The sequence below is a fragment of the Pan paniscus genome, chromosome 15 (genome assembly GCF_029289425.2).
Source record: "Pan paniscus chromosome 15, NHGRI_mPanPan1-v2.0_pri, whole genome shotgun sequence".
Lineage (NCBI taxonomy): Eukaryota > Metazoa > Chordata > Mammalia > Primates > Hominidae > Pan > Pan paniscus.
Window position 1 is genome coordinate 52953908 of NC_073264.2, and position 288358 is coordinate 53242265.

The following is a 288358-nucleotide window of genomic DNA, read 5'->3' on the forward strand; positions in this document are numbered from 1 at the left end:
ACTTCTAGCCTCAAGCAATCCTCCTGCCTTAGCTTCCCAAAGTGCTGGGGTTACAGGCAGGAGCCACCGTGCCTGGTCTACGCTTATTTTGAATCCTGCTTTTCTGCTAAGAATATCCTAATTTTTTTATATTGTTAAATATTTATTGTATTATTATGAAAAATGTTTTTGTTCCTTCTTAAAAACAGATGGCTATGGATGGGAGATAATTTGATAAATACAGAAAGCATAAAGAGTAAATAACAACTATAATCCCACTCCTCAGAAGTACCGTTATTAATATTTTACAAGTTTATTATACTCTCTAAAATGCATTTTCCATAACTGAACTACATTTTATACTGCTGCAGATTCCTTCAGGCATTATGAAATTAGAAACATTTTCTTGTGCAATTTAAAATATTTCCCAAATAACTTGTAATAATTGCATAAAACTCCATTTTATGGTTATTCCATAGTTTATTCAACTACTCCTCAAACGTTGGACTTTCAGGCTGTTTCCAATTTGTTACAAGTTGTTGTAAATAACATCCTTATGTATACGTGTCTGTTTCATAATGTAAATTTCTGGTAGTGGAATTAATCTGTCAAAGTATGTGAATATTTAAAAGGCATTTGATATATATTGTCAAAATAGATGGATACCTTCCAGAAAGTTTTTATCAGTTTGTCCTCCCACCGAATAGAAGAAGGTATTTCTCACTGAACTCTCCCCCAACACTAGGAAGTTACTATCTGACTTACAAATCTTTAAAAAAAAAAATCCCATCTGGCCATTGCTTTAATTTTTGTTTTTCACTTAAAATGTGATTGAAGACTTCAGCATTTTTAAATTGTCATTTATAAATTGGCTTTATATAATAAATAATTTATGCCCTTTGGGATATTACTTTTTATAGAACTGTTAAGCATTTTCCATAATGATTTATATAAGTTCTCAATATTGGAACATTAACTTTTATTAATATTTTTCACAAATATGTTTTCTTAGCTTAGTGTTTACTCTTTGATTTTCTTAATGATTATTTTTATATATAGGAGACTTTAATGTTTATGTAGTCAACCCAATATTTTCCTTTATGGTTTCTTCTACTGATTTTAACCTTAGAAAGTGCCTCTCTATCCATAAATCTCTTCTATTGATTTTAACCTTAGAAAAGGCCTCTCCATCCATAAATCAAATATTTAGCTACCTTTCCTTCTACTATTTTTATGTTTTGTTGTACTTTTACATTTAAAGCTTTTATCCACTTGAGTTTATTTTGGCATGCCATGTGAAAAAAAGATCTAACTTGATTTTTTTTTCCTGAGAGTTGAGCAGTTGGGTGAGCATCATTTTTATAACATTATAATATCTTGCATTGAATTGCATTTCAAGACAAGATTGCTAAAAGGAAGCCAGAATAATGTTTCTGATGAAGTAAACCTTATAATGTAATTTAGAACGTGAGTGAAGGCTATGGCATCCCAGGAGGTGGGGAGAGGGTGGGCCAAGTATGAGTTAGGCCTTGGTGGCAGGAATGAGTTCTATTTCTGGAAATATCTTTGGCTGGTGCAGGTGCAAATAGAAAAAGCAGGAGTGTGGTTATGGAATCTCTCAGGCCCAGGAGCATTCACACATATGAAAGACTGATTTACCAATGCCTAGATATGATGTTGCCACTTACATTTCTTTGGAGGTCTATAAATACAATGAGATGGGAATGAGAGAGAGCAGATGGGGAAGATGTGATTTTAATTTGCATCATTTCATACCCAGACCTCAATCCTGACCCTGTGTTAAACAATGACTCATTTCTCTGCAAACTGCTAAATGTTTTAAAGAATATAAAAACTTTTTATAAATGGAATGCAAATTTGTCTGCAAAATCCTAGGCTGCCTTATTAATGTGTGCAGTTCATAAGTTTACTCAAAAGTCGGGGTGACTTTTCAATAGGAGAGGAATCACTAATGAGGCCATTTCCTTCACCACGGGTGTAGACCAAGAGTGTCAGGACATGTGACGTTTGTCTGCCTTTGGTTAACAGATCTGGATTTTGTCTGGAAACTCAAGTATAAGACCTAGCACCACTTGCCAAGGACCTCTGCTTTGCTTTGGTAGGCCAAGGTAAGCTACCGTATGCACGGTCCTGGGAAATTTACCTTGTTCCCTTTTTAGTTATAACATAATGACTTTATTTCTCATAATATCAGCATTGCCATGCAGAACCGAGGGCATACAAGAAAAAAAGAAAAGAGAGAGGGAGACGGAATATATTGCAGCTGCACACACGCACACATACACACACACAGACACACACACACACACCTTGGCTCAGCTTTACTGATGAGATCTTGACTTAGAAATGAAACAATCTTGTAATTCATGCAATTTATGAAACAGACCAAAAAGCATCACTAAATAAGTAGTTGTCACAGAAACATAGCAAATCCTTAAGTTACCCAGCCACAGCCTATGTGGCTACACAGCCTATACAAACAACCAAGATTTTTCTCCAAAAAAAGGGTAGAATATTCAAGCTGGTAGCAACTCAAACCATATTGTAGGGCAACTCCTTTGTGTTACATTTTGAGGTTTTCAACTTGATTTTACAACGTTTTCTTATCATTTACTAGTTGTTTCCTAATGACTATTTCTCAGCTTGCTTTTCCAGCCAGATTACAAATTCCTTGAGCGCAGAGCCTGTGTCACCTCCTCACGCCCGCAAGCCTGGCTCATTGCCTTGCACATGAGAGATGCTCGTGCAGAGGATGGTGTTGGTGCTGCACACGCACCTTTCAGTACAATCCCTGACAAGAAAATACTGCAACTGCATTCATTCTGGGTTGTCTGATGACCCTTAAGGATGAATGAGGCAAGCTTGAATTATAATAACATATATGCTGGCAAAATGAACTGGCACCAGGCAAAAAATGAGTTAGCTGCCTTGTTTTTCAAGAATGTTGTTTTGATCTGTGGCTTGTCCAGGTCCCTGGCTTTTCTCACCTTGGGAAGAAGTGAGAACAGAGAAATGCAGACTTCTCAATCTGGGTGTTAAAGCCAGTTTCTTGTAGCAGTCTGGTCAAGCACAGGTTGACCACTGGCATGAACTACTCAAAGCCCCCCAAGAGCCTCTTCTCTCAGAGTGTTGTCTTTACCCATGTTTTTAAAATAGTGATTACAAATGGAAATTTTGTTCACTGGCGATTTAAAGAACTGTGAGCTGTTAACTTTTTAAAATAGTTTTTATTGAGGTATAAATAAAATAATCCAGCTTTAGAGCATTTCTGTCACCTCAAAATGTATCCTCACGCCTGTGTGTAGTAAATCCTGGCTCCCACCCCCAGCCCTGGGCAAACGCTGACCTGTTTCTGTCTCTACAAATTGCCTTTCCTGAACACTTCATGTAAGTGGAATCATACATACGATATGCTGTTTTGTATATCTGGCCTCCTTCACGTAGCACAATGTTTTTGACCTTCACCTCTGTTGTAGTCTGAATCCGTAGTTTTTTCATTTCAATTGTTGAATATTATTCTGCTGTATGGATTTACCATATTTTGTTGGTCAATTCTCCAGCTGATGGATATTTGGAAAGTTTCCAGTTTGGTCTATGATGACTCATCCTCCCATGAACATTCACTTCTGTGTCTTTATGTTGTACAGGTGTTTTTTTTTTCTCTTGTAAAAATTCCTGGGAGTGGAATTGTTGGGTCATACAATAAGTTTGTTTAACTTTTTAAGAAACCACCAGGCCGGGTGCAGTGGGTCACGCCTGTAATCCTAGCACTTTGGGAGGCCGAGGCAGGCAGATCACGAGGTCAGGAGTTCAAGACCAGCCTGGCCAATATGGTGAAACCCCGTCTCTGCTAAAAATACAAAAAGCCAGGTGTGGTGGTGCACACCTGTAGTCCCAGCTGCTTGGGAGACTGAGGCAGAAGAATCACTTGAACCCAGGAGGCGGAGGTTACAGTGTGCCGAGGTCTTGCCATTGCACTCCAGCCTGGGTGACAGAGCAAAACTCTGTCTCAAAAAAAAAAAAGAAAAGAAAAAAAAAAATAAGAAACTACCAAACTGTTTTTCAAAGAAGCTGTATCATTTTACATTCCTACCAGCAATGCACAAAGCATCCAATTCCTCCACATCCTCACCAACATGTGGTATTGTCTGTCTTTTTGATTATGGCCATTCTACTGGGTGTAGAATGGCATCTCATCATGGTTTTTGTTTGCATTATCCTAATGACTGATGATATTGAACATATTTTCATGCTCTTACTTCCATTCCTATATCTTTTTGGATGAAATGTCTGTTCATATCTCTTGCCCACTTAAAAAATGTTTTTTTTAAATTATTGAGTTGTAAGAGTTCTTTATATATTCTGAATACAAGTTCTGTATCAGATTATGATTTGAAAATGTTTTCTCTCAGTCTATGGTCCATCCTTTCATTTACTTAATGGTGTCCTTTGAAGCACAAAAGTCTTTTAACTTTGATAAGGTCCAATTTATTATTTCTTTTATGCATCATGCTTTTGATACTGTTTCTATATTATGTCAAAATAAGAAATTTTATATAAATACAATATTTAATATTATAATATGTATAATATATAATTTTATATGAATTTATTTACTATTAAATATACTATGAGGAAAATTAATACCTAAGCTATCTCAATTATTCCTCCTGACCTACTTTGTATTTTGTTTTTGTTTTTTGAGACAGGGTCTGGCTCTGTTACCCAGGCTGGATTGCAGTGGTGCAATCTCGGCTCCTGTAACCTTCACCTCCTGTAACCTTCACCTCCTGGGCTCAACCCATCCTCTGGCCTCAGCCTCTTGAGGAACTGGGACTTACAGGTGTGCGCCACCACACACAGCAATTTTTTTTTTTTGTATTTTTGGTAGAGATGGAGTTTCATCATGTTGGTCAGGCTGGTCTCTAACTCCTGGGCTCAAGTGATCTGCCCATCTCAGCCTCCCAAAGTGCTGGGATTATAGGCGTGAGCCACCGCACCGAGCCCTACTTTGTATTTTGAATAGAAGCAACAGCAGTGATGGGATTCGTACTCCAAACCTCAGCATCACACAACATTCCCATGCAGCAAATCTGCACATGTATCCTCTGTATCTAAAATAAAAGTTGAAATGTTTTTAAAAAGAAGCAATGGTAGCACTCTGTTTTAAACTAATGTTAATGTTCTCAAAGCCACAGTGGAAGAAATCCACTACATATCACCTAGAACTGGAGATCTAATCTGACAGGTGGGCCACAGTACTAATAATGTGAGCACAATTCCTATACAAAATTTTATTAAACTGTATTAGTTGTGCAGACAAAACTACACAGACACTCTTCTCTCTGCCTTGTTCCTTCTTGTACTCTGTTTCCTGTTTGTGTTTTTGTCATTTTCCTTTATGTGTGTATGTGTGATTTTCTTTCCTGCCTTTGCTGGAGCTGTCACCATGTGGATGGGAGACCCTCAAATCCCCAGACAACTGGTTTCCCAAAGGGTTGCTGGATTTGTTGCTTTTTCATTGTTCTGACAAGAGCTATGTGCCTGCCTTTGTTGAGTGGTAAATACGTGTTTGAAGCAAAAGCATCACTAATATAATGCTTTATGCTGCTGGGGCAACTTTCTCATTAGTGCCTAGCATACTGAGCAAAGAAGCTGGGTTCCAGAAATAAATAGAAGTGAGCTGTTGACAGCATGAGCAGAGTCCCCTTTTTACATGGCAAGAAAGAGAGAGAGAAAGATCTTAATTCTGAATACCAAATTAAAAAGCCTTTAAAAGAGGCATCTGGAAGGATTACTCCTCCTTCTGAATCAGCCATCAGTGGGCAGCAAGAACTGAGAAATGATGCTGTCATGTATATGAGAGGGTGATAGGAAAAGGGGGAGAGTTAGAGTCTAGTGAGGCTGAGGGTTGCAGGAGAGCATGCAGAGCCAGCAAGAGCGGATGGCTGAAGGTACTGTGGCCCTTCCTATCTGTGGGTTCCCAGACAGGGATCAAAAATATATATTAAATAAATAAATGACAACAATTTTGAAAATACAAATTTTGAAAAGAAAATATAACAACTATTTACATAAGATTTACTTTGCATTAGGTATTATAAGTAATCTAGAGATTATTTAAAGTCGTTGGAGGATGTGCATAGATTATATGCAAATTTTAAGTCAGTTTCCATCAGGGACTTGAGCATCTGCAGATTTTGGTATTGGTGGATGGGAGGCAGGGCTGGTCTCCAGAACCAATCCCCCACCTCGTGAATATTGAGAACAACTGTATACATGCCATTAATCATGCTGAGTGCAGTGATGCGGGTGGCAGAATAGAGGCATTGACCTGAAGCAGGAACACCTCATTCTCTGAGATGAAGTGATAAGAGGGAAGAAAGGGTGTGGCTACAGATAAACTAGTTATTTGGATGGAGTAAAATATAGAAAGAAATCACACCTGATGGGACCAACGTTACTTGCTGAAGTAGGAGATGAGGTCAGCTGAAGAGTTCAAAAGGGTGAATTAGAATGGTGAAGTTTTGGAATTATCAGTGAAGGAGAGAAAAGAGAAACCAAGGATAAGTTAAAAGACCCATAAATAAGCACAGCTGGGATTAGGCACCGAATGAGATGGCTATGAGGTTTTCTCCAGCCATGCTTGATGTCTAGCACTTAGGAGCAATGAGAAGATAAGTTGACACAGATCCGAAGTTTCCTGGGGGAAGGAGCGAGGCTGACACAAGGTGAGAGGTGTAGTTCAGGTAATTCACCACACCCTTCAAGGTGGGCAGGTAAGGAAGGGAGGCTAGACGGTGACAGCAGCAGTTCCCAAACTTATCTGTATGTAGAATAATCTGGGGATCTTTTAAAAGTTCCAAAGCCCAAGCCACATCCCAGGTGAATTAAATCACAATCCCTAGGAGAAGGGCACGGGCACAGATGTCAATACTCTTTAAAGCCTTCCAGGTAATTCTAACATGAAGACAAGTTTGAAAAATATTGGGCACATACACTAGAACAGTGCTTCTCGAAGTGTAGTCCTCAAACTGGCAGTATCAATATCACCTGGGAACTTGTTAGAATTGCAAACTCTTGAGCTCTACTCCAGGCTTATCAAACCAGAAATTCTGGGAGCAGGGATTCTGCAATCTGCCTTAACAAGGCTTCCAGGTGATCCTGATACCTGCTAAAGTTGGACAATCACTGAATTAGGAGGAAAAGAAGAAATCCTGGTCCCGGTGATCCCTCTGAGAACAGATGTAGTGAGAAAGCTAGGATTGGTATTTTTTGATGTCATACAGTTCCAGACTATAACTAGCTCAGCTTTGAGCCTTGAGGTCAAATAATTAAAGCTGTGATTAGTGTGTTGGATGTTCATCCACGTATATGTTTACATATCCCAGAATTACACGCAGTGGAAAAGCAGCACCGTGGAGCTGGGTGATTCCTGAGCCCAACCTGTGCCTCGGTCTAGGGGCATGCAGGGGAAATTGCAGCCTCCAATGGAAAGAGAAGCAAGAGATGGTGTACCTTCAGGCAAAGGTAGGCTTCAACAAATGGTGATGGAAGGATACTGCAAAGAGGAAAACGTTGAAGTGTTTATTCTCTGAGGGAATGGTGGAAAGAGTAAAGAGCTTGGAGAGAGAGAGTCTGAGAGTGGGAGGACTCAGGAGGGAGCATAAAGCTGCGGAAGATGAGAGAATAACCCAGGATAGATGTTTGGGTTGTAGAAGGTTGGGGGAAGGCAAGCACCATATGCCTTGGGGGCAGTGGCCATGGATTCTCGGGATAAGAGAGGCCTCGGTAGAACTGACTAGCTTCCTCAACATGAGTTATTTGGTGCCACTGTGGATGATTGTGCAGACAGTCCTGCCATCATCCCCAGGGGAGCTGAGTCACTGTGTGGTGAAAGCCACAGTCTCCCGCAAGGCTGCTTTGTGCTGGGCAGGGAAGCTGCAGGGACTGGGGAAGCCACCTCAAGGTGAACAGGAGGTGGCAGAGCCTGGTCTGCGGTGAGCGCTTTCACACAGTAGGGGAGTTTTCCTACTTGCCTGAGCTCCGGATTGTTTCCTCCAGCAGGGAGCTGTGCCTGCCTGAAAATGGTTCCAGGGCACAATTGTTATCATAAAGGAAAGCAGGACCAGAAGAACCTTGACAACTTTTTGATATTGCTTATCCTAGCTCTGACTGATAAGGGGACAGGAGGAAAAAAGGAGGAAGGAATAAATCGAGGAGATAATCACAAAACAACAAGGAGATAATCACAAAAGCAGAAGAAAACATGTTGTTTTCACTGGGCTGTGGTTGGCTTATGATATCTGTCTGACTCACGGCCACACTGAGGATTCTGGAATGCATTCTACCCAGGTATGAAGTAGGCATCCTAACGGCCACAAGATGTAGCTTAGTTTACAGACCCATCAAGCTGCTTGGGTTGGTCTAAAGCTGGACTGTGAAGCTGGTGAAATTTGTTTCTGACTCTGCTATTTTCAGGCCTCTTCTCCTCCCCAGAAACCCTTCTCCTTGGTTTCTCCTGCCCCTATAGCCCTGCCCTCACCCTTCAGGAACACCCCAGGGGCTCAGGGCTGGGGACGGCAGAGGCTTAGCCCCATTACCTCCCCGCTGCCTGGCAGTTTGATGTGCAGATGTGACAGGCCCTCTGTCTCTTAAGATATTAGCTCTCTTCCACCATCACACTCCCCAAACCCTCTTGTCACCATTCTTGGGAATGCCAAGGTCCACAGTGATGATACTTTGATTCTTTGTTGCTCAGGAATGATATTCACAATATTTAACAAGTGAGCAAAGGCACTGATGGGTAGAACAGACACCAGCTGTGAACATCTCAGTAAGGCAGCAAGGCACATGCTGGCCAAATAGCTGCATCCTCCTATCCACCTAGCCTTTCAGTCCTCCAGTGACCTGGTCCTCCTGTGCCTCAGCTGTCCATTCCCAGGTGTATAGCCTAGACTTGTTACCATCCACAGCGCACCTTCTCAGTCATCATCTGCTGGCTTTCCAGCTTATCTCCCCAACTCCCAAAAGTTCTTTAAATTCAACAGTGCTTGGACACACCTGCAAGCTATTGATCATACCACCTTTTCACTATCCGTTACAAGGCCCCCAAACACTTACTCCCTCCTTACCTAGCTCAGATTCCAGAGCTCATCATCATTATGTCCTCATCTTACTTGTCTTTCTTTTGCTCCAGGGTACTCACGTGTCAACCCCCATCCTGGCTAAACCCAACTCATCTCCTACTACAGACCTGCATTTGCATAACTGCTATTTCCTACCATCCTTATAAATAAAAACCCTATCTTGATCCCATATTGCCCTCCACTGACCCATTCCCTTGCTCTCTTTTAGAGTAAATCCCTTAAAAAGAAGTATCAATCTACACTGTCCCCAATTCCTTCCCTCTCATTCTCCATTAAACTCACTCCTGTCAGGATTTCACCTCCACCACTCCAATTCTGCTCTCATCAAGACCACCAGAGACATCCACTGCTAAACCTAATGTTCAGTTCTCAGTGTTTATCATATTTGACCTATGCTCCTAGTTGATCACTCCCTACTTCTTTTTTTTTTTTTTTGAGACAGAGTCTCGCTCTGTCGCCCAGGTTGGAATGCAGTGGCACGATCTCAGCTCCCTGCAACTTCCGCCTCCTGGGTTCAAAGGATTATTCTACCTCAGCCTCCCTAGTAGCTGGGACAACAGGCGTGCACCACCATGCCTGGCTAATCTTTGTATTTTTAGTAAAGATGGGGTTTCACCATATTGGCCAGGCTGGTCTTGAATTCCTGACCTCGTGATCCGCCCACCCCAGCTTCCCAAAGTGTTGGGATAACAGGCGTGGGCCACCGTGCCCAGCTCACTCCCTACTTCTTGAAGTGCTTGATTCTTTTGACTTCCAGGATTCCTAACTCTCCTGGGTTTCCTTCTCTACGATTAGCCATTCCTTTGTAGTTTTTTCTGGTTCTTTTTCATCTTACTGATTTCAAAATACTGGAGTGCTTCAGAACTCAGTCTTTGGACCTCTTCTCTATGTATACCCCCTTATTGAGCTCATCTCCTCTCATGGCTTTTAGTACCATCTTTGTCCTCATAACTCCCAAGATTATATTTCTAGCAAAGACTCCTCACCTGGACTCCAGTCTCAAATGCCAATTGCCTATTGGACATCTCCACTGGATGGTTCATATTTATCACGTCCAGAGTGGAACTGCTGATCTTACCTTCAATCTGCTTCTCCTGCATGTCTCCTGGCTCAGCAAATAAAAATGCTCTATATCCTTCTAATTAAGCCAAAAAGCAGAGTCAATTCATGTCTTCTTTTCACTTGCAGACTCTACATTGAATCCATAGCAAACTTTGTTGGCTCAACTTTCAATATGTATTCAGCCGCTAACCACTTCTCATCACCACTTCGACTGTGGTCCAAGCTGCCAATGTTTTTGACCTGAATTACTGAGATAGCTTCTTAATAAGCCTCCATGCTTTCATCATTGTCCCCATTCCAGTCAACTCTTGTTACTGCAGCAAAAGTGCACCTTTTCTAACATGAGATTATGTAGTTCCTCCTCTAAAGTCCTCCAAAAGTTGTCCATTTCACTCAAAATTTCAGTTCAATAGCTAAATAGTTAAAATGGCTGACAAGACCTGACAGCACGAGCTGTTTCTCCGCCCTATTTGTCTCCGACCTTGTGTCCTGCCTCTCTCTCCTTTGCTCATGCCGCATGATGGCCTCCTTGCTAACCCACAAATGCACCAGGCATGCTCCAGCCTCAAGTCCTTTGTATACTTGCCATGTTCTCTGCCTGAAATGCTCCTCCTCCAGATCTCTGCTTTGCTAGTTCCCCAACTCCAAAAATTATTTAACTCCAACAGTTTTAATGTCACATTCCCAGAGGCCCCTGCGTTTAATATTCTATAAACCTCTTCCTCCTTTGTGTTAGCACATTCTAGCCTCCTTCCCTTTAAAAACATTTTTTGCCAACACCTAATTATTATCTAACATACTGTATTTGTTTGTTTATTACATGTCTCCCCCAATAGAATATAATCTGCAGGAGGATGGGACAGGAATTATTGCCTGTATAGATCACTGCATAGTCCCCAGTACTTAGAACAATGTCTGGCACATGTACTGTGCTCAATACATATTTTTCACATGAAAGGGTGATATAAATGAAAAGGACAGCAAGGGGGACAGCCTTGATCCATAAAATCTAGACTGTCGGTATCAGAAACCACAAGCAATAGGGAGAACTATGGTAATAAAAAGGGGTCATGAAAGAGCTATATGTTTGAGCAACCAATTCTGAGAGAAGGAAGGGAAAAGCTCATTTCTTCATAGTAGTTAGAAATTATCTGGCACTTTTTCCTTCTCATCTCATGGTCTGTAAGGAAGTGGACTTCAAAACAAAACACACTTGATATCACTAGAGAAGCCCTACTATAACTGAATTACTTCATGACCAATGCCAGCATAGTGTTATTTTGAAAAATAAATCGCAGTCTAACATTTAAAAAGTAATATAAAATTTTTGATGAAGTCTCATAAAGTGATACCAAAGTGAAATACATTATAAAATATGCAGCATAATTCCTAAAGATTCTCTTCTCACTGTCAAAAGTATTATTTTCAAAATTTAAAAAGAGAATTCCTATACAAATACATAGTGAACATGTATCAAAGTTTTATTTTAACTCATTAAAATGATGGGGAGGCTGGGCTGGCAGCTTATACCTGTAATCCAACCACTTTGAGAGGCCAAGGTGGGAGGATCGCTTGAGCCCAGGAGTACGAGACCAGCTTGGACAACATGGCGAGACCCTGTCTGTACAAAAAATACAAAAATTAATCAGGCATGGTGGCACACACATGTGGTTTCAGCTACTCGGGGAGCTGTAGTGGGAGGATCACTTGACCCCAGGAGTTCAAGGCTGCAGTAAGCCATGATTGTGCCACTGACACTCCAGCCTAGCCAACAGTGAGACCCTATTACAGGGAGAAAAAAAAAAGAAAAGAAAAAGATGGCGAAGCTATTTCAAATGATGATAAGAGAATTTAATGTGTGTATATATATAGTCAGTGAAAGCAAAAATAAATGGAGAAATATGATTGCTAATTAGATACAAAACTATTACAGGGCAATAAACTGCTATCTTTGGGGTTATCTTTTCTACTTTAGAAATAATTTGCATCGGCCGGGCGCGGTGGCTCACGCCTGTAATCCCAGCACTTTGGGAGGCCGAGGCGGGCGGATCACGAGGTCAGGAGATCGAGACCATCCTGGCTAACACGGTGAAACCCCGTCTCTACTAAAAATACAAAAAATTAGCCGGGCGTGGTAGCGGGCGCCTGTAGTCCCAGCTACTCGGGAGGCTGAGGCAGGAGAATGGCGTGAACCCAGGAGGCGGAGCTTGCAGTGAGCCGAGATCGCGCCACTGCACTCCAGCCTGGGCGACAGAGCGAGACTCCGTCTCAAAAAAAAGAAATAATTTGCATCACTATAGAGCAAAAATTATTCTCTCTCAGTGTCTTAGCTGGGCTTCCATAACAAAATATCATAGACTGGGTTGTTTAAACAACAGAAATTTATTCTCTCACAGTTCTGAAGGTTGAGAGGTCCAAGATCAAGGTGCTAGCATGATCAGTTTCCATTGAGGGTTCTCTTTCTGGATTTTGGATGGCTGCCTTCTCCCTGTGTCCTCACAAGGCAGGCAGGGAAAGCAAGCTCTCTAGTGTCTCTTCTTATAAGCGCACTAATTCCATTATAAGGGCCTCACCCTCATGACCTCATGTAAATTTAATTACCTCTGAAAGATTCCATCTCCAGTTACCATCACATTGAAGATGAGGGCTTCAATATACAAATTAAGGGGTTTTAGACACAGAGCATAGCAATAGGCAAAAATGGTCTAAAAAATACCTGTTAGTAAGTCAGAGAATTTTACACACTTCTGAATTCAGATGACTCTTAGGCCTACTAGACAAGGTCTTCGCAACAAGGAAGGTACACAATCATCTATTTTGTCTTTCAGAGATTGGAAAAATTTTCTCAACCTTACAACTCATTTCTGTATAGATCCAGTCAAGATTAAAGCTTATGGGGCCTGAAGCTTATACAATTTGACAGGGGCGGGGGATGGGGGAGGCAGGTGCTCTGAAAAGAAGAAAGATATATAATGAATATGTAAACACATTATTCAGGTCTGAGGGACTTGGAGGGAGTCAGTACCAGTGAGAATTTCATGGAAAATCTACCTCCGGTACCTCTTCATAGCAATTTTCACACCACCCCCAAATCTGTCTTCTAAACATTCTATGAAAATCTTCATCTTTAATGGGCTCTTTCCTTTTTCAACTTTTTTCCAGTCCCTCTTTGTTCATGAATTTCTTCTAATGTAAATCACTTTGCCCTCTCTAGGTGTCTGCTAGTTCATCTAGTTCTTGGCAACCCATTATCTTTTCAGGAGAAGGCAAACCGTCCTCCTTAGAACCTGGAGTAGGGTAAGACTGTGAATACAAATATATAATAATAACATTTGCTCCATTACACTTACTCTTTAGGAGAAGTCCAGATGCCTCTTCAAAAGGTGGAGATGCCAGATAAAACTTAATGTGGACCATCCTAAGGAATTTTTAACAGTGCTCAAGAAGTCTTAAAGGGATTATAATTTGTGGAGTAACAGATATAATAGAAGGATGTGATTACTTGAGGGGCATAGAAATGGTAATACTGATTTTTAGAAAAGCTCCTGGGAGTCCACATTCTATAGACTATCACTCACCTGTCACTATAACCAGTTCATCACAGCAGTATTGCTGTGTGCCATCTGCTGCAATGATGAATGAAATTACTTTCACATAAGAACCACCAACTATCTTTGCCACTTGCTTTCTCCTTTACAGTGATATTGGTGGCCATATGAGTGGTAGGGGTCATACAGTGTTTCCATAGCTTACAGTAGGTGTCTTGAGATCCATTCAACAATAGCATCAGACTGCCCTTGAGACAGCCTCATCATGCAATACCAACTGAATTAGTAAACACGGCCCCTGCTCTCTGGACAATTTCTAGAAAAGACCGAAAAAAACAAAGGCAGACAAAATGATTGGTGGGATGTTGCCTTCATTCAGTAACTGCCTTTGAAATATATAACACATTGAAGCTTTTGGAGATGGGGGAAGAAGGGCATTTTAAAGGCTGGCAGGAGAAGAGCTGGAATTGTCTCAGAGGATTCCTGTCTATTAACTAGTGCGATGCAAACGCCTCCTTACCTATACATTGAAGTTCCCCCAGAACGCCCCAAGGCATTCAGCACTTGGCTCCCGAGCTGTGGTGGCTGGATACCAGCACTGTGATGGCTTCCATCCCTGCACTTGCCTGGCTTCTGCCTGCCATGGACTCCCCTGCCGAGGTCAGAGCCACATGGAAATGAGGCCTTCCTTGGTGACAGAAAACAGAGCTTGTCGACCAGCTGGGAGACAAGTGTCAAGTGCTGGGTCCAGGTGGCAGATGAAAGGCTGGCGAGGTGCTAATGTTACTCCCTCCAGAGAATGACAAGTCCGAAGACAGCTGCCTCTGTCTTACGCTCCTGTGTTCCGTGGATACCAATGCCACTGGGTCCTGGGTAAGGACAGGCACTTGCCCTCTCAATATTGAGATTGCTAAAGCCATTTTTACTTTCCAGGAGAATCCTTTCCATGAGTAAGAAGGAAAGCACTGGAGATGTCACCTAAGTGAATTTGGGAACACATCTAGCGCTATAATGCATGCAAAGTTGTTGAGTACCTGACCTGAAGTGCTTGTTAATAGAATGCAGATATTCTGGAAGTAGATTTTCTTTTCCATTCCCTTCAGGGCATTCGATTTATTTGTGCTATATCCTGCTCTGAGTTAGAATACTTTATTATATACCTGGTTTAAAGTTACCCTAAATGTCTACCCCGCTTCTATATAAATGAATAAGGACAAAAATTCAGTGCTAAAAGAGCTGAGGGCTCTAAAGGTCAGCAGAGTCTTAACCAAGGTAGCAGAATGTAACTTAATAGAAGGTGAAGGATGTAGAATTAGGCTCCGGAGAGTGGCTCAGCTCCTTTCATGCCCTCTCTGAGGACTAGCAAAAGAGGAGACAAAAGAAAGCTTCTAGGTTAACCTGATGTTTATGAATGGCCCCCAGCTCAGTTGAGGTGAAGAGTGAAGCTGAGAGTCAACAATTACTGTAAGAAGCAAGAAGCAGCAGTGAACTAATTGAATCACAGAAGAGGCATAAAGGGCCAGAAAGTAGGAGATGAAGAGAAAGACTGGACATCTAGGCTTTTGACTCTTTTAGCATCTAAACCTACATTCTAACTTCATTTGTTTCATCTTGAGTAGGAGAAACATTACTATTTATATTCAGACCTCAGTTCTCCCAGCTGTCTTTAGCTGTAATGTTTCAGAGGTCCAAGGCTATACAGGTAAATAAGATAGCTGTCTGCAAACTGTCCTCCCCAGTTGCCTCTCCCCACCTCTCAACTTCAGCAAAAACCCACACCAACCCCTACCTTTGATTTGAGATATGCTGACCCAGCACATCGAAGTCTAACCCACTCCTGAATCCCATGTTCTGTGTGTCTCTGCAAACACTCAGATGCATCTAGAAAGCCATTTTAAGGTAAACTTACAGGATCATCCACTGCTCCCCTGACCTACAACTTCTCAATAAAGAAAAGACCCAAATTTTTGAGGCTCCCAAAGCCCAAAGTGTCTTCCTTTTAGAATTGAGAACAAATGTAAACATTTAACAAAGTAGAAAACTTTAGCAAAAACTATATTTTTCTTTTTCTCCTCCATTGTAAATATTAGTCTTATTACTAATTTTCAGGTCTTTTGCTGGGAGATGCTTTAAGGAAGCTTTAAATGTCCAGTCTTAGAAGTTTCAGGATAAGGGCTTTACAGGGAAACATATATTATAAATAGATTTGGTAGGTATCTTAGTTCGGGATGCTATACAGAACACTATAGACTGGACGACTTAAACAATAGAAATTTATTTCTCACAGTTTTGAAGGCTGAGGTATCTAGTATCATGGCACTGGCAGATCTAGTGTTTGGTCTGGGTTCTCTTCCTAGTTTGCGGAAGGCTGTCTTCTCATTGTACCTTCATTTGGCAGAGGAGAGATCATGATCATCTCTCTCCTGTCTCTTATAAGGGCGTGAATCCCATTCAGGAAGGGTCCACCCTCATGACCTGGTTATCTTGCAAAGACCTCACCTCCAAATGCCATCACACTGGGGGTTTAGGCTTCAACATATGAATTAGTGGGGGAATGAAAACACCCAATGCATAGCAGTAGCTAGGGTAGTGGTCATGCAGTATCACAGGGCAAGCACTAGATTTGGAAGTGGTCTCTGTTCTATAAGTCACTAATTCATTGAGTCACCTTGAACTCTTTGTGCCAGTATTCTATATGCAACATAAGAATATATTTTATGATGTTGCTTTGAGGGTTAAATAAGATAATGTATATGAAAATGCTTTTAAAAATATAAAAAGTCACATGAAGTTTTATTGTTAATTTTTAATATACTGCCTGCCTCATTGGTGTCCTCTCTCCTCACCACAACTCCAGCAAGCACCGGTATGCCATTTACCACTGGTTTTGCATAACCTAACCAAAATCTATTAAGTCTAATGTACTTCTCCTTCCCCTACTCCATTCTCCTCTACACACCCTTAAATGTGCCTGGAAAAAAAAATCATAAGGCAAATTTATAGGATTCTCTATTCCTGCTCCTTACAATAAAAAAACCTTAATGCTAACCTATCACTAAAAGTTTGTTTTATAAACAATAAAATATTTTCAATATTATGATTTTAAGTGACTTCATTTTTTTTTTTTTTTGAGACAGAGTTTTCCTCTGTTGCCCAGGCCAGAGTGCAGTGGCATGATCTCGGCTCATTGTAACCTCTGCCTCCCGGGTTCAAGCGATTTTCCTGCCTCAGCCTCCAAAGTAGCTGGGATTATAGGCACCTGCCACCACACCTGGCTAATTTTTGTAGTTTTTAGTAGAGACGGGGCTTCACCATGTTGGCCAGGCTGGTCTCAAACTCCTGACCTCAGGTGATCCACCCGCCTTGGCCTCCCAAAGTGCTGGGATTATAGGCATAAGCCACCGCACCCAGCCTGATCTCATCTTAACGTTGATGAAATAAAAATAAACTGGAAAATCAGTTATGAAAGAAACATACCTCATTTAATATTGTTTCCCATACCTAGATATAGGGAGAAAAAAAGTTGGGATGAGAATAAAAGCTAAAGTTTATCAAACACTTATTATGAGCAAAGCACTCTGTTAATTATTGCCAGATACAAAATTAAAATATAACTCGGCCAGGGGTGGTGGCTCATGCCTGTAATCCCAGCACTTTGGGAGGCTGAGGCGGGTGGATCACCTGAGGTCAGGATTTGGAGACCAGTCTTGCCAACATGGTGAAACACTGTCTCTATTAAAAATACAAAAATATTAGCCATGTGTGGTGTCTCATGCCTGTAGTCTCAGCTACTTGGGAGGCTGAGGCAGCAGAATCTCTTGAACCCAGGATGCAGAGGCCGCAGTGAGCTGAGATTGCACCACTGCATACCAGCCTGGGTGACAGGGTGAGACTCCGTTTCAAAAAAAAAAAAAAAGTATGACTCATTCAAGTCAAAGGTTTTTTAACTTGTTAATGAGGGAACCAGCAGGCAGTTGAAATAGGAAAAACTGAAGTATTTATAGAGGCTGAAAAAGAAGAATGTTTGAATAAGATTCATAATTTAGATACAAAATTGGTTCATGTCCAGAGGGCAATAATAGTGTAACCTTGGAGTGATATTTCCAACCAAGATATTTTTATCCCTCTGTATTGCTCTTTGATGAGAATTATTTGCATTGCTCCTATGAGTTAACTTTTATACTGACCGTTGTAAAATATCCTCGTCAGTAGTAAATAGGAAGTCAAACAAAAGTACCCACCTGGAGAATCAGATAATCACCCCCTCAGGTCTACACACAAGCCCCACTGACACTGAAAAGACTTGCTAATTTCCAAGTTTTGGATAATTGTTAACAGTACCTTATGCATATTGTATGGCAGAACTTAATATTCATTATTTTATGAGATCTACACAATTCTGAAAAGTGTTTATTAATGCCTGTAATCCCAGCACTTTGGGAGGCTGAGGTGGGCAGACCACCTGAGGTCAGGAGTTTGAGACCAGCCTTGCCAGCATGGTGAAACCCCATCTCTACTAAAAATCCAAAAATTAGCCAGGCGTGGCAGCGTGCACCTGTAATCACAGCTGCTCGGGAGGCTGAGGCAGAAGAATCGCTTGAACCCAGGAGGCAAAGGTTGCAATGAGCCGAGATTGCACCACTGCTCTCCAGCCTGGGCAACAGAGCGAGACTCTGTCTCAAAAAAAAAAGGGGGGGTTATTAATCCCATTTACACAGATAAACTGAAAATCAAGGAGATCAAGAAATGTGTCCAAATCCGACATAACAAATGATTACCCAGATCTGTTTACTTAGGAAGTCCTTGTTCCACTTGCTACAAATTATATATTGACAAAAAGAAAAAATGTTTTAAATTTTTTATTGAGATACAGCAGCATTCATATGTTAAAGCACAGTACTCCCTAATAAACTCCCGTTTATATATACATCTATCATATGTCCCTCTAGAGAACTCTAGCTAATACAGACTCCATCTCTACAAAAAATATAAAAAATTAGCCAGCTTGGTAGTGCACATCTTTAGTCCCAGGTACTCAGGAGGCTAAGGTGAGAGGATTGGTTGAGCCTGGGATATCAAGGCTGCAGTGAGCTGTGATCGTGCTACCACTGCACTGCAGCCTGGACAATAGAGTGAGACCCTGTCTCAAAAAAAATAAAAATGCAAGACACTCAGCAATAAGTGACCCTGTAGTATGTACACCCCATGGATGAATCTCCATTACAGTGTGCTAAGTCAAATAACTCAAGCCCATAAGACTACCTATTGTAATGATTCCATGTATTTGACATTCTGGGAAAAGCAAAACTATACAGATTGTGAACCCGAAATATCTGAGACAGGTCTCAGTCAATTTAGGAAGTTTATTTTGCCTAAGTTAAGAACACACCTGTGACACAGCCTGAGAAGGCCCTGATGACATATGTCCACGGTGGTCAGGGCATAGCTTGGCTTTATACGTTTTAGGGAGACATGAGACATCAATCAACACATGTAAGATGAACATTGGTTCAGTCTGGAAAGGTGGGGCAACTTGAAGCAGGGAGGAGGCTTCCAGGTCATAAGTAGCTAAGAGACAAATGGTTGCATTCTTTTGAGTTTCTGATTAGCGTTTCCAAAATGAGCAGAGGGATGACTTCGAGTTCTGTCTGTCCTTTGTCCTCAAGGAAATTCCTTGTGAGGGAGGTATCTACCTTTTTTGTCTTAGTAGATATCTTTTTTGGGAATAGAATGTGAGGTAGGTTTGCCCTACACAGTTCCCAGCTTGCCTTTTCTCTTTGGCTTAGTGATTTTGGGTTCCCAAGATTTATTTTCCTTTCACAAGATAAAAACAGATCAATGGTTGTCAGACGCCAGGGGTTGGAGGAGTTAACTGCAAAGGAGTATGAGAGAATTTTAGGGGTGATGCAGCTGTTCTATATCTTGATCGTGGTGGTGGTTACATGATTGTGTGTGTTTGTCAAACTCACATAACTACTTTAAAAAGGGTAAATTTTGCTATATGCAAATTATGCTTTAATTTTTTTAAATGGAAAAAGAGCAAGATGTACCACAACATTTTTAATTTTTTAAACAGCTTTACTTTTAGTCATTCAATATAAATATGGAGTCCTGGAATATATGCAGAACCATGTCTAACTTCATGTTATTACAACTCTAGGGGTAGATCTCCAACAGTCTTACAACTTCAGTGAGTTGTAGGATGCTCCTGGGGAATTGGTCTTTGATTGACTGTCTTGCAATAAGCATTAGAAATGTGTTATAGTTTTGTATCAATTACTTGCATCTGGCAACCAGGGTACTGTGAAGGACTCCAGAAGGTATAAGAGTACTGTAAGAATGGGCGGAGGTGAGTTTCTCATGTCTGGTGAAATCACTGCTTCACCTGGGTAGCTCCATCGGTCGCTAGATGTCATCGTAGGAGCTGGGAATATGGAAGCCTGTACCTCGGTCTGGGAGCATGACACTTTGTCTTCTCCTTTACTCCCAGAACTTTCTTCATCCCTTATTTTATCATTAAGAAGCTTTATGTTCCTGTACAGTGTCTGTTACATCTTTCTATCAATCATGTCCCCTGTGACATCTATAAAATGTTCCACACAAAATCTACCTCCAACAGAGAATCCAAAGTAGCTCCTTGAGCCCATTTGCCTTCTTCCCTCTTTATTGGGCACAGTCTTGGTTCTCCACTCTGGATGCAGTCCCCAAAGTTGCCCAGTTTCCAGTTTACTGACAGACTTCTCTCCTCTGTAAATACCTCATTTCTGTTCTCCCTCTTCCACTGGTGCCCCAATCTCAAACTCTCTGCATCTTAAATTTTGCTTCTCAGCCTTGTGCCTGGATTGTCACTCATTCTGTTCCCTCCAAATATTTCCTGAGGTAGAGTGTAAGGTGGTTTTGGACTCAGTGAATGGATAAAGAGAGGAAGAATTTACTTCTGTCAATCTGCCCATAGGTCAAGCAACCAGGACAGTAGCCAGACCTTTCAGAGCTCTGTAAATGACTGCCTTTTAGCACATCTGCTATTCTTATATGCCAGAAGACAACCCCCTCCTTTCTTTTATATCAGTTAGTTATGTTAGATAAGCAAATCCCTGAAGCTTCTCCTACCTTACAATATTCTGAGCCCTAAAGCTAGGTTCAGTCCCTCATGTATAATGCTACAACAATGTACTACCTTTCACCGCAGCAAATCTAGATTAATTGGAGCCTTCACATATCTGGTAATTTTTTTCCGAGAGCAGAAGTCACAATCATACCAGGAGGAGTGACCACAAATGCATAATATGGAACCCAAGATCAATAAAATACTATGATTGGTCAGTTTAGCAAGTAAGAAGATGGGTAGTTATTTATACATAGGTCCATAACTGGCAGGCAAAGAAAACTCCAAACTTACAAATGGAGGAAAATGCAAGAGAATAGGAGGGAAAAACAAGGATAGCACCACAGGAGACCCCCACATTTTAAGTAATGGTTCCCAAATGTTACTCTGTGAATCAGCTGCAACAGGCCCCTCTCCAGACTGACTGAGTTAGAATCTATGGCAGGGGGCCCAGGAATCTAGACTTTAAAATTTCTCCCCAGGTGATTCTGAATATTTGACCAGGTTTGGGAACCCCATGTTTAGAGGCTGCACCAAACAAACAAACAAACAAACAAACAAACAAAAAGCCTGGCACTGTTTGTTCTGTATGAATTCATATAATCCTCACTGTAATCCTCTAAGGTAGATACTATTTTTCTCTCCATTTTACAGACAAGAATCCCAGAGCATAGAAAAGTCACACAGCTAATTAAGTGTTGGAGCCCGGATTTGAACCCAGGTAATCTGGCTTTGAAGTCCACAATAATATTTCAACAGAACCATTAAAAGGAAAGAAAACAAGCAAGCAAAACATTAAGGCACATGAAAAGAGAAGGGTAGGATGGAGGCAGATGAGAAAAATCACTTTGTAGGAAATAGAAAATTATTGTGAAATACACATGACTTCCAGCATATAGAGGTGTAGGTATAGACACAAGGAAATGCTTTTCTTTGGGGCCATACGATGAGAACTGTGATCTTAATGACAGTTCCAGGCAATGCAGACTCCATCAAGAAAGAAGAATAAATTGTGTCCAATAGACTGCATGAAAATTATATTATTAATATATTTAAGAAAGATGTTTAATATAAGTTAACTGTTTACACACAGCTACCCAGAAAATCCCATCAAGGAATACAGGCTGGTCTCTGAACATTCTGTCTAATGAAGTTTCTAAGTCACTGTATGTTATTTTCCTATTGTCAAGAGGGCCTCCTTTTTAGCTCTCCTAGATGGTTACCATGATGTCATGCTTATTTGCTCTCTCCTGACCTAAATCATAATAAAATTGAGATCCTTCAAAAATCCTCCTATTCAGAGCCAGAACACTAAAAGCTTATTCAGATATGAGACTATTGTCCTGATAATATCTAGTCTAGACATAGGGATTCATGCAAGAAGGTACAATTAGAATCTTTTAGTCTGGCGTTGATGTCTTGAAATACATTTTCTAAAAAATTCAATTTTAATACATGTTATTTTGTAGAGAGAACAAGGAAGCATCTTCCCCAGGTCTTCACCAGAACAGTTCATTTGTTTCTTCTTTCTACATCCTGTAGAGCTGTCCAAGTTGTGCTCAGCAATAATGGAACCTATGACTGGCAGGCAGAATTTCTTTTGCAGCAGCCACAGGGCTCCGCACACACAAACGGAAGTGCTCAGAAGCTGGGACACCCACTGTCCCAGTGCCAGAGTAGCTTTTCCTGAGGTCCCACCCCAATGGTCACAGACCTACTCAGGGCTCAAAATTTATTTAACAAGATGGTTGGTTGGCCTACGTTACCACAAATGGCCTGTGTGTGACCCTTTTTCAGAGTACAGTTATTTGCCAGAATTTTTTTTTTTTTTTTTTTTTTGAGACAGATTCTCACTCTGTTGCCCAGGCTGGAGTGCAGTGGCACAATCTCGGCTCACTGCAACCTCCGCCTGCTGGATTCAAGCAATTCTCATGCCTCAGCCTCACCAGTAGCTGGGATTACAGGCACACACCACCACACCCAGCTAATTTTTGTATTTTTAGTAGAGATAGGGTTTTGCCGTGTTGTCTAGGCTGGTCCCGAACTCCTGACCCCAAGTGATCTGCCCGCCTCGGTTTCCAGAAGTGCTGGGATTACAGGCATGAGCCACCACGTCTGGCCTATTTGCCAGAATCGAAGGAAAATTTTCTTCTCCCTCTGGAGAACTCTGCTGTTAATCTTGTTGCCACTAAGGTAGCAGGCTGAGATGTTGCAGCTAAAGACTGCAGAAGAGACTAACAACCCAATTAAGTTATAATTAGCTGAACTATTTCAGGTGTTTTTAATCAATGCTCTCCTTTCCGTAAATCATAGGAAAGGTCTTCAGGGGAGAGGGAAGAAATGATGCTTCTATATTAGTGCAAATATACACTTGCTGAAGGGCTGGATGAAGGCACAAACATCTACTTGGTTGTCTTACTCTTGGAATTAATGCTGACCTCCTCTTTCTTGCTCTTCTCTCTCTGTTACCTCCTCGCAGACATACCCAGACACCTGACTGCCAACTGCTATAGAAACCCCTCATATAGAACAATGAGAACACATGGACACAGGGATGGGAGCATCACACACTGGGGCCTGTTGGGGGTGAGGGGAGGGAGAGCATTAGGACAAACACTTGATGCATGTAGGGCTTAAAACCTGGATGACAGGTTGGTGGGTGCAGCAAACCACATGGCATATGTATACCTATGTAACCTGCACATGCATCCCAGAACTTAAAAAAAAAAAAAAACTCAAATATTTTGAGTGTGTCCACTCTGCTCCTGCCCTCAACCCTACTTTCTTTCAATGCCTATCCCACACTGTCATGGGGCAGTCTTTCCAACATATGCAAACCCAGTCACATCAGTCCTCTTGACTAACAGTTTTAATGGTTCCTCATGTTTCCATTTTGATTGAATTGCCATGGAAGGTATTTCCTCAATTAACCCCAGCCCACCTCTTCAGTCCACCCCACCCACACAGCCTGGCCTTTTGGTCCCACTATGCCAAGCTATTCATGGCTCACAGAATAAGCCATGCTCTGCCCCAACTCATGCTTCCAAGCAGCCAGTGGCCTCAGCCTGCAAGGCCCCCTTTCTCCTCCCCACCCCTTGGTCACCACCTTGGTTTCCACCGTGGCTCTAAAGACTCTTCTGGTGACTCAGGCAAAGGAAATGTATCTCCTTTCTGTGCATCTCCTGGCTGTGTGTTCTCTTCTCAGTTCGCTCTGCTCCTTCCTACTTTGTTCACGTGGCTGTCCCAGATATTCAACCAGTTTGATTGAAGACATTCAATTTGTTGAGGCAGAAACATGGAGCAGTTTTATCTTGCAAATGGCTGCTACCAGCTGTGTGTTCCTGTCACTGGCTCTCCTTTCCCTCTAGGGACCCAGTCCCCTTAACAATATTTGATTCTATGTCATAACTCATAAGTCGTCACTTGTGTTTATTAAAACAATCTGGTCTGGTTTCCCATCTCATATATGGTTCAAACTCTCTCTCCCCAGGGTAGGCTGGACTAGGCTGGGTAGGGGGCAGATCTTATGTCTGAGACTGTCCCCTTCTTACTCATGATGTCACAGTGAAGAGGAGGAGGAGTTTCTCTAAGTCATTGTTTTCTTCATTGGCTTCAGTGGTGCTGAAGTTGCTGGTGACTCTGCTGTTGTTGACAGCCCTGTGTGTGTGTGTGTGGGTGGAGAGGAGTGTTGTATAAAGAGTTAGTATGGTCAGATGGAAGCGCCAAAACCTCCATGGAAGAGGACTCAGTTCCAAGAAGGTCCCCTGAGCATTGGTGGTTCCTTCCCGGGAGAACCTACCATAGTTTCCGGCTGACTCCCAGCTGGAGGCACCACACCATGGCCCTTGGTATCTGTTCCTCTTTACCTCCTGCCACAATTTCTTTTTTTGAGGCAGAGTCTCACACTGTCACCCAGGCTGTAGTGCAATGGCATGATCTTGGCTCACTGCAACCTCCGCCTCCCAGGTTCAAGTGATTCTCCTGCCTCAGCCTCCTGAGTAGCTGGGATTACAGGTGCACGCCACCAGGCCCGGCTAATTTTTTGTATTTTTAGTAGGGATGGGGTTTCACCATGTTGGGCAGGCTGGTCTCAAACTCTTGACCTCGTGATCCTTCCACCTTGGCCTCCCAAAGTGCTGGGATTACAGGCGTTAGCCACCATGCCCAGCCCTCCTGCCACAATTTTTATTGAAACAACTTGGTGCTCTTGCTTTGATTTAAAATAGATAAAAAAACACCGAATTTATTGTGAATTGTTTTTTTTCTCTTGGCTCTCTTAAAAATCTGTTTCTCTATGGGCTAAGTTAGTGTATCATATGGGCCAAATCACTTTTTAAAAATAGGTAATTTTCAATCATAAATAAAGGCTGGTGCAGTGGCTCATGCCAGCACTTTGGGAGACCAAGGCAGGTGGATTGCTTGAGCCCAGGAGTTTGAGACCAACCCGAGCAACACGGCGAAGCCCTATATCTACAAAAAAAATACCAAAATTAGTCAGGCATGGTGGTGCGCATCTGTGTGGTCCCAGTTACTTAGGAGGCTGAGGTGGGAGGATTGACTGAACCCAGGAGGTCAAGGCTGCAGTGAGCTGAGATCGTACCACTGTACTTCAACCTGGGTGACAGTGAGACCTGTCTCAGTAAATAAATAAATATCCATGGATCTTTAAACTATAATTAGATCTTAGAGGCAATCTTGCCCAGCATTTCTCAAAGTATGCTCTGAAGAACTACGAGAGATTCTGTGAAGGCAGTACTCAGTGGCCAAATACGTTTGGGAAACGCCACATTCTTATTCTGTAGAACTCCCTCTCAGAGAGTCATCCCAGATGTCAGAATATGAAAAGCCCCGAGAAGTCCCATGGTAAATAAACCTGGTCAATGTTCTTGAACCTAAGATTTTGCAAAATGATTTGAGCTCTGAATTCCCCATCCGCACTTTTTACCCTGCGTGTCACCTATTGATCCAGTATGGGACGTGCTGGCCTGAGTGATGAGTCAGTGGTACATGCTGGAAATAATATTAAGAAATGGTAGTTACAGGGCTGGATCCATCCTCTTTGTGCTCTGTAGTCCCCTGGGCACAGAGTTTTGTCTCGACATCACTGCTCCAGCATCTATAAAACATGGGACACTCTAGTTCATTGCAGCTTCCACCTTTGACAAGATAGGTATTACAAAATGACCTTGTGATTCAGCTGCCAAAAATTAACAGTAAAGCACCAGTAACTCTGTGAATCCTACTCGATTCAGTTTTTAAAATGTATAAACCATTTGTCAAAAGGCAGAAAGGTGGATATTGGAAAAGGAAAAACAGATTAATTTTAAACTACTTGACTCAGATATAATCATGAAAAATCAAGGAGGTGAGTTATCAACCATTTTAGTTTTTGTATATATTTGGAGTAATATAGAATATTTTTTACATACAATTTTTTTCACACACAAGTTCTCATCATACATATTACTAAAGATGGATAATACCCAGGTTATGAAAACCATAGAAACCTGGATTAATCAATTTTTCTTACGTGGTTTTATCAGGCTGTTACAAATCAATTTTAAAAAGACAGGAAAGCAGCTAAATTTGTTGTTAATTCTCTGAAGTTGTTGGATAGAAGTAAAAATTCAACCTCAACCCCATATTAAATTCAAGCATTTGGAATCTTAATTCTAAAATTTAGAACTATAAAAAGAAGAACATTCTAAAAAAATGTGTGTGCGACCTGTTTTTTGCTTTGTTTTCTACCTAACTTAATTCTGCCACCCAGCTGAATATTTCAGGTTTCCTTGGTGGAACGCAGGCTGAGTGCTGAAGGGCTCTAGCCACCTGAGAATGGCATCTGCCTGCCCGTCACCATGCCAACACCCCTGGCTACAAAAAAGGGATTTCCCCTTTTTCCAGTCTTCCCTCCCATGTGGGACAGGTGCATGCACCCCTACTCCAGGAAGGGCACCATTCCTAATTACAATTGCTTCCTTCCCTCCACTTTTGTGTGAGAGAAGAAAGCTTGAGATGCAATCCTTTGTCTTTTCAAACATGATTCTTTTGGTTTTGTTTTGTTTTCTCGCTATTCTTACTGACGTCTTTGTGTGGTGCAGCGGCTGGGATCCCACTGCATCTACATGGCAACCAGGAAATCAGTCATTCAGAGTTTCCATGGTAACCAGAGGGGGGAGGGGTGGAAAAATCCATTTTATCACGGTATGCTGTGTCCCTTCCTGGAAGCCTACAGAATTTTTAGACAGAGGTCATTATGAAATCAACAACAACAACAAACGCCCGTTGGCATCAAGACAGGCCTGTGAACTGGCATCCCCAGGCAGGCTGCAGACTGGGAGGGTGGGAGTGAGCATGCAGCCGACCCCACCATGAGGCACAGGGCGTCGCCTTTTCCCCTCAGCACAGAGGAGAGGTGACGAATGCCACTTGGTCTCTGCAGCGTCTGTAGAGGGAAGTCTGTAAGCGGGAGTGTCAACCCCAATTGGCAGATTCTCTGACACTTCAAGTCTGCAAAGGAAAAGCAGGTAACCGACGTTGTGTAAGAAGTGAGCCTCTTGGTTTGGGTGGGGGCAGAGCTCTACTTTTATGGTAAGAGTAGCCCTGACTACGGAAGTGGGCTGAAGGGTGCTGTCCCAAGAAAAGCGGAAGTATCTGTTGAGTCTTGTTTCCTGTCACATCCTGGAGCTGAAGGTAGTCACATTTCAAATTTAAAAAAAGAAAGTCATGTGAAGTTAACCAGTGAGATTATCTTTTACAGGCAGGATAATTAGAATCCTCAGCGGTGTAGAATCTTCCACCTACAGGCGGGTTGAGTTTTATCACAGACGAGAGGGGCCCTGGACCCTCAGAAGGCCTTAGCTCCTGGATTTATTTAGTCTGACCTTGGAGAGTCAAATTACCAAGAGGTGATTGCACTTCTAACTAAAATTGAGAATGTGCTCCTTGATTTTAAAAAGTCTTCTAATGGCGATATTCTAATAGGCCAGGACATAGGGATGTTACTCTATGAATACAGGTCCCTTTTTTTTTTTTTTTTTTTTTTTTGTAAAATGAAAAATTACCTCTCATCTTCCTTTTTAACAGTGGAAGATTACGCTTTTCCTTTTTCCTCTTTGGAAGTTGAGATGAACAAATACTTGATTTCCTTCCCTCTTCACTCCACACTGCCCCCTCCACTCTCTTGAGTCCATCCTAGTAAATAGCTCCACCAGTCACCATTCACTTTGGAGTCTTCCTCACCCTTACTCTCCTTCCCTCACATCCAAGTCAGCAGCAAATTCTTATAGCCCTAGTTTCAAAATAGAGCCTGAATCCAATCTCTCCCCATTGCCTTTACTATTTGTCATCCTAAGCCAAGCCAACATCATCTTTCTAAATTCCAAAAGGCCCTCCTCATTGTTCTAGTTTCTATTTTGGCTAGCGTCATTCTGGTCTCACAATGCAAGTCAGATCATGTCATGCCCTTGTTCAGACCATTTCCCACCCCGTGGCTGTACATCACACTCAGAATACAACCGTGACCAACAAAACTCTATGAAGTATAGCCCCCAACTACTGCCCCATCCTTATACCCTATGTGTGCTTTCTGCTCTATCCATGCTGACCCCTCCTTGATGCTTCTGAACACACTCAACTTCTGCAGTCTCAGGGGAGAGTACTGTGCACTTGTTGAAATACTCTTCCCTAGATGTTAGGAGGCCTCCTCTCACTTCCTTCAGGTCTCTGTCTAAATGTCTTCTCCTGCAGGAGGATGTTTGTATCAGCCTGGGTATATTAGGAAATAGAAGGCACACCATTTTTAGGAGAATGAAGGGAGTATTTACAGAGGTATGTGTGGGGATCAGGAAACCAACAGCAAGATCTGATGCTACACCTAGGCTCGAATGGGCTAGTGTTGGAGGAATGCAGAGATTTGCAGTCCTGGACACCTGTGGGGCTGCCCAGAAGTAGTTGTGGTTCTTGAGGAAGGAAACCAGGACCAGAGAAGAATGCTGAGGAATAGACACACTGACCTTACTTTCTACCCACTGGTCTAACACAGATGGAAATCAGAGATCGAGGGAGTTGGAGTAATGAAGTACTGGGTACTATACAAGTTATCTACTGGTATATAACAAATGATCCCCCAAACAGCAGTTTCATACAATATATACTTTTTTTCTCTTATAGTTTCTGTGGGTCAGGAATTTGGGAGCAGCTTATCTTAACATTTCTGGCCCTCAGTCTAACTTGAGGTTACAGTCAAAACGTCAGTTGTTTGAAGGCTTGTCTGGGGTGGAGGATCCATTTCTAAGGTGGCTCGCTTACATGGCTGGCAAGTTGGTGCTGGTTGTTGAGAGGAGACCTAAGATCCTCCCTACATCGACCTCTCCACAGGGCAAGTTGAGTGACCTCACAACATGGCACCTGGTTTCCCCCAGAGCAAATGCTCAAGGAGGCCAAGGTAGAAGCTACAGGGCCTGTCATGACCTAGCCTTGAAAAATCACACATTGTCACTTCAGCCACATTCTATTAGTCACACAGATCAGTTCTTAGTCAGTGTGGGAAGAGACTATACCAGAGTATGAACAGTAGAAGCCAAGAAATAATTGAGGGCCATCTTGGAGAGCAAAGCAAAGTGGAGAATGAATTGAAAAGGGTGAGGGAGGAGATGGCGATCAGAGAATAACCAGCACCCTTCCTTGATCATTCAATTTAAAATACTGTGTGCATTCCTGCTGCTCTGTTCCCCTTCACTGCTTTATTTTTCTTCTCAAAATTTAATGCTACCTGACATATTTATTTGTTAATGATTTTATTTTTGCATTCCCTCACTATCATATAAAATCCATGAGATCAGAAACACTGTTTTGTTTCCTTCTGGCACCTAGTAAACTTTCAATAAATATTTGTATATTCAAATGTATAAATTATACCTAATTTTAGATACAAAGCAAATGCTTTTTTTTTTTTTTTTTTTTGAGACAGGGTTTCACTCTGTTGCCCATGATGGAGTGCAGTGCCATGATTGTTGCAGCTCATTGCAGCCTCTATCTTTTGGGCTCAGGTGATCCTCCCACTTTAGCCTCCCAAGTAGTTGGGACTATAGGCAGGTACAACCATGCCTGCCTAATAAAAAATAAATGCTTTTAAATGGCCAATTCCAGTAATATCCCCATCCTTTTTAAACCAAAAAGTTGTTCCTCCCAACCCAACTCCATCCCTAAAAAGACTAATACTAATCACGGAATTAAAACTTTGTTTCTGGGAGTTTTGGAAGCAGCATAGTTGCCTCTTGGTCCTTTCTCTTTCTTCAGCTTCTGTTGTTTTCATTTGGCTGTTCCTTGGAGATTTTATTTTTGTTTTTTGCACTCCCCCCCTTAATTTTAGAAGCAAGTTTTCATATTTCTTCCTCTTAAAGTAAGTTGCCTCTTATGTGGCTGTTAAAATTGCCTGTTTATGTGGCTCCCATTTGAGTTCTCTTTGCGGCAATCTTATTTAAAAAACAGCTCTCATGAAAAAAAATAAACCCCTCCCTCCTAATCTTCTTCCGTATTCTTTTTCTTCTGTTTATGCCTGAAATCTACCAAGTGTACCAGTGAAAATTTCCTGTCTTCTGTGGCACATATGAGGCTAAAAAATTGCTGACCTATGGTTACTGACAGTCGGAGGAAAAGAACAGATTACAAGCAGAAAAACATTTCTTCTGGGCACTGGGGAACACGTAGAGTCCATTGTATTAGGCTGTTCTTGCATTGCTATAAAGAAATATCTGAGACTGGATAATTTATAAAGAAAAGAGGTTTAATTGGCTCTCCATTCTGCAGGCTGAACAGGAAGCATGGTGCTAACATCTACTCAGCTTCTAGGGAGGCCTGAGGAAGCTTACAATCATGGTAGAAGGTGAAGAGGGCTCAGGCACATCACATGGCAAAAGCAGGAGCGAGAGAGAGAGTGGGGGGGGTGCCACCCACTTTTAAGTGATCAGATCTCCTGTGAACTCAGAGTGAGAGCTCACTTATCACTAAGGGAATGTCCCAAGCCATTCATGGGGGATCCACCCCCATGATCCAAACACTTCCCACCAGGCCCCACCTCCAACACTGGGAATTACAGTTCAACATGAGATTTGGGTGGGGACAAATATCCAAAGCATATCACCTGCATATGCAATGCCAACCCACCGTGGAGCTTATGTACACAACGTTATCCCAGTTAATTTATTATAAGAAAAAGAAGGCAGCCTCAGGAACATTTGCACCCAAATCTAGAGAGGGTGGAAGGATGATTTTTGTCCTCCATCAGCCCTAGAAACTGATGATAAATTAACACATTTCCAGATACCAAGTGGGAGAAACCAGCCCCAACAGGTTCCCTTGGAGCAGGGAGATAATCTGGTGTCAAAAGACATAACTTGGCTCCCCATATGCATACTCATCATTCTACACAAAATCTACACAGAAATCTTCATTGTAAATGCTTTGATCATAAGATGCACTTCGTATCACCATCAGCTTTTGACCCAATGGTACTGGAGCAGCAGTTTTGACTCTTATCCTAAGAGTACATACTAACCTCATCATTTACTTATATCATAAATGGGAACAGTGAGTTTCTATTGTTCTTGTGGAGTTCATTTACTCATTTGACAAAGATTTAGTGAGTGCTTACTGTATATTAGGCACCATCAAGACCCTGCCTGATCAAGAACACAATTGTTATTTTCCTACAGACTTAAGGGTAGAAAGACGTTTTCATTTTCCCATCTGATGATTGTCATAGATGGTGAGTCTTTGAAGAGTTTCCTTAGACAGTTACTCCATAATGAAATGGGAGTCTGTCTCACTAATAAATAGATTAAGCAAATATGTCCATTCTGAACACTTTAATTTCTTCTTTAAAATCTTATCTTTTCTCTAGTGGTGCCTTCTCCGCTGTGGGGCATGAACAACTTTCTTCTCTCTTGCCTATAGTATTTGTGGTTATTGCTGCCACGTCCTTCAGATATAAAACCATTGATGTGTGTAATCCTTAAATAAGCGTGCAGGTAATGTCAGTTTTCCACTTTTACATCAGCTCTGCACCAAGTGTGTTGCTAGAATTTTGGCAGGATTTACTTAAGTCATATTATGCTGTTAATTTTCAGTTTATGCAAATCTACTTTCTAGATGTAAAAATTTAGCAGTGAGGGATGTACGTAAATATTTTAACAGTAAATTAATGACTTGGCTGTGGTCTGGGTAAATTTCAGTATTCTGAACTAGGAAGGAATCAGTGACCACAACTGATCTTGAGCATGTAACTCACTGTTTTCATTGGAAAATAAAATCATAAACAATAATGTATAATGAACAAACTTGCCATACTAACAGATACTATAGGACTTTGTTAACATTTTAAAAATTAAAAAGAGCCCTACAGAAACTTGACTTATCTTCCTTCTCCTAAAATGAATCTCTGGACCTTACTTGTCATGCTTTTGCCTTTATTCATATATGCAAATAAGATTTATTGCACATCTACTGTGTCCTATGCACTGAGCACTGTGCAAGGCACCAGAGATACAAGACTGAGTAAGACATTACCTATGAATTCTAGGATTTCACATGTGGTTGAAGATGGAGGTAAACATGCAATGATAATACAAAGTGATAAGAGCTATAACCAGGATGAAGAAGTGGTAATTTGTCGGGGCAGGGGAGGGGTCCCTAGCTTAGTCATTTTCTTTTATAAAACTGCACGAAAATAGTAATTCGCTAAGGAATCTTAATTATAGATTATTTTTGCCAAGTCAATAATTTGAGACTTCCAGTTGTACTCTATACTACATAATTCTTCTCTGTTGAAATTTCCCTGTGTAATCATACAAGTAATACTTAAAGAATGTTGAACAGCTTCTTACTAAAGTAACGGAAATCATTTTAGTAACATTTCATGAGAAGTGTTTTGCATCACTGCAAATGTACCTTCAGAGTTCACAGATTTGCCAGAAGAGCAATCAATTGACAACACTTTCCTTCATAAGAGCTTTCTACATATAGTGGGGCTTCATTATCATCTAAGTAAAGAATAGATTTTTTTTGCCTGCTGGTTTAATGTTATTACTTGGTCGGTTACCTCAGGGTCTTTCCTTTTCCAAAATCATTATCACATTTCCCCCCTTGCTACATCCTCTTCTCATTTTTTGATTTCTGGGGACATTTTTGGTAATATTTTAAGCAGCCTTAGTAGTTGTTCACTCATTCTCTTAGATTTTTAGCTGATTTTATAAAATGTTCTGGTATTTTCAAAATGGTCAGTAGTGGTCATAACTTTCTTCCATAGGACCTAATTGTTTATATTCAGTTAAAGTTAACAAACAAATACTGAGTGCACGCAATGTACCAAGTGCTGTGCGAGGTGGGTGCTGAAGATGAACAGATGCGAGACCTAGCCCTTGCCCTCAGGGAGTGGCAGGTCTAGTTATCACACTCTAGTGAACTCTGATGGAAGGGACACATTCACAAGCCATAGTTCCCTCCACTGCTATGGTTCTGTTCGTGAAATTCTGTCATAGAAAATTCAAAATGAGAACCTGAAAACTTAGGTACAGAATAGAGCCAGAGGAGCCAAGGAAGGTCACAAGTAAATTTATGAAAACCCCTTCCAGTAGGGAAATCAACAAAGACATAAAGAAAAATGCCTTCAAACAGCTCCTTTAATTTCCTATCCTCTTTTGCCAACCTATTTACTGACAAAATAGATCACGCTGTCTGGTCTACATTTTTGGCACAGAAAAACTAAGTCTTGCCTTTCTGCCTTGCCTATAAATTATTGGAGTTATTATTGTATAGCTTTTCTTTCAAGATACTTCAAAATGACTTACATGTGTGATATTAATCTTGCAGATTTGTATTCTTTAATTCTGACATTCCTTTTAAACGACTATTTTTCCAAGGCTTTGTGGGTGCACAGTGTTCTCTAACCTCTGTCACACTTCGCTGCTAACTCCCTCATCTTGATCTTGTTGCCCGTTTCCTGTTGTCCCTGAATTTCTTCTATTTTTTCTTTTTGGGACAGAGTCTCACTCTGTTGCCCAGGCTGGAGTGCAGTGGCACTATCTTGGCTCACTGCATCCTCTGCCTCCCAGGTTCAGGTGATTCTCCTGCCCCAGCCTCCCAAGTAGGCATGCACCACCAGGCTAATTTTTGTATTTTTAGTAGAGATGTGGTTTCACCGTGTTGGCCAGGCTGGTCTCAAACTCCTGACCTCAGGTGATCTGCCTGCCTTGGCCTCCCAAAGTGCTGGGATTACAGACGTGAGCCACCATGCCCGGCCTGTCCCTGAATGTCTATATTGATCTTCAGGGACTTTGTGGAAGCAACAAGTTTTACTTTGCAGAATCACTGTTTCTGTTTTTATGGTAGTAACACATTTGGTTTAAATTCTTTCACCTGACCCCAGTCAATAGCCCAGCTCCAACTTCTGCTGGTGGAGGAAGGGTTTGGAACAGTTTCTGCTTATGGGAAGACCAGAACTTCAGAAACATACAAGGCAGCCCTGGTTTGGGGAGTGTGGAGCCCTTGTTCTAGTAGCCTGGTCAAACTCTCTCTGGGCACAACTGTTTGTATCCACAGCAAGGCCTCCATGGCTGTTTTTTAAATTTTTTCTTTGTTTTTATTTTTATTTTTTAGGTAGAGTCTTGCTTTGTTGCCCAGGCTGGAGTGCAGTGGTGCTATCTTGGCTCACTGCAACCTCCTCCTCCAGGGTTGCAAGCAATTTTCCTGCCTCAGCCCCCCGAGTAGCTGGGATTACAGGTACCCGCCACCACGCCTGGCTAATTTTTGTATTTTTAGTAGAGATAGGGTTTTGTCATGTTGGCCAGGCTGCTCTCAAACCCCTGACCTCAAGTGATCCTCCTACCTTGGCCTCCCAAGGTGCTGGGATTACAGGCGTGAGCCACGGCACCCGGCCGGCCGTGGCTCTTTCTTACCTACTTCCAGCTCTGGCTATGCCTCCCTCCCGTCTTTTGCCTTCTCCCTGCCTGTGTCCCTCTGTGCTACTGTCCTCTTCAGTAAGACCTCAGGCTTCATGGTTAGCCCTCCTCCAGCCCCCTTCTTCAATCTCCATCTACTCTTGGCCTCCTTACCCATCCCCTTCCTCTCCTCATCAACATTTATGTTTGTTTTCTCGTGAGGGGTTAGGAAAGCAAGCATCTTTAACTCATTCATCACCGATAGCCTCCCCAGGAGTGTATATATATATGCAACACACACGTATACATATATGTGTCACATTTCAGGCAATATCAGAGAAGGATCTGGGGGGCTTCGCACTACTGGCTGTGCCCAGAGCAAAAGGAGAGAACTCATGGTTCCAACACATTTCTCTCTGATGAAAGAGTTGGCTATCACTCTTCATGTCCCTTGTCCCACTAGCTTTCGTGCTGGGCCGTGAGACAGAGACTGGCATTTTTCATTAGTGAAGGCCAGGCACTCTCTCTCCAGAAAGATTAGTTCTGCCCACCCACCCCCTGACTCTCTTCGAGCCAAATATGATTCAGTCTTCTTGGCTCCTAACAGCTGGGCTTAGGCTCAGATGTCTGGAGGGAGAGAATGATCCTGTGACACACAGATCAGATCATGATTATATCTTTTTGAAGAACTCTTTAAAGAGGCTTCTATTCCCTTTAGCTGATCCAAGAAATGCCTGGAATTCTAGCTTTTCTGTGATAAAATAACAGCTCAGTAATTTATTTATTCTTGATTACTATTCAGCTGAACAATTAAGCAAGCCATTAAATGTACCATCAATGTATAAGAGTGGACAAGATTTATGACTACATGGATTTACCTTTTTGTTCCCATTTTACTCTTCCTTCTTCCCTGCAGCCCACACGTGCACTCAAGGGCTGGCTTTGCTGGCACAGCTGATGGCTCCTTTCTGATAGGAAACAGAGAGAGAGAGAGAGAGACTGACTGACCAACAGACCTACCTACCAAAGCTGAGACAGGGAAGAAAAAGTAGGGAGGGCTCAGCCACAGAAGGCAAGTCAATCAAAAAATAAAGAACTAGGCTGTAATCCCAGGACTTTGGGAGGCTGAGGCAGGTGGATCACCTGAGGTCAGAAGTTCAAGACCAGCCTGGGCAACATAGCAAAACGCCATCTGTACAGAAAATACAAAAATTAGCTGGGCATGGTGGGTTGGCACACGCCTGTAATCCCAGCTACTCGGGAAGCTGAGGCGGGAGAATCACTTGAACCTGGGAGGTGGAGGTTGCAGTGAGCTGAGATTGTGCCACTGCACTACACCCTGGGTAACAGAGCAAGACAGTCTCAAAAAAATAAAAAATGAAAAAATAAAGAACTAGCTGGGCATGGCGGGGGAGGAGAGAGAAGGAGGTGTACAGCATTGCAGAGAGATTAAAGAGTTTGGGGACTTGGCATATGAGATGCTCTGGGACAGTTGGAATGTGGCAAAGATTTGAGAGTGCAGAAGGGGATGTGAGAAGTGTTTCTAGCTTATTCATCAGTCTCTTTAAAGTTCCTACAGAGATACAAATAAAGAATAGCTTTCTTTTTAATATTTCTTTTCTTTTTTGTTGTTGTTGTTCGAGACGGAGTCTTGCTCTGTTGCCCAGGTAGAGTGCAATGGCAAAATCTTGGCTCACTGCAACCTCTGCCTCCTGGGTTCAAGTGATTCTCCTGCCTCAGCCTCCTGAGTAGCTGGGACTACAGGCGTGCACCACTATACCCGGCTTCTTTTTGTATTTTTAGTAGAGATGGAGTTTCACTGTGTTGGCCAGGCTGGTCTTGAACTCCTGACCTAGTGATCTGCCTGCCTTGGCCTCCCAAATTGCTGGGATTACAGGCATAGGCCACTGAGCCCAGCCTTAATATTTATTTTCTAATTACTTTTTTGTTGCCAGACTATGCTTCTTTATAAGAAGTTCAATGCAGAAATGGAACTAGGAGTTGTCCCAGAATTTTTTAGGCTTGCCCATATAACAAATATTCAGAATTTTGTGTGCATGTGCCATGGATTTCTATAGAAAATTTGCAAAATATATATAGAGAGAGGGAGGGATTTTATTTCTTACCCCATGACCAACTTCTCATTTTTGAGACTTCCTTTTCCTCCCCTCACTCAAAGGAATAGAATTTCTGCCAATGATGCCTTTTCATTATACAAACATCTGTTGACTACCTGCTGTGTGACAAGCAAATATGGACCTAACCTTAATGGACCCAAATGCTAATGGGTGAGATGCACATCTAACAAAACCTGAAAATAATGGCCTTAGTGCTGAAATGGAAGTAGAAGCAAGGCACCAGTCATACTCACAGAAAAGGAAGCACCTGCCTAGTTTCCACGGACAGGGAAGCCTTCTGAGAAAAGCTGAGTCCTAAAGGATAAGTAGGGGTTTACTAGCAGGCAAAATAGAGGAAGGGATAGGGCATTTCTGGCAACGGAAATAGCATGTGCCAAGATGCAGGGAGAAAGCAGCACAGCCCCATCAGGAACCTGTTGTGAAGGTTGTAGGATACAAGGCTGCGACAGGCCCTACGGTGAGAATGTGGACAGGTGACATCACAGAAGGCTTTGTATGCCATGCAGAGGAATTAAGGCATATATCCTGTAAGCAACCTGGAGGGGAAGATACTGAAGAATTATAGTAGGAAAGTGACTTGATCAACTCTCCATCTCAGCAATGTACTTCTGATGGGGATGGCTTCGAAGAGAGACTGGAGGTAGGAGGACAAAGTAGAAAGCATTGTAATTGCACAGAAAAAACCAAAGCATTTGTAAAATAAGACAGTGGCAAGAGGAAGAGAGAGGAGGGGTTTGGGCAAGGAGATAGTTTGGTGGTGAGAATGAAAGGAAGAGGAACTTTAAATCAGATTGGGATAACAAAGATAAAAGGTTTTGGGATTATTCTTATATTCCTGATGTGGGCAACTGGTTTGTATTCCTCATTATATGAAATGGAGAATATAGAAAGAGGAACAGGCTTTGGATGAAGGTATAGTACATAATTTGGGGATTATTAAACATAACTCCAAGGAACATCCAGCTAGAAAGCTCAATAACATAGGAGAGACATCAGGCCAAAATTATGTCCTCCTCATTACCCAACCTCCGCTACCAGTAGATGTAAGGAATACAAGGTATTAATGCCTGCAAATAGGCCATGCATGAATGTTAGAGTATTTTACAGACTTTGTTTTACCCAGTGATAAAATGTACTGGGATAGGCTCATGGTTAGCAATTGATGCATAAACTATTAATGGCGAGATGTCATTTTCCTAAGAAATTAACACTTTGCAAACTTGGTATGCAAACTTGTGTTAAGAGCTCCAAACAGGATTAATCTATCCTGGCCAAGCTATACCCCCACACTTTACTTTTCTCTCCTGAAAAAGAGGCTATTAGGACCAGTTGAAAAGCAATGAGGTATTAATGAAAGAGAGGTCTTAAAATCTAGTTTTTAGCTTTGTATAGAGTTTTGTTCGCACCTCCTAACATTGGTGATTAACCTACTGTGAGTTTTATAAGGGCCAGAGATGGAAGAACTGATTAAAAGGCAGCAGGCAAAATTCCTAGAGATTTTATTGTTTGAAAGAGGTTTTCCTATATAGGCTTAAATATAAATACCAACCTATATAGGCTTAAATATAAATACCAACCATTGGAGGATGGTTGAGAGAGAGAGTTAGAAACAAAAAGACACAAAAAATTACTGTACTTGAATCTAGAGTTTATGCCAGAACCTACTTGTCTAAAATTAACCATAGTCTTGTTTCCAACCATTAATAACCTGCTTCTCATTTTTCTTAGACTTGGCATCATGCATATTTAAATTTACATTTAAAAGTTCCTGGTAACCTTTGGCACAAGGGTTCCTGGTTTGGAGATAACTCACATGTTGGTGGATTCATGCCCAATCCATCTCACTACTGCATTTCTATTTGCTGGTGGATCAAAGCTAGTTGCTCATTTTCAATCTTAATCCATTTTGTAATTTTCAGGAGTGAGTGAGTTGACATCAGGGTCCTTTTTGATGAAAGATTTCCTTGAAAAAATAAGCAAACTGTTCAAATCAAAACAAAGGGTGTTTTGGGACTGTCTCAGAACATTTCATAGAAATTAAATTCTGTACCTTCTAGGTTAACGTCCTGTGGTCCTCACGATGTGTTTGGAAGGCTCACCTGGAGAGTTATTCTCCATCAGTCCTAGATTTCTAACATTTCCTGTTAGTTTACTTGCTGGAGGATTAAGACAAAACTGGATTAAAAAGGAGGAGTTGGGGAATTAACTGTTGCCTGGCAAGATTAGCTTTCCAGGCACTGATTCCTGAGAAGAGGTGTTCTTTTTGTTGTTGTTTTTGTTTTTAACTCCATAGTGTTGCCTGGACACTAGAACAGGATTCCCCTTCCCCCATCTCATGTTTAATCTGTAGCTTCCCCAAAGTACCTTGTGTTAGTACTGGGGGGAGAATGACTCACACATTGAATAAATTGTTATTAAAGCATCTGGGCTCAATTGTGAACATACTAATAGTGAGGAATCGGAAAACCAAGTACTGGTGAGGGTTCGGCTGCTGACTGCCGAAATCACTTGCTGAATGTGAGGCCCAACATCCTCTAAAAATAATGAGAGTTAATATGTGCCGAATACGTCCTATATCCCCAGAACTATTATTAGCACCTTGTATACCATCTCATTTAATCCTCATATTTCCAATGTAGAGCATGACTATCATCAACTATGTTTTGCAGATGAGGAAACTGAGGCACACAGATGTTAAATAATTTGCCCAAGTTCATACAGTCATTAATGGCAATTTGGATTGAAATTCTGGCAGACAGAGACAGCTTGCAGGCTCTACCCTGGTGGGTTCTACCATATTACCTCCTAAGATGAAGGGAAGGGACTGGAGGATCATGAGGGTCCTTCAGCCCTACTAGTGTGTGTGGAATGGGGAGAGGAGTATTCAGTTTCTCTGTTGGGAATGTGCAGCATTCAGCACCACCTCATTCCTTCCCATCTATGAGAATCTTTTGGGAATAGTCCTCACTATTAGGCCTATAGGTAGCATTGCCTTGGTTTAGTTCCTGTGCCCCATAAGAACACTTATCAGGGCCATTCTTTTCTGAGCATGTGGGTTAAGTAAGATCTCAGTGGTAGTGGGACCTTGGAGAAATGAAGCCTCTGAAATGTTGTCCACAGAGAAAAATGCTGCAGTGAGAAGCTGCAAGCTGCAAGCTCCCAGCTAGCTGGCTTGATGGGGACCACAGTAAATCAGGAGGAACAGTGGAGGCTGGTGTGGGATCTCGGGGGCCAGAACCTGGCCAGGGGATGTTGACCCAAAGAAAAAAACAGCAGCAGCAGTAGAAACAACAACAGCAAGAACAACAATAGCAACAAGCCAGGTTCAGGCTAAAAAAGCAGGCAGTGTGCCAGGAAGGGGGCCGACTGAGCAGTGTGTGGAAGCTGTCGTGGAGGTGACCGTGGGGGGATGAGAAAAGGGGAAGGAAGGAACAGACAGCACCAGAGGGACTTGAACAAAGGGTGAAGGGGGATTAAAGTCAAATCACTGTCAGCAGCCCAGGAGCAGACAAAACCACCAGAGTAAGCCCTGAAATGGAAATGAGAGGGAAAAGAAGCAAGCCGCTAACAGCTACCAAGAAGAGGAGGAAGTGGGAGATGCGCTGCTTCCTGTAGAAAGAACGTTGATTGAAGACAAAGCTGGGTGGGGACTAGTCCCTGGGCTGCAGCCGCCGCTACACATACTCACAACGCTGCCGCCGCGCTCCGTGGGCAACTCCTACTACTGCTGGGCTGGGCTGGGCTGGGCTGGGCTGCGCCGGAGCTCGCCTGCACAGATCAGCTCCGGAGAAGGGAAAACCACGCTCCTCTGACCAAGCCTCGGGAGCTAAGGTAAATGAAACGTTTTCCATGTTGCTCGTTTTTAATTGAGAAAAACGACCGTCGCCTGTGGTTTTAAGGTCCGATTTCTAAGGGATGATAGAGACATCGCTTCAGGACTAGGGGAAATGATTAGATTCTTTTGGAAGGGTCTTTGAGAATGACCACATTTATGACACATTTGATTTTAAAAAAACCTCATCATCAGTGCTTAGATTTGATGACTAAACAGGCCAACATGCTAAATACAAGAAGCTGTTTGTATAGTTCTCTCGGAGGAAAACCAGGGCTGAGTCGAAATCCATCTGGGGCTGTGAAGCTGTGGTCTGGTCATCGGAGCCCGGCAGTCCCCTTGTTTTAGGGGAGTGAGTGGTGTAAAATATTAATTGCATTCTCTTTCTTACACATTGCACTGGGATATCTTCTGATTTGCAAAAATAATGGCTGTGATTTGGCTTTTGGGGGAGTTAAATTCTTTTGTACTTAGATTTTGCCAACAAAGGCTTGAATTGCGTATGTGAGGGGCAGTATTTACCATTAAAAAACAGTGTCTTCCTCCCTCAGCTTGTGCAGCTGCTTTCAGGATAACCTCAGACACAGCTATCATTTGCCAGTAGGTCTTATCCTAAAGTTGCATCCTTGTTCAAAGGAGCGTGGCGGGTTTAAGGCCAGTAACTTGTCCAGAATCAGATACGAGCATATGCATGGATTTTATGTTTATATGCATTTTATTCACCTCTAGGTCAAGGTGCATGTTAGCCTCGGTGAGGGACGAAATAAAAAAGTGCAGCTGGGTTGTTTCCTTACGCGAATATCTGGTAGATAGACTGAAGTAGTAAAACCAGAACATGATTTTTATTCTTCGATTTTCTTGAGCAAAGGATGTTCTTAATGAGAACCTGGGTCTATGACTTGTTCATATTTATGAATGATATGTAAAAGTACACTAAATAGGTCTAGCAGATGAGAACTGAGATTGTGAGATTCCTCTGACAGGATATATTAGAGAGTTTAATACCCTCATGCAGCACGATTTAAAGAATTAAGCTTTTTTAATCTTCAACAGAAAGTACAGTTAAGCAGTAAGTAGTCATTGATGAAAGGGTTTTTTTTTCTAGAGTTTCTATAATGAAAGGAGATAATTTTTCAAAAGAAAGAGAAAAAACTGCTTATAGTGGAGTAAAAATGAAAAAAAAGTCAATATTTTGACACTCACAAATTCTTGAAACATAGGTTCTTAGATACCAGATATGCTAGTTGAGAGTGTATGTATGTATATGCCTCCTCCTTTATCATCGTTCTAACTTGTTAAGAGCTATAGGGCTATTTTTAAGGCTATCTTTATGAAATCGATATGGCTTCTCAAAATCTGTGGAGTAGAAGCACATTTTGAGAGATGGGAAGCTTTTATAGCTACTAAAGAAAAAAAATGTCTATTTCTCAGAGGTTTTTTGCTCATTAAAGTAAACCTGCACCATGCCTAAGAGACAAAGTACTGCTAGTATTGAAACCATGGAACTCCTTGAAGGATTCACTGAATTTAATCAAACTTGTGGGCAAAACAAGTCGTGACATGGATTTTGCAGTTCCACTTCCTATTTGCATCCTAAAGGGAAGTATGTAAAGATCATCTTCTTAGAGAAGAGACCTAGGATAGATCTTCGATCCAGAATGACCCAGTGGAGTTCTAGAATCAAGCTGTGCATCATGAAATGAAGTAAAAAGTTGGCAACCTGAGCTGCATGGATGAGGACAGGCTTACCCTTTGGTACTTACTCCTCTGCAGGCTGTATTCACTAGATAATGCCAACACCCTACTTTGTTTGGGGAGGCACAGACAATCTGCATTACTCTTCTGTGTGTGTTTCACACATGAATAAGAAAATGAAACCTTGCCCGACTGGCATAGTAGAGTCGAGAGGGCCTTGCTATCTTTCTGAAAACAACTAAGAGGTGCCTATTTTCTCCACAGCACAAAACATTTGTTAATCGTTAAATTCCAGCTTGAAGCAGAACATTAGTGAGTAACAGCAGATCAGTAACTATGATGGTAGAATGTTTAGGAAAAAGATGAATATGCTTCTACATTGTAAAATGAAACTATTTCCACTTATTCTGGCCATATGGAATATTGAAAGACTTAATGATTTTTCCTGGGGTATTCACTGGCTTTTGAGGAGTAGACCAACACAGAAATTTTAATTGTGCTTTTTTTTTTTTTTTCTGCCATATGGCCAATGGCTGAATGGAAACATGACTCCATTATTTCATTGCCAGCCTTGGGCCTCATATGGTGGACATGTAGTGAATGTGTTTGGTTGACTGACTTTGTTTAGCCTGCTTCAGAAGGCAGGCCCAACTTTTAAGTCTAAAAGCTGTATAGTCAAAGTAGAAAGCCTGTTCATAAAAGACTTCTGTGGGTAGGAGAGAACACTGTGGAGTGAAAAGAACACAGGCTTTGGAGCCAGGCAGATCTGCCTCTGAAACCTATCACTGGTTCTTACTACTTACCTTGGTACATTAACTTAGGAACCTCAGTTTCCTCATTGTAAAGAAGGGCTAGTAATACATAATCAAAGTTTTTGTTTTGCTTTGTTTTTGCTTTTGTGTGTGGATAAGTGAGTGATTTCTACATAGAAGGTACTCGAATGTTATTTTTTTCTTCCTTGGTGGCATAAGGAAAAGTTAGCATATTCTTGGCCTTTACCATTGCCTCACAGGTTTAGGGAGACTTTTTTTATAGTGATAAAATATACATAACATAACATTTCCCATTTTAACTATTTTTTTAAGTATGCAGTTCTGTGGTAGCGAGTACATTGATGTGCTGTCATCACCACCGTCCATCCATAGAACTGTCTTTATCTTGCAAAACTGAAATTCTATACCCATTAATCAATACCTCCTCTTTCCCTCCTTCTCTCAGCTCCTGGAAACCCCCATTTTACTTCTGTCTCTATGAATGTGACCAAGTATCCCATATATGTGAAGTCATACAATATTTGTCCTTTTGTGACTGGCTTAAAACACTTAGCATAATGTCTTTAAGATTCATCAATGTTGTAGCATGTGCTAGAATTTCCTTCCGGTTTAAGCTGAATAATATTCCATTGAATGTATAGACTATACTTTGTTTATTCTCTTTTGATGGACACTTGGGCCATGTTTTGGCTATTGTAAATAATACTGCTATGAACACGGGTGTACAAATATCTGTTAGAGTCCCTGCTTTTACTTCTTTTGGGAACCCAGAAGTGAAAATGATGGAACATAGTAATTATATATTTAATTTTTGAAGAATTGCCATACTGTTTTCCATAGCAGCTGCACTATTTTACATTCCCACCAGCAATGAACAAGGATTCCAACTTCTCCACATTCTCATCAATATTTATTTTGTTTTTTATTTATGTTTTTGATAATAGCCATTTTAAGAGGTATGAAGTGGTATCTCTTTATGGTTTTGATGAGCATTTTCCTAATCATTAGTGATGTTGAGCATCTTTTCTTGTGCTCATTGGCCATTTGTATATCTTCTTAGAAAAATGTCTATTCATATTCCTTGCTGATGTTTTTCCCCAGAAATACTGTGTTGAGAATATTTGCAAATTTTTAATCAAATTTTTGAAGAGACATTTGCAAATGGCGGGATCTTTTAACATAATGTGTCATTAGATCATAATCATAATCTTCGTATTTAACCTCCTTTATACAACAGTATTATCCCTGCGTAAATAAAATACTCCTCTCAAAAGTAACATTTGAGATCAAAAGGACAGAGTAAGAAAATGGGCATAGCTTCTGCTAGTTGGTGATGTCCAGAACCTGATAGTGAAATTCAAACCTTTATTGTAGACAGTCACACCAGTGATTCTGCTGGTCAAATCTCAGACCAGGCTACCACTACGGAGGCCCTGGAGAGCTGTTTCTTCAGTGCTTTTCTGGTCCCCTCATTAGAGAAAAATGCTCAGTAGGTATCATGGTCAGAAAGGGAGGGGAGAAACTAAAGTACTAAATTGCTCTCAAATCCTTTATAAGGGGGAGCAGTAACTTGTAGGGAGGGGCTACAGTAGTTAAACAATACAACAAGTTTCTGAGACAACAAGTTTCTACTAATGAAGTGTGATCCTAACCAAAATTTCACTTTTAAAAATAACGAATCCTCTGTTTCCTTTTCCACGACAGATTTTACTCCTAATCCTTAAACTGGTGAGGCAGGGTATGGTGAGGCTGAGGAGAGCTGGGCAGAACAATTAGCAGGGACCCTATTGAATAGCAACAGTATCTTAGCTTTACGATGTGGGGCCAGACGTTGACCTTAAATGGTTTGAAGAGCTCCTGAATAATTAATGTTAACTTTCTGTAATGCACTTTGTCCATGTGCTGGGGGCCAGGGGTGGAGGGAAGTTTGCAAATAATGACCCCTAATTTTATTTAATGTGCACATCTATTCATTCTACAATTACTGGGAGAAGCCAGGTGCCTGTCTTTACTAGATCTGGGTGGGAGAGGAGAGTTGCAGAGCTGTGTTGAGGTTTAGTCTCCACCCTCCCACCCTCACCCCCAAGATGATGACTATGTTAATTAGCCTGATTTGATCATCACAATGTATACATGTATCAAAACATCACATTGTACCCCATAAATATACACAATTTTTATTTTTCAATTAAAAATATAATAAAAAAATTTATAAAGGACTTAGTCCCTGGCCTAGGACATGCTAGAATGGTAGAGCTAAAAATGATCTGGGGGGTGACCTAGCCTATATTGACCTCTTCATAAGGGATAATAAAATAGGCCTGGAATTTAGAGTTAAACAGTTCATTAATTCCTCACCTCCCAGTTACAACTCCATTTCACTTACCTCATATTAGGGCAAAGTCTTTATATGTTGTCACATTTAAAATTGTTTGTAAGACTAAAATATTTTGTTTAAAAAAAAAGAGTAGACGGTTTACATTTAGTACCCTATGTAAATATGGAGTTTCTGTGTACAAACTTGTTCAGGTGTAAAAGATGCCACTGTGGAATAAAGATTTAAATTTTCAGGTAAGAGTATTAGAGATATCTGTAAATATATGGTTCTTGAAAATTCTTATGTTAAAGACAACAAGTTGTATTTAGTGGGAGTCAGTGTTCAGACAATCTCTAGAGGACTTCATTAAACACTGAAAAAAAAAAAGGGAGCTCAATTCTCAAACTTTAGTGATAACATGTTTCTTAGAAGTGGTACCACTGTATACAGAGGCTGGAGATAAGACAGGATCAGCCCCTTTATCTCTTGGCAAATATGTGTAAACAGTCAAGCTGTTAATGAAAAAGCTTTGAAAAACCAGTCTCTTGACCACTTCTTCCCTGTTCCCTGGCCTTCCCTTGCTCCCTGGCCAGCCCGGGTGTGGGGTCAGGCATTCCCCTGATCCTCTTCCCAGGAACCCAGCACTCAGAGGTAGAGGAGAGGGGCTGAAAACTGGGCTGACTGGTTCTACTCTAGATTCACTGCATCTCTGCAGGGCCATTGCTGTTCTTTCAAAATTCTTTCCTTCTTCCTTTTTTATTTCACTTTTCACTCTGTCCTGTGCATTTTCAATGGAAACCATTCAACCAAGTCCCTACTGCCTTTATGCGTTAGAAGTGACCTCACCTTCTGTCTTTCTGAGAAGGCACATATTACAGACTTCCTCAACCTCATTCTTACCACCTTAGAATTTCCCCATGTCTTCCTTTATTTTAGATCATTTGAATTGCTGTCACAAATTACCAAAGATGAGGTAACCCAGAAACAACAGAAATCTTTTTTTTTTTTTACACTTCTATGGGCTGGAAAGTCCAAGATCAAGGTACTGGCAAATTTGATGTCTGGCGAAGGCCGTGGACAGCACTTTCTGTGGGTCCCCACATGACAGAAGGGGCCAGCTGGCTCTCTCCAGTCTCTCTTATAAGGGCACTAATCCCATTCATGGGACTCCATACTCATGACCCAATCACCTTCAAAGGTGGCCTCATGTCCTAATACCATTGCACTGGGGATCAGGTTCCAACATATGGGTATGTAGGGGGACAGAAACATCTGCATCATTCACATCATTCATTCTCCTCTTCCTCCTAAGTCAGATTAACATCATCTTTCCTTCAAGCCAAGAATAAACCCTCTACTTGGACTCTCTATCCCATTCCCTTTTAGTTTCTAAGGGATTATGTTGTGACAATAATTCTGTCTTTCCTACATATTTAGTTTCTTCTCTTTCTTGGTCCTTTCCTCTTTCCCTGTAAACATGCTTAGTTTTTCCATACGCACACAAAGTAATTAAGAAGTAGATGAAACAAATCTCCTACCTCTCTGCGGGCTCCAACTTCACTAACTTCAGTTCCTGCTCCCCAAATGTGAGTGTTCTCAAGATACGAGTCTTTGGCCATTTAATTTCTCCCTCTCCCTAATCAAATTCTGTCCTGTGCTTTTAGTCACTGTTGCTGTGTGGTTCAGTCCCAAATCTGATTAAGCATCCTAATCATTCACCTCCTCTCTCAGCTTGTACAGCAAGCTGCCTGCAAATTCACCAGAACATCCAACCCACAGAAAATGAAACTCACATGTCCAAAACTGTGCTCACCATCACCTTTCCCACTCCTCAAAACCAGCTCCTCACCTGATTTCATAATTGTTAATGACACCCCATTTATAATTACCTCAGTTATGACAATTCAACTTCACTATTTTCCTCACCAAGCACCTCTAGTTGCAGGAAGTTGCATGGCCCCTTGCAATTGTGATTGGGAAAATATCTTGATACTGACTCTTTTCCATGTTTATAGCCGGTGTCTTAGTTGAGGCCCTCCTAACCTCCAGCTGGGCTGACTTGTTTTTTGAGTTCTTTTCTCTCTGCCTGGGATAAGTTAGTTCCTGCTTCCCCTTCCATACTTTGTCCCCACAGTCTTACTTCTCTGAATAACCAAATTCCATCTGTCCTGTAAAGCTCAGTTCAAATGCTGCCTCTTTCATGAAGCCTCCCTTGGTTTCTTCCCTTTTTTCCTCAATAAAAAAACAATGCCTCCTCTGAAATCTTTTGTTCTTTCATCACAGCATCTAGCTCATTCTAGTGTGTATAACAGCAATCTGCATAATTTTTTTTTTTTGACCACACTCCAAGCTCTTTGAGGACAGCGGTCACATCTGGTTTCATCTTTGTCTTCCTTATACCACACAATGCAGTTTGTTTATCATTCATTTATTTAATGAACATTCTTGAGTGACTCATTTTTTGATGCAGAGTGGGCTAGACATAGTACTTGTCCTCTAAGAGCTCACAAACTCATGGGGAAAACAGACAAATACAGAAATATAATTACAATAGAATTAATCGATGTGTTCAAAGTCCTACTGTCTGCAATGTGCCGTGTGCTCGTCAAGATGCCAGGGAGACTAGGATGAACAAAATTGGTCAGTTGTTTTCTTGAAACTTACATTCGAGTATTGAGAGAGACTCAATAAACACATAAACCAGTGGTTTTTAGGTCTAACTACACATTAGAAATCACTGAGAGGGTAGTTTGAAAAAAATATCATGTCCCAACCTCACCTCAGAATAATTAAATCAGAATCAACCAGGATTGGAACCATTGACAGAAATGACTTACAATAAAAGAAAATGTCAAGTAGTAGTGAGTGCTTTGATGGATTGAAGTAGAAACAGGGTGAATGGTGGGACTGTGCCTATGCTGGCAGGGGTAATTGGGAGATTACTTTGTTGAGTAATCCCTGAAGGCCTCTCTGAAGAGGTGACATTTGAGTTGAGACCAAAATGATGCTGAGGAGTCAGCCATGTAAAGATATTGGGGCGAAGGGGGCTTGTGGAGAAGGTTTTGAGCAGAAGGTGCAGGTGCCTTTCTGAAATAAGAATGAGGTGAGATTTCAGAGGAAATGTGTCCTTCTTCACATACATGTTCTGTAATCTACAAAATATGTCTTTTCCCTACAGAAAGCAGCTTTTCAATAAACTTTGTGGACTCCAAATGCAGAACACTTGGCTGCTGTGTTGATTACTTGATCTGGGTTGGATTTTATTTAGTTCAAATTGATTTACACAGTCAGGAAGACTACTCTGTTTGATTACATTTTTTTCTCTACACTGCAATCAGCACTACACTACTTGTCTGAATTAAATACCATTCTTATTGTTTAAAATGACCTTAGGTACTTGATATTATCTTTATTTGAATAAAGAGGAGAACGCAATGACTTCTGCCCTTATTCCTGTTTTGGGGAACCAGGGAAAGCCTCCTAGAGGGGTCATTCAGACCACACAGAGTAAAGAAAGCACTAACTAATTTGAATAAGTGAAGACTAACATATGTCAAGAATTAAGTTGAGAATGAACATTTGTTAGGCATTCAGTTTGTGCTGGATACTTTAGCTAGTTTTTAAAATAACCCTACGAAATGAGGACAATATTTTTCTATCAGGATATTTCTGGCTGCTGATAAAGGAATGTCCCACTAAAATGGCGTAAACAATAGGAAATTGATCGCAAGACCTCTGATAGGAGGGTAGCTTCAGAGTTACTTATGTGGTAGCTGGATAATGTCCTTAGCAACCTGGATTCTTCCCTTCCTCCCACTGTGACACCTTCAGCAGGTTGATTTCCCCTCACTGTGTGGACATGGCGTCTACAATTTTGGAATTATAGGCATATTTCAATATGTAGAGGCATATCAAGGGGTGGCAGATTTCTTATGTGGCTCTTTCTGGTTTGTTGAGACAGGGTCTCGCTCTGTCACCCAGGCTGGGGTGCAGTGGCATGATCATGACTCATTGCAGCCTCAGCCTGCAGGTGGGAGGCTGATCCTTTCACCTCAGCCTCCTGAGTAGCTGGGACCACAGGTGCGTGCCACCATGCCCAGCTAATTTTTGTATTTGAGTAAAGATGGGGTTTCACCGTGTTACCCAGACTGGTCTTGAACTCCTGAGCACCATAGATCCACCCACCTCGGCCTCCCAAAGTGCTGGGATTACAGGCCTGAGCTACCTTGCCCTGCCGCGGCTCTTTTTAAAGTCACAGAAAATCTGTGTCCAGTGGAATTTCCACTCACAACTCACATGCTATATGTATGAGTAAGTAGGCAGACAGAACCACTGTGATTGGCTAATTTAAGAGTTTCCTCCCGAGGCCATGGAGCAGCCCAGCCTCTCTGAAGAACAAAGTCATCAGACCCCAGCAAAAGGGTCTGGTTCTATTAGCAAGGAAGAGGGGGTTAGTGGGTAGGCAGTCAATAGAGTTGGCCACTATTATTATTCCCATTTTATAAGTGAAGATATCCAGACTAAAAAGGTTAAATAACTGAGCAATATCATACAACATTGAATTGAACAAAGTTTCCATGCATTTCCCTTTGAGAAAAACACGAACAAAAGCCTTGTTTTTGGCTATATAACAAACCTGCACGTGTACCCCTGAACCTAAAAGAAAATATTAAGAAAAAAAAAACAGCTTGTTTTTGTTGTTAGCAATGATCTAGGTAGGCCAGAGGAAGAATCCTGGCGAAAAACACAGACTGGAGGAAGCTAGGCAAAGTAAAGAATAACCTTCTAAACAAAATATTCCAGAAGGAAATACATCAGGTCCTATAAAGCAATAAGAATGGCATTTAATTTAGACAACCAGCCCTGCATTTCTGCATTGTAAAATATATATATAATTAAATTGCATTTTCCTGACTGGTCATTTAAATCAATTTGGTCTATATAAAAATCTACCCTGGGCCAAGTAATGAGCTAGAGACGCCAAGCATTCTGTGTATAGTATCTGTCAGACTTAAATGAAAACCTTGTTTTCTCTAGAGAGGTAGGTATTTTGTTGATTACAGTACCTGTAAAGAAGAATGGATCATCTCTGGAATTTCTGATTATGAGTTATTTAGAAAATAGTTTCCACTTTCCAGCTCCGGAGGCAGCATATACAGTTCCATTACTGTCGCATTCTCTTTATGGTTGCTGCTTCCTACTTTGGCATTATATTTCAGAGGCTATGCACATGAGGCAGCAATAGTGAAAAAGGGAAATTTCAGTGGAATTGCTGTTATTACAGTGTTTTGACTACTTGTCTCTAAGGTGTATTTCTGTGCATGTTCTTCATAACAGACTAAGCATTAATGGTAGGAGTACTTTTTAAAATAAATGATGGAGTGCTTCCTACTCTTAGATTTGCATTTTTAAACAGGAAAGTAAGTTAATTCTAGACTTTGCCAACAGAGCTCTGTTTAAGGAGAGTATTTATCTGATCTATGTTAGAACCATATAAGAAAGATTGTGAAAAAATTTAAACCGAAAAAAACCCCTCACTTTCATTTTAAAGGCTTTATTTGGGAGAATTAAATTGGTCCTTTGCCGTTTTTTTAAACCTCATGAATGACGGTTGTGTTTAGGGAACATTGCTGTGTATGGGCATTAAGGCATTTCATTGACATTTTTATTTTTTCTTTGGAAAAAAGTTGATATTAAATAGTTCTATGACTTTTAAAATCAAAATAAGAAAAATTTAAGTAGAGGTGAAAATTCCTAGGCAAAAAAATAAAAGGTCCAACTAGTCTTTTCTTATTCATCTTAAAATAATCATAAAATACTGAAGTGTAGAAAAGTAACATTCAAAGATAACATGTAGGAGAGTGTAGCAGTTAAAGGACATTGGTTTAGAGTCAGAATTACTTGGGCAAATTGCTTAAGCTTTCTATGCCTCAGTTTCTTCATCTATAATGGGAAATAAGATAATATCTACTTCACAAAACTGACAGGAGAAAAATACATAATAAATGTGAAATGTTTATTTAGCAAGGTGCCTGAATTGTAGTGTAATTATTCAAAATAAATATATTATTAGTATAACTTACTGTTATCACAAATCTGCAGTAGAGTATCTTTTATTCTATCCAAGGGATTTGCACCAAATTCTGCAGAAGTGATTGTTATGGCCCAACATTAATCATAGGTGCTCAGACCTTGCAATAAGGCATCCCCTAAGGAAGCCTATTATTGTCGGATGTCGTTTTGACTTCATGAAGTAATAGTCTGGGTTTGTGCTGTTTGTTCAGGAATCCATGTGCTTAGCCATCAATATCTCCAGTTTTCCTTTCCAGCTCAGGATAGGCTTCCACTTCCCAGTCTGCTTTGGTTAGGTGTGGCCACATGCCTTGCCTTGGCCGGTGAAGTGAACAGAAGTGAGGTGCATCACTTCCTGGAAGAAGCCATAAGAACCGGCAGGTGAGTGCAGTGGTTGAAGGATAGAAGTGTTCTCTGCGCTCTTAAGCCTGGGTCATACTGTCAAGACAACACAAAGAGCATCTCTGCTAAACCGCAGTGGACATGGAGAGAAAGTGAGAGATAAGCTTTGCTCAAATAAGCCAGAGAGTTTTTGAGTTGTTGCCACAGTATAACCTAGCCTATATGGATTGAAACTCTCTGGTTTTCCCTTCAAACTCTAGAGAAAAAATATATTCTTGGTTACAGTACAGTAGCTATTTGGATACAATAATTTTAAATGACTATTTTTGTGTGTGTGTGTGTGTGTGTGTGTGTGTGTGTGTGTAATGTATTATATGTTAGCATCGAGGGATTTAAGCGAAATAGATTTATATAAATTCCACTTACATTTCTTTTAAAATAGGGTTTATTTCCACTTCACACAGAAGAAATCAACATATCAAAATTACTAGCATATATATGTTTTATTTTTTGTTGTCGTTTGAGGGAGTCCACTGTGATGCCGATGTTAGGACTCTGAACTGCAGGCCTGGTATAATCATTAGGTAATGTTCCCTCTCACTGACAGCCTTACCCAGAATGGTGCCTTGTGAAGCAAAGGAGCTTCCCAAGAGAAGATAACGCGCTGAGCCATGCCCATGGCCTTTGCCTCCCATGAGAAAATAGTCTTCCCTAAGCCCTATTGTGATGTTCCAGTTATAAACAATGGTGCTTAGTACATAGAAGGTCTAAAATGATATTTATTGAATAGAAGAGTGGAAGCAGTGCACTGTTCTCCAAATGTCTGGACTCTTTCATGTTTGCATTTTAAAAATAGATGCTGTTGTTTTGTAGATTTGTTTAAAAACATCTTGGTATTAAGACTGACATCTATTCTTTTATAACACTTTACATGTGGTCATGTACCCACAGATTTAGGCTGTTTTATTTTATATTTTTCACTACAGTTTATTTCACCTGATTATTTCATTTGGGTCTCTAAAACCACATTATGAAATACCTTAATTATTTAAATTAGGAACAGATTAATTATCTCCAGTGTACAAACTCAAATTAATTTCATTATAAACCTGAAGTTTAAATTGATTAATCTTGGAGTGTTTAAGGAACAAAATGGGTTTTTTTTCATCCTTAAGGAGAAAGGCATATTTGATTTGATGAATCTCTCTTCATCACACCAGTTATGATAATAGGCACAAGATATTTGCAAGAAAACTTCAGATGGATTTTATAAACCAGCCAGAAACCTGTGTGTCTGGGGCTTCTGGGGGAACAATCTGTGAGTCATTTTAAAAAACAAACACACTCATAATCACGGTGCATGTTGTTACCATGGTAATTAGGCCTGTTGAGTTGGCTTGCTTATGTTCCTGCAAAGGCAAGAGGGGGAGAGAAACTGAGAATTCAGAGCTTTGACTATTAGCTTCAATTTGCCTACTGCAGGAGAGAGTGAAGGGGTTTCTCAAGAATGCACTGGCACAGTCATTCTGAGAGGGAAGTGAAGAAACCCTGGCATCCTGCCTTTGTTATTGAATATAGGTTAGCCATATTAGTGTTGGATATTGTGGTTCACAAGGGAGAAAAGGATCATTTGGCATTCTCTTGGGAAAAAGGGGGAAAATAGTTTCTTTCTCTGATATATGACTTCATGTAAGTCTCTAAGGTCAACCTTGTGGAGTGTCTTGTGTGCCTATGCACAAGGTTTTAATGATCCTCTAAAAGGCACCAAATGCTGCTGATGAACATTATTGCAGGTTTAAATGATCTCAGCATATTATTCTAATCTGGTTAGAGGCTGGTTTTAATGAGGCCATTGTTTCAGATCTGATTCCCAAGTAGGCAAGATATCTTTTCTCTGTTTTATGGACTAGGTATGACTCCTTTATCTTGGACAGTCATCTTATAATGCAGGCCTGTGGGACACAAAGGAGACCAGGGAGGTTATGTGAGCTCTGCCAAATCTATTACTACTCCAGGGGAAAATAAAATCAAATTCTTGGGCTAGTGGAATTACTGTAGGAGAAATCCAGTATGATTCCATGTGAAGAACCAATAACACCCTTAAATTAAAGGTATGAGTGTACACACAAATCTGTTTTTAAGACTGTTTCTAAATTCACTTTAAGAAGTCTGGGGCCAGGCACAGTGGCTCACGCCTGTAATCCCAGCACTTTGGAAGGCTGAGGTGGGGCGGATCACGAGGTCAGGAGATCGAGACCATCCTGGCTAACGGTGAAACCCCTTCTCTACTAAAAATACAAAAAATTAGCCGGGCGTGGTGGTGGGCGCTTGTACTCCCAGCTACTTGGGAAGCTGAGGCAGGAGAATGGCATGAACCCGTGAGGAGGAGGTTGCAGTTAGCCAAGATTGTGCCACTGCACTCCAGCCTGGGTGATAGAGCGAGACTCCGTCTCAAAAAAAAAAAAAGTCTGGCTGGGTGTATTTGGCTTACGCCTGTAATCTCAGCACTTTAGGAGGTTGAGGCAGAAGGATTGCTTGACCCCTGAGTTTGAGACCAGCTTGGGCAATGTAGAGACACCCTGTCTCTACAGAAAATAAAAAAAAAATAGCTGGGCGTTGTGGTGCACACCTGTGGTCCCAGCTACTACTTGAGAGGCTGATGCAGGAGGATTGCTTGAGCCCAGGAAATTGAGGCTGCAGTGAGCCACGTTCACACCACCGCATTCTAGCGTGGGTGACAGAGCAAGACTCTGTCTCAAAAAAAAAAAAAAAAGTCGGGTATCTTCTGAAATGAATAATTATAATGCATTGACTAAAGTTTTACTGCTTAGAATATGCCTCAATCAGATTTTAAAGCAGAACTTTTTAAACTATAGATTTCGTTTTTCCTCTCATATGTGGAAAGAAGGTACATGTTGCCCAAACTTTATTCTATATTTAATTTTCTTAACATTAGTAAACAAAACTTAACTTAGTTTTTTTCTGATCATCAAAGTAATTCATACTGATTATTGAAAAATGTGGAAATTATTGAAAATTTGAAAGAAAAAATAAAAATGGCTCCATCTATTAATTAAATTGTTAGTTGAACTACATGTAACAGTGGCCTGATTTCACAGTGGCTAACATAAGTTAGAAGTTACTTCTTTTTAATGTAACAATCCAGACATGGATGGCCCAGGACTGGTAAGGTAGCTGTGCTCCACAAGATCATGCAGGGAGCCAGGCTCCTTCTATCCTGTTGTTCTATCATTCCTATGAGGTTTCTCTTGCTTTCATTGTCTAAGGTGGCTTGTCACAAAGGCTCTGCTATAACCGGCAGGATGGAAGAAGTTGGAAGGGGAGGCCCTGACCCAGAAGTTACACATACCACTTTTGATGCTGTACCATTGAATTTTGTCACATGACTGCATACCTAGCAGCAAGGGAGGTTGGGGAAAGTAGCTATTATTGATATGTAGGTGCTTAGCTTAGAATTCTATTAAAACCATGGAAGAAGATGAGAGCAGATGTTGGGGTATATCTAGCAATTTCTGCCACTTTTGTTATTCTGTTGAACAGAGGAAATATATTGTTTAGATTTTGATGTATTTTCTTCCAGTCTTTATGTATCAGAAAGATACTATGTATAATTATACTAAAAAATGTGTTATATAATACAACTTATATTTTGTATATAATACATGTTAGTGCATATATATTAGAAAAATATATTAAGACATAGAAAATATATATTAGAAAAAATATGTAAATATGTATATTAGAAAATTGTTGAGTTCACACTATATATAATATTTTATATTTTTTACTTTAAAATTTAAATGACAATGCATTTTACATTCTTTTTACTTTATAATAAAATAACCTTATTTTAAGTTACTTTTTAAAGTAACAATATTTATTAATTTTAAAATAAAGTTAAGTAAAAAGAGAATATAAAATGCATTTTTTCATCATTTAAACATTTTTTTCTTTTTTCTTTTTTTTTTTCTGAGACAGACTCTCACTCTGTCACCCAGGCTAGAGTACAGTAGCATGATTATGGTTCACTATAGCCTCACTCTCCTGGGCTCAAGCTATCCTCCCACCTCAGCCTTCCAAGTAGATGGGACCACAGGTGTGCATCACCATGCCTGGCTAACTTTTGACTTTTATTGTAGAGAATATGTCTCGCTCTGTTGCCCAGGCTGGTCTCAAACTCCTGGACACAAGTGTTCCTCCCTCCTTGGCTTCCCAAAGTGCTGGGATTACAGACATGAGCCACTGCACCTGGCCCATTTAAATTTCTTGTATTCATTGTTTTAAAATTTTATCATGTGGAGTTTCTGTTTTACTTAATAGGTTGAATTATTGATATTTAGGCTATTTCTTAACACCTTGATAATTCTTCTTTGTCCACATTGTGGGTTTGTTTTGGTTAAAGTCATGGAGTGGCATCACTAAAACAACGACTGAGAACATATTTGGGTCCCTTGATAAACAGGACCAGACGGCCTTCCAGAGTAGTTGTGCCAGCTTCCACTATCACCAATAACAAATGAGTGCCGGGCCCAGAACCCCCTTGAACAGGCTTATTTTGCATGTCCCACCTAGTCTTTGTTACCCAAGGGTTCATTCTCCGAAAATAAGTTGTTTTTAGCCCTTGGCTTTTTTTTTTCTTTTTGCTGTCATTAATCATGAGATAATGGTTTTCTAATAACTTTAGCCCATTTAAAAACATACGGCCCCTATGGTAGTCTGGGAATATAATTGGTTGGGTTGAGATTGTAGCACACAGGCCAGTCTCAAGTAATGTGAGGCCTCTGGAGACACTGATGTTCGTTTGGCCCTAGAACCCCTTGCGAATTTGAGTTCCACCCTCATTCATACTATTATAGATGTGAGATATCTCTTTGTTCGCAGACACTGCAAAATAGGAATGGGAAAGTGTTCCTTGAGGCTTTAGCAATTCCCTTTGAGCTGAGTGCTCTAAAGCTTTTCATGAATAAAGAAGCTCATCTACACAGGAACTTTCTCCCGTAGGAACCACACTCGGCACTGGACAAACGTAGGCCACTCTGCCTGATAGCCACAGAGGTCATTAGTGGCTAAGGGCATAGGTGTCTTCTACTTCTAAACAGCCTATAGAAGCTGTGGGTGCCAAAGATACTCTTATAACCACCACCGTGTCCTCCACCCTCCTAAAGGGCCAGATACACACAAACTGTATGCACTCAAACTCTGTCCCTAATACCTGGAGCAAGAGTGTGTTGGTCTCTGCTGCTTTGGTCATGCTCGGAGCAAATTAGATTCGGTCAGGAGGAAAGATTGTTCTTATTCATTCCATCGGTATACAGCCTCTCCCACCAAGGACTCTGCTTCCTCTAGGTTCCTAAGTGGCCTTTGTGTTTTCATGTTTTCTTGCATGCTAGGAGATTTCACAAAGAAAGGGACTCCAATTTCACAAATCTATTTCTTAAAAGAAAGAGAGTTAATAAAAGGTTCATTTCTAGGCTCTGAAATGTAAACCTGTGAGACCTCCTGCCCTTGTAACTATATTGCCATTACCACCCACCCCCGTTTCAGAAACTTCATTCATTCTACTTATCCAGCTCTTGTGTATCATGTTATTTTTCCTTTTAAAAAATTCGTTTTTCTCTCTGCTTTCTCAACAGCCAGATCTGCCAGTGAGCCTCAGGCTTTAGGAACTGAAGAGGTAAGAATTCCAAAATATTTTCTTCTAGAATCTTGAATTTAACCAGAACTTAAAGAGGAAAAAAAATGTTAAGTGGTCTATAGATGAAAGCATGTGATGTTTTATTGAAAGAAACAGTTATAGAGTCCTTATCAATATTGACATGACTTCAGAATTTAAAGAAAAAATGGCTGTCTTTAATGATAGTTAAAATTGATTTTCATCCAGAATTTTTTCATTTTCTTCTAAAAACCTGAGTTGGAGAGCCTTTGAGGCTGCTGTCTTAACAGAATGTATCCTTACGGCACAAACATGATTAATAGGTGGCAGACATTGAGGGCATACCCTGTGCAAGATAAAGCCTCAGATGAGGCTGATTAGGTCAGGGAAAGGTAAACTCTGTTCTTAACAGATGGTTGTAAACATTGTAAGGGCTTTTCCAGCAGCAGCAGCAGCAACAACAACAACAAGAGGTCAATCTAATGCTATTGGGGTTTCATCTTGAAGAAGCTTACTTAGCTTTTGGAACTAGCTATAGCATTTGAGTCTTGTTCTAGACTTGAAAGATAACCATAATCCTAGACAGGTGATAACGTGTTTGCCCACTCCAAGATACACAGTTTTCTCTAGTCAATGACTTAGATTCCCCTCCCCCACCATTTTAAAATGTAACTTCATTATGAAAAATGCCAAGTGTGTACCAAAGTAGAGAGAATAATATAATGAACGCCTACATCCCCATCACCCAATTTCAACGGTTGTCAACTCGTGGCTGGGATTGTTTCATTTCTACCTCTACCTACTTCTCTTCTTTCCCCATCGGAGTATGGGTGCTTGCTGAATTGTTGGGCTTTTAATTGTTTATTTACATAACTGTTTAGGGGATACAGCAAGTGCTAAAAAAAAATAAAACCTACTCATAACCTGACTTGCTTTACTGGAGCTAGTCATCCATCCATTTATGCATTCAGCAGGTATTTATTTCATGTTTACTAGGTATCAGTCCTTCCTTAGGATAAGAGGATCGATTTTCCTCAACTCATATTTATAAGGTCTGCAAATTTGGACTTTGGATATCTCCAAATGAGGTGATCTGTCAGAGATGTACTGACCTATACATGTATAGCTTTTGCTGCCCTATAGTCAAGTTCTTTTGAATTTAAGTACCTAATGTCTTTCAGGTGAGGGCTGAGACATCCCATATTCTATCAAATGTTACTAATAATGACTCTTTTATAAGCATCTGATGTTCTTTGAGTTGATTTCTGTCATGCTGATAAGTATGCTTAAATTTTTCAAATCAATCCAAGCAGAGTTTGTCAATGGGGTTTGCTGGCACGTCCAATGGGACAATTCTTCATTATCATCTTTGGTATCCCTGTCCTTGGTTCACAAAAGGCTGTGGCATCTTCCAGTCATTGTGACATCCAGAGCACTCTAGGGAGACGTTGTGAACATTGTGAACTACCGTGTCTTTGCACACAAATTTAAAGAGGTTATTTGGCATATTCCACTCACCTAAAAGCATTTTTTCTTCATACAAAATCAGTGGTTTCAGTTATGCTCAGTAGTTCCTTATGTAAGTAATCTCTGTGCTAACAAACGCAAGAAGCTAAGCAAAGTAGACAAGTAAAAGGAAGTATTGTTCTGTACTGTCAGGGGGATTTTGATTATATTTGGTCTAGGGCTAAATTTAGTTTTCAAAGTATATACATGGAAAAAAATTAAACATGAGGTAATGGTCAAATATTGAAGTTAGAAGCAAAATACCACCAAGGCATTATTGAACAGCAACTGTGATTAAAGGTGTATTAGTTTTCTATGGCTGCTGTAACAAATTATTACAAACCTAGTGGCTTAGAACAACACAAATGTATTATCTTACCATTCTATAGGTTAGGTTCTATAGGGATTTCACTGGGCTAAAAGCAAAATATCAACAAGACTGTGTTCCTTTCTGAAGGCTCTCTGGGTTGGATTTATTTCCTTGCCTTTTACAGCTTCTAGAGCTTCCTCCATCTTCAAAGCCAGTAGCATTGCCTCTCCATGCGTCTTTCTACCATAGTCCCATCTTCTTAATTTTTAGCCAGGAAAGGTTCTCTGATTTTTTAAGTATCTGTGTGATAAGATTGAACATACCTGGATAAGCCAGGCTAATCTCCTCATCACCAGGGCCTCCATTTAATCACATCTTTGAAGTCTCTTTATCTGTAAGGTTATGTATTTACAGGTTCCTGGGATTAGGACTGAACATATTTGGGGCCTATTATTCTGCCTACTACAAAGTCAAAGAGACTAATTCTTCAGAAAGGTAGAAATGCTTCAGGTAGCAGACCATCTAATGTCTAATTATATAGGATTAAAACATTAAGGTTTCCGACTTTGATGAAGCCAATTCTCATCTTGACTCTACAGTTCTCATTTCGTAGGTCCAGGTACTGAAGACTTTTGATTTTCTTGAAGTGTCTGGCATTGGATCAAGGGGACTGGTTGAAGTCCAATGGCTCCTTTCTTGCCCAGACTTTTGGGTACTATAGGTATGGCCCCTAGAGAGTATGCTGCTTTTGTCATTTCTCCAACTCTGGAGGGTTTGCCTACAGTGTGCAGGTTACAAGGTCTTGAACAGAACCAAAGAAATGTGAGGTTTTTATTTTATGCTGTTATGTCTGGCTGTTATTTTATGTATTATTTATTAGGCTTTAAAATGTGGAAATTGGAGGAAAAAATAACATAATAATACAGAACCTCACTAGAGTGGTATTTATTATAGCCAATTTCTAGGTATGGTATAATTTCCTCCATACATTAAGTTATCCCCACAAAGTAAGAAACCATTTCTTGCCGGGTGTATGAAATAGATCACTGGGTTATTTTTTAAAAATCATCTTTTGAGTAGAATATGGCTGGAAATTTATGGTGAAGATTTAAAATTTTTCAGCTTTTTTTTTTTTTTTTTTTTTTTTTTGTAGCAAGTCCTCTTAAAATCCACTTTTAGACACTTCAGCAATACAGACCTGAAGTCCAAACCTAGAGCTAGCAGCAGGGCAACAAACTGCCCTTATTTGCCAAGACAGGGCTTTCCTGGGACATAAGACTATCGGTGCTAAAACTGGGAGAATCCGGGGCAAATCAGGACAGTTGGTCACTCCAGATGTCTAACAAAATGACTCTTAATAGAAAGTAGCTGTCACATTGATGCATTGTTAAAATATAAATTTTGAGTGAACCAAATAATGACCATATCCCATAATATTTGGGTTGAAAATGGGGGTTAATCCAACTCTTGGAAAATCTGTAGCCATATATGCATGTTTGTTCAGACCAGCTTAAAAAGACAAAAAAAAAAAAAAAAAAAAAAAACCCTGAGATTCAGAACTGAGAAGCAGCAGCCACGTTTATAGTCACAAGCCCTAGCTGCCCTTTCAGTTCTCCTGTGTTACCAGCAGGCTCCTGCACTTTGCCTCTGATGATGGAAGCTTTAATAACTTTGTTACTGAGGTGACCACAGGACCTCGCTGAATCTTTTTCAGCAGTCAGCCTGCATGGGAGTTATAAAATCCAAGTTTGCCAATGCAGCACAGAGCTCTCTTAGCTTTAATCTTGCCTTTCATAGAGCAAAATCGAACTTTTCCCCCCTAAGAGACAGCACAGACTGTTCAAGAAGAGGTAAATATTAGGAAGACTATCTTGAATGCCCAGTGGGAGGGGATTGGAGTGGATCATGTCTTGGAGTCTCATTTGGTTCTAAGAACATTGCGCTTCCTGACTCCCAGCGGTGGAGCATGAGCCACTTACCCCCATGTAAAGTTGCTACATCTGGGTAAAGACGCTTGCTGGGCCTTTCCCCACTACCTCTGCAGTACTCTGCCCGCATCATCCATAGCAAAACCACACTGAGAAATCAGGGAAGCTGAAGGTCCTGGGGCCTCATCCCTTACATTTCTGTGGCTTTTATTTTGAGAATTTTATTCTCTAAATCATTAGGACTAAGCAAAGAGAGCTGTAATTGTACTTGAAAGAACAATAAATTAGCTTCCCTAGAATAGGCATTTGACTTTTAGGAGCTGGAAGACTTTCTTTTTTTTTTTTTTAAACGTATTTAATAGTTTCCTGTCTTCCAAAATTTCCTACTTGGTAGATCCAAAGCATTCTATTTCAATTCTTTTTTTTTCTTTCCAAAAAAGATTCAGCACTATCAGTCATTGAAGTAGAATCTGGCTTTCTGACAAGGATGGGGCCTGGACAGAATTGTGAATTATTTTGATTTTTTCCTCAATCTCTTTTTGGGTTTCTTCCTTCCAGGACTTTCGATCCTGGTTTCATTTTGCTAAGACTCGCCTCATTTCAGCTTCAAATCTTTACCAATTTTTGTGAATCAACAAGTTTCAGAAGAAATGAAAACACATCAAGTTCTTATGCTGTAATTTAAACTTAGGTTCTTTTATTCTTTTTCAAAGAGAAATTAGAGAGTAAATGTAAATAAGGATCAAAATAACTACTTATCTGGGTACAGGGTTTCCTTCCGGGGTGATGGAATATCTTGGAACTAGTTAGCAGTGATAGCTGCACAACACCGTGAATGTACTAAATACCATTGAATTGTACACTTTACAATGGCTAATGGTTAATTTTATATGTGAATTTTACCTCAGTTTAAAACAAAATATGCCGATTGAACTTCAAGAGGAAAAAAGAAAAGGACTGTTTCCTCCTACCTTCAAATTCTGGAAAAAGTGTGAATCCGTTTTAATACACTCATGTTAAATTTCTACACCAAAATTGTCATAAAATTGTTCTATTATGTTCCATTACTGGGAACAGATATTTGGATGTCATAGTGTCTGCAAGGTAGAATTAATTAGGAAACCCTTGAAGGGTAAAAGAGGAACATCTCTGAGAGTTAAGATACTAGTTGTTTATTCTTAAGATGTGTAGTTTTTGTTACTACGTTGTAGACTGGCCTATACTTTGCAGAGCTGGTCACAGTAAAATTTTGTTTTTAAGTTTAAAAATTTAAAATACTGGACTTTCTTCCACCTATCGTGGGACAGAATTTGCATCAGCTAGGATGGAAAGTTTTTTAATAGCCTATAGTAGCAGACTGCAATTGGTAGTGATAAAATGGAGAGTCCATTTGGGAGGCTGAGGCAGGCGGATCACGAGGTCAGGAGATCGGGACCATCCTGGCTAACACGGTGAAACCCAGTCTTTACTAAACATACAAAAAAATTAGCTGGACATGGTGGCCCATTCCTGTAGTCCCAGCTACTTGGGAGGCTGAGGCAGGAGAATGGCTTGAACCCAGGAGGCGGAGCTTGCAGTGAGCCGAGATCGTGCCACTGCACTCCAGCCTGGGTGACAGAGTGAGACTCCATCTCAAAAAAAAAAAAAAAGAAAAAAAAGAACAGTCCAGTTGTAATAACTTTAATGAAATGAGAGCAAGGTAACAAATTTCATATATATAAATACTTTTTATTAACAATCTCCTTAAGACATCCCCAAGCACCATTACCTGACGGGGATTTGTTTCAAGGCATGACTGCATAGGGGTTTGCAGGTAATCCTTGGCTTAACTATGAAACTTTAGGACTTTAAATTTCTTCTAGATTTAGAGACAACCATTTTAACCTTTCTGCAGAGATGTAACTAGGCAACCAGTATAGCACTTAACCAGTGCATAGCATTCAAACTTCCTAGCCATTTACATCATTTTTTAAAAATACTATTTAAATATCTCTGTTAGCTTTGGCATATGCTGCCATGTAACCTTTAATTTCTTAGAAAATATCATGCAAACCCGCAGCTGTAAAATGGTATGCTTCCTAGAAGCCCAGCATCCTCCAATGTTAATAAGGAAGTCAGCTTATAAGAAGAGCAGTAACAGCGTTGAGAGGTAGCCACATGTACTGTGTTTAAAATTGAGAATTTAAAAAGGAGGTTTCATGTTTGGTGTGTGAATTTATGAGTTTAAAATCATATCCTTGGCAGATGGTAATGAGCATTTCTTACAATATGATTCATGGAAAAATATACATTCATAGAGATGAAAACTAGATTTTATTTTAGCTGATTAGGTGGTAACTAGGGATATCTAGTTTGATCAATAAGCACAAACTTATTGAAAGCTTTTTATGTACCAGACACTATATCAGTTATATACTATAACTGCTATATACTGTATACTATAACTAGCATACACTATATACTGTGTACTATAACTGGTATATGATCCTTTTTTGTGACAATTATGATTTTAGTTAGGTTTTTTTAATCATGAAAGAAATTCATGCAGAAAAAAACAATATATGTGAAATATTTAAAAATTCAAGTAGTAGGGACAGGCATAAATGAAAAATAAAAGCGTTTCTTTCCCACCAACTTTTAGCCTCAGTCCCTAGAGGTAACCACTGTGGAGAGTTTCTTGTGTCTCTTCCAGAGATTTTTTCATCTCCTGGTTAATCTGTATCAAAAAGGTGAATATAAGTGCCATTGAACCATCTGTTCATAAGCTTTTCTTCTGAGCTAAGTTTTACATTTTGAGACACTATTATGCTTCTTTTTAAAATGTGCCTTTAAAACTGAAAGAAAAAAAATGTCAGAACCAAAGTGATGCTAGCAGAGAGGGCTGGTGGTAGTGAGAACTACAGCTGAAGGATGTTAATGTGTAGTTTTAGCCTCTGTTAACATTTATATGTGGAACTTAAGTAATAAACCTTAATGTAGTTCTTTTATGATTTTCAAAGTCATCTGGGGTATATTATCTCCCTTTATCCTTTAGATGACCCTGCAACGCAGGAACTGTTTATTTTACAAAGGAGGAAGCTGTGGTTCCCAGAGGTTAAGTAATGTGCTTAGGGTCACACAGCTGAAAAGTGACAGAATCGAGTCTTTTCCAACTAGTCTTGAGCCAGACCACATGGTAACTGTGAGGAAGAGAGAGGCACAGTTACACCTCTGTGGCTCCTGCAGTAAAGGCTATGAAGTGAAGGAGACGGGTGCGGACTGAAGATCTGGGCAGTTGTTTTGATTCTGCCCCTTGGACAAGTTATTTAAGGCAGTAGAAATAAGTTAAGGTGGCTGCCTCTGTCCTCCTAGTCTCCTCAGTGGCTATTCTGTTCCGATTTTCTTAGGTTGTTTAGGTAATACTGACCACAGGGGAGGAGACTTGACCCATGCTGAGGAAGCCTCAGTATTTCATCACCAGACCACGATAGTTGGTTCAGAGGGTGGGCCTGCCATCAGCAGGGGCCAGTAGGTTCTTCCTCTGGAATTTTCCAACTCGAGTTGAGAGGAGAGGTCTCATCCTTTCTGGTCCCAAGGCAGTAAGAATCATGGAAAGCTGTGTTTCAGTCTGTGGACAGAATCAGGTCCAATGCACAGAGGGGAGGCGGAGAGAGTCAGAGAGAGAAGGGAAAGAAGGAGAGAGCCCAGTCATAATTGGAGTCCATGAATCCAGTCCATGTGAGCCAATACATTCCCATGTTTTGCCCAAGCTAATTCAAGTTGTGACTAAAAGAGTTTTGACTTATACCTCCAGGCCTTAGTTTCCCCATCTGTAAAATGGAGGTTATAATATTCACCCTGACTATATCTGAACTATGTAAATATCAATTGAGATAATGAATAGGAATATACTGTGTAAATTGTAAAATATGACACAGATGTAAGATGGTATTATTCACTGATATGTCACACTGAGTTAGGAAAAGTTGAAAGAGTGAAATTACCACTTATTTGGAAAATAAGTGAGTGCTTTCTAAGAGCCATCTGATGTTATACAGAATTAAATGAAAGCTGCCAGGGTCCTCCAGATTTTCTTTTGAGACCTTCTTTCAAATACTCTTTTAAGTTCTAATCAATACCCATAATGAATACAAGGATAGAGCTTTTACCTTGCTGGCCTAGATTTATTCAATGGGTTTCTGTTTTCTATCCCCTGCCGTATTCTATAACACACACACACACACACCCCCCAAACAAAAAAACAAAATGTCATTATTAATATTTCAACATTTTAGCCTTTTTACTTAAAAGACCTTTACAGATTCCTGTTAAATATTAATAACATTTTGGCTTCATTAAAGAAAAATCATCAAGGAAAATAAATCTTAAAGCAGCTATTTTAGATACACTTCATGGGAATGATATAGTTGAGGTGATTCTGGAGATAGGAAGTATTTGTTTTGGGCTCAGATAGGATCAAGATCCATCTTTTCCTTAATGGACTTATGTCTTTGCTATAAGCTCTAAGTAATCAAAATCTACTTGGGATTATAACTTATTCATGACAGAAAAAGCATCACTTCACTTTTATAGCATTTTTCACTATATATGATAATACCTCTCAATGAGGAAAAACAGATGGTACCTCTCTGAAAGCTTAGATTTGCCATTTAGGCAGTTTTTATTGTAGCAAGCATCTCTTTCTTTATATTTTATAATTACAACCAAAAAATGGCTTAAAGCTTCAATCGAAGTGGAATACCATATGCAAAAAAGGTTGATGTCACCATGGAAATATAATTTATAAGCATGAAGAAGCATGACATATCAACCTGAAAATGTTTTGCTTTCCTCACATTTTAAAATCTGTGAAATGTATCTACCACATTCACTGTTCTCATAAGTTATGTGACTATGCCTTCACCTTACACAATTGCCAGTGAGCACTGGTGTGAGGCTGAATGGATGCTGTCTGACCACTCTACTCCTCATCTAGCCATTGTTAATCTTTGCCTGGGCTTGTTATTAATCCCATGAATGTCAGTGTTTTCATATAAACTGAGAACTTTGAATAAGTTCATATTCTGAATAGGGCATACTCAGCCCTCAGAAAATGCCAGCTGTATTGGAAACAATTGGCATCCTCAAACTGGTTAATTTCAAGAGTACTTAGTAAAAAGAATATTTCCAAGGATGAGGGCAGAGTATAGGAAAACTGCAAGGGAGAATGCAGTTTTCCAGGGCTCCTATATTATCCTTTGGCCTGAGGTATGAGGACAGTGGGGAGAGGACCTCCTTAGTGGAGCTGTGGCCTCCAGGAAAGGGATATAGCCAGATTATAATGATCCTGCAGGCAGAGACCCCAGGAAACAAATAACCTGAACTGATTCTTCCACTTATTCTGATCGCCTGCTCATGCTCCTCATTGGCCAAACCCAACTGGGAGGCAAAGAGCAAGGAAGTCTGCTACTGAGTTCATGCAGTTTAGTTTCCTGGGGTATAAGCCAGGTGGAATAGGATGGAGAATGGATTTGGAGAGGCAAATGGAAGATATACAGCACAGTTAACCTTCATCACGGAAGTCTTGCATGAAGGAATGGCAGTATTTCCAAAAAGTGTAGATAACTTACAAAAACTTGTTTAAACCAGCTTTCACATTTTTATTAATTTTACTTAGTCAAGGTTATAGCCCATGTTCAAATGGACCCAGATACAATGGTAGTATTTGGACAGAGTTCAGTTGTTTGTGTGGTGAAAGATGATCTTGGTGGTGAAAGATGATCTGGAGGAGCTACACAGAGAGAGAAAACCACCCTATGCTTTCCTTATTCAGAGACAGGATGTCAACCTCAACTTATGGTTCAAGTTTGCTACAAAAACTAGCTGGACACCTCAGAGCAGCTTTAGATAGCCACCTTCTTGGGCCTCCCGACATCAAAGGAAATGACTATTATCCCAAAGAAATGTAATACCTGGCTAGTGGGTTGAGTGGCCAATTTTTGGTGTTTTTGCAGCTTACTTTGAATCTCAAGTGAATTATTTTCATTTCCTTGACCCAGGGACCAGGATTACTTGCCTTGATCTAATCTAGATTAACCACTCTGATCCACTGAAAATGAATAGATCCACTGAAAATGAATAAATCCACTGAATCAGATAAATTGGTTGGGGAGGTATTTGTGGCAGCACAAAATGATGGACAAAACAATTGTGGAATGCTATCCTAAAGCATCAACCTCTTCTGTGGATGGGAAAATTCCCTGACTTGGGAAGTTCTGGGACGGGTTGGGTCTATAATAGGAGCAGTGAGAGGCAGTGTGGTGTAGAGAAAAGAGCTGGGGCTGTGGGGTTAAAATGAACTGAAGTTAGCGTAATACTGACTGTGACCACCTTGGCAAATTATTGAACTTTCTCAACCTTAAGTCTCCTAGTATGAAAAATGAGAATAACTTTACTTGCTATAAAATTAATTGAAATTATATATGCAAAATGAAGGCAGTGTTTTCCACACAGTAGTCATACAAATACCTTTTTAGGATGTATACACGTGTTGAAAACAACCATATGGAAGTATAATTGAGATTTTTAAAAGCTGCACATATTTGATGTATGTAATTTGATGAGTATGCCTATGCTCCTTTAAAAAATTATTTCTTAACAGCTTTATTTAGGTATAGTTGATATACAATAAATAACACAGATTCAAAGTGTATGATTTGATGAATTTTGACTGCATAAACCCATGAAACCATCATCACCAACAAGATAATGAACGTATTCATTCAAAAGTTTCCTCATGCTCCATGATCATCTCTCCCTTCTATCTCCATCTCAATATAATTACATTGAGATACATCCATGCTGTATGCATCAACTATTTATTCTTTTTATTCTTGGGTAGTATTCTATTGTATTGGTATACCACAATATGTTTATCTGCTTACCTATAGTAGCAATTACTCAATTATCATTTTGTTTGTTTGTTTTTGTTGTTGTTGTTGTTTTGAGACAAGGACTTCCTTTGTCACCCAGGCTGGAGTACAGCGGCATGATCATAGCTCACTGCAGCCTTGACCTCCTGGGCTTGAGCGATCCTCCCACCTCAGCCTCCCCAGTAGCTAGGACCACAGGTGCACACCACCACGCCTGGCTAATTTTTAAATGTTTTTGAAGAGATATGGTCTCGTTATGTCACCTGGGCTGGTCTTGAATACCTGGGCTCAAGTAATCTTCCTACCTCAGCCTCAATTTTTTAAAATTCCATTTTCTTTCTTCTTTCCTCATTAATAGTGTAAGAGAAATTTTTAGAATTCCATGTTACCACAGCTGACGTCTCCATTAACATCCTCCAGGAGTAGTGCAGTTTACAAGAATTGGGTATAAATGCAGATATAATAGTAATTGTGTTTGTTAATCCCTGGCTTAGGTTGAGTACGCAGCTGGAATCTGGTTCTTTCTGCTTCCTAGGCTTGCTTTTGTTTCTTATCATAAACAAGCAACCTGGAGGAAACAACACAAATGTGGTATATCTATACAATGGATTATTCAGCCATGAAAAGGAACAAGGTACTGATACATGCTACAACATGGATGAACCCTGAAAACACTATGCTAGGTGAAAGAAACCAGACACAACAGGCTACATATTATATGATCCCAGGCACTGAAATGTCCAGAATAGACAAATCCATAGAGACAGGAGGTAGATTAGTGGTTTCAGGCTGGGGGAGAGGGAAGAGGGGAAGGAGAAGTGACTGTTAATGGGTATGGGTTTGCGCTTGTTTTTTTTTCTTTTTTTTCTTTTTTTGAGACGGAGTCTCGCTCTGTCGCCTAGGCTGGAGTACATTGGAACGATTTCAGCTCACTGCAACCTCTGCCTCCCAAGTTCAAGCAATTCTCCTGCCTCAGCCTCCCAAGTAGCTGGGACTACAGGTGTGTGCCACCACGCCTGGCTAATTTTTGTATTTTTAGTAGAGATGGGGTTTCACCATGTTGGCCAGGATGGTCACAAACTCCTGACCTCAAGTGATCCACCTGCCTCGGCCTCACAAAGTGAGCCACCATGCCCGGTCCTTGGGTTTGCTTTTTTGGGGTGATGAAAATATTCTGATATTTGATAGTGGTGATGGGTACAGAATTCACAGTCTAATCTGTGACTATACTAAAAACACTGAATTGTATACCTTCAAAGTGAATTTTATGGTATTTCATTATATCTCAGTAAAACTGATATTTTATAAAAGCAGTCTGAAAAACTTTGGGAAAAATAAATATTCAAGAGCAGCCATTAATTTAATTTCCCTTTTTTTGTTTGCTAAAGGGAAAACTTAAAGCTTTTTAACTCATTGGTTGTACTGCACCTATATTTCCAGGTGTTGAGCACAATGTAGAACTTTCTAGCATTAGAAAATAAAAATGTGACATCTAGAGATAAATTGTGTTCGCAGATACAAGGTAGTTCAGTGCCGTACTGTTTTGGTTTATTGGAGATAATAAAGGCCCTGTAGCTACTTTGGCTTTTTTGTCCTTTCCTTTACTTTTTAAAAATAACATGCATTCAGATTATCTAATCACTCTTTCCTCTAGCCTTACTTAGTTAACTAGATACAGGATATCCTGTCGGTAAAGCATCTTAGCTAAATCAGATTATTTATCAAACTCCTAACCACAGTAGATACAACTGAGTGAGTAAAATAGAAGTCCAAGTACTCAAAATAATCCTTGGAAAGGAAAAGAAGCCGGGAGATCAAAATGAGTAGTGATTCAGTCATGGGTACAACTTTGGTTTCAGGCAGCTGTGGAGGATGGGAATAAGGACAGACTTCCTCCCTTTCTAATGGTCTTCCTTCACCTGGTGAAACACTGCCTTATTTAGAATGCTTTTAGCCGCTCAACTGCTGTGAATCAGGACCAACATTGTAATATCTGGAAATAGAGCTCCACCTGGTCTATTCCCAACAAATCAGTGTTTCCTGAGTACACGAGATTTGTGGTTGAGAAAAGGCGTTTTTTTCCCCTGCCCTCAAAAATCTTACTAGCCAAGGTTGGAGTTTTGGTGTCATTTAGTTTAAATCTTAAAGTGAAAGAAAGGTATTCTTAACCCAGGGTAAAAGTAAAACCAATGTAACTCTACTCAGAAATATTACCTTTGCTTTTTGCTATAACTTGGCAAATTATTTTCCCAAGGTGACTTGGAAATATTTATGTCACAGTGTGTGTTTAGCTTGGGTTTTCTGTTATATTCTCTCCAGTTCTGGCATACAACAAAAAATTCCATAAGATAACTTTCCATTTTACTCTGGCACTGGAAGAATATGGCTCTCAGCAATATTCCTTTGAGTATTACTCTAGAAATATATTTATTCAGTTATGTATTAAGAATCTACAACCCAAAGTGTACCTGGAAGATGGTTAAGTGGCTTCTTCAATAAGAGGATGGGCTTTGTAGGGGAATAAAAATAAGTTTTTCTTCAATATTTATAGGTTCTTAGTTGGAACGGCCCCCTGTAACAACAGACAGATTAAAAAGCAAAAAACAAACAAGTTTATTAACATGTTTATTTCATATACACATGGTACACATGGGAGACACACAAGGATTGACTAGTTCCTAAAGAGATGGCTTTGAATTCCAGCTTATAGAGCATCTTCAGCAAAGAACAGTACATTCTTTAGAGAAGTGACAAGACAATGGAAAATAACTTTGAGTCTCTAAGTGGGTCAACTTTGGGGAAGGCAAATAAATGGCAGATAAAGGCAAGTTAGTAATCCTTGTTCATGTAGATTCCTCTCATACCATCTCCAGGCCAATAAGGGTCTTAAGTTGTCCTCAATGATTAGCCTTCATTCTCCCCGGTAGAGAAGGAGGGGAGTGCGGGGCGGGATACCTTTTTGTCTTTAATAAATCTATGTCCTACTTTAAGGCAAATAGAAGGAGGGAAAGAATTTTCTTGCATCTGCTTCTTGGTAGCCTTCAGATCAACAATTCCTTCCCATTTGGGGGTTGCATATTCTGGTCTTTCGTAGCTTCATAGGCATAAAGCTGTGAAAGCTAGACATAGACCTAAAGGCATTCTTTCTGTGTCTATATGTGTATGTATGTGTGTATATGTAAAATATCACACATCAAAATAATGAATACATGTGCATACATATATATATTAAAGACTGTTAGTAGAACAAACCCACATACATTCCCCATCTTTTAAGTACCACCTTTAAAAACTCCTGTATGCTTCTCTCCAATTCCATCCTCCTTTTTCTTCTTTCCCAGAAAGCCATAATCTGGACATTTTATTTATCGCTTCCCTGCATATGGTTTAGTTTCACCTGTTTTAGAACTTTAAATAAATGACATCATGCTTCTTCTTTGGCTTGGATTTTTAACCAACATTATGTTTTGAGATTCATCCAGGTGGATGTACATAGCTGTAGTTTACCCATTTTTACTGCTATCTAGCAATAATTAGTGTATCATTCTTCCACTGTGTGAAATATCACACACTTTATTCATTCTACACATGTTGGGCATTTGGGTTGTGTCCACCTTTTTGCTCTGATGTACGATGCTGCTGTGTGCATTCTGTTCATGTCTCCTGGTTCACATCCAGGAGTTTTTCTAGGACGTATACTTTGGAGTTCAGTTGCTAAGGCATAGAACATTGCAAATGTTCACCTTATTAGGTTGACCATTAGTGGTTATACCAATTTATTCTTCATTAGCAGTATAAGAGTTCCTCTTGCTCCACTTGTCAACAGTTAAGTGTTAGACAGAACAGTCATTCAGTTCTCTGAATTTTAATTTTTGCTAGTTTCGTTGCAAATATATTCTGGAATTCTATTTTTTTAAACAACTCATTTTTAACCGTCTTGGTGAAAGAGATAAGGACATAAATTGTTTTTTATTATGTTTGATAAAGTGGGCCATTACCGTAGACATACGTAGATATATGTTTTCAAGCAATGTCGAGCCTGAGAGTCTTTTTTCTTTCTTTTCTTTTCTTTTTTTTTTTTTTTGAGATGGAGTCTCACTTTGTCCCTCAGGGTAGAGTGCTGTGGCACGATCTTGGCGCACTACAACCTTTGCCTCCTGGGTTTCAAGCGATTCTCCTGCCTCTGCTGGGACTACAGGCATGTGCCACCATGACTGGCTAATTTTTGTAATTTTTATAGAGACGGTTTTGCCATGTTGGCCAGGCTGGTCTCGAACTCCTCACTTCAAGTGATCCTCCAACCTCAGCCTACTCCCAAAGTGCTGGGATTACAGGCGTGAGCCCCCAGGCCTGACCTTCTTTATTTTCTTTATTAGGTATTTTTAATTTACAAATGTAACATGCTCTTGTTTTTACAAGTAAAAAGCTATAGGAAGAAGCTCATTTCCCCCTTTCTCCCTTGCCTCCCTCCTCCCCCATGTAACCAATGTTAATGCTTTGGGGTGTATCATTCCACATTTTTCTTCATGCTCATAAATGTGTAATAAACATATGTTGGGTTGCAATTTATGAGATTGTTATTTTATTAGGCCAAAGTAGTTGAAATCAGCAATTGCATACAGTTCAATCACATGCATGCATATTAGGTAGTTGTCTGGAAATTTTTCAAATATAAGAGTTAATGTGCAACTATCTTTTATGTGACAAATGTCACAGAATTCACCTAGCTGGTAGTTGTGGATCTAACAGATTCATGTTAATGATTACATCATCTTCACTCCACTGTCACCTGTGGAACAATGTTAATTTTGTCTTCCTTGGTTGTAGTTGTATTTCTTCTAATTAACCTGTCATACATCCGTGCTTCACTGTGGTGGAATCCCAAACGGGGATTGTTGAGTCAAAGCACTTAGGTCTCTTGAATTTTAAAATATATTGCTAGATTTCTTTCTTAAAAGGTTGTAGCAATTTGGATGCCCATTAGTAAATATAAGCCTGCCTGTTTTCTATCTCCTAGTCATCACTGGAAATTACCACTCTAATGGGTGAGGAATGGTATTCTATTTTAATTTGCATTCCCTTGAATTCTGGTGAAGTTGAGCATATTTTCATATGTTGTCATTGATCTTTTGCATTTTCTCTTCTGCGAATGTCGTTTCGAATCCTTTGCCCATGTTTTTATAAGGTTATTTGACTCTTCCCTCAATTTATACAGAACCCTTAGTTTATTAGTGATAGTAATACTTTGTCCACTTTACATGCTGCAGTTATTTCTTTCCCAGCCCATCATTTGTCTGTTTTGCTTATAGTATCCTTTACCATACTTTTTCTTTTTCTTTCTTTTTTTAAAAAGTATTTATTCACATATGTCTTTGTTTTCCTTTACGGTTTTTTGGCTTCTTGTCTTGCTTAGGCATATTTCCTCTATCCAAGGTAATATAAATATCCTCCTTATTCTTCTAATATTTTAAAAAACATTTCTCCATGTTATGTATTAAATCCATCTAGAATATATTTTGTATATGCTGTGAGCTATAAATATGTTCCTCCAAACAGCCAACTCCATGACATCATTTACTTTAAAAACCCTCTTTTATCTACTGAATTGGAACACTACTTTAGTCATATATTGTTTCCACATATACTTGGATCAATTTGGATCAATTTCTGTGCTTTTTATTGTATTTCCTGGATTTATTTTCTATTCCAATGTCAATGAAACCATCTTCATTATAATAGTTTGATTTCAGGTTTTAACATCTAGAAAAGTAACTGGGTCCCATTTTATTTTTCTTTTTAAACATTTATTGCTATTGTTTGACATTTTTTCCATATAAAATTTAAACTCATTTTGTTATATTGCAAAAAGGGGAAAACAACCATTGAGATTCCAATTACAACTGCATTAAAATCATGTATTATTGGAAAGGACTTTTTTATATTTTGCGGTTTCCATCTGGAAAACATGCTTCTCAATTCAAATATATCGTACTTTTATTTTAAAGTGCATTTCTCGATATATAAAGATTTTTGCTTCTTTTGGAGTTGGAAATTTGGTAAAATGGCTGGGTGTATGATAAATATAAAAATAAATAGCTTTTCTTTTCTTAATGCTAAAACTTGTTCTCAGACTAACATACTGAGGAGTTCCTAATTCAGATCTCCAGGGACAGATGTCATAAGCTTGACTTAAGAAATGTTAAAGCAGAGCTTTGCGCCACTTGACTTAATTCCAACTTTGCTACAATGGATCATATTATTGTGGATTATTATTATGGAGGAAAACAGTACTTTGAGCTCTGTGTGGTTAGGCAGGATGTTTCTTCTTTTAGTTCTAGATCAGTCATGATGTTAAGAGTAAAATCCTAACAGAGGAAACTAATTATTTACATTTCAGTTTTTTTTTAAAGTATAATTTTATCTGTTGGACAGAGGCTCATTTGAAGATAAAACCTCAAGATATAAGCTTATTGGTACATAAAAATACATAGAGGAGTCTCACTTATTGGAAGAATTTTATTGTTAGTTTAACAAAACCTACAGTACTTCTGTACTTATTTCTAAAAACTAGAATTTAAAGTAAAAATACTGTTGCTTCTGGGAAATTAATGGCCTAAGTAGCAGTATAGGTAGCCTTCTTCATAGTAAACCCATTCAAATGCCAATGACATTTTCTCAAACAAAAATCTTCAATAACATAGCCTCAGTATCCAAAAAACAAAGAAGAACTTTTAAAATAATTCAGCTAATTTTTAAAAGTTGTAATTCCACATAACAAAACTATAAAAGAATAGGAAAAATAAACAATGAACTTTAAAATTGCCTGACATAACTAAAGCCAGGAAATAAAAAGCCATTTAGTGAAAATTACAGTATTACATACAATTAAGAATATTTCCAGAACTAGTAAAGAGAAGAGTTTACATGGAGAACTACTAAATAGTTAATTAGGGAAGCATATTTATTAACTACAGAATCAAATAAAAAATTAGATAGCTTAAATAAACATGTATAAATAATGCCAGGCCAAAATGATCCACTTCTAGAATGGAACACAGTGTTTTAACTTAAAAATAATAGGTGAAAGTACTTGAGCTAATAGAATAAATAAATGTTAACGAATCAACAATTTAAGGTAGACAATATTTCCAGAATTCATTAAAGATGTGGCCTACATATTAGGAAGTTAATCTGGAAATTAACATCCAGAGAAAGATGCCAAGATGTTTACTTATAACATTTTCAAACTTCAGTGAGGAAGAAATCTTAAACATCTGGAAAAAAGGCCAGATAATATTCCAAGTACTGATTTCAGAGGTAGCTGAAATTAAGACCATGAACTCCCCAAGGAAATGAAACAACATCTGCAGCTCTTTTTATGGAAAAAATTATCCAGGCAAGATGTCATTCATTTGGAAAAGCTAGAGAAAGATTTTCACATATCCCACTGATATGGTTTGGCTATGTGTCCCCACCCAAATCTCATCTTGTAGCTCCCATAATTCCCACATGTTGTGGGAGGGACCCAGTGGGAGATGATTGAATTATGGGGCGGGTCTTTCCTGTGCTGTTCTTGTGATAGTGAATGGGTCCCACAAGATCTGATGGTCTTAAAAATGGGAGTTGTCCTGCACATGCTCTCTTTGCCTGCTGCCATCCACGTAAGACGTGACTTACTCGTCCTGGTCTTCCACCATGATTGTGAGGCTTCCCCAGCTATGTGGAACTGTAAGTCCAATTAAACCTCTTTCTCTTGTAAATTGCCCAGTCTCGGATATGTCTTGATCAGCGGTGTGAAAACAGACTAATATACCCACTAACCCTAAATAGTCAATGACCTTACACTTTGGATTCAGAACAGGAATTTCTTCACACTGTGGCCACCTTATGAAGTCCTGCTGTCAAGATGGAATACTAAAAACATTAACTAGGAGGATCAATGCATAGACCATAGACCCGTTGCAGAATAAAATTGTGATCTAAAACGTAAAAGGAAGAGAGGAAGGGAACTAATATTTAGAGAACATCTATAATTATCAAGTTTTTTTATAACACATTATTTCATTCAGTCTTCAAAAACCCTGGTGGTATTGTCCTCTTGTTTCAGATGAGAAAATAGTCTCAAAGAGGTTAAGTGACTTGCTTTGTTAAGTTGTAGAGTCAGAATTGAATATGTGTCTTTCTGACTCCCAAGAAAAGTATAAGTTTCCAAATAACAGTCCAAAAACTGAGAATGAGATAAGATGAGGAAGAACTAAAACCAATAGCCTAAATGTTCTTTTTTACCCATAGAAAGAAGCCTAGGAGCTTTGGGTTTTATTATTGCTGTAACTAGAAATCACCAAAAAATGAATTTGATAATTTTAGTGACTTGTGTGTGTATGTGTTTGTGTGCAGATTTGATTTACATAGAAATAATTTTACTTAGAAGGGAGTATATTTAAGGTGCTTAATTAATAACTATGGCATTTATAAAGTGAAAGTAAGGAATAGCAAAAATAAGAAAGATAGATGGCCAAAATATAACAATCATTATAGCTATAAACTTTAAAATGCCACATAAAAGATACGCACTTTAAACAAAAAGTCATACACTAGAATATAAGGCAGGATTATAATACATGAACTAAAATCATAAGGAAATAGAATAATGTGTCATTATTGAACATAACATAAAGCCAAAAAAGATGAATATATGAATTATATAATGATGACAGCCATCACAAATAATAAAGTGAGTAAAGGAGGAATAGTGTTGAAACAAAAGGAACAAGTGAATAATGCTACTATGCAGTAGAATCATATTAGAGTGGATGCCAGTCTCTTTGGGTGGCATCCTTTTTGCCACAATCCAGGAGTGAATGTTGACTTACCATGGAGTATATTCCAAGAGCCCTCAGGGCTGAAGAAGAACTTTGGCCTTTGGAAATTTAGGAATATATGTTGTATACTGCCTGCTTTGTTAGCACTAACTAGAGTTGGACAGTCCAGGTCAATCTAGGCTGAATACGGTAGAGTCAAGTCATTCACTTACAGTTAGGAAATGTATGAGTTTCCTTGGTTTGATCATCTAGGTGAAGAATGAGACTTTGTAATGTCAGGCAGCTGTAGAAGTGATGGCCCCCATAACTAAGGAGGCAGGTTGTCATCTTGGACAATTCCGGGGTGGGGGCATCATGGGAGTAAACCTGTGACGTAAAAAGGATAATGTTAAAATGAAGAAGTGTCACTTGGTAGGCCCCACAGATGGAACCAAATTTCCAGTTGAACTGGTATTCTAGCAGTAACTTCAAAAAAGGAGAGAGAAGTTGAGGAGTTTGATGAAAAAGTTATTAAATGGGTGAATCCATGATCAAATTTGCTTTCCAGGGACATAAGCCCATGTTTAATGTTGCCTTCATTTCCTAGTAGATTACCAAATAGTGTAGGGTCCCTTCTCACCTGGTTCTGGGAGGGCAAGGAACTTATGTGATGGGAGGCTATGTGAACTTACGTGATGGCCAAGTAGACAGACTGTCATTGGCTCTGCCATGTTGGAGCCAGGGTCCCATAGGGGCGTAACAGCTGTGTGCCCCACAATGTTTTGAAGGAATAATGTTTTACAGCAAGTTAGTGGGAAATATCTGCATAGTACTAACATTCTTTTCAAGTTCTGCCTTAAAATGAGATGACGGGGAGGGCTGCTAGTATGAAAGGGGCTCTATCAGCAGAGAAACCCTCTGGCTATGTATTTAACACTCCCTAACTGTTCCCTAGAGGGTTCATGCTCTCTGGGTATTGTTTCCCATTTATTTTACTTTCCATCTATGGCCTGGGCTTCTCAAGTGAATTGCCTGTGTCCTGTGGTTACATATGTTAGAGAACGTGAATACTAGTTTACAGATCTCATTTTCTAAAAATTTTGGAGTGGCATTATTCCAACCATGTCCCCAAGCTGCCTTTGAGGCTAATATTATTGCTTAAAAATGATTATGAAATATTTAAATTATACAGGAAATGACAGAGAATTATTTTTTTCCTTTCTTAGTGGTTCTTTTGAATGACTTGCAAGAACAATTTTAAGGGTAGAAGTAGCCCCTGCCTTTAGATTTTGCTGGATCTGACATATGGTTCTGATGAGCATTGGGATGGATGTAGGAAGGCACACCACAGACCTGACCAGGAGAAATGATGGGATGGTTCTCAGAGCTCTTGCCTTGCTTCCTCATCCCTGTTTAATAAAAAGTGAAAGATACAAGCAAGTAACATGAAACAAAGCTAAAAAAGATCACTTATTAAAGAAAGAAAGAGGAAACTGTTAAATAACAGCTCCAGCAAAAGCCCAATGGAACAAACAAACAGCCACAAAGGACCAGGGAAAGCTCTTTGTCTGAATTAAAAATAACTAAAAATGGTACAATGTGCACTGAACGCAAATGTGCAACTCATTGCAGAGCCCTCGAACTCTGTAACGTTCCACCCTCTGAGATGAGGAATGTCTCTGCCACCCATAGGGAAGAGCTTCCCGGCCAACTGCTCCTGGAACCAAGGCACTGTCCCCTTTCTTTGACAGCTAGCTACAGCACTTGGGTATTGTCAATTCTCCCTTCAGTGCTCCTACTGCAATACCATGAGGATTTGGTGGAAATCAAATGGTGAGGTAATCCAGACCACTCATTAATAAAGACCATAAGATTCTGGTGTATTTCCCTTCAGCAGCAGTGAGGAAAGATGGAAAAAGTGGAAAGAAAGAGCAGCTGTGAGAAGATCTCTGTATCTGATGGTGCCTTGTTGAGCTTTCTGGGACCCCCATCTCTACTCTGGAATTGACCTGATCTTCAAGGACCTATGTCCTGGTGTATGATTCTCTCCCTTTTAACACCACCCTGTCTCTACAGCATATTTCTTGTCCTGACCCCTTTCTGACAAATAGTTTGCTCTAAGGCTTGTTTGGAGAACTTGATCCTTTCCCCTCTCCCTGCCTGTTTCAGCCCCCGCCCCTACCTCCATCAGCTCTTGACTGGCTTTGCCTCCACCAGGTTCCAGCCACTCTCTAACTGATGCCACAGTCTCTGAGCCAGCCCTACTCCCTTGAGGGTTAGGCCATCCCTAGCTGGGAAGGAACTGAAGTAATAATAGTTCTGACATTAAACAGAATTAGGACTTGTGTTCAAAATTGAGGATAGGGAAAGGAAAATAAACTTTTTAAAGTATGGTAAAATACCTGTAGCATAAAACTTACCATCATAACCATTTTTAAGAGTACAGTTCAGTGGCATTAAATGCATTCACATTGTTGTTCAACCATGATCATCATCCATCTACAGAGCTCTTCGTCTGGCAACACTGAAAATCCAACACAGTGAAACCCCCATCTCTATAAAAAAATTTTTAAAAATTTAAAACCTGACACTCTGTTTTAAATAAACAATAGCTCCCTATTCTGCCCTCCCCCCAGTCCCTGGCAGTCAGCATTCTGCTTTCTGTCTCTACGAATTTGACTACATACATATAAGTGGAATCACACAGTATTTGTATTTTTATGACTGGCTTATTTCACTTAGCATAACGTCTTTAAAGTTCATCCACATGGTAGCATGTGTCAGAATTTCCATTCTTTTCACAGTGGAATAATATTCCATTGGAAGTATTTGTCATGTTTTGTTTCCCCATTCATCCATCAGTGGACACTTGGGTTGCTTCCACCTTTTACCTAATGTAAATAATGCTGCTATGAACACGAGTGTACAAATATGTCTTCAAGACCCTGATTTTAATTCTTTCACGTATATACTCAGAAATGAAATTGTTGGATCATATGATAGTTCTATTTTTAATTTTTTAAGGAAGCATCATACTGTTTTCCATGGCGGCTGAACCATTTTACATTCCCCTCAACAGTACCCAAGGGCTCCAATTTCTCCATATCCTCACCAGTACTTGTTATTTTCTGTTTTTTAAATTCTAATTCTGAAAGGTGTGAGGTGATAGCTCATTGCCATTTTTATTTGCATTTCCCTAATGATTAGTGACTTGGAGCATTTTTATATACTTATTGAAAAAGTTAAGAACATGAAATCTCATACAAATATGTAACAAGCACATGTAAAAGATTTGATTAACTCGTTGAAGGAAACACTGAGTGAAAAAACCTGGTTTCAGGAATACACGAGACTGAATTATATATAATCAAAGAAAGAAGAAATGCGGAAATGAGATTGCCAAGTTATATTCAAAACTGGTTAATGTCCCACAGGGCAATAAAACCATAAGCTTTGGGGTTATTTTTTCATTCAAATAAGTGTCCTTCTACAGTGTCAGATGAACCTAGGATCTAGTATGACATTGAAGGGCACACAGTAATCTTTCTGCCTTCTTTCTGAGCTTTGGAACATTTTTCTTAACAGACTCAATACTTTTACTCCCAGAAACCAATTCTGTGTCTTCTTTCCATGTTCTCTGCAAGAGGGTAGAAATGGGCCTGGGGCAGAGCAGAGAGAAACTTTGCTTTCCTAAAGTTCTTTCCAACTGGCCTTAGTGAGATTTTGGATCTATTGGTCGTCTAATTGCCAGAAAGAGTAGCTCAACAGTCATGACTGAATAAAAGTAATGGTGTAAATGTATCCATCCTTTATATGCTTTCATCAGCTGACTTTGGGTTTTGTTTATTTAGGTTAGATATTCAGTCTATGCATGCAAAGCTCAAATGTGGAGAATTTGAGGGTGATACCAGTGTGTTCCCACACCCTGCCATATTGACCATCTAAAATATTTGAGAATGCTTAGGATTTGCTATCTAAGTAAGTGTTAAATCTGCCAGAATTATGTTTCTGAATTATCATTTTATATAAAGCATTTGTTTTGGGATATCCAGAGTTGGCATGCACAATTAGAGCTATATTGGGTGTTAACATACTGAAATGTTTTCATACCAGTTGGTAAAGAGAAAGTATTTCTTTTTTTTTCTTTTCTTGTTTTTGGAGACAAAAAAGTTGCCCAGGCTGGAGTGCAGTGTGATCATGGTTTACCAGAGCCTCAACCTCCCAGGCTCAAGCAATCCTCCCAGCTCGGCCTCCCAAAGTAGCTGGGACCACAGGTGTGCGCCACCATGCCCAGCTAATTTTTTTTTTCTATTTTTGTAGTGAAGCAGTCTCACTTTGTTGCCCAGACTGATCTCAAAACTCCTGGGCTCAAGCAATTGGCCTGCCTAGGCCTCCCAAAGTGCTGAGATTACAGACGTGAGCCACCACGCCCAGCTGAGAAAGTATCTCTTTATTGAGATTATAAGGCATCTTATCATGCCACCCATCAGTGACCATGGTGGGGTAGTGGACATGGGAGGACGGCCAGCATAGATATTGACAGCCCCAGTAGCCACTGAGTGGTCCGGGAGGTGATAGTGGAGGTGTGCACAGTGCCCTCCCTCTGCTCTACGTTGTCAGGGATGACAAAGCAGGCAGTGGAGCAGGTGGCATTGGTGGCAGTGTATTGGAAGTGGGGGTTGGGGAGAATGGGGGTGCAGGGGCAGAGTCAGTTGGAGCATAGGCCCTCTGGGAGGCATTAGCGTCCAGGTATATAATAACCCAGTAGTGCAGAGCCTGCAGTGTGCCCAGGAGCAGACTGTCAGTATAACAGTGAAGTTATTGATGTGGTTATTACATGGTTTGAACAGGAGCATCACTTAGCTAGGTGACAGCTACATCAACTAAGATCACAATAACAATCTGTAAAAAAAAAAAAAAAAAAAAAAAAGACCAATGATTTGGAAATTTCTAGAATATTTTGGAAATTATTTTCTCCATAATGTAGCATGTATATTTTAGGATATAGTTAATTCGGCAAACAAAAGAAATTTTAAATAGATTTTGATTGAATATTTTTGATTTTATCACATATTGATATTTTATCTTTCTAATTATTAAATATTTTCATTTTGAGTATGACTGTTATTTCTGGCTACATAAAAATTATAGTTATTTAACCAAACCATCAAAACTAAGAAAAGAGTAAATTGGGAAGATATTGAAAATATAATAGGTACATATTTGTTTTCTATATTACATAAAGTGCTTATTCAAGCTAAAAAGATGGCACAAGCCTCCTATAAGCAGACAGTTGAATTTTAACAGGCAGTTTGTATAAAAGTAAAGACAGGTGGAGGAGAGGTTCCCCCAAAGGCAGGGACAGTGTCTGACACAGGCCTGGTTTCCTGGTCTGCCTAGTAGGAGCTTGATAAATGTTAATTAATTGAATGAATAACTGAGTCAATGTATGAACAACTCTTCAACCTCACCAGTAATTAAGTAAATGCAAAAGAAAACAAAAATGAGATATAGTCATATCTATTAATTTATTAAAATTAAAGAAATAGGCTAGGCATGGTGGCTTATGCCTATAATCCTAGCACTTTGGCAGGCGAAGGTGGGAGATTGCTTGAATCCAGGAGTTCAAGACCAGCCTGGACAACATAGAGAGACACTGTCTGTACAAAAAATTTTAAAAATTAGCCGGGCAGTGCACACCTGTAGTCTCAGCTACTCTGGAGGCTGAGGTCAGAGGATCATTTGAGTCTGGCAGGTCGAGGCTGCAGTGAGCCATGATTGCACCACTGTACTCCAACCTGGGTAACAGAGGGAGACCTCATCTCAAAAAGAGGGAAAAATAAAATAAAATCCAATGCAGGAGAAAAATTCAATGCAGGAGAACTATTGTGGAAACAGGAAAGCTAGTCATCACTTTCTGAAAGGACCTACTTAGTTTATTATAAGCAATCAGGGATACTTACTTTCTTCAACCTGTTTGGGGTATTTATCCTCAGGAAATGATGGTAAAGAAAATGAAAACTTTCTTTAAAATTGTTTACAGTAGAGCTATTTATAATAGTAAAAACTACAAGCAATTTACATACCCAATAGTTCAGTGAAATATAATGCTTTATATTTGAAATGATATATTTCATATGTAATCATTTCAAGTGATTATATTTACCTCCAGTTTAATGTTAATGAATCAACAATAGATATTAAATAAGATGTCTTTTAAACAGAAGCACACAGAAAACAAGGTTATATGTTGATTGGTTGACCAAAATGTTTAACAGAGGCTCCAAGCAACCTAACCCCATATTTTTGCTAGATGCAATGCTCTGTGTTTTTGGCAATTTATAGAACATAACTACCATGAATAACAAGAATTGATTATATTTAATATGTGGTTTGAGCAAGGGCGTGGACTTATGTGCTCACAGCTGCTCAAATATTATTGGTGATGTTCAAAATCTTGGGCAAGGCAGAAAGAAATCTGTTTTTGGGTTATTGTATTATTTTAAAAAAATACTTCCCCTATGGCAGTGAACACACACAGTTCCAGACCTCTACGATTTCCAGTCTTTTCTGGAGTTTTTCAATTCTCTTTTTTTCCCCTAAGATCAAGAAGAATATCATTATTTGAGTAGCATAGACCTGCACAATAAATCCTTAGAAGATGGCAGGGACTTCCACAGATGTACTCAATATTTTCCCTTGTGTCCCTGCAAGGTCAGAAAATGAAAACCACCACCAATTCTATGGTTTGGGAAGAACTCAGACAGTGACAGGGTAGCTGTGACCCAAATCCTAATCAAATAACCTTTGCTGCAAATAACAAGGACTCCAACCTCAGAGAATTTTGTTCTGTTCCCAAGCTGTATCCACCATGGGCATTCTTAGTTAAAAGCAGTAGTCAGCAGCTTTGGTGAACTTTACCATAGAAGGAATTTCTCAAAAGGCATGCAATGCTTAGAGAATCTCAGGAGAGCTAGAGAATCTTCAGACATGCAGGGTGGGTAGACAGAATAACACTCAAATCACACCACAGAGCCGATCCTAAGAAGGTACCCCACCTGCCTCTATTGGATGCAAACACCACAGCTCACACAGCCAACACCTGACCCTGGGTGCTCAAAAACTGCCACTGGAATTGCTGCCACAGCTGTCTCTGAAAGCCCAGAGTAGCTGCCATCACACCCACATGTACCATCACTGATTCTCCACATTACCAGCTTCCAGTTCAGGGTCTGGCAGGAGCCTGAGTGTGTACCTGTACCGTAGCTGCAAGGGAGCCTGGGAAATGAATTTCAGCCTCTGCCTCAGAACCTAGGAAGAGAGAGAAAGGAGGGGCAAAGAATAGTAAAAGTGCCTTACCATCTTGCATAGGATGTGTTAGAATTCTTTACAGAGAGGGATTCACTTGGGGTTACTCAGAGCACCATATGGAGATGTTGTTGGGATGAACTGCCCTGGCCCACCCACTCCCAGCTAAGGCAGCTGCAGCATGATCTGTGCAGGGGCCTGGGCTTCACAGACTGATGTAGCTGCTCTGTATATATACCCCTTTCACTCTAGTGTTGAGAAAGAGGGAAACTAGATGCAATGATTAAAAATATTTTAATACCAAACTTCAAGCTTTTTGACTCACTCATCCTCCAAAAACAAGCGCAACATGAAGACTAAAGGTGTTTGTGTCCACGCCCATTGTGAGATTCAAGTTGAGTTTTCGGTGTCATATTTGTGTCTTAGCAAGTTGTCAATCAGCTTCATTTCTTTAAAAAAATTATTCTTCGGAAAGCACTTTGTGCCCATTGATATATGAGACATCTTCAAACAGTTGCTACGTCTGCCTGATTGCCCAGTCAGCTGGGGACACACAGAACATTACGGTTTGGATATGTAGGTTCTGACAGATCTTGACAGATAAATGTAAATGGAAATATATCTACACTTAAAAATATTTTTTCTTTTGCCATTGTATTGAAGATTTTTCAGTGTCAGTTTCTTGTTATGTGAGTGTGAGGAATTGTGGGAGATGGAGGAGTTTATATTCTCTGCAACTTCTGACTTGGTTGGCTCGCTGCATCCATGCTCCTGAATCACCCCATCACTCAGGGATTGGAAATAGTTTGTCCCAAATAACTATTTACCTTTCACTGTGGCTCCAATCTTGAGAAAAGTCTATTCTTGCTTCCTAGACACTTAAGATTCAATAATATTGGAAAGAATTATTTGCGGAAGTATATTTGTTTTACGTTTTTATTGTGAGATAGCTGTGGTTTTCAATCTTTAAGGGGGTTTATATTTTCTGTTTACCATATAAATGAAAACTACAGTAGATAAGTATCTTGAAAATAAAAATGATCATCTGTGTTAAAATTGCAATAAAATTTTCATCCTAAATACCTCACTACATGGTTTGGCTGAGCTCTTCTGACCATACCTTTAGATTAACAGTGAAAAAATAAAAATAAATTTAGGCACATTAGATCCACCTTAGTTACCTTTACTCTTTCAGTCTGAATGACAAGACAAGTTCCAAAAGAGCGGAAGCTGAATTTGCCATAGAAGTCAACCATGGCAACAGAGGGGATATTCTTTGGCAGGGTGATATGGTTTGGCTGTGTCCCCACCCAAATCTCATCTTGAGTTGTAGTTCCCATAATCCCCACGTGTTGTGGGAGGGGCCAGGTGGAAATAATTGAATCATCGGGGAAGTTTCCCCCATCCTGTTGTTATGATAGCTAGTGAGTTCTCACAAGATCTGATGGTTTTATAAGGGGCTTTCCCCAATTTTACTCGGCACTTTTCCTTGCTGCTGCCATGTGAAGAAGGATGTGTTTGCTTCCCCTTATGCTGTTATTGTAAGTTTCCTGAGGCCTTCCCAGCCGTGCAGAACTGTGAGTCATTTCCTTTATAAATTACTCAGTCTTGGGTATGTCTTTATAAGCAGCATGAGAACAGACTAATACACAGGGTACCCTTTGGTACAACAGAGAACTGAAACAGATAGCATTTTCCTTCTTCACCCTTCTCAGCTAATAAACTCAGGGGACTATTGCTATGACTTTATTGCACAGAAGTTGCTAGAATCTGGGCTTTCCAAATGAGGCAAGAATTTTTACTCTCTGCCTTTCCTACCACCTGACCCTCAGGAGCCCTGCCCCTTTCCTCCTGCCTCCTTCTTTATTTAACTATTTCATATTAAGCTTTGTTTTTTTTAAAAACCTACTAGGAATGAAGACATTGTGATACATTTCATGTACCATACGTACTGATATATAATGGGCCTATTCTCTTTTTTTGTTTAAAATTAGTATTCTGTAAATGTAAATTTATGCCTGAAGCATGATTTGGTTTAATCAATTTACTGAGTTTTTACTTTTACAGAGTGGTAAAACTGGATTAGAATGCCATTATATCTTAGTGAAGAATAAGAATTTTTTAACCTTGCATTGGCATCTCTAGAACAATAATTCCCAACACTTTGGATTGGAAAAGATTTCTTTTAAAAACATTTTATAAATCTCAATACATTATAGGATAAGAGATGTACTTTTAATATCCATTGGTTGAGAAAGCTATTAATTGTACAGTATTTTTAAATGAATTTGCATTTGATCTGTCACACTGGCATCTCCCTATAATCATGAAAATAGAACATATGTGTGTAGAATATATTTTGCATGCAGCCTGCTGGAGAATCTTTTTTTTTTTTTTTTTTTTTTTTTTTTTTTTTGAGACGGAGTCTTGCTCTTTCGCCCAGGCTGGAGTGCAGTGGCGCAATCTCGGCTTCCTACAAGCTCCACCTCCAGAGTTCACGCCATTCTCCTGCCTCAGCCTCCCGAGTAGCTGGGACTACAGGTGCCCGCCACCACACCCGGCTAATTTTTTGTATTTTTAGTAGAGACAGGGTTTCACCGTGTTAGCCAGGATGGTCTCGATCTCCTGACCTCGTGATCCGCCTGCCTCGGCCTCCCAAAGTGCTGGGATTACAGGCATGAGCCACCGTGCCCGGCCGCTGGAGAATCTTTTACAGGGACTCCGTGACTTTATCACTAAGCCACGCTGGAGGCACAGGCATGACGGCTCCTGGATTTTATTCAGGCTGACAGCCACTGCCAAGTCTCCTTGGACCGAGCTAGCAATGAATTGATGGTGCTATGGGAGAAATTGGTTCCTTCCAGACATGCTGGCCATGCTCCTCTGACCTGTCATTGATTTGTGAAGTGCTGATTCATTCAGACATTTTTTAGTTATACAAAAATACATGTACAAACCATTTTAAACAGAAAATAAATCATCCTACAACTATTTGAACAGATATTTATGGCTGGATTCAAAAGCATTGAAATTAAGGGTCTTAAGTAGAAGTATAACAACGGTAATAGCAGAAGAATTTCTGCAGTGAGAATTCATTTCCCTCTCTGCATTTGGTGTTCAGCAAAACTAAACCTGTATTGAAAGGGAGTCCATTCCTCTTTCATCAGAGATTGCATTTAGCAAGGAAACAATGGACAGCTTTTCCCAGTGTTCTCTCCTTTTCTCATTGTCAGGGTGTTCTTCTGTGACATTTAATTTGAACCACTGCCTGTCTCATAATGTAACAATTTGATTGGGTCAGATAGAAAAGGTAGAAGTCTTTTTTAAACCAAAGGATTTTCATTTGAAGGTTTGATAACCAAATTTGATTTCTGGATCCTATGATCCTGGTGATGTCCCTTGGATTCAGCCCCCCTCTCCTCATCATTAGTGGTATCCTCCTGAGGAGAACAGAATACCCTACACTAACTTTAGTTGCTGGTCTTTACCGATTTAGGTTGGTATAAAGACAGAAGCAATGTGAGACTAGGCTTAGAGTATAAAGTTAATATGTGCAGGTTGGGAAATAGGCACTAAAAATTATAGAGTTGACTGGATCCTGCATTAGTTATCTATAGCTATATAACACATTAACCCAAACTTAATGTCTTAAAACAACAAACATCTATCTTCTAATAGTTTTGTGGGTCTGGAATCCAGGGTGGTTCTGGCTCAGGCGCCCTCACAAAGATGCAGTTAAGGTATTAGCCAGGGCAGCTGTCATCTGAGGCTTCAGTGGGTCTGGAGGATCTGGTTCTAAGCTCATTCATATGGCTGTAGGCAGGAGGCCTCAGTTTCTCTTGGCCGGGGCCTCTCCATAGACTGCTCATGACCTTGCTTTTCCCAGAGCAAGCGATCCAAGAAAGAGGGCCCAAGACGGAAGCCACAGTCTTTTGTAATGTCATTTTAGAAGTACCATATCATCATTTCTACACTATTCTGTTGGTCACACAGGTTGTGAATACCAGGGCAGGGTTTATTGCAGGTCATCTTGGAGGCTGGCTACCACAGGCCCAAATGCCTAGTTTTTCTAGAAACCATGGAGAGCTGCATTCTTTTAAGTCTGGTGCTATGTCTAAGGACAGACTCTTGGTCAAGTTAATAAAAATGATCTGTCATATTTTAAAGATCTATCTATCTATCTATATATATAGAGAGAGAGAGAGAGAAGAGAGTGTCTCGCTCTGTCACCCAGGCTGGAGGGCAGTGGCGTGATCTTGGCTCACTGCAGCCTCCACCTCCTGGGTTCAAGCAATTCTCCTGCCTCAGCTTCCTTAGTGGCTAGGATTACAGGCGTGTGCCACCACACCCAGCTAATTTTTTTTTTTTTTTTTTTTTTTTTTTTTTTTAGTAGAGATGGGGTTTCACCATGTTGGCCAGGCTGGCCTCGAACTCCTGACCCAGTGGTCCATCCATCTCAGCCTCCCAAAGTGCTGGGATTATACGCATGAGCCACCGCACCCAGCCTAAAGACAATTTTTTACCTTTGCTTTTATAATGTAAATTTGATTGTTATATTTAAGTAAAATACACTTATAAAGTATAAATAATACTAGGGTACAATATAGAAATCAAAATTTTCATGTAAACTTCTTATATAACCATAGTTATTAACAGATATTTACCTATCATTATAAAATAAAGAACTGCACTATTCTGAATCTCATTGTTTTCACTTAACAGTATATTATGGATATCTTTCAATGTCAGTATATAGAATTCATTCTGTTTTCTGGCTACGTAATATTCCATTGAGTGACTCTGGCAAATAGAATAACTTTACCAGAATTATCTAGCCAGTCTCTACTGTTGGATAATTGAGCTTTTTCCTTCAGCTTTTAATAAAATATGAATCGTGTTTGTACATAAGTCTTTTTGATCTTTTTGTGCTGTGTGAGAATTCTTCAGGGCAAATCTTCAGAAGGTGAATTTTCAAGTGAAAGGGTATAACATTAAAAATTCAACAGATATTGCTGAATTATCTGCTAAAAATGTTGTACCTAATTACACTCTTTCCAATGGTGACAAAAGTACCAATAACCTCTTCCTTCTAAAATCAGCCTCATTTGACTTGGGTATACCTTACTATGATTTTGAGGAAGGCATGGTGTTGTACTTGGCAGAGGAGTTTAAGACCAAAAAGGAAGTTAAAGGGCCTGCTGTAAGATCATAGCAACCATCAGGGATTGCATAAAGGACCCCATGAGTGACTGATTCGTAGGCAGAGGCACCCCCTTCAGAGCTGCATGTAACTCCAGGGCCCAAATTTGACTTCTCCCCCTTGAGTATGAATACTGAGGAAGTTTGTGTAGCTCATTTGTTAATAAGCTAAACTCTGACATCTTCAGGCATCTGTCTGTGCATTGATGAAGGCACTAAAGCCAGAAATGAAGAGAAATGGATTGTGGAAACCTGGCTTCTTGCAGTTCTTCCCAACAGCCTACAACCATTCCTTTCTGAAAATCCACTGTTGCTTTGGTTGATGCCTCAGACTCAAGATCCTTTAAGCAGCATACAAACTGAGAAAAGAAATGCATTGAGAAACCAGGACTCTGAAAGAATGGAATTGATCCATTCATTCATGGATTCATTCAACAATGAATAAATATTTAGTACCCAGCGTGGGGTGGAAGCTATGATAAGCCCTATGTATGTAATTGTGAACCAAGACAGGCACCAACATGGAGGTTCCTGTCTAGTGGGGAAGATATACAATAATATAATCACAAATATAGATTTGGAAACTGTATTTATGTCTAGAAATTAGCAGTATTCCAGGAAACCAGGAAAACTGAGATCTGCAGGATGAATTTGAGGTCATTAAGAGAGTTGCTGGTAGAGTCATGACAGGCAGAAAACAAATGAACAAATGGCATGTGTGCAAAGGCCCTGAGGCAGGAAAGAGGGGGGCTAGCTAAGGAACTGAAAAAGGCCAATGTGGTCAGAGGGAGTCACAGCAAGAAATGAGGCTGAAGAAGGAGCTGGAAGCCAAATCATAAAGGACCGATACATTTTCCTGGAAGCATTTTGAGAAAAGGAATTCAGGATATGGAAGTGTTCAAAAGCCCAGGATGGAAGGAAGGGGGAAAGTGACAGCCACTGGGCAGGAAGCGAGAGATCTCAGCTGGGGCAGGAGGTCTCAAGACTCTATTAGCCATGTACCTTTTACTCCTCATTGTCTACCTGGGCTTCATGGGCAAACACTGCTGTGCCCCATCTTTGCACATGGCACACACTCCAGAAGCTGAACAGCCTTGTCTGAGCCTACTTTTACCCTCATTGACTTAAAAGTCTGTGCCCCACTTTGCCTTTCATCCACCTGGGAGGATTTCAACAAAAGTCCATGTCTTGTTCTGTTAATTGAATTACAAAGGAAAGGCCCTGGTGCATTCAGCAAACCTTAATCTGTCTCCCCATTACCCTAAAATGTTCAATGTAAAAAGCCCATGGCAGAATGCCTCTAGAACAGCACTTAATTGACATAATATGGGTCACCTGTCTACATGGAATTAGCTGACAGAGCTTCCAGAACAACCTACTTTCCTCCCGTTTGTCTTTAGTTTTTGAACTTCCAAAATGCATCACTGCTACTCACGTCAGTTTTGAGCCATTATTTAACAAAGAGGTGTACAGTTGGGAACTGTGCTCCTAGCTCAGAATTTGTCTAGTGGTGCACTTGGGGGGTGAGAGGGGAATGTGGTCAGGGCCCTGGAAGCTGGGGCAGGGGCTTGTCAGTACCATTGGTCGGCTTTGGCATGTGCAGCAACGCAAAACAAAGTGTAATGTGGCTTGGTGTCATGCTTTAATGGAATAAGCCTTATAAAAACCCTATGTACATGTGTATGTATGTGTGTGCTTGGGGTGGGAAAATATGAATAAATTCTGTTACGGGGTAGGGAAGGGAATGGTTATCAAGGCCTATGAGAATGAAATAGTCCCTAACCAGTAACTTGGAGTTCTTGTGTCCTGACTTGGGAAGCCACAGAGCTGAATGGCCAAAGATGTGACCTTGGAGACCCATTGCCTGAGTTCAAATCGTGGCCCCTCCACTTACTGACTGGGAAATCTTGGAAATTTAGTGAACTTAATCTGAACTTAATTTTCCTCATCTGTGGAATGAGAATAATGATAGCTTTTTTTTTTTTTTAAGAGACAGAGTCTTGCTCTATTACCCAAGCTGGGGTACAGTGGTGCTATCATAGTTCACTGTAACCTCTAACTCCTGGGCTCATGTAATCCTCTCACCTCAGCCTCCTGGGTAGCTAAGACTACAGGTGTATGCCACCAAGCCTGGCTAATTTTTTAAAAAAACATTTATAGAGACAGGGTCTCACTATATTTCCCAGACCGGTCTCCAAACTCCTAGCCTCCAGTGATCTGCCTACTTTGGCCTCCCAAAGCACTGGGATTACAGGCGTGAGCCACCATGCCCGTCCTGATAGCCTTTTCTTATGTTTTTTTTGTTGTTGTTATTGTTAGATTAAAGGAGTTGAATCATGAAAAGGGCTTTATATAAAGTAATTGCTTAGTAAATGAAAAAAAGTATAGCTAATAGTGTCAGGCACTGTTCTAGGTACTTTACATATATTAACTTATTTACTCTTCACAAGCTCCCAGGAAATATGTGGTGATGTTATCATCCCCACTTTCAAGATGAGGAAATGGAGGCACACAGGTTAAGTAACTTGCCCAGCATCACCTATTGAGTAAATGGCAGAACTGAGACTCAAACTTGGGCAGTGTGGCCCAGAGTCCAAGCTCTTGACCACTTTGCTGCACTGCCTCTCAGCCATATATAAATGTTAGCTTTCATTATTCTTGGGAGATGGGGAAGAAAGAATGGGGGAGATATAGTAAGAATGGCCAGAAAAGGAAGACAGCACTAAGATTCCCTTGTACCTTAGGCAGGACTGTGAGCTGCTCCCATCTTCCATCCCCACACCCCAACCCCCAAAATCCCTTAATTCCAGTGGCTCAGCCTGAATACTGAATGTGTCCTGATAATGTTACACCCTCACTGATTCCAGTTAGGTGAGGAAGAGACTGTCACTTCCTGCTGTTGTTACGGCTGCCCTGGTTGGTGAAGGTTGAGCAGAGGTCTTTCCAGAGATGCCTAACACCATCTCCAGGACAAAACTCCTCTGTGGGTGGAGTCCTGTCCACTTTCATTACTGCTGGGCTTCTTCAGACAAACCAGAAGTGCCCAGGGGTAAAATTCCCAAAACAATTGCATAATTGACCAAGTCTGACATTCTCGAGAGAGCTATTCCCTACAAGGTTACCAGCCTGGATGCTTTCTTCTAAGATGTCAGTGATTCTACTATGAGGCCAAAGGCACCACACAGGTGAACAACATTGTGTGGGCAGTCCTTATAAAAACCTTACATCAGATATTATGCTGCAACGTGTATTTCAGCTACTGGCTTGGTTTTGGGGGTGGGGGTGGGGGTGTGTGTGTGTGTGTGTGTGTTTTGTTTCTTTAAGGTGGAAGATAGCCCAAGAAAAATGAAAACAAATGTTTAAGTAAAACTGCTGAAGCTCACTAAATCGGCTAGAAATTAATTAATTGAACCTGTAAGCTTATGTTTCTGCTTTCAAAGGGATGATACTGTGAAGTGTTCAGGAATGAAGTCTCGTGATGTCTGCTACCTAGTTTCAAATGGCAGGAGAGACAGAGGGATGGGGAAGCAAAAGTGACCATTGTTAACTCTAGGTGGTTGGTAAGTGGGTGTTCCTTGTTTTATTATTTCACCTGTAATGTATGTTTATATTTTTTAAAAGTTAATAAGTTGGAGGATGATAGAAGCATTAAAAAGTAGGCCGGGTATGGTGGCTCATGCCTGTAATACCAACACTTTGGGAAACTGAGGCAGTAAGCTCCCTTGAGGCCAGGAGTTTGAGACCAGCACAGGAAACATGGCAACACCTCCTTTCTCAAAAATTTTTAAAAAAGAAAATTAGCCAGTGTGGTGGCTTGTGCCTGTAGTCCCAACTACTTGGGAGGATGAGGCAGGAAGCTTGCTTGAGCCCGGGAGTTAGAGGTTACAGTGAGTTAAGGTCGTATCACTGCACTCCAGTCTGGGTGACAGAGTGAGACCCTGTCTCTAAAAATAAACAAATAAGTTTATGGGGGAGAGCGGAAAGAACAGGTGCCATGGGATCATAGGATGAGAGGCCAGTACAGGATGAATGGTCCTTTCCCCCATTGTCATCACCTTTGGGATCAGGGAAGAAGCAGAGATGTAGAGAGGAGGTCTAGAGGTTGTATGGAGGAGCAACTGATCAAAAAGCTGTGCTCTAGATAAAGGAATAAGCACAGAGCTCTTAGTACTGCTGTAAAACTAGAAGTTACTGTCAGAGTGGAGGTGACTTCCTTTAAGTTACATTTACAAGTTCTATTATTAGGATTAAAGTACTCTATATTCTCCCTTAAAACTGACCACCAACAATGAAAATGTTGCACGTATATAATTTATGCATATGTTGCATATATAATATATGCATAAATGTTACATATATCCAAATACCTTTTTCATACATATGTTTCATTTCATATATATGAAAAACAATGGGAAGAATATCACTAAAATTTTATCTGTAGGTAAGAATTTCCATGTGTGCTTAAAACTGGGAGTCACTGTATCCAATATAAAGTTCAAGGTTTTTTGTTTGCTTGCTTGCCTTTTTATCTACTTTTGCAGAAGATATTGAAATTGCAATCATCTTGTTTTTGGGGGAATGGAGTCATTCCATATTGGCTCTTGAGTATGTCTGCCACCACTCTGATTCTAGCTGGAGGCTGCCAGAAATGACTGTGCCATTGAATGGAGTTATTAGGCAACATAAAACGGACAAGCCAGACCAAGGTAGACTGGAAAAGGACCGCCGTCTCAGGCCATTTCATTATGTCTGAAAGAAAAACTGATGAAGAAACACAGGCCACAGTAACCATAGCTCCTGCTCTAATCCTTTCTCCCTGAATCTTCTTGAAGGATCCTTGTGCTAAGGTTCCCAAGGTGCGGGAGGGATTAGAATAAATGCTGTTTTGGCAAGAGGTTTGGTAAATCATCTTGGGTGTTAAGTCCCGTGTAGAATTATCTAATAGTAATGAGGTGTCAGCAGTTTTTTATCTATTTAAAGCTTTAACTAGACCACATGAGTAATGTGCTTTCAGGTGCTTATCTCTAATTAATTAATTCATTTGTAAGTGAAATACCTAATTAAAGCAGTCTAAGGGAGCTCCTTTGCGGCCTGGATCTGGTAGATCCAGTAACAAAGAGAGGTCTTTGCTGATGCAACTTGTTGAACTGATCCTCATGGGCTATTTAGCTTCATCAGATTTCATTTGAAGAGTTCTTTATGTTTTTTTGTGTTTTCAAATGTAATACAGACCAAATACTGGTCTTTGATACTGACCAGAGTCACTCAGTTATGCATAACTTTGGAAGAAACCTGAAGATGGTATGACTGGGGTCTCAGCTGAGGGGAAATGGACAAAGATGATACATGCCCTGCCATCATGCCTTTCTGTCATGTACACTGTCATCAGGCAAGGCCAAAGAGCCTGTCACTCCATGACTGCTTGCTTGAGTTTAAAAGTTCAGGGTCATTTCTTTCTACTTAGGAGTTTGCTTTGCCTTTACTTTATCAGAAAACTATATAACCCAAAGTATTTACCATTTCACTTCAGCTACTAAGAGATGTTGGCCACGTTTAGAGCTTAAGTGTATGAATCAATTCAGTTGTCTCTTCCCTGTACTCCCACTAACCTTCTTTGTTCTTTTCTTAGAATAAGGGCACCATCCTTAAAGGTAAAGAGCCAATGCCTTCTGTGAAGGGCAGTTTACTGGTTCATAGATAAGGATGGCAGCTTTGGATTGAGAAACTTCTATTTTGTCATATTACACCTCTGCTACATTATGAGGGAGAGGATGCATTTGAATGTAATAATTATGACTAACTTATAATGTGTTTTGCTTCTTGTAAACTGTTACTGCCCTAAATACGACGAATGGAACAAAGAGCATAAATGAATTCACAAAAGACACCTAAGCTGCTCTGAGGATATGGGAGGGACTTAAAGAGGCAGCAAGGAAACAAATTGAATTTGGGGTAAATGGAAAATTAGGGAGGGGAAATGGGTAAATATGATACGTTAGAAGCCATCCGTTCTCTTTTATAAAGTGACTTTTTATTTAAAAAAAGAAACAAAAGTCTTCCTCTGAATTTCAGCCCAGCCCTTAAACGATTTCCCCATAACAGAAAATTGATATTTTTCTAAAATATTTTGTGACTAAATGCTATTTGGGAAAAAAAGTGGTATTTCTTTAAATTAGTGCTTTGAAAGGAACACATACTTAGCCTGAATCACTTTTGCCTACATATGTGAATTATGGGTCTGTGTTTAGAACTTAGGAAACAGCTGCTGTACTCTGTTCCCAGACAAAGACACACTGCAGAACGCTACATCCAGGTTTCTGGGTTCTCCTGAGACTGTGGTGGTAGGTTTCAGGTAACAATATTTGCTGTGAGTTAAACCTGTAATAACTGTCATTTTCAGGGCGGGAGGCATTACAGTTATACAGTAAAACTATAAAAGAATAAAAAAGTCAACCTCAAAGATAAACTCCTTGAGAACAGGAGCCTATTCCTGTTTGTTTCTTTATCCCTTACTGTACAACATACTACATAGAGTAGGCACCAAAAGAATAAAGAATTATTGATTAAATGAAATCATGCATCATTCTACGTATGTAATCATTTTATTTCTGTGTAAAATTTCCTTGTGTTGAGTGGTAGCTGATAGTGTCTAACCAGAGGCTAATTTTAGACAGAGAGCCATATTTTACATCTATTATTGTTTCAGCTAGACGAAAACACAGAAATTGAGTGGGTGCTGGAACACATCCATTATTTGCCCCCTAGAGATAAATGGAGTAGTTGAGAATAGTGCACCGTTGGCAGAATATGGTGGGAAAACGTGCACATTGGCTTCCCACGAGGACCTATTTTGTACTAAGTTATTTCATATTTCGGTCTCTAGGATGCCAGTGTTATAACATCTCAAAGTGCTAAAAATTTTCCACGAAAATAATCCTGAAAAAAAAAAGAAATGGAAATTAATCCAATTAAACTTCTCTCCTGGGAGAGCGGATTTGCAGCTGGCGCAGCTTCAACAGTGGCCATTGAGGGGGAGGAAGCCAGAAGTAGAAGAAGAGCCAGGTGCTGGGAGGCCTACCTGCCTGCGGTGTGGTGGAGCAGTGCCAGGCTGCTGTGGACCATACCCAGGTTGGTGTAGGTACCCAGGGGTGCAGTGTGATGGACAGGGTATGTCAGGTAGTGGATAGTGTGAGGGTTCCAGGGCCATCTGCCAGCTTTGAAGCAGCCTCCCATCTAATAGCATTTATTAAAATTCAGAGAAGAAGGTCTGGCCACTGGAGATTGAGGCCTGGCAGAAGACCCAGCCAAAACAGTGGGATGAAGGTAGCATTATCTGGGTGATCAGGTGTTTCCTAGGTCCCTGGCTATGAGACTTAAGGAAGCAAAATCTATTTCAGACCTCACCCATTGATGGAGATCTGATTTTATCTACACTGCCAGGCATGTTCAGGGCTGGCTTGGGCACTGGTGGGCAGAGCCTGGTGAAAACATGACTGTGGCTAGAGGGAAGGATGTAGGGGTTAGGAAAAACGCGATTTAATGGACTTTCCCTAAACCTTTGGTAGCCCTTAGGCATGTAAGTACATCCTAAGCTACTCTTTCAAAATGATATCTCATTTCTGAAATTTCTTCCATCATAGTGAAAAGTCCCCAAATGTTCTGGAGTCAAAATATCCACCAGTCAGCACACTTCCCAGTGAATCCCAGCCGCTGCCATGAAGAGGGATAGGGAAGAAACAATTTTTCCCTAGCTGTACTTACTGAGCCCCAAGTGTAAAGCACAAGAAAATCGCATCCCATTTGTCAGACAGCAACGACATGGCTGGTTGCCTTCATACTGCAATCGCCTCTGTAATCTTCCTGTGAGACGTAGCATCCTCCAGGGAGTGAGTTGGAATCTTAGCCTAGTGCAGAGTTTATTAAAACCATGTCTTTTTTTAAATCACTTAACTTCCAGCAAATAGTATAAATCTTGCACACACTGAATTACCTCTGATTAAAGGTATTTAGGATTAATCAAGGGGAGATGTGTTGTTCCCTGAAAGTAAAAATCAGACTTTTTTTTTTTAATCATTCCTTTGAGATATTAGGTCATGATTATTTTAATCACAAAGGAAAATCTGAACTTTGGATCATTTTCTTATTAAGCATCAGAAACACTGTATTAAAAACTGATAAATGGCCGAGTGTGGTGGCTCACGCCTGTAATCCCAGAACCTTGGAAGGCCAAGGTGGGCGGATCACCTGAGGGGTTTGAGACCAGCCTGGCCAACACGTTGAAATCCTGTCTCTACTAAAAACACAAAAATTAGCCGGGCATGGTGGCGGGCGCCTGTAGTCCCAGCTACTCGGGAGGCTGAGGCAGGAGAATTGCTTGAACTTGGGAAGTGGAGGTTGCACTGCGCCGAGATCGTGTCACTGCACTCTAGTCTGGGCAAGAGAGAGAGACTCCATCTCAAAAAACAAACCAAAAAAAAAAAAAAAACTGATAAAGAAGCCTCACTACATCCCTCAAAAGTGAAGACAAAAGCTACAGGATAATAAACCAGAAGCAACAGGGGCAAAACAGTGGGCTGAAAGCCATCCCAAAAGCATTTTTATTAGACAGTGTCAAAGACACCTGCGGAGGTGGTGACCTGACCTAACAAGCTTTGACCATGTCACCATGCTGTCTTCATGCCCGTGGTAAAGAGCTGCACTGTCTCCACTCTGCAAAGAGCTGCTTCTGGCCAATTTTGCTTCCTGGTTGTCCTCATGTTGACATGAGTCCCAGCTGAGAGCATTTTTCCAAAAAATAAAGTCAACTTTTACCTCCTTCATTTGAAAAAAAAAAAGAGCAGATTTTGCAGTTGCGTCTTGATAAAATAAGGCAAAGGGTTGAATCCACATTTTCAAATTATCCCAACTTACACAAAGATATTTTCTAAAAATAAAAGAAGAGTTGTACATCTATGGTGTGACCTCCATGAGAGAATACTTGCCTTGTGTTTGCAGGCCTTCTTTCCAATAATTAATGCTGTGAAAATAAGTAAAAAAATAAACTAACTTATATAACACAAAAATAAGACAATTTATACTTGGAGATCAGCTACAGAATAGAAACTAAAGCAGATTTATTACTTAGGCACAAAATAAACTACGAACTTGCATCTGTTTTCTTACTGCCTTCATTGTAAAAGGGTTAAAATAAACAAGGTGTTACTGTTTTTGGAGAAATTCTTGCGTATCACCATCAAGGAAATAGAATTTAGAAAATTTTGTTTTGTTTTGTTTTGAGACTGAGTTTTGCTCTTGTCGCCCACGCTAGAGTACAGTGGTACGATCTCAGCTCACCGCAACCTCCCCCTACCAGGTTCAAGCAATTCTCCTGCCTCAGCCTTCCTGAGTAGCTGGGATTACAGGCATGTGCCACCACGCCAGGCTAATTTTGTATTTTTAGTAGAGATGGGGTTTCTGCATGTTGGTCAGGCTGGTCTCGAACTCCTGACATCAGATGATCTGCCCGCCTCAGCCTCCCAAAGTGCTGGCATTACAGGCATGAGCCACCGCGTCCGGCCTAGAAAACTTTTAATGATTTTACTCTAAATTTTATAATTTTACTCTAAATTTTATAACTTAGAGAAAGTCTTCATTAATTTAAACTCTATTAATTCACACTTTGCTTTATTTCAGAAGTGACTGGAGTGGTGTTTAATATTACTCAAAAAATCTTTTCTTTGTGGATAATAATGGAAGTGTTTAATGCAATAATGTGAAAACAAGATTGTAAGAATAGTGCTTAAAATGTTAAAAGAATAATTTGTTTTTGAACATCTTTAAAGTCTTTAAACATAGCTCTTTACATATAAATTTTGCACATACCAAACAAAAATTGTTTTATCTAGCCTTTCAAGCAGGTCCCCAGAAGAAGTGTTTTGTAGCAAATCCAGCTCACATACTATGAGTTACCCTCAGAATTTAAAAGTAATACATGTATCCCCAATTTTGATGTTTTAGACTGGTCTTTTTCCTTAGTTTGATGATTACGGTTTGACAACATAACCAGTCCCAGCTAGTGGGTTCCTGGACCCTGAATGAAAGGTAGATTTGTAAGGCAGCTGAGCTTTGGCTGATTGAGACTTGTTTGTTTGAACATGTTCCGCCCTAGTAATGGATATGGTCCAGTAACTGAATAAAGATAATGAGCACTGAACAACAGATGTTTATCAGGCAAAACGGAGATCATCTTTTAACACTCTGTTGCTGAGGCTTTGGTATAAGTTTATTTAACAAATTTTAACCAAACACCTGTTTATGTACCAGATTCTAGGTATTTATAGGCAAATAAAAATAGATATGGCCCCTGTCATGGAGTGTATTGTCTAGCTGGGGAGCAGAACTAAACACATACACAATTAGATATAAACCGTTGTCCCTCTGTGTCTGTTGGGGATTGATTCTAGGAACCCCCTTGGAGACCAAAATCCATGGATACTCAAGTCCCTGTATAAAATGATATTGTAGAGTTGGCCCTTTGTATCTGAGGGTTCTGCATCTGAGAATTCAACCAATGTTGGATCAAAAATATGGTATTTGTGGGATGTAGAACCTGCAGATACTGAGGACCATATCTGGAACTAACGCAGGACTGACTGCAAGACTTGAGCATCCTCAGATTTTGGTATCCACAGGGGTCCTGAAACCAATCCCCTGAAGATATCAAGGGACAACTGTATTTGCATGTAACTTATACAAACCCTCCCCTATACTTTAAATCATCTCTAGATTATTTATAATACCTAATAAAATATAATAATTATAATAATTATAATACCTAATACAATATAAGTAAATCGTTTTTATACTATATTTTTAGAAAATAATTACAAGAAAAAAGTCTGTACATATTCAGTACAGATGTAACCATCCATTTTTTCCAAATATTTTCAATCTATGGTTGGTTGACTTTACGGATACAGAAGGCAGAATATAATTACAAATTATGATACAGAAGTACTCTGAACAATAGGAACAGAATGCCATGAAACTATGAGATACAATTGGAAAGACTGACTTTGGAGAGAATTTATAAATGGAAAGGTCTAGGTGAGCATCGGAGATTTTGGGCTCTTAGAATAATGCTCCTTGAATGGTTCTTATTCCCTCTTTCCATTTCATTCTATGTAGGCAGTGGAAGATGCCTTCACCATGAATTTCACCTGTGTTACTGCCAGTACAGATGTTGATCTTTCTCAGCCAAGACATCATGAATTTCCATAGCCCCGATAAATTGCAACTGTTGGGGCCATGGAAACATGGGAGCTGGGCTGCTTAGGAGAACCTGAGTTCTTTGGGTGGGGTGAAGGGTGTGGTGTTTACACATTTCATTAGGATTAGAGTGATTTTGGTTCTGCTGCAAACATTGCCAAGAACTCACCATATTCCTCTGGATACGTCACTTAATTTCATTGAATCTCATTCTTTCTCCTATAAAATTAGAGAATTAAGATGAGGTCATCTCTGAGGTCCTTTCATATTCGGTGTCCTAAAAGGCTGTATTGTATAGTGAAAAAAGGTACAGACTTGGGAACCAGATTGTGAGGGTTGAAATCCCAGCTCTGTCACCTACCAGCTATGTGACTAAGTACATTTCTTAACTTCTCTGTGCCTCCCGTTCCAAAACTGTAAGATGGGAGATAAAGTAGTATGCACCGCATAGTGTTGTGAGAATTCAGTGAATTAATCTAGTAAAGTACTTAGGGCCTGCATTATGGTATGTAAGAAGTGTTAACTGCTATTACTATTCCCTGAAAGAAGGTCACCTCTTCTAAAGCCTGGACTCCAGTAGAGGCAGAATACTCGAGACCCTGGAGTGAACATATAAACAAAATAGTGTTTGGGAACCAATAATTGACATTTCCACAATTCTTACCAAACTTGCTTTGTGTCAGGCATGTTTTAAAGCACAACTTTTTATTGTTGGAAGAAGGCCCAAACCATAGAATGCTTTATTTCATACCCACAGGGACTCTCTTCTTCCTTAGGACACAGGCAGGTAATTAAGCCCCTGAGGATGGGGTGCACACAGGATATTGAACTAGTGCTTACTTCATAATGCTTTCACACCTGCGGCCAGGACAACAAAGCAGGAGAAATCAATGCCATTACTTCAGAGGCTGAGAGGTGGATGCTCTCATGCCAATGGGTTTTTGCTCTACTTAAGCAACATGAGACCTCATAAATTAAACTCGAAAAGGATTTTTCAAATTATGAAAAAATTCATTAAAAATGTATAAGCATTAACTTCAGCTGACTTAGTGTATCACAGAGATTCTGTTTTAATTAAACCCATACAGATTTGCAATAAACAGCATCATTTTCTCTTCATTTCTTAATACACCCAAATCTCTGAAACTATCATTTTGTTCCTTTGCACTATTTTCTTTAGCATTTTCTTCATAAATGATACCGCCTGGACTCCGTTATAAGTGGTTATTAAATGTTTAATAAAGAATGAACTAATAAGACTTTTACATTTCTTCCACTTTCTGTGTGTATATGCGTGTTTGTGTAATCTTCTGACAGCTAAAACTCTGACAATTCAGACTATTGTGATTTGGGGATGTCTGAAATAATGGAGATTATGCTTTCTTATAACAGAGAGAGAAACTACTTTTTCTGTGAGAAACTAGGATGCTATCATGGGAAAGAAATTGCTTGTGGATCTTGTAAAACAGAAAATGTAGCTTTTTAGATAAAAGGAAAAGGAGAAGAAAAAGACAAGAAATTAAGTTTACTTAGCAAAAATCTAGTTTCCTGAAACTTTTCTGGAGACCAGAGCACTAGAGTCTCTCAATGTTTTTTGCTATGGATGACTCCCTCTTTTGGGGATGGTGGTAGTTGGCGAGGGGGAAGACTCCAAGGGGTAGTAGAAGCCAACTCCCCTCTTAGCCCTGACAACCACACCCTGACCCCTACCCCTACCAGCGGCTATCCAACACTGTCGCTTTTACCTTAGAAAAGTAGAGTTCAACCTCTCTGACAATTTCCATTGCCCCTCCTTTGTCCCTAGCCTATCTTCCTCCCTTGAGCCCTCTCCCTGTCTTCGGTTTCTTCTCCCTCTCCAAAGACTTTTCAGAAGGAGCTCAGTTTTTCCTAAAGAGTAAGAAACAAAAAAGTCTTTCTGTGGGAGTCTGTTTAAGACATAACGGACTCCTGCTTATAAAAGGCCCTTTCATTCTGTTTGCTGGTATGTGTTTCCTGAGCAGCCGGGGGTGGAAAGTCTCAATAGAGTCCAGTCAAAGATTGCAACTGCAAATTTCCAAGGCCGCAGGGTGGGGGCAGAGGAGAAGGGAAAGCCTTGTGTATAATGCCATGCAGACACTTTCAGCAAGACTTACTGAAGGCAGCCCCAGGAGCTCTGTCTTTAAACATGCCAACATACGTTTTGTTAGCAAGGCAGTTCTTTCTAGCAAATAACTTTCCTTATGGTTTCCCACATACAGGGTGGTTTTGTTTTTCACAAAATACCATTATTTAAAAATGACAACTGAGCAGAGAAAATAGGCATTAAGCAGGAAATGCTTGGAGCCTGTCTAAGGCTTTTTTTCTGTTGTGGACTGGCGAATTGCTGCCATGGTAAGCTGATGTGTTGCCCTTTCTGTTGGAACCTTCAAGATGGTGCCCAGAGTGAGAGTGAGCATTTCAAAGCGGATTCCCTTTTGGTCTTAGGTCTTAAGTTAGAATTACATAGGGATAAGCAAATTCAAATCAGAAAGTTTGAGATTTGGATTTGAACTGTAGAGGTTAAGAGAGGGTTGGTGTAGAGATTCACATTTTTTGAAACTGTGAAATTGGATGGTTAGTGTCCACTTTTCCCCATACATACACATATATATATACATGTTTACATTTTATATTCTGTATTGGCAAATATATGTATGTGTGTATGTATGTGTATATATATGTATATATATATACACATATACACATATATATACACACACACAATACACACACACACACACACACAGACATATGTTCTTCATTTGATTTAATGAATAAATATTTGTTTGGCTGACCTTAAATGGATTTCATGCTATCTTAGCACTTTCTTAAATGGATAAATTGCAACCATGTGCCAAGATTAATATGGTGAAAGTTTCACTTTATTTTATTTAAAACTATGTATATAGACATGGAATAGAATGTAAAATGTATATGAATTTAAGGTAAAAATGGAATACAACCCTTGCTTGTGACAGGAAAGGATCCCAGATTCCCTGGGGTAGGGGTGGACTCAGCTTTAGCTTTAAGAGACTCTGGGACACCTCTGCTTAGGGCTGATCATGCGGGTCAGCAGGAACGGGCAACAAAACTCAGAAAGATTCTCTGCTCAGAGATGTTGGAATTCGTACTTTCTACCCCAGTCTTCATTCTGTAGTTATAAAATTATGATCCTTTTCAGGTCTCTTTTTAAATGTGCATATTTATTGATAGGCTTAAGCTATTGGTCATTCATACCTTATAAATTAAGCAACTAACATCATATTGAGATTGGCTTCACAGACCACAGAAGCAGCTTTGGGTTCCTAACTGAGGTTCCTTAACAGTTTTGTAGACTAGAGCAAGCCAGCTAATTCACTTGAGCCCGGTTTCTTAATCTGAAAATAGGAATGATAACACCCACCTAAATATCACAGAATAGCTATGAAGTCAAAATGGCATACTATACATGGAAGACCCCTATTAAATTATGAAGTACTATTTATATATCAGTCATCACTACCAATCATTTTACCTGAAATTAGTAGTACATCATCAGGCTTATTCATTTGAGTTGAGATTAGTTAATAGAGAAGAATGGGATGGGAGAGGTAGTTTTGAAATATAAAACATTTAGGAAGATTGGGCCTATATGTGTTACCTCAGTGAGAGTCTTTGCTATTTGAAGGTATAATACAGCAGGTCAGAGGCAAGAAGGAAGAGGAAGAGAGTCAATGCCACAACAAACTTCTGCTCTGAGATTCAGCAGAGGAACCTTGAGGAAGAAACAGCCCTTGACAAGCTAAGTTGCTCTAAGGAGAAAATTCCATGATGAGATTCATCTTAACTTGTTAGGCAAGCCACAATACATAGACTGAGACACAGTACTACTATATTACAGTTCTGAGCATGGTATTTTCCAAAGCCAGGACCTACTGAAAGTGTAAATAATTGGAGGTAAACACTGGTCTCACTTAGCATCTAGAAAACTTCCTGTCCTCGTGCACGTCTGACAATGCTGCCTGTCATCTCTGCTCTTGTGTTCATCATCCTAATAACACACAGCAGTTGTTAAGCTTGCACTGTGTACAGGGCACTATTCTAAGCACTGGACATGAACCATCTTCTTTTATCCCCACAGTAACCCTAAGAAGTATATTCTTTAACTCTCATTTTATAAAGGATTTAAAATCACAGCTACATAGGAGGGATAAGTTCCAGTGTTCCATAGCACTGTAGGGTAACTAAAGTTCACAATGATTGATTTTGTATTTTCAAATAGCTACAAGAGAGGATTTTTGAATGTTCACAATGCAAAGAAATGATAAACGTTTGAGGTGATGGATATGCTAATTACCCTGATTTGATCACTGCATGTTGTATACATGTGTGAAAATATCACTGTGTACCCCATGAATTATTATATCCAATCATGTAATTAATGATATAACACATAATACAATTAACATATACAATATAACATATATGTCAGTTAAAATTTTTCAAAAATGTTCCCATTTTACAGTTGAAAAACTGAGACTGGATGTTTAAGTAACTTGACCACTTAGTATATGGCAGAGGATTCAGGTGACAATAGACCTGAATAGATTCTGGGCCTCTTTGAGGCCAACCTCTTCCCAACCCATGGTATAGCCGTTGTAGGTAAAGATAATTAAAATGTGCACAAATTAGGAAGCGCTCAGAATCTGCTCCTCTGAAAATCAGAGGATACTGCCTTCTTGAGGGCCTGCTGCTCAAATTCTCTTATGCAAGACCTGACATTGAAGTCTTTTATTTTATATTATTTTTTGAGACAGGGTCTCACTCCATCACCCAGGCTGGAGTGCAGTGGCATCATCTCAGCTTACTGCAACCTCCGCCTCCCAGGTTCAAGTGACTGACTCTCTTGCCTCAGCCTCCTGAGCAGCTGGGATTATAGGCATGCACCACTATGCCCGGCTAATTTTTGTAATTTTTTTTTTATTAGTAGAAATGGGGTTTCACCATGTTGGCCAGGCTGGTCCCAAACTCCTGGCCTCAAGTGATTCACCAACCTCTGCCTCCCTAAGTGCTAGGATTACAGGTGTGAGCCAACGTACCTGGCCTGAAGTCTTAAATATACTTGGAGAGGTGAGGATGAAGTAGGGCCAAAGAGAAAAAGGCTCCAAGGAAGTGATCAGTTGTTTTTGTGTTTAATTTGTTTTCTTTTCTTTCTTTCTTTCTTTTTTTTTTTTTAAGCTGAGCAAATGACTGAGAAAACAGAGGTCTAGGGACATTGAGAAGGTAAAGTGTCCAATTTTTTAAAAAATTGTCCACTTTAATTTTTAAAGAAACAGTATTTAATAAGTTCTCAATCTGATGATGTCATTTTTCTGTCTTCCGAAGTCTTCTGAAATCATCAGTTTGACTTTATGTTTGCTTCTAACACCAAGCTTCACCAAGGCACATTTAAGCTTATTTAGGGAAAAAAAGTCATGAAGAACAAAGCAAAAAGCAGATTTTAGATCTTAACTTTCACAAATATTCCATCTCCTCCCTTCTAAACAAGTCATAGAAACTATGGACAAAAGTAGACTCGTGTGTAAGAAAAAAAAAAAGAGTTTATATCTGACTGTAGAATGAGTTTTGGACTAATTTTTTTCAGGAGTCAGAGTAGGAAGGCCAGGAACCTAGGCCACCTTTTTGGTGCTCAGCACGTGGTGAGAAACCCAAAATGACCACTGATACATGCACTTGCCTTCTCATGTTGAGACAGCCAAGCATAAAGAGACTCCCTACCGGCCTGCGCACTGGACAGAGTGCACGCTGGGGTGGAGCCTCAGGAAGTTGGCGCCATTTTGCAGAGGGGAGGAGCCTGGCCTCTCCCTTTTCCGGGGTGGAACCTGGGATTCAGTCTGTGAGAATGGAAGCGTCTTAGCAGGACTGTGGCTTTGCTAAGGGTCCCTGTTTCCCTTTTTTTCTTTCCACCCAACACACCCTGTCCTTCTCACCCTTCAAAGTGTCTGCAAGCCTAATTTTTCATGGTTGTGTGACAAGGACCCCGTTTTTAGCTGAACTAAGGAGAAAGCCCTACAACAATGTTTTGTCTTTCCTCGCCATTAGCAGTTCCATTTGGTAAGATTATTTCATTTAAGTGGACAGTCAGTCCAGCAACATGATAAATAGTTTTGTCTGGGATCAAATTTCTATTACTTATCCGAAGCTGATGTCATTTTGAATTACAGTCATCACACTTCTTTACTCTGATCCCATTCTCTCATTTAGTAGTATTAAAATTCTTCCAATTCACGTTTTCTTTTGTAAGTCAAGATCTCATGTTATTTACTGTTATTTACTCAAAAGTCAGGTCTTTTGAGGTCTCCTGTTATTTACTGTTATTTGGCCAGTGGGTCTACTTCAATTAAGACTCATTGGGTGAATAACAGTAAATAACAGGAGACCTCAAAAGTCAGGCAGGTCTGGTTCTTGATGTCATTCCTTCAAATTCTGATTCCAGTTTATCTTCATCAGATTGCCAAGGATCGAAAATCAATTTATATCACTTCCTTGCTAACTGAGGGAGTGCACTGAGCTTTGTATTTATTAGCTGGAGAAAAATTCTTATTCAATATAACAGATTGCTATATTTCACATTAGTACTATAAACTAAAATTTTCTTTCTCTCTGAAAAACAAAAAAATGCCTCTTCTAGGTGTTTCCACCATACCCTGGGCTTTCTCCTATCTTAGTACAAATCACACCATGTTGAAATTCCCTATTTATGGGTCTGTTTTTACCTTTAGAGTGTAAGCTTCCTAAAAATAGGGGCTGTGCCTGGTTCCCTGTTTTATCCCTAGCTCCAAGCACTGCCTGGTACATTAAATAGACAAGCCTGAAATCCTTTGATGACACTGACATTTGAAAAGAAAGTAGGCCCAGAGGGCTGGCAGGATTTCTGTTCAATTGCCCAGTTAGATTAAATAAGGCTACCTAGATGTTTAGAAACAGTGCTCTGTTATGTAAAGGAAGGCTGAAAATTTTTAAAATAAAGTCTTCTGGTGGTTTGTTGTTGTTGTTGTTGTTTTTGGCAAATGAGAAGAAAACATGAGCTGATCCCCTTGTGTAATTAGAATCCTGAGGTTTTTGTCATGACCCCAAAACACTTCCTAGAAATACCAAGTCTCCTCTGAAGTCTCAATTGGGTATTTGCCTTTCTCTCTCTCTCTCTCTTTTTTTTTTTTTTGAAGACTGAGTCTCGCTCCGTCATCCAGGCTCGACTGCAGTGGCAAGATCGTGGCTCACTGCAACCTCCCCCTCCTGGGATCAAGCAATTCTCCTGCCTCAGCCTCTCAATAGCTGGGATTACAGGCGTGCACCACCACGCCCGGCTAATTTTTTTGTATTTTTAGTAGAGACGGGGTTTCACCATGCTGGCCAAGCTGGTCTCGAACTCCTGACCTCGTGATCCACCCACCTGGTCTCCCAAAGTGCTGGAAATTACAGGCGCGGTGGCTCACGCCTGTAATTTCATGTTTTTATTACCGGTGAACTTAAAATTAAGGTGATATATTTTCTTCTGGCTGACAAGAACAGATAATATCATCCCAGCAAATAGTTTTCTAGAGGCACTGAGCCTCCTATAAACATTTTCATTTATCTAACTGGCATCAGAGCAGCCTGCGCCACAACTGTTGCCAGCCTCTTCTCTCAACACCAACCTCATATCGTCCTTGTGTGTTCCACCCTACCAAGGATAGAGGGATCAAGAAAGCTCCTGTGGCAAACGGATTCAGTTTTATCTCATCCTAAAAAAATACTGTAATGTCATGAAAAATCAAGCCAAAACTGAGGAGGAAGGAGAGAGAGACGTGACTTTTAGTTTTAACACTTGTCTATTCATTAACCCCACCCCACCTCCAATCACTTTTGGCTCCGGGTACATACGGCTTATATTTATGACTAATGCCTGGTATTCTTTCTTTACCTTGGGCCTTCCTTGGAGGAGCAAATCCTGCTGGAGCTGCCTAGAGGGTTCTGTGATTTACAGGTGTGAACCACCGCGCCTGGCCGGGTGTTTGCCATTTTCTAGCCTCCATACCATCACAAGAACTAGTGAGAACTAAGCCGTAGTCTATAATAAATGATGTGCTTTCGTTGTTCTCACCGAACTATAACTTTAAGCATTTTTAAAGACTTTTATTAAAGATTCTGTTCTGTCGTTTATCTATATGTGAAGCTCAGGAATAAGAAGTATTTCCCAAGCAACCGAGGTTACTGATCTTTGGGTTTGTAGGACCAAATCCTGGGAATTTGAAGTGACTCTCTAATGGTAAAGTATTAATTAGACCTCTGTAAAATGAATCAGACTCATTTGCTTAATCAGGAGTCACCTCAGTTAAAGGGCCAGCCAGCAAGTAACCTGGCTTAGATACAGGGCTGCTTGTTGTTTCCTTTCCAGCTATTTTAAATAGCTGCTGAAATGGGGCCACGGACTGTTTCTGTTCATCCCATTCCTATCTACCCCCAATGGTGGATGCAGTTCATATCTGCATGACTCATCTAACATTTGCTGCAGAAGTGAAAAGAATGCGAGGATGCTGAGAATCAAGAGGCACTAAGCAGCCTTTCAGGACACACAGGGTTTCTGAAATGGGTATCCATAAATCACAGAACCCTCTAGCAGCTCCAGCAGGATTTGCTCCTCCAAGCAAGGCCCAAGGTAAGGAAAGAATACCAGGCATTAGTCATAAATATAAGCCGTATGTACCCGGAGCCAAAAGTGATTGGAGGTGGGTGGGGTTAATGAATAGACAAGTGTTAAAACTAAAAGTCATGTCTATCTCTTCTTCCTCCTCAGTTTTGGCTTGATTTTTCATGACATTACAGTATTTTTTTAGGATGAGATAAAACTGAATCCGTTTGCCACAGGAGCTTTCTTGATCCCTCTATCCTTGGTAGGGTGGAACACACAAGGACAATATGAGGCTGGCGTCGAGAGAAGAGGCTGGCAACAGTTGTGGCGCAGGCTGCTCTGATGCCAGTTAGACAGATAAATGAAAATGTTTATAGGAGAATCAGTGCCTCTAGAAAACTATTTGCTAGGATGATATTATCTGTCCCTGTCAGCCAAAAGAAAATATATCACCTTAATTTTAAGTTCACTGGTAATAAAAACATCTATCTCTAGAAATTCCATAATGTTTCTATGCAGAGTACCAATCACCACTCCCTCTCTGTAAGGTGGCCCATTCATGTTAGCCTCAAGCCATGTGACACTGAATAACTCTCAGCCAAGCAAATGATGCCCTAAGCAGGCATGAGCTGGTCTTCCAATTCCTTTGTGTGTGCTGCTTTTGGCATATTTGGTTAATGCACTGTGCAAATATAGTCTGAACATGCTAATTTCTCTTAGTAGCGTCAGCTTTGCTTTATTCCAGTGACAAAAAAGCCTTGTCCGGCCCATCCACGTTTCTTGGTGAGGAGGGACATAGTAACCAGCAGCCTGACTAATCCATACTCACTATCAAAGCAAAATGATTTCAGATGAGAGCTCTATCCTTGGCCCTACTTTACAGAGGAAACTAGTCATTTTCACAGGAAATAACTAGCGTGAAAAAGGACTTTGTTTCCTAGGGTTTCTTAGTGCAAGCTCTTGTTCTCAGAGACACAAAACTCGGCTTCCTGGTCATCATCTTTGACCTTGGTCACGTCACCTGATCTCTCTATTTTCTCTTCATCTGCAAAATCGGTTTCTTGTTTGCCTTAGAAGTGTCTCTCCAAAACAGAAAGATACAATATGAGTCCTTGAAGGCGACCTTTCACTATTAAATGTATCACTTGTGTTGTTCCATTCTTGCATTGCTGTAAAGAAGTACATGAGTGGGGGTGATTTATACAGAAAAGAGGTTTAATTGGCTTATGGTTCTGCAGGCTGTAAGGAAGCATGGTGCCAGTATCTGCTTCTTGTGAGGGGCTCAGGAAGCTTCCAATCATGGTGGAAGGTGAAGGGGGAGCAGGCACATCAGAGAGAGAGAGAGAAAGAGGAGAAGAGAGAAGAGAGAGAGGAGGCCCCACACTCTTTTAAACAACCAGATCTCACCTGAACTCAGAGTGAGAACTTACTCATTAGTGCGAGGATGGCACCAACCCATGGTGGTGGCATGCGCCTATAGTCCCACCTGCTACAGAGGCTGAGGTGGGAGGATTGCTTGAGCCCGGGATCCCAGGAGGTTTCAGTGAGCTGAGATCATGCCAGTGCACTCCAACCTGGGTGATAGAGCAAGACTCCGTCTCAAAAACAAAAACAAAAACAAAAAAACAGGAAAGAAAGAGAAAAGAAATACAGAAATATAGGTGGCCAGGCTAGTGTGATAGCAGTAGAACGAGGATAAGGGGTTGGATTCTGATTATATTTTGAAGGAAGAGTCCAGGGGTTTGCTGGTAGGTTGGAGGTGAGATGTGAAGCAAAAGAAAGCAGTAAGAAGACTCTCAAAGTTTTTAATCTGAGCAGTCAGAAGAAATTGAGCTGCCATTGACTGCTATATGGGAAAGACTGTAAGAAGAGCAGGTTTGGAAAAGAAGAGTTTGGTTTGGGACATGTCAAGTGAGAGGCGCTCATTCACATACAGAGGGTGAGTAGGCAGTGGATATATGGGCCTAGAGGTGAGAGCCAGGATTTGTAACTAAGATACAAAATCGGGAGATGTAAGCAAGGAAAGAGTGTTTACAGCCATGAGAGTGAATGAGATCACTGAGGGGGGTGAGTGTCAACATACAAGAATAAAGTGCAAACACTCTGAGACCTGGGGATCAGGGAGATGAATCAAACCAAGAAGAGAGACTGAGAAAGAAATGACAGGAAAGCAAGACAAGAATCCAAAAACAGAAAAAAATACCAAGTATTGGTGAGGATGTAGATAAATTGGATGCTGGTGAGAACGTAAAATGGTTCAACTGCTTTGGAAAACAGTACGGAGGTTCCTCAAAAAAGTTAAAAATAGAACATATGATTCAGCAATGCCTCTTCTGGGTATGTATCAAAAGAATTGAAAGCAGGATCTCAAAGAGATAGTTGTATAGCCATGTTCACGGCACCACTATTCACTATAGCCAGGAGGTGGAACCAACCCAAATGTCCATCAGTGGATGAATAAAGAAAATGTGGGCCGGGTGCGGTGGCTCACGCCTGTAATCCCAGCACTTTGGGAAGCCGAGGTGGGTGGATCACGAGGTCAGGAGATCGAGACCATCCTGGCTAACACGGTGAAACCCCGTCTCTACTAAAAAATAGAAAAAATTAGCTTGGCAGGCGCCTATAGTCCCAGCTACTTGGGAGGCTGAGGCAGGAGAATGGCGTGAACCGGGGAGGTGGAGCTTGCAGTGAGCCAAGATCACACCACTGCACTCCAGCCTGGGCAACAGAGCAAGACTCTGTCTCAAAAAAAAAAAAAAAAAAAAAAAGGAGAAAAGAAAATGTGGTATATATGCACAATGGATTATTAGCCCTAAAAAGAAGGAAATCCTCTCACATGCTACAGCATGGGTGAACCTTGAAGACATTATGCTAAGTGAAATAAGCCAGTCAGAAAAAGATAAATACTGTATGATTCCACTTTTATGAGTTATCTAAAATAGTCAAACAACTCATAGAAACAGGAAATAAAATTGTGGCTGGGCTGGGTGTAGTGGCTTTCACCTGTGGTCCCAGCTACTTGGGAAGTGGGAGGATCACTTGAGCCCAGTAGGTCAAGGCTGCAGTTAGCCATAATTGTACCACTGCACTCCAGCCTGGGGGACAGAAGGAGACTCTGTCTCTAAAATAAATTAATGAAATAAAAATAATTGTGGTTGGTAAAATAAGAAAGAGCGGATCACCGAAGTCAAGTGAAGAAATTGTTTAAGAAAAAGGAAGCCATCCATTGTGTTAAATACTGCTGGGAGGTTGTAGTGGCCTGAATAAATCTCTAAAGTATCGGGTCCTAATCCTTAGAATCCATAAATGTTAACTATAAGGAAAAAGGATGTTTGCAGATGTGATTAAGTTAAAGCTCTGGATATGGAACAGTTATTCTAGATTATCCTGGGGGGTGGGGTGGGGGCGCCTAAATCCAGTCCTAAGTATCCTCATAAGAGAGGACAGAGGGAGATGACAAAAGGCAAGGAAAAGGCCACGTGACCACAGAAGCAGAGATTGGAGTGAATTGGCCACAAGTCAAAGAATGCCAGTAGCCATCAGAAGCTGGAAGAGGCAAGAAATGGACTCTTCCCTAGAGCCTCTGGCAGGAGCATGGCTCTGCTGGCCCCTTGATTTTGGCTCAGTGAAGCTGATTTCGAACTCTAGCTTCTAGAACTGTTATAGAATAAACTTACATTTTTTGAAGCCATCAGCTTGTGGGAATTTGTTACAGCAGCCACAGCAAACCAAGACAGGGGTCAAATAAGATTAGGACTGAGAAGTGATCATTGGATTTGGCCAACTGGAAGTTGGATTTGCTGGTGACTTGGACAAATGTCGTTTCAGGAAAGGCGCTGGGGGAAACTATTTGTAGTGGATATAAGAAAAATTGAAGAAGAGGAAGTGGACACAGCAAGGATAGGCAACTCTTTCAAGTTGTCTATAAAGGAAAGCAGAAAAATAGGATACTGGCCAGGACAGGGAAGCAGAATCAAGGGACAGGTTTTATTTTTGTTGTTGTTGCTTTTTATTTTTTTAAGATGGGAGATATTTTAGTTGTTTATATGCCAATGGCATTGCTTTAGTAAGGTGGAGACAAAATTAATGATGCCAGAAAGGACCAGGAAAAAACTGCAAGAATCGAGTCCTTTGGTGAGCGAAAGAAAATGAGAGCCACTGCTCGAGTGAAGGGGCTGCCCTAAGACAGGGGCAGGAGTGTTCATTTACCACAAGAGAAGAGAAGGCAGAGCTTATGCAGACAGAAATGCAGATGCAGGTAAGTTGGTCATGGGAGAACATGGGCGTTCTCTTCTTGTTGCTGCCATTTTTATAGTGAAAGAAGCAGCGAGCTCACCAGCTGAGAATGAGGATGAGGAGACAGGAGGTATCACAGGTTTGAGAAGGGAAGGTGTGAAAATCATGAGAAGGTGACTCAGGAAATGTGGAAGGAAAGCTGGATAGCACTGAGGATCCACTTGAAGTTAATATCTGTGAATTTTAAATGAGACCAGCTTTCATGATGTGTGTTTATTTTGCACTGTAGTTGCTCCGGAATAGGTTTAGAGTTGGATCCGACCAGGATTGGGGATTTTATCAGCCAGTATGATGGAGAAAGAGGCAGGATTGCTGAGTTTAAAGGGAGTGGTTCCATGATAGGCCACGGACTCCAGGCCTGGTAAAGCAGCACGTGAGGGCATGAGGGTTTTGAGGGCCGGAGAAAAGGCAGTAAGCTCAGTAGATGGAAGTCCTGCTAGAGTCAAAGAATCACTAGTGTCAGGTCACAGTGAGAGTGATCCTGAAAGCCAGGAAATGGACACCCAAGAATGAAAAGCTTAAAATCCCCTTTCCAACCAACTGGGGTCTTCGGGCTTTTCTGCATATTCATCCACTTTCCTTGTACATTTCATTTTGGAATATGGGCTGAAACTTCACTCTACCGAGAGAGTCCCAGAGCTGTGGAACTCACTGATGCAGTGATAGGAATAAAACTACAATCGACCTCTTGAACTGGCACAAAGAACTAGAAAGGAATCAAGCAGTCGTTTATCTCAGCACTCTCACTTTACAGAGGGGGAAACTGAGGCCCGGGGGGAAATGACTCATCCGTGATCACTCAGCAAAGTTGAAAGTCAAAGCCAGACCTTCAGCCTCAGCATTCAGTACCCTCCATGTTACCCCACACTGACTCCCACGTTCTCTATGTGAACATTGGTTCAGACCTCGGGGTGCCAGGACTGTCAGTTGATTAAGCATCTTCATGTCTCTGCTACTTCCATGCCCCTCTGTCTTTCCCTTCACATTTTCATCACAAGATACCACATTTATAAAAAAGAGCTGTCCTCTAAAAAACTCCCTGGAGATCCACACAATTATCTGTTTCTCCCTTTGTACAACATTAAACCTATTTTATTAAAGTGCAGAGACGTTCTTAGCAAATACTATTCACACACTAATCAGGGAGCCTTTGTAGTCAAATTTGCAGGCTTTTTAGTCTCTGTAAAACAGTGCACAAAAATAATAACTGAGGTGGAAATTCCAGCCCAGTTTCTTCTTTTTTTTTTTTTTTTGAGACAGAGTCTCGCTCTGTCGCCCAGGCCGCAGTGCAGTGGCGCAATCTCGGCTCACTGCAAGCTCTGCCTCCCGAGTTCACGCCATTCTTCTGCCTCAGCCTCCCAAGTAGCTGGGACTACAGGCGCCCGCCACCACTCCCCGCTAATTTTTTTGTATTTTCAGTAGAGATGGGGTTTCACTGTGTTAGTCAGGATAGTCTCGATCTCCTGACCTCCTGATCCGCCCGCCTCGGCCTCCCAAAGTGCTGGGATTACAGGCGTGAGCCACCGCGCCCGGCCCAGCCCAGTCTCTTTAAGCTTACTACATCAGAATGCCTCATCAGTAGTGATCACCATAGGGAGGGGAGGGGTCAACAGGGACAGTAGGATATTACTTTTATTTCACACACTCCCACCCATCCATTCTCCTAACAGAGTTTCTCTAGTAGTGACCCTACATTTGGAAGGGAAGAAAAGCAACTTAGTGAGAAACCTAAACCTTAATAATGCTCCCAATTTGGGGGGATGGCAAAATGTTAGAAACATTCAAGACAGTGAAAAGTGCATCTAACCAGGTGTCTTAAACCTGGGTTTAAGTCCTTTGTTCTGACACTGTGTTATGGCTATGTTTTCTTTCTCTTTTCTTTTCTTTTTCTTTCTTTTCTTTTCTTTTCTTTGAGGTTTAATTGGCTCACAGTTCTGCAGGCTGTGTAGGAAGCCTGGCACCGGCATCTGCTCGGTTTTTGGGGAGGTTGCAGGGAGCTTTTACTCATGGCGGAAGGTGAAGTGGGAACAGGCAAGTCACATGGCCAGAGAGAGAGCAGGAGAGAGAGAGCTATGTTTTCTGAGGCAATTCATATAATCACTCTGTCCCTTAAGTTTTTTATTTGCAAAATCAGAGTCATGGTTCAGTGGGTTTTTAAATGCCTCATATTTAATCTCTCCTTAAGGCTCAGTGGCATAAATTTGCAGAGGAGCCATTTTTCTAACTTGCTAATTCCTAAAAAAATCATCAAGCCCCATCCTGGAGAGTCCTTCCTCTCATGAGTCTCCAGGGACCGCCAGAACTGGACCAAACTTGTTAAATAAAACACAGTGCCACTATGGGCTCCATGCTTTGGGAGGAATTTTCTAAACCTGTATCGCAAGTGATTAAAGTGTATTAAATCAGTGGTTGTAAAAGGGATTTCTGTTTTGGATAGATGGTTCTGCAAGATACTTCTGGGTCCTGCTAAACACTTAGATTTAAGAACTCTGTGTACTCCATGGTATACATTAAGTAAGGTCAGTCAAGTTCACAGCCTTTCCTTTCTTGGAAGTGCTCTTGGTACCTGGGGACCGGTCTCAAAAATGTTCATTCTATGAGGGTACGCTAGAAAAGGAAAAAGGTGAGCAGCAGAGGTGGCTAAATAGCTTCTTAAAATAGCTTCTGCAATCATGGTAGCTTAGGAACTATATATACACAGTTGTCAACCTCTTCCATTGGCACACTAACTTTTTTTTTTTTTTACTCCATTGATTTTTTTTTTTTTAGTTCTTATTTTTTTAGAGATAGTGCCTCACTCTGTGGCCCAGGCTGGAGCACAGTGGCATGATCACAGCTCATTGCAGCCTCAGACTTCTGGCTCCAGCGATCCTTCTGTCTCAGCCTCTGGAGTAGCTGGGACTATAGGGTGCATGCCACCATGCCTGGCTAATTATTTTTGTAGAGACAGGTTGGTCTTTTTGCCCAGGCTGGTCTTGAACACCTGGCTACAAGGGATCCTCTCACCTCAGCCTCCCAAAGTGCTGGGATTGTAGGCGTGAGTCACCACACCCAGCTGTGAATTTTAATGTATATAAATTATATCTTGATAAAACTGACTTTAAAAAATAATATCTGTAAGATAAACTCCTGGTCATCAAGTCAACTTTTCAAACAAGCTCCTTTCACCCAAATAAACAGCCATTCTGTAAAAAGGGCCCTTTTCTTGGTTCTCCTCCCCACAACCCAGGGTATTTCTCTATCAGCATGGGCAATAGCTGTCTATGCCCTTGGTGAGCAAGTAAAAGGAAAGGTTGCTTGTCCCTTTATCTTTAATGTCTTACATTTTCCCTCTACTCCTTATTGTCAAAGGGATATTGGCATAGCAATTTATTTTAAGTACCTAGAGAAGTCATTTTAAAAACAGTATTGATTGAAAGACTAAAAAGTGGCTCTGTGCTATACATTATCAGAGATGTATAATAGCCTTAAAAGATGGAAAATAAAGTTTGACACTTGAGTAATGAGGAAAAATTAAAATAACTTCATTCTCTAAAGGAAATGGAGCAGGGTGGTAAATCTTGCAGTGTAGATCATGAGAAATCTTCCCAAAAGGTCAGCATTTATGCAGGGCCCCACAGATGATTATGTATATTAGTTAATATTTCCTTCCCTGCATGATATTAGACACAAAAATGTAAGCACTCCAAGGTGGGAAAAAGCACCTGAAAAATGGTTGCAAAGATTAACTGGGTTGTCTATAGGTGCTAGGGTTGTGGAAGATTTCTGTTTTCTGAATCTCTATGCTTTTCAGTTTTCCAAAAATGGCTATGTATTTCTTTACAAAAGGAATACATAATTTTAAAAAGTGAATTGGGAAATAATATTTTTTAAAAGTGAATTGGGAAACAAGTGTGTTACCAGCCCTCCTTGTACTAAGCTGATAAAAGGAGACAGGTGCTCTGCTGAGTCTTTCCATATAAGATACAAGCCTGAAGGGGAGAAGGGAGCAGCCAATTATGGAAGCCTCAGGTGCTAGGCTTGCAAGTTTATTCTGTGGCCACAGGAAGCCTTAACGAACAATGAAAAGTGTCTTCCAGAATTAGTGAGGTAACGCACAGGCTCTCACATTCGTTCAGTGGCTGGTTTCTTTAGAAACTTATTGTAACATGTGCATGCACTTCTGGGTCACACACATTAAGCACGCAGTAAATCCTTGTTAATGAATTTTAAACCGCAATTTAGAATAGTCACCATCTCTTTAATAGGTTGTTCATGAAAGTTAGAAATTCCAAAAAAGGATTTACCAACCCTCCCTCAAAAAATTTCCTCCGCTTAGGATTGCTCATGAAGTTCTTGCTTAATAGAGTCACAGTTGGTTGTATCCAGAGATTTTTCCCTTTGCCATTCTTATTTCATGATTCTTTCTTCATGTTCTTTGTTATGAGGAATGGAGATTATGCATGTAATGTTTTAGGTCACAGTGTTTAGTAGTTGCTCAATAAACAGTGGTGGTCATTGTTTTCTGTTCATTCCCACTCCTTGTATAGCACTCCATAATTAACAATGTGCTGTCACAAACATTAGGCATGCATGTACAATCCAATAGTTGTTATCCCCACTTTAAGGCTGAGCAACTGAGGCCCAAAAAGATTAAATCATTTTCTCACTGTAAAACAGCTGGGAGTTTCAGAGCAGACTAGAATCCAGCACTTCTGTCTCCTGGCATATGTTTTCTCACTATTATACCTAGTGTCAGTTGTACCACTAGAAATATCCCCAGATAACACAGTGATGGCAAACAGTGAATTTCACACAAGGGGGTGGAAGAGGTCCAGTTCCTATTTGGGGAACTCAGCATCCTTTGTTCACCAAAGGATTTCTCATGTTATGATTTTGGAAGCCTAAGAGACCATCTAAGCAATGGCAAGGAAGCTCCACCAGGGTAGTCTCCCTGAACTACAGGGGTTGCCTGAGGTTTTAGGATGGAAGCAGTGTGAGTGGTTCGTTTTAATAAAGAAATTAATTAACCAATAGATAATTTCCTGCAAGGAGGCAGAAGGCTGCTGCCTGTCAGATCCCCCTTGCCTGCTGTTGCAGAGTATTAGGCATCCATAGGTTAACAGAGCTATTTTAATGGAAACTAGTTCATTATTTCTCTTTTGTTGGAACCCTACTGGTTCATGGTCTGGGCTTCTGTATTAAAAAAAAATCCAACATCCACAGTTCAAAGTATTAATCTTTTTTCCGTGGAGTGAACAAAGCCCACCTAGCGTCTAAGAATGCCAGCTCCCATTTATAGATACAAGCTGTTTCCTTATCCAAGTCTCAGATAAAAACTAAAAGCTTACATGTCATTTTAAAGTTGCAACATGGCCTATTCGTTTCATTTTACAAAATTTGTGAAATCCATGACTTTGAAGTCATTTTTCTAGGACTCTGTTTTTTGTCAGGGTTGTTAGAAACAGCTAACCAATGACCCTCTTTCCCAGAGGAAGGCTGCATCTTGTAAAGTTAATGTTTTCAAAACCAGCAGTTTACTGGAAAGCAGAGAGCTGTCATTTCAAATGATGGCTTCTGGCACCTGCGTGAGACAGGGAAGCCATGTTGTGTCTTACTCTCCACCCACACAGCATAGACGGCTCCCATGCTGATTTCAGGGAAGAAATACGTTGTTTTGTCTCTCTCCCACTTGGTAAGTGGCAACTTCCCAGTGAAACCGCATGGAAATAGTCCAGAGTGGATTTTAGGTTGCTCTGTCAATATGTTGCTCCCTTGGGTTATTTTCTTCCTTCTTGACCCCCACAGCAAGTTTGGTTGTTGGGGTTTCCACACTGGTCCTCATTTGCATTTGCTCTCCCTGTGGCCATACAGGTCATAAAATTGCTGTTATGTATGTGAAAACGGCCAAATATACCATAGACCCCAGATTAGGATCAGTCTGGTGCCTCTGAAAATGTGAATTGAGAAGAACTGAAAGAAAATCTTTCCCTGGGGAGACTGCAGCCGAAACACCCTTCTGACGAATGTGCTGACCTAATCTAAGCCTCAATTTCCTTCAACAAGGGATGCATCGCTCACTTCCCTTGAGCTGTGAGAATGAAACAAGATAATGCGTTAAAGCCCTTGGCCCAGTTCCTGGCATGTGGCGAGCTCTTGGTCCATAAGCAAATCTTCGTATTAGTGTGAGTTCCTGGTCCTCCATGAAAGAACAAAGCTTTTGGCCTGTAAAATCTAATCTCTGGAAATGAGAAGCACTAAAAAGAAGAGGAGTGGGGACGGAGTGGGGAGGCACTTGGAAGGCTCCTGTTTTGTTTTGTTTTGTTTTGTTGACAAATTCATTCTTCATCTTAGCCAGCGCCATGGAGTGAGTCCAGCTCTCTGTGTCTGGCCCCGCTGTGAACCCCCTGAGGCTATCCACAGTTGGATATCTTCCTGTTCCTTCCCTGCCCTACCCTCTTCAAATGCAAACTTGGGGGGGCTCAAGATTATTCCATACCCTTTATCTCCAAGCTAGTCCATGCCTGTTGGTATAGACATCTACCCTACACACACCTGCCCGCACCCTCTCTATTCTCATCTCCTTTTTTGTTCTTCATCTCAAACCTCCACACTGCTGCTCAAAAATGAACAAAGGTGAATGAGGAAACCAGGGCATCATGACACCTAAAAGATCTTTGTGACTTCCCAATTGTTGAAAGACATGATTGGGAAAGAGTGACTGAGTGTGCAAGGTGGATTCCAACCCAGATCCTCCGGGGCTTGTAAGAGTTGAGAGAAAAGCAGTAAGTGTCCCAATAAATCTTTATTGATTTAAAATCTGCTTAGTGACTGAGAAGCCAAAAGAAATTAGTGTTTGCTGATTAGTAGAGATTGAAATGTGCTATTTTAGTATTTTCAGGTCAAAGTGATGAACTGGCAATAGAAAAAGGTGCCTGACAAACGACGACCCTGAAACCTAGCAGGCCGATATTTTGCAATTATTACTTCATTCACAATTCACATTGCAGCCACTATTGATAAGTTCACTAGAGTTCTGTTTGTGAAAGCACTTTAGAGGAATGGATATTAACAGTATTTTAGTATATATTATCTAATATTAGTATATATACCAATCTAATTATTGTATATAAATATCAATTTTATGTTGTGTGTATATATACATCATTTAGTAGTATATAATATAGCATATGTTAGTATATATAATATCAATTTGATGATGGTTTACTTACTTGCTGCAGAATAAATTAGAGTAAGGATCAAAAAAAGTGAGTGGCAAAAATGACCAAACTAAATATGGGTTATGGTATGAGCAATTAACAAAGACATTTATCCAGATGACTAATTGCAAAAGCTCTGACAAATTCTAAATTGGAACATCGTGAAATTAGTCTGCTAATTCAAAAGCAACTTATAAACAATCACCAAAGATGTGGCTGACTGACAAACAAGAATAATAAAAATATTAAGTGACTGAGAGACTATAAACCTCCAATTTGTATTCTAGACAGAAAAATTGTTTTATTGCCAATGTAATCCTAACTTGTAAATACACAAAACAAAATCTCTCAGCACCTACTGCAAATACCAAAACACAGTCCTGAGAAACATACAGTTGTAATTGAAATTACAGGCCTTAGGGAAGTCTGTCTGGATGCCACCCTTGAAAAACACAATTGAAGTATGAAAAGGATGGAATCCTCCACAATTAACCTACACACTCTCCACCCATTAACAAACCATTTATTTATCTTTGTGCCACAGAAATAAGGGGTTGTGTGTTTATTACTAAGCCTAAATGACAAGAAAATGTATGGTTTCTTAACAGAAAAGTTCCTTCTGAAAGAAATTAAAGTGCTGAATGTGTTTTTAGAAAATGAAATCTCCTCTAATGGTTATTGTTCCATAACAGGCCTATTTTTCATGTTTCTTGTTGGTTGGGTGGGACGGGGACTATACTTCTCTCATCAGTTGAAAAGAATAAAATTCCTTCTGTATTATTCTTCAGTCTGGAATTCAGGTGGGATAATTAGGGCATTCTTTCAGAATTCTATCAATCTCTTATACACAATTCCTATAATTGTTCCAGGGATTTTTGCTATTTGTATCTTTTTTGCTTACTGGCAAATATAACCCGGAATAATCTCATTCTGTCAGTAGACTGCATAAAAGAGACTCTGCTCTGTTTTAGATAAGCTGGGACCAGATATCTATAACGCATATTGCTGAGAATTATGAATGCTTAACACTTATTCATCATCAGTGAGAAAATAATAGGGATTATAAGACATAAGAATATAAAAACCCAGTTAGTTGAAAGTTTGCACATGGAGTGCTTTCTTTGAGCAGATTTTTCATGATGGCTTTATGGCTATTTTTTTAGGTATCCTTTCATATTTCTCACTGGGGGTACTATGGGCCTTTGAGCAGCACAATTCATTGTTGACTGGCATACTACAAGGCGTTAGAGTCTCCACTTCTGCACACTAACTGCCAGTAGCACTCCCAGTTATTGTCATAGCCCTAACCAACCCCACACATTTCCAAAAGCCTCATAAGAGGCAGTACCTTCCTGGTTGGTTACCACTGCCAGTGAGTCCAGTATGGGACCTTGAGAAAAGATTGAGTCCCATTAGAATTTCTGATTATTAGAATTTTATTTATTTTTTCTTTTTCTTTCCTTCTTTCTTTTTTTTTTTTTTTTTTTTTTTTTTAGAGACAGGGACTCACTGTGTTGCCCAGGCTGGATTCAAACTCCTGGACTCAAACAATCCTCCCTTCTCAGTGCCCCCAAGTAGCTGGGATACAGGCATGTGCCACCAGACCCAGTTAGATTATTAGAAGTTTTAAAAGACATTTTGGCTATAGAATTCTTAAAGAATCAACCTTTGGTGTGAAAATTTTCCCATTCAAATTTAAAGAAGTGTAACCACATGTATTCCATGCTATACCATGGTTGCCATGTGACCCAGTACTTGGCAGGTGCTGGCAACTACTGGGCTCACAACAGCTTGTTGTACCAAAGAATGTCACTCTAGCACTATCCAACCTTTGATCATCACCCCAGCTGATTTCCAGAAATGTTCTGAGATGCCAGAAGTGATTTCAGGAATCGATTTTCCCCAAGAGAACCTACCCTGACTCCATTTACCTCTGCCCCATCAACTCCTAGAAAAAGTGAAGTCTACTGCTGGGCATGCCTCTGGGGTGGTCCTCTGGCGGCCCCAAAGCCAGTGTGGGCCCTACAAAGGTAAATTCCAGGGCATCACAAGTCACAGTGCATCACCAAAGACTAGGCCAATGGGGTGAGGGGGAGTAGTGTGTAGAAATGAATCACCCTCTTTTTAACCAAAAGGTGTTTTTTTTTTTTGTCATTTGTCTTTAAGAGATATGTATGTTTTGAAGCTTTGTCTACATGATTTTCTCAGCATATTTATTTTAAAGCCATTTCAGTGGTTAATGAATTCAAACCTTTATTCTCTCTTAAAAAAACTTCCGCACAATTTGGGTTACATGTAAAATGAAAAAGGGACACTAGCAAAGAATATATGATGTGTGTCTGTGCTTCCCTGTTGAAACTGCCTAAGCATCTAATGGGACTCTGTCAACCCTTTTTATTGACCCCATTATGTTCACAAGGTGCAACATCCTTTCCTCAAGAAGACTTTTTTTGTATGCAGTTACTTTAAAACTCATGTGAAGGTAGAAGACAAAAGCATTCTTCTCCAGTAAGAATCAGTGAATGTAGTATGTTTATTCACTAACAATGAATAATCTGAAAAGGAAATTAAGAAAAAATTCCATTAACAGTAGCATCAAAAAGAATAAAATACTTAAGAACTAACCAGGAAGGTAAAAGACTTATTCAACAAAAATTTTTTTTAAATTACTGAAAGAACACATAAATAAATGGAAAAAGACATCTCATGTTCATGGATTAGAAGACAATACTGTTAAAATGTCAATGCTAGCCAAAGCAATGGACAAATTCACTGCAATCCATTTCAAAATCCCAATAATATTTTTGTAAGAATAGAAAAATCTGTCTTAAAATTCATATAGATTCTCAAAGAACCCCAAATAGCCAAAGCATTCTTGAAACAGAACAAGTTGGAAGACTCAACACTTTCTGATTTCACAATTTACTACAAAGCCATGGTAGTCAAAACTGTAGCACTGGCATAAAGACAGACAATCCATATATAGAGACCAATGGAATAGCATAAAGAGCACAGAAATAAACCCTTACATATATGGTCAAATGATTTTTGAGAAGGGTGCCAAGACAATTTGTCTGACTCAATTTGGGCTGCTATCAAAAAAAAAATGCGATTGACAAGGTGGCTTAAAGAATAAGCATTTCTCACAGTTCTAAAGGCTAAATGTGCAAGATCAAGATGTCAGCATGATAAGGTCCTGGTGAGGGTTCTCTTCCTAATTTGGAAATGGCTATTTTTTTGCTGTTTACTCACATGGCTGAGAGAGAGGAAGAAATCATTTCTCTTTTTATAAGAGTACTAATATAATTTATGCAGACTCCACCTTCATGACCTAATTACTTCCCAAGGGCTCCACCTCCAAATACCATTATATTGAGGGTTAAGCTTTCACATGTGAATGTGGGAAAGGACACAAACATCCAGGCCATAATTCAGTGGAGAAAGGCCAACCTTTTCAACAAATCATGATGGAAAAACTGGATATCCACAGGCAAAAGAATGAAGTTGGCCGTAACACTGTGAACAAAAATGAACTTAAAATGGATCAAACACCTAAACATAAGAGCTAAAAACTATAAAACTCTTAAAAGAAAACATAGGGCAAAAGCTTCATGACATTGAATTTGTATATAACACCAGAGACATGGGTAACAAAAGCAAAAATAGACAAATTGGACTCCATAAAATGTAAAACTTTTGTGCTTCAAAGGACAGTTCAACAGAGTGAAAAGACAGTCCACAGAATAAGAGTAAATATTTGTAAACCACTTGTATGATACAGAATTAATATCCTAAATATGAGACACTTAAAACTCAACAACAATAACAACAAAAACCAATGCAAAAATGGGCAACAGACTTGAATAGGTATCTCCGCAAAGAAATATGAATGGCCAATAAACACATGAAAAGATGCTCAATTCATTAATCATTAGGGAAATGCAAATAAAAACCAAAGTGAGATACTATCTCACACCCATTAGGATGGCTACTGTGAAAAACAAAACAAAACAAAACAAACAAACAAAAAAAATGGAAAATAACAAGTGTTACCATATGATCCAGCAATTTAACTTCTGGGTATAACCTCCCCAAATTGGAAGCAGGGTCTTTAAAAGATGTTTGGACCCCATTATTCACAGTAGTCATAGTAGCTAAAACATGGAACCAACCAAAGTGTTCATCAAGAGGTGAATGGATAAAGAAAATGTGGTATATACATACAATGGAATATTATTCAGCCTTAAAAAGGAAGGACATTCTGATAGGCTCAAGTGTGGATGAACCTTAGAGACATTATGCTAAGTGAAATAAGCCAGTCACAAAAAGACGAATACTGTATGATTCCACTTCTATGAGATACCTAAAGTAGTCAAATTTATAGAGACAGAAAGTAGAATGGTGGTTGCCAGGGGTTGAGGGGAGAATTGGAAGTTATTGTTTGATGGGTATAGAGTTTCAGTTTTGCAAGGTAAAAAGAGTTCTGGAGATGGATGGTGGTGATGATTGCACAACAGTATACGTGTATTTAATACCACTGAACTATATGCTTAAAAATGGTTAAGATAGTAATTTTATATTGTGCATTTTATCACAATTTTTTAAAAAGGAAAAATGAATCAGTGTAGAGGTCTTCTTTTAGCATAAATGGAGGGGTGTGTGCATGTATGTGTGTGTGTGTGATGCAGGGTCCAAATACCTCAAGCTTAGAAGACAAACTCTTTCTTATTTGCACACTTAAACATTGGAATGGGTTTTCTCCTCTTCCTCTCACATTGCGTTTTTTGTTTGTTTGTTTGTTTGTTTGTTTAAGATTCTTTGTTTTGTTTGCAATAGTTGGCTTTATAAGGTTTGAACAAATTCAGATAAACCAGGAATAGAGGTACATCATTTGGCATTTCAGGAAACAGCTAGAAAGCATGGATGCACATGTGTTGTCTTTTTTAACATATACAAAGCCAATACTTGTTCCAGAACAGCATGCATTTAACGTCTTGGTGTGTAATGTTTCGTTTGCTTGACCCTCAAATTCTGCAGAAGTCACAACATGAGCAAAAAGTCTACAAGGAAATGAGCTTCAGAAAATTATGATCCAGCAACATAGTATTCAAAATTGGAATTTCGTGATTCACGGTAGAGGTGGGGAAGATTGTCTATTGTGGACCACGGTCATGGATTGAAAAATAGATGTGGGCAAATCAAAAGCAACTAACAACTAATATTCAGATGTTGTCTGATGTATGAAGAAAGTGGAAGAAAGAGAATATCTTAAGAACGTAGGAGGTAATTCAGCAAATTCCAATGAATATATAGATGTACATTCTACATTGCGGTCAGTTTAAAAGAGAAAGAAAAAGGAAGAGACTGATCACAAAGAATAAAAAACCATTGGATGGAAAGGAATGAAGCATCAAAATGTGTACAGTTTCAGAGACGGATGTAAATGGCTTAATTCACAATCTCCTCACGCTGCTCCAGCTCCACCCCAGTGTTTCCAGTTGCGGTCATCTTCCTCTCTTCTCCTCACCAACACTGGATGCCATTGTGTCTCCTCCAGCCCTACTCCCTCACCAGTTGATTCTACTCTCTGGTGTCCTTCTTTTGCTCCTATTTTAGCTTCTGGCCTGTGGAGATCCCCCACTACGTGACTCTAAACCCAAAATGGATCCAGTATCCATTTTACATGAATCTCACCCTTCACCCAAATGCCACTGTCACCTCTTAGGAAAATAAACACTTCTTTGGAACGCTGGCCTAGTACTTTACAATTCTTTCAGTCTTCAGGAGGGGATTTTTTCATTGCTTTTACGAGAAATCAGCTGGATGTGAAAAAAAGGGAAAATGCACCAATTGATTCTAAAAGTGGTGCTCGACTCGCCTGGTTCATACAGTTAAACAAGAACATTCAGGGTGTAGCTGCCTAAAACTAGGAGCACAAAACAAAGCCTAGGTTTACTTTTTCTCTTAAGTCCATTGAGGTTTCAAATGTGTTTTCCCCTCCTGCATTTCTAGACTACTGCCCCATGCCTCTTCTTTCCCCATCTCAATTTCCCACCTCCCTACTTCCCTTCCCTGCCTATACAGAGGACTTCTTCCATGATAGGCAGAATAACAACCCCCCAAAGATGTTCATATCCCAATTCCCAGAACCTAGAAATACATTATGTCACATGGCAGAGAAGAATTAAAGTTGCAGATGGAATTAAGGTTGTTAATCAGCTGACTTAAAAATAGATTATCGTGGATTATCTGGGTGGGCGCAATGTAGTTACAAGGGTCCTTAAAAGTGGAAGGGGTGGGCAGAAGTCAGTCAGAGGAAGATGTGACTTCAGAGGAGGTCAGAGTGATGTGACATGAGAAGGGCTCTACTCACCTTTGCCAGCTTTAAAGATGGAGGAAAGGGCCAAGAGCCAAGAAAAGTTGACAGCCTCCAGAAGCTAGAAAATGAAAGAAAGTGAACTCTCAGAGCCTCAAAAAGGAACACAGCCCTGCTTGTACCTTGACTTTAGCCCAGTGAGACCCATCTGAGACTAATGCTCTCCAGAATTATAAGATAATAAATTTCTATTGTTTAAGCCCCTAAACTTGTAGTAATATATTACAGCAGCAATAGAACAAATATATTCTCTATCTCAGCCTCCTCAAGCCATTCACAGCTTTTCCCAGGGAGCATGAAAAGGCATTGAGACACAGACTTTCCTTGATGCTTGAATGACAATAATGGGTCATTTACTCAGTTAATAGCAGGTCTGTTGGCTAATGACAGAGAACCCCTCAATAATGGTGGCATCAATAAGATAGGCACTTATTTCTCTGTCACATCAAAGGTAACCATCTCACAGTTGGCATGGTGGCTCCACAAAGTCAGTAAGGACCCAGATCCTTCCTGTTCACCCTAGTGTAGCAGTCATGCTAGAGGTTCAAGATGGACTTCTGTGATCAATGCAGATGCCTCCCAGGCCAGTAGCAGGAGGAAGGAGAGACAAGGCGTATACCTCTTCCCTTCAAGAACATTTCTGCTTATATCTCATTGGCCAAAACTTAGTCATGTAACTATACCTAGCTGCAAGAGAGGCTTGGAATGTATCTTTCAGCTAAATACACCTAGCTAAAATTCAGGGTTCTTGTGGTCTCCACTAAGAAAAAAAGTGTCGTTACTAATGAAGAAGAAAGGAAGAGGGATTAGAAGGCAAGTTGTGATCTCTGCCACAGGTCACCCTGTAATCTGATGTAGATTCAGGGCAGAAGAGTCACTGGCCAGAATCTCAAATGTCCCAATAAGAATTTGGTAATTCTGTGATAGTCTGCATTCCAGCGTGATGAATGAATTCCAGTTTGGCAGAAACATTAGCTTCACAGAACAGCATCCAGGGGCTTGTAGATTGTGGCTGCATCCAATGTTGGATGAATAGAAGAGTTAGGCTACCCTTCTGAATAAGTCAATGCTCTATCTTGGCCCTATGAAGTCTTCCTAGGCTGTTAGATGTTTGTTTAATTGTGGAGCATGTAATTTCCCTGTGAGGCTGCGATGATTGGGTCTCTAACCATGCTAATGAAATAATACTTGTTAAAGTCTCCTTTTATTATTTTGTTTTTCCATGCAATTCTCCTTCCTTTGATCTCCAAATGTGTAAAAGTAGAGTTCAGAGATCTCTGTGACTTCAAAAATTCCTTCAATCTTCCCTCTCATTTTATTGTCTCCAAACTCTTTGAAAATAAATTGAGGGATGGCCGGGCGTGGTGGCTCATGCCTGTAATCCCAGCACTTTGGGAGGCCGAGGTGGGCGGATCACGAGGTCAGGAGATCAAGACCATCCTGGCTAACATGGTGAAACCCCGTCTCTATTAAAAATACAAAAAATTAGCCGGGTGTGGTGGCGGGCGCCTGTAGTCCCAGCTTCTCAGGAGGCTGAGGCAGGAGAATGGCATGAACCTGGGTGGTGGAGCTTGCAGTGAGCCGAGATCGCGCCACTGCACTCCAGCTTGGGCGACAGAGGCAGACTCCATCTCAAAAAAAAAAAAAAGAAAAAAAAAGAAAAGAAATTGAGGGAACAATTAATTGTCCTCCAATTTATTCTGTAAATGATGTTGGGTGGCTTATTTTGTAGTATTCTTTAACATAATATTCTTCATGAAGGGATTTGTATGTTATAGAGAGTTATACCTAATTTCTTCTTTTGTCTTGAAGAACTGGATATCAAGAAATAAGTACCAAAAGAGATAATTTATAGACTTTTGCTTTTTGGTCATTAAGACAATAATTATTTGTTGATTTTAGTTGGTAGGTTAAAAAAAAATCTATGTACAGAATTTGTTACGGGTTATTCTTCATTTTCCAGGTTTTCTGTGTGTTCTTTTTCTTTTTAAGATAAGTAACCTGATCTTACTTCATCCTTTGGTAAAAAGATTGTCCAAAGCTAGCAGAAGTCATTATTTTTTATATAATATCTTCAGAACAAGATTCCATTAGTGTTGACGAGGCAGTGTTTAATGTTTCTGTTTCATGGGTCATGCACTCTAGTCAAATCAAAGCACTTAGGTTTTGCTTTATCCAGTAGGATATCAGTGATCTCAAGGAGCATATTTACACAGATAGTCCTAAAATTGCATATGACACCTTGACACAAAGTAAGATTTGTTCAGAATGTGGGGGAAGTGGGCATCAGCAACGAGAATAAAATAAGGTATTTTCCAAGATGAACAACAATAATAAAGTGAGATGGTGTGTCAAGAAAGGATAAGAAGAGAAATGAATGTGGGATAGGATTTGAAGGGGGAGGGGAGCACACATGGAGAAAGAGGTATGGCAGAGACAAAGAAACCATCTCGCAATCTGCCTAGGAACAGAACTCTACTCTCAAACCCTGGCCTCAAGGGATCCTCCCACCTTGACCTTTCAGAGTGCTGGGATTACAGGTGTGGGCCACCATGCCCAGCCAAGAACTCTACTCTCAAAATGTTTATGTTCCAGATTTATAAAAGAAATCAGTTAATAAGTTTGTTGTACTTCATTTAGAATAACACTGGTGAACTAATTGTCATATTTAGAGATTAGGCATGGCAATCCCTCCCATTTGGCATGATAGATGTGTCCCTGAGGAATTATGAGTAAAGTAGATCGTTGTGACTCAAACTTTAATTTCAAATAGAGTGGGGAGGAATGGCTATTTACAGCAATGCTGGATTAAGTGACACTGAAAAGCCAAGCCTCCCACTATAGTGTCTCTGTAGTATAATACGCTGAGGTGGTCACAGTTAACCAGAAGGATGGGGTTTGAGCCCACTGGGAGAACATTTGGTAATATTCTTTGTGTGTGTGTTTTTTTTCTATCTAAAGAAGGGATGGGGAAGTAGGGAGAATTGGAAAATCAAACCTCATCCTCTGCTCTGCCTGCCAGTCAGAGGTAATACCGACCAAGGATGGAGAGGGCTGGAGAAGCCAGGCCTGGCTACAGCCACTGCTTTGAGATCCCCTAGTTACGATGAACTTGCACATTTGCTGGCTCATGAATTCTCTGGTACAATCTTCTTTTTGTTTTCTTTTCTAGTGTTTCTGAAAGATCTATCCAGCACTCCGATGGCCAGCAACAACACCGCCAGCATAGCACAAGCCAGGAAGCTGGTAGAGCAGCTTAAGATGGAAGCCAATATCGACAGGATAAAGGTGAGGATGGTCTAACCCCACACTTCATCTAGCGTGAGTCTAAGGCGCATGATTTGCAGTCATCTGTCATGTGACCACTCTTTCCTAGAGAGGGATAAAACCAGTAATGACAGGAGAGCATCTTAAAGATTAGGCAGAAGTTCATTTCTAACGTGTCTTTCCCTTCTCCAGCATAAAATAATAGAATAAATTAGATCCTCTTTCCCATGTAGAATTAAAAACTAACAACACAACACAAAAAAAAAGCAAAACAGGCTCATGGTTAAATTCCAGTGAGAGAAATTAGAGAACACATAAAATATATCAGTGCACTAGTTCCCCTCCCTGTCCTCATGGAAACGTTTTTCTTATTTGGTTTTTAATTTTTTCTGTCCTGGTTCAGGTTCTAAGGCTAAATGTCCACATTTTGGGTCTAACACTTCTAGTTATCCTTGCACGTTATAAGTTTTTTCTTCTTTATACTTTATTGAATTTTTTTCCTGCAAACACAAAAGTCACACCTTGCCTCCCTAAGAAGTCAAACAACAAAGAGGTTTAATGAAAGTTCACAGTCTATGTGTTTCTTTTTTTCTTCTCCCTCCCCAGACCTAACCTGACAGCTTTGCTGTAAGCTGGGGCTAATTCATCTGGAACCAAGACTTTAAATTCAGACCCTTCGTTGGTAGTTTTCAGATGAAAACCTTGGCCAATATGCTGTCGTTATTAATAGATAGCTATGGCATGGTGGCAAAGTAAATTTCTGTTAACCATCAAAACTTTACTGCCCCAGAAGTAAAATGCCTTACCCAAGAATTCTGTGAAATGCAGCTCAGAAACATATCTCATTGTACTAAGCTAAAACTACAACCTTCTTCCAAATGCCCTTTTAAAACTAGAATATTTTTCCTATTTTCTCCATACCTAATTCAGCACCTGGGCAATCCAGCTGTCCTTTGGAGTCTGACAGGGTCAATAAAATTTGGCTCATGGGCCAAAGCCAGCCCACTGCCTATGTTTATAAAGAAAGTTTTATTAGAACACACTCATTTACATATTGTCTATGGCTGCTTTCACTCTAAAACAGCAGAGTAGGGTGGTTGTAACAGAGACCATATGGCCCACAAAGCTAAAATATTTACTCTCTGGTGTTTCACAGGAAGTTCACTGACCCCTGGTCTACAGCGATGGTTCTCAGCTCATCTGTGCGTTCCCAACACCCAGAGAGCTCTATAAAAAGACCAATTACCGAACCACACCCAAACCAATTAAATTAGAATCTCCTGGGGTATGATTCAGGCATCAGTATTTTTTAAAAAGAATTTTTCAGTTCATTCCGATGTATAGCCAAGGTTGAGAACCACTGTCCTATGGGAAGGAGTTTACTTCTGCTAAGTCTCATCAGGTATGTGCTAGAGAGTGAAGAGAGAGCTCTTCTTTCTCTACAAGTAAGATGAGCAAATACCCATGGACATTTTCCCATTATCCTAAATCTCCTTCGTAAAATTTGATGCCTAGTAATGGACCACAGGATTTAATCAGCTCCTGCTCTTCTTTCAACAGCCTTAATTCTTCTTCTTTCTTCATGACTGAGATCACTAAAGCGACCTTACCGTGCTCCTTTGCCATCTTCCTCTTCTCCTCTTTTCTTGCTTCTTCTTTTTCACTCTCTTGCTGAAAAAGCACAAAGCAACAGGTGGGCACAATACCTGCTGAGAGAAGTAAGGTGGCCCATGGATTGTCAAATCAGAAAGGGTCATTCAGTTCTTTTTGAGGGAGAGGAGGTTCTGCCCATGGGCCTTCTGGAAAATACCACTTTGACTTTTGAGGTGGTCCAACTATGATAAAAGTTTGTGAAGCTTTACTGTGGTTGATGTTTTCTGTTAATATTCAGCATCCCCAGTTACTGTTCCTGAAGGAGGATGTGATGTGCTCATGGGTGATGAAAACTAACAGCAGAAGAAAGATAATAGAAATAGAGCTTTTCAGAAATAGTTTAGACTTTTATCATCCCTCACCTGAATTACTGACTGCAAGGGGCTCCTATTTGCTGTCTGCAATTCCATCTCAACACATCTCCATCCCGCCATCAATTACCTTCCATATTCCTTCCAAATATAATGTTCTAAAAGAAAATCTAATTACATTCCTCTTTATTGAAAATCAGCTCATGATTCCCCATCACCAGTAAAATAAAATTCAGGCCCTTTAGCAGTGTATACAAAGTTCCTGCGACCCCTGTCATCTCTTCAGCTTCATTCCTGCTCTCTTTTCTGCATGCCTTACAGAACCACTTTTAATTCTTTTGATGGGAATTTCAAATGCCTAGAACATCCAGTCTCCTTTGCCCCTCTACCTTGCTGCTTTACTTACCTTACTTTACTTAACACTTGACTGCATTGACTCATTAAAGATTCAGATCAAATTATTAGGTCCTTTAAAAAGTTTTCCTAGACCCTCATCATGAGGTTGGATTTTTGCTGTTTGTTCAGTTGTTCATTCATTTACTTATATAATAAATACTTTACTGAGAGCTTTATAAATTGCAAGGGCTTGTTAGGTTCTAAAGAGATGGAGATAGACAAAAACATGATTCTTGCTCTCAAAGATCCCTGACCTAGTTGGAGACTACAAAAAAATTGAACAAGGCCTATTATTGATGCAAACAAGATATCCAAGAAGCATAGTTACCAAATGTCATCAGAAAGAAGCCAACACCACACTCTGATTGCCCTTTGAAGAGACACAAATAAATCAATACTAAAAAAGAAGCAAAGCATGAACCTGATAAACTGGGTGTGAGTAGTTGCCTTCCTAGGTGATCTTCACATTCAAATCTCTGAATCCCACTTGATGTCATTGGACCTTACATTGTTAGAAATACAGCAGCATCCTGTATTTCAGCATTTGTTCTGTACCTCAGAGCCAGGCAGGCTTGCTGTGGTGAAGTGACAGATTATTTTTAGTTGAGCAGTTGGATAAAGTGTTGACTGTGTTGACACGGTTGTCAGCTAGCTGGTTTAGGGCTTGGTTATCTGCCTTTAGAAGTCTTTTCAAGGCTTTTGAGCATTCAGGCTTCTCCACCTACTTTCCATACGTGATCCTGTCAGCAGGAAGGGGCTTCTCTCTGAAGATCCCAGGCTTGTGATTTTCCAGTGAGAGTAGTGACCTCTTCAAGCTATAAAGGATAGAAATGGCTTTATATACGTCTGGCAGAACCTACTGCAACTGAGGTGGCAAAGAATAGGACTCTTAAGAGGAGGATTTGGGGACACAGCTGGAATTGAAGTTGTTGAGGGTCCCTTAAGCAGGCAGTGGCCTTATCCCTCATGTGACACCCGGAATAAATTATGCTGCATAGAGTAGCCCTACTCTATGAATAACATAGTTACATGAGTAGCATGTTTGTTTTTTAAGCCTTCTTGTTTTCTATCCCTTTACATCACAGACCCTGGGAGATTTGGGCTAAGTGAACCAATTATCTTTTCATAAGCCTCGGGCATATATAAATTATACTCTCAGCCTCTTTGTATTTCTTTGTTAGGATTTCATTCAAGGACAGAGGGTAAAGAGAAATAAAAGGAAATTGGGAAGAGAGTTAGGGGAAGGGAGAGAGAGGGGCTGTGGACTGTGACACCTGGATGAATGAAACAGCAATAGACTCACACTAACACTGACCAAAGACAAAATGAAAGAAACCTTGTCCTTAGAGCACAAGAGGAGGGAACATGCACAAAAGTAAAGGACAGCAGGGCTTCAGTAAATCTGTTTATTCATCATTGTATTAGGACTCTTTGAGTTTCTAATAATAGGAATCTAAACCAAGCTAGCTTAAGCAGAAAGAGGTACTGATTATAAAAGATACAGGATGTCTCAATCCAAGAGCAGAAATGTGGCTAGATAGGCAGTGGAAGTGAGAACTGGAAGGCCATTGAGAACTGCAAGTGCTCCGTCACCTGTCTCTGCTCCTCTCTCTGTGTCTGCCTCTTCCTTTTCCTGGGAAGAAGGGATTTTTAGCTGCCAGGTTCATATAGCAGGCACAAGATGGCTGCCCATGGTTCCCAGGATCACAACTCATAGTTCCAGCTCCATGAAAAAAGAGATGGCTTGATTCAATCATTTTCAGTCTCCATAGCACGTAGTCCTAGAGTGCCATCTCTGTTCCAGCAAGAATGAGCCGTCTCCAGCTTCAATCAACTGACATTCAAATTGAACTCCATTATACAGACATAGCCCCTAGGAATTAACCTGCCCATGTAGAGGAATGGGAATGGGAATAGGAATCATTGTAAGCTGGAAAGATGCTCTTTGGCAGGAGATGCTATTAATATTATGAAAAATAATGTAAATTTAAGAGTAAAAGATATAAGATGCAAGGCAAGAGCATGGGTAAAATGATTGCTTCTTAACTAATTGGCTGCTCCATAAATTGACCCCACAGAAAAATGTCTCATTTCTCCCATATACTCCCAACAGACCTTTCCAAGTGATTCCTTTTATCGTTCTAAAAGTGTGCTATGCAAAGTGTCACCTCTCTGGTTATTCTGGGTTTCTCACTGAGAATACCCTTCCCTCTTATTTCTTTGCCTCTCCCAATCTTATTCCTCCTTTAGGGGTCAGCTCAAGTTCCTACTTGTTCATGAATCTCTTTTTCTATTCTGACCATATTTACTAATCAATTTACTAATTAGTTTCATCTTCATCAAATAAATTTTTCCACCTAGACTACATAGTCCTTTTCAAAGACCATGTTGTTTACTTGTTTGCATCTTTCATGGTACTGGGGTACACAAGCATTTTGTAAAAGCTTTTTTCAGTAGACAGCTTTAAATTTGTATATTAAGAGTGTCATATAACAAAACATTACTATATTCCCCATGACATTCCCAGTTACATTCATGGACTTGGAGATTCCAAGCATGAATGTAACTGGACAAATAAAACTGTGGTAATGGGGAAGTCAAATTAAATATTTTTTAAAAGGATGGAATTAGTCATTTTAAAGAAAGATAAATTGTTTCATATCATTGTATGATCATAAATATCTAGCATTTATAGTGTGCCTTCTGTTTAAAACACTTTAACATATAAAAAGAACAGACTGACTTTCACAACGAGGACAAATATGTATAAATTAGTGAGCCAAATATGGACATTTCTAATGATTAAGTCATCTTTATGATGATTATGATAATAGATTGAAATTGAACTTCATGGAACCCTGTAGTGAGAAATGGTCCAGTTAGATGCCATGCTTGGAACTAGAGAGAGGACATATATTCTAGGTTTAGGACATTTTAAGTATTTTTCCAGCATTTGAGCTGAGAGTATCCCTTCCCTAAAATGCTTGTGTTCAATTTTATTAGGAAAAATGGAATACAATCCTCCTTCTAGGCCAATTCCAACCTCACCCTATATATCTCTTTCTCCAACTCTTCATTTATATCCTTTAAAATATCCTTTGCAATAAGTTGGAAATAGCAAGTAAACTGTTTTCTTGGGTTCTGTGAGCTACTCTAGCAAATTATCCAACCTGAAGAGGTAGTCATGGGAACCTCTGATTTGTAGCCAAGTTGGACAGAACTTGTGAGTAACCTGGGGGCCTACTGCTTGCTATTGGCATTTGAAATGGGGCAGGGGCAGCCTTGTGAGACTAAGCTCTTACCTGTGGGATCTGTTTCTATCTCCACATAGATAGTATCAGAATTGAATTAAATTGTAGGACACACAGGTGGGCCAGAGAATTGCTTGGTGTGGGAAAACCTACACATCTGGTATCATAAAAGAAGTATGTAGAGTGGTGTGAGTATAGATTAGGAGGAAACAGTTGGATTGTTTTTCTATACACACTTCCCATCTCAAGCCTCCATCCAGTATAATCTTTGAAATCCTTTTAAAACACAAATTAAAGTTAAGTCAACCTTAGATGGCTCCATTAATGCGGGCAACCCAACTAAAGCCATGATTTTATGACTGATACCCTTAATACACAGGCAATTTCCCGTGTGTATAGGCAATGACAGCCTGTGCTTATTTTTTGCCTGATGGCTTGCAAGCATTTTGCAACATCAATTTTAAGATGTGTCTCAATTTCAGATGTAATGAAGATGGATTATATCTCTACCTTCTGTTTAAATTTGGGGATCTGGTTTTTATCCTTACTGACAACTGCTTCATCTTGGCATTGTCAAGCAGTCTTTCTAGAGTAATTCTCCTGTTTTTTTGGAGCCTAGACTCACAGTCCGGTAGCCTTCATTGAAGCTGTCTAGAGTACCACCTGCCCCGCCCCACCACCCCCACAACTCCTTACTTCCGGGTTCTCAGTCCCAGTCTGGTTTGGTGAGGATGCTGGATAGCAGGATTTCAGCAATTGCTAATCTGGGGAGATCCTTGCTGTGATCAAAAGTGAAGTCCTTCACTTGTGCAGTAGATCCCACCTCTCTAACCAAGAAACCTCCTCCAGCAGTTTATTCTTCCACCTTCTGTCTATCCTGCATCATCAGTTTTTGATTCTCTACATCATTTCCATTATCATACAAACATGGTGTTATTTCTCCATCTTAAATAAAATTTGATTTTTTTCTCAATCCCTCCACTTCCCCTTCTAGCAACGGCCTCAATTGTTTACATTTTTTGCAGTGTGACTTTGAAAAAAGTATCTATATCCACCATCTCTAATTTCTCTTTTCCTTTTCTTTTGCAAAGTCATTTTTATTCTGGAAGTAATCTCAGAGTTACAGAAGAGTTGCATGTATGGTGCAAACAATTTTGTTTTCTCCTGAGCCAGTTGAGAATAAGTTGTCAAAAGATGTCCTGTCACCTCTGAATACTGTAATGTGTATTTTCTACAAGTAAGGACATTCTTCTACATACTCATAATACAATCATCAGAATCAGGAAATTAACACTGACTCATTACTACCTTCTAATCCTGAGATCCCATTTAAGTATGCAAATCATCCCAGTAATGTCCCTTTTAGCGAGAGGACCAAGTTCAGAATCATTTATTGCATTGAGTTGTCCTGTCTGGCACAGTTCTTTAGACTTCCGTGACCTTCATGACCTTGACACTTTTGGAGATTATAGGCCATTTATTTTTTAGAATGTCACTCAGTTTGGGTTTTTCAGATAATTATAATTAAATTCAGGTAACAAAACTTTGGCATTCATATCATAGAACTAATGGAGTATCCATTTCATTGTATTCTATTGGTGGGATGTTATCTCAAATTGTTACTGACTGGTAATGTTAAGTTTCACTACCTGACTAATGTGTTTTCCAGATTTCTCCACACAAACCTATTTGTTTTCTTTTTGAAGTTAAAAAGTATTTGGAATTTGGGAAGGAATTTCCTCTTTTATTCAGTGGTGTACAGTCTGCTACTATCATCATGTATTTTGATGTTTCCGTTGGCACAGACTGAAAGTGGTTATTGTGTCCTTTTGGCATGCTGCCCTCATTCTTTGAGCTCTTTCTCAGTTTTTGGCACAGAAAGATGTTCTAAGCTCCCCTTGTTTTCCCTGCCCCAGTCCTGGAATCATCCTTTTTTCCAAAGAGCACTGGTTCCTGGTTCCTTTGAGAATGGTATTTAGAAACCAAGATCTAGATGCCAAATGTGCTCACTGCTGAAGTGTTGCTGCCCCCAGGACCTCTCAGTGGATAGAGCTAGATAATACAGTCATACAATCAGTCTGTCTCTCTCTCTTCCATCCCCCCCCCATTTATATTTGTTTCTATATCTGTATGTATGTGTATATGTAACCATAAGTTCTCACTGACACCACCAATTCCTACCCTACACTGCAGGGTTCATTCCAGTTTTCTACTTTCCGTATTTGTAACTCCCTTCACCTGCAGTGAGACACCTGGCTCCCCTTATCCTTGTTTGGTCACTGTCTTGTAGGGAACCAAGCTTCCACTCCATGGCCTCCTCTCCCCACATGGATGCCTTGCACATTCATTCAGGTTCCTATACTCCTTACCAGGCTGGACCCTGCGTAGATGTTCTCCTTATCCTACTTCAGCTCTGATATCCCATCATGAGTCCCTGAGCTAATGTAAAATCCTAACTTGCTTGGTCCTACCTAATCATTTTAAGATTGAATTGTCCAGGAAGAAGAAGGAGCAGAAGGCCCATTTACTCTTAAACCCATTCCAATGAGGCTTTCACACCCACCATTCCACTGAAGCTTCTCTCATCAAGATCACCAATGACTCCAGACTGCTAAATTTAATAGTTACCAGTTTTCATCTTATTTGATGTCTTGGCAGCATTTGACATGATTGATGACTCATTGTGCCTTGAAACACTTTCTTTATTTGCCTCTTAGTAATGCCTACTTTCACAGGCTACTCCTTTTAATTCTCCTCTAGTTTGTCTTAGGCTCTCCAACTTATTACATTCAAGGGTCCTAGGGTTCATTCATTACTCAGCTCTACTTTCTTGGTGATCTTGTTAGTTCCCAAGGCTTAGTGTACCGTCTCTAGGACCTTGATTACCGAATTTATAGCTCTAGCCCAATTATTTATCTCAAACTCCAGCATCATACATCTCACTAATAGACTTTTCAATTTCAATCTGTCTAAAACTGCATTCTTGATCTTCACCCCCAAAAGCCTGTTGCCATAGCCCTACCCAGCTCAACTGACAGCAAGTTCATTTTTCATTTGCTTGGTCCAAAAACTTAGAGTTATTCTTAATTTTCCTTTTTTATTCATACTGTGCATCTAATCCATTAGAAAATCCTGGTGATTCTACATTCAAATGCTATTTATCCAGAATTAGACTACTTTGTACCACCTCCGCTGCTATTACTCTATTCTGAATCCCTGTTGCCCTTCACTTTGATAAAGCAGTAGCCTCCAGGGTAGTCTCTGCTTCTACCCTTGACTCCCATAGAGTACTGTTCACAACACAGCATTCTGAGTGCTTCGTTAGAATGTAAGTCAATGGGCCACCATTTATTTTATTGTAACTTTCATTTTGTAAGTTTCTACCAAAAGATTGATTATTTTCTTAATTAAGCTTAACTATTGCAACCTGTTCCCCAGACCCCTCCCTACCATCACCAACACACTCTCTCAATCCCCTTTACCCTGATCTACTTCTTTATTTTCTTATGAACTTACTACCTTCCAACATTCTCTATATAACCACTATGTTTCATTGCCTATTCTCACCATTCTCCCACTCAAATACCATATAAGCAATGTGATTATGCTGTGCATTGGTGTCATTTGATTTATCTTTCTTCATTTGGGGTTTCTTGAGTTACTTGAACCTGTGGATTTGCAGTTTTCATTAAATTTGGAAATTTTTCAGCCATTATATCTTCAAATATTTTTTCTTTATCTTTCACTCCCCATATCTCTCTGCTTCTTTAGGGACTCCAATTATATGTGTATTAAGTCATTTGAAGTTGTCTCCTATCTCAGTGTGTTTTGTTCATTTTTTTTTTCAGTCTATTTTCTCTCTGCACTTCATTTTGGATAGTTTCTATTGCTATCTTCAAGTTCACTAATCTTTCTTCTACAGTGGCTAATCTGCTAATTTTATTCATTGTATTTTTCACCTCATTGTATTTTTTCATCTCTACATATTTGATTTGTGCCTTTTTATATCTTCCATATGTCTTTTTATCATGTGTTGATTTATCCTACCTTCTTGATCATGTGGACAATATTAACAATTGTTATTTTAACAATATTCGTGTCTATAAATCTGCTAATTCTATTCATTGTATTTTTCATCTCATTGTATTTTTTCATGTCTACATATTTGATTTGTGCCTTTTTATATCTTCTGTATGTCTTTTTATCATGTGTTGATTTATTCTACCTTCTTGATCATGTGGACGATATTAACAATTGTTAAAATAACAATTGTTTAAAAATAACAATTGTTACTTTTGTTAAAGTATTTAACAATTGTTAAAATAACAGTTAAGTTACTTGGAAACATTTTGATCTATTCAAGACTTACTTTTCAACTTTTCAACTTTGATAGGTGGGTCCACAACATTTAACCTGGGGCTATATGGCATCACTAATGAAGTAATAACCTTGTTAGGACTCTACTCAATGTCTTGTGTGCTGGGAAGCCTTTCTACTCTGGCCCTATGTGATCTCCAGGATTGTTTTACTTGCTCCTTCCTGATATTCTTTGCATAGCCTCAAGTGGTTTTCTCCTATGCATGTGCCAATCAGTATTCGGCTAAAGACTCAAGATGAATCCTCCAGAGGCCTTAAGAGCTTTCTCTCCTCTAGTGTAATTCTTTCTTCTCTGCTATTCTCTCCTCAACTCAGGGAGATTGCTGAACTCTGTCTGGGTACTCCCTCCCTGTGCAGTGGCAGGCAGTAAGCTGGGGCAACTGTAGAATTTATCTTATCTCCCTTCTCTCAGGGATCACTCCTCTGTGCTGCCTATTGTCTAAAAGTTAAAAATTATTTCTTCATATATTCTGCCCAGTTTTTAATTTAAGGCAGGAGAGTTTAGTTGGCCCTTATTACTCCGTCATAGCCAAAATTGGAAGTATAGAATGCTGTATAAACTCTACAGGGACAAGCATCTTTGTATATTTTGTTCCCTGATTATTGCAAGTATCCAGACTACACCTGGCATATTTGATGCTCAGTAAATATTCGTTGCATGAAATATCTGTTGAAGAAGATTATGTTTGAGAACTCCTTCAGCAATTACTATGAGTGTTGAATATGTGTCTGGCACTGATTATACAGTAGTAAATAACACAGGTGTGGTTCCTGCCTTCGTGGAGCCCAGAGCCTAAAGGGAAAGGCAAATATTAAATGGCAAATAAACAAACGATGTCCGTAATTATAAACTGTGACAGCAATTTATAATTTCTGTGAAAGAGAAGAATGTGAGAAAGTACTCTGAGAGAAAATAATCAGGAAAGTCACTGTGGATGAGGCGATCAGTGAAGGTTCTACAAAGAGGTGGTATTTCTGCTGACTTCTGAAGGAAGACGATAAGCCAACCCATTGAGGAGATGAAGAGAACAATATTCTAGGATACTGAATATGTGACACTCTGAGGCAAAAAAGAACTTGGAGCTTTCAAAAAGTAAAGGAGATATTTGAGAGGGAAGAATGCTACAACATGAAATTGGAGAGAGGGGGAGGCCCAAAACATGCAATACCCACAGGCTGTTTTACAAAGTTTTGGTTTTCTACAAATTACAATGAGAAGTTATTGAAGGTTTTAAATAGGAGAATGATAGGAATCCACTTGTATTTTTAAAATATCTTTCTAGCTACAGTATGGAGAATACTACTCCTGCATAGTTATGAACACAGGAAGTCATTTAAAACTGAGATAATTAAACATTTTTGTGCTCTTGACTCATTTGTCTGTCTGCTCAAGCCTATGGTCTCCTTCTTAGAATCATGTTTTTCAATTACAAAAGAAACTAATTATATTGACATGAGGGTCATTAGAATATTTTTGTAAAACATTTTAAATAATATTCTTTAAAATATTTAAAATATCAATTTTTAAAAATATATGTGATGTAGTTATACATAGGTACTCCTTTGTTAACTGATTATGTAAGATCTAATAGCTCTACAATCATAAGGTGGATGAACAGAAATGCAATGTTGAGGTGTCTGCAATGAATATAATGTGATTGAAAGTATCTGGTATCTATCAGTGGCCAAGTCACATGTACTGCTAGGGCTACTGCAGTGTGTTGTCTATATTTATAATGAGAGGAAATGTTAAATTTCCATTTGAGGTTAGTGAAAAATAAAGATGTAAATTTTTTGTATTATTTGAAGTTCACATACCACCCCCCGAATTCGATCTGTGGAACCCTGGGGTAATCCAAATTAATTGCCTTTATTTACAAAGTTATTTTAGTAATCACAAAGAGAGAAGACTGCAGTATGAACTGGGGCAGCTGCAATAGATATAACAGGAAGGGAGCCAGATTTGAGATATCTTTGGAGGAAGAATCAACAGGACAGAAAAGGGAGAGATTTTCTGGAGTTATTGGGGAGATCTTCATGGAAGAAGTAGGCATAGGAATGTAGAAGAAGCTGTGTGCAAAATGTTAGCAGGGATTGTCAGAAAGCAGAAAGATCTGCTAGGCACACGATTGCTGTGACTCATTATAAGGCAAAGGACAAGGAAGACAGCCACAGGTTAGAAAGGAGGAATGTTCATGAAGATTAAGTCAGGGACATTGAGACTCACAACTCAGTAGCTCAGGAGCTGTGGGACCTGGGGCAAACACTTAATGAAGCCTCCACTTCACATATTTAAGATGAGAATGATAATAGCTTGTGACCCATAATGTTGTTGTAAGGATTAAATAAGATACCGTATGTAAAGTGGTTAGCACAGTTCTGACACATAGCAAGGGCTGATAAATATTAGCAATTATTCTAATTACTGCTGGGATTCTGACACTGTTGGAGCATTGCCCACAGGAGATTGCAATCTTGTTGAGGAAACAAGATAAAACACATAATATATTTTAAGAAGGAAACCATTCAGAATCAAATGTTCAAATATAAAGATATGAGCAGCTCTAAGTTATTAAATTTTCCTAGTATAGTACTTCCTGTATCATAAAAAGATTTTTAATATTCATGCTACATAGTTGTATGTGAGTGTTGCAAACGGGTAGGGATGAACGGTGCTGCTTCTCTTCGTAACAAATGAGTTTTAGATATCACTGATTTACAGTCTCCACTGCCTAACAGCTAAGCTCCTGTTTGGTGTAACAATGACTATCGCTCAAACAAGAAGAAAGAACGAAGAAAAAAAGTGATCTCAATTCAGTCTGAAAGTCTGTCCTTTGTTTTCATGTGGGAGAGCTAAGACATAAACAGGCTGTTTCCTTTCATTTTGTCATAGAAGCATTTCATAAAGAATTTCAATTTCAACCTTTGGAACAAAGCCCACATTCGAGTAGTTTATATGCAGATGGCTGTGGCTTAATGGCAACACATTCGAGTTCAAGTTCTTTTTCTGCTGTGTGCTTTGCTCTATGATATTGAACAACTTATATAATCTGCTGAGCCTCAATTTTTCATCTATAAAAAGAGGATAATAATTCTTACCTCAGGATTACTGTGAAGATCAAAAGAGGAAATTTAACTCAATGTCTGGAACAAAATAAGTATAAAATAAAAATATTTTTATAAGTACTGTAATGTCTATTAAAAAGTGAGACTGATTTTTACATACATATCATGTATTGGGTTGACTAGTGTCCCCTAAAATTTATGCCCACCTGGAATCTTAGAATGTGACCTTACTTGGAAATAGGGTATTTGTAGATGTAATCAAATTAAGAGGAATCATACTGGATTAGGGTAACTCTAACTGGTGAGATGGGAAATTTGGACACACAGAGAGGAGAATGCCACATAAAGACACAGACACTCAGGAGAGAATTCCATGTGAAAATAGAGACAGAGATTGGAGTGATATGTCTATAAGCCAAGGGATACCACAGATTGCCAGCAACCACCAGGCACTAGGAGAGAAGCATGGAACAGATTCTCGCTCAGAGCCTCCAGAAGGGACCAACAATGCTGATGCCTTGATTTCAAACTGCTAGTCTCTAACAGAATAAATTTCTATTGGTTTAAGTTACCCAGTTTGTGATGACTTGTTCAAGACAGCCAGAGGAAACAAATACACAAACCAATACCTGTACCTCTTTGTGTCAATTAGGGTTGGCTAGATGTTGTGGTAGTAACAGAAGGTGCCCTACCCTTCATTCTTAGGGGTTTGCAATAGCACAGGCACACTTCTCACTCCTACCACATGTCAATCATAAATCAGCTGCCACTCCACACCATGTCACCTTCATCAGGGATGCTGGCAGATGGAGCAGCCTCTGTCTGGAATGTTGCTTCTATCTGTTCTGTGGCAAAGGGAACAGAGACCCCAAAAATTCAATGGTTTATGGGATGAGAAGAGGAAACTGATTTCTCTACCCAACCAGTAAATCATAAAGTTGAAGTAGCCTTAAGTAACAAAGGCCAGGCACAGTGACTTACACCTGTAATCCCAGGACTCCGGAAGGTGAGGCGGGAGGATGGCTTGAGGTCAGGCGTTCAAGACCAGCGTGGGCAAAATAGCAAGAAAATTTTTGAAAAACCAGCTAGGCATGGTGGCATGCACCTGTAGTCCCAGCTACTCGGGAGGCTGAGGCAGGAGTGACAAAGGTTTAATCAACTCAGCCCTGGGACAAGAAACAAATCAAGGGTATTGCCACTATGCCATTTGTTAAAACCTCTGCATCAATTAAGAGGGTTCCTCATAAATTATTTCAGTTGGACGAAGTGGTATAGAGGAAGGGACATGGCAAACTGTGCATTGGCTCCTAAAGTTTCTGCCCATAATTGATCCACATAAATTCTGCTCACATCTCTCTGGCCAGAGCAAGCTTATGTCACTGGGCAAGTCTGATGTCATCATGTGGGCATGTATGTCCCACTTGTAGGAAGGGGCAGTGACTATCTTTAGTAATAATATAATTCACCCAAATCTTAAATTAGATTATCCTTTCAGTAGTTACTTGAAAGGCGTTCATAGTAGTACAGTGGTGTTGCTTTCATGTGGAAATGTGTTATTTTATGTAAAAAATTTGACCCCAAATGGCATTCCCCAGGTTGATCATTTACCTAGTCCCCAGATGTAGCTATAGATGACTTTTAGTTTATTTCCTGAAACTAAATCCACCCTCTAATGTAGTAAAAATTTCCTCTGGTGAAGATGGTTGAAGGAAGGTACTACAGGGAACTTGTAACAAGCAGCTACAAATATGTTGTAAGAAATGACAGCATCGCCAGAATCAGTGACGGCCTCCCAGTGAAACATCACTAAAGGGCACAATGCTTGGTTAAAGTCACAGGTATAAATTTTAATATATATGAAGTATAAAAATATGTTCTATATAGTGTGTGTATACATAGATATATCTCCTGATGCATCTGCTTAAAAAGGGAAATTGACATGGTTTTAGGCATCCCTAGCACAATTCCTGAAGCAGAGAGTCACGACTACAAAATGATAATAATGGCTAGCCTGTGTGGAAAGCTTGCTATGTGCCAGACACTAAATGATTTACAGGGATTTTTTCATTTAACCCTTGTTACCAGGGCTGGGACTAGGGTGGGGCAATGAGATATCGGAGCACAAAAGTGAAGGAGGGCCGGGCACAGTGGCTCACGTCTGTAATCCCAGCACTTTCGGAAGCCGAGACAGGTGGATCACATGAGTCCAGGAGTTCAAGACCAGCCTGGCCAACGTGGTGAAACCTTGTCTCTACCAAAAGTACAAAAAATTAGCCAGGCACCATGGCACACACCTGTAGTCCCAGCTACTAGGGTGGCTGAGGCAAGATAATTGCTTGAACCCAGGAGGCAGAGGTTGCAGTGAGCCAAGATCAAGCCACTGCACTCCAGCCTGGGCAACAGAGCGAGACTGCATCTCAAAAAAAAAAAAAAAAAAAAAAAAAATGAAGGAGACAGCCACCTGCGGGGCTATGGAAGTGCAGGGTTGACACCTGCATGCCCCTGCCAGCGAGTGCCTCCTTCTGTTCTGCACCCTAAGTGCCTCACTCACCTTAACCTAGTCCCAGACTTGCTGGCAACAATCCTGTGAGGTCAGTGTCATCCACTTTCTTCTTTGCAGATGAGGAAGCAGGAGCTTTTAGAGGCTGAGTATCTTGCTTCATGGAGCAAGGATTTGATGCCAGGACATTGGGCTCTAAAGCCTTGGGCCTTGACTGACTGTACCAGACTCCAGTGTTGGTTGTTTTTGTCTCCCTTTCCAGGTGTCCAAGGCAGCTGCAGATTTGATGGCCTACTGTGAAGCACATGCCAAGGAAGACCCCCTCCTGACCCCTGTTCCGGCTTCAGAAAACCCGTTTAGGGAGAAGAAGTTTTTCTGTGCCATCCTTTAAGTCTTTGAGAGGGGCCTGAAGAGCCTCCGGGCTCCTGGGACATTGATGTAGAGTTTTTAGCAAAGTGGGCACCTTTCTAGTCCACGGCATTTGAAGAGAGCGAGGAGAACCATTCTGGAAACTCCAGGCTATGCATGTTTAAAGATCTGGTCCCCTTTATGAGAACGCAAGCCGATCCACATCCTGAGTTAAGAGATCTGATTCTGACGAACTGCCTGGAGGAGGGGAATATATAAAAATAAAATTGGTGTCACTTCTTTTCTGCTATCCCCCAGTCCCCCCCCAAAATCCTCATGTTTCTGCTTCATATTTTAAAAAATAACAATTAAAACAGACAGCTGTACTGAGGTAAGATATGTGTGACCTTCTTGGAATGAATATTGTCTTTAGAATACCCTTTGATAAGCTGAGATGTCCCGTGTAGATGCAATTCGGTTTAATGGCATTGATGTATAGTCACTGTGCCTTTCTTTTTCTTTCTTCCTTCTCCTCTACCCCTCCTTCCACCCCTCCCCATTAGAGTAGTGTGGAGATAAGGCTGGACTGGTCTATCAGATTGAACTCCAAGAATGATCAAACAAAATGTTTAGGGAGATGTTCCCCGTGGTGTATTCTCATGGTAACAACGACAAAAAATGCCGGTTGTCTGTGTTCTCTTTTCACTATTCCTAACATGTGTACATGATAGCTTTGATTCTGCAAGTAAAAGTAAATCCTGTGTTGTGACTGGTGCTTTCATATATTTGTGACAATTTTTGAGTAATATTGCATGAAAATGTCCCTATGTTACATCCATTCAGAAGTTTTGTTGTTTTACTCTAAAGCTGGGAAAGGAAATGAAAGGGAAAAGACCCTGGAGAGGAAAGAAAATCTCAGTATTTTGAAAATTGAGATTACTTCAGAGCCTTAGCCACACCTAAAATACCTCCTAGTTAATAGTGGTATAAATGCCTCTTCAATACGTTTTCCAGAATCCAAAGCATTTTGGTTTATCCAGGACCCAGGGCAGCACAGCTGTCACCAAGCAGGAGAGTTAAGCATTCACCATGAGCTGGGAAATGCTTTTGCCATGAGTATGAGCAAATTCCCTCTTTCCCTGAATCATGGATATTCTAGATTAAAAGAACATTTTTTGTGCTCTTAACAAGAAAACCATGGCCCTCCTTTGTTCAAGTATCAGAAGAAATAAACCCACAGCTCCAGAGAAGGTGACCATTCTCAGAACTCCAGCTATTCACTCTCCAGGGAGAAGGACCTCAAATCGCCACTCTTTGGGCGGCAGGTGCGGTCCCCACGGCCGGCTCTACCAGAAAGAGTTCTGGCTCTTTTGTCCACTGAGATGGTCTTGGTTTTTCACTTAACAAATTTTTTAATGGAATCTTTGTTTTTGTTCTCCATCTTGTTTGTTAGAGTCTCTCGGCCTTTATTTACAAATTCCTTGCAACTAGAGCGCTCCTTCCCCAAGATATGGTAGTGAGAGTAATTTTTCATTGTAGCTGTAGTCTCCATCAGTAACAGCAGGCCCTGGAAGCCTTGATCACCTTTTTCTGTGTCATTTTCAGTCAAAGAGGGCCTCTCTTACATCTTGTTTGCTTTCAAATCCCCAAATATCATCTCCATCTCCCAATTAATTTTATTCTCTCTTTCCTCTCTATTCGCTTTCTCCTGTTTTTTTTTTTTTTTAAAAAAAAAGCATGAAAAAGGAAGAGAAAAAGTTTGATATGCCAAGGACAGATTTTGAAACAGACTTGGTAAATGTTTTCCTTAGCTCCTTCATGGGCATGCTGGTGAAAGAATAAATACATCCAATTAAAGCTCATGCTGGGGTCGGGGAGAAGAGGATACTGAAACATTTGTGAAATGTATGAATGCACTTCTGTAACCAGATGCTTCTTTTCTTCTGTTCAAATTGTGGGGTTTTTGTTACAGTTAGGACGCCCATGAAGATTTAGGGGTGAAAAAAACAGCAGAGTATTTATTAAACTACAGCATTGTACAATTAGCTTAGTAACATTATGGAATAAGCTAAAACATATCACAGTTTTTACATGGGCCAAAACACGAATTGAGTATGTGGTCACATGAAAACAAGCATGAATGAATAAAACACTCTTTGGTGGTGACTGAGGCATCACTAGAAGGCCCAGACGATTTCCACTATTCACAGCATTTCCTTTTCTCAGAAGGACTCTTTATATTTCCATGTAAATCTAGATCTTTGGAGCAATTAAGATGGAATTACAATTTCTAGGGAGCATTTTAAGGAAAATGTTTTGGCTTTTTCATAATTTTATGTCTTACAGTATGGAATTATAATACGAAAATCTTTATATGAGTTTTGGCTTCTTGGTATTTGTACTTATTCAGGGGAAAAAGTCTTTCGATTACTTATGCCTCTAAAGAGTTTAATTTCTTGAGAAATTCAACAGTCATTTTCACCAGCATAATTTTATCTTAAGGAATAACTAGTAGGAAAGGTCAGCTTAATTATTTAAGGCCCTAGTTTCTACATATAATATATTCGATAGTAATGAAAATCTGCCATGGAATTAACTAATAAGTAGTAACAATAAACTTCATATTTAGAATGCAAAGTCTATAAAGAACAATTTTACATGATCCTCAATATCAACTCCAGTTTAAAAAGTGTTATTTTTAAAACATTTGAAACCAAGTACTGTTTAATTTCAATCAGAAGATGCAAATAAATACTTTGATCTATGTCTGATTTTGCTAATAATATTTGAAGGAGATTGCCTACCAAGGACAAAACAATAAATTTAAAAATCAAACGATTTCTCCATACGCTCATAGTCACATACGGAATTTTGAGAAAATAAAGCATGCTGTCTTTAGGAATTTTTATACTTCTTTGTCTTTCTTCCTAAATATTTGCTTCTAGCTGCTCTTGGCAATGATGAATTGTTATGTATGCATTAATGTTTTGCAGCCCAAAAGTTGTTCACATTTTTCCTATATAAGATCTGTGGAGTGTGTGTTTCAAAGAGAGAACTACAGAAATGTTAAAGCAGGAAAACCTGAATGTGATGTGCACATTTTCATCCCACATGGACAATGTATGTGTTTTAATAAATGGAATTTTCAGATTCATTTCATATGCAGTCAGTTTCATTGTGAAGGCCACTGATTCTGTGGCCAATTTGAGAAGGATCTGATGGTATGAATGGATGAGGAAATAGGAATCCATTGATTTTCTTTAGGATTTTGTTAATAGAGATGTCCGAAAGAAGAAAAAACTCACTTGACACTCTAAAAGCATTTCTTACTATGTCTGTACATCTTGGGTACGGCCTTTGGGGACAGAGAAAGGTGGGGGCTGTGAGGAGAGCCCAGGGCTCTGATAGGGTGGAGTATGCAGACAGAGGAGCTGTATTTACACTTTCACTTGCTGCAGGTATGCCACAGTGGGCTTTTTCCCTTATGAAAAATAAAAACTGAACAACAGAAGTGCTGTTCTCTGTAGCTATCTGTGATTTAAAAGGAGTACAGGAGAAGCTAAGTCCTTAGAACTCTAGATGCAGCTGCTCCTTGGAGATCTTCTTAGTCGAGAAAGACTTCTGAATGTTCCTCAGATTATGCCAGTAACAGACCCTGTTAGTAAAGAAGGAAACACTGGATCTCCTGGGACTTGTGCCAGCAACAGCAGCATCTTTAAACCACGGATGAAGGGGGCCACTTGGAGTTTGCACACTAGTGCTCCACTGACATCAGTGTTTCTCAGACTGTGGTCCATGGACCACTTGCTTCAGGAGTATTAATACCTGGAATGCCTCTTTACAAAGTGGATCCTGAGCTACCCACGAACTCAGAATCCCTGGCAGTGACTCAAGAACATGCATTCTGTTACATGCTATAGTCTGAGGACCACTACAGTATTTATGACAGCTAGCTTTTCATACTGCCAAAGGAAAGGCACAAACAACTCATAAATATTCTCGCTCTTCTTCCCACAGCCCCCAGAAGTGGCTGCCTAGGCATGAACATGTAACTGAAGGGTGAGAATCTAGCCAGCAACTAGACATGCTACACTGAGGAAGACGCTGCTGGGCTGTGACTCTGCTCCTGTTTTGTTGAGCCCCTGTGGGAGGACTGCCTCCAGTTCTCATTCTTTAATAAGCTGGTCACATTGTAGATGGCACTTAGAATGACAGAGGGAATTGGAGCTGGGTCAGCTCCAATCCACAAATTGCAAATAATTTGCCAAGGGAAATCCCTTTCCCTTCGGTTCTGCCCCAAATCTACATTTTCTTCTATTTAGAACCAGGAGACTCAGGCAGAATTTATTTTAATGAAGAAGGCCATGGGCTCCTGGGCCTTTCCTCAGCAAGAACTACTGCTGTTTCTCTCTGGAAGTCATAAGAAAAGCCAGGAGCCGGTTATTGCATCTCCACAATGAAGCAACAGAAAGACAGGGCCTGGGGAGCTCAGTCCACACTGTGCTCAAGCATTAGCATGCACTAGAGAACCAGAACTAGGCCCCAGCGCTCCCATGCGACCTTGGGCAAGTCCTTTGACCTCTCCTGCTTTAAAGTGGGTACAAGAATGCCTGATTCATTTATCTCACAAAATGGTTAAAAACAAATGAAAGAGGATGGGCACAGTGCTCACGCTTATAATCCCAGCGCTTTGGAAGGCTGAGGCAGGTGGATCACTTGAGGTCAGAAGTTCAGCCTGGCCAACATGGTGAAACCCTGTCTCTACTAAAAATACAAAAATTAGCCAAGTGTGGTGGTGGGCACCTGTAATCCCAGCTACTTGGGAGGCTAAGGCGTGAGAATTGCTTGAATCGGGGAAGCAGAGGTTGTAGTGAGCCAAGATCACGCCACTGCACTCCAGCCTGGGTGACAGAGCGTGATTCCATTCAAAAAAAAAAAAAAGAAAGAAAAGAAAAATGAAAGAGGTAAAGGGGCATCACGAAGGCAGAGGTGGTAAAGAACCATTAGACACTACTTGACAGCAACCTTCGAAGAAAGGAAACCGCTAGATAGCTCCTGCTCACCTCTTAACTCACCTCCTTTCTCTCTAGCCCCCAAACGCCCTGGTTGAGACCCTCAGTGTCTCATGTCTGAATTCCCATCACACCAGCTGGTATGGCCATTCTGATGCTCATCTCCTCCCACTTTCACCCAGTTGACCCTGAGTATTCATTAGTCAGGACTTCTTTGATTGCAAGTGACAGAAACCTAATGCCTCAGAATAGGTCCCACTTCAAGCCCAGCTGGATCCAGATGCTTAGAGGATGTCATGGAATGTCCCGGTCATCCCTTGGCTAGGCTATTCTCTGTGCTGGTTTAATTCTCAAACTCTTGCCCCGCAGCATCAAGATGGTGTCAGCAGGCCCAGGTTTATATCTCAACAGTTTAGTGATCAAGGAAGAAAGATAACAACAGCTCTAGCAGAAGCCTCTGGCTATATCCCTGGAACCCTTCCTAAGACACTATTGGCTAGATCTGGTTCCTGTGCTTGCCCACCCCTGGACCTAGGGATAGAGGTAGAGTCACTGGGCCATGTGGGCAGAACAGTGGTTCTAAGGAAATTGAAGTCCTTTTGCTACAGGAGGCAGGATTGAAAGTTAAAGGCAAAAAACAACTGATGCCAACCACATCTTAACAGATTTATTGATGTTACCTCATCTTTCACCATGTTCAGAAACCCAAGGTTCTCTGGTTCATGGTGCTCTTTGTCAACCACATCACATCCAATCTCAACTACCTGGCTCTCAAGGCCCTTGAGAGGCCCCACTTGGTTAATCCCATCTTGCCTTCCAAACCCTCTTTTCCAGTTCATCCTATCTCCTTCAGTGTGCTGTGAGTTCATCCCACTTCCCTGTCTGCTGCTTTTTACATTTTTTTTAGACAGAGTCTCACTCTGTTGCCCAGGTTGGAGAGCAGTGACGTGATCTCAGCTCACTGCAACCTCCACTTCTCGGATTCAAGTGATTCTCCTGCCTCAGCCTCCCAAGTAGCTGGGATTACAGGCACCCACCACTATGCCTGGCCAGTCCCCCCTTTTGCTTCTGATGTTACCCCCTCTGGAATGTCATTACACAACTCCTTGAGTAACTAAACTTGCTTTTCTGTCAAGGTTCAGCTTGAATTCCACGAGGTATATGAATGACTTCAGGAAATATGAACCTTTCTCCTCTCTCCACTCCTGTTGCCCTTGCTGTCAGTATTGTTGAGTATTTGACTGTGTTTGAGGCGTTGTGCTAGGGTAGACGGCATGGAACCTGCCTTCTGGAGCTTGTGGTTTAATGGAGAAAATAGACAAGTGAATAGTCAGTTACCAAAGTGGTCAATTCTAGGACACAGAAGCTAAAGGGAGGGTAGAAGTGATGACCAGCCAGAGGAGGTGATGCTGGAGTTAATCATACTTAAATGAGAATCTTTTTTTTTTTTTTTTTGAGGCAGAGTTTCACTCTTGTTGCCCAGGCTGGAGTGCAGTGGCACAATCTCAGTTCACTGCAACTTCTGCCTCCCGGGTTCAAGGGATTCTCCTGCCTCAGCCTCCTGAGTAGCTGGGATTACAGGTGCCTGCCACCACGCCTGGCTAATTTTTGTATTTTTAGTAGAGATAGGGTTTCACCATGTTGGCCAAGCTGGTCTCGAACTCCTGACCTCAGGTGATCCGCCCGCCTCTGCCTCCCAAAATGCTGGGATTACAGTCATGAGCCACCGCGTCCGTCCAAGAATCTTGTCTCTAGGGTAGTGTAACCTTTAGGAAGTAGACAACAATAGGTGGATGGGCTTCTCTTTAATCTTTCCCTCATTGTAGGGCAGCTGAGAATGAAGCTCTCCCCTGCAAAGGGGTGGGCAATTGGCTCTGCACACAAAACAATGGGCCAAAGCTGAGTGGAGGTCGTCACCTCTCCCCCTCCAACCTCTACTGGCTCCATGTCTTCACAACATCATGGGGACATTGTCTTCAGCCAGCAGCCCTTTGGCCTGGGTGATACCACCATGCACCAACCTGGAAGTCAGATCTCGTGGGCTTCAGGCCCAGGGGCTGCAGGAAATACATTGCTGGCTGCATCACCTTAATTTTAGCCCCAGGGGAAGGGGCCCTTCCACTATCTACTGGGAACACTATCTCTAATTGCCCTTCCCTGTGTGTGCATTTGGCGATTTACATTTAGATATAAATTAACTACAACTTTCAATAAAATTAAAAATTCGGTTCCTCAGCTGAACCAGCCATGTTTTAAGTGCCCAAAGCCACATGCAGCTAATGGCTATTGTCTTTGGACAGCACAGATATAGAACAATTCCATCACCGTGGAAGGTTCTATTAGACAGCGCTGCTCTAGCATAATGGCAACCTTTTTTCCATCACAAACAACTGACAGAATATGCCTTCTCCTTGAGCCCAAATTTTGACAAAACGTCAAAAAGAGGGTGAGAAAGTAAAAGTAGTGTAATGACCCCTAATAATCACAACAATTGGCCATTGGTCATGGTAAATCATCATACAGGCTGTGGCATAGAAGAGATAGACTGCAGATTACATGTCATTCTTGGAACCCTCTAAGTCATATATTTACTCATCTCTGTCACTCATGAACATACAATGACAATAATCATAATGATCACAACAGCAGCCTCAACAATAAAGTGAACGCTTACTTAGTACTTACCTTTGAGAGAGGCACAATGCTAGACATTTTATAGACAGCACTTCATCTAATTTTCACACTAACTCTAGGACACAGTCATTATTTATCTCTTGTAGCAGATAGCTTTGCGCCTCATGACACATCCACGATCCACTGCTGATTTCAGCCACAGCTGCAGTGGAGAGTTCTCTGCAAGCTCATTCTTCCCAGTGAAAATTGGTGCCCCTGGGGCAATCCTCAGCCAATGAGGGACGAGTCTGGAGAAAAGTCTCAGGCTCCCACCCTTTCAGAGGGACATCTCTGGATGCATTTTATATGATTTCTCTGAGCATCCCTAAGAGGATGCTCAGTCCTCAATCAGCCACAACAGTAACCAGCCCAATAATATGCCATATTGTTTTTCTCACTTAAATCTGCCTCATTTTCTCTCTTCCTACATTGCTTCTTTCTGGGATCACCCTCAACACTACCTTTAATAAACTACCTGCATCCAGGTCCTTGACTCAGGCTCTGCTTTGCAGGGATCTCAAAGTAACTCACCCCTACTTTATAGATGAGGAATTTAGGGTTTAGAACGGTTGACATTTCTCTAAATTCCCATTGCCATGAAGTGGCAGACCAAGGATATAAACCTAGGTTTGTCCCGATTGCAAAGATTTAATTCTTAACTATTATCTTATGGTGTAAATTGGAATGTAAGTACATAAAAGGGAGGTGATAATAAAAGCTCTGAGTCTGTTCTTATTTATGGAATAAGCGGATTATTTATAAACTTCAAATCTCTGAGTTACTTCTCTAAAAGGAAGAAATCAGTGAGCTCATGTCAATATTTACCTTTTCTTCACAGTGGTCATTTGGTACCTAGAAATTATCAGCAGTAGCTTCCAGGTTCACCTTGCACTGAAAATATTTCCTGGTATCAAGGAGCCTGTGCAAGGAAGAACAAGAAGAGTGATTCTAACAGGGAAGGCACAGAGTGTTTTTTTTTCTTCAGGACTTTCAGGAAGGAAAACTCTCTTCCTTTACTGACTACTCTTCCAATACCTGCTTCTCTGTCATCTCAGAGCCCAGTGACCCTCCAAGGGTCAGAAGCAGGGTCATCTGAGTAAGAGTAGAAGCTTCCAGAGACTTCACTCTCCAAGCCGTGATTTGAGAAAAGGATCAAGAAAGAATTCTAGGACAAAGGCCCTTGCAAGTGCAGTTTCAAGGACTCACTCAGAGCTTCCTTGGGAAAAAAGAATGGAGCTTATCTCCTTCCCCCACCGTCAATCTATTTCCTGTCCCTACTCCAGGGATATATGAGTCCCACTCAAGCTTGTAACACAGAATCCCAGCACAGATCAACAGATGCTGCTACACATGCACATACTTGCGTATGTGCGCGCCCAAGGAAAGGCTGTTCTGGAATGCTTAGGAGAGCCAATTGTCACTCTAAGAAGGGACCAGCATGATGTACTGGCATGCCCATCATCAAAAAATCACTACTCCCACCTCTAGGTCATCTTGGTTTACTTTATAACAGCAGTTCTCAAAGAGTGTTCCAGTAACTCTTGAGGGGCCTTGAGCCACTTTCAGGGAATCTGCAAGGTCAAAACTATTTTCATAATATTATTATAATGTTATTTGCCTTTTTTACTTGCCTTCTTTCATGAACATAATTGGATATTTTAGAGCCTACATATTGACGTCACAACAAATTGAATGCAAATGCACATACAAGAATCTGTCTTCTCTTAAGCCAGACAATAAAGCAATTTGCAGAAATGTAAAACAATGCCACTGTTCCCACTGTATATTTTCTTGTTTTGAAAAATATAGTTATTTGTCATAAGAATATGTTATTTATGTTACCATGTAATGGGCTTGTTATTGTTATTTTCAATGAATTAATACTTTTTTTTTTTTTGAGATGGAGTCTTACTCTGTTGCCCAGGCTGGAGTGCAGTGGCATGATCTCAGCTCAATGCAACCTCTGCCTCCCGGGTTCAAGCAATTCTGCCTCAGCCTCCTGCGTAACTGGGATTACAGGCACAGGCCACCATGCCCAGCTTATTTTGAATTTTTTTAGTAGAGACAGGGTTTTGCCATGTTGGCCAGGCTGGTCTCGAACTCCTGACCTTGTGATCCACCCACCCCAGCCTCCCAAAGTGCTGGGATTATAGGCGTGAGCCACCATGCCCAGCCTCATAAATACATATTTTTTAAATTTTCTCAGTTTTAATTCTAATATGGCAAATAACAAGAGCTACAACCCACATAAGCCAAAGCCCTGATAATTTTAGGAGGTCCTCAATAATTTTCAAAAGTGTAGAAGTCCCTAGACCATGAAGTTTGAGAACTGCTGTCTTATAGAATGCCTTTTAGTTCCACTCCCTACTTTGCAGATGGGAAAATTGAAGTGCCATTCAAAATTATATAGAAATGTAGTGGCAGAGTCATGAGTAGAACGTAAATGGAAAGAGGAGATGATTCAAAAAGGCAACATAGAAGTGTTTTAGGTCATTCCCTAGGACCACGTTCGAATGTTTTCTAGGAAAACGTCCCTGAATTCAATTTCATAATTAAACAGCATATTGAAAGACAATTTTCCACAAAAACAAAAGTGAAATCAGGACTCTCACATAGGTATTAAATGAACACATGTCAAAGATTTTCTCTAACTCATTATTAATAAGGAAACAAGGCAGATGTTACCACTGGCCAAAGCAAAAATAAATAAAAGAGATTTAAAGATCAGGAATACCGAAATGAATTTGCAAATGGGTGCAAAATTGGCCTCTTTCACAAAGGAGGAGACAAGTCAGTTAGGCCTCCACTAGACATGATTCAGTTGCATGTCTAAAACAAGGATTCTTTTGCATTGCTATCAGTTATCTACAATTTACAGTTACGAAATAGCTCAAAGGCAAGGAAAGGCACTGAGCTCCCACAGAATCAGAATTAGATAATTCCGAGCCAAGTGCTGAGGCTCATGCCTGTAGTCCCAGCTACTCAGGAGGCTGAGGCAGGAAGATCGGGCTGAGGCAGGAGGATCGCTTGAGCCCAGCCCAGCCTGGGAAACATAGCAAGACCCTGTTTCTAAAAACAAAAAAGAGAAAGAAAAAAAGAATTAGATAACTTGGAAGAGTAATACTGTAAACAATGCATTGTTTTCTATTGAAGTACCGGTTTTTCCTTACAATTGAGACCACTTCAGGTGCCAGGCACTGAGTTAAGCTAAGTAATTCAGAAAAAAGAAGGACTTAGTTTGTATCCTGTTCTCCAAGATCTTACAATCCATTCCTATTACATCCCATCACTAACACTAAAGAGCACCTCTTTCTCACAGAAAGTCGTGGCATTTCTTAGGGCTTATCTCTATCTGTTGGGTAATAAAAGCTAACATCAATTTAGTGCCTACCGTGTTTTGGCTCTTAACACCCTCCCAAAAGCCCTATCAGGTAATAATACCCCCTCACATTACAGAATAGGAAACAGAAGCTAGAGAGTTAAGTCCCATGTCCAAAATCTCAACCAGTAAGGTTGTTTTGAGGGCCCAAACCTCAGAAGATCCAGCTCCACCTTCACGCTCTCCCTTAATCTGGTGCGAAGTCAGCAAAGGGACTCCTCGTTGGCAAGAAATGCATGATGCAGTTAGTATTCACACCAGAAAGAGCAGTCATTTTGACCCTTGAGAATCATGTGTTTTTATTAAACCCCTTAACTCAGTCAGAATTTTTAACAGCACTTTGCTTAGTAATAGACACGGTAGGACCTGAAAGAGATGTTTTGGTTCCTTCATCTTTCTTGGTGGATAACTATTTCTAGACGGTCTAGGAAGAAGAATTTATAAAGGTATTCTCTCAGAGAGACATGGGCATTACAGATGGAGTTGAGAAGTTGTGCCGAGGGTTGGCTCAGAGCAGGAACTGGCAAACCACAGCCTATGGGCCAAATTTGGCTGGTTTTTAGATGGCCTATTAGCTAATAATGGTTTTACTGTTTTAATCATGGAAAATTGTTTAAAAATATTTTGTGACATGAAAATTATATGAAATTCAAATTTCAGTGTCTATAAATTTTCATTAGAATACAGTCACACCCATTAGTTTCATGTTTTCTGTGCCTGCTTTTAAGCTACAAGGTTCATGCCCCAAGATAGCTTTCTAAAACAGATTTGGAAACCAGGGTGATGTTACAATTGGTCAAAGCAAAAATTTAAAAAGAGACATTTAAAGATCAGGAATACTGAAATGAATTTCCAAATGGATGCAAAACTGGCTTCTTTACTGAAGGGCAGACAAGTCAGTTGAGCTTCCACTAGACAGGATTCAGTTGCATGTCTAAAACAAGAATTCTATTCCATTGCTATCAGTTATCTACAATTTACAGTTACAAAATAGCTCAAAGGCAAGGAAAGGCACTGAGTTCCCACAGAATCAGAATGAGATAACTCAGAGCCAAGTGCAATGGCACGTCTGCAGTTCCAGCTACTCAGCCAAATAGTTCTTCTATTTGCAAGATTGTCATAGATACTGTATGGCCTACAAAAGTGAAAATATCTATTATCTGGCCTTCTACAGAAAAAGTTTGCCAATTCTGGCTTAGAGTGACCTTCTGTTTCAGAATAATTTCTCAGAAACACCAGAGTAAGTGGTTCAGAACGACTTCAAGATGGCATGTCCTAAAGGCCACAGGGCTCAGAATTACTGGGGGAAATTCTGTTATTTCAGGAGACTTGGTAAAAAGGCCAAACCCCACTAGAGGCTTGAAGTCCTAGCCTGAATACCACTTTGGGAAGGTTCTCCGCTGGGTTTCCCGCAGTAGGCACCGCTATCACTCCATGGCTGTTCTGGTTCATGTTCTGTGGAAGTCCACTTGCCTTTACCATTCATTACAATAATTACAGCTAAGTGGTGCCTCCTGTGTGGAATTTGCCATCCCTGACCGGAACAATCTTGCACATCGTTCTTCTTTCTCAAGAGCGCCCTCTGCTGGTCAGTTCTCAGAAGGCGCCACATCATCGCGTCTTTCGTCTGCAGATGCTCTTTGCAGCCAGAAGCCGAAGGTCATTTTGATCTAGAGACAAAAGCGTTTTGGCTATTGTCTCCATGGCTGTTCGAATTTTCATTCGAGTACATAGGCATTATTGCGTCAAGATGTAGAACTTCTTCACTGTAGAAGACGCTGAGAGAACAAAACTCCCTTTGAATGCAAACCTTTGAATGCAAAGTAATAATCCCTTAGGTAAGCAGGAAAGGCCTAGGTAAGCAATGCCCTGCTGCATGCTCGCTCCCCAAATTACTTGATAATAAGGCAAAGCTGAGTGCATAGTTTCCACCATAAGGAAGTCTCAATAGAAGGAAAACAAGATCTTATTTATGAAGACTCTGACGTCTGGTTTAAGGGAGATCTTTTAATGTAGGAGAGGGAGGTTGGATTAGAATTGGGTAAGGATTGTGACATAATAGTTTAGGATTGGTGGACACATCAAGGGAATGTGAATCTAGGAATGTAAACTGTCTGTTGATGACTTGAGACTTTCCAGAAAGTTCTCCCGTGAGGCATAAAGATTTGCAACTTGGCTCTTCCAGGGCAAGAGTCTCTGGACTAGTAAAGTTATGGTCTTCAATGTGATGAAATAGTAAATAGCTGGTTAGGGTTCTCAGCCTCATAAGATGGTGAATGTCATCTAGGAGGCCAATTGTGAATAGGATGTGAGCGTAGCCATTGCCCTGTTGACTTAGTACAAAATGTTGGGCCCGCTCTGGGCTTCCAGCTTTGTTAGGGGTGACTGGAAGTGTGTTTATACCTCTTTCAGTGTGTTTATACCTCTTCCAGTATGTTTGGACATGGCAGCTCTGCAGCTGTAAGGTAGCCCACTAGGAAAAGGGATGATCTTTCTAGGCTGCTACGATACTGGTTTGACATGAGCATCTATGTTAGGCTGGAAGGTGCAAAGGTGAATGAGAGACAGACCCTTGGGATCCTGCCCCAGCTGGGGAGGAGCTCTGCAGAGGCCCACATTAAAAAGCTACTGAAGGTGCACAGTGGACAGTGCCCAGGCTTGGTTGGATGTGGGGAAAAGTCAGGGAAACCTGCACATGGTTGAAGTCAAAACTGAGATTCAAAGGGTGATGGGAACTCACTAGGCTGGGAAAGGATCAAGGGAAATGCAAGAGAACAAGGAGGTTTATTGTGGAGGGTGAAATATTGACTTTTAGCCATGCTGGCTGTGAGGTAGAGAATGGGGCTAGCCCAAGAAATGCAAAATTGGAGCTTCTCTGAGAGGTGGGGATTGAACAAGTGGGTTTACACTTATGTTTAGGCAGGGAGAAAGAGGAAGGCATGGAAAATCCCTGGAAAAGCTAAAATAACCAAAGGAAAGAGCATAAATCAAGAGTAGAGATACACACCCCCTAGGGAAAACTGTGATGCTTATGCTGCACCATCAGTGGTTGATGAAACCTGGCCAGCTTCAATGTTCCTATGCTTCTCTCTCTAGGGCCAGAGATTGTAAGAGGAGGCAGAAAACTATCTTGGGACATGAGCGTGTCCCAATGTCTCGGGGCCACCTGCCCAGTGGAGAGGGCCATGGACAACACAGAGGAATGTGCTTGAGAAAGGAAGGAAAAGAACTCCCCCACCTCACAGAGTAGGACCGAGGAGGACAGAGAAGGTAATTAGTTTTTGTGGAACAGAGGATTTGGCCTATTTCTTACTCCGAATTTAGTCAACTCGATGCCCGAAAGGTTGGGAAACAGGAGTGGAAAAGAAATTGTTCCAAATGAAGGCTGCCTCTCGGGGGATCCTGCTGTGCAGGCGGCAGAAGCAGGGGTGTGCCTGGGCTGTTGCTAAGGTCTCAGGGGTTGAGCAGAAACAAATGAATGGTCCTGAAGGGAGGAAGGACAGAGCAGTGGCCCAGGAATGGGCCCAAGTTAGGAATTCATGTGTAGAAGTCAGCACAAGGAAACCCACAAAGTTCTCTGCGACAGCTGTTCTCAATCCTGAGCACATCAGAGTCACCTGTAGGGCTTGTTAAAACACAGATTGCTGGCCCAACCCTACGGCTTCAGATTCAGTAAGCCTGGGCTGGGGCTGGAGAATGTGCAATTCTAACAAGTTTCAGGTGATGCTGTTGCTGCCACTCAAGGGACCAGCATTGAGAACCATTGGTCTATGAGATCCCCAAAAGGAGTTGCTATGGTTTGAACATCCTCCAGAAGTTCATGTGTTGAAAACATGGTCTCCAATGCTGCAGTGCAGAGAGGTGGGTCCATGTTTGCCATTCTTTAGGTAAGCAGATGAGGCTGAGCTGCCCAGCTTCACAGGCCACACTGTGGCAGAGGATCAGTGTCCCCCGGGCTCCTGAGGTGATGGAGCTCTTGTCACTTGGATAGTGTGGGAGCAGTGGGACTTTCCTGTATGACTAAGAGCAGTACAGCCCTGACACAGAGAACCTGTAAACCTGTGCACCAAGAACCAAAGAGTGGATAGAGATGAAAATGGCCCAGGGGACACCAATGTGGGTCTACAAGGACATGGAAGTGATCTGCTAACTACCACTCATTCCTTGGCAAGTCAGAAGTACCCCCAAATTTAGGCACAACTCCTGAAAAAGGAGATGATAATGGATTCATCACAGATTGACGGTGATTTAACTTATAAATTGTGTGGAAAAGAAGTTCAAATCAGAAATTAGGTTCCCATGTGTGGTCTGTTTTGTATTACTTCCTTTAGCAATGCCTGGAATGAATGAACAGCCTAGGACAGACTTTACTTCCCAGGGTGCTATCAAAGACTGCCCATCTCCAGGAGATCCATACTTTTTTTAAAAACCAAATTCCAACTATTTCCCAACTGTGAGGAAAGGGTGTGAAAATGGCAGCAGCTTTAGAAACATACTCCACTGAGCTCTAAAGTCTGAGGCTGCCAGAAAGTTGGGCTCATTGGGGAAATAGCTCAAACCCTCATTAACAATCTAAATTATTTATTCCTACCTAGTCATTAGTGGGACCAATGAGGTCAGGTCTCAGGTTCCACCAATGCCACTAGGGAAACTCTACGTGATTACAGCTGGAAAGGGAAGGATGACAGAGATTTCTTTTCCCTAGCATTTGCTAACACCCACACCCAGCACTGAATATTAGATACCGAGCACTAAATTCCCAGGAGGCTGCTGCTCTTACTCGCCAACGCTAAAGTAGGAATGACCCAGCAAACATGAGAAATAAAGAGAAACAAGGTGTTCAAGTAGAAATGGGTATAAAGAGCAAAAGTTTTCCCTTTATTATCAAACCTCAATATAGTAGCATATTTACAATATTTTCCAGGGAGCTTTTTAAAAGAAAAGATGTATAAAGAAACTATTGTGCTTTTTCTGAGCCTAGGACAGGAATTGAGGCCAGAATCTCACTGGAAAATTGAAAAATCTCTTTGAATTAAAAGAGTCACAGTGGTGGAGCTGGGAAGTATATGTCTTGTCTGCTAGCAGCTATATTCCTCCCTTTCTTTCTCATGCACTTTTTCTCTCAGGCTTAGAATTTATTTTTCTATAATTGAAAAATGATCCATGTGGCTGTTCAGCTCTTCCAGCAATGCTGAGTTGTAAACGGGAGGTACGAAGGTGAATAGTTCATACGGATGAGTCTCAATCACCCACAATAATGGCTGAAAAGAGAGTAAAGTGCAATTTGCAAAGGATAATCCCCCCAATCCATTATGCTACACCAGACAATGCAACAGCTTCTGACATTCACCGTTCCCACTCACCTCACCACTGCAATGGCTTCCTAAACTGGTCTCCCAGCTTCTCACTCTCCACCAGCTCCATTGTATTCTCCACACAGTACCCAGAAAGATCTTACAACCCAAGCCACAGCTTGTCACTCCTGCTTAAAACCTTCAGTGGCTTTCTGATGCACATGGAATAAAGTCCATACTCCACACCATGGCCTCCCTCCTCACTTAACACCAGTACACCCAACCCCCGGCTCACCACCCTCCTACCTCCCTGATCTTCCTTCAGTTTCACAGAAGCAAACCCTTGCTGACAAGGGGCCTTTTTGCTCATGCTTTTGTTCATGCTCTGCCCTTTCCCCATTGGGAAATCCGGTAATAGCTCATATTTGATAGCTGGCTTAGATGTAACCTCCTCCTTGAGGCCTCCTCTGACCACCCTATCTAACGTAGGTCCCTTTCTGTTTACCTCCATCTCCTTTGCCTTGCTGTTTCCTGCCTCCCTGTTGGGCTGTAACCTCCATGAAGGGGAGGATCATGTCTGTCTTCATCATTATATCCTGAGTGTCCACGATGGTACATAGCACATGCTGAATGAATGAATGAATGTATGTTCTCCACCCTCGCTCTTTTCCCAGGTCTGACATCCTCCTTAACTGACTCATTGTGAGCTACCTAGGCCTTTAGATGTTGATATAGTTTGGATGTTGTCCCCGCCCAAGTTTCACGTTGAATTGTAATCCTCAATGTTGGAGGTGGGGTCTGATAGGAGGCCACTGAATCATGAGGGCAAATTTCTCATGGATGCTTTAGCACCATCCCCTTGGTACCGTCCTCATGACAGTGGAGTGAGTTCTCACGAGATCAGGTCATTTAAGTATGTTCCACCTCCCCACTCTCTCTCTTTCTTGCTCCTGTTCTGGCCATGGGACACGCCTGCTCCCACTTCCCCTTCTGCCATGATTGTAAGTTTCCTGAGGCCTCTCCAGAAGCCTAGCAGATGCCAGCACCATGCTTCCTGTACATGCAGAACCGTGAGCTAATTAAACCTTCTTTTTTTATAAATTACCCAATCTCAACTATTTTTATAGCAATGTGTGAGTGGCCTAATACGTATGTCATGAACACACAATAGTTGTGTCAGACTTTGAAGTAGAAGATAGAATATCTTGTATTCTTCATCAAAAAAGACTTTTACTTAAAATGTTCACAGGTCTGAGAGCCATGGCAGGATCAGGGCAAATCTGTAGGAGTTCACCATCCCCTGCCCCTTCTTCAGCTGGCAGGCTGAACTCAGTGCTGTGGTTTTGGAACCCTGGCAAGTCTGAACCTAAAGTAAAGCCTGCTGTTTGGCACTCAGCTGTCAAGACAATACCTTCTACAAGTTGGTCAAAGGATTTCTGAGGAATGAGATTTCCCAGCCCTCTAAGGTCCCTGCAGTAGCAGCCCCTAATTCCTAGCATCTTGGAGAAAGACTAGTTCTCAAGAATTTGAAACAAAGGGAAAGGTCAGGCCTTTGCAGGCATCTCAGTTAGCAGCTCTGCCTGGTGGGGGTCACTGAGGTACTAGGGAAAGGGAAGAGAGAACAGGAATATGCATGGGAGATCTGTAAAGTAGGTGATCTAAATTTGACTGTATGCTGGTCAATATCATATGACACCATAACCTCTGCCTTATTCATTACCGGCTTTCAAGCATTCAGAGGTGGCTTTTCTGTCACTTTGGGGGGAAGAATCCACATAATCCTATCACCCAAATGTTGATCCCTGTTACTCTGCCCCCAACCCTGCCTCCTTAAACCCCTTCCTCTCCACGTTTTAGGACGCTGTATATTCCTTGTTCTCTTAGTCCTTCCAACCACTTTTCCCATATTCCATGACTCTTCCTCCTACTCCTTAAATATGAATACTGGGTTTTCCTAGGATGAAGTCTTCAGTCCTCTTTTCTTTCCCCGTCTCCTCAGGGAGCTTACTGTAACAGTTTCCATCTACAACTTTATGCTGATGGCTCCTCAATGGACATCTCATCCACTCACTCACATTCATTCCTGACATTTCAGCAGTGATTATGGGCTACATCTACAGGACTTTGATTTCAACAGGTGCAGAACTTAATTCTTCAGCTTCCGCAGACTGGTTCCCTTCTACCGGTGCTCCTGTTTCTATGCAAGAATTCACTGCTTATCACATCTCTGATAGGTGACCTTCTAGAAACCTCCTTTAAGCCATCCACCTCCTTCCCATCCTATGTTTAGTCCCACCAAGTCCGTGGATCTTTCTTTCCTTTCTCTCTGGGATCTGTCCTCATGTTAGAACTATTCAGTTGTAAGTTACAAAACCCCAACCAAATGTGGCTCAAGTATAAAATAGATTTTATTGGATCACATCTCAGAAAAGTTGCATCTAGCTCCCTACCAGACATTTTTGGGAATGGCCTGTCTGTGCTTCTTGGCTGTATTGTCCTCTGTGTTGTTTTCACTGTTCGGCAAGTGTTTCCTCTGCAGTATTAGATGTGGAAGGTGAATGCTTTATGCTGTTTGCATGACTACATAAATTCCTATTCATTCCTATTCGTTTTCTACCAATAAAATTGAGTTCTACTGCCCTGCTATTTTGCTTTTAATGCTAAATCATGAAATTCCAGAGCTTGACCTTAAAAAGCAGCAAGTTTTCATATTTAACGTAAAGAGTCTCAGAAAGAGATAAAGGAGATGTTTGCTCATCGGGAGGCTCCCCCAGGGAGAGAGACCTTTCTGCATTATACAACTTGTTCCAAAAATTCTGATTTCATGGGGTGTTCAATTGATAACATTCATTAGAATATAAAACCTGTTTTTCTGTGCACTGTAGAGACTTTTGTGGCTATTCCTGGTTATTACCAACTTGTTCTGTTCACTGTTTTCGGAAGACTAATTTGAACAAAGGCTTCTAGTAAAACTGCCAAGACTTTAAAAGTTGTTACAAGTTGTGAAACTGTCCTTCAAAGAGCAACTTGTACCTCTGACTGGTTGCCTTTCTTGATAATGTGTTGCCCTGGCAATACCGTTGAAATGGCCACCTCTACATTTCTGCAACCATATATGCCCTTGCAAATATTTTAGGTTTTGTGAGTCATGTGGTCTATGTTGCATTTATTCAACTCTGCCCTTGTAGCACCAAAGCAGCCAGTTAGCAAATGGGCATGGCTGTGTTCCAATACAACTTTATTTATGTACACTGAAATTTGAATTTTATATAGCTTTCACATGTCATAAAATATTATTATTCTTTTGATTTTTCAACCATTTAAAAATATAAAAACCATTCTTATCTTGGTTTTTTTTTTTTTGAGTACTCCATCTAGAAATCTCTTTCCCCAGATATTTGTGTGGCTAACTTCCTTACCTCCTTCTAGGCTTTCCTTACACTTCACTGTCTCAATGAGGCCCAACCTGACCATCTTGTCTAAAACTGCAACACCCATTATATCCCCACCGCTATTTGTTACCCCACTTACCTTGTTATAATTTTCCTATAGTACTTAGAACCTTCTGAATAGTAAATAATGTATTTATTTATTATTGTACTGTTTGTCTTCCCTTGCCCAATGATAAGCTCCCTGAGGTCAGGGTTGTTGTGTTTAAGCTCTCAGATGACTCCAAAATGCCTACAAGATTGCCTGGCATGTAATTGACACTCTAAACACTTTACTGAACAATTCAACAGATGAATTAATAGCCTGTCAAACCTATGATCAACCATTAGATTGGAGTTCAGGTCATTTGATAATAAAAGTTGATTTCCAGATCCTTCCACCAAAAAGACACATGCATTCTCATGTTCATTGCAGCACTGTTCACAATAGCAAAGACATGGAATCAACCTAGATGCCCATCAGAGGCTGACTGGATAAAGAAAATATGGTACATATACCCCATGGAATACTATGCAGCCATAAAAAGAACAAATATTATGTCCAAATTTGCAGCAATATGGATGCAGCTGGAGGCCATTATCCTAAGCAAATTAACACAGGAACAGACAACCAAATACCACAGGTTCTCACTTATAAGTGGGAGCTAAACACTGGGTACTTATGAAAACACACACACAAAAAAGTTGGTTTCCTTTTCTTGAAGTATACAGAGGGCTTGGTCTTCAGAAATGGAATTATGTAAGATTCACTTACTGTTGGACACTCCATTCAGAATAGGTCAAAGAACTCCTTCAAATTCAGAGAAAAAAAAAGATAACTGGGTTTTAACATAAAAAATGGATTAATATTTATTTTATACTTCTTTCCCAAAGTTTGCTTTATCCCCTGCTCAAGTATCCCCTGATACTTTAGCATTCTGCATCATCTGAATCTTCCTCCAACCTCCCCACTCCTGGTGGTGGCCAGGGCTGATGACTAGGGACAGTCTTAAGTTGCTGACAATGGGGACCCTGAAGTGGAAAGACTAGGCCAGGAGCAAACAACTTCATTTTCTGCCTTGAAAGGTCAATTTCAGAAAACAAATGGTAAGAGATGTTTTTCTTTATTTTTTTAAAGAAATTCATGGTCTGCAATTGTATTTTTCCCCCTTTTTAATTTATTATTTATATGTAAGTACTTATTATTTTCCCTTCCATGATTGGTTCATTCTTTCATTTTTTGGTTAGTATTTCATTAATTATACAACTAGCATGCACTACAATATGAGATTATAGCCATATCTTTGATCAAATTTTGTTGGAAATGAGACACTCTCGAACTGATTTTCTTGATTCACTCTATAAGCACCTTAATTGAAAAATACAGATTATCTTACAGTGCCCCCTTAAAACTAAAGCTGTATTCTAGCCTCTGTACTTCTTTTTATTATTATTATTTTTGAGATGGGGTCTTACATGTTGCCCAGGTTGGTGTGATCATGGCTCACTGCAGCCTCAACCTTGCAGGCTCAAGTGATCCTCCCACCTCAGCCTCCTGAGTAGCTGGGTCCACAGGCACACACGAGCATTCCAGGCTAATTTTTCTTTCTTTTTTTTTTTTTTTTAGTTTTAATAGAGACAAAGTCTCACTATGTTGCCTAGGCTGGTCTCAAACTCCTGGGCTTGAACTACCCTCCCACCTCAGCCTCCCAAAGTGCTGGGACTACAGGCATGAGCCTCTGCACCTGGCCTGTACTTCTTTGTAGTACATTTTATATTTCTTGTAATTCACTTACTCTTTCTAACTCCAGATTATAAGTATTTATTTACACATCTATATTTGTCATTATACTTAAACTTCCTGAAAATAGAGACTATAGTTTACTCATTTGTATGCTCCTCAGATCCTAAGTGTTTAATTAAAATCTTAATTAATGAAATGAAATGAAACATACATAGTTGGCTTACCCCCAAGAATTTCAATAGCTTCCCTTAGCTTGCCATGAGAGGCTTTTCCTTATCAGACTCCTGCCTTTGTCTATAGTCTTATCAGCTGTCATTCCCTCTCACCCTCCAGCCCCTATAAGCTCTAGTCCCTCTGGGCCATGCTGTTGCTCATTTCTTGCCTTTATACATCCTCTTCCCTCAAACTAGGTTACCCTTTTGACTGCATGGTGAATGCCTCACCATCTTCAAGCCTTAGTTTATACTTATCTGTTTATTGTTTCCCTCATTAGCCTTTTAAACTCCATGAAAATAGGGGCCTGGTCTGTCTTGTTCACTGCTCTCTCTCCACTGTCTGAAAAGCAAGTAGAGACTGGATCAGGAAAGATCTTAAATACAATAAGGAGTTTTGATTATTTCTAGGGGGTAACCAGGAACCACTAAAACATAAGCAGAGAAAGTTATGTACAGGTTTTTGCTTTAGAAAAGTCTCTCTCATCGCTGTATGGAGGAATGGTTTGGAGAAGGCAGGACTGGCCCTAAGAAATCAATCAGATAATTAGAGTAAGCAAAAGTGATGAGGATCTGATCTGTGGCTGTATCAGTGGGGTCCGAAAGGAGGTGAGGGATTTGAGAGTTAGGAGAGACAGAATGGCAGGAATTGGTGACCTACTGGATGCTGTGACCGAGGGTGAGGGGGAGTGAGGGACGATCTCGGCTTCAGATTTCACTCTGGCTGAGGATATCTGGAACGATCGCATCGTATTAACAATTGTATGTTTACCTGTGGATCACTCCCAACTAGTCTGAAAGCATCTTACTATAGGGACCTTGCTTTGTAGTCTTTGTATTACCAGTGTTAGAAGAGCACCTGTTATGTAGGAGGAGTAATAAAATGAATGAATGCACTCAAAACACTAAACAGTAATTCTGTAATCCAACGGGAGGTACAGCGAATACCAAAAGCCTACATATACTATTCTCTGCATGCTATAGCAAGAAAGAAAGGAAAGTGGCTTCCCAGTGGTTTTCTGCCTATTGTACAACCAGGAAGCTGACAATAAAGTTTATTTGAGCGTCGACGTGCGCCGACGTGGCCCCGCCTCCCCAGCCGGAGCCGCGATTGGTGGGCATTTGCCGGCGGCCACCGCTTTTAAGCCACGATTGGGGAAGGCCGCCGTCATTTCGGAGCGTCTCAGCGCCTGCCCGCCCTCTCGCCGCGTCGCCGGTGCCTGCGCCTCCCGCTCCACCTCGCTTCTTCTCTCCCGGCCGAGGCCCGGGGGACCAGAGCGAGAAGCGGGGACCATGTTCCGACGCAAGTTGACGGCTCTCGACTACCACAACCCCGCCGGCTTCAACTGCAAAGGTGAGGCGGCGGCCTCGGCCCGGCCGCGTGTCCCTGACCTGGGCGGAGGTCCCAGCCTCAGTGCCCGCACCCCACCTCCCCGCCGGGACCCTCGGCGGCCTGGTTTCCGCCGGCAGCCTCCGGGCTCCTCTCCTCTGGGTCGCCACGTACCTCGGCTCTTCGCCGCCCCTTCCCGCCTTTAAAGCCCTCTCACCTACTCCTGTCTCGGCATGTTACTTTCTGCACTTGCTTAACTCCAAGCACCACGTAACTATCTTCTCTGTACATAAAAGGGAGAGCGTTCGTCTTTCTCACTCACTATTCAACTCCATGGTTCCCTGGGTAATTAGGCGATACCTTGAGCACCTGCTAATTATGGGCCAGCGCGGTGCTGGATTCTGAGGAAGGTGCTGAGTAACTTGAAGACTAGTTCACTGCCTGCCAGGAGCTAAAGGGACGAGGGGTGGAAGCAATCAGAACCCACTGAGCAGTTTGAGACAGTACACAATGAAATCAGGACCGATCACAGTGGGAGGGTAAGCGCGTGTAGTAACGGGCTAGTTGTGTTATGTGGTGTTGCAAAAAAGTTAATAGCAGATGAGTGGGAGGGTTGAATTGTGAATACAAAGGTATTTGGGATTTTACAGCATTAGAATTTTAAAAAGTAATAACGTTGCTACTCACTGTAACTAAACTGCTACCCACCACTACTCGTTTCCTTTGTATAGTTGTGGCCTGTGATAGACTGGTAAGTTTGAAAGTGATCAAGTATAATTTGTGATACTCAGACCACTGTGTAATTCTCAAGACCCTATAATGGAAGCTTGAATTTGACTCACAAATTGAAAATAATTTCTAAGCAGGATGACAGTGTTTTGTTGATCGCCTGTAGAAGCATATCAAATTATAATCTATTGTTTTTCTACTTTAACAAAAAAGTATCAGTGACAATAGAGCCTTGTTCTGGATTGGAATCTTTGAGTCTCAATGTTCTTATCTGTAAAATGGGATATTACCTACCTCAAAAGAGGTATGGGGAGGATTAAACGAAACAATTATGCACTTAATGTGCAGTTAACATTCCATGACAACAGTTGTCACAGTGTCTTTTTTGTCATTTAATTTCTTTTACTTATTATTTTGTTATATATTTTACTTTATTACTTTGCTATAAATTTAACCTTGCCCTCCTTCCCCTTTCTGTCCGCAAAGGAACTGGAATATTAATATGTAACACTTAAATAGCAAAACTATGTGCCAGGCACTGTTTTTATCCGTATTTATTTTATTTAAGAAACTTCTTAAATAAAACAACTTCTTTTAATCTTCATAACTCTATGAGGTAAGTTCTATTAGCACCCTCATTTTGTAGCTGAAGAATCTGAGGCACAGAAAATGTGGGTGATTATCCCAAGTTCACACAACCAGTAAGTATCTGGACCCAGGATTTGAACAGATCATTGTTAATCTGTACTTTCAACTCCAGAATCTGTACTTTCAACTCCCTCTTTTGGTTCAATTAACTTAGTATTTTGAAGTTAAGAAAATTCCACAAGAACATATATCTGAACATATACCTGAGAAGGAGGTATTTTATGTAGTGCTTCTAGTTATTTATGTGATATTTTTTATTGCAGATGAAACAGAATTTAGAAACTTCATCGTTTGGCTTGAAGACCAGAAAATCAGACACTACAAGATTGAAGACAGAGGGAATTTAAGAAACATCCACAGCAGCGACTGGCCCAAGTTCTTTGAAAAGGTAATGAATTAGGAAGTAAAGTAAAAATACAGAGAGTTTGTCTGAAAAATCATGAAGATGAGCTTAAAATTACTTTCTTCTTTTAAGAAAAAAATGATAATGATCAGTGTTAGGAAAGCTGGATTTCAGGGATTTTGCTTTTTTCTTAGATGTGTCTTTTGCTTTTAGAGCAAATTATTTTATGTCTTCCTACCAAGCTTTCAGTATTAGGTAGAAATAGTTTTCTCTAGAAACATGAAGTTTCTTAAATAAATAATGATGTAAACATTTCGCTTTCCCTTTATGGCCCAAATCAGAATTTTTGTTAAACACAGTGCTATTTCTTATATTAAAAGAAGACATTGGCCAGGTGTGATGGCTAACACCTATAATGCCAGCACTTTGGGAGGCTGAGGTGGCAGATCATTTGAGCCCAGGAGTTCTGACAGCAGCCTGGGCAACATGATGAAACCCTGTCTCTACAAGAAAATAGAAAGTTATCTGGGTGTGCTGGCATGCGTCTGTAGTGTCAGCTAATTGGGAGGCTGAGGTTCTCCAGCCTGGGCGACAGAGTGACACCTTGTCTCAAAAAAAGACATTATTGAGATGCTTGAAAACTAAGACTGTCGTGTTTATGCTTATATTTAATGTAAACAGATATCCCTTGTTGTATGCTAGGGAAATAGTCCTTAAATGATCTCTGGTATGTCATATTTTTGTGCCTTGAATCATTTTCCCATTGATTTAGTTTTAGTAACACTTTTGCATAAAAAAGAATTCTCAGATTAGAATAAAAATCCTTTTAGTGTCATTTCTTACATTAAACATTTTTATCAGTTATATTTGATGAGTGAGATATTTTTCTTGAAAAAGGCTAAGTTTTTCATTTGCGAGAGCAGTGTGATTAGGTACTTTCTCCCTAGAATCAGTGATTTTATAAATTAGGGATTGTATAAATTACATCATTGTTATTAACCTTTCCGTGTCTCAATTTTTTCATCAATAAGTGAGGGTAACAATGATACCTATCTCATAAGTGTGGCTTTGTTTTTAATGAGTAATTGTTCACAGAAGTCCCTGGCGCATAGCAAGTGTGATAAGCTTATTACTGCCAATGCCTCTATACTACTACTATTAATACTACTGTATTCTTTTCCTTTGCTCTTAGAAAATATTTTTAAAATTTTCAGTGGACTTCTTAAAACTTTGAAATATATTTTTAGGATTTTATGTTTGTTTATATTACATTTTATGGTCTATTCATGTGTACAAGACAATACAGAATTCTGCATGTAGAAAGGCATCTGGAGAATATAAAAAATTGTCTAGGCTGGGCACGGTGGCTCATGCCTATAATCCTAGCAGTTTGGGAAGCCAAGATGGGTGGATCACCTGAGGTCAGGGGTTCGAGACCAGCCGGGCCAACGTGGCGAAACCCCGTCTCTACTAAAAACACAAAATTAGCCAGGTGTGGTGGCGCATGTGTGTAATCTCAGCTGCCCAGGGGGCTGAGCCAGGAGAATCATTTGAACCCGGGAGGCGGAGGTTGCAGTGAGCCAAGATTGTGCCATTGCACTCCAGCCTGGGCAACAGAACAAGACTCTGTCTCAAAAAAAAGAAATATGTATGTATGTGTGTGTGTATATATACATATACACACACATATTTCTGATGTGAAACACCTGGAATGACAGTAAGAATAATTTCAACATATCAGAACCTAAACAGTTATTATCCTTCAAGTTGATTTTATTATAATCTTATATTACATATAATGTTACATATAATACTATTATATGCAACATTTATTTGAATATACAGCTTCTGACATTTATTTAAATTACTTGGTTACACCCTACATGTATGTTACATGGCTACTCTTTTCAGTGGCATTTCCATAATATGAAAGTTAAGGTTTAGATAGATAATGATTTATTGTATATCCTTTTTAAAGTTATTCTTTTTAGTTAATTGCTCTATGTATATTGAGAGTAGGAATCAGAAAGCTTAGATTCTAGTCCCAGGTGTAAGTTGTGTAACCCTTGGCAAGTGTCGATCTCTAGGCCTCAGCTTTCTCATCTATAAAATGAGGAAGTTGTCGTATTCTATTTTTTTTCTTAAGATGATACACTTAAATGTTCCCTTCTGTTGGGTTATATAATTGCATCAAAAGTGTAGTAATGTTATTAAAAAATTGTTAGAGATCCAAACTAAGGTCTCTTTCAACTCTCCCATTCTTTTTTCTGTGACTTTATGGTAATAATGAAACTGGTGGTTTTTTTTTCTTCCCCCTCACAGTATCTCAGAGATGTTAACTGTCCTTTCAAGATTCAAGATCGACAAGAAGCTATTGACTGGCTTCTTGGTTTAGCTGTTAGACTTGAATATGGAGATAATGGTACGTTTTGTGGGGAATGTGTATTTTAAAGAGAGAGGAAAGATGGGAAAGGGAGTGTGAAAATGTAGGGAACTTTGCAGTTTGTTTTGTCTAGTACTATTTTACCTTTGGTTCATTCTTATCACAAGTTAAAAGCACTTTTATTGTCTTTCATTGGTGTTTATATATTTCTTTTAGAATTTGGAAATGGTGCCCTCTGGAGAAGGCTAATTGACTGTCTTCTCACAGAGTAACACTACTTTGATAATATGGTCTGCACCTTAGCCTTTCAAATTAAATTGTTTTTAGTGTCCCAGAATTGATGGGACTTTGAAGTGTTGTTGCAGTAGGTAATTTCTCAAAAGACTGAAACATGTCTAATGCCAATATACATTAATACTCTATAGGCCAGAATATATTACTTATGTTTACTGTCTTAGCACAGATACTTCTATGGTTGGAAGCTTCTGAATATTAGTACCTATAGTAAAAACAATTTTTCTTTAAACTTGTGTTTTCTCTTATTAGACCATTTCATTTTGAAAGGCCTGCCAACATCTAAATGCAAGATTTGATTATCTTATCTGCATCCCCTGCATTTTGTGTTTTTCGGTTAGTTACAGTCCTCTTAATTATTTACTTTGGAAGCCTTTTTATATCTTGGCTTATCCCTTTCCCTTCATCCCACCTACACTGACTTTTTCTTGTGTTTGTTGTATCTTCATTCCCATTGGCATAATCCTAATTCAGGCTCTTGTCACTTTCTGCCAGGAGTATTATAATATCTCCCATTAGTGTCACCTTCTGTTCTTAACTGCATGGCCAACCAAGCTAACTTTCTGAAACGTTAATCTATTTTAGGATGCCACTTACTCCTTGTTTCCAAAGAACAGTTCCAGTTACATATTCATATTAATAAACATACATATCCATAAACACTAATTTCCCATTTTCTATAAAAAGAATTTTAAGCTCCTTAGCATGGTAGTTAATGACTGATATCCAACCTGTATTCACATCTTGACATCCCAGCTAAATTAGAATAATAGTGTTTCCTGTTTATATCCCATTTCCCCCTCTGTTTCTTTGTTCGCACTTTTCCCTTGGCTAATATACCATTTCATTCTATCTACACATCTAAATCCTACCCATCTTCTTAAGATCCATCTCATATGCTGTCTTATGTCTTAGCAGCAGTATAATTTCCCTCTGAACTTCCATAGCTTTTAACCCTATACCTTTTAAGTCATTAACCACTTTCCATTTTGCTTCTATGTCTTATTCGTCCCAGTAATTTGTAAGCTGATATTCAGCTTTGATTCCTACATGGTACCTCTCTTAGCTTCCAATTGATGCTGTAACAAATTACTACAAACTCAGTGGCTGAAAACACAATTTATTATTTTAGAATGAGAAGGCCAACATTAGCCTCACTGGGTTCATGTCAAGTTGTCAGCAAGGCAGGTTCCTTTTGGAGGCTCTCGGGGGAATCTGTTTCTTTCCTTTTTTAACTTCTAGAGGCTGCCTGAATTCCTTGACTCTGGCGCCTTCTTCCTTCTTCAAGTCTAGCAGCATAGCATTTTCCAGTCTCTTGTCTGATTCTGCTTCCATTGTCATAACTTTGTCTCTGGCTCTGATCCTCCTGAGCCCACCTGGATAATCCAGGATAATCCCCTATCTCAAGATCCTTAATTTTATCATATTTGCAAATCTTGCCATGTAAGGTAACACATACACAGGTTCCAGGGATCAGGACATGGACATCTTGGGGGGTACAGGTCAATATTGTGTCTGTCACAGTACCTGACATAGTTTCTTGCACACAACAGGTGCTTATCAATTTCAGTAATTGTGTGGCGAATGCAGTATATGTGAGTGTTTACATACACTGATTTGGAGCATCAGCCAATTTTTTGCTGATGCCTCAGACTTAAATTTCAGAAGCCTTATGGCAAAAATCTTAAGGAAAGCTCAATTTGAGACTTCGTTTACTTTTCCATTTAATTTTTAAAAAAAACTTTTCTTTCTTTAGAAAATACATGTATTCATAAGCCTTATGGCTTTAGTGTAGTAGTGATTTTAGGGCCTTTAGCAAGGTCTTTTTATCTACCCTGCTCTGGATTGGTAGGAATTGTATATGAGCCAATTTGTAGCTTATCAAAAGTGTTTTTCATTTATTCCCAAATTCTTACATCTCAGTTTATTTGTTTTATTCTATTTGTTCCATTTTTATAACCCGTTAACCTTCAATGGTAGATGCATATGGTCATGTATACCTGCAGTTGACTTTAGTAAGTACATGTATTTCTCAGTAATAGCATGTTCTTTTAGTGAATAAAAGAAGCTTGTGTGTGGAATGTAAATTTTTCAGTATTGAAAAAGGAAGTCAACATATACTTGAAGGTGAATGGTATCAAAAGTATATTAAAAGTCTAAGCTAGAAAACAAGTTTTGTTTATTAAAATTCAGAATTGCAAAAACAGACTTGAAAATTGGTCAAATAATACTGTCTCTAATCGGTAGGAGGTGCTGATGTTCTTTTGTGGTTTTACATTGATATGTTGCCTCCTTGACTTTTAAGTTACTTATTTTAAAATTTGCTGAAACCATTGTGAGTTTTTATTATTTGTGCTCTACTATTTTTTGAAGCCTTTTGGTAGCTTGTCAACATGATTAATAACTGAAATTTTTTAAATGTATAATTTCAGATGTATAGAAAAATTACAAAATAGTACAAAGATTTTCATATACCTCAAGTCTACAAATGTAGCGTGTTACCTCATTTGCTTCATCCTTCTCTCTACACAGAGGCACACACCATTTTTTTCCAAACCATTTGATAGTAAATTATAGATGATTCCTTTTTACTCTTAAACACTTTAAAGTGCATTTCCTAAAAACAACTTTGTCTTATATAACCACAGTACAGTGATCAAAATCAGGAAGTTATCTTTGATATACTATTATTTATTCACATTTTACCAAAGCCCCCACTTCTCTCGACAGAAAAAAATAACCCAGAGCAATCCTGGATTATGCACTGCATTAGTTGTTACATCTCTCTTAGTATCTTAAAATCTGGAACAGTTCCTGTCTTTATTTGTGCTTCATGACCCTGACATTTATTTTGTAGAGTGTCCCTCAATTTGGATTTATATGATGTTTCCTCATGATTAGATTTGGGGTTTATACTTTTGTTAGGAGTAACACAGAAGTGATGTGTTCTTTTTAGTGCATCATATTAGGAGATACGTGATAGCGATATGTCCCATTACTAGTTATGTTACTTTGATCACTAGGTTATGGTTTCTCCACTGTAAAGTTACTATTTTCCTCTTTGTAATAAATATATCTTGTGGGGAGGTACTTTGAGACTGTATCAATTATGTTTTTGTGCCTCAAGTTTCCCCCACTAGTTTTAGCAACCATATGATGATTCTTGCCTCAATCATTTATTATGTTAATCGACAAAAGGTGTTCTCTAATTTCATCATTTTTTCTACATTTATGTGTTGGCTTTCTCTTGTAAGTTTTCCCATCTCTAATTTACTTGTTTAAATCAGTATAGATACATGGATTTTTATTTTACTCAATGGATTATAATCCTTTCTGTCATCACATATTTTGCTGTTGATACTGTTCCAGATTTGGCCAGTGGAAGCCTTTTTAACTCTGACTTAAATTTTATGCTTTTATTTTTTCCTCGTTTCATTAACAGATCCCATAAGCACTGTATAGCCTAAGATGCCATTTTGAACATTAAGTTTAGTGAATTATTAATAAGTGTTTTTATTTTTGAATTCCTTTTAAGTATTGTTTTTCAAATGAAAATAATAAAATCTACCTTTGGAATTCTGAATTTCAAGTTTCCATGAAATAAGTTTGAGGTTTGTATATGATGGTGTATTTGATGTATTGATTTTTTTGGGGAAAGCAAGGTTTTTGGATTTTATGTACAGCATTCAAAAGAAGATGGGGGGAAAGCGTACTTTTTAATGAGTTTGTATTTAATCTTACGTAACCTATACTTAACCGTCCTCCCATTCTTCTACCCCAGATTTCAGAGGAAGCTGTAAAAGCAGATTTTTACCTTCCTAAAATTTACATGTTTGAAATGATTGCCTTTAGAAATGTTAATGAAAAGATACTTGTGTCACATAGTCCAGTAATTGCTTTAGCTTAATCAAAAAGATAGTTACATTGTCTTTTTACATTTTCTATAGCAAAAATTAAGCTTGATTGAATGAATTGTTTTATGCTTATACAGGTTAAGCATCCCTAATCCGAGAATCTGAAATCCTAAATGCTCCAAAATCCAAAACTTTTTGAGCACCGACATGAGGACACAAGTAGAAATTTCCACACATAAGCACTTAACACAAACTTTATTTCATGCACAAAATTATTAAAAATATTACATGAAATTACCTTCAGGCTATGTGTATAAGTTGTACATTGAACATAAAAATGAATTTTGTGTTTAGACTTCGGTCCCATCCCCAAAATATCCCATTTTATATATGCAGATAATCCAAAGTCTGAAAAAATTTAAAATTGGAAATTATTGGCATTTCCAGTAAGGGAAACTCAACCTGTAATCATTTTGGCTCAGTTAAATTTGGTAAATAGCAGTAGTCATTTTACCTTGAGTTGCAGTTCTACAAATTATATTTTTGCCTGTTTTTATAGCTGAAAAATACAAGGATTTAGTACCTGATAATTCAAAAACTGCTGACAATGCAACTAAAAATGCAGAACCATTGATCAATTTGGATGGTGAGTATATAAATGCATAACATTGAACATCAACATTTTTGGTTTTTTAAATGTTTTTTTCTTTGAAGAATGAAGTCCAGGTTTACTTGGTTTTAGTAAATTTAGAAGGATCCATGCAGACAGCATTTATGTTAACATTTTATTCTCTATAATGTTTTTATAATGTGCTTTCTCCTTCCCCTTGCATTTGAATATCTGAATGTTGATTTGATTTGCTTCTAGTAATTTGGAGTTTTGATTTGTATTTAATCATGGGGGTCATGGTTTGCCTTTTTGAATGTATAAATTTCTTTTAATCCAATGACTCTATCAGACAAGTGGTAAAATTTTCCATTATTTTAAGTCCTGGATATCTTTTAGTAATTTCCCTTTTTAAAAATATGAAGAATCTAATTACCTAAATTATGATGTGTAAAATATTTGTTCACTGGCTAATTCATTGTGACCTATAATTTAGGAGTTAACCCTTTTGAATGAGTGAGCCTCTCGGACACTCCAGAGCTGCTGCTTAGAGAGAAGGTTTTGGGAAAACTATCCATTGAGGGGATCTATGTACTAAAATTAATGGCCTTGGGAAGAAATGTTAATTAAAAGTGCTGTATAATTTAGCCTTGCAGAAAAAGTTACAGGACAAATATCATGTGAGTTAAATTAGTCATTTATTGGATTATTCAGTTTGGCTGATGAAATACAGATACTCCTTGACTTAGGATGAGATCATGTCCCAAAGTCGAAAATATCATAAGTCAAAAATGCATTTAATACCCCGGAAGACCCATTGTAAAGCTGAAAAATTGTAGTTGGAACCACTGTAAGTTCAGATTTTCCTCATTTTGCACTAGGGTTACATCCCACTGAACTCATTGTAAGGTCAAAAAATTACAAGTCTAACCATCCTAAGTTGGGGACCGTCTCATACAGTAATAGGAAAACCATTTTATCTTACCAATTTATTTAATTGTTGATAGTCTACAGGGCTTTCTTTTTTCTCTTGTGAGTAGCAGTTTTAAAAACTAAGAGATTTGTTGCTACCGAAAAGTTAAAAATGTTTTTGTATGTTCACAAATATGTTTGTAATTATACGTTTGCAGGGTTGTAAGTTTTTGTTTTTAATCTTTTATAGTAAATAATCCTGATTTTAAGGCTGGTGTGATGGCTTTGGCTAACCTGCTTCAGATTCAGCGTCATGATGATTATCTGGTAATGCTTAAGGTCAGCTTCATGTTCTTGATTCTTGACAGAAACTGTGCACATAGAAAAATGTCTTTATTTTCTAAATATTAACTATTGATATTAAAATTATGGTTGAATGACTAAAATACACAGAAGAATATGAAACATAAAGTAGATTTCATGGTTTTATCTGATTTGGATTCTGTTTTCTGCCTGCACTATGCTAAATCCTTTGCAAAGGTGTTCTCATTCAATCCTGCCAACAATCCTAGAGACAGCTGCTAATATCTTTTTAAAAATATATATCATATGAAGAAACTGAGACTCAATGAGGATAATGTCTAAGATGACACAGAAAATGACAGAGCCAGGATTTTAAGCACTATAACCCTGTGGTCCATTGTTTTTCCCACATTACCCTACTTCTGTTTAGTTAGTCTTTTTAATGATTCATAGTCTGCATTTGTTAAGATGGTCGAAAATGCCAAATGAGTAATGGTGAATTTGGTCAAAAATATATAACCCCAAAATCTCTTTGAGAAATGAATCTTTCTGTCCCCGATGCTAGATAGGCCACTCAGTTCATAACTATACTTCAGGAATCCCAGTAATCTGAAAGAGGTCTCTTGTTTCTGAGAGAAATCATAAACTTCAGAAGATTTAGTCCTAGTAATCGTGAAAGTACAGTGGTGTGGATCAGGGGAGTGGTACTTAAGATACCAGACTTGGAAATTTTATAAGAGATTAAAAGCTTTTAACTAGACCTTGTGCATGTAAACTACTTTGTGATAAATATCACTCTACCCAGAAGAGATTAAGCCATAACTTACCATGCTTTTTAGATTTTTATTATTAAATGTCAGTTTTAACAAGACTGTTGTATTCCTAAGTTATTAAAATTTTCTATACTGAATCTGAATGTTAACTTGGATTTTCTCAATCCAGATTGCATGCCAAAAGACAAAAATGTTTTTAGTGAAATGTAGCTATTTCAAAGGCTTGTTCTTTATTCTGACAATTATGTAAATTGCCTTGGAACTGTTCTATAGTGATCATGTCAGCTTTAATCATAAAGTAAGTGAGAGGAGAGTCAGACAATGCATAGCATATTGGGGATGCTTTTGTTAGACTTCAAAACCCAAGGGGATAAAGTATAAATCAACTACAACAAAATGCTATAAAATTCTAGTCCTGCTGCACATTTGTCCCTTTTGAGTTATTTTAAGAGGCATTCAAACAATAACATAATATGGAAAACATCTTAGTACGTTTGCCAAGTACAAGCATCAGTATATTAACTGTTTGGCAACCAGACTATTTAATAACATCTGCAATAACTGTTAAACATTGTTTGAATTCTGTTTTTCAAAGATAGCATTTGGTTTTTTATTTAAAAATTATAGTTTAAGTTTTCACACTTATTTTTGAGTTGTAATTGTCATCTTCCTAATTAAAATTCCATTTTTTTAAAATTTGATTTTTAAGTGTGTATGGATACTTGCATGCATGCCTACCATAATGAAATGCCTTGGTGATTAAAACCACCAACGGTGTCCTTTGAAAGGTTTGAAAATATTTTACTAGAGTGAAGTGATAAAAGCAAAGTGTAAGACAGTATGTATGATCTGCTACCCTTTGTGTCAAAAATGTGTATTCGTGCTAAGCATGCTCGTCATTTCGCAGTTTTAGTGAGGGTAAGGAATCTGTAGGGGATCGCAAGGCTCAGGTAGGAAGGAGACCTACTTTTTACCATGTGTCTTGCTGTATTTAAAGTTGTTTTTTTACCAGTCACGTGCATTACCTATTCAAAAAATGGTTTTAATTGTTGCAAGCACCATTCAACATTATTAAAATACTAGAAGTGTGAAAGGTTACGTTATATTAGTGGGTTTTTTTTATTTTTAATTTAATGGGGAGTTTATTAATGAACTTAGGTAATTCTGACTTCATCAAAATGAGCATCCTTATTCTCTGGGCTCATAGAAGAAAGGATGACAGGTACACAGCCTATAAAAAGTAAAAATATTTTTGGGTTTCTTAGGCAATTCGGATTTTGGTTCAGGAGCGCCTGACACAGGATGCAGTTGCTAAGGCAAATCAAACAAAAGAGGTACGTTTCTATAAATCCTAAATAAGTTGTTAATGAACATTTCTTCTGGTATGGCCATGATTTTAAACTTTGCATGTATCTGTTTAAGATATCCATTCTACGTTCTACAACTTAGAGAAAGGATAGCTTACTTCAGTGCTTCCTAAAGCAAATTCAATGTATTCAGTGGCTAGGGGGTCATTTTTGAGTGAAAAACTTCATGTTCCTCTCACTTTGTACCTTAAAAAAGCCACAAATAGCTCATGCACAGTCCACAATCATGCTTGTGGCCTGTTGAAGTTTATTTAAAATGAGTTACCCATATGAAACTTATTGGATTATTTTGACTCATGCTGGAGAAGAAGGAACACACCTCACTACAAATTAGTTTTCTTTTTCTATCTAAATTATATCCTTGCTCTTATTTCTTGAGAGTAAATCCTTGTTTTATTCAATTTCCTGGCATAAAACATGAGAAAGTAATTTGGCTAAGGTCACCTAGTTGGTAAGTGATTGAGCTCAGGCAGTCTGACTTGAGAGCCTGTGCTCTTACGGTAGGTGGGGAGAAGGGTCCATGCGTGGATGTCTGCATGAGCTTGTCAGTCTGCCCAGGTGAAGGGACAGGGGGTTCTGTTGGAGTGTAAGGTTCAAGGTACAGGTGACTGAAATGGTATCTTTCAGTCCTACCTTGTAGGCTGAGAAAAGCTATATCCCATGACTACTTTCCCCTTAAAGAGAAAATATGGAATATTTTTAGATTAGATCAGAAATCCAAATATGCCTAAAGTTTCACTGGCTGTGCAGCGGTGGAGAGACTGTCCTCAGGTCAGCAGCAGCAGTGTCTGATAACACCTGCCTCCTGCAGCAATGATGTTGTAGTGAATGCCTTGGGCACAACTATGTTGTTTGTCCTCCCTGCGCCCTTCCCCCATCTCCCAATGCCTTTTGTCCTCCAGCCCCTTTAGGCAGGCCAAGCAGTGTTAAAAGGTTACTAATGCCAGGGCAGTATCTCTGAAAGACACTGTTTTCTTTTAAAGGTTCTTACTGGCTCGTTGTATATGAATCGAGCCACTGGAAGTTGGATTAAAGATCAGCTTACTTCACCCACACTATAGAACAGACAGTAAATTGTTCTGGTATAATAAAGTCATTCATTCATTCATTCATTCCTTCAGCAAAACTATGCTTTGGAAGGCAGTGTAAGTAAAGGCTTAGCCAAATCTCTTTGCTCTTGTTTGTAAAGTAAAATTTAGTTTTATTTTTAATGCTCCAAATTTTAATTTTGGTGTCATCTCAAAAGATACCAGCCTATAACAATTTAGTGGAGTTCTTACAGTCTAGTGTACTTATAAGCATTTATAACTACTATTTGAGGCATATGGTAGTTTTCGGGGTAGCTTGGTGGCGTGTTGGCAAAGGAAAAAAAAAGTGGAGCCTCTGGTACTAGATGAACATATAAAGCCACTCAGTACAATTCTGCTCTTTAATTTTGCTCACTTGTGCTTTCGTACCCATTGGTTTCTTCACACTTACATGTGTTAGCTGTTTTAAAGCAGACAGAGCCTACGTAGATTTACATTACTAGATAAGGCAAGAATTGAGCAGTGACTAAAGCATTTGAATAGTAACAGGTTGTAACATTGAAAGATTGAAAGTACGGGTGGGTAGTGTGTTTTTCTTGGCAGTGATTTTATATAATCAGCAGGAAGTACAGACTGTCCTCATTTTAGAATTTGTTTCTGTGAAGTTTGGCATCACCATAGTCACCATCTTTAGTATGTCCATAGGTGCTGAGTGGTTTAGTTTTTCATTTTCCTAGACTGTTTGTTTCAAAGTAACTTCCAAGTCAAGTCTTGAAAGTTAAATTAAATTATACATAATTATACATAATCTTGGCAAACACCATGCTGGCTGAAAGGTTCGTACAATTTGTAAAGACAAATTAATGTGCTCAGAAATGGAATATAAGGTACTATTTTTGCCGTTTATACTGTTGCTTACTGTTGCCAAAATAAGACAGTAACAGCCTGGCTCAACTTGCCTTCCATAGCAGTAATGACAAGGCACTGCTGCAATAAGGATATATTGTTTTGTATGCCTGGGCTAAAGGATTGGATGAGCTATAGAGCTTCCTGGTACATTTAAAGGTTAACTTTTCCCCCTAACCGGTTGAAATAGGGAAAACTCGCTAATCACAATCATCACAAAGCAAATATAAACAAAATTCCTAGTTCCCTTGCCCATGCAGCTAAAAGAGTTAAGACACCAGAATAGCTAGGTGCTTTTCAGTTTCAGTTGAGGAAAGGATGCTATTCTTAACTATAAATACTCTCATTTTGTCTTTTTTTAAAGGGCTTACCTGTTGCTTTAGACAAACATATTCTTGGTTTTGACACAGGAGGTAAGTGATTTTTTTTTAATTCAAACTATTTTTTTACAGACTGAATACTTGGGAGGAAATAAATAAATGGCCTTAAATGTAAAAATTATGTATTGAAGCAGTGTTCTTTTCTCATAAAACAGATGCGGTTCTTAATGAAGCTGCTCAAATTCTGCGATTGCTGCACATAGAGGAGCTCAGAGAGCTACAGACAAAAATCAACGAAGCCATAGTAGCTGTTCAGGCAATTATTGCTGATCCAAAGACAGACCACAGACTGGGAAAAGTTGGAAGATGAACACTTGAGGACTTCAGCTTCTCACCTACTTAGTACAGTTGGGAACCATACACTTCTGGCATGTTTGGAAATCAAAATGTCACATTCTCGGGGGAGGAAGCCCAGAAAATTGGGTATGTTCTAGAGATTTACCACCATTGCTTTTTTCTTTAATAAAGTTTAGGAAAGTAGAATTTTTATTATGTACTGTATGTTTGCATAAATCACCTTTCTCCTTTGTGGTTAAGGCATATATGCCAACCCCCAACTTTGTCCTAGAGACAATATAGATCCTTAAGTCATAGGAAAACTTAAAACACTTTATTGGAGTAATCTAGAAAATTTTAAAATTGTTACATCTTTGGTATTTATAAATGTGATACTTTCTGTGGGTACTTCTATAGAGGCACTACAGGATCAGAAAATGCAAATTGAATCATTTTAGCACCTTTTGATATAAATAGAAATGCACTGATGCAGAGGTAAAAAATCTTAGAACTTTTGTTGGGAAACTATAAATAATTGGTCCTTTCCCATCAGTTCTGCATTGGCTTCTCCAACTGTCAAGGTTTAGGATTATATTTTTATATTGATCACATGTGCTTTAATTTCTTGGCCAGAAAAAATCCATAGCAAAAATCAGGTTTAGAGTCTTAAACTCTAATGCTTAGTTGAATGATAAACTCTAATGCTTAGTTGAATGAATTTGATCTTTTAAATATTATGAATTTGATCTTTTAAATATTGATAAATGTTTACAAGAAGTTGCTTTAATAAGCAACAGTTAAAATTCTGTTACCTTTTTAAACTTGCAATAACAACCTTCATTTTTAAAAATACAGTAGTAAAGATTGAGGTATCAGCTTTTCACAAAAGTCTTTTTGCACTAAAAAATGTTCATCTTGTATGCTCAGGAACGTCTAATGGCCAATTCCTTTTTTACTTTCTTTGCCTTTGCAGTCACTGTTCTTTAGGGTCCAGGTTCTGATTGTAAACTCCAAGTCTTCCTTTACATTACTGTACTTACTTTCTTCCTGTGAGAGAAGAGCAGGGGTGGGACAGGGTGGTGGGTGAGTATATTGTAACCAAGTTGCAACAGCAAGTCTTTGCATTTTGTGTTTAAACTAGGTAGATTTTAGATTTAAGGTAGTATAAACTAGGTAGATTTAAGGTAGTAAAGACTGGCCCTCAGGGCAGGAAGAAGGCAATGGTGGCAGTGTCACAGGCAGCAGGGGTAATCAAATACCATATATATCCCTTCTCTACCCTGCTAATTTAAAGGAGCATCCTAAAGCATACTTTTTACCTGTTGGGCAGTAGGGGTAGACTGCAGTTATCCCGTAGAGGTGAGATCGTTGTTCTGGGAGATACTCATCAGTAAACTGGCCACTATGTTTATTTACTGATACAACACCATCCCTGGTAACAGAAAGCAAGAGTGAATTCAGGGAGAGTCATTTACTAGATAAAGAAGTTAGCTACAGAAAATCAGTTGCAATAGAGGAAAATTTCTGGCAGCCTTCTCTGTCCAAGGGCTGATGCTAAAGCCATACTGAAGTTTGAAGACCATTGCTCTAAATCCATTGCTCATCTCTAGCTGCATGTTAGAATCACATGATGAGCTATCAAATCAGATTTGTAGGGCATGGTGTAAAGGGCTTAGACTTTAATGTTCCACAGTTCCTCATTTGAGAACTAGTCTAAATAGTATTTTTCGGTCCCTCAGACAATATGTCCACAGTGTCAAAAGCCAACTTAAGCCCTGTAATATAGCTCATGGTATCAAGGGTAGTCTTATTCTCTAAAGAACATATTTAGATTAATATGCTCCCTTTTGAGACAGTTAATTATCAAATAGCTTTGCTACTTTTTAAGCTATATGTGAGCAATACCATTCGATTTCTGGGTGAAGTAAAAGGATGATTTCAAAAACATGAAAGGATGAAAAACATCCTTGAAGGATCTTATCTGCCAATGAGGAGGTGATGAAACAAAAGCCTCAGAGGGCTTAATGAGTCAAGTCAGGTACTGACTTTTGGTAAAACAAGTGGTGTGTCCTCTGGAACAGTTGGCCTTTTCAGGCTTGTCCAGAATTTGTGGGGCTCACCTCCTCCAGTCTGTGTGGTAGAAGTGATCTGCATAGCTTACGATGCTGAAGGGGTACTTGAGGTTGTTGTGAATGACACGCCGTCCAGTTCCATCAGGTAGTGTACACTCCAGTTTTTTGGTTCCTTTTAAAACAAAGGGGGAAAATGAGGTCCTTCAGCTGCTTTGCCAAAAATGATAGTGACATAGTGATAGTGACACAGTGATAGAATGGGGAAATAGGATATTTTACTTCCATTACAGTCATAGATTAGCAACTGTAAAATTACCTGTCCTATTACTAGTCTCCAGTTTTCAGTAGAGATTCAAACTTTCAATCCTTTTTTGGAAGACAGGATTGCATTTACTGAAATCTGGTAAGTTTCTGCCAAAGTAGGGCATTAAACATAATTATTTTTATAATTTGTGTGATTTCAAGCCTTAGCTTATAAATTATAACATCTGGGTAAATACTTGCCCTTTGTAAGCTATGTCTATAATTACTGAGGCAACCTTTTAACCAAAATCCTTAGTATTTTTAAAATATTTTCTAGGTAGGAGGAAAAAAGTGACTAAAATGGTAACATAACTCATATTTCAATGTAAAGGAATCAGTCTTAAAAATTTTTACAATAGCTAAACCATTCAAGAATTTCCAAGTTTCACGTTTCTCATGGAGCCCTGATTTAAATTTCAAATCCTTTTAGGAAATGTAACTTGTTTTAAACAACTGGGTTATAAAAGTGACCTATGTACATTAGGCCCTTTTATTAGATTACAAATTCAAGAACAGTCTTTTTCATATTCTTTAGTATAGAACTAGACACACAGCATTTTTTCAGTTGTGCTGATAAAAGCAAACAAATTTAGGTTGCTAATACCCATGTTATTACTGAAGGAAGCTACCCTGCTACAATGCTTTCCAAAGAATGTCCTTAGCATTATAACAGATGTTTATAGGTAAGTTATAGTGACCCTCTCCCCGCATAAGAATAACTTCACTTAAGTTTGTCAGTTCAACAATGGCTAATTCTTTTAACTGTTAAAAATACGCCAGGCACTCATGGTCAGGCAAGCAGTACAAACTTACTGCTTGATATATCCTTCCCTCCACCCAAACCCCAGAAAGTTCATTTTAAGACTCATTTAATAGTTCTTAAAAGTTTACAGACCAAAGAAAGGAGATCTAAGTGATGGGATTTCATTTTGTAGTAAAATCTGTTAGTGCTCACATTCACTGTGATGAGAGGTTATCTATTTGCATTCCATCAGTAGTATTACCTGCATCTGCCCAGCAGAGCAGTTTAGAGAAAGGGTCAAAGGTTAAGCCATTGGGCAATCCAATGTCTGTATTGATCAGAATTCTTCTGTTTTCTCCATCTAAAGATGACGTTTCAATTTTAGGAGCTTCTCTATTCCAGTCTGTCCAGTACAAGTTGCTGTAAGTTAAAAATCAAGATTGTAAAAGAATAGCTATGTAGCCTGTGGTAGGCAGCATCTAAGCAGCCCCCAGTGATCTCCATCTCCTCATGTATTATAGCCTTAAGCAATCTCCTTGAGTTTGGGCTGCATTAGTGTCTTGCTTCTTCTAGTGCATAGAGTATAGCAGAAGTGATAGGCTATCACTGCCGATATTCGGTCTCAAAAAACTGGTTTCTGCCTTAGGGGCTCTCTCTTGCTCCCTTTGAGGGAAGCTGGATGCCATGTTGCAAGCTACCCTGTAAAGGGGAACATGTGCCAAGGAACTGATGTCCTTGAGGGCTGTTGGCCAGAGACATTAGTCTTGCCTGTAGCCCATGTGAGCATGCTTGGGCTGTGTCTTCCCCGAGCTGAGCCTTGTGATCACTGCAGTTTGGCCATTACCTGATTGCAGCCTTGTGAGAGACTCCATGCCTGAGGAGCTCAGTGAAGACACACTTGGATTCCTGACTCACAGAAACTGTGAGACTAAATGTTATCTTACGCTGCTGAGGGTTTGGGCAATTTCTTACACAGCAGTAGGTAACTAATACACAGCCATATTCCACTTTTACCTGTATCACAAGGTTTTCTGATTATTGTCACTATGTGGGAGAAGTCATTACTAAGTTACTATCAGAATCCCTGCCTCCGAGATACCCCTTGACTCAACTGCCCCAAAACCCTCCGTTTGTTGAAGTCTTGAATTGGATCTTGGGTTTTAGAATAGAAACAAATACAGCTGTTAGGAATGGCTTTGATACAAACTATGGAACTTGAAGAGATGTGGACCAGGGATTTGAGAGGGAAACTGTTCTTTCTTCTGCCAAAAATACAATTTGGTACTTGAAGGGGTACCTGGCACCCAGGGATGGAAACATTTTAAGTTAAGCACTTTACCTTTTAAATGCCACGTTAAAAATGAAATATATTCATAACAGATACTAACGAGGAAATATGGTCCTATTAAGTGGAAATAGGTTATAAGGAAACAAACAGGTTTATAGTTAGAGCAGAAATAATGTTGAAAGCACTTTTTATAAAATACTATTTTATAAAAGCTATAGAAGCTTTGAATAAATCAGTTGGGCTACAGAGAACCTCAGTGAGAGGAGAGGAAGAAACCATAGGTTTCCCCTGTTGCGAATTTCATCCCTTATGCCCAACAGATGAAGCAGAGAGAAGCTGAGAGCAAAAGCCAGAAAACAGTTTCCACTTTGCGCTAAGGTGGAGGTGGCCAGAGGGTACAGCATGCATATCATTGCTTCATCGCTTCTGATCAGTCTCCTCCCCAAAATGATTTAATATCATCAAAAACAATAAGTGTGAAACAAGCTCACACAGATATTTGGTGTAAATTATTTGGGGATTGCCAGAGGAAGAAAGTTGTAAAGGTGAAATCTATAGAAAGCAAATGAGAAATATGCAGGAAGGCTTGACAACCATTCTGTTACGCAGTTGAAGGAGATGTAATTACATGTGTTATATTGCAACCTGGTTCAAAGGTGGGTTTTCTTTTTATTAAAAATTCAAGTCCTTTAGCATTTATATTTGCTGTCTGGATAAGAAAGTTCTACTTTCATATTTAAACTCATGGCTGTGATGTGGATTTCAGCTTAAAAGTATGCTTTTTCCCCAGACTCCAGAGACATGGCCAAAGTATCATTGCCTACAAGATGGCAGCTCTCCCCAGTTTTCAGGTCAAGCACCAAGAAGGAATAAGGGGCCGGGCGCAGTGGCTCATACCTATAATCCCAGCACTTTGGGAGGCCAAGGCAGGTGGATCACCCAGGGTCAGGAGTTGGAGACCAAAATGGCGAAACCCTGTCTCGACTAAAAATACAAAAATTAGCTGGGCATGGTGGCACATGCCTGTAATCCCAGCTACGTGGGAGGCTGAGGCAGGAGAATTGCTTGAACCCAGGAGATGGAGGTTGTAGTCAGCCGAGACTGTGCCACTGCACCCCAGCCTCGGCAACAAAGCAAGACCTTGTCTCAAAAAAAAAGAAAAAAGGACCTTCCAAATGTCCAAATGTCAGAAAGGCAAGCCTATGCAAAGAGTTTTTAAGAGGGCTATTAATTCCTGTTAAGTCAACTGGAATAGAGAAGGATACAGGTACTTTTCCTGTGTGTAGAACCCAAAGTTTGAAACCACCTTTGAGGCACTGCACTAAGTAGTTCGTAGTCAAAAAGCACTTACCTGAAAATTAAAGCTGAAGGTTTTCTTTACTGATTTGAAGGGCATCTGGGAATTTCATTTCGTAGAAACTCCACTTAAACATGGCAAGAGTTTCTCAAGATATAAAAATTCTCCCTGATTGTAACAAGTACTGAGACAGTGAACAAATCCTGTATGTCACATTTGATGACCTTAGCAATTATACAGACAGGGAAAATGTTTATCTTGATTTCTGCTACAGCAACATTGAAGCCAGAGGTGTCTGAGCTTTGGCTAATGTCACTTGATGTAGGTCGGCCCTACTGTGAGCGTCAACCCTGGTTTCTAAATGTGCTGCTGGAGGAATCCCACTTCACTTCCAGTTTAAGTGTCAGCTGAGGCCTGGCCTGATCATTTGATTCAGAGTAGCCCTAGTTCTCACAACACTATCTGAATTTTCTACATATCACATCACAGACTAATATTGTTTATACCAGTCTTGTTTCCTCCTAATAAAATATAAGTGCCATGAAAGAACAGACCTTGTCTTTTCCTAGAACAGGTCCTGACACCTCTTAGATCCTCAGTAAATCTTTGTTACATGAATGCATTTGAGCTTTCACTCTCTTGTTCTGACCTTCCCCACATTGTATTTAAAACCCAAGGGCTTCACATCAGGATCTACAGGTAAGAGAAGAATTAGGGAAGCCCAGCTGACCCTCGGATTGGATCCACAGCGATGGCACGGGGATTCACCAGATCTGTGTAGAAGAGGACCTTGCGCTCAGAGCCATCCAGCAGGGCGCTCTCTATCTTATCCAGGACGCTGTCCGTCCAGTACATTGTTCTGCGGATGTGGTCTATGGCAAGTCCTTCAGGGCTTATCAGACCTGGAAATAAAGCAAAGTCAGGACTGGAGTGTTTGCAGGATATGGAGGGCAAACCTGAAGCCCTCCAACGGTCGGGTGGGCAGGGGGGTCAGCAGGGGAAAACAAAGCCCAAGTGTCTCCAAGTCCCCAAGAACCAGGTTAATAGAGAAACAAGTACTTTTGTTACATATTCCACTACCTCTAGCTTCTAGACCAGCAGACCTACCAGTTTGATGACAACCGGCATCCACAGTGCCAGAGCCAGGCTGAATAAACGAAGGTGTCACCCTGAATTCTTACCATGAATTCTTTTAAGAAGTGCGCACAGTAGGAATCACCTATTTCATTCCGTATGTATGAAGGTGTTTGCTTACAGAGGGGGCTAGTCATACACTTGCCTAGAACTTAACCTCCCCTAATGGAGAAAAATCGAGGGGAGACTTCGGCGTAAAGTAGACAAGTGACTTTGTAGAATCAAATGAAATGCAGACTGCTGAGTGAAGCTGCTGACCTGAATTCACGATCGTCTCAGGCTCTGCTCCCAGTTCCAGACTGGCACGGCTGATTGTCCGTCCAGCAACATCTGTCCAGTACACCATCCTCTCCCGGCAGTCGTAATCAATTCCCACGATTATGGAGCCCTTTGTGCATCAAATCATAGAATTAGAAGAATTAGGTTACATTTCCCCTTTGTTCACACCAGCTGCCTTGCTCATGCACGGCTGCAGTGAGCAACACTGCACTGTGATCCTGCAGGCAACAGAGCAGAGTAGCTGGACATGTGGGCACTCGGGTGAAATCTAGGCTCAGCCACTTAGTAGCCATGTGGCTTTGGGCATTTAACCTCTATGCGTTTGTCTCATTTGCAAAATGAGGCCAATAGTGTACCTGCTTCATATGGTTGCTATAAAAATTAATACTATAAGAGCTTGTAAAGTGTCCTAATCAGTAATTGGTATACAGTGAGCCCTTCAATAGGTGCTATTATGACTGATGATTTAAAAAAAAAAAAAAAAATCAGCCCCTTCAGTAATTAGAGGACATGGCCTTAAGCAAAATAAGTTTTTAATATTTTACTGGGTAAAAACTGAATCTTTTCCCAATGTCATCAGCACTTTTCCCAGAGCCTTAATAAAATTTGCCACTATATGCCAACAAAATCTACTCTCCCCTCCTCTGTGAATGAGATCTTTCCTCTACCTGAAGTACAATCACCTATACTCCTGCCCCTGACTCTTAGGAGGCAAGATGTTGGTTATATCCTGTATTAAAGAAAGTGTAGTCAGGCACAGTGACTCACGCCTGTAATCCCTGTCCGTTGGGAGGCCAAAGCAGGAGGATTGCTTGAGCCCAGGAGCTCGAGACTGAGCAACATAGTGAGACCCCGTCTAAAAAACAAAAAATAAATTAACTGGGCATGGTGGCACACACCTGTAGTCCCAGCTACTCAGGAGACCGAGTTGGGAGGATCACTTGAGCCCAGGAAGTCAAGGCTGCACCAAGCCGAGATGGTGCCACTGCACTGCAGCCTGGGCAACACAGAGCTACACCCTGTCTCAAAAGAAGGAAAAAATCTAATTTATTGGGTTAAGGAACTAGGGAGTAGTGGTTATCCAACCTCTGGCTAGTGAGGTCTCTCCTCCTCATTGCTAAATAAATGACAAGTCTTTTAAAAAATAATAAAAATTAAAAAAATGTTGAGTCTGATATTTTTCCTCAACTCCATGCAGAACTTGCTTCATTCAGTTTCCAATCCAGGCTCCTGCTCTGAGAAGCCCAGCAGATGTGCAAAGCCAACATTCAGGGGTTAGCTGGCTGTCCCTGAGGTCATACAAGTTCCTGCCTTGCCTAACAGCCTCCTGGGGCTTGGCTTCACTTACGCCCCCTGGGAGCATAGTCAGCCAAGAAAGATTGTACAAAACGGGATTTGGCTTCAGTGGAAAAACAGGCAGCTTATATGGGGGGCGGGCCTAAGGTCAACTACACTTTTATTTGAAAATTGAAAAGTCGTTTGTCCCAGGCAAGAGTACACATTCAAATGAGCTTCCATTAACCCGGGAATCATGGGATTCATAAACCCATGTCATAACCTCAGGTTAGAGAAAAAGTCCCAGTTTAAGTAAATTTCCTTAAAATGTGCAAATAACCCATGTCCCATTTCTTTCAGTTCCACTACCACTACCATCACCACCCTGTCCTGGTCAGGGGCATGTTCAGAAAGGCAATCAAGCTCTATGACTTGAATAAAAGAGGGTTAGCTTAAAGTGATGTCAACTTCTTAGTCTCTACCTCTTCCAGAGAACGTTTTACAAAACAATGTGAGAGTTTTCTTGGGGGAGGGGACAGGACCCAACAAACTCGAATCTTAAAAAGAACACATCTCTTCCTAAACACTGGCTGCCTCTAAGCTTTTCTGGAACCAAATAAGTGTAGTTCATTAACAGAAGTAAATGTAAACTTGAATGCCGTACTATTCTTTCTTAGGGATGAGCAAGTGCCTGGAGTGTGAAGTTCAACAATGGAATCAGATGATTTTCCACTGTGTCGATGCCATTCGAGACAGCCACCCTTATTTTTCCTCCATTTTTGAGAAAACCCGCTCCCCAAAATGGGGTGCCTTGCATTAGGGAGGCTGCTGGCTCAGGAAGCATCAAACATCCCCTGGGGAAGGCTCCATCCACTCCTCTCCCAGCATCACACACTCCTCAAGTTTTCATCTATGGAGTCAGGGAAGGTTAGGAAAGAAGTGGGTCAAAGGGACAGAACCAAAGTGAAAGGGAAGGGCTGCAACGGTGAGACAGTCATTAACTGACTTACACTTGGAGTCCCCAACAAATCGCAGAGATCACACCTTGTGACTAGTTGTCCTGTCACTTTGATTTCCAGGATTTCTATGGAGATGTTATGACATAGAACCCTGGGGACTTAGGGTAAGAGTCGGTCCATTTTCCCTTGGATCACCATACAGCCTCCATGTGCTGACAACTCTAAAGTTCCCTTTCCATATTATCTGAAACCCCATGAACGAACCAGAGAGCACAGCCTTGGTCAGTGACAGGTGACTCCCAGCAAGAGAGAGCCCTGGTCCTATGGTGGTGGCATCGGGCCCATGCCGATGGGCTGCAGCTCAGAAACCCTCCAGGACTTCCCTGCACCAGTCCACCTCACTGCAACAGGGCCTGTGAGGTGGCTCCCACTGGGAAAGCCACGCAGCCCTGCCCCCGACAGGAGAAATCCACTTTACATGCAGAGACAGCAGGGTCTTAGCTGCATCCTTCTGAAGCCTGGTGCCATTGAGGGGTAAGTAGCCAATCTGCTGGCCCTGAGTATAGAGCAGGAAGGTGCCCACAGATGGAGGGGTCACATCTGGCCGGGGCGTGGGCCGGACCATGGGTGGAGCGACGGTGGGTATACCTGTGGGAGAGAGGGTGGGAGAGCAGGAAGGGGAACAAGGTCAGGCAGGGAGATGGGAAGAAAAGTTACTTTACCACATACCAGAGCCTCCAAAAATATCAAAAGTTCTTCGCCCTACGCAGATGTGCTCCAGATGTTCTTCAAAAGAAATTCTAATTTCTAGGGTTTTTTTAAGGATCAATTATGTAAATCTGCCATTTACTAGGGAAGAAGACAGCAAAACACTTCCCTCAGAACAAAGCAGAACAGATTTTTTTTTTCAAGAGAAGAAAAAAAAAAACAGAGCCAGCATTGTGTCAGCTTCCTTTTAGGACTCCAGAGTGACACGTGTCCCCTGTCACCCTGGGCTGGGGAGGGGAAGTAACTGCCTGCTGAACCGAGTTGCAGATGTTCCAATTATGGAAGCTGCTAATGACAAAAACCAGACACCAAACGCAAATTGGGATCTTGTGTGGACCAGATTATAAATCAACATAGCACATAGTGACTTCTTTCATTAGACCTGGTGACCCCACATGTCCCCCCATTTCACCACAGCAGGCACCATCCCTAGCAAAGGCCTTAGATACAGCTGAGGGGAGCGGGGGCGGCCAGGTGCTTACACGCAGGGGTGGTGCCTGGCTGGGAGCGGGTGCCCTGCACCTCTCTGCCATCTTTGTCCACACACCAGCAGAAGTCGCTCTTTCCGTGGCACTGCAGGGGGATGAAGAGGCCCAGGTCATCGCACTGGGGCACGTACTGGTCATCCCGGGGGGTGCCACCGTAGTGCTCCAGCAGGTTTTCCCTCCAGCGCTCACAGATGGTCGGGGGCCTCTGGGTGGGCTCTGAGCAGATGGGGAAGAGGGAAGAAGAAAAACCTTTGATTGTGAGTCAAGGACAGAATGCAAAATGTAGCTCGAGACCCCATGCCTGGCCTCCTGGCCTTCCTTCTCCTACTGTCCAGGTCTCAGCCAAGCCCGTGGACACCAAACTTGGGAAGCAAATGTGTTCTAAGTACTTCTCCACCATGGGAATCAGAAATAGATCATCTGATGCTTCTTTCTTGCCAGGAGGGTCTGTCATCAAGGCCCAGCCACATCAAGAAAGAACAAGAGGAGGTAAGATCAGCAGTGCAGCTCACTCAGCCTGGGAAGGGGCATGATCTCCTTCTGGCCAGGAGAGGCCCACAAGGCCCATCCTGCCTGTACCTCGGGCGCCTCTGCTGACAGAGCACTTGTGCAGGTGATCCTTGGAGACTCAGTAGCCGAGGTGATGCTTAAAGCCAATTTGTATTCATTCCCCACTTGCTTCAAGCTTCAAGCTCAAAGCTGCTGAGGAGAGGGCCATCTTGCGACTGGCCAGTGTGTGTCTTAGAAAGTATTACTGAAAGCCCAGCGCCACGGTGCCCTCTGTCTACCCACTGGAAAACTACATGGAGTAAAGGTAAAACTGAGTGGAATTAGTAGTAAAGCATAGCAGAGGTGATGGCAAACAGCTTAAAAATGGTTCTTCCACAGCCCAGTTTCCAGAATTGCTTTAGCCACCCTGCACCTGGGATTATCTCAAAGCTGAATCTTTTCCTGCAGGCTCTAGCTTCCTGCCATGTTGCCCTTTCCCCCTCTTTCTCCAGCATCCTCTCCTCTTGTCCCCTCCCTCACAGCTCACTCCATGGTTGAAGTCCTGCTGGCTTTGGTTGCAAAGCAGTTTCCTCCCAGGCTGCTTCCACAGTGCCATTGAGGCTTTGTCCAAAATACAGGTTGTTCTGAGAAGACTCTGCTGCAGAAGGTTATTGAGATAACTTGTTCATTTATGTTAGGACTACCCAAAGGAACTTAAACAAGAGGAGGTGCTTCCCCTTCCTTTTTAATTCCTGCAACTGAAAGCATATGGTCTGCAGAATCACATAGCCAATAACCCTACTTGCTACCACCATTTAGATGTATAATAGAAATCAGAAACTAATAGAAACTGAGCCCCTGCCTTCACCATCAAACCAGCTGCTCCCCTGGTCTTTCCCATATGAGTAAATGGCACCTCCATTTTTCCACTGCTCAGACCTAATTATCCTTGACCCTCCTTTCTCTCACCATCCACATTTGATATGTCAAAAACTCTTTTCAAGGATACCTTCAGAATCCACTTAGAATATCTTTACTTCTCACTACTGCACCCTCTCACCCTGGTCAAAAAGCCTCATCCTCTCCCTGCAATTTCTGCAACAGCCTTCCCACTGGTTTTCCTGCTTCCACCCTTCTATGCCCTCACTCTCTCCAAAACCAGTGTAAACTCAATTAGCAGCAGCCAGAATGGCCCATTTTAAACATAAAGGCATTTCATGTCACTCCGTTCAAAACCCTCCAATGACTCTAAAGAACAAAGCTGGGAGCATTATGATCAGGTTCCAGCACCTACAATTCCTCTTGGAACACAAAAGACTGCGAATGAAGTTGTCAGAGCTCAAACCCAACTAGTTCTAGCTCAACTGCACGACTCACCAGAATTGGGGGAAGCGAATGCCGTTTAGTTGTCACTGTAGCTCATGACCCATGGAAAACAAAGCTCTTTTTAAGACCCCGTGGAGAAGGTAAGACTCTGACTTCTTCAGCCAAATGTGTCTCAAGGAACACAGAGAGGGAAATGCTACTTCCTCAAACACTGCAGGATTCCCTGGAGAAGTTCCCAATTCCACCCCTGCTCCACATTCAGAACTCCAAGGATCCATTTTTGCTTTAAGGGACCACCCTGTGCTATGTGTCTGCATTCCAAACAAAGAGACATGCCTAACTCCTGGGAAATGCGTGTCCCAAATCACTCATACATGGGCATCCCTTTCATTCGTTACTATTTGCTACTTTTCAACCCAACCATGAATTTCTTTCTCTTGTGCTTCTGGTTGGCAAGGGTTTAAGTATTTTGAAATTGTGGGCACAGAGCGTCCTTACCCTCCCTCAAGCTGACCCCATCAAACATGAGACCAGTCAGAGATAGCAGTTGGGGCCAAACCAGCGCCGAGAGAGTGTGGGCAGGAAAAAGTCCGCACAAGAGAACACGACCCTATTTTCGTCATTCACTTCTCAGTCTCTTGGTTCCCCCTTTAAAATCTTGGTTCCCCCTTTAAAATCATTGTCCTTAACACATGCTTGTCTTAATAAATTTAATTGAATTCTGAACCATTCCCCAAAGGCACCTCCCAACCATCTGATTTCTTCAAATCCCAGATGGAGTTAGAACCAAGACATTTTCAAAGAGAAGGCATGAGGGAAATAGAATTTCTCGTACCTTTTTTGGACCTTTAAAATCTTTTCCTAAAAATAGAAACAAAGAGGGACTATGGATCAAACCATTACCAATTTTTACCTATCTGAGAACCACCAAGACCTGGCCTTTTTTTAAAAAACAAAAACAAAAACAAAAAACAGAGTCTCTGTTGCCATGCTGGAGGGTAGTGGCATGATCTTGGCCTACTGCAACCTCTGCCTCCTGGGTTCAAGTGATTCTCCTGCCTCAGCCTCCCGAGGAGCTGGGTCTACAGGTGCGTGTCACCACGCCCAGCTAATTTTTGTATTTTTAGTAGAGACGGGGTTTCACTATGTTGGCCAGGATGGTCTCAATCTCTTGACCTCGTGATCCACCCGCCTCGGCCTCCCAAAGTGCTGGGATTACAGGCATGAGCCACCATACCCGGGCAACAATTAACACCATTAAAAGGGAAAAAAACTATTGGTAATTCTCCAGTTCTTCTTACTTTCACACATTAAAAGCCAAGACTGGTATTTATGGAACCCTTCTCAATAGTAAAAATGGATCTTTGGATAGCAAGCTGTGTCGGAATCATTTTGGCTAAAAAGGTATCAAGCCAATCCTATGCTCTTCATTAAATAAAGTTCTTCTGTAATGATTAAGGAAACAAGTTTTACCTATCCCTGAATAATTCAACAAGGAACAGAAAGTTGCCTTATCTGCCTGCTGTTGGAATCGACTGTGAGCACTTGATCACCATGCCCCACCCAGCTGGGGAATGCTCTAGATGGTAGCAGGCATGTTCTCAGATTGTATGGGCTAACAGAAACCAGATGTCTGTGCCTCCTCTGAGATGTTGGGCTGGGTTACAGAGGGCTGGGATTGTCAGTTTAGAGAAAACTAACTGGCTCCACTAGCAGGTGTTATTTTTCTAATTTTTCCTATTGATACTAACAGAGCGTTCATACTGTTTCCTGCCATTCAGAAGGCAGAGGTAAACAAGATAGTTACATAGGAAAGCAGTTTTCCTTCTGGTCAAAACGCCAGTCTGGCCAGATCTTCTAACTGTCAGATCTCCCTAAGCTGCTCTAACAGGTCTAGGGTAGTGTTCTCAGTCTGACCTACATACACAATCTCAACTTTCAGTTTGTACTGGACAAGGGTCTAAGAGGCCAATGTGTAACAGATCATATGTGTCATGTATTGCATATCTCTATGTCCTTATGACACAAACATGCATATTTGTACGCACTATTATTCAAGTCTTCTCAGGAGGAAAGAGGCTATGAAAGATGGTGACTGGCCCTGTGCCTGCGTGGTCCGGGCAGGAATTATGATCTACCTACCACCAGTGCCATTCTGCTTCTTGAGCCCCAGGCCTAAGCTCACCTGGTGATGGTCCACAGTGAGGCGGGGTGGAGCCAGGTGGAGTCTGGGTACCAGGAACTTCATGACCATCAGGGTCCACGCACCAGCAGAAACCAGTGCTGCCATGACACTGTAGGGGCAGGAAGTTGCCCTGCTCGTCGCACTGGGGGATGTGGAACCGGGCCCCAGGGTAGGCATACTGGGCCTGGGCATGGCGCTGCTGTTGTTCACAGGGTGTCTGGCTTGAGGTGGAGTCTTCCAGGATCAAGGCAGAGGAAGACACAAAAGAGAAATAGAAGGCATTGCAACCCATCCACTTCACCAGCCCACAGCGTGGCATGGAAAAGTGCTGGGATTTTGGAGCCCGAGATTCTTATTTTATAATACCTCGCCACTATTTACCTCATTTCTCTCCAGTTCTTCCAGTTCATCCTATGGGTCCCTAGCTGGCTCTAAGTGTAAAGCAGCCCAGCCCCTCCCTATTGTCATCTGGGGAAAATGAGGGATAGCAGTGGCATCTGCCCAACATCCCAAGGGACTCTGGAGAAAACAAGCCAAAGCTCATTCATGCCCTGAGGCCCACAGGTTAAGTCTGAGAAGCTGCAAGCCAACGGCACTCACGAGACTGCACCAAGCTAGCCAAGCTCCTCTAACACGGTCGCCACGGGCTTAACCCTGGCTACCGGCGCATAAGGCTCTGCTTAATAAGCTTGATCTCAACACTTCATCCAAATTGCACTCATCAAGGTCAAGCAGATCACTAGGGCAGTTAACCAGAGCTGCTATGAGGTAGGACGATGGGTGGGTCGTCTCCTGCAGGCCTCCAGAAATGTTACGAATCAGTGAACTATCAGTAAACTAGGCAGCAGGAGGTAACCAAGGAAAAAAATCCACAGCTTGGAAAATCCACCAAGGCTCCAGACCAGGCTAAATCAAGAGTGGGCTGTCATAGAAAAATATCCCTGAAGGAGCTAAGAGATTCATGTGCCTAATCTGGCCCTCTGAAACTTACCAGGTATGCACTGAAATCCATCCCCATAATATCCGGGTTGACAACGGCAGGAGAAGGAACCAGGAGTATTGTAGCAGGTAGCTGCAGGGTGACATCTGTTTTCTGAGCATTCATCTACATCTGCAGAGGTCAGAAACAGAAGAAAGAAGCAAAGAACACTATGACTTCACTCACACAATCTGTGCGACTGCATGGGCTTTGGATATGTGGATCAACATCCAGTGAGGTGTCAGCTTCAGAAGACCTTTGAGCATGAGCAGAAAAATGCTGACACCTAAAGGTAAGCTTAATAGAAAGGAAGAAAAAAAATCAAGGAACATGTGAGTTAACACACTAGACTAAACATGTTCAGTGTAGAAATCAAATGGGTAGTCGCTCACAGAAAAAAAAACACATCTTACAGCATGTTTCATTGACAGTGAATTCAAGGAAGTTATTACCTTTGAACTAACCTTTAGACTATAAGTCATTAACTTCCTTTCAGCAATGCTGCAATAAAGACAAATATATCCAACAATGGTTTTTTTTTTCTTTCGTTGTTGGCACCATCTCCCTGTAACATTCGTCTGTAGATGCAAAGGAGCCAGATGAGGCCCAAATATTTTTCAGCTAAGAAGCACATTCTGTCTTGACTAATTAGAATCTTACTATCTAGAACCACACCCCCATTAACCAGGTATTTTCTTTACTTTCCACTTTTAGAAGAAATAAGAAAAAAATATTATCTAGGGTTTTGAAATAATACTTACAAAATGGAAATCTAAATTTGCCAGGCATATCAGTACAAACAATTCAGGCCCCTACACTCTCCACATAGCACCATGAGGATTAATTTTCACCATCATATTTCTCAAAACTACAAAATCCTGACACTTCAAACAAAAGCCAACTTACATTCCTTTTATTTAATGAAATCCGCATATGCCGACAATAGCAAGTCACCCACCCCTCCCATCCCCAGCAGAAAAAAAGCAGCTCTGAGAATTTAATGGTTAAAACTAACGCCCAAGGGATGAGATAAGCTACCTTAAGAGACAGGAAGTCTTTCAGAGTAAAAGGAGGATAAACAAAGGTTGTAGGTCCGATTAAGGCTTGGCTGAAAATAAAACAAAGCAGTAGTTCCATCCATAGTAATAACCAAGTTTCTTTAAAATGTGTGAATAGAAAAAAAAAAAAATGTGGGATGGTGTGATCAGTGTGAAACCTAGAAAATGAGAATGTGTTGCATCAATATGGTGCAGCCCATGGTAGAGACACATCGGCATGGGAAGACAGATATTTGAAGCCCTAAATTTGATGTGAATGGGTTGGGAACAGGGCTAGCTCCTCACCCTGGGAGGAGCACCATGGGAGCCTCAAGAGGCTCCCATGACCCACATGGAACCTCTTCTAGAGTTACCTGCACCACCCTTTGTCCAGACCACACTGTCACTGGGTCATCCTCTAATAACTAATGTGCTTTCTCAAATACCATTAAGTACACACACTGGGCATTAAGCGTAGGTGTTCTGTTCCCTAGAGAGCAATCTCTTATGTTATAATTAGAAGGTAAGTATTCTGCTTATCTTCTGCCTCTGGGAGTTTAGTCAGCATATATCAGTTCCTAGGAGTCCTCCCCCAAAAATTCTGAACTCAATGCAACCCATAGAGTCTCCACCCAGGTGAGTGGTTGGCCTCCCTGGATACCATCATTTCGCCTATAAAGGCAAGAAAGCAGATATCAATTCATCTGCAAGGGTAGAAACAAACCAGATTGGCTCCTCAGTTACCCTGAAATCAACCAATGTTGTCATAATTATCCCTGAGCTTGGCTCTGCCTCTTCAACAGGACAATTCAAATGCCCAGCTGGGCAAAACTGGTGACCATCCAATACCTTGGACCTGGAATAGGCTGTAAAACTGGCTGTAAAACTAAAGCTGTAAAAATTAACATTCAGCCGAATGCAGGAAATTAAAGCTATTCACAATACGCATGCTAAAAGTACTTCTAATGGTAACAGGAACCCCAAGCAATGACAGGAAGCAGGAATTCCTGAGACACAGGGCCTATTTCTGGAGCCCATGGAGCAGTTTCTTATTGTTACTTTTGAACTAAAGAGAGAGGGGATTCCCCAGAGCTACCAAATAAATCAACGATGTGCTTAGAACCTTCAGCCTAAGAATTCTGACTCAATCTGAAAGACCAGCCTTCCTCCCCACAGATACTGTTGGCATCATCAAAGATACTAAAGTTCTGGGTAGACAGAAACTATTAGAAATGACCAACAAGGAGGAGAAAGTCCCCGAAGAGACTGAAGATATCACAAGTGAGAAATTCCTGCCCCAAAGATTGAGACTCCCTGAATTCGCAGTCCTGACTCCTCCTTGGAGGGCCTCTCACACCATGATAGAGACTAGAGTCCCGGGGCCTGGGCATGCACAGGACATCAGATGTCAAGAGAGAAAACATGGAAAGACTTTCAGCCCCCTGGCAAGGGAGGAACTTTATTGGAGAAGGAGAAGGAGGCCACTGCTTATGCTTAGTCATTACTAGCAGGGGTCTGTAGGGACTGCTATAAAGACAAAAACGTTCAAGAAGTCGTAGAGCCCCTTTGTCACTCAGGTAATGAGAGGTAGCTTAATCTCAGTGCAATTCTACACTCTATCAAGCTAGTAAAGAACCTGTTTGGAAAATGTGTTAAAAATCCTTTGAGTTCATGCTTTTGTGCTTCAACATCCTTCTCACTGCCCCAGTACTGAGCAAAACCAGCAGGAACTGTTGGATGATAAACCTAACCCCTGGCCTCGAGTTCCCCCAGGCTCCCGCCCCTTCACCACTGCCCACTTGCCTTTGAGCCCAGTGAAATCTCTTGGCATCAATTAACCTCAAACCCATCCCAGATCCCAATAAAGGATTCAGCTCACAGGTCCCACTCTCTCTCTACTGCACAATCTGTTCAATTGGGCACCCTGCTGATTGTACCCCTGTGTGGCATGTGGTGAACCCACTCCAGACCTGTAAGTGTAATAAACTACTTCCTTTCAAGCTTCATCCTTGCCTCCTCCTATAACCACACTGATTTTACCATACCATACCCAACATCTACCTACATTCTTGGAACAGGAAACCTGGCCAGGCACATAATGGAGATCATGCTTTCGTTATCAAAGAAGAGAGAAGCTAGGCCGGGTGTGGTGGCTGACGCCTGTAATCCCAGCACTTTGGGAGGCTGAGGGGGGTAGATCGATTGAGCTCAGGAGTTTGAGACAAGCCTGAACAACATGATGAAACCCCATCTCTACAAGAGATACCAAAATTAGCTGGGCATGCTACTTGGGGGGCTGAGATGGGAGGATCACTTGAGCCTGGAAGGTTGAGGCTGCAGTGAGCTGTAATCACACCACTGCCCTCCAGCCTGGGTGATAAAGTAAGACCCTGCCTAAAAAAATAAATAAATAAATAAAAATTTAAAAAAATAAGAAAAGAAAAAACGCCAGGAAACCCAAGAAAGAATAATGTCAGTATCTTCCCTCAGGCCCCTGAGTAATGATGGCTCCGGGTAATGGGCCATCTGTAACCCAGCTTCCTCCACTCACACTTGCTCCTCCTGGGAAGGTCCCAACTCAAGACAATCTGCTTTTGCACCTGGCCAAGTCACAACAATCCAAAAGGACAAACATGTCTGAGAAATATCCAGCTCACACCAACACAAGTTTGAAATCACTCCAGATTGAGGGAAGCTGCAGAGGATTTAACTCTACTTGGATAAAAGCCTCCTGGCTAGTGACTCAGACCAGACTGAGAACCCAAATCCAAGTGCAGCCTCTCCAGGGAGCCGGTTTTTTTTTTAACAAACTATGGCTGGAGAAAAACTCCCACACCCCCTTATTGTTAGTTTGATGGAGTAAAAGAGCATGTGCTTTAACAATGCATAGCTCCCACAAAATACAGCCTCTATTCTTTGGTCACTGAGACACATGTACCCTATGGAATGCCTTTAAATATGCACACATACACATATATTTCTATATTTATTCTTCAAGTTACTTTCATGATTAGCCTAGCCTGATTTATGCATAGGTCTTTAAGAAAATGACCATTCATTCTCTACTACTCCACAATCTGAAAGTTTAGAAGACAACTACATGGTAAGTGGCTGTGGTAGGCAGCCTCTAAGATGGCCCCCAACAGTCCCTACCTAGTGGTATTCATGGTCTTGTGTAATCCCCACCCTTTCAGTAACTTGCTTTTAATTAATAAAGCAACATTGAAGGGATGTCATTTTTGTGATTATGACTTCCATATTGCTAGCAGACTTTCTCTGGCATTAATAAAGTAAGCTGTAGTGTTAGAGAGGCCCAAGTGGCAAGAAACTGAAGGCAGCCAACAACCAGCAAGGAACCAAGGCTTTCAATCCAATGGTCCTCAAAGAACCGAATCCTGCCCATAACCACGAGTGGATCTTTCCCCAGTTAAGCCTTCAGATGAGACCACTGACCCACCAGACACTTTGACTGTGGCCTTGTGAGAGATCCTAAAGCACAGGACCCAGCTGAGCCATTCCCAGGTCCCTGGACCACTGATATTAAATGTCTATTGCTTGAAGCTGCTACATTTTAGGGTAATTTATTATACAGCAATAGATAACCAATACACTGGGGGAAGCACCTGATGAGTTTGGCATATTTTTAGTTTGTAGGCTTTGGAAAGAATCCTAAAAGCAGAGAACCAGAAATAAAATAGGGACAATTGAAAATGACAAAAATAGGGCAAATTAAAAAATGACAATACTTAAATTCCCAATATGGAAAAGTAGTCAATTTCAGAGCCCTAACATGACCCCAGAAGGTAATCAAAGTCTTGCAGGACAAGTAGAAGAAAAAAGGAGGGACAGAATCATTGTAGAAGTGATCAAAGCATGCAGCATCTAATCTAAGTTAATATTCCGATTAACACTCATCATATCTAGGCTGAAATTAATTTCAACTTCTTTGCTTTAAACAAGAGAGCTAAGGAACTAAATATTTTTAAAGCACCATCTCTGCTGATCTGAGCAGCCAGATGTTTAAATAAATTCTACAGACAAGATTTTTCTCAGTGGATTCACATTTCTTAGAGCTGGTACTAGGGTTAAACCAAACAAACGATGTGTTCCACAAGAAGGAAAAGCATCATTCCCACTGTCAGGCTTTGGCACCTCACCCTGAACTCCATACCTGTAGAGGGTATCTGTAAAGAGTGTATCTATTATAGATATACTCAATGTTTTCTCACCAGTATATCTATGACAGATGGAGCTCCTGGCTGGTTAAGTGGGACAAACATCTGTGAATTACAAATCTACCTCATTCTAATTGGGAAATACTCTTTATCTAGAGCTAGGGGTGTTTATTCAAGAGGTCCATAGTCTTCTTACATTACTGGGCCTAATACCAAGACACACAGGAATCCCAACTGAGGGTTACCATCTGTATTAGTCAATTTCCTGTTGTTTATAATAGAATATCTGAAACTGAGTAATTTCTAAAGGAAAGGAATTTATTTCTTATAGTTCTAAAGGCTGAGAAGTCTAAGGTCAAGGGTTGAAATCTGGTGATGGCCTTCCTGCTGGTTGGGACTCTTAGTAGAGGCCTGAGGTGGTGCAGGACATCACATGGTGAGGGGGCTGAGTGTGCTAACATGTTATTTTAGGCAGGTCTCCCTTCTTATCAAGCCTCTAGTTCCATTCCCAAGATAACCCATTAATCCATTGATAGGGGCAGAGCTCTCATGATCCAATCACCTTTTAAAGGCCCTACCTCTCAATACTGCCACAGTGGAATGTAAGTTTCAACATGAGTTTTGAAGAAGACGAATATTCAAGCCATAGCTTCAACTCTCAATACCACCACCAAAAATATCTATTTAGTGAAAGAAAAAAATAAAAGGGCTGAACTGAGCCACGGCTTTGGGTTAGTTCAGCATAAATTGTTCAAGAAAACCATGCAGCAGAGCTTCTGTACAGCACAAGTGGAAAGAGTAAGAATGAGGCTCAGAAACCACCATGTGCACTTGCCCCATCCAGAGAGAAGTGGAGGGCTGAGCTGCTGTCACAGTGACCTTTGTTCTGTCAGTAACACATGGCCTCAGCCTGCTGTCCACTCAGCCCATCCTGCTGAAACCAAAGGGAAAAAGGAATGGGAGAAGGATGAGAATCAAACATCTGGTGAGGAGGAGGGAGGCCCGTGCTATTCGGATCTGGTATAAAGCTCCCAGGAATTGCAAAGCTGTTCTTAGCACATCAGCTCGGTGGGCCTGGGCGGATGGAGGCAGATGCACACAGCAACACCAGGAGCAGGGGAAAGTCTGCCTTTTAAGGTTCATGTTCCCCAGCAGGCCCTTTCCCATTCTAAACACGTTTCCCACCATTCTCTCATCCCCAGTGTGTTGTTTTACCCTAACTGTGTGTGTGTGACTCACGTGAAACTGAGTTTCAATCTGATCACATACCACAGGGTATGTTTGGAAAACCTTTTGTGATTTAAGATTTATTTAATGATTTCTATTTTAAAGTACTCCTAATCCTAGTTTCATGGACATTTATACTCAGAGAGTTATGTCTAGCCTTTAAATAACAACCTCACACATTCTTTCTAAGTTAAATTCCAATGGCTAGCCTTGCAAATGGTTTGGTGCTTTTATAAAATACTGCATTAAGTCTTAAAGATAGATTTCTGGGAGAAAAGTTTTGATATGTGTCTTTTTATATATGTGGAGTTCTCTCTTTTGAAAGAGGAGAAAAATTAGAAATTATATATGTGTTTAGAGATTGCTTAAAATATCACTTAAAGCAGAAGAGCACAACCATAAGTGTTGAATTAAGGTGGAGACCGCCTAACAGGAAGGTATGCAACTTTCCCTAAATTCCTCCAGCCTGCGCTGGCTCCAAGGAACCAAGATTAGAAGTTCCCGAGTGCTACAGGAACGTCTCCGCCAAGGAAGCCATATATGCTCGCCCATCTAGTCCAGAGGAAATCACCCTTGGCTCCCCTTTCTAACTCAAAGGACGCTTTTTTCTCACTATTTTGGCAGCCACAAGGCTGTTAGAGTCAAAGGAAGTCCTTTGTCTTTTCTGGGAGAGCTCCATCTATGTGGGGATGTGCATCCAAAGCAACTTTTCAGTCATTGAGGCTGACCTGCAGTTACTCACCAGTGCACTGGTGCCCATCGCCGGCATAACCAGGCAGGCAGGCACAGCTGAACGTGCTGCCTCCATGGTGAACACACCGGGCCTGCCCAGCAGGAGCACAGGTATGACTGCCATCCTCACAGGGGTTGGCAGGTGGGGTGATCACTGAAAAGAGAAGAAGACAAGGGCATCCAGAGTTTAGGCCTGCAAAGGATGAGCCTCGCTCCTCATGGCATGATCCACAGACCAACAGCAACAGACCAGGGAATGCAGGTTCTCAGACCCTGCCCAAGGTCCAGTGATTCAGAATCTGGATTTTAACAAGATTCCTAGATGGTTTGTATGCTATTAAAGTTCAAGTACTGGTATGAATTTGCTGTTAAAATACTAAGCACAAAAACCCATCACCTAAGCAGTCCTCAATTAAAGTTTATAACACTCCAGAGCAATTGCTACACACACAGACACACACACACACACATGCAGTTTCTCCTATCACTTTTACCCTCATCCCACTGAATTAAAGAGTGCATTTTCTTTCTTTTTTTTTTTTGAGATGGAGTCTCACTCTGTCGCCAGGCTGGAGTACAGTGGCGTGATCTCGGCTCACTGCAACCTCCAACTCCCTGGTTCAAGTGATTCTCCTGCCTCAGCCTCCTGAGTAGCTGGGATTACAGGCGTGAGCCACCCTGCCTGGCTAAAGAGTGCATTTTCTTTACTCTCATCCATCTTTATCAATGGGATGAATTGGGATAGTTCTTTTGATCCATTTTTAGGTCTGTAGTATTTTCTGGAAATATAGAAGAGGTAATTTGTTACAGAAGGAGCTCTTTAGCCAGTCAAGTAGGACATGCATCAGTGAATTATAAATCCATCTCTTCTAATTTGAAAAATACTTTAGGCTCTATCTAAAGAGCTGGAGGTGTTTACTAGTGAAGTTCATCATCTTGTTACATGACTGGGCCAGAAATCCCAACTGAGGTGGGCATCCTTCAATAACTCAACACCAAAAATGTCTATTTAGGGAAAAACAGTGAAAATAAACAGGGCTGAAACTGAGCCATAGCTTTGAGAGATTTTGTTGTTTTTTGTTTGTTTGTTTTTTTGAGACAGAGTCTCACTCTATTACCTAGGCTGGAATGCACTAGCTTGCTGTCAGTTCACTGCAACCTCTGCCTCCTGCGCTCAAGCAATCCTCCTATCTCAGCCTCCTGAGTAGCTGGGACTACAGCCATGTGCCACCACACCTGGCTAATGTTTTGTATTGTTTGTAGAGACGGGGTTTTGCTATGTTGCCCAGGCTGGTCTCGAACTTCTGAACTCAAGCGATCCACCTGCCTCAGCCTTCCAAAGCGCTGATTACAGGTGTGAGCCACCACATCCAGCCAGCTTTGGGTTATTTTGATGTAAACTGTCTTCTTAAGAAAACCATATAGCAGAGCCTCTGAATAGCAGAAGTCAAAACACTGATAGATTACAGAGCAAGATTAAAGAGCACCATTTTGGCCACACAGGAAAATGATTTTGGAACTCACAGATGCAAGTATGCCGGTCATCTGCAAACTCATAACCACTCCGGCACTCACACCTGTAGCTTCCAGGCAAGTTGATACATACAGAGTTGGGGCCACAGCGATGAAAGCCAGTTGCACATTCATTTTCATCTAAGAAGAAATGAGAAGAGAAAAATTCTGCTTAATTCAAGGGTCCCAGAAGTGGAGGGTCTAAAAACTCAATGTTTTCTCACCAGTATGATGCTTCAATGGGACAAATGGTTGGCAAATGTAGAATTTTTAAAAATCAGATATGAATGCATGTTGCAGATAATCAGAAATAGTAAAAATTTCATGCCATTCAAGTAAACACCACAGGAAGATAAATTTTTAAGTGAATATTCTAAGAATTCTTTAACTGTTTTAAAAAGAATGGATACTTGGAAGAAAACCAACAATTTTTTTTAATATCAAGAAATTTCTACTGTTGCCTTTTGGGGATATAAGACACACAATCTCTGTCTAAAATTTAAAGAAAATCAGAAAATGTGCTTTTTGGTAAGTCTAAGAACTACTTATTACAAGCTCAAAATTATAAAACTTAAAACATCCAGAACTGCAACAGATGTTTTCTTTTCACAGCCCCGGTGCAAAATCCACTCCACTCCAAACCATCTCTTCAAACCTAAACAGCTATGCTTTAGTTTTTAAATAACTATATTCAGATTAACAGCTACTAAAATCATTGACAATGGAGGTTGTAAAGGTGACAGATACTTGTCTTCTACAGACATAAGGCTGGGGAGGGCAGAGGAAAAACAAGGGCTACAAGAAGGAGACATGAGAACATGGCTCTTACCCACACAGTTCCGTCCATCTCCCTGGTACCCAGATGCGCACTCACAGGTGTAATCTACACCTGTCCCTGGATGGCACCGTGCTGTTGTGTCACACATGTGGCTCCCATCATAGCAAGGATTCACCGGAGTGGGGTCTGAATCCTCTGCATGAGTAGAGGGGAAATAAAAGCACAATCTGGCTATTGGTAAGCAAATGTCACAGATGGAGATAGAGGAGTCCTCGGAACTGACTGCATGTCTGTGTTTTGTGACACACCTGAAGACCTTACTAAATTATCCATATCTGAAGCTAGGGTGGATTTTCTGCACTTCAGTTTTAAACTCCAGCATGGCTTCCTATTGCCTACCCTATAGACAACTAGTACCTTTACTTGCTTTCAGTAGGTTTGCATCCAGGGAATAAAAACGCCCAAAACATCTGTTTAAAAGTGCTTTTGCTCTATTATTTCCTGTGATTCTTGGGATAATTCTATGTGGTGAGTTGTTGTCCCCATTATGTGTAATTTTCACAGATAAGGAAATCGAGTGAGACATGGGAAAAATTGCCCAAGCTCACAAAGTCAGGAAGTGGCACAGCAAAGACTCAGACTCCAACTTCCTGGTTCTAAATCTGTTGATCTCTTACTAAAATTCCCAATTTTTATAGGTAAATCCAATTAATTTTTAAAATCTTGCTTTTTAAAGATTTCTAAGACTAAACAGGAATGACTTTCCCAGTATTTACTCTTCAGGAGTAGCCTTACCAAGGATCCATCTACTCACTAGGTAGCGATTACTTAACAACTGAAATCTTCCCTAGAGAAATCTATTTTGGCTGAGCATGGTGGCTCATGCCTGTAATCCCAGCACTTTGGGAGGCTGAGGTAGGAGGATAGTTTGAGGCCAGGAGTTCAAGACCAGCCTGGGCAATATGCCAAGACCTTATCTCGAGAAGAAAGAAAGAAAGAGAAAGAAAGAAAGAAAGAAAGAAAGAAAGAAAGAAAGAAAGAAAGAAAGAAAGAAAGAAAGAAAGAAAGAAAGAAAGAAAGAAAGAAAGAAAGAAAGGAAGGAAGGAAGGGAGGGAGGGAGGGAAAGAGAGAAAGAGAGAAAGAGAGAAAGAAAGAAAGAAAGAAAGAAAGAAAGAAAGAAAGAAAGAAAGAAAGAAAGGAAGGAAGGAAGGAAGGAAGGAAGGGAAAGAAAGAAAGAAAGAGAAAGAAAGAAAGAAAGAGAAAGAAAGAAAAAGAGAAAGAAAGAAAAAGAAAAGAAAGAAAAGGAAAAGAAAAGAAAGAAAATTAGCCGAGCATGGTGGCCCATGCTTGTAGTCCCAGCTACTCCAGAGGGTGAGGCGGGAGGATGACTTGAGCCCAGGAGCTTAAGCTTGCAGTGAGCCATGATTGTGCCACTGCACTCCAGCCTAGGTGACAGAATAGGACCATGTCTTAAAATATATATATTTATTTCTACATAATAGTCAATGCTCATTGAGCATTTATGTGTGAGGCACTGTTCTAAACAGATAGGAGGATGCCTGATTACATCCTTCTAACTACATGGTGAGGAAAATACTATCTCCACTTCTGCTGCATCACAGAGAGGCCAAATAACCTGCCCAGGGTTACACAGTCAGAAGAGGTGGATGGAGCTGGAATAAAAGTCTAGCAGTCTGGTTCCATAGCTCATGCTTTCCACCGCTTTGCTGCAACCCTCACTGAAGGAACTTCATGAAGTTATCTAGTCTAAGCCAATGGCACAGAGGTATTGGAAGGAGTGTCAGATGCTCAGGTAGAATGAATCTATCAACTCTGGCACTTCTGTGTACTTCTGAGTCTGCCATGTAAAATGGAAATAGGAATATGTACATCTGCCAATCCTGCTAAAGAAAATTAAGAAAACCCAACAGAACATATTTGAAAGGCAATTCCCCATTGGCAGGTCTACCCAGTCTCTACTGACTGCACTCCTTCTGCCTTCTCAGTGGGGCCACTGTTCATCATTATTTGAGGTTCTAGCTCAACCTCAGTCCCTAGAATTAACTCTAATCTTAGACTCAAAAGATTTCCAGAGCCCCAGCTAAGCCTGTCAGATTCTACATTGAGCCATCTCTGCTACAAAGGGAGATCCATCTAAGTTGTAATAACTCAGGCTTCTGCCTCATACTTCTGTGCCTGAGGCCCTGTCTTGATAGCCAGCTTAGCATCCTCTGAGTCCCATCCTGCTCACCAGTTCTCACTACTCACAGACACCAGCATCATGGCATCTGTAGGCAGACACTGGCAGTACCACCCATTTTACCACCTCCTCCTGGATTCTCTATCATTTCACTCTTTCTGACCCGTGTCTCCCACCCCACTTTGTACAGAATCTTCTATTAAAATGGAGAAATAACAACAGGAGAGAATCAGGTTCTTGTCTTATACTGAGCCTTCAATGAGGACATGACCCTGTTGTTCTCCATTGTAACAGATGCTGACTCAGGAACCTGGTCTATACTCTCAAGTTAACTTGGCAACCACAACCCCACTGCTATGGGGGGAGACTTGCCCAGAGTGACTCCTAATCTAGATCCCAAGTGCTGACTGCTGCAGCTGACCTCATAGACTGGACTCACTCCCAAGTCCTTCAGGGTGTCTGGCATTCTCCCCCGTGCCTGCCCTACTGCCCACGTTATGGCTCTTCCAGTGCCCTCTCATAGCCTGCTGTGAGCTGGGACGCCTTGGCTGAGACAGCCTTGTTTTCTGGTAAACTCTTTCCATCCCACTTTATAAGAAACACCACAGTGCATTCTTGTAGTGGAATATTCCCGTATTATTGATTCCCGTATTATTGGCTGAAAATAAGGAGGGCTATGGGTTTATCCTCAGTTCACCACAATGTTGTTGGCTGGAGTAACAGAATCTTTGCCAAAACAAAGGACCAATAAATAATTCCAGCACTTTTTAAACCTGATGAACTATGTCAGCATAAGCCTAGCTCCCTGAAGCATGCAGACATCCCTGGAGGTCCGTTCCTCTGGATCTCTTGGCTGACAGGAAAGAGGCACCGCACTGGGGTTGTGGTTGCCGAGTTAACTTGAGCCTAGACCAGGTTCCTGAGTCAGTCCTCAATAGGTTATAACTAAGGACAAGGTCATGTCCTCATCCATTAGGACCCAATGTAAGACAAGAACGTGATCATCCCCCATCATTATTTCTCCATTTTAGGAAGATTCTGTACAAAATGCCTGGCATACCCCACCAAAGCAGGAAGTAATTGTCAACATGTTTTGATTTATAAATACTAATGCTTAGCCTTCTTATTCAGTACTTTCCAGCATCAAAATTTCACCATGGCACATTCCAGCAAAGATTAGTGTGTTCACATGGACATCAAGAGCTTACCACCCTGCTAGGCATTAAAAAAAAACAAAAAACAAAAAACAAAAACTCAGCTCAAAAGTTGACTTGCAAACTTGGACAGGATATATTATCCTACCTAAAATTGAGAAGAAAGTGTCCCTAATTACTCAATACTGATTTAAAATGTATGTCACTGACAGGATTAGTTCCATAATTTGCAATCCCCAGTGCAAAATGAAAATGTGGAGCCCACGGTTCAAAGCACAGCGTTAAACCAAGCATGGAGCTCTTCTGAGCACAGGGCCCCATTCACTGAACTTGGCTTCCCAAAACATTTTTAAAATACATTTCTAAAACCATTTCACAACTCATTCTCTATGACTTGTAAGCTTTTCTCCTATTATAGTAAGTAAAGAACACAGTATCCTTCTTAAGACATTTTCTATTTCACCCTCACCCTCTTAAACTGCCTGACTCTCTTAACAGAGGATCTGGAACTAATTTACTCATTTAATCAAGGGGAAGAGCGGTTTTCCTTAAAGGAACAGTCCCTTCAGCTTCACTGCACAGCCCTCTGCCCAGAGCCTCCTCAACTCGCCAAAAGGACCCGTGAAGTGGAAGGACAGGAAGCATTTTTGGATCGTGTTTTATGACCCCACAAAACAACCAACCAACCAACAACAACAAAAAACAGCTGACTCACACTTAAAGCTTAAAGCTCAAACAGTTGGTGGGGGGTGGCACTGCTGGTTGAGAAGTCACCGAGGGACAGAGGCTCCAATTACTCACTGGGAAAGACACCCCAGTTCTGCATCCTCGCCCTGGGAAGTCACACCACACCCACATCAGGTGTGGACAGCTGCGCTGTTTCACATGAATTCCAACTAGATGATAGTTCCCTCTGGAAAAACTGAGCAGTTCTTAGGAAGATACTGCTGTGTACCAAGAGGGGAAAGAAAAAACTTTTGGGTTTCTTTTTTGTTTTTCTTTTTTTCCCTCCTATTCAGGTAGAATGAACAGTACTGCTGTGTGTGGATGAAGTAGGGTTCAAACACAAAGGGTTTAAAAGACACACATTGCCTCTTTCAAAGTTTGGTCTAAATTATGAGGCAGTCATGAGGCCACTGTGGAACAGCAGAGCCATGAGGGGTAAGGGTGTGCGTACTGGAGCCAGTGCCTGAGTTTGAGTCCCAGCTCACCCAGGTCACTTACTATGACCAGGCAAATTACTTCATTTCTATACCTCAGTCTCATCATCTGTAAAATGGGATAACAAGTAACCCCACCCCCACCCCACCATTGGGTAGAGGTCATTGTGGGGATTAAATGAGTTAATTCATGTAAGGTGCTTAGAACAGTACTTGGCACCAAGTAAACCATCCTTTGATATTATTATTTGACTGGGGTGGGAGGGAAAATCATAAAATTCTAAAGAAAACAAGCAACTTGGTACCTGCCAGTTTGCTTTCTCTGATCCTTTCTTACTCTCATTTGGTATGTCTCTAGGAAAAATATACCCAGAGACACATCTTTTTCCTAAATGGTTCCAGAATCTGAATGGGACTCCATAGCCTGGGAAATTATTTCACTAACAGTTGCTTTTACAGATCAGATGCCTACACCCAACACAGGGGTGACCTGGACATTTAAAGGTAAAGACCATTCTCCCCAGTAGGTTTAAATCTCCCTTTGAGAAATCTACTACAGCAATCTTTCCCTTTCTAATTTACATGTTCCTCTAAAATCAACTCACATTTTCATGTGTTCATTTGCTACCTTACAATCCAATCTCTGGGCACCTAATGCCTACATTCCCAACCAAGTTTCTTAAAACCAAAGCACCTCGGGATTCTCATTACAAGTCACTTTCACATCCTAGAAAAGAGTCTAGTCCTTGTACCTTAATCTCGTCATATTGCTGAAGCAACACTTCTTTATTGAGCCTGCTGAGGCTTAAGGAGCCCTCAGCTCCAATAACAAAGCACAGAACCGCGTATCACTTACAGATTCACCTCGCTGAGGAGCTAACTCTGGGCTCAACAGTTTCAATACAGTGGCTGAATTGAGGAAGATGGTTTTTTTCTCCTGGTGTGGCTCTTACATTCTAGGGGAAAACATGACCTGGTTTTCAGAATTAAAATGTCCCCTTGATCTGACAAAGCCACTTCCCATCTGTAGAGTTCCCTGACTTCACAAGCTCATCCTCTGGCTTGCTTGAAACATTTCTTAATAATTAAGACCTTGCTTTTTAGGATGGTTTTACATTTAGAGAAAAATGGAGCAGAAAGTACAGAGCTCCCATATCCCCCCACCCAAAATGTGCAGTTTCCCCTATTATCAACATTGTGCATTAGTGTGGTGCATTTGTTATCCCCAATCAATACTGACACATTATTAACTAATGCCCATAGTCTGCAGTAGGGCTCACTCTTGGTGTTGGACAGTTCTATAGACTGACAAACGCATAATGGCCTATAACCAACATTACAATATCATACAGAATAGTTTCACTGCCCTAAAAATCCCATGTTCCACCTATGCATCCTTCTCCTTCTTCCTCCTGAACCACTGGCAACCACTGATCTTTTTACTGTCTCTATAGTGTAACCTTTTCCAGAATGTCATGGTTAGAATGATTCTGTATGTAGCCTTTTCAGACTAGCTGCTTTCACAGAGCAACATGCTTTTAAGTTTCCTGCATGTCTTTCTGTGACATGATATGCCTAGAACATTTTAAAATCAGTCTTCACAGGTGAGGCTAATGGTCATTGAAATTTGAGAACCACTGCTTACTTTGAGACGGGGTCTTGTTATGTGGCCAACGCTGGCCTCAAACTCCTGGGCTCAGGTGATCCTCCCACCTCAGCCTCCAGAGTAGCTGGGATTACAGGTGTAAGCCACTGTGCCCGATGAGAATGGTTTTAGAGTTTTGTTTCTACTACTATTTGCTTCCATTTATTTTTATTTTTTGAGACAGAGTCTCACTCTGTTGCACAGGCTGGAATGCAATGGCACAATCTTGGCTCACTGCAACCTCCGCCTCCTGGGTTCAATCAGTTCTCCTGTTTCAGCCTCCTGAGTAGCTGGGACTACAGACACATGCCACCACACCTGGCTAAATTTTTTTGTATATATATATATATATTTGTTTTATTTTGTAGAGACAGGGTTTCACCATGTTGGCCAGGCTGGTCTTGAACTCCTGACCTCAGGTGATCCACCCACCTCAGCCTCCCAAAGTGCTGGGATTACAGGCATAAGCCAGCATGCCTGGCCTTCAGTTGAGAAGTAATTCACATACCATACAATTCATCCGTTTAAAGTACATAATTAAACAATTTAGTATATTCAGTGTTATACAACCGTCACCACAATCAATTTCAGAACATTTTCATCACCCCCAAAATTAACCCTGTACCCTTTAGCTATTAACGCCCTATGCTCTCATTATCTCTTAGCCCTGGGCAACCATGAATGTGCTTTCTATGTATGTGGATTTGCCTATTTTGGATATTTCACATAATTGTAACCATTCAGTATGCTGTCCTTTGTCACTGACTACCTTCACTTAAGGTTTTCAGAGTTCATCCATGTTGCAGCATGTATCCGTACTTCATTCCTTTTTATGGTTGAATAATATTCCAGTATATGAATATATTTTTTGGTGTCCATCAACTGATGGGCATGTATGTTGCTTCCACCTTTTGGCTATTACGAATACTGCCACTATGAATATACACGAATAAGTTTTTGCGGGGATCTATGTTTTCATTTCTTTTGGGTATATAGAGAGGAGTAGAATTGCTCCATTAAATGGTAACTTTGTGTTTCACTTTGAGAAACCACTATTTTGTTTTTCACAGTAGCCACATCATTTTATAATCACACCAGCAACGTATGAGGGTTCCGAATTTTCCACGTTCTTGTCAACACTTGTTATTACCCGTTTTTTGATTATACTCGACCACATGATGTAAAGTAGTATCTCATTGTGGTTTTGATTTGCATTTCCCTGATGACTAATGATGCTGAGCATCTTTACACATGCCCATTGGGTATCTGTATATCTTTTTGGAGAGAGGTCCTTGCAGATCCTTTGCCCATCTTTTAGTTAGCCTGTTTTTTTATTGAGTTGTAAGAGTACTTCGTATACTCTAGAACAAATATCACATGATTTAAAATACTGTCTCCCATTCTATGGCTGTGTTTTCACTTTGTTAATAATGTCCTCTGAAGCACAAACTGTTAAAATTTTGATGACACCCAGTTTATTTTGCTGTTGCTTGTGCTTTTAGTGTCGTACCTAAGAAACCATTACCAAATTCAAAGTCACAAAAATTTACCCATATGTTTTCTTCTAAAAGTTTTAACTCTTACACTTAGGTCTGTTGGCCCATTTTGAGTTGGATATGCTGTGAGGTAAAAGGTTCAACTTCATTCTTTTGTATGTGGTCACTCAGTGGTCCCAGCACCATAGTTAACAATAGTTTAAAAGACTATTCTTTCTCCATTGAATTGTTTTGGCACTGTGTTTTTTGTTTTGTTTTGTTTTGTCTTTTAACCATCAGGATTCTATTATTATTAAACTTTAAGTTTTAGGGTACATGTTTACAATGTGCAGGTTTGTTACATATGTGTACATGTGCCATGTTGGTGCGCTGCACCCATTAACTCGTCATTCAGCATTAGTTATATCTCCTAATGCTATCCCTCCTCCCCACTCCCGGCACTGTTGTTGAAAAAGCAATTGACTTTTAATGTGAGTATTTCTGGGTTCCCACTTCTGTTCCTTTGATCTTTACATGTATCCTTACCCCAGGACCACACTGTCTTGATTACTCTAGATTTCGAGTTTGAGAAATACAAGTCTGACTTTATTCTTTTCCAAGATTGTTTTGGCTATTCTGTGTTCTTTGAATTTCCATATAAATTCTAGAATCAGCTTGCCAATTTCTGCAAAGAGCCAGCTGAGATTCTGATAGGGATTATGTTGAATTAATAGATCAATTTGGGAGGTATTCACATCTTAACAGTATTAAGTCTTCCAATCCATGAATGTGGAACATCTTCCCATTTAACTGGGTCTTAAATTTTTTTCCAAAAATGTTTTGTGGGATGCAATGTACAAGTACTGCACTTCTTTTTAAAAATTTATCTCTTTTTGAAACAGTTTCCTAATCTTCAGTTTGCTCATTGCTACTATAGAGAAATACAATTTGGTGTACTGATCTTGCATATCTTATAACATTGCGAACTTGTTCTTTAGTTCTAATAGTGTTTTAGTGAATTCCTGAGATTTTCTACACAAAATGTCATCTGAGACTAATTTTACTTTGTCCTTTTCCAATTTAGATGGCTTTTATTTTGTGTTCTTGCCTAATCACCCTGGCTAGAAATTCTAGTACTGAATTGAATAAAAGTGGCAACAGCAGACATCCTTGTCTTGTTCCTAAGCTTCAGGGAAAAGCATCCAGTCTTTCACCATTAAGTATAATGTTCTGGGAATCATGGAGGGGGAGGTTATACATCAAGTTCTATGATGTTTGGTTTTTCCAGATACTAGCTCTTTGCTCCACCTTAGTTTTGGATGAAATTCTTCTCATCTGTTTTAGCTAAAATGTCACTTTCTTGGGGACATCTTTTCTGAATCTTCAAACTAGACTCACAGTGCCCTGCTCTCATCACACTTGTAACAAATACTTGTCAGCATCACTCTCCCTCCTAATTCCAGTCTGCCTTGTTCACAGGTATATTCCTGATTGGCACGCACAGTTGGGTATTGCTATAAACCAGCTTCACATACTATGCTCTATTTCCTGACTTTGGCAGGGACACTGTTCCCTGCCCTAAAACTCTTTTCTGCCTCTGTTTCCAACTCAAGGGCAAGGATCTGCTCTATTCATCCTTACACCTAGCACGTAACACAGCATGGCACTAGGTAACCCTTAGTAACCTCTGTGAATCATTCTAACTCTACTTAAAAGGATGTCATTTTTACCCAACAACAAAAAAGGAAACCTTACCTTTGACTGGGCCAATTTGATTGGTCACAGCAAATCTAAGCACTCTTTCTTCATCATTATACAAGGCAAAGACCCGGTCCACGTTCAGCTGCTGGGTGGTGGGGAAGGACGGGCGTCTGGGGGCGTGCCTGCACACCTGGTAAGTGATGTTCTGGTGGATGCGGTAGGACCATGTTTGGTTGATTGCACCAAAAGTCAGAGAGTAGTCTCTGGAACTTGTAGAGGTCACAGCTGCAACAAACACAGTGGTAATTTTTTAAAAATATTAAATACAGAGATTTTCATGTGAGGTGGATTTTTCTGCAGAGTTTTTCATCTCATTCTTGGAGTGTGTTCCCTTGGGAACTTCCTGAGTTTATATGAAAAAATGTGCAAGGAAATACCAAAAACCTGAGTGGATGCAAAGCCACAGTGCTGAGAGGGAGAAGGCAATACAATTGTCCATGTTATTATACACAAAGAATAAGTGTTACTAAGGGCCAGCCATGCCAACAGTGCTCTCTACATACTGCCTCATTTATTCCTCACAACAGCCTGGTGAGGTGGGCACTAAATCATGTGATCAGAGGCTCACAAAGGTTAAGTAGCCTAAGATGCAATGCTGCTACATGGTAGAGCTGGAACTGAAACTCACATTGGTTTGACTCTACACCCTAAATTTTAAACCAATCCATCCTCTACATTTCACAGAAGTGACGACTTCCAACACCTCGCACTTCCGTAAATCTGAAGGATTCCAGAGAAGGGAAAGGGTTGTCTCTCACCATCTGAGTCTAGGAGTCAAGCTCAGGTCAGTGATCCGGACACTGACCATTTTGTTCACAGCCCAGGTCTCTGCTTCCCCTTGTCTTCCCTACATCTCCTGCCAGGCTGCCAGCTCTCAGCATAGGAGCAGCAGGGGTCAGAGGAAAGGCACAACTCAATCCGGATTGCTGTGCTGCACAACAGCAGCTGTGATGGAGGCAGCATCCTGCGCGCAGGTAGTATTTTCACAGAACACATCACGCTTCGCACACATTGACCACATAATATAGAAAAAGCATTTTTAGTTCCATGCAAAAGATGAGAAAATACATTCTCACATATTAAGAGGCCTTTCCCTATAGATATTAAATGGCAAGTCCAGGATATAAATTCTTATCTTTTGACTCCAAATCTAACATTAGTTTTATAATACATTATAGCATCTCTGTGTTTTTTGGTTTTGTTTTTGAGATGGAGTCTTGCTTTGTCGCCCAGGCTGGAGTACAATGGCACAATCTCGGCTCACTGCAACCTCCACTTCCCAGGTTCAGATGATTCTCCTGCCTCAGCCTCCCAAGTAGCTGGGATTGCAGGAGCGTGCCACCACACCCTGCTAATTTTTGTATTTTTAGTAGAAACAGGTTTTCACCATGTTGGCCAGGCTGGTCTCGAACTCCTGACCTCAGGTGATCCACCCACCTTGGCCTCCCAAAGTGGTGGGATTACAGGCATGAGCCATTGCACCTGGCCTCTTTCTGTGATTTTTTTTTTTTTTAAAGCGGCCTGAACTCATCAGCTGAAACAAGGTTGAGATAAATACAAATTCCAATAATCACTATTTTTCCATGTTGCAGAAAGTAGGATGGTTAAAAACTGTATATAATTATACCATCCCTACCCACCCCATGGACAATGTTGCTATTTTATTATTTGAAAATACTAGGTATGGATATAGATATTCTTGTGTATAGCAGCCATTCTGCTCACTTACACGATGTATTTCATGGTAACAATAAGAGTAATAACATAATAGAGCTCATTTTATGTTCCACGCACTGTTCTAAGGACATGCCATGTAAGTCATTTAAGCCTTGTATCTATCTTGTGAGATGGACATAATCCCCATTTTACAGATGTGAAGACTGGTTATACATACCGGAGTCCGAGTAGTGGTACAGCTCCTTGTAGGGAGAAATGTGGGCTGTGAAATTTGCTGGGACGTAAGGCACCTGGCCTTGAATGTTGGTCTTAATGCTCAGGTAGTTCTCTGGGTCAAGTCCCTCAGCAGTTTGAGTGATACGAACCGTCTCCTCTCCCGGGTAGAATGTAACTTCCATGTCATGGGTAAAGGCAGCACCTGGAGATGAAAAACATTCAGCACAGGGATGAAAAGAGGTCTTGCTTAAAGTTACCAGTATATACTGCCCCCTCCCAATTTCTACTGCTGTTGGAGATCGTGCCTAAGGAGATTATCTGAGATCTGAGAGTAAGCACTATCAGCTGTTGATTCCATAAGTTCCCAAACTTTTCCATTGAAGAATATGGTTTCATCCTGCCTTACCTCACCCAGCTTCTCTTTGAACAAACTTGTATTCTGTGAGAAATACTCTTGGGAACGTCCTTGACTTTTCTCTAAGGTTGCTAGACTTAGCAAAAAACAAACAAACAAATAAACCTAACAACAAAAAAACAAAAACAAAAAAACTACCACCTAAGACATTCAGGGTTTTGTTTGAATTTCAGATAAGTATGTCTCATGCAATATGTGGGTAATACTTATACTAGAAAATTGTTTATCTGAAATACAAATTTATCCAGGTGTGCCATATTTTATCTACTTTTGACCCAAGGGCTTTATTCAAATTTTGATTAAAGCAAGAACCTATTAACAGCTACCGAGCTCTGCAGTTAAAGATGGAGAAAGAACTTCTCACAAAACTATTTTTCATGCAATAAAGATAAAACCTCTAGCAAACAAGTTTTCAGGTTGGAAGGTGAGAATCCAAAAAGTATCTTCTAAATCCTTGTTGTCAACGGGTGGCCTTTCCAGCAACACTGGTACCTCACCTCCTAGCTTGGTAGAAAAGCAAAATCACAGACCCCACCCCAGGCCTGCTGAACCAGAATTTACATTTTGACAAGACCTCCAAGTGATGTGTGTGCAGGTTCAAGTCTGGGGTGCACCGGCCTATACTATTATAGGTTGTGGAGCTGGGAGGAGAAGGGCACCCCTTCCCCATGAAGTAAAATCATCCCCAGGTGCCCCAAGTACCATTTTTGCATTTGACAGATCTGTGCATAATTTAAAAAGCCTGACAAATATGCTTCAACAAATTGGGGTAAGAGGACACAAATGTTCTGAATGGAATCATCCTGTTTCTCAGAACAGCTGGGAGAACATTTAGATGAAATCACTGCCTTTCAAAAATCAGTGATGTGAGGTCAAACCATTCCCAACAACCTCTGGCCGGAAAACTACACACATGTGGCTCTAGTACATTAAACAAGTGATTCCTCTGTCACTGCGTAAAGGCCCAAGGAGCACCACTGCCAAAGCAACGCTGACTACCGGCCTTCTCAGAGGCCCTACTCACCTGCGAGGCTGAAGCCGTTCTCAGAGCCAGGTTTTTCTAAAGCAAAGAGCCAGCCAAACAGGCCTCCAATTGGTGTGAGGGGGAGGAGGGCCTGGGCTGCTGGCTGTGGGATGTGGCTGATGGCCGTGTAGGCTCTGCCATCATTGCCCACGATATACGCATGCAGGTCCACATCAGTGAAGTGCACGGGTGTATGGCCCACATGGAGGTGGCCACTCACTTTCCCATTCACTCGGTGAGGTGCCCCTAAAAGACAGCAAATCCAGTTAGGCTTGGACATCATCCTGGCTAGAGATGGGTGTACACAGGTATAATTATTCCACTGACAACTTCCAAAACTCACTCTTTAGCAAGTCGCTTTAATGATTTCCTAACCAACCAATTATCCATCTATGAAACAGTCCTGCCTCCAGTCTGTCTTCTCCCCTCCTCCTCCTCTCCACTACACTTTGGCTCTAATGAGCTGGCAGAAGGAAGCGTTTCTGGATAATCCTCAAATTGGGAATCAGCCCAAACCAGTTCATTCCTCACACATTTATTGAGCATCTGCAAGTTGATAGCACTCTGATTTAAGTAGTGATGTTTGGTCCATAAAGCAGAGCTCACAGTGGTAGCTGGAAACAGGTAAGCAGCAGGAATAGACACACAGGAGTTCCCAGCCCCAGTCAACTACCTTCAGGCAGACAGTGCTTCCCATTTCCATAAAACTTGGATTGGCAGTGGCAGCAGAAGCCAGTGGCATAGTCCGTGCAGAAGGCATGCCGGGAGCATTGTCTGTGGTTGTGTTCACAGGTTTCCTTGTTGGCAGCATTATACGTGAAGACTGAAAAATAAAACAAACTTGCCTTAAAAGGACTAAATGATTCCAATGTCATTGCTGCATCAGGGACACAACATCTGCTCCATAGAAGCAGTTTAGATCATAACAAACAGTTTTTGATGTTTAAGAGACCGGCATAACATTCAACCCAAGGGAATTAACCTGCTTTGTCTGCTGGCAAGAAGAATTGCTTACTGCTCCCGGCTGGGTCTCATTGCAGAGTTGGTGAACTAAGATGAGGCTGCACCCGTGGGTTTGAGTGCAGTAAAATGAAAGGAAACCAGTAAGTACATGTTAGGTTGAACTTCATGAAACCACTATTTTTGTGGGTCAAAAAGGGCTAAGTATCAGCACTTTTATATGGTTCAACCTAAACACATCCTGAGAGGAAGACAAATAGAGAAGCTAACAAATGTCTTATGTCTAACCATCCTTCTTTTAGGTAACACTGAACTTAAAGATAATAGCTGGTCTCACTACCAAGATTGTTTTGAGGGAAGGGTCTTAAAGAACACAGGCACCTACCTCAAAGAAAAGGCATGGGGAGAAGGGGACAGAGGAGGGCAAAGCAACAGGGATTCAAGCTATTAAAATGCCCTATGCCCTTGGCAGGGTTTAACTATGATGGGTATGGTACAAGCATGATTTCCACGCAATAGCAGACAGCTTGGGCCCCACTCGCAGATCTTCCAAGAAATTATGGAGGACTAGGATAAACTCAGTGCTCTGGCAGCTGTTTCTTCCATTTCCTACTTATTCTGCCCATTAAAAGAAGAGGGCCATCTGTGCTACAAAGAAATGGGGAAACTGGAGCAAACGCCATAGTTCATAAAGGAAATAGCCAAGGGGGTAGGGTGTGGCGGGGGTTGTGGATGGACAGGAGGGTGCTTTCTCCGGGGCACTAGGAAATATGCCAATCCCAAGCATGGCCACCAGGAGGCCAAGCGGCTGCACACACCTCTGCCTCCACATCCCCAGGAGGTGGAGTTGGCTGGAGACTCCAGGAGCATGCTGTTGAGCAGGGATGGCATGGAATTCTAGTGTGAGACACTGATGCTGGCATGAAGGAGGACACCCACCCTACTCTTAGGAAAAACCAAGTGGTAGTTGTGTTCCAGGTCTATCTGGAATCGAGGAGACAGGAGGGGAGGAAGAAATCCAAAGATCAATCTTTACCCAGTATTCCCAGGGAGAGCAGAAAGTAAAGGAGCTAATGAGACATAGCATTATAGGTAACAATGTCACCAAGATAAAGACCTCCATCAGCAAATAAAAATATAACAAAGTTAACACTTAAATCGCGCTTAACATATACAAGCTTTACATTTAACAATCTTTTTTTTTTTTTTTTTTTTAAACAGAGTCTCGCTCTGTCACCCAGGCTGGAGTGCAGTGGCATGATCTCAGCTCACTGCAAGCTGCGCCTCCCAGGTTCACGGCATTCTCTTGCCTCAGCCTCCTGAGTAGCTGGGACTACAGGCACCCGCCACCACGCTCGGCTAATTTTTTGTATTTTTTAGTAGAGACAGGGTTTCACCATGTTAGCCAGGATGGTCCTGATCTCCTGACCTCGTGATCCACCTGCCTCGGCCTCCCAAAGTGCTGGGATTACAGGCGTGAGCCACCTTGCCCGGCCAACAACTCTTAATTTGCACAACAACCCTAGGTAGCAGGGACTTTTTTTGTTGCTGTTGAGACAGAGTTTTGCTCTGTCACCCAAGCTGGAGAGCAGTGGTGCCATCTCGGCTCACTGCAAGCTCGACTTCCCAGGCTCAAGTGATCCTCCTATTTCAGCCTTTTGAGTAGCCGCAGCCACAAGCGTGCATCACACCTGCCTACTTTATTTTTTGGTAGGGTGGGTTGGGGGGAGGGGTCTCCCTGCGTTGCCCAGGTTGGTCTCGGTCTCGAACTCCTGGGCTCAAGTGATCTTCCCACCTAGGCCTCCCAAAATGCTGGGATTACAGGTATGAGCCACCACTCTGGCCAGGGACAATTTTTTAACCCCTGTTTGCAGATAAAGCTGAGGCACAGTAGACGAAAGCACCTGAAGTCGCACAGGCAGTGAGTGGCAAAGGTGGGAACTGAACCTAGGACATCTAGCTCGAGAATCTTAACTGCTACTCCCCACGACCCCTTCAATGGGATCCAAGTACAGAGATCATGAGCACTAGATTAGGGATCATCACGTGTCTGGGGTTAATCAGCACAGACTTCAAGTATAATTCGAGTCATACTTTATAAACTGGGTTTAATGGTAGAAGCAAGCAGGGAAGATTATCTAGATGACTATTACAGCATGTTGAAAAACAGCACAGGTAAGAAATGAGAGTAGCAGCAGCGGCATTAGCTTTTGAACAGTACTGGAGTGCTGCCTGCAGATCCTTGGGAAAGCAGCAAGCTGAGGGTTGGCAGGACAGACAGTATAGGTTCAAGTGGAAAATCTGATTAGAACATAGTAGGAATGAAGTTATGACTCAAGATTTAGTATATGGCCTTGATGACTTGGCTAAGACATTCCAGTTTGATAAAAATAGAAAATTAGGCATGACTCAACTTTATTTAAACAAGAAAGTGACAAGCTTAACTTAAACAGAAAAGTGATATAAAACTCAAGGCAGAAAAAAAAAAAAACCCAGGATGGATCATGGTAAAATAGATGGCTGTGAAGAAAACTGTATCACTGTCTATTAGTTTAAGAAAGGGAAAAAAACATTTAGAGTAAAAGGAAATGAATGTAACTTGGATGTGTCAAAATCTCAGGTTTCTCCACCTCAGAAATTCACAACTAAGTGTAAGGAAGCAGCTACAGGAGGGACTCACACACTCTCGAGTGTGCTCATGGCTTTAGGGCCATCAGGACTTTCTCCCAGAGCTCAAGGAATGAGGGGCTGCAGAAAGCGCCAAGCTCTAGGACTCAACCTCAGCCCTCCCTCGGGGGCTTTGTGGAAACTGTGCAAACTGTGTCTTTCAGCTTCCTCATCTCTAAAATAAGTAGAACACCTCTTCCTCACCCCTGCACTGCCAGAAGTCGCATTTCTTCTTAATGTACTTCTGAACACCAAGTAAAAAGGCAATCTGCTACAGGTCTAAAGAACAGCCATTTGGCTGGGCACGGCGGCTCACACCTGTAATCCCGGCACTGGGAGGCCGAGGCAGGCGGATCACAAGGTCAGGAGACTGAGACCATCCTGGCTAACACGGTGAAACCCCGTCTCTACTAAAAATACAAAAAATTAGCCAGGCGTGGTGGTGGGCGCCTGTAGTCCCAGCTACTCGGGAGGCTGAGGCAGGAGAATGGCGTGAATCTGGCAGGCGGAGTTTGCAATGAGCCGAGATCGCACCACTGCACTCCAGCCTGGGCGACAGAGAGAGACTCCATCTCAAAAAAAAAAAAAAAAAAAAAAAAGCCATTTTCATAATATTCAGATAAAAATCAATCCAAACTCTACATGCTGTTCTGCCCACAAATTAAGGAAATAACAGGCTCGGATTGTATCTTATTTCAGTTATTTTGTGAAGCCTTATTCTGCAACCCAATTCTTATTCTAAGGCTGAATTATGAAACAAGGAGAGAGAAGATGGAGGAGAGACAGTATAGATATGGAGAGTTAAACTAGGTGGAGTCATAGCTTTTATCTAAGTAAAAAGAGGCAGGGCGATGCAGCCAGCAACTTACAAGTGCAACTGTGCAAAGGTTTATAAATAGATTGGAAGCTGTACTACATTTTTCTATTACAGAAAAAGAAGTTATAACAATGAGCAGGCTCCCATGAAAGGCTATTATGAGACTTAAACTGTAATTACAATGGGTTAACTAGTTACTGTTAAGCTAACCTGGGAGTCTTTTTAAACAGTTTTGTGGAATATTGTATTTTTAGGATGGTACTTACTGAGCCAAGAACACACACTGTCTCTTTCAGCTTCATAACAGCCACATGAAGGAAAGAAGATGGATCAGCCCCTAATCCGGGGGAAGGCAAGCCTCCATTTATAATCCCTCTTCCACGCCTGCCTTCATACCCAAGTGCACACACAGGTTTGCACACTTACCATTTACAATGGCAGCTTGTTAGGTGAAAGGTAAATGCTTCTTACAATTTTTGTTCATTCATTCACTAATTCAACAAATATTTACTGAGCATTCACTATAGACCTGTACCTAGTCTAGAAACTGAGGACATGGCAGGGAGCAAAAGAGACAAAAATTCACATCCTGAAGCTTACATTCTCCCCAGCAGCAGTCAATAAACAAGTAAATTACTTAGTAGGGTGGATGTGTAAGAGCTGTGCAAAGAAATACAGCACAGAAAGACAAGAGGGTGGGAGGGGGCAGGTGTACATGGCTCTTTTTAATAGCATGGTCAGGGAAGACCTCAGGAGAAGGTGACTGAGCAGAGGCCAGGAGGAGGTGAGGGAGTGAACCCCACAGATGAGGGCAGGCGCAGTGCTTTGTCAGGCAGGAGGGGTGTGTGGGCATGTGGGAGGGATGGTGAGAGAAGAGGTGGCCTGGGTCATTCATGCAGGGTCTCAGAGATCACAGGAAGGATTTGAGCTTTCATCTGACTGAGATAGGAAGCACTAGAGGGTTTTGAGCAGAAGAGTAACATGCTCCGACTACAGTAAATCAGACAGGAGCTGGTCCCTTGGTGGTAAGAAGTGCTGGTACAGGGGATAAGAAGGGCCCAGGTCTGGGATATTCTGAAGGTGGAACCGAGAGGGTTTGCTGGTAGACTGGATGTGGGATGATGTTCAGTCCTGATGTGGGAAACCAAAAGGGTGGAGCTGCCAGTTACTGAGATAGGGAGACTGAGGAGGAGCAGGTTTGTGGGGTTCAGTTCTGACAACAGCATGAGGCATCAAGGAAATTCACCAAGGGGTGAATAACAACTTACACCCTCAGCACAGCACCATGCAGTCCTTCACACGGAGAGCTGCATTTCTCCCGGTGGATTCCAGAGACCACTGCATCAGGATCACCTGAGATTTCTGTTAAAAACGCAAATTCTGAGGGCCCACCTTAGACCTACCAATTCCACTCTCTGGGTGCATCCTAGCAATCTACACTTTAGCCACCCCGCAAGTGATTCTCACACCAATTGGTGTTGATAGAAGGCTTGGGATACAACAAGCCTTGGATTTCTGAGCTAGGTGTTGCTCATCAATGTCGTTAACAAATTTAATCTGACCAATTGGCAGCTCCTGGGGTGGGCAGAATGTTAGGAAATTTCTCGTGCTCATTTCTGGCCACCTGAGAAGCCGAGCTCAGTGCTTACGGCCCATTTGGGCATCCATCCACAAGAATACAACGTGAAGATTCTTTAGTGAAGGTAATACAGACGCACAGCAGTCGGATAGCCCTTCCCTGAAGAAGGGGGAGACCTGGAGCTAGAACGGTGCTGAGCCCACGTGCAGCTATTTATCCAGGGCGAGAAAAGCCAGACCTCCGGCCAACGTGACTGCTCAAATTTCTATGGGAATTGCAGTGAAATTCAAAGAGGCTGAACTTCTTGAAGGCTGGGAATCAAGATCTGGATCCCAGCTAGATGAGATGTGCAATAAACACACCCGAGGAAAAGTGGCACTTTTCGGTGGTCATTTTCATGTCCCTATCATGGCTTTGAGTGTATTTTCATGCACTTCTTCCTATTCTAGTTAGAAGATATCTCCATTTTATAAATGAGAAAATTGAGGCCTACAGAGATGAAACAATCTTCTGGCTCTAAATCCCATCAAATTGAGGGGGCATCAGAATCACTGAAGTGCAGAGGAATATGGCAGGGTCAGACAAGAGGGTGAGAGAGGGCAGGCGCACTTGGCTCTTTGAAATAGTATGGTCAGGGAAGACCTCGGGAGAAGGAGACATTTGGGCAGAGGCCTGGAGGAGTTGAAGGAGTGAGGTGGCTTAAAAATGCAGTTTCTGGTTCAGAAGGTAGAGGAGGCGCTTGGAAATCAGTGTTTTTAACCAGGCTCCCAGCTGAGTGAGAGGAAGGTGGATGAGTGCCCACACTTTGAGAAATACAGTTTCTAGTCCATGGCCGCCTCTGGAACCCACGCTCTGCCAGGAAGCTCCTGCCACAGAGAGTCAGACCATAAAGAAGTCTGCTGACACCTCAGGGCACAGCAGGAGGGTGGAGGCTGGCCAGGTTTGAATGAACTCGTTTTGTCATGGATTTGTTAACTGAGGTTTGATAGTTGCTAAAGGATTCTTAACATGAAGATTTTTTAAATCTCTTTTTTCTATTTAATGTTTTTTTTTGTTTGTTTTTAACTTTTCTCATGTCCTTAATAGAAAGAAAAATGGGGTGGGGAGATATCAGAGGAAAGAAAGAAATGCCCTGCCAAAGGACTTGAGACTTGTCCTAACTAGGAGTTCGTAACAAAAATGGAAAATTCTCCTCTGCACTTGTTCTGAGCCATCTTTCAATCTTCATTTTCCCAGAAACACTTAAGCACCTGTCTGCAGCCCTTGGCCGGCCTGCCCTTCTTCACAGAAGGCCCTGGCCCAGACACAGGGGAGGTTCCATGGCGTCGACCGGGTTCACTGGGCCAACACAGAGGGACACAGGAGGCTTCGTGCACAAGGCTGCCTCAGGACAGCTGGAGCAACTACTAACAATTTTTACTGCTACCTCAAAAAAAAAAAAAAAATGGTCATTTTCACCGCAGGAAAAATTCTTCTAAGTTTTCCCATCTCTCAGAATGACAGACTAGTTAGAAAAACCATATCCAACTTTATAATAAACAGTGGAATGCTTTTTCGTCCAGTTTTCATGTTTGTTTAATTTTGATGTGTGTGGCATGTAGTGATGCTGGTGGCAGTGATCAGGACCCTGGGGGTGGCCTTTTACAACTGCTGGCATGACACTAACAGGCTCTCTCCACTTGTGGTGAAGGGAGAGGGGCCCTACCAGGGAATCTCCTCATATAGGTGTCTTCACAGGTATAGGGGGGCGGCGGCTCCTGGTCACAGACCCTCTGCAACCTGGAGGTGCACCCAGGGGATGGTCTTTGGCACCTGGAGGGTTGCACTGGTGGCAGAACCTGCTTGAATTCTTCTCAGGGTGGAAGTTGAGCTTGCAACACACTCCTGCAGCCTTTCACAAGGCCAAAAGTGGAGTGGGACTACATGAGGTTTCTGAAAGCCAGGTGTCCTTCCTCCTAACTCATCATGCAGATTGAGATTAAATTAAGCTGCGTATAGCACCGCCTCAGCAGGCTTAATAATAACTAAGACCCCTATCGGTAAACCTCATTCCTTTCTACTCACAACACAGGCAGTCCCATGGTCCCAGGCAGCTGAAGCCCTCACTGGCAACTCTCTCACCCCACTGCCTTAATCAACCTTTGTCTCTGTCTCTCTCCCTCCCTTCCTCCCTCCTCATTCCCATCTCTTCAACTCTGCTCTTGTCACTTCTCTGTTCATAATGTTTTCACACATTCTCCCTCTCAGACTCTGACCCCAGGCCTGGCTCAAGCCCCTCCTTCCTCACAAAGACTTCCTCAACAGCAGTGACACTCCTGGACAGTGCCTTTGACTCTCTGTTACCCTACAGCTTTCTCTAATTTCTTCATGACTTTGTTGCAGTCTTTGCCCTTGCTAGACAAGTCGCTAAGTATTTCCAAGCTCAGTTTCCATCTCTGTAAAATGGGAAGGATGATTGTACCTACCCTACAGGAAAACTTTTTTTTTCAGACAATATTTCTCTCTGTTGCTCAGGCTATGCAGTGGTACAATCATGGCTCACTGTAGCCTGGAACTCTTGGGCTCAAGTGATCCTCCCACCTCAGTCTCCCGAGTAGCTAGGACCACAGGTGAGCACCACCAGACCCGGCTAATTTTTAAAATTGTTTATAGAGGCAAGGTCTCCCTATGTTGCCCAGGCTGGTCTCGAACTCCCCACAGAGCAATTCTGAGGACTAACTGTGATAATGCAATCTAATGCCAAGTTCTCACTTTAGAGCAGCAGGCTGCACTTAGCAAATGCCAACCAAAACTTCCACTAGCACCGAGTCAGAGACAGGTACACGGCAGGTGCTTGGGTAAATTTTTGACTTGACAACAAAACGACCAGAGCTCCCTGGAAACAAGACTCCTCAGAGAAAGCATGCTTGCACATCCATCTACTGCTGTTCTGTGGCCTAGGAAGACAGAGCTCGAGTGTGGCCAGGACATTCCTGCCTGGTGTAGATATGATCTGAAAATCCAAATTTCTGAACAAAAAGAAAGGTCTGTAAAATGAGTCCCTAAGGGGAAAAAAATGTAAAAAGGAGTGATATTTTCTGGGCCTTTAACTAAATCTTAATTTCTTGGTTTAGCAAGATGACTACCCTAAAGCTTCAAAGGGAAACTAAAATGTATTGGGCAGGGTGCTTCCCAAGCTCATTTCAGTTCTTGCAAGTATATGACGAGGTCTTCATTAACTCTGTTTTAGAGCTGAGGAGAGCCATGGGTCAAACAGACTACATGTCTTGCCCCAAACCACATAGCAGAGCTGGGAGTCAAGGTCAAGTCCAACCAGCACCAAAACCATGTACTTTCTATTCCATCAGCAGAAAAAGCCAGGCAGATGCCACATGGCTGGGTACTTAGTACTGCACAATGTTCTGTGTCTCTGCCACTCCCACCCCACAGCTTCCCGGAGGAAGCCCACACTTACCAGACAGACCTCTGAGCCTCCAATGTTTTATGTGAAAGAAACAGTCACTGCATCCCCTCAAAAGTATTTAACAATTGCATGCTTCTATACTTCACACATCCCCCTAAATGCTTTTAAAACAAAAACTGGATTTTTTTTTGTCTAAGTTTCAAACATTTCTAGATTTCTTCCCCCAAAATGTGTATTAACCAGCTTTTTCACAGGCGTTTTTTGCCATTACCAAGATGTCTATAGTAGACTGCATCCGGCAGCTGATAAATATCATAGTTCATGCCCCACAAGGGTTATAGCTGTGCCTCTGTTCTACTCTATGGCTGGTTCCTGAAGCCTCCTGCACTTTACTCCAGTGATCTCAAGCTCTCAGAGCCCGAAGCAGGGTGTGCAGTCCCTTCTTAACCCTTTAATACATGACTCCATAGATCTGCTTTTTAATATTCCCACGCTGTTCCCAGGGAAGGAAATCACAACCCACAAATGAGAAGGCCATTCAGGAATGCATCTTTACCTCAAATCCCTTTGTGAAAATCTTTGATACTTGGCCTTAAAATGTATTTAGAGGAAACTCATACTGTAAATTCTGGAGATTCTCAGAAGGATCTGAAGGTTCTAAAGACTTCCAATAAAATTTACATCTTCAACTTCATGGAAATGTGGTCCCTTAGGCACAAATTAATGTGAAACTCTTTAATAAGCACATTCTTCATTCTCTACCCATCCTCCACCCCATTCCCACTGTTTTAAATCTTCTAAAATTAGTAACAGCAGCCACTATTTATTAAGAACCAGTGAGTGCAGACATGAAGCCAAGAACTTCACATACGCTGTCTCATTGAATCCTCCCAAGTAATTCCTGAGAAATCAGAGGCTTATGGGTTACATAAGTTACTTCAGGTCACCCAGCAAGCTTGGCAGCCAGGATTCAAACTCAAAGCCAACACCAATGTACTCCCTCGAATCCTTACACAATGCCACATTAGTCAGAAAATATTTTCTTCCCTCCTGAAATTAGTACCTCTCCATGCAATAGCCTGCAGATAATACCAGAGCAGAACCCAGAAGGCCCTCTCTGCTAGGTCAGCCATGTTTTTGCCACAACAGTGACAGGAAACAGAAAAGGTGGAAAAACATGGAGATTCAGAACAAAGCAGTCACCTCTGACCTCTTTCTTCCTATCAGAGGTCAGATGAGCAGTCCCTGGAACAAACAATCTGGAGTCAGTTTCCCATTCACATCTTTCCATGCCTGTTAGGGAAGAAACAGCTGGCATGACAAGTCTCAACAAGGACTAGAAGACTGACATAGACCCCGTGTCCATGATAATCAACCACTGCCTGCTTTCGCCATCTCCCTCCTCGCCTCTCAGTCCGATCAGTGGGTCATGAAATGAGGACAAAGCTCCAGGGAGGTTCATGCCACAGCTGCATAGCCATGAACCAGAAATGACAACAGACACAGGTGTTTAGTCATTTTCTTTCCCTGTGGGCTCTCCTCTCCCACACATCACAAGCATATCTCCCCAACCAAGGGAAGCGCTAGGCTTGTCTCACAACAGAGTATGAATCTGGCATGTTCATCTGAGCCAGCACAACTCACCACTTTAAAAAGCACAAACCCGTCCATCACTGGAATGTGTATGAAGCCACAAAATGTTTTACCTTTGCTGAACTTTCAAACTGAAATAGTTCATTACACTTGAGAGCGTAGCTGGCATAACAAACCCAGTTTTCCCCCCACTCACTTCATGAGGCCCATATTTTAAAAAAACATTATTAATGATCAAGAGATTCTGAACAGAATCTGCCTGCCAAGATTTATTTGGCAAAGGAAATTTACTCTATCTCTTGAAACACAGGGATTAAAAATTAGATCCAATCTTCTTTTTGCTAAACTTTTCACCTACCCACTTAAGAGAAAAATCACAACTCTATGCAAAACCAGCATGGTTAAGATGAAACCTCAGCACCCAGTTTTCTAATGCACTCACCCTCGGTGTTGGAACCTATGTTGTCTTCCAGTCCCACCTCATACGTCCCTCGACTTAAGGGTGTAGTGTGACCTGAAGCAGGGTAACTTCGAAGAACAATTTCTTCTTCAGGATGAGCTGGGGGAACATCCATTTCCGAAGGCACTGGCCCTCCATCTGGGTAGGGCTGGATGCTTCCGTTTTCGGGGTACGGTGGTGGGGTTTCCCAGGAAGGAGCCAGTGAATCTCTGTCTACCTCTGGTGGAGCTGGGCTTCTGGTCCCTCTCTCATCCCAGGGCTCAACTTGGCCTTTTAAATCTGGGCCCTCTACCTCTCCCAGAGATGTTCCTTCTTTGGTGTGAGGATCCAAGGTGGAAGATTCTGTTTCAGGATAGAATGGCCAATAAGTAGGTGTTGGATGCAAGGGGGAGGACAGATGAGAATCTGGAGGGGAGATCCTACCCTCTAAAGGCTTTGTATCCACTTTGGATTGGAAGGAAACATCAATGCTGCTGTGGCCATTCAATGCCTCCTCTGGTTCACCCGGAAGGTATTCAGCTTCCTCCTCATTCACATCGTAGTAATCCAAATTGTCCTCATTATAGTCACTTTCCAGGGCTGTAGCATGGCTGAAGGAACGTCCCAGGGGAACAGAAGAGTGGGCAGCGGAAAGGTCTCCAACTGCAGCTGGCCTGACATTGTCCAACGGGGAAGTGCTGCCGATATGGAAAGCCCACACTCCAGGGATCCCCAGGTTGCTTAGTCTAAATAAAAAGGAAACAGTCATTGTAACAAATGTAACAAAAGTGTCCATTCACCCACCTTCCTAGAAGGTGAACAACTTATTTTAAAATGGAAAGACAGCTGGGCATGGTGGCTCACACTTATAATCCCAGCACTTTGCAAGGCCAAAGTAGGAGGATGACTTAAGCCCAGGAGTTTGAGACCAGTCTAGGCAACATAGCGAGACCCTGCCTCTACAAAACCCTTTTCTAAAAAACTTAGCCAGGCATGGTGCCACATGCCTGTGCTTCTAGCTACTCAGTAGGCTGAGGCAGGAGGGTCACTTGAGCCCAGCAGTTCCAGGTTACAGTGGGCTTTGGTTGCAACCACTGCACCCCAGCCTGTGTGGCAGAGTGAGACCCTGTCTCAAAAAAACAAAAAACCTGAAAGGCTATTAAGATCAGGTTCAGTCCTCACTGGTATATAAAACCAAATAAAAGCAGACTTACATGGTAACTAAAGGGATCATACTGGACTTTTGATGTGAACTACCTTTTATTTAACATTATGTTTCAAAGCTGTATGCCACAGAATGCCAGATCATCAAATTATCAATCTGCTCCATAATCCAAATGGTTTATCTAAAATCTGGCTATTTGAAAATAAACAAGGAATGTAGGAATGTTTCATCCTTCCTCTACTTGTCTGGAAACATAACACATTTTAAAAATGTATGCTTAAAACTCTACCAAATACTGACACCCAAATGACTACGACATACTTTCATGAATTGGTGATGCCCCTTCCCTGTGCCAAGTGTTTCACATTCTTCAATACAATCTGCAAATAGAGGTGATCATATTCAATTTTATAGAGGGGAAAATAGGCTTTAAAAGGCTAACTGATCTTCTGAAGGTCACATAACAAACAATTGGATCCGAATTCAGTTAACACCAAAGCCCATGCTCTACACATCTATGTTATATTATGACAGAAAACCATACCACACACTGCAGTCAATAAGCATCTGAATTATCATTACTCTACAGAATATTAAAGACATTTCATTGTTTATTCACTTGAACTGATTAATTCCCTAATCCACAAAGAATGGTGAGTCAATGTAAAAAAATTCAAATAAATACAAATGCCAAAACCTAAAAAATTTGTTTTTGCACTGAAAAAGTTAAGGAGCAAATAAGAAAGTAGCTTAGAAGTCTTTTAAAGACTTCTGGAAACAGCTCTCTCGTTTTCTCCATGAGAAAAGAACATGAACTCCATTGAGTTTCCAAATATCCCAATAACCCATTATTTTAGAGTCAATGGTATACCCTAAAGAGAACAACTACATATGATTTCTAAAAATATGGGAAAACTTGAGTGAACAAGAGTCTGGCTAGGTTGAATATGCCAGTTTGTATACTCCTCTGATATTTGTACAAAACACTATGCTCACATTCTCCCAAGCAATGGAATTTCCTCAAAAGTCAGCCAATGAGGAATAACAGTCCATGCCTAATAAGATAATAAAAACTTCACTGAATTGTATAAGAACAAAAGATCTTCCTTCATTTGGGTGGGTACTCATCATGTTCATGTGGATTTCTATAGTAACAATATTTTTCAGTACAATTTGAAAATGTCTTTCTCTTGCGTGTGTTTGTGTGTGTTTGTGTGTGTGTATGCGTGTACATATATGTATATGCTGTGGTTACTGTTGTGGTAAATTTAGGGAAAAAAGCATAGAAAGAAAAACTGATTTTGTGTGCAATATGCTATACATATTTGTTAAGTTCATAAGAATTAATGTTGGTGTTTATTGGCAAGCAAATAAGGAAAACTAAAGACAGTAGGAGAAAATCCTGAAGTTCTGAGGATATTGAGTTTATTATCACATTAGAGGTGGTGCAACTATGAAATTTCTTCTTGAAGTTAGAAACAGAAACTATAAAATCTTCAAACAGTGGAAAAATACAGATTATGGCCAATAAAAGCTAAATAAAATAACCTTCTAATTATATATAAATCACTATCTGGGTTTTGTCATTATGCATAATGGAAAAGTAACCAATTTGAGTTTATTTTAAAATCCAAGGTCATTTGGAAAGCTTAGTAATAGAAAGAACTTAATTTATTTCTACAAAGGAAAATTGGGTTACAAAATGGGATGACAATGCCTTCCTCCCTGGGTTGTTAGGAGAATTAAGTGAGAAAACCACATTAAAATGCCTAGCACTGACCAGGTACGGTGGTTCATGCCTGAAATCCCAGCACTTTGGGAAATCAAGGTGGGCGGATCACCTGAGGTTAGGAGTTCAAGACCAGCCTGGCCAACATGGTGAAACTCCACTATAAATACAAAAAAAATAGCCAGGTGTGATGGTGTGTGCCTGTAATCCCAGCTACTCGGGAGGCTAAGGCAGAAGAAAAGCTTGAACCCAGGAGGCAGAGGTTGCAGTGAACCGAGGTCATGCCACTGCACTCCAGCCTGGATGACAGAACGAGACTCCATCTCAAAAAAATAAATAAATAAAATGCCTATCACTGGCCCTAAACATCATAAATACTTATTAACTACTGTCTTGTCTTCCAGAAGATAGAAAAGTATGATTTCAAAATATACACGTGTGAATTCGTATTTAAATTTGCAGAGGAAGAGTATGACAAACATTATGAACTATATAATTTATGACCTTTGAGCTCACAGTTGTGAGACAAATTTGAGGAAGAAAACAATTGACTAGGAAAATAACTTTACTCTTAATTACTTATTTATTTAGAGGAAGGGTCTCCCTCTGTCACCCAGGCTGGAGCATAGTGGTGTGATCATGGCTCACTGTAGCCTCAACCCCCTGGGCTCAAGTGATCCTCCCACTTCAGCCTCCCAAGTAGCTGGGTCTACGGGTGCACACCACCACACCCAGCTAATTTTTTAAATTTTTAGTAGAGATTAGGCCTCGCTATGTTGCCCAGGCTGGCCTTGAATGCCTGAGCTCAAGCAATCCTCCCACCTTGGCCTCCCAAAGCGCTGGGATTAGAACCACCTTGCCCAGCCTAACTTTACCCTTAAGAGATGCATACTAAGGCATTTAGCAATGAACTGGCATGATGTTTGTGACTTACTTTAAAACATTTAAACAGGCCGGGTATGGTGGCTTACACCCATAATCCCTGCACTTTTGGAGGCTGAGGCAGGTGGATCACCTGAGGTCAGGAGTTTTAGACCAGCCTGGCCAACATGATGAAACCCAGTCTCTACTAAAAATACAAAAATTAGCCGGGTGTGGTGGTGGACGCCTGTAATCCCAGCTACTGGGAGGCTGAGGCAGGAGAATCGCTTGAACCCAGGAGGCGGAGGTTGCAATGAGCACAAGATCACACCACTACACTCCAGCCTGGGCAACAAGAGCGAAACTCCGTCTCAAAAAAAAAAAAAAAGAAAAAAATGTAAACAAACAAAAAAATGAATATGGCAAAATGTTTACAATGTATAAATCTAGGTGATGGGCATTTGGGTGTTCATCTAGTTATTCTCTCCACTTTTCTGTATATTTTTGAAATTTTAAATAATGAAAAGTGAAATAGAAGATTATATTGAAGGACATTTCTATAAATTTGATGTACAGAAGTTCTTCCTAAGAATAACAACAAGATCCAAAATCAGAAAGGAAAAGACCAGTAACTTTGACAATCTGAAATGTACAACTTTTAAATCATACACCCTTTCTCAGCAATTCCACTTTTAAGAATTTATTTTAGGGAGAAATGAGAATGTGAGCAATGTTTATTATGCTGTTTACTGCAATGATATTTATAACAAGAAAAATCAGAAATACATGAAATGTTCATTAATAAGCTGTCTTTATACATATATGACATAATGTTTTGTAGCCTTAAAATGGTAGTATAGACAGACATGTGACTAAAAGACCCCTATAAGAAGTGATTAATGTGAAAACACCACTTACATAGCAAAAGAACCATTTTGGTTTTAAAAGTTTTGTATATACCTAAATTCTAGAAGGACCATTAACACTTGTTATCACTTGAAGTAGTGATCATGGATAACTTTTACTTTTATTTCACATTATTCTGCATTGCTTGTACTTTATTATTTGTATTAAGCATGGATTACACTAAAGAAAAATACGTGAGTTATTTGGCCCCATATCTTACTCTGCTTTCACCAAGCAATTCAGAGATTTCTGGGAAGTATCAAAGATAAAAATGAGGGAAGGCATGAAAGGGAGTAAGTGGAAATGCTGTCTGTGTGTTTGTGTGTCACATGTGATTGTGGATGTTAGTTCCAAGAGACATTTATGGCTCTGCTCAGGGAACACAACTGCTTTTTCCCACAGGTCTTTTGGCCCCACTGTCTCCTGTCTCCTGTGTAGATGCCAGCACTTACCCAGGGCTCTGTAATTGTTGATCTATTTGTCTATCAACCCTAATAGGGTACAAGCTGCTGATGTGCAGGACCAGTGTCTTAGAAATCTTTGTATTCCATGTGCTTGGCCATTGTGACCTCTCTATAATAATAAATCTATGGAATAATAAATCTATGAGCTCCCAAGTAGAAAAGAGGGTGGAACCAGAGGAGGGAGAGTAAGGAACTGAGTTTGCTCCAGAGTCCAGACTAAGCGGCAGCCTAGATGGAGCCCTAAAGATGCCCAATGTGGATCACAAGGATGGGAAAGGAAACAAGGACTCAGCATAAGATAAAATAAGTAGTTCAGCACTCCAGACTTGAGCTTGGATTTTGGCTTTGCCACTTCACTTTGAGATCATAGGCAATTTACTTAACTTCCCTAAGCTCCTCTGTAAAATTGGGAAAATAGTAGTACTAACCTACAATTCTTGTGAGTTTTAATTAAGATAACATCTGGAAAGTGTTTAGCATGATGCTTGGCAAGTAGTAAGTTTTCAATAAATGTCAGCTCTGAGTAAGCAAACCTGGCTATAGTGGTCTCTTTCTGGTAGCCGAGCAGAGTGGATGGCATGCTAAAAGTGTAAGGTGTTTCTATACCTACCCAGGATTGATTTAATGAAGCCAAGAAGCAGTTAAAGGAGGCCAGGAAGTAACCAATGTATTCTGTCTGGCTTCTATATTCAGGAAACGAATAAAAGCCAGGGCACCCCTACCTCCCCTCACACACCCCCCAAAAAACCCTGAAGTCAATAAATATCCTACTGGCACTATCTGTACTGGCAAAATGCAGAAGAGCTTATTATTGCACTAGCTAAGTAAGCCCTCTGGATCATTCATTCATTCATCCATCTATTTATTAAATGCCCATTATGGGCAGACACTGATGAGTCTAAGGAATAGGTTCAATTCATTTTAGGTAATGAAGCCAGAGAGACATCCTCAGACTTCTGGAAACCTATAAATCTTAGTTATTTTTCCTGCAAATTACATTGCTCAATTTAATGTTTAACAGTATCTGTCCAAAAGACTAAATCACAATGTTTCCTCCTGTGAAATGATTAATCTGGAAAACCTCAAACTGGGCAGTTTATGACTGGATATTTTTATGTGGTTCCAAGAGCAATGTTTTTCATAGCAAGCCTCAGTGGCTCTACAAATACACACACATACTGTTCTGTTTCCAGTATCTATACCCAATAGAGCAGGCAAAATAAAGGACCTTTTATGTTTTGGTGAACTTGATCCTTCCAGGGTTGAATCTAGTTCCTTGGTTTTGACTTGATGCCTTACTTAGAAGCCACCAATATATTATGTAATGGTCTTACGGTCACTTGTGTTCAGGTACTTCCTAAAAGTCCTTATATTCAAATAGGAAAGGGCTTCAGCTCAATGTTACTTACTGATAGAGATTTTTCACAGACTGTTCAGTGCTAGTCAAGCTGAAATATGGTCCTTCTGACTTCAGATCATCAGCCTCCCCTCGGCAGAAGCCCACCCGAGCTGGAAGCTGAAGCTGGACATTGTAAGACTCTTTGGGGCGGGTTCCAAGGAACTGCAGGCCGTTGGCAGGATAAAGAAAGAGGGCGTAGCTATCAGACCCATCAGATGCCAAAACTGCCTGGAAAGTGTTCAGCTGTGAGGAAAAAAAAAAAAAAAGAGAGAGAGAGAGAGAGAAACATCCTGTAAAAAACAAATAAAAGAAGAAAGAAACAGAATGCAAGCAAAGCATCATAACGTGCAAAGAATTTCCCCTTTTTCAGGATTCCTCCAAATTGTTTTTAAACATAACCTTCTTTAAAATTTCCTCTTCAAGTTAACAATATAATTTCATAAGCAATATTATTTATTATTGCAAATACCATTTGTCAATTTAGATTAATAGTTGAAATACGCATTGGTAAAACATAAGTTAAAAAATATATACTTTGTAAGGTTTCAAACTTCTCTCATGTAAACTCTTTCAGAGCTAAGAGCAATCAGCAAAATTAACTTGTCCATCCTGCAGTCACTGCCCTAGTTTATAACCCTAGGCACTCAGCATCTCTCATTTGCATCATTCATTCATTCATTCATCCATTTATTAAATGACCACTATGGGCAGGCACTGTGTTAGGCACTAGTTGGTCAAAAGGCCTCCTTACTGTCTCACAGCATCACTCTCTTTCCTCTTCCATCTACCCTTTCATACGAGCATCAGGGTTATCCTCATTTCACAGATGAGAAAAAGACACAGGGGCTAACAGGTCTTCCTCAGGTCAGGTGGCAAGTATGTGGTGGTGGGCCAGCCAGCTCTAGAGCCCACACCCTAGGACACCCTAACCCCTCCTCAACATGGCATTCAAGGTGAGTTGTAACCTGGCTGCATACGTCCCTCCCAGGCTCAGTTCCACTGCATCTTTGTCGGACTATTTAATAGTCCCCATTTGTACCATGTCCTTGGATGCTTCTACACTTTGTTCGTGGTTCCCTGTGCCTAGAAAGCCTCCTAACCTTCAAATGCTGCCACTCAGAGGTGTTTGTGATTCCCTATAGAATAATTTCTGTTCTCTGAACCTCTGTAACACCTTTATGGGCATCTCTAGTGAGCATTCACCTCATTATGCTTGGTTAGTTGTTTATATGTTTGTAAACACCATTCATTTATTCATTCATACACTAATTCAAACAGCCAAGTGTCTACTTAAGCACCAGACGTTATGCTTGATGCTGAGGATGTGAAGGAGCAAAAGACAGGCTTTGCCCAGGAGAGTCTCACGGTGTAGGACTAGGAAACAGCCATGGTTGAAATGGTAGGAGAGTCACTGGAGAAGGTGGTAGAGGCCACAGAGCCGGGGTGTGTGTCCAGGATCTCAGGGTGGAGGTTGGGAGGTGTCACAGAGGCAGCTGGTGAATGTTATAAACACTGCAGGAGCCAACACAGACCAGAGAGGGACCAGGAGCCTGAATCAGCTGCCAATTCAACACCCAGGTCCTTAGAGGATCACTCCTTAACACTCTGTTTACCCTCATATTTTCAACAAGATGAGATTTTTGCCTTTACCTTCATTCAGCGACCGCTCCTCCTAAAGATCTGTGAACAGTGCTTGATTCTCAAAAAGCTGTTATGTTTAGGCTTCTGAAACTGTCTCTCTCTCACTAAATCACACTACTTTTACAATTTAGTAAGGAACTGGGAAGGTATTTTTAAAACACAACTTACTTCATAAATAATGTGACTCTTAGAAATATTATTTACTGGTAAGTATCATTACCTTTCCATTCTGCTAGACAGACAAACTTGGGCACAGAGAAGAACATCACATTTCACTGAAGGAAACAGCAAGGAAGGAATGGGCTCTTCCCTTTGTTCTAAGTCTACTCCCACAGTTGTTCTAGCTCTTTTCTAATGTTAATTTTTCCTTTCAATGTTTAATTTCAAAGTAAGGTTTTGAGGTTTTGCTAATAGGATAAAGAAATATAGATGTAACACACTTTTCAAGAGAAAATAAAATACAATCAGCAGTTCTTTTAGTTCTCTAACCCAGAAAAAACAACATCTTGCTTTGCTTTTTTCATTCATTCAATTCACAAAGTAACAGGTGCCTAGTTTATTTGTTATTGTTCCAGTTGTTGATTGTTCATCAGCAAAGCTTGACTTTTCCAAAAACAAAAAGCAAGAAATGTTTTTAGAGCTTCTCAATGCTAGGAAGCCACAACTACTGCCAAATATAAACAAAGGCTGTTCTGCCTCATGTCTATCCATAAGATAGTCTACATCATCAACTAATGTGGACTCAATAACTTCAGAGTTATACATTAGTCAGAATAAAGAAAAATCAACTAGGGAAAGAAAAGTACTAGAGGAAGGAGAAAAAAGCCCATTTCAAAAAGCTAAGCTTTCAAAGCTCCTGGCATTGATCTGCCATAATAAATGTGAGATAGGAGAGAATCCTGGTTCTAAATTTAGAGAAATTCCATAAGATAAGGAGGTTGTAGAGACTGTGAAGAATTGAAGGGGATGGGGAAGGGGGGAAGAGAGTAGTAAACAGAGCTGTGAAGAGGAGAGTCTGACTTTTTGCTGTGAACTCTGGGCATTTAGCACTTTATTTTATTCATTCAGTCAGTCAACCAGCCAACAAATTCATTTCAATTAAAATTTATTCAACATCTTCTATATACTGTTCTTGAGATGAGCACTCATTATGGGTGGCAAGTATTTAATTTCTTTGTCTCCACCAAAATAGGCAAATATCAGAGAAAGGAAACAACTTCCTTTTAAGTAGAATTTATGATCCCAAAGTACACGCCAAAAGAGTTTGGCTGTTTAAAAGCCACCCACACACTAAATGATCACTTGTAAAGTTCTTGGTCAGTTCTACAAAATTCTACATCTAATTGCTAAAGAGCCCACTTCATGAAGTCTTGAAGGGCTCCCCCTCTCAAAAAACTCCTTGACTGGCTTCCAAACAGGAAAGGTCCTCACATTCCTAGATACAAGCCTTTGCAAGAGCCGCACAGGCTCTGTCTCCAAAGAGAAGCCCTCAGATGGGCTGCCAAACCCGACAAACGAGTCACTGGTTCCCAGCTCCCCCAGGATCCCAGAGAGGAGAGAGGGGCCTCCACAGGGAGAGGAGCAGCACAGAGAGGATCAGGGTGAGTGGCTGCAGGCCCTGTTATCAGAAAGAGAGAAAAGCCAGAGCCCTCTGCAGAAACCAGAGCCTGACTCTCCCTCCCAGGTACAGGACATCCCAATCAATGTTGAAGTGACACTCATCGGAGCCAGGCTGATGCATGCAACATACACCCCTCTAAGAGTTTCTAATTTTTTCAATTCATTTAATTAACTGCAGCTATCTGGCCAAAAATCAGAATAGTGACATCCTTTTCTTCAAGGGGCTTGCCTATAGAGGCTTATCAAAATGAAAATGAAAATGAAAATGAAGAATTAGGGTGACTCTTATAGGGGTCACAAAGTTCTCTTTGTCATCTTCCTCAGGACCACATGTCCTCTAGAGCTCTAGGATCATTGGGTCTGGCTTCCAGTGTTTGCTGTGAACACTAACCTCCATTCCTTAGTGTAGTTCTTCATCTCCCACTGCCTGTAGGACACTGTCACATGCGGGACTGTCCCTCATTTATTTTACTGCACTAAATCCTACAGATCCTGCCAAAAATTCAAAGACAAATGCTGAGTGCTATCACATCCCTAATACTATATCCTTCCTGATACTCTTCAGCAAAACGTCAGCATTTCTAATTTCCATATATGGTTCAGCATTAACCAATTTCCATATATGTCTCTATTCTCTTCATCTTCACAGTGATATCTCAGACTCAGGCTGAACTCTCTTGGATGGGCTGTAGACCACCCCTCTTCTAAACCTTGTCTCCAGAAGTCAAAAAGCTACAATGAAGTCCTGCTTTTACCTCTCATTTTCTCTGTGAAATCCAACCACCTCCATCAATGACTATCAACCTTTGAACCAAGTCAACATGTCTCAGTCTCCACCCAGATGGAGGCCTCCATTGGGCAGTGTCTTAATTTGTCTTCTGTTGTTTACAACAAAATACTTGAAATTGGGTAATTCACAAAGAAAAGGAATTTATTTCTTACAATTATGGAGGCTGAGAAGTCCAAAGTTGAGAGGTCACATCTGGTGAGGGCCTTCTGGCTAGTTGTGACTGCAGAGTGCCAGGGTACTTACGGTATCACATGGCAACAAAGCTGAGTGTGCTAATGTGCTAGCTCAGGTCTCAATTCCTCTTCTTATAAAGCAACCAGGCCCACTCCATGATAATCCAGTAATCCATGAATGAATAAATTAATCCATTCATGAGGGCAGAGCCCTCATGACCCAGTCACCTTTCAAAGGCCCCACCTCTCAATACTGTCACATTGAGGATTAAGTTTCAACATGATTTTCAGAGGGGACAAATATTCAACCATAGCGGGCAACCTTGCACTCATCTGTCTTATGTTACTGCCTGTGACTCCTTCATCCATTTCTCTGGCCCCTTTGCTAATAGGTTGCTCTCTCAACCTTCTCCCGGGTCATGTTTTTGCTCAGAACGATCTCTCTTGATACCTCATTCTCAATATCCATTCTTTTTAGCCCTTTCAACCTGACTTAAATTCCAGATAAACAAAACATTCCCCACATTACAGAGATCTATATAACTCAGCTGTCTCTAACCCCATCCCTAAAATGACAAAAACAAAACACTCCTCTTTCCCCACAAAAAGCACAGCTAAACATTAGTCCTCTACGTCTCCCATCAATAAGTATTTCAAAGGTCTACACCATAACTTTTTTGCTCTGTGAACTACCTATGAGAGTTCAAGAAATCTCAGATTAACTGAATTGACAAACACTATTTGTTCACATTTTTTTTTTCAGATACAATTACACCTTGACATTCCTGCAATATCAGGTGCAACATCTGGTCACACCTGACAGGAATATCCATGGAGGAAAAGGGCACCAACTGCAATTGTTTTTAATGGCAAAGATGCCATTGCTTTGAATCTTCCAGTTTCCAGTAACTTTGCAATATAAAGTTAGTAAGCCAAAATTTAAGAACGCCATGTAGAACTCAGTCCTTCAAGCAAATTAGATTACTGTTTGCCAAAGTCTATCTCCAAAGAACTATTAAAACAAGAACTCAAGTCCCAGAGCTCTTTAAAATATTGGAAGAAACTTCAATGTGGGTAATTGAAAGAACATCCCCTATCCAAACAGAATCCTCCTTTCTTAATGAAACATTCTGAAGCCAACTAGCAAATGGTAATGTCTGCAGGTGGATTTTAATTAGAAAAGTAAAAGACAGATGGAATTTACAAATCTCTTCTACCCTAAACCTCCCCCACCCCAGAAAAGGACCAGACAAAGTTTTAATTCCAAAAACCTTGCATTTAAAGAGTCCTTATGCAACATAGAGAGTAACAGGATGGTTACCAGAGGCTGGGAAGGGTAGTAGGGGTCAGGGGAAGGTGGACACAGTTAACGGGTACCAAAAAAAAAAAAAATAGAAGGAATGAATAAGACCTACCATTTGATAGCACAACAGGGTGACTATAACCTGTGATAACAGGTTATTATAGTCAATAATAACTTAATTGTACATTTTTAAATAACTAAGAGTGTAATTAGATTGTGTGTAATACAAAGGATAAATGCTTGGGGGGATGGATACCCCATTCTCCAAGATGTGATTATTACGTATTGCATGCCTGTACCAAAACATCCCATGTACCCCATAAATATATACACCTACTATGTACCCTCAAAAATTAAAAAATAAAGAGTCCCCATACAAAAGATATATGTCACAGCATCCTTACAAGATAGAGATCAGTGACATGGGCAAGCAACCTCACCTCTTAGAGGGGGCATGTACCATCCTTCTATAGTGAAGAAGCATTTCCGTAAGTTAAAATTGAGATGAATCATATGGTTTCAGCCCCTAGAGTATGGTATTTTAGATTCAGGTCTAATTCCATAGAAGGAAGCCCTTACTTTCTTCAGGAATGAGGCAGTTTGCCATTTACCAAGCCACGCTGGCCCCACTCATATCCATTTGGAGGACTTCAAATGTTGATGACAAGACTAAAGACCAGGAGCCTGGGATTTTTTACTTTCCGCAGGTAGAGACTGTAAAGCACATTGACGGCAGACTCCTATAAACTAAGAAACTTGTAAACTGGTACCTGGAAGGCAATTAGGCAGAAGTTATCAAGAACTTTACCAAAAGTGCATCCTCTCTGACCTACCAATTGCACTTCCTGGAATGTCAACTAAGAACATGTGCAAAGATTTAGCTTTTTAAAAAGTGATTCACGCTATTATTTATAATAACGAAAAACCAGAAAAAGCCTTAATGGCCCAACACTGGTTGAGCATACTGTGGTACACCCACTGTATTATACAGGATAATAGCAGGATACAGTAGTATGCATCATTATAAATGATGTAGAAATACATTTATTGACATTGAAACATATTTACAGTACACTATTCTGTGAAAAAAGCAAGTTATAAAACTGTATGTGCAGTGTAAACTCATCATTGTTAATAGACAGCAATAAAGATATGCAGAAGAAAAAACTGAAAATGTACGCAGAAAAATGTTTATCAGTGGTGGGAAAATGAGTGGTTGTTTTCTTTTTTTAAATTATCTGTATTTTCTGATTTTTTCCCCTTCAATGAACATATAATTAGAAATACTTGTATACTTAGAGATGGTTCTAAAAATAAGCAACCAAACAGTAAATTGCCTTATGTTCAAAGGGGCTCCCACATCTGCACTCCCGCTCTCATATCCGCTAAGCATTTTTTTCCTCAAGGGAGTGACCACCTGCCAGGGCCTCAGAAGATGCCTAGAGACAACGTCTTTCCTCACTTCCAAGCCACTCCAGCCCTGCTGCCTCCAAGGTCAGGTTCAGCGCAAGAGTAGGCTCAGAAACAACTCCGAGCCAGTCCCTGGGTCGCTGCCCCAGAATTTAAGCCCATCCTTCAATTTCCTCAGCAGTCAAATATCCCTGGTCACTTACCTCTCCCGAGGGCAGCGCCCCGCGCTTGACCTCCTCGTAAGCGCCCACCTGCTCCCAGGTGGCCAGGAAGGCGTGGGTGGGGGTAAAGCGCGCAGAGCGCGGGAAGCCAGCGCGCACATAGCGGGCGGCCAGGCCCAGCACTGCGGGGGAGGTGTCCTCTCGGTACAGGACTCGGCCTCTGCCGTGGCTCGTGTCGATGTCGGCCAGAAAAGGGGCCATGGCCGGGAAGTCGGTGGGGAAATCATAGTCCACATACTGCGTTTCCCTGGGGAAGTCCTGAGTGGAGATGATGCCGTTGGTGCCCACCTGGGAGAGGAGAGGGACAAAAAGGTGACAGTCGCTCAAGCCCAAAGACGCTACCCTTTCGCGCAGGGAGGGAAGGGGACTGACTTAGGCAAAAAGCCTCTCTCTCCTTCCCCACCGGCCAGGGAGTCTGGATTCAGGGAAACAAGCGCAACTTTTGCGACTGTCCCAGCTCCGCGGTGCAGTAGGTCCAGGGGCCCTAAAACTCGTTCACCTATCTTCTCACTCCCCTCACAACCCCGGAGCCCCATGTCCCCGGAGAGGAAGCCTCCAGGTCTGAAGAGGGAACACCCCAGCTCCGCAGACGGGCACAGCCTTCTCGCGGTCCTAACTGCAAAGCCCGCTGGCCGCCCTAGCAACGCCACCTTTTCTGCCTGGGACGCGTACGTGGCTGCGAACAATTCTTGCTCTCCCCTCCAGGTCATTCTTGCTCCCCTACAGCAGCGGGGCAGGCAGCGGCATCGCTCTCTGGCCGGGTACCACCGCAAGGGTGCTGGGGGGCTCCGGGCGTGGGGTCTGTTTCCTCCCCTCTGGAGGCAGGGTTTCCGTGAGACCGACCCCAGGGAAGAAGCTGCGGGAAAAGTGCCAGGAGGGGGCTGAACTTACGTAGAGGTTGCTGAATCGGGCTTCGTAGAAGTGCAGGGGATTCGCCAGCTTCACCACGGCTGAGCTTTCGTCGTCGCCTTCCTGCAGGAGCTGGTCCCCCCACGACTCCCCGTGTGGGAAGAGCTCGTCTGGGTGCAGCGCCGCGGCCCGCGACATTAGCAACGGCAGCAGCAGTAGCACTGGTAACGACGACAGCACCGGCCGCCCGGCCACCCGGTCCCCCTCCATGCTCGCTCGGCCGTGCGCTTACCCGCTGCACAGCGCGTCCCGCCCCGGCCTCCAGCCCACTCTCCGCGCCGCGCCAGCCTCGAACCTGGATCTCCGCGGGCGCCTGGGCGGGGCGGGACTCCAGGCCCACCCAGCAAGCTAATTGGCTGAGGCCCTCGGCTGGGGACCAATCACCGGCTCTGAGAAAGTTCGGCAGTGGCCACCACATCTGGTTCTCGTTAAGTTTTCTAAGGCAGCGGCCGCTGGAGCAGCGGGGCTGGCGGGGTAAAAGCTCCTGGCCAGGGCTGCCTGGAGCTGCCCCTTCCACTCCGCCCCCAGGGAGCTCCCGGGTCATCCTCTCATCCGGGCTGCCCCGCGGCCCCAAGGAGCCCCACCCCCGGGACCAAATGGCCCGCAAGGTCTGGGGCAGCGGTGTTGCAGGAGATGAGCTCAGCGCAAAGAGAACCCCGCAGCGGCGAGTGCGGCTGCTGGCCTGCGCGCTGTGGCCCCAACAGGCTGGCAGGGCGCGGGCGGGTGGCGGGGTTGCGGTATGAGCTTTGCTCCCTGCCCTGGGGTCCCGGGCGCTCCTGGCTCTGGAGGCCTGGCCATCGGTCCGAGAAGCAAAGGGACATTGTTGTGGTCCCCTCGGCCACTTCGCTCCACCCAGAGACGCCCTGAGGAGAAGCGAGCCTTTGTACGAAGGCAGAGGGCTGACTCCTAAGTTCTGTCCCCCTCCCGAAGGCCGGCCGCTAGGGAAGACTTGGCCACCCTCTGGAAGTACCTTCCCCCGGGAAAACCGCAGCAGGAAAGACCATGAAACACTACTGTGTGTGATCCGCTCCGTTTGGGGAGTAGGATGAGGCATCCCGCTTGGTTACCAGGCAGAAAGGGGCGAGTCGCGGGGATGGGAAGACCCTGATCTCTTGCCCATTGCTGCGGCCGTCTGAGATGCCCTCCCCCGCGGCCACGGAGGCGGTAACCTGAGCTGCTCCGCAGGACTGGAAACCGCACAACCTCGAAACCAGCTGCGCAGGAGAAGGGGAACCCCATCCACCATAAACATCCCCTCTGCGAAGCCTCAGGAACTGGAGGAGATTTTATTACCATTTTTATTATCAAGAGCTTAAAATTTCCCAGATAGTCTGTTTTCTCTCCCAGGCCCCCCATGGGGTCCTTAAAAGCAAAGATATTTAAAAAGAACGAACGAAAGAAAAAAAACCAAAAAGCAAATCCTTGGAAATGCCTTAAAGGACTCTCCAGAGACACACTGCTCTTCGTAGGTGTTTATTCCTATGGGCCCACTGGACCAAACGCTAAAAAACGTGAAGACATCAGACTGTGAGACTCATAGAGCAGACACAAAATGGAAAACTGGCCCAAAGCAGTTTGCTTTCTCAGAGTGGAGAGTTGTATATTTGATGTTCCAAAAATATATTTATGCTTGCACATATATTTTCTCATTCTTTCTGGGGTCAGGTATTTTTATTTTACTGAGGATGAAATGAAAGTTCAAAGACAGATGACTTGACTTGCCCAACATCATCTGAAGTTACTCCCTGATATAAAACTACCGGCCCTCTGTAGTTTTACTTTATCTCTCGATTCAGCATAATAATAATAACTAACATTTATTTAGTGGTACTAAGCTATGAGCTTTGGGGCAAGCAAACACTGAGATGGTCTCCAATGATCCCCATTTCCTGGTGTTCATTCCCCTGTATAATCTCTGCCCTGGGAGTGTGGACTGGCCTTGTGATTTCTAACAAACATAGTGTGGCAAGAGTGATGAGAAGAAGGCTAAATAAGATTGTGGCTTCTTCCTTGTTAGTTGACTTTCTCTCTCATTGATTTTGATGAAGCAAGCTGTTATGTCGGGGAGGCCCACATAGCAAGGAACTGAGGAGGGCAGCCTCTGGCCAACAGTCAGCAAGGAACTGATTTCTGCCAACAACCATGTCAGTGAGCTTGGAAACGGATCCTTCCCCAGTTGGGTCTTGAGATGGTATCTCAGCGCTGGCTGACATTTGATTGCAGCCTTGCAAGAGACCCTGAAGCAGAGGACCCAGCTAAGCCAGGTGCAGATTCCAGACCCACCAAAACTGAGAATTATAGTTTTGGTTAGATTATAATTATAGTTTTGGTGGGATTCCAGACCAACCAAAACTGAGAATTATAGCTTCAGCTTCAGAAGCTGAAGAAGCTGTGTGTTGCTTTAAGCTATTACATTTTGGGATAATTTGTTATGCAGCAATAGACAACTGATAACAGGTAGTCGTTGTGTTAAGGAAACTAAAGCTCAGATGGGATTTTAAAAAAATCAGTTATTATCACATGGCTGGTAAGTACCAGAGCTGAGATTTGAACCCAATTCTGTCTGATCTCTAAACCTCCACTCCTAACCACTAAATTATATTGCAGCAAGGCCCTTTGGAAAGTAGCTCTAGTCTATGTCTCTAAATTTATCTCCCATCACAGCCACCCTGAAGTCTCACCTGAAGCTGAGACTTTAATTCTCCAGTACAACATCCTCACAGGTAAGTCCTTTTACCTACAGTAAAAGGTCAATTTCTTGGTCAATTTCAAGCCAACACCTTCTCATCTTTAAGGCTTGAATCAAAACCCTCCTCCTTCAGGAATCTGGGAAAAGAAAAGAATTCCCCACATCTTTTGCAAAAATCTCATTAATAATCCACCCCATTTAGCTTATAATCAATAAATAACCATAAGTATAATCAGTCAAGCAGCCGACGCCACTGCTCTGCCTATTCTTTTGTTTCTTTACTTATCTAATAAAGTCACTTTCACTTTACTTTGTAGACTCACTCCAAATTCTTTCTTGCACCAGATCCAGGAGCCCTCTCTTAGGGTCTGGATCAGGAACCCTTTCCAGTAACACTACTGCCCCCTTTTGAGCTATGTATTCATCCTTGAAACTGCTTGCTATTGCCACAAGTAGCTATACATTAACCTAATAATGTCACACTGGACACTATCACTCATAGCCTATAGCTTAACAGTGCATAGCCAATCAGTGAGCAATGTTGTTTCTGTAAACCAATGTGAATTCTTTACAAACAATTTCATATCAGCCTACTCCCTGTCCCCCTTTTCTGCCTGTAAAAAACCTGCTTGTAATAAAGGCGGCATGAAGCTCATATCCAGGGTTACTTGGGTCTAAGTCTTCCGGGCAACTGTCCTCACTTTGGCTCAAGTAAACGTTTTGTTATATTTTGTGCCTCTGTCTTTTCCTTTCAGGTGGACGAAGCTTTCCTGGAATCCACAGTCTGATTTAGAAGCCCTTTCTCCTTGCTTCCATGTGCCCTGTGCTTGCCATGATCATACCTCCTATCACACATCTCTCCCATAATCCTGATCTCCACATGCTTCCCTTACCACCACCACCACCACCACCACCACACCTGGAGGGCAGGGATTTTGCCTTCTTCAGTGTCTGCCGCAATGCCTGCCTGGCTCACTTGAAGTGTAAGAAATGTTTGTTGAATGAGTGAAGACAAGCAAGCCAGCCTGGGACTAGGACCCATGTCTGCTGGCTCAGAATGCAACATTCTTTCCCCTACACCACCTTTCCTGCTAATCTGACCTGACTCTTGTAATCCTCTTTACCAGGCTGCCTAGCAACTCACCTACCACTGCTCTCCCATTTTTGTCATTCTTTCATTCATTCATCCATTCAACAACAATTTCCTGAAAGTACACCATGACAAACACAACTCTGCAAGAAATAAAGGAGTACAAAATATGGCCCCTGACCTTAAAGAGCTCATGATCTGGTTGGGGAAACAGAGCATAAGAGGATGTCACTAGTTTTGAATCTGATGCAATCTGAGTACAAAAAAATAGTTCCAATAGAGAAGATGCTAAAACGAACAGTCTTGTTTTCCTGTCTGCATAAAGTGGCTGAATTCTCCCTGAAATAGGAGGCTTTGGACAGCTGTGCTTAAGAGAACATGCCTTTGAGCTTTTATTCTGATATTATTTTTAAAAGACGCTATGGCACCAAGAGTGGTTTCTTCTTTAAAATGTCATTTTGTGTCTTGGGGAAAAAGAAAAAAATCTGCCGTGGCTCTTTCACCAGTCAAAGTAAATACTGAAGAAATACTTTGCTTGTATCCACAGCTCTCTTTGCAAGAGTAGAATTTCCATGACCTGCCAGACTGGCTGAAGAGGCAGAGGCCCCTTTCAGGCTGGAGGTTATAGAGGACGTCTGTAGCAGTTTTTACCCTTCTTGGATTGGATCCTCAGGGTACATCACAGCATTGCTTGAAAAGTAAGATTATTTAGATACAGGGCTTTTCATCAAGCCAAGGATGCTACCAGATGCCTTGCCAATAGACCTTATCAAGAGTCTCCACAGTTACATATTTTTTGTGGTTATATTGTTGTTATAAATACCAAGACTTCAAGAATGATGATACTTCCTGTTATTTTAATCATGAGAATGGAAGCATATTTGCTCCACAGTGTGGCAAATGGATGTTGGTATTTAAGAGCAAGTTCTATGTATAGCACCGATGGGTGTGTGTACATGTTTGTATTGGAGGTGGGCTTGGCAGGAAATGTCCCAGTTCTTGTTGCACACAGTGATTCTTTGCATAATTTTACTATCCATTAAATTCCAGGGTGTGTGTGCTAGCATGTAGAGAAAATAGACTCGAACAAGTTAGTATGTCTTCACAGACTCAGGCTTAATTGAAAGTAGGTTAGGCCTAAGGAGAACCATGAAGTGAGAAAGTATTTAAATTAAAATGTGCAATATGAAAAGACTGTTCAAGCTTTTGATATGAATCACTGCAGATGCAATTCTGCTGTGACATTTTTAAGTAGAGAGAGGGTTGGTGTGGCAGACACTATTGGAACCTCTCCCAACAGCCATCCCCTCTTTTTTTTTTTTTTTTTTTTTTTGGTTTTAGAAACCCCATATTGTTCAGGTAAAGGGTGCAATAAGCCCGGGAATGATGGGTTGCTTCCTCAGCCCTGGCAGATGCCCTAAGATTGGTGGAAGCCAATCATGATTAAGCCTTTCACCCTTATAGTGATACAGTCTCCTGTAACTTCAACCCTTCCCTCCCTGTTGGCCTCTTCCCCTCTGCCTCTAAATCCCCTCTGCCCAGTCTTACCCATAAAAATAAAAAACAAATTTCCCTACTTATTTGTTGCCTTAGTTTTATTTCTCTTACTTTCAAAAACTCTACTGGAAAGGAATTTATACTTCCTGCCTCCTTCTTTCCACTGCAAAAATAATCTTCCCAACCCCATCACTGAACTGCTCAGGGAAAGACCAACAGCAAAATCATATTACCAAACCCCATAGGTAGTTTTTGTTTTTATCTTACTGGGCCTTTTTGTTTCTGATCCTACTGACCACTCATTTCTAGAAATTCTCTACTCCCTTGACTTTTCCAGCCATTTTGTTGTAGTATCTCCTGTGAATTTCTCATGCTCTGCTTCCGATGTCTAAATGTATGGCATGACCATGGCCTACTGCTGTTCTCATGTCATGCTGTCCTGGAGTGTCTTGACTCCTCTGATGGCCCAGCTTCCCACCTATATTCTAATGACTCTCAAATATATCCCCAGGCCTGAGCCTTCACTTAAGTTTAGAACTAACATCCAGCTCCCTGCTGAACATCTCCCCAAGACAATACCTAAGTCTTCATCTAGCATAACTAGATTCAATACTCAGTATTTCTGAGTTTTCCATTTTAGTCCATGGCAACAATATTTGCCCTTTCTCGATTACCGTTGGCCTATCTCAGGTCCTCACCAACTGTCACCTGCTAGCTTTTGTGGCAGAAATGATAGGTTCATTTCTTCAACCCTTACTTCCAACCTCCTTCTCCCTGGCCCCCATCACTATAGAAGTAAGATTATTACTTTCTCAGTCTCTCTTGCAGCCAAAGGTGGCCATTTGGTATAGTCCTGATCTAACTTCCAGACATCTCATGAAAGTCTGGGGGTTTCTGGAAAGGTTTTGTGTTGGTGATTTAAGGGAATAGTTGTATGTTTCCCCATTCTTGCTACCTTAAACATGGAGGTGATGTTTTGAGCTCGGCCAGCCATCTTCTCACTGTGAGGTACAACAATGAGGACAAAAGCATGGCCAAGCAAAAACACAGAGGGGAGCTGAGTATCTAAGCCAGTCAGTACCTGCCATCACCATATTCCTTGGCATGTGAGCAAACAGATCCCTATAAGCTGAGTCCACTGTTGCATGCAGCAGCACCCACTCCTCACGATTGAGCCTTTCCCCCAATTCTTTCTCTACATATGTCTAAAAATACATCTGACCACCACACGTTCCTTTCATGGATCTCCCTCACCTCTGGGGAAAGCTAAGGCTGTCCAGCAGGGAAAGCCCTTTGTAGCTTGGCTTCTGTCACCTTCTGCCCTTTCCCACATTATATCTTAGCAATGATGAGCTACTTCAAGGTCACCACCCACACAAGCGGCTGGACCCTGGTGGGCCTCTGCAAAGGCTGTTCCTTGCCTGGAACACCTTTCCCATCTTCTGATGATCTCTCATTCCCTTCAGTACTCAGTTCAGACATCACATCACATTGGCAGCCTCTCTCAGTTCCAGCTTCCACAGAGAACCTCTCCCCCAGCGCATGCACAACACCCGGGCACACCCCTGTCCGAGCTCCTCACTTATGTGGCTGAAATGGTCTGTTTATGTCTGTCCCCTCCACTGTCTTCAAGGGTAGTTTTCATGGAATGATACATTATTTACTGCTTTTTTCCTTATGCCCGCTTATCTACTCAGTTTCTCTATTTCAGACTGTTTTTACCATGAGCACAGGAAAAGAGAAGGGCCTTAGAAATGCCCTGAGACTTGATAGTCCCACATAGTCACTGGAATGTGAGCCACCCCTTGAGGATAGGACTGTATCTTCCTCATTCTCCATCTCATGGGTTTAGCACAGTGCCTATCTGTTACAGAAGGGCTGTTCAGTAAACCTTTGGTGATTCGAATTAGGGAAAAAGTCCTCTAAAGAAATCTTTCATAACTCCTGTACTTATTTCCTGAATAACCCACTCCCTGATTCTTCACATATTTGTTACATTTTGGATTGTTGCAGAAAAAGGGGGATTAGATCGTTCGGCTTTTTTGTTAGCAGAGATATACCTTCCCTGCTAATTATGTTTGAAAATGTTATTGCTAATGGCTTTATTTTCCTCCAGAAAGAATAGTGCAGAAAGGCCAGTATTGCTGTCTCCCCTCTTGTAACTCCTACTGAAAGAACAGGCTGAATCACACAATTTAGCACTTAATAATATAACATGAATATCCATCTTCTTTACGAAGACTTCTCTTCCCACCAAGACTGTAGTTCCTCAAAGGTACTACTTTTCACTTCCTTTAAGACTCCAATAGCTACCGTATACAATGTTGAATAAATAAGGGCTGGTCAACTTCTAATGAGTTGGGTGACTGCCCAAGAGTGATACCAGTATGTGCTGTCTCCATTGGGTATTGGCCACCGCTGAGTTTCCAGAGGCTGTTGTCCTTGGCTTCTTCTGTGCTTCTTTCCTAGACATGCTTTGCTTCTTACGAAATGGTGTCACCTCATTTCTGTTGCATGTGACCTGCTGGCCACTGTCACCTCCTCTGGAAGTTGATGCATGAGTCAGAACAATGTGAATGAAGCCAATAATAATAATAGCAAGCCTTAATTGAACTTTTATAATGTAGTGTGCTCTGGTTAAGCACTGTGCATGCAATATGTGCAACATTTAATTCACCCAAGGAACATGCCCAGTTTGCAGATAAGGAAACTAAGCTGAGGGGGATTAAGTAACTTGATTAAGAACGAAGCCAGTGAGAATGGAAGGCAGAATTCAAACCCAGGAGTTCAGCCAAGCATGGTGGCTCACTCCTATAAACCCAGCACTGGGGGAGGCCAATGCAGGAGGATTGCTTGAGCCTAGGAGTTCAAGGCCAGCTTGGGTAACACAGTGAGAACCCATCTCTATACCACACACAAAAAAGCAAAGCCACAAGGTTTGATTCTAGAACCCAGGCTCTTAACCACTTAAAACTATAGAGCTGAGGTTCCAATCGACCAGTTACCTTACTTAGTAACATGGTCCTAGACTATACATCTAAATCTGCCAATCTGATGAAAGAGTTCTGTCTAGTATTCTCTATCATTTATAAAGCTGGAATTGTATTATCTGTATTGAACACCATCTCATAAATGCCAGAAAATTATAAATATCTAAAATTTTTATAGGAAACATGACCTCATATCCTTAAGGAGCTTGCAATCTAGATTTGGAGATAATAATAGCTATAATTTATTGAGTATTTATTATGCAGTAGACACTATATTATTTGCAATCCTAACAACAACCTATAAGATAAGGAAAATGAGATTCTGAGAATTTAAGTGACTTGTTCAGGCTATAACAAATAGTACTAGCTGAAGTAGGATATGAATGGCCCCAAGGGGTCACTCACACATAAACATAGTTATGCTTCATTACTCTGGTACAGAAACCCGGTTCATTAGCCATTCAGAATGATTGTGATATCCAAAATGAATCAGAAATCCTCCAAGTATGAACATCAGAAATTACAACGATAACAAATAAATGAAGAGAAATGTGAAGACGACAAAATCACCCCAGTCTTTGATTCCATTGACATAGGCAGACCTCCAAAAAGTAGAATGTTCATATCAGACACAAAGATTAATAGATAAAGATACTCCAGGAGTTGCATGGGATACATTTCCACTGCCAAAGTAAGGTGGAAAAAGAGTCCCCTCCTCTGTGCTGATGCCATGGTTTTACTACCAAGAAGCCTAAGCAAACATCAGAAACAGCTGTGGTTCTCAACCATAGCTGCAGATCAGAATCACCTGGGGAAGTTTTTAAACTCTCAAAGCCCAGACAATACCCCAGACCAATTAATTCAGAATTCCAGGGGTGAGACTCAGGCATCAGTAGATTTTAAAATTCCCCAGGTGATTCAAAGCGTAGCCAAGGTTGGGATCAACTGTTCTCTAGACACCTTATAAATGGGTTTTTCTTTAGTACTGATTGGTTGAACCTACTTTCAATATTTTTTCAAGATAAAATGGTCTTTATAGTTTATGTGGCAAAGTAGTGACATTTAAACAAGTTCCTTAAGAGTCAGAATGATTCAGTACTTTTGTAGGGGGAAAAATATGATCTCACCAACTCTGTGGCCCACATCTGTGAGGAAGTAGAATGATCCCTGGCTTGGCCCTACTTCTAGGGAAGTAGAAGGAAAAAGCAAGGCTCCTAAGTTTTCCCAATAATGTGTCGACTCTGCTATTGTACATCTGTGACCTACGGTGCTTCCTGTGAGCCACACTAAATATTGCTATATCAGGCACCAGGCAGAGAATTTGGCCAGGAATTAACCACAACCCAGCCTTTAACAATGGTTTCCTGGACACACCTGATAGTTGAGACACAGCCTAAGGGACATATCATTTCTCTATATTCCTTCTCTGTATTAAGTGAAATCGTGAGAAAATAATTTACTTGGATTGTGTTATTTTACCACTCCCAAAAATTCCTTGACTGAGTCAGGATTTAATTTTATAGTTTCAACTTTTTCTTTTAGGAGATGGGGTCTCGCTATGTTGTCCAGGCTGTTCTGAACTCCTGGGCTCAAGTAGATCTCCTACCTCAGCCTCCTGAGTAGTGCTTTCAACTTTTATAGATGGTCTTTATGAGAAAAATCAACTTGATATACATTTCAGTACATTCTTGTAAAGCTGTACTCAAAGACATTGTCTACTATTTCAATAAATTTTCTCATATAAGGTTTGCAAGAAAAATGCCTCCTAAAATATGGGACCAGGACTAAGTGGATTTGCAGTCAGACTGGGTGCTGCTTTAATTAGACTTTGAGTCACTGTATAACGCCATGTAGGTCACTTGGTGCCAGCCACAAAACCTGAGTTTAATCCAGCATGGATTTCATTTTAGAAAAGTATTTTGATATTAGTTCTTCAACTTTTTTGTGCTGAACACCAAATGCATCAGCCTTCCCACAAACCCAGTCTTCCTCCCGCCTTCCAGTGCAGCCCAGTGTACCACTATGTCCCCTGACGGCCAAGCTAGAATTAGCCATTTGACTTCCCACTTTCCATCTCGCTGACATCCAGTTACTTGACATCCACAAATCATACATTCACAGAGATCAAGATTTTGTCTATTTTACCCCCCAATATATGTCCAGCCCCTAGCACGATACCTGACCCCCGGTAAATGTTCAATAAACATTTGCAGAAGAAATGAAGTTCATAGATTTACTTCCTGCAGAGTGTCTTGCCTGCTTCTCACTCTCACTGCCAAAATACAAGCAGGTCTCACCACCCTTGCTCGCATGATATGACACTCACCGGTCCACTGCATTCCAACCCATCCCTGCTTCAGTCCACACACTCCAGACTCTCCGAGGTCAGCTGCTGCTCATTAAGCCTTCTAAAACTCCTGAATATGCCCCTTCCTTGCTTAAAGGCACCCTTTGACCTAGAATTCAAGATAAGTGTTTGATATTATTCTTATGTCTGTTTCCAATAATCACTACTTGGAAAGAAAAATGGGAGCAAAGGCCAGATCGTGGCAGCTATGAAGGAAGAACTGGGAGAGGGTCAGGATGGGGACAAATCCCCTCTGTACCTTTCAGGTCATGGGAATGAAAGGAGGTCATGTACATGAAAGCAAGTTAAAACAGCAGAGCACGATGAATAGGGACGTTCTATTTGTTAGTAATCGATGTCCATGAAGATAACCCCCAGTCATTCAAAAAAAATGTGAAGTATTTCAGCCTGTCAGATAAACAGCTGTCTCATTTTAGAAAGACTGCTGTTATAGGTTTAGGTTCATAATCTCCCTAGATTAGAACAATCTTTACATTTGTAGAGGAGTTCGTGGTTTACAATGCAGGACTCACAGGCATTATGTCATGTAACTCATTCTAACACCCTTAAGAGATAGGCATTAATATCTTTGTGGGGCAGTACCTTATATAATTTCCACGGTGGAATTTTGATTGTGAACATATTCTTTACTTCTGTGTTATCTTTACCTAAAACCTTGGACTTTGGTTGTGAAGTTAGGTGCCTTGGTCTCTCCACCACAGCTGTCTCTTCTCTTCAGCACCATCCATTGCTGTAAGTACTTCTGGAGTAATCATTCACTGTGCACTATAAGTAGTAGTATTAGTAGTAATAGTAGTAGTAGTAGTAGTGGTGGTAACATATAACATTTATCAAATGTTTCATGGCCCAGGCATGCATCCATTATTTCATTTAATCCTGCTAGCAACTCCATGGGGAGAATAGTATTGTCCCACTTTATATTTATGAGCTCAGAGAAAGAAACTGGGCTGGATCACACAGCTGCTGAGTAGTGAGACTGAGATTTGAACCTGAATAGGCTGACTCAAAACCTGAGTACTTAACATCATTATGCCATATGCTCTAGAACCTTAGGAACATCTCCACCTTTCTAAATTGTCATTTAAAGGTTTCATTTGCAAAAAATTAGCTGAGCATGGTGGTACATGACTGTAGTCCCAGCTACTTGGGAGGTGGAGAAGGGAGGATCGCTTGAGCCCAGGAGTTTTAGGCTACAGTGAGCTTTGATTGCACCACTGCATTCCAGCCTGGGCCACAGAGTGAGAGCTTGTCTCAACAAAAGAAAAAAAAACAAGTGTTATTTGTCTCCCCTTGCCATTTCTTTAATTTTTATTCAGTATATTGAATAAACAGGTACCTTTATCAGTTGACTCGGAAAGAATCCTGAGCATTAGGTATCCTTGGGCATCATTATGGATTTGGCCTAAATGTGTTTCTTACATTTTCTCCCTTATTTCACAGACTCATAGCTTTTTAGTACTGGAAGGAGCCTGAGAAATCCTGTAATCTAATCTCCACATTTTTGTGTGACAAAACTCTGACTCAGTAAGATTCAGTCACTCGTTCAAGCGTCACAGCACCAATAGGAAGAAAACCAGATATCTGGTGTCACAGGCTAGTGGTCAGTGAGCCAGAGTTCCAGCCCTTTCTGTTGCACTTTAAGCCAGGAATGAACAGAGAGGAGAGAAGAACACCTACTGTCAGGTCAGCACAAAGCACTTGTGATGCATTCTTTCTGAGCTCTCTGGCTATTATCTCTTCAAACATAAAGTATACAGGAAGGGCTTAACAGACACTTGTTCAGTTGACTTAGATGTGGGAGCATTCACTTAAGAGCTGGGGTTGAAAAGACCTTTTAGCTCCTACTTGAAGCATCTGGTGGCCACAGTAAACAGAATAACAGGTAGATTCATAAAAGCAGAAAGCCAGCTTCTCGCTGTTCTTTTCTGGCAGGAGGGAAAAGTTGGTCTATTACTAGAAGGGGAATAAAACAATAAAAAGGCACTTGGGGGAGGGCCCTCCCATCAGCTTAGACTCTCAGGGTGCTGTTCCGTGGAGTGGTCACTTCATTAAAAACATCTGGTGTACCGCAGCCATTACTTACAGTGCGATTTTAAAGACTTATTTACACAGGACAGTCTAATTCAGCCTCTCCTATTTACAAACCCAAATTTTTCAGACCTGAATCATTAATAAGCCACATAAATAGAGTCAGTCTCTTTTTTAGGCTCAGCTGGAAAATGGACTTGACAAAGCGAAGCTCAGCTTTCCAGCCCCGGGCTCAGGAGATTCTGTTGTGTTGTTATTTTTGTGTGTGTGTGTGTGTTTTCTTTCTCCTCCTCCTTCTTTTCCTCTTTTGTTTTGTTTTGTTTTTACTGCTGCAAGGTAAAATATAATTGGGAACAGGGTGGCTATTTTGCCAAATCCGATGCTAACTGCTAAAGAGGTGATTCTCATGCTGTCCATGAGCGTTGCAGTTTACCTTGTGGAGCCTAAGCATTAGGGTCCCCAAACTGGAAGAGCAGAGAGACCCTGGTTCTGCCCTTCAAGTGCCTTTTTAATTCACAGTTTCGATAGAAGGAAGAGGAGCTTGAGGAATTTAAGAGAAACATGATGAATCCATCCTTCGGGTAGGGAAAGGGAGCCCTCACCTGTGAAGGGGGCGCTGTCTGGTGTTCAAGCCTTGATGGACACCATCCACAACCCCCTGTCATGCATGGTGAGTAACTGAGCGTGACCTCCACTACACACAGTTTGCATTTATATAGAGAGCTTCTAAGCTATGGTTCCAAACTCCCAATCTTTCCTCACATAGCAAGAATATCAGAGTTAATTTACACTTGGCAACCACCCCTGTCAATTTAAAAGTAGTTTCTCCCAACTCTATCCAGAAAATGTACAGGATGAATCAAGACTTGTGGAGACATTTTTTAAAAATAAAACATTAATTAAATTTTTCTTCCAATGGCGTATTTTTAAATTTTGTTTTTAGATTTATATATATTAAAATTCAATTTTTTGGTGTACAATTCTATGAGTCTTTACAAATACTTAGAGATGCATAATGAACCCCACAATCAAGATACACAATGGCTCTGTGACCCTAAAATGTTCACCAGTACTTCTGCTTTCCTCACTCCACCCTAATCCCTGGCTGCCACTAATCTATGTGGTCTCCAACCCTATAGTGGTGATTTTTCAGAGTGTCAAATACATAGAATCAAATAGCTTTTTGAATTCCTTTTTTTGTTTTTCACTCTGACACCCACGCTGGAGTGCAGTGGAGTGATCATGAGCTCAAGCGATCCTCCTGCCTCAGCCTCCCATATAACTGGGACCACAGGCGTGTGCCACCACACCGAGCTAATTTTTATATTTTTTGTAGAGACAGGGCCTCCCTATGTTGCCCAGGTTGGTCTCGAACTCCCGGGCTCAAGCTATTCTCCCACCTCAGCCTCCCCAAGTGTTGGGATTACAGGAGTGAGCCATGGTGCCTGGACACTTGTTCCTTTTTAGTGTTGAGCAGTATTCCATTTTATGGGTGTACCACAGTTTGTTTATCCATTCACTGGTTGAAGGACATTGAACTGTTTTCCAGATGTTAGTGCTTATGAATAAATCAGCTACAAACATTCATGTACAGATTTTCATGTGAAGATAAGTTTTTCTTTCACTTTTTCTAGGATTGGGATTTCTGCGTCATATGCTAAGTGTATGTTTAACTGTTAAAGAAACTGCCAAGCTGTTTTCCAGAGTGGCTGTGCAATTTTACATTCCCATCAGCAATGTGTAAATGGTCTGGTTTCTCCACATCCTCTCCAGCATTTGGTTGTCACTATGTTTTACTTTTAGACATAATGATCCATGTGTAGTGGTATCTCATTGTGGTTTTAATTTGCATTTCTCTAATTATTAATGATTTTGTGCATCTTTTCATATGATTATTTGCTGTCTGTGTATTCAAAGTTTTTAAGTAGTCTTTATTTCAAACATGATATATGCTTATTAAAAATTGAAATACTACAGAAATATGTTATATAGAACACAAAAGTTTCCTATATTAGTTTCTAGATATAGCCACTGTTAACAACTACTTCATGTATATTCCTCCATATTTTTCCATGTATATGCTAATATTTATTATTTATAAAAGTATTTGTTTTTGCAAAAATGGTGGTATTTTATATGTACTGCATGGGAACTTGCTTTTATCACTTAACAATAATCTTGTATAGCTTTCCATATCTGTATATTTAGATTAACACCCATTTTTTCTGATGACTTTATAGTATAAGCTATCTTGGAGATATTGTGCGTTTGGTTCCAGACCACTGCAATAAAATGAACACTGCAATAAAGCAAGTTACACAATTTTTTTGGTTTCCTAGTACATATAAAAGTTATGTTTACACTATAATGCAGTGTATTAAGTGTGCAATAGCATTATGTCTGAAAAACAATGTACATACCTTAACTTAAAAATACTTTATTGCTAAAAAATACTAATAGCCATCAGAGACTTCAGTGAGTTGTATCTTTTTGCTGGGGGGAGGGTCTTACCTCCATGGGCTGCTGACTAATCAAGGTGATGGCTCCTGAAGGTTAGAGTTGGTGTGGCAATTTCTTAAAATATGACAACAATGAAGCTTGCCACATTGATTCACTCTTCCTTCCACAAAAGGAAGCTTGAGATGCTGTTTGATAGCATTTTACCCACAGTAGAATGTCTTTCAAAATTGCAATCAGTCCTCTCAAACCCTGCTGCTGATTTATCAACTAAGTTAATGCACTGTTCTAACTCCTTTTTCAATGATATTCGCAGCACCTTTACCAGGATCAGATTCCATCTCAAGAAACTACTTTCTTTGCTCATCCATAAGAAATAACTTCTCATTCACTGAAGTTTTATCATGAGGTTGCAGCAATTCAGTCACATCTTCGGGCTCCCCTTCTAATTCTAGTTCTCTTACTATTTCTACCACATCTGCAGCTCCTTCCTCCACTGAAGTCTTGAGCTCTTTAAAGTCATCCATGAGCGTTGGAATCAACTTCTTCCAAACTCCTGTTAATGTTGATATTTTGACCTTCCATGAATCATGAACATTCTTAATGGCATCTAAAATGGCAAATACTTTCCAGAAGGTTTTAAGTTTATTTTCCCAGATCCATCAGAGGAATCACTATATATAGCAGCTGTAGCCTTAGGAAATGTATTTCTTAAATAATAAGACTTCAAATTCAAAATTTCTCCTTGATCTATGGGCTGTAGAATGGCTATTGTGTTGGCAAGCATGAAAACAACATTCATTTCCTTGTACATCTTCATCAGAGCTCTTGGGTGACTAGGTTCCTTGTCAATGAGCAGTAATATTTTGAAAAAAATCTTTTTTCTGAGCAGTAGGTCTCAACAGTAGGCTTAAAATATTCAGTAAACCGTGTTGTAAACAGATGTGCTGTCACCTAGGCTTTGTTGTTCCACTTACAGAGCACAGGCAGAGTAAATTTAGTATAGCTCTTAAGAGCTCTAGGATTTGGAGAATGCTAAAGGAGCATTGGCTTCAACATAAAGTCACCAGCTGCACTGGCCCCTAACAAGAGAATCAGCCTGCCCTTTGAAGCTTTGAAGTCAGGCATTGACTCCTCCTCACTAGCTAGGAAAGTCCTAGATGACATCTTCTTCCAATAGAAGGTTCTTTTGTCTACACTTAAAATCTATTGTTTAGTGTAGCCACCATCATCAATGATCTTAGCTAAATCTTTTGGATAACTTGCTGCAGCTTCCACATCAGCATTTGCTGCTTCACCTTGCACTTTTATGTTATAGGAACATTTTCTTTCTTTAAACCTCATAAACTAATCTCTGCCAGCTTCCACCTTTTCTTTTGCAGCTTCCTCACCTCTCTCAGACTTCACAGAATTGAAGAGAGTTAGGATCTTTCTCTGGGTTAGGTTTTGGCATAGGGGAATGTTGTAGCTGGTTTGACCTTATATTCAGATCACTATAACTTTCTCCATATGGACAATAAAGTTGTTTTGCATCCTTATCATTCATATGTTCACTGGGGTAGCATTTTCAATTTCTTTCAAGAACAATTCTTTGCATTCACAACGTGGCTGTTTGGCACAAAACATCTAGTTTTCAGCCTATCTTGGCTTTTGACATGCCTTCCTCACTACACCGTTTCTATCTTTTGATTTAAAGGGAGAGACACTTCCTTTCACCTGAACAATTAGAGGCCTTTGTAGGGTTATTAATTGGCCTAATTACAATATACCTGTGCCCCAGGGAATAGGGAGGCCAGAGGAAAGGGAGAGAAACAGAAATGGCCTGTTGGTGGAGCAGTCAGAACATACACACATTTATCAATTAATTTCGCTGTCTTATATGTATGCAGTTTGTGGAACCCCAAAACAATTACAGTAGTAACATCAAATCTCACTGATCATAGACCACTATAACAGATATAACAAAATTGAAAAGGTTTGAAATATTGGTTGTTACCAAAATGTGACACAGAGATGCAAAATGAACATACGCTGTTGGAAAAAATGGCACCAATAGACTTGCCCGATGCAGGGTTGCCACAAACCTTCAATTTGTAAAAAACATAATATCTTCAGAGCTCAATAAAGTGAAGTGTAATAGAATGAGGTATGCCTGTATTCAGTTGTATGCTTTATTCAATTGTCTATTGTATTGTATTTTCCAGTAGAACATAAATTTGCTGTTTTTTAGGTCAAATGTCACATTTTGACAATTCCATATGTTTCAGTGTAATAGCAGTTGTATTTCAAGTATATTCCAGTAACATGTGAAGTGTACAAACTTGATGATGAAATTATGCATTGTACATATCCCAGGTTTGAGCTGAAAATTGTGTTGCAGCAATAAGGACTATTTTAGAAAAGTGTGATCAGTTGAATTATGTGGAATTATGTGGAATTTACTGGAAGTAAGTTCCAGTTAATTTTATGTTAATATCTTAAGAAACTTGGAATATGAGTAGCTGCTTTATCATCAGAAATAGCAAAAATACCCAAAATTTATTGTCATAAATGTATTATTGTTCCACCGGGTTTTCCATATTAAACAAATTGATTCTGGTATGTTTCATTTCAAGGCAATTTCTTCCTGCATCAATCACTCCTATTGACTCTCATAATATTCTCATGGGGGTCAAAGTACTATCAGTGTCCTCTTTTTTATTTATTTTATGTCTTTCTAGTGACTTAACCTTATGTCCCTATGCTTACTTAAATTTAGAGATAAAGGGAAAATACTAACAATGTTCATTCTTAAGTAGAAGATTCTTTTGGTCTTTTTAGCCATAGATAAGCATATTTAATCCTAGAAGGCTATACAGAGTTAGAAAAGAAAAAGGAAATATCAGAGACCTTAGTGGGTATTTCCTCTCTCTCTTTTCTCTTAAGAGTATTTAATCTTTTGGTTTTCTAAGCAAATCTTTTGCAGCTGCTTAGTTCTCTGTTCGTGTCAAGGACCCTTTGTTTATACTAACTGCACCCAAAGAATTCTTCTCACACAAGTTGTACTACTTAAGCTCTTTTGCGAGTCTCAGACTTTATCATATCTATGCAGAAACAGAACCATATTTTTCTTTCTCAACATTCCTTCTGGTCAAAGGAGAATGTAGAGGATTTAATTCCTTAAATGTCAAGTCTTAACCCAATAGTGCCTGTGATTTGCATGTGTCGACGTATGAGAAAAGTTTCATAAGTCTGCAGCGAGATGCGCTTACCATTTCCATGCAGAGTAAATTTTAGATGACAGTGCTAAGAAGGGACTTGGTGAAATACTTTAGTTCATCTGGATTATTCAAGTAGTTGTCCATCTTAACCTTAAGATCAGCAAGAACCAAAAAAAATCTAAAAAACAATAAAACCGCTGGAGCAAGTTCTCCTGGAGAAGACTGACTCAGATACTTTTCCAAAAGTTCACAATTTCTCAGTTCCATGAAAAATAATTATTTGGGACATATTTGAAAAGCCCTTGAAAATTTCAAAAATCAGGTATAATTTTTAAAATCATAAACCCCCATAGTACACAGTAAATTGAGCTAATTCTGAACTCTTAACATTTTTTCTAAAGCTCAATGGCTGTGAAGGAAAGAAGTTCCTTTCATTCAGCTGTGTCTGTTCAACCCCAAAACCTAATATTACAAACACGTGGATCATAAACTCATTGTCTCAGTTGGCAGTTGTTCAACCATTTTTTTTTTTTTTTTTTTTTCAGAAACAGAGTCTCACTCTATTACCCAGGCTAGAGTGCAGTGGTGTGATCACGGCTCACTGCAACCTCAAACTCCTGGACTCAAGCAATCACCCCTTTGGCCTTCCAAGTAGCTAGGACTACAAGTGTGCATCACCAGGCCCAGCTAATTTTTTATTTTAGTAGAGATGGGACTCACTATGTTGACTAGGCTGGTCTCAAACTCTGAGCTCAGGCAATCCTCCTGCCTCAGACTCCCAAAGTGTTGGGATTACAGGTGTGAGCCACGGTGCCCAGCCTGTTCGACCATTTTAGAGATGAGATAGTCAAAGCCAGGAGGGGTCAAGTGACACATCCAAGTGGCTGAGGATGCATATGTAGTGACTGAGGATGGGCTCAAATCCAGACCTTTGGATCCCTCCATATTCTTTCTACTGTACTATGATTGCTTTACCCAGAATATCCAGGTCAAAAAGTAAAACACAGCTAATCCTCTGACATTTGCTGCCACCCAGCTACAGGCGACTGATGTATTATTTTTTGGCATTATGTAGATAAAATTTCATTTCTGTCCAATCTTTCCAATCTTACTTGACTAACATTACTTCTCTCCAACTCCTATGCATTTCTCAGTCCCTCCGGAAAATTTCATCATCTACAGGGTTCATAGACTCAGGTCTAGCCTTAGTCTAGCCAGACCTTCCTCACTTGTGTGCTGTGTGACCTTCATCAAATCACTTATCCTCTCTGAGCCTGCATTTCCTCATTTTTTGAAATCAGAAAAATATGAACTGTCTCCTCAAAATGACTGTAGGGAAAATCAAGTGAGGAAATGCCCGGGAAGCCTTTGAGGCTTTGCCCGACTGGATTAAGTGCTCAGCAGCAGTGTTCCAAAAAATACCCTGCAAGAACGAGTGTATGAAGACACAAATAGTAGAGGGACTGTGGGCTTTCCACCAAACAGTAGGTGACACCAGTTGTTCCAGGCTCCAAAGTGTATTTGATGACAATATGGAAGGTACAATGTGGCTTGCTAGAAGAATCTGATACCAGCCAGAGTCAGTTTTGTGCATTTCTTTCCGATTCAGTGTTCAGTGAAGTCAAGTTGGTAGCTTGAATCAACCATGGTGGGAATATTTACACCATGGGAAACCAGCAAACACTATAAAGCAGGCCTCCCCTTCCCTACCCAGAGAGCTGATTGTTAAACATTCCCCAGAACACCACTGATAGAGATCAGGTCTAAAGTCAAACAAATCAAGGTTTGCATCTAAGCTCTGACACTTATAGTAGCCCCTAGAGAAGCTCCTCCAGTCTTCTGAGTCTCTAGTTCCTCAACTGTAAGATGGGGCTCATGGTACTTAGTTTAAAGGCCTGCTGGAAAGATTAAGTGGTGTAAGGTATTTGAAACACTTAGACCAGGACCTAGCAAATATTAATGTCAAATAGTGGATGACAGTGGTTACTATTATTGTTGTTAGACAATCTGGAGTAGTTTAAGTCTTAGGTGCATCCTATATATTTCACTTCTTTTGCATGGTACTGATGAAGACCTGAATATGATTGCACAGTGAACTTGACTGCCTGGGTTGGGAAAGAATTTGTTTTGCGGGGAAAAAAAAATCTATTTGGGTTCTTTTATTGTTTCTGTTTGAGAAAATATTTAAACAAATTTGAACATCTAAACAAAGACCGTTTTAAAGCCAAAATTCAAGTGCTCTGGGAATCTCCTCTGAGCATTTTTCAACAATGTTGGGCCCAAAGCCAGAACATGCTGCAAACTTTTTGAACCCACCCCACCCTGCCTCAACAGCAGTCTTCCCCCTAGGGAAAAGAATCTGATACAACGCCAACAAGAGAATCTTCCTCCTTTGAATATCTTAAAACCTTCATCCTTTTTTTAAAAAATGTAGCTAAAACTACATTTCAAAATACCTTCAAAATATCCAAGGGCACAGAACACAGAGAAATAAATAATGCTCAAATATAAAAATTTGTGAATGAAGGACCTAGGCCTGAGGTCCCCCTCACTGTATGGCAGGAATAGCCCAGACAACTACAGGGCTGAATTCTTTGTCCACCCCCAAGTTGCCTCTTCAGTACCCTTGTCATTGAGGGAGTAGCTGGTCATCTCCTGTTGATGCCCTTGGCCCCTTGCAGTAGCTCAAGGCAATCCAACTAGGCAGTTAGGGGAAGGGTCAGCCATTTATTTCTCAGTCATTGCCAGGCCATGCAAAATACGCAGCAGGAAAAAAAGAGACCAGACTTGGTGGAGTCTGGAAGTGACGCCCCATAGCTGATGAAGGAAAGATGTGGGAGGGATGGCCCCTGGAAGGTCCTCCAGTGTTGGGGAAATTCTACCACTTCCTCTTTATCCCTACCATCTGTCTCCTCCTTTTGCTGGAAGGACTGCCAAGAGCACATAATGTGTTTGATGTACCCCAGAGCAGGGTAAAATACAAGATTCTCTGTGGGCAGCTGCCCCTTCATTCATACAAACAATTTCCCTGGGTACGGTACCATGAGCTGCACCACCACTGCCCCATTACTATGGAAGCAGAAAGACAGACAGGATGTTAGAATTGTGATTTGTTCCACTGATAGAACCCCAAGAGGTGAAATCCTTTTTCTGAGGTTGCATAGCCTGTGTCTGCAGCTCAGATGTTTTTTTACTTCCTCCCAAATGCAATTTTTCCCAGTCCACACAGTGACTGGAACACTTCATTACCAAGATCTTAAACGTGGAGTCTCCATCTCCGAACTGACTTTGCAATTCTACTTCTTTGGGCTAACTTGAACCAAATTCCCACACGGCAACACTGCTCCTCTTCTATTTTCCACCAACATCAACCTCGTCTGGACTCACTTATCCCCATGCACAGGCTGGACCCCAGGGTCTGGCTCCAGGTCTAATTTGCCTTGCCTGGGCTTATATGTCTATTCTAAACTCTGTGTAAATTTTCTCTTTATACATGATGAACCTCAACTTCTTAAACATCTATTTTCTACAAGGATCCAGTAGATTTTAGGTCTAGCCACTCTACTGTTTCAGCAGAGAAAGCAGAGACTGAAGCTGCATTCTATCTTACTACTCTGTTGGGAAGTGTAATCTCAGGAGTGAGGGATGCAGGGAAGGAAGGAAAGTCAATGGTTGGGTTCTCTATAGAGTTTTCTGACATTGATTTCAACTGATGCCTTAATCTTGTGCCATCAGACCTTTAAAAAAGCCATTATATAAACTGTGTCTAAGATGAGGACAGAGGGTGAAGAATTTGTCTATCAGTTGCCATCTTCCATTGGCCAAGTATACCCCATGGGGCATTACTGCCTTCTGCACTTCCAGGCTGCATATTATCTGAGGACAGAGTAGGGGTTTGTCCTGCCTCTGGGTAAGTCAGGAAGCTGTGGGTCTGGGGTCAAGAGGGTACACGATGTAGAGAGGATGAGGCCCTGTCAGGGTGTGCTTATGCAAAACCTGTCTGAGTCCACGCCAGTGCTGGTGCCCACAGTGGGACTTGAATAAGACCTGGTGAGACCAGCTGAAGGTGTCTGATAACACCTACAACTGCCACCTCCCCTGCCCTCCATTTCCTTCTGAAGACAGGAATGACAAAAGTTGTTTACAGCTGTTATTGGCCTTTCTTTCATGTGTGATTCTATGGTCATAAGTCAGAGAGGGCTTATTTGGATGAGCTCAATACTAACCCTTTCCTCACCCCATGCAGGTAATCATATTCATACAAAACTTACATCTCAGTAGATCCTTGAAGGTCAGGGCTAATAGGACTGATCTTCTAATTGATCAGATAACCAACCATTTGAAGCACTGTAAAAGAGAGATGTTTCAGATTTCCTTCTTTTAAACCTAAATTTTAATGATTGAATTAAATGAGCCTGCCATCAAGAATGGAAATATATTCTCTGTGCAAAGGATATGGTTTTACTGTGGTATACTAGGAGTAGTCTTTATAGATTACTATAGATTATAGATTATTAGTCCTGCTAATAAATTTTTGCCGGAAGGAATGACTTAAGAATGAGTCTTAATGAAATTCATCTTTGGCACATGTTTTCAATATTCAATCTATAATTCTGCAAAAACATTGGGGGGAAGTTAACATTATCTTCTTTTAAAAATTTTCAATTTAAATAATCTCTTCTGTGTCATAGAACTTTGGAATCCTAGAGTCTCAATTGCTCACATACCTATGCATTAGAGTAGACCCAGAAATGTTTCCTGAGGATTATTTTTGTTCTGCCATGCAGAGATAGGGTAGCCATTCATCCAGGCAACTATTCTGGTCAGGCTCCTTAATTTCAGTCAAAGAATCATAATCTTACCCTTGACTCTATTGATTGCTAAAGCATTTGGATCTGGCTTTTATTAGCAACTCCAAGTTTTTGCTAAATATTACAGCTTTCAACACTCTGTAGTCCAAGACTTAGCCAAAGCTCAGCTGCAAGAATGGAGCTTGCCAAATGGCATATAATCCTTCATTCTATTGGAGATTAGCTACTTTGTCCTTGGCTCAAGCAAGCTGTCTAGCAACCATGGCTATAAAGCTATGCCTCCTTCTCCCTCCCAAGCCATCTGTCAACCACAAAATTACATTTTGAGGTTATATTTTCAATGGAAGAATGTTAAAGAGACAGCCATATACATTCTGTATTAGAAGGTAACCCTACTGAAGCACTGTTCCAGAATCTGAGTGGCATCCTAGTAAAAGAAACATAGTTCAGCAACTAAAAAGTAATTTCAAAATAATGCAGACATATAACTTGTGTTTCTTAAGCACAGTGAAGGAAATACACACTTCATAGCAATATTTCTGTTTCTCTTCTTTTCTTTTTTTTTGACAGGGTCTCACTCTGTCACCCAGGCATAATCATGGTTTGCTGCAACCTTAACCTCCTGAGCTCAAGCAGTTTTTCCACCTCAGGACCCTAGTAGCTGGGACTGCAGGCAAGCATCACCACACCCAGCTAATTTTTTTAAAAATGTTGTAGAGATGAGGGTCTCACTATATTGCCCAGGCTGGTCTTGAACTCATGGGTTCACGCCATCCTCCTACCTTGGCTTCCCAAAGTGCTGGGATTAGAGGCATGAGTCACCACGCCCAGCCGCACAGTAATAGTTCTTAAAATCTTATCTGTTGGCAACAATAAACATTGGAGACAACTAGAGAGGAAAGGGCGAGAGGGGCCAGGTTGAAAATCTTACTGGTGGGTATGATAATCCCTTGGTGAAGGGATCATTTGTACCCCCAAACCTCAGCATCATGCAGTATACCCAAGTAACAAACCTGCACTTACGCCCTCTAAATCTAAAATAAAAGTTGCAAAGGAAAAAAATCTCATCTGTAATTCATTATCTTGATTGTGGTGATAGTTTCATGAATCCCTACTATACAAACTTATCAAATAATATACTTTAAATATGTGTGATTTATTGTATATCAATTATACCTCAATAACATTGTAAAAAGTAATAAATGAAACTACCAGAAAAAAATGTCACATGTGTTCAACCATCATACACCACACTTCCTTCAGAGTCTCTCAACTCCCAAATCTCTGGGATAATTCCTGACTTGTCCTAACCTGCTCACCCATTTTCTTTCACCACCTGTATGAGCCAGGGCTCTCCAGAGAAACAGAACTAATAGAATTTCCATATTTTTAGGTAGATATAGATATAGATAATCTATTGGTTCTGTTTCTATAGAGACCAAAGAGAGACAGAGCTAGAGAGAGAGAGAGAGAGATTTATTATCAGAATTGACTCAAGCAATTATGGAGGCTGAGAAGTCCCACATCTATTTTTTATAAGCCAGAGAACCAGAAAAGCCAGTGGTGTAATTCAGTCCAAGTCTGAAGGCCTGAGAAACAGGAGTGCTGATGTCCAATGGGAGCAGAAGATGGATGTCCCAGTTTAGACAGATAGAGCAAATTCACCCTTCCTCTGCCTTTTTCTTCTCGTCAGTCCCTCAGTGGATTGGATGATGGCTACCTACATTGGTAAGGGGATCTTCTTCATCCAGTCTGCTGATTTCAATGCCAGTCTCTTCCAGAAACACCCCCACAGACACATGCAGAAACTACTCTTTATCAGTTATGTGGGCATCCCTTAGCTGGTCACGCTGACATGTAAAATTAACCATCACACCACCCCACCTCCTTTCCTACCAATTCTTCATCATAAAACCCAGAAGAACTAGTCTGCTAACCATAGGATCCTGCTTAGAAAACAAGGGAAGAGGAAAAACTAAACAGCCAAAGCCAGAATCTTCTTTGAGGAGGAGTGAAGGCAGGAGAAGGAGAGACTAAGAGCACTTATGTTTTGCAGGCCTCACAAAGAAATGTCCTACACTTGAAAAAATATCTTAGCATTGAATGTGCTGCTGGGACAATACCAGTCAAGCAGAGTGGGGATTGGCCTGTGCCTCTTGAGAGAGTAGGCATTCATATATATTAACATGGAAACCAATTTCAAGTTAGCCATTTCTTGAGAATTCTTGTTTTGTTTTCTTTTCTTTCTAATGAAACAACCTCTGTTTAGTGAACATGCACCAGTGTATTATCCCTTAGCTTACAACTTCAAAAGGATAAAGTATTAAGTTTGACTGGCCCTTGTTCCAAAGTTTTAAGACCAACTGTGCTCTTGGCCTAACTATTAGAATAAAGCGATGCTGTCTGGTCGTATCTGCAGTGATGGTTTAAGTCTAACACAGAGTTAGAGTATGGCACCATAGGTCTACTATTCAACCTGGCTATTCAGCCCCCTCATATATTCATCATGAGTTTAGGACCCACATCGTCCTGTCTTAGAGTGGTGCCTACGTCCAAGAAAAAACTCCAGCATCCAGCTAAGATTTCAAAATAATGCAATCCCTGACAAGTATTTTCAAACACTGTGAGAGTGACATATAGCCAATATTATAATTGTTTCTGAAAGTCATTTTATTCTCCTTGTACTTTTTTCATGCCTCCTGACTCTTCCAAGCCAACTTCTTCTCCAAAAACTCTTTAAGGGGCCCCTCTCCCAGACTTAGTTCAATCCCTTTCCCTTTCTTCCCAATTAGTCATCAACAAAATCCAGAAAAAAAAAAGCCCACAAAGGCATAATTTTCTTCAAATGGTGGAGGAGGAGAAGAAACTGAGTGAGCAAAGCCAAAATACTCTTGAGGAGTAGAGGGGTGGGAAAGGCTGGTTAATATATGAAATAACATTCATATATTAAATATTATAAATTTACTCCATCACAAATCCCTGTAGGATTTGTTAGACAAGAGAGCACGTCATCTGTTACATCATTGTGTCTTCTTTCTGTGAGCAGAGGAAAATATATAGGCTTCAGGATCACGAAAAGCTATGCTCCTGCTGAACAGCAGATTCATTTTTACGAATACTGGCAATCCTCCACGGGTTGTGCTTCTGTGTCTGCACAGGTCATTAAGAAGTCTAAAGCCAAATTTACACCATAACTCCAGTAACATGCATATAGAATCTACAGTGTGCAAAACTATGTGCTAATATCACATCTGGATTTGATATTTCCTATGTTTATCTTTCTCATCTACCAATTCCCTCATCTATTTATATTCTATGTAATTTTATAAATGGTTTCAGATTTATTATGGAATGAGGTGGTATGGTGAATGAATGAATGAGTAGAAACACACATATCTTTCCTTCTATTTCCTCCTTTATCAGGTTATATCTGACTTGCCTCCTTAATTTTCCTACTTTAGCTCTACCACACTATATCCCTATTTCTGCTCAGGGTTCCCCTCTTCCTCCCAATGACCCGGGATTTAAAAAGCCAGAAGTCATCTTTGGTTTCTCCTTTGCCTTCTTTCTCAGGAAGTCACTAAATCTGGCCAGTCCTTGCTTCATTTGCTGCTGCCAATTTGCTCCTTCCTGTCTATTCTCAATGCCAGATTCTTGTTGAGGCCCTCATCACCTCATGCCTAGACCATTGCAATATTTTCCTAACTAACGTCCTTGGCTGTAGACTTTCCCCATTACAAATCATCATATAGATGCTGTATCATTATTCCTAAAGCACCACCAATGCATATAAACTCCCTATTTTTGTCTTTCCTAAATTTAAGCCCAAAATGTAAGTATTTTTTTAAACATTAAGATTCTTTTACATCTAAACTATCCTTGAGGCTTTCCAGATGGTCCCAGGGTAACCAGTAAGATTTATCTCCTAACCTTATGAAAGGAGAGATACGAAAATAATAAGGTATGTTTCGTGAAATTCATACTTCAGTTAGCTTTATCAACTCTGCGAATGACTGAAATAAGTATGTCAATGCCTGATTTGGGGATCCAGAAGCCAAGTCAGCATTTTTCTTTCTTAAGTGAAAACTAGGCCAACCCCTTACTTTGGCTATTTCTAACTATGCTAACCCCTTTTCACAACTTGTACATTAAAGACAATGTTAATTTTAAGGGTACTTATTAAAAACTAGAAACTTATCATGAACCCATCACCTACCTTACTGCTCCTCTTGAGCCCTCATCTAAGGCTTATCGACCATGTTTATCTGATGCAGGAATCCTAGCAATGACAAGCGCATATAAGCCAGTTGATTGTCACCTATAGAATTTTTGTGTTGTCTGCTTCCTACACACTGATTAAATGCTGCTCTGATCTAAATCCAGAGACCCTAACTTCTCTTCCTAGTTTAGATGACTCTCACAATGTCCAACATCTGCTCTAATCATGCCCTGTTCTGTTTTGACTTACCACTTCAACCCTAATGATAACCCTAATATGATACTATTTGGTGGTCACTAATACCTTAAGAATAATCAATGTATACTCTGTGCTGTTTAAACAATACATTCTAAATATTCTATTACCAATAGCTTTTTCTTTTCACGTATCTCTGACATGAGCATGTTACAATTAAGACAGGTCTAAGTTAATGTTTATGATTTTGACATATTAGTTAAAAAAAAAAAAAAAGATTTTTCTAACTTCTGTGGGCACCTCAATCAAAAATTTTTAAAGGAAACTGTTTACTTATTGGAAGTAATCTACCATCTAAAGAAAATCTCAATACTTAAGACTAAAGCTTATTCTAAAAGAAAATACACCAGCCAACTACAATTGACCCTTGAATGACATGGTTTGAACTGCATGGGTCCACTTATACATAGTTTCTTCTGCATCTGCCACCCCTGAGACATCAAAACCAACCCTTCTTCTTCCTTTTCTTTATCTGCCTGCTCAACACGAAAATGATGAGGATAAAGACTTTTGTGACGATCTACTTCTACTTAATAAATAGTAAATATGTTTTTTCTTTTGATTTTCTTAATATTTTCTTTAACTTATTGTTAAGAATGTGGTATATAATACATGTAACATACAAATTATGTTTATATTATCGGTGAGTCTTCTGGTCAACAGTAGACTATTAGTAGTTAAGTTTTGGGGGAGCCCAAGGTTATATGCAGACTTTCAACTGCACAGAGAGTCAGCCCCCCGCAACCCTACTGTTGTTCAAGGGTCAAAGGTATTACACAAAATGTATAGTTGTTAATGGTGTTACTGCCATTAAAATATAGCTGTTCAATGTGATTTCATAATAAATAGACATACTCATATATAACTATTTATATATTTACATTATATAAATATAATGACAATTGCAAAATTTTCTCAAACCATTTGATGTCTTTCCAAGCCCTGTCTCAAGGGCTTATGCTTTATATCTACATGCCAAAAAAAGTGACGAAATCAGGGTGAAATTGGTTCAGACTTTATAAAACTATGGGTGGAAAAAAATTAGCTGGGAGATTCAATAGGTGATCAAATCTTGCCTTATCTCTAATAATCATAAAATAGAAAAAAATTTGTATTTTTTTTAAAAAAACTCACTTTACAGTTAAAATATTTCAAGAAATGTCATTGACATATTATTCCCAAAGCTCTAAAAATATAAAATGAGCTAATGGTATTTTACAATCAAAACTGTCCCCGTTTTCCATTTTAATGAGATCTGTCAAAATCTCTATAAATTCTCACTGTATAAAATTGTTACATATAGCCCCGTGAGATACACTTGACTCTCCCTCTGACAGATATCAGATATCATTTGGAACATTCTGGTATTGTCAGATATGATAAGGAGGATATGTAGTCATAAATCCAACAGATGTGAGCTGCACCTCCAACAGGTACCTTGCTGAATTCACTACATGATATAAATTTAGAAGACCAAATATATTCAAACAGACCCCAGTCATGAAATGCAATGACCTCAATAAAAATCAGCCTTAAAACTACACTGAAAAGGGCCATTTCAGGTACTCTTAACCACAAATACTACTCTGCAGTTCCAGAACACACACTGTAGACACATGCTTCCCAGTAAACATGCTTAGGATCCTCAGTTCATATCTGACAATCTGCACCATGGTACATCTGACCCAAAGTTTCACTGAAAACCCTCTAGAAGCAGACAACTTCTGGAAATCCTCAGCTTCCTTCCCAATCCTCTAGAGATGAAAAACATGACATTAGGTGTAGACAGTTTCCTTTCAATATCTTTAGATCAACATCTATGTTTGTGTCAAAGGACTTATGATTGGACTTAGGTTGTGTTGTTTGTCTCTGTTCTTTACCTCTCCTTTCGTGTTAATCCTTTTGCTCTCATTTTAACTGCTTCTTTCCTATAAAATTCTCTGAACTAAATTTGTCTTTCTCAAGGAATTTCAGTGACTAACAATCTTGCTAAGTATTAAATTTGATATATATTCTCAAAACTCACTAAAATATATATTTTAACTTTGACACATCCATATACTTTAATGGGATCATAGGTCCCCATCAATTAACTGCTGTTACTGACATTTCTCAGAGCCCCAAAGGAATCCAAGGACATCAGAAAATAAGGGGATATAAGACTAATTATGCGAACTGTGGTCCAATTATTTTCCCATAAAGCTATGCAGGAATCACCGCATGATTTTTAAAACTCTCCCAGGGATTTTGTCATCCAAAATTAGACCTATTAAGATCAGATTGTTATTAGTACCTATCTCATTAAACTGTGCTTCAGTGGAAATTACCTAAGTCTATTCCTCTTGAAAAATAACAGAGTTATTGTCCTTACCATGCCAAAATGTGATCTATTCCTTGGACATGGTAATCTAGTTTTCCCAAGTATTCAAAGTCTTTTTTTTTTCATGTGTTTACATATTATTGAAAGCTTGACATGGTACCCTATCAAAAGTGGTTCAATATAGTGTATTTCATTGTTTTACATTAGGATTCTTGAATGTGTAATGTGGAATCCACAATTTATCTCTGACAATAGAGAAATCAAAAAAGCAACTTACCTTAAAAAAAAAAAAAAACCTCCACCTTGAGTTCAAGAGGCCAGTATAAATTTGGTGGCTAAAATTGTCCTAAATAATAAAATTTCCCAAAACTATTTACTGGCCAGTGAAAATGAAGTCTACAATATTTAATGCATTCTATTGTTTCTAAGTAAATACATCAAAAACAATCAATCAATAAAGGGGATAAAAGTCATTTGCTCAATTAAAACTGATCAAACCAATCCTTGAGCACATTCTTCTGATTAGGGCTAAGCTAAGTAAAATTAATTTGCATTTAATTTTCAGTTAGCCTAGGCCTAATCAGTACATCTATTATTCTAATACATCTATTATTATGTATCCATAAAAATTAAAAATAGATAAATAAAAGAGCCTAGAGAAAAAAAATTGATTCCAGTGTTCTTTTGGTATTTGTAGTTATTGTCATACATGTTCGTATTTCTCTGCCTTTTACTGATGACACTGAACAAAAAGAGACTGAGGTCCTCATGGTAAATCCTGCTTCTTTAAGATTTTTTTTTCTTTAAGATTTTTTTTTCTTTTTTGAGACAGGGTCTCGTTTGGTCACCCAGGCTGGAGTGCAATGACATGACTCAAACTCCTGGGCTCAAGCGATCTTCCCAGTTCAGTATCCCAAGTAACTGGAACTACAGGGGCACCATGCCCAGCTATTTTTTAAAAAAATTTTGTAGAGACAGGGTTGTGCTATGTTGCCCAGGCTGGTCTCAAGCTCCTGGGCTTAAGCAATCCTCCAACCTTGGCCTCCCAAAGGGCTGCGATTACAGGTATGAGCCACCACACCTTGCCAAGATTTTGTTTTGACAGGCTTGTGTGCTTGTTTCTTGTCTCTCTCCCCCATTAGAAATCTAAATCTCTTGAGAAGAGAAACTTTGCCTTGTTTGCCATTGAAACTTCAGTCTGCCTAGATGTATTATAATGGTGCCTGGCAGATAATCGATGTTCAATAAGAATTTGTTGAATAAATAGGTTTCCCTCACTTGCACAGATAAAGGACAACTTAGAAGTAGTCTCAGCAATTGGACAGAACAGCTCAGCTGGCCTCTTGGTGGTGGCCACATGTGTAGCTGTGGCAGTGGCCACGCAGGGCAAGCAGTACCTCACAGTCCGAGGAGACACCTCTGTAGGGTAGACAGAACCAGGATTTCAGAACCCTGGCTTTGTCACTCACTGTTGCTTCAATAACCAAGACTGGGTCTTGGACTCAAGTGTGCATCTCTGGGAATTTCAAGATCTATTTAAGGAGATCAAGATCTATTAAGGAGAGAGGCTCTGGAAGAGATTGTACATATTGCAGTCAAGACTTAGATATGTGCATTAAAGAGACCATAGTTGTATTTACCAGTTTTAGACACTGGCATTACATTTGTATTTTCCATTTTGAATATGTAAAATCAGCCTTCCTGACTTAATTGTAAATTTCTCAATAGCAGACACTCAGTATGTTTGTGGGGGGTTATTTGGCTGATAATGGAATGAAAACAACCTTTAGAGGTCTAAATCCAGGAAAATGAAGAACAATTAAAAGCAGGTCAAGATCCTCCTATCTTATCCTATGCTGTACTCATGAGGCCCCTGAAAATAATTTTTAAACCATGTGATACGCAGCAGCATGGAGGTTGACTGAATTGATATAATTGAACATCTAATGTGATCTGATGGTGATATCTGCTTGTTTATATTTCAGAATAGCCAAAAATAAGCCACATTTTTCCTGTTATTCAGAGTAAGTAGCTCAAAAAGAACCTGACCAAGAGTAATGGTTCAAACCTAATTTAGTTACTGACTTATTGTGTGATCCTGAATTCATTATTTAACTTATTTCCAACTGTATCCCTTTATCTGTTAAACAGGGATCATATTTGTCTGTGTCTCTCAGAGTTATTACAAGGGTTAATAAAAATTATGTAATATAGAAAGGTACTTATAATGTAAACTATTCTATATTAAAAGTGTTTGATATCCCCATCAGACCTCACATGGATTTTAAGCAGTAGTTTGTAGGCCATTTGCTCTTACTGAAAAACCAGACAGTCCTCTATGGTGCAAAGTCAGACAGAAAACAAGGTCGTTGCTTTGCAAAAACGTGTTGAAAGCACAGTCCTCTGCATAAAGTATTCGTGAGGGAAGCCATTATTTCAGCCCAAAAATATTCAGCTACAATTTTCACAGCCTTTCTGAAAGTGGAAGGGAAATTAACATGCCGGATCATTGAAAGTTACATCCGGCTCAAGCCAATAGTTCACCTGTTTGCTTTTATTTCAACTCCTACTTCAGAGCAGGCAGCATTATCACTACTGATGCCTACAGATTATATCACTCAGCCTCTTGCTAATGCAGGAAGCACTTCTTACAGACTAGGCTAAAAAGCTGAATAGATTTATCAATCAACATTAGGAAAATTTTGTACATAGGATATATGCACAGAACACAAAACATTTACAAAAACTCTAAAAGGTTTTAAATATTCCCTATCTATTTTTCTTCTTACTTATCTTCACCATCCCACCGCTAATACAATGCAGTTTGATATTTGGATAAACACAAATTTAAGAAAAAGGAACTTTTATTTCCGTGTGAGTGAAGCACAGGGAAGCCATTTAGAATGCTATGTGTCTTTTAATCTAGGGATAAATGTCAGAATCAGAGAACCAGGAGTATCAGGTAGACATTTAACTGGTAGACACTGAAGGGGTTTTCCATTTTGCCTTAAAAGATTCTGCAAAAATGGACATTCTATTATCACTTTAAGTAGTCTGATGTTTGATTACCATTGAGATATATAACACTGCTGTATATTTATATATAAATGTGTAAAACCAATCCAGCACCTTTATAAGAATGAAGAAAGATACCTCCTCTAGGTGGGTACATGATTTTACAAGCAGACGATGCCTTAGTATGAGAAGAAAGTGCTCCCCTTCCTGAGGAATCCAGCCTGAGCCAAAGCCGTTTTGCAAGGCCCCATTGGCCTTCCGGGCTGCGACCCCTTGTGCAGTGCACAAACTCCACAACTGTATGGGATAATTCTTCAGTACTCCAGGTATTCATTGTCACAGCATGGCTTTCCAGCAACAGTATCTCACATTTGCACGGTGCTGGAGAGTTTACAAATTATCTCATTTAATTGTTTCAAGAATCCTTTACAGAGATATTATCTGTTTCATAGATAAAGAAGCCTAGAGAGGTTAAAGTGCATGGTTGGACGGTGGCAAGGCCAGGCATTAGAAAACAAGTCTTCTTTTCACGTCCAGTCCTTGTTCCACAACAGTTTTGGTGTTTAAATACACCAGCACATTTTGCCATTTTACAGACATCTGTTTCTCCCCACTTACATCTTTGTAGGACCCTCAGCTTCATGTTTCTTTAGAGCATGGAGCTTCAAAATCCAGACACCAACGTTGAGATCAACAATAAGTCAACACAAACCAAGAAGTGCAGCCCTGATGTTGAGCTTGTCCCACAGCTTGCCTGTGTTTCCTTCTCTTGAGGATGTGACATTGCTATTTAACACAATTTGACAACATTCATCAGAATATTAATGCCATACTTCTCTCAGGCTTTCCTCATTTTGTATCTATAGCATTTCATTTTAGATCCTAAATGCACACTTAAACTTAATCATTTATCATCTTCATTTTTAATTCCTTTTCTGACACTCCATTAACAACCCCCTCTTCATCCTGCCTGATTTAACAGCATCTACAAATTTAACAAACATAAGCTCAATACTTGATTTCAAGTCATATGGATGTCTTTCTCTTGTATCTTCCCATCGTGATAGAATCCCTGGTCAGGTTGTTAAATTATATAAGACTATGACTCTAAATGTATTAGAGCAGGGGTCAGCAAATTTTTTCTGTAAAGTGCCAGAGAATAAATATTTTTGGTTTTGTGGGCTGTATGGTCTCTTTTGCAACTATTCAACTCTACCATTGTAGCACAGAAGCAGCCACAGAGAATCCATAAGCAAAAAGTCATGGCTGTGTTCCAATACAGCTTGACTTAGGGGCACTAAAATTTGAACTTCATATCATTTTACAAGTAAAAAAATTATTTCCTTTTGATTTTTTCAACCTTTCAAACATCTAACAACTATTCTTAGTTCACAGACTGTACAAACACAGGCTAGGACTTGGCTAGATTTGCTAACCCTGATGTAGAGCTCAATACCTATATTAACACATTGCGAGCAAGAGACAGCTATCACTTTCATCCTCCCCTCCCAGTTTACCAGGCAATAGACACGCTAGTATCAAATCCAAAAACCCAGAGGTGGAAAGGAATAAAAATGCCTTTAATGAAAAAGATTTCATATTCTATCTAGAAACAACCATTCTCTTCAAGTTTGATTACAGATTGCTGTAGCTATGTATACTCATTTATTCATATGAGGTTTCAGGTACTCATACTTCTTTTGTCGCTTCATGAAGTGCTCACAAAAAGAATGAAGAGATTTTTCACTCCATGTTGATAATAAATAGCTCCAGGCAGTGAGCGCTGGCCACTCTTTATGTTGCCCTTGGTGCCAGTCTAATGGGCCACCTGGGCTTCTGCTTCCTGTCTTGGGTGGCTTTAACCCAGGGTGGCAGTCCAGGTCTGTGGTACTCGGTTTCTAGGTTGGTTATGTGCTTCTGTGAGTTGACTAAATGATTTTCATTCAAGACATTCTGTTCTGGACAAATCGTTTTTCAAGAGGAATTTCTAGCTGATGGAATGAACTGAGGAGAAAGAGCTGATAGCGAAATAAAGAAATTGCCTGTGGCAGAAATTTTAAAGTGGCCTCCCAGACTGGGCCTCATTAGGACTTAAGACCTGAAAACATTGTACATTAGAAGATGAAAAATCTGGATCCTGTGGATTTAGCTATTTTGGGTTTAGCTGTGAGGTCTGGATCCTAGACTGTGGTGTGAACCTTCCTGGTTTTCACAGGACTGACTTTTGTGGCCCTGAATTCTTTGCCTCATCCTGTCCTCAGGTGTCTCTGCTCCTAACCTCTTCCTCCGGTTCTGCCTAATGTGAGGAATTCTGGGTTTCTGCCCCAACACTTGCCTCTACCTGCATTGCTGAGGCCATCCTTTTGAATTAGTGAGTTTCCATCCTGGCTGTTCTGGTCCTTTCAAAGGGCAAAGTTGGGTTTTTGGAGAGGAAAAGACTGCAAGTTAAACCCAGAAGGTACCATATTCTGTATCAAATCAGTAACACATATATACATATAGGTTTTCATTATATACAATTACAACTATATATGTGTTTGTGTGTGTGTGTGTGTGTGCGTGTATATATATTTAATTCTGTCAATGTGTCCTGAAACATAACTCTCACATAATGCAGGCAGGCATTCAAATCAGAACACTGGATAACCTTTTAGGATACAACTTGACAACATACATCCAAAGCCTTAAAATTGTTTGTATTCTTCAATTGCATAGCCCATTTTTTGGAATACATCCTAGGACAAGAATCTTTAATATAGTAAAAAATCCTGCAGCAAAGAAATATTCATCATAGCATAATTATGATAGAAAAAGGATAATCTAGGCTGGGCGCAGTGACTCACACCTGTAATCCTAGCACTTTGGGAGGCTGAGGCAGGCAGATCACTTGAGGTCTCGGAGTTCGAGACCAGCATGGCCAACATGGCGAAACCCCATCTCTACTAAAAATTAAAAAAAATAAAAAATTAGCCAGGAGTGAGTGTGTGCCTGTAATCCCAGCTACTTGGGAGGCCAAGGCAGGAGAATCGCTTGAACCCAGGAGGCGGAGGTTGCAGTGTATCCAACCATGGGAAAAAGACTTAGCTACATTGTATATATTTGATGAGTACCATGTTTATAATACAACAAAAAGTGAAAAAAGCTGGATACAAGATTGTGTGCTGTATGATTTCCACCATTTAAAAAGATATTTGCATAGAAACAATTGGAAGAACATATTCCAATTACTTTCCTGTTTATAGTTACTTTCCTGTTTATACTTTTAAGCACTTGATATGTACTACCAGGTACACTGGTATAATCAGGGGGCCACATATGGCAAGATTAATAATATATTGCTCAGAGAAAGCATCTGAATATAAAGTTGCATATATAATATGAGTGCAAGGATTTAAAAAAAAACTCTACAGGGGCATCAAACATAAATACCTACAGGAGCCAAACAATGAGACATTGGCAAATTGGCAAGCATGTCTCCCTCTGAGAGTAGCCACCTTTCCTCAACTCCAGCCATTTAGGAATGCAGGTTCAATTTTTCAAGAAAAACCCTGTATCTAAATTTAATGTGACATCTCTTAATTTTTACATGTTAAGATCTAATTTAAATTAAAAATATATTGCCTAGGCCAAATAAAACACATCAGACTTTTTTTTTCTCCCAAAGGCTGTTTGTTTATACCTTCTGCTCTATATTTGAATAAAGATATGCATGCGTTAATAGCTATAAGACAGAATCAGATCAAAATGGAGACAGCCATTATGGCTGGATAATGGGATTCTGGTGTTTTCTATTTTTTTTTTAATGTTTCAGTATATTCTAAGTTTTCTTTAATATGCATGGATACTTTCATAATGGAAACTTTAAAGCATTGCTTTTCGCCAAAGTACAATTTCTTTTTTAAAAAATATCTTGCCCAAAACCTGGTGCTTCTTTTCCTTGTTTCTCCCTACATATGGTTGCCATTAAATTAAATATTTAATTGTTCTTTTATAAATAATTTCAACTTTTATTTGAGATTCAGGAGGTACATGTTCAGGTTTGTTACCTGGGTATATTGTGTGATGCTGAGGTTCAGGGTATGATTAATCCCCTCACCCAGGTATTGAGCATAGTACCCAAAAGTTAGTTTTTCAACCCTTTCCCTTTTCCTCCCTTCAATATTTCTTAAAAGTTGATGTTAAACAGATATTACTGACAGAGTCATAGAGATACAAGACTCGCAGACACCAGCATAAAACATGAGAACCACGTCAAGTGGACAGTAAAGCAGGGTGTTATTTATTTATTTATTTATTTTGAGACAGAGTCTCACTCTGTCACCAGGCTGGAGAGCAGTGGTGCGAACAGGGTGTTATTTTATTGTAGCTGCCTACTCACTCTCTCTGCCCCCAGCCTCTTTCCCTCTTCCTACCAAAACCCAATCAGAAGAAGGAATCATTTGAACCTATTTTATAACAAGGGCTCAGTCAAGACAGGGAGAGAAGTAGGTCGAGTTATAGAATTTACGGTAACACAGGAAAAGTTGATGTCTTGGAAAAAGCGAAAGATTTTACATTCTAACTGGAATTATTTTAATAATTCTACTTTGACCTTTCGGCCGGAACCGCCATCTTCCAGTAATTCGCCAAAATGACGAACACAAAGGGAAAGAGGAGAGGCACCCGATATATGTTCTCTAGGCCTTTTAGAAAACATGGAGTTGTTCCTTTGGCCACATATATGCGAATCTATAAGAAAGGTGATATTGTAGACATCAAGGGAATGGGTACTGTTCAAAAAGGAATGCCCCACAAGTGTTACCATGGCAAAACTGGAAGAGTCTACAATGTTACCCAGCATGCTGTTGGCATTGTTGTAAACAAACAAGTTAAGGGCAAGATTCTTGCCAAGAGAATTAATGTGCGTATTGAGCACATTAAGCACTCTAAGAGCCGAGATAGCTTCCTGAAACGTGTGAAGGAAAATGATCAGAAAAAGAAAGAAGCCAAAGAGAAAGGTACCTGGGTTCAACTAAAGCGCCAGCCTGCTCCACCCAGAGAAGCACACTTTGTGAGAACCAATGGGAAGGAGCCTGAGCTGCTGGAACCTATTCCCTATGAATTCATGGCATAATAGGTGTTAAAAAAAAAATAAAGGACCTCTGGGCTACAAAAAAAAAAAAAAAAAAAAAAAAAAAAAAAAAAAAACAAAACAAAAAACAAGGGCTCAGTCAAGACAGGGAGAGAAGTAGGTCGAGTTATAGAATTTACGGTAACACAGGAAAAGTTGATGTCTTGGAAAAAGCGAAAGATTTTACATTCTAACTGGAATTATTTTAATAATTCTACTTTGAAAGCTGAGCTGTTTTTCCAGACATTCAAAAGAAAAAAGCAACAAGAGAACATCTGCAATTCTACTCAAGATAGAGCTAAGAATGTTAGAGAAAAGATACAAAGGAAGTTAGATGTACTCTTCTACAAGTTCAAGTGTCACTAGGGGCATTTTAATTTCTCTTCATATTTTCTTTATAAGTTCAAAGGGATGAAGAGTTTAAGTTTCATTTTGTGCTAAGAGGTGGCATGGCCACTGCATGGCGGGAGTCATTTTTTATTCATTCATTTGCTTCTCCTTGAGAACATACCCTATTTTCAGGCCTGACTCAGAGCACCTGAGGAGCTTCCACTGGGGCATAAAAAGCAGGGTTTGGGGAGGTGGGCTTGCTGGGAGTCCTAGGGCACTGTGGTGGGCAGGAGGTAGTGGGGAGAAGCCACTGGGGAAGGTGTTTGTATAACTTTGAATTTCTGCCAGGATTCTGGTGGTTCCCGGATTTTTTCCTGGAAGTTTATATGGTTTGTCTCAAGTAAATGTTTAACAACCAATTCTCCGGGAAAGGAGAACACTGATTTGTAGCATTTGCTGATTTTTATGGTGTCAGTACTCCCATGGTAGCTGATTTTAAGCTACTAGCCTGATCTCACTGAATACAGAGCCAGGAAGAGACCCAGAGCCGTTCCAGCACTCCACTCGTTTATGTGTTCTGATCCGCAATGGTCAGGCCGACTTAAGGGTCTGTTGCTTTCCAGATTTACTCAGCCCTGTTAGAAGTTCCCACTATGAAGAAGTCCAGCTCTCTTCTCTACTGCGGCTTTAACTACCTTTGTTTAGACAAACAGCACAGTCTTACTCTGTAATCTTTTAAAACTTGGATTGTTTAACCATTTTATCTCAAGTTATTTACACTGTTATAGTTATTTCCCTATATTTTAGCTTTTCATTTTACTGGTTTTCTTTCTTTCCTTTTTTTTTTTTTTTTTTTTTTTGAGACAGAGTCTTGCTCTGTCACCCAGGCTGGAATACAGTGGTGCAATCACAGTTCATTGCAACCTCTGCCTTCTGGGCTCAAGCAATCCTCCCACCTCAGCCCTCCAGAGTAGCTGGGACCACAGGCACATGCTACCATGCCCAGCTAAGTTTTTCCATTTTTTGTAGAGATGAGGTTTCACCATGTTGCCCAGGCTGGTCTCAAACTCCTGAGCTCAGGTGATCAATCCTCCCACCTTAGCCTCCCCAAGTGCTGGGATTACAGGTTAGAGGTGCAGAGCCTGGCCTGATTTTATTTCTTTACTGTTGTTTATTTCAGATAGAGAACACTGGATTTGAAATGATTTCTTCTCTGAAAAAGTAGACAGCTTCATAATAAGAAGGCCTCTTTAGTCATCTAAAACAGTTGTGAGGGGCAAAAATAACAATACATTTTACTGTTTACTTTTTATTACAAAAGTTAAACATGTGTGGCATTTTAGAAAATATGATTTTAAAAGAAGAAAAAAGCATAAGCAAAATGAAATAAATAAAAATTACCCATAATTCTAACAACCAAATATAACAACTGTACATAATCAACATATATCCTTCTAAATATGTGTATATATATAATATACACTTTTTTATTCACAAAATGAATTTATACTGTGCATTCCTCTTGATAACCCTCTCTGTGTCAAGGAAAAACACATTTTTACTGTATCACTCTTAATGATGCAGTGTGAGTGAGTCCATTACACCTTAATTTATTTAATAAATTGCCTACAGTTGGACATTTAGATTGTTTCCTATATTTTGTATCCTTATATATGTACTGTTATATATTTGCATGAATATTCCTTCAGGCTAAATTTCTG

The 288358-nt window shown here is 40.7% G+C and overlaps 4 protein-coding genes across 10 annotated transcripts; 3 read left to right on the forward strand and 1 right to left on the reverse strand.

Annotated features, from left to right (window-relative positions):
* The first annotated feature begins 5896 nt into the window (after positions 1–5896).
* GNG2 (G protein subunit gamma 2) lies at positions 5897–149716 on the forward strand. 4 transcript variants are annotated; one of them, XM_057299696.1, is made up of 5 exons: positions 5897–5954; positions 7392–7530; positions 57625–57665; positions 130566–130681; positions 146477–149716. In XM_057299696.1, exons 4-5 carry the CDS (start codon positions 130595–130597, stop codon positions 146603–146605), a joined length of 216 nt encoding a protein of 71 aa, XP_057155679.1. In that variant the 5' UTR covers positions 5897–5954; positions 7392–7530; positions 57625–57665; positions 130566–130594; the 3' UTR covers positions 146606–149716. The 4 variants fall into 4 exon arrangements, with proteins under 4 accessions (XP_057155679.1, XP_054953558.1, XP_014203062.1 ...); XM_055097583.1 differs by lacking the exons at positions 5897–5954; positions 7392–7530 and adding an exon at positions 27150–27391; XM_008957072.4 differs by lacking the exons at positions 5897–5954; positions 7392–7530 and adding an exon at positions 40392–40770.
* A 19676-nt stretch (positions 149717–169392) lies between these two features.
* On the forward strand, positions 169393–184648 carry RTRAF (RNA transcription, translation and transport factor). The gene is made up of 8 exons (XM_003831715.4): positions 169393–169658; positions 171275–171399; positions 173677–173776; positions 178445–178531; positions 179655–179743; positions 181746–181814; positions 184146–184194; positions 184317–184648. Exons 1-8 carry the CDS (start codon positions 169598–169600, stop codon positions 184469–184471), a joined length of 735 nt encoding a protein of 244 aa, XP_003831763.1. The 5' UTR covers positions 169393–169597; the 3' UTR covers positions 184472–184648.
* A 101-nt stretch (positions 184649–184749) lies between these two features.
* On the reverse strand, positions 184750–250244 carry NID2 (nidogen 2). Of its 4 annotated transcripts, XM_034937553.3 has the most exons (22): positions 248241–250244; positions 247332–247637; positions 240202–240434; positions 234112–234413; positions 233671–234030; positions 222883–223032; positions 222210–222455; positions 220772–220972; positions 218872–219102; positions 209534–209677; positions 208717–208845; positions 207203–207346; positions 200034–200153; positions 199043–199276; positions 195037–195258; positions 194265–194434; positions 191532–191661; positions 190870–191041; positions 187817–187974; positions 186558–186681; positions 185757–185869; positions 184750–185484 (listed from the first exon to the last, which is right to left on the reverse strand). In XM_034937553.3, exons 1-22 carry the CDS (start codon positions 248466–248468, stop codon positions 185474–185476), a joined length of 4128 nt encoding a protein of 1375 aa, XP_034793444.2. In that variant the 5' UTR covers positions 248469–250244; the 3' UTR covers positions 184750–185473. The 4 variants fall into 4 exon arrangements, with proteins under 4 accessions (XP_034793444.2, XP_008955315.3, XP_054953560.1 ...); XM_008957067.5 differs by having other exon boundaries at positions 233671–234413; XM_055097585.2 differs by lacking the exon at positions 184750–185484 and having other exon boundaries at positions 185497–185869.
* Positions 250245–285783: 35539 nt separating this feature from the next.
* Positions 285784–286396, forward strand: LOC134728894 (large ribosomal subunit protein eL21). Its single transcript, XM_063596069.1, has one exon. The coding sequence runs from the start codon at positions 285828–285830 to the stop codon at positions 286308–286310; it is 483 nt and encodes a 160-aa protein (XP_063452139.1). The 5' UTR covers positions 285784–285827; the 3' UTR covers positions 286311–286396.
* Positions 286397–288358: the final 1962 nt, after the last annotated feature.

What these genes read in the sequence shown, in the direction of transcription:
- RTRAF (XM_003831715.4), top strand. Translation starts at nt 169,598, where the DNA reads ATGTTCCGACGCAAGTTGACGGCTCTCGACTACCACAACCCCGCCGGC. An exon ending in CGCCGGCTTCAACTGCAAAG is followed by an intron (nt 169,659 to 171,274) that starts GTGAGGCGGCGG and finishes TTTTTATTGCAG; the next exon opens with ATGAAACAGAATTTAGAAAC. An exon ending in AGGCAAATCAAACAAAAGAG is followed by an intron (nt 181,815 to 184,145) that starts GTACGTTTCTAT and finishes CTTTTTTTAAAG; the next exon opens with GGCTTACCTGTTGCTTTAGA.
- LOC134728894 (XM_063596069.1), top strand. Translation starts at nt 285,828, where the DNA reads ATGACGAACACAAAGGGAAAGAGGAGAGGCACCCGATATATGTTCTCT.
- GNG2 (XM_057299696.1), top strand. Translation starts at nt 130,595, where the DNA reads ATGGCCAGCAACAACACCGCCAGCATAGCACAAGCCAGGAAGCTGGTA. An exon ending in CCAATATCGACAGGATAAAG is followed by an intron (nt 130,682 to 146,476) that starts GTGAGGATGGTC and finishes CTCCCTTTCCAG; the next exon opens with GTGTCCAAGGCAGCTGCAGA.
- NID2 (XM_055097584.2), bottom strand. Translation starts at nt 248,468, where the DNA reads ATGGAGGGGGACCGGGTGGCCGGGCGGCCGGTGCTGTCGTCGTTACCA. An exon ending in CCCGATTCAGCAACCTCTAC is followed by an intron (nt 247,638 to 248,240) that starts GTAAGTTCAGCC and finishes CTCCTCTCCCAG; the next exon opens with GTGGGCACCAACGGCATCAT. An exon ending in AGACCCTGCTGTCTCTGCAT is followed by an intron (nt 191,662 to 194,264) that starts GTAAAGTGGATT and finishes TGATGCACAAAG; the next exon opens with GGCTCCATAATCGTGGGAAT.